This window comes from Hermetia illucens, chromosome 4 (assembly GCF_905115235.1).
Source record: "Hermetia illucens chromosome 4, iHerIll2.2.curated.20191125, whole genome shotgun sequence".
NCBI classification, from domain to species: domain Eukaryota; kingdom Metazoa; phylum Arthropoda; class Insecta; order Diptera; family Stratiomyidae; genus Hermetia; species Hermetia illucens.
Window position 1 is genome coordinate 21,690,909 of NC_051852.1, and position 206,326 is coordinate 21,897,234.

Genomic DNA, 206,326 nt, shown 5'->3' on the forward strand with positions numbered 1-206,326 from the left:
GTGCTACAGACGTCTGCAATTTGTCAGGAACCGAACAGGAGGACAGCATGTCGTGGATGCGGTCAAGTGGTCACCAAGCCTTGCAACGAAACACCTTGTCCAAATGCAAAGGCGATTAGATCTGTGGGTGTCTGTTTATTGCATTGCCTGAAAACCGGCCGTGATGGTGATCGCAGGTCTGATCACCGTTGCCCTCCTTGCTAAAAAACGTAAAGTCATCTACACCCGTAAGGACGAAGACTTGCGAAAGGTGTTTGGTCGTAAACTGCCAATACTGTTTTGCAAAATGAGCTAAGGGGCAGATGGACTGCGCGGCTTATCGGTAATTTATATTCGTGGCTGAATCGAAGGCATGGTGACATTAGCTATTTCCTTACCCAACTTTTAAATGAATATGCAGGTTTTCAGTTTTACCTCCACAAGATTCGAAAAGCACGGTCTCCTGATTGTGTGTTCTCCAATGGAGCGGCGGACGGCGCCGAACACAACTTTTTTTTTGTAAAAGGTGAGACGCCTTTGGTCTGCAGCTTTATGCAGACACAGGAAAGCTCTTCTCAGACAACGTTGTTCCCATTCTAATTGGTCATCGCATTCCTATTTGCATGAATGGACAAAGGAATTCGTATATTTCGGAAGCTTGTACAAAATCTGGTAATGCAGGTATCTCAACACCAGTACAGGTTGAAACTCTTTGGTCCTAATGTCCTTTCTATGCTGCTATAAAAAAAAAACTGAATAAAACGATGTTTTGACAACCAACCCCAATGGAACAAGCACTACCACTGTTAGTGACAGCGACCTGACGAGAACCAAGCGGATTTAAGTATCTCCAATCATCAACGAACAACATACATATAAACGAACGTTTCAAATCTAGAATTTTCCGCAGTAGCATAATTCGCTATCAACACGCTTGAAATGAGATTGTCCGCAACTAATATGGATTTGTACCTCTGTGGTAACATTACAGAAGAGACGTCTGTTTGCACGGTGACGAAGGCCCTGAATCTCGAATTGGTCAGTGATTTGTCAACCGAGACATTTCCGGCCGCATTCAAACGATTTACAACAAAAGAGAAGAGACCAGTCCCAAATAATTCAGGGTAGCTTGAGAGTAGAGGTGCATTTTTCCGTAAGATGAGAACGGCAGCTTTTGGGGATCAATGATGAGGCCTACAATGACATCGACTCGCAACAGCTTGAGCATGAATTCTACAAAAAACTGGACGAGGTCATCAAGTAAGTCAACACATGCATGCTAATCATATCTACACCCTTAACAGTCATCGACTACTACAATGAAGTGGACACGAAAAACACCAGAATGGGGACTGCTTTACATGGGCGAGGAGATACACTATGGCTCCTAAAAGCTGATGATTTGGGAAAGTGATAGGAAAAATTTTCCATTTCTACTAGATACCACGAATGCCAAAGGAGCGTGCCTCCATACAGAAGGATTAAGAGCTAATTATGATGGTCTGCTACTTCTATATCATCGGGAAGCAGGAATATGACACGCTCCATGTTACAGCGGCACCTCAGGTGATAGGGGATGGGCGCTACTTGGTCGAGGTCGCCATGAAACGAGGCCGATTACGAAGATTCTAGCTAAAATGATCGCACCTGGGAACGTCACTCAGCAGAACCATTTCCGTCCGTATTTTCCAGTACATAATTGCGAATTGGAGAAAGTGCTTCGCGATGTCGATGTAAATGCGAGAGGCACCATCGTCTTTAAGTCCATCCAACTACTACGCTTACGCTGACGATATCGACATCATGGGAAGAATAACCCTAGATGTACAGGCTACCTTCATCCAGATCGAGCAGGCGGCGCGAGATCTTGGGCTGCACATTAATGAAGGCAAGATGAAGTATATGGTGGCAACGTCAGCGCCAAAACCAAAAGAACGAACAACATCGAATCGAACTGGTCAAACGAAAACACTGAGGATAGAAGACTACAACGAAACGTCGTAAATCACAACCGATAACAGCTATGACGATGAAATCCGCGCACGGTTGTTGTCAGCGAACAGAGCCTATTTTAATTTACAAAAACTGTTCCCCTCGAAACGTCTCACCTTACTGTACTCTTACTGTACAAGACTGTGATCTTGCGAGTCCTCATTTATTCCCCGGAAACTTGGGTTCTTAGCAAGAAGAATTGCGAACTCTTGGCGACGAGGCAGACGCTTCCTGAGATGGAGCGTAGGTCAGGACGCCAGACAGTTTTTTAGGGATATCGAATTGGTGGACCTCGGTGCAAAACCGGGATGTCTTGAGTTCCTTATTAAGGCAGGTTGCATTCGGGAGTACTGCAAAGACAAATTAACTTCTCATATTTCATTTATCGTTCACGAGTAATTTGACTTTTGGCTCAGTCTGTATTAGTAGCTGATAATTTTTCACGACGGTTTAACGTTGTACAGGAGAAGAACAATGGAGAGGATCTTGTATGGTGACGATGTTTTTCATCATCCGTTAGCAACGAGCATAAAACAAAGTGTAACTTACCAATTTACAGCGGACTTTATGGAGGACCTTTAGCATTCTGTTCAATTCATTAAAATTTTGTTTGTAGTTTCACCAGATATCACTTGTTTCATTCTTTAGATTTCCAGAGGAGTGTTCGATATCATAATCAGCTTAGATCTTTCTTTCTGAATTCTCGTCCTTCTATTTTTCTTGTCTCGTTCGTTGTAAACTATCCACTTAGACAGGATTAGGAATGTTGTTATAGAACTGAAGCATATTCTCACTTAAAATTTGGGTAAAAAATTATAACAAGAAAAAAGAGGTAGTGTCCTATGTTCCACGAAGGAATGTCTCCCTGCTTTCTATGTATATTTTTTTAGTTGCGTATAAAAATTATAAGGAACGTTAGACATCATGTTATTCATGTTATTCAATAGAACACAAATTATATTCCTCACTAGAGATTAGATTGAATAACTCGATTAAATTGACAGAAAATTCGATTTTACTGAAGTCTTCTAATGTTTCTGGAGATATGTTTCTGTTTCCAACAATCAAAGGTTTGTTTTTTGACTTGATAGTCGCTTCGTTTTAAAACAGTTTATTACGTTTTCATTGTGTTCGTCCAACTCTCTCCTGCTCACTCATTCATTTAAAATTTATTTATGGCTTGAATATTAACGTGAAAAATAGAAAAAATGCTTCGACAATAATATTTTATTTTCATATCAATTTCTTTCGCTCGTATCATAAAAAAAAAACCAAATGCAGAAATAAACATGGTCTAGATCGCATTGTTTCTGTTTAGTATTTATCATAAGAATAATTAATTGCTACGTATAACTCTATGGAATAATTTTACTTAGGAATGATAATATTTATAGGTTTTATTTCCTTTCATATCGTAGTGTAATAGTAGTTATCGATAGTAGAAGCGAAATAAATTCCAAACTAGACTTTGAAAGCAAAATCCTTCCCCTTCTAAGAGGCTTCATATGGAGTAAACTTAGGAAAGTACTTGTTTCGTGTTTCTTTCGTTTTATATACAAGACTGAACGTGAACTTCTCAATACAAAGTGACGATAAATAAATGTCTTTTGTCTTCGACTTCGTCTTTATCTTTTTTGTTCCTGGAATGACATTTTCAACATTTTCAAATATTACAAATTTTGATTTCCTCCATAATTCTTTGAATCATAAATTCACAATTGATAAATGCTCTTCTGATCCGTAGCAGTGTTTCTGTGTGAAAAATTATATACAAATTAGACGCAATAAACAATAATAATTCAACAAAACAAAATCTAGAATTTACATCCGAATCTTTTCTTTTGGAAAAATTGTTGTGTGGGGTGTAAATTTGTAGGTCTATTTCCTCCTTTCTTTCCAAGAGTGTGATTGGTGCCGATCAAAGTAATTTTCGTTTTTTTTGGGCGAAAAATCATTTTATTTTCTTTACAGATTTCATCAAACTAAAATCATTAGAAAAATATCAAAACGAAAACAACACTCACACAACTATAATAATCGAATTACATTAGAAATAATCAATTCTTCAATGCACTGATAATAGCAATAATAATTTAATATAATAAATCGGTCTTTTGAGTTCCCTCACTATAAGCGACCGTAAGATCGTCAGTTGCAGGCTTTAGATATTGAAGACTTTCCGGTTCATCGTTATTACATCCAGAGCTACCGTTTAGTATGTAATCGACACCATTTGAATTACATGATGCGTTGGTAGTTTTCAATAACGCTGTCGTTTCGTTATCTGATGAGTTTCCATTTGTTGTTGTTGTCGTCGTCTTCGATGCAATTGTATTGTTGCTGTGCTTGCGGAATTCATCATCTGTGTCGGGGCTTCGGGTTACACCTAATTCGAAATGTGTATTGATTTGAGCTTTCATTGGAATGTAGCTACCTAGGGGAGCCGAGCCTAAAATGAGATTTAGAAAAAGATGGATATTGTAATTACTGGAGGTTGAGCAGTGAGCAATAGACTATTTACTAGTTTATAAGTTAAGCATCTTTAAGTGATGCTTTGAGATAAGGATACTAAGAACCTGAGGATAAGATCACGAGGATATTTCGGCCAAACATTTGAGAACGGATCATATTTCTAAATTTGGTTTGAGCAATACAAGGATCAAATGAATATAAACACGTTTTTTTCTGGAAAACATCTAATAAATATTACTTTCCAAAATTTGGAATCACTTTTCTACGCAGTTATCTTCATATGGTATTTCCCCATTGTAGAGGCATATTCCAATTTCAAAAAAAGGGCTTAAGCCGGGTACTCAATCAATTACATTTATTCTCTACAATATGCTGACCATTTTCAAAACGTATACCCAAAGAGCTTCCTTGAGGGCTCCAGAAGTCGACACATCGGGTAGAAAATCTACCGAGACTTCTCACGAAATCGTGGAAATTACATAGACCGAGAGGACAGGAGCGAATATACTTATTCAGGAAAGACCGGACAGTCTCCACCTAAATCTTATAAGGTTCAAGATGGTCAGCGAGTTGCAAAGAAGTGCTTTATCAGAGGAGAAGCTTAATACTCTGACGATGGAAAAGAGTTCTCATTGGGATTGGAGTCGCTAAGATATTGTATCTCAGGTAAACCTTCCTTAGCTGCGTCTATAGTAATTGCAAGGATAATTTCCAAGGATGATATCGGAATATCAGTGGCTTAAGAGGTCTGAGTGTACCAGAGGCAGATTCGTAACCTGCAAGGTGAAATAAGCAGGCAATTTTGGAGCATGTATCATTCTTAAATTCAAATCAAAATATATATACTGTAGTGGTCAAAACTTTGGCAACTTTCATTTGACATGAAACAAACACTTGTAAAATTTTCCTTTTTCTTTTTTTTTTAACATTTTTTTTTATAGTTGGCCTTTATTTTATCCTTTTAAAAGTTAATATGATTACTGTTAATTTAAAGTAAAAACAAAAAACTTTCGGTTAAAAAACTAAAGTTGCCATTTTTTCCACCCGTCAAAACTTTGGAGACTTTTGTATTAGAAGCAGTTTACAACAATAACAATGTAAAACAAGTCGGGAAACCGGAAGCTGGACGCTTCAGATATGAAAGATTTTGTGTATTTCTTTTATAAAGACATTTGAGTGTGAATTTTTCCCATTAGTACGTAACAGGTATTATACGCATATATTATGTGAGAATATTCACTTTCGGGTGATATTGACATTCAAAATCTTGGATTTCCAAAGAAGTGGCAACTTTTATAATTATAGTTTTGTTAGTAATAGTGCGATTTCCACCAAACTTTGTAGGATCAAGCTCTATATTATAGCCTATATCGTGGTGCTAGGATGAATTTAAGAGGGATTCTGCAGCCAATTACTTAACTTTGCTATTACTATTATTAACTTTATTTGAAGAGATATCGGTATGGAAGGTATTTCGTAGCCTTGCCACCATACAGTGGCAGCATCTTCATTTTTTTCAAATTTTTCGGTTTGGTACTTTCTGAGAATGGTCCCGTTAAATTAACGATCACTTTCAACTCCCGAAAGGGGAGTTTGCTTTCGTTGCTCCACAAAACGCGACCCCAAACAGCCACTGATCGATCAATATGAGTTTCCGCAAATTTTTTCTTTCATATTTTTCTTCGACATCCAAGGCCATCAGGACGTCATCCCATTAGTCCATTTGTACTAAAAGTTATTATAATTAGGCCATATAAGTAAAAATCAATTATATTACAACCCCAAAGAACGCTGAGCCGCTGGTGTCGATATTTGACATTGTAAAATTCAGAAGCTCCTTTCGAACATGTGTACGCAGCGTTAATCGAGGATCTGCGCATTGATTTTGTTAAGTTAGTTGGGCATCTACCTCCTTTGGAAAGATCCACCGTACTCCTTTCCTTCTGTTTTTTATGGATTCTCCATGGCACAGATTTTGTGACACCAAAAACCACTCCGACCCATAAAGTGTTACCATTTGAAAATTTTACAAGCATTCGATTCTCTTCACAGAGAAGTTTCCAAAGTTTTGACCACTACTGCACATAAATGTCTTTCAGAGTTACTAATTGGAGACTTCGTGGCTATCTAAGTTCTATTGAAACTGCTTGTCGGAGCGCCAGTACGGTTGTCAGCGCGCCCACTCAACTGTGGATATAATAAGCATGGCGGCGAATCTGGCAAAAGATGGGTTGATATCCGGCGACTGCTGTGCCGTGTTGGCATTGGAAGTCAAAAACGCATTCAACTTCGCCAACTGGAACCGGATTAAAGCATCGTTGGCTGACTTAGGTGTTTCTATCTCTTAGAGAGGTCTCTCTGGTACGGAACGGATGATTGATGTCAAACTGAGCTTTAGAGAATACTTAGAGTGTGCTTATCAAAAGGTAGCCAGTGCCATCAAAACCGTGCTGAAACGCTGTCGGACGTTGCTTCTAATCGGGATGATGCCATACATTCTGCTTTACGCGTCGCTAGTGTGGGCAGAGACGCTTGCAAACTCTCAGAGGCAGAAGCAGGTGAATTAGGTTTACCGACTTATGGCCTTGAGAGTTTGCAGCGCCTTTAGGACCACATCAGATGAGGCAGTAGTGGTGGGAGTGGGCATGACGATTTAGGTATGTTTTGCATCCACCAGTATGAATAAACTGACTCATGCGTTCAGTATAGAATGGCATGATTCTGCTTGTTTCAGCGGGGCTCTGATTGTGGTTGCAAAATCGATTCGTATCTTAAAAAGACCGTGGAGTTAAGTCAACACGACGGGCACTCACGTTAAACTACTGCGATGTAACTAACATACCATGCAAGACGCATAGAGGGCGCACAGAATGTAGGCATGCGGGAAAGTCAGAGTCGAAAGATTTCTAGCAACGAAGATGGGACGAGTCTATGAAAGGTCGCTACACGCACTGGCTCATTCCCAACATTGAGATGTGCCTTGAGCGGCAACAGAGAGGGGAAACCAACTACCATAATACTCAGTTCCTCGCGGAAAACGGTAGTTGTTACAAACAGTATCTGCATTGTTTTGGGTTGGACGACTCATCGAATTGTCTTATATGCGATAGCATACCAGAAAATCTAGAGCATGTGATGTTTCACTGCCAAAGTTTCGCAGGGGAGAGGAGGAATCTAAACCAAGCGCTGAGTGGCGGCGTGAATCCGGAGAATATAGTTGCGGAGATGAGGAGATGGAAGTCATATATAAGCATAAGGGAGGAGGGCCAAGCTAGGTGGTTTCTCGTGAAGAACAGCAACATACTCTATATGAATGGCAACTCTCTTGGCAAAATGAAACTAGAAGCAGATGGACTGCACGGCTCATTGGCAACTTAGGTGCGCTCCTCAATCGGAACTATTTTTTTTACCCGCTCCTAAGTGTATAGGGAAGTTACCTGGACAAGATTGGGAAAACAGGATCTCCTGATTGTGAGTTTTGCAATGAGGTTGTGGTCGACGCCCATCACACTTGTGGAAGGTGGGATGGGATTTGTCAATACCTTTATTTAAACGCAAGGGATCTCCTTCCAAACATCATTTTCGAGGACATGCTAAGGAACGATGATTGATGGAGCCGTGTTGCGCATTACCTTCAGGTTCTTCTTGTTGCTAAGTAGATAGAGCTCAACCGATGAACCGGTCGGATAGCAGGGGGTTTCTTGAACTAACAACTCCCCTCCGTTGGTGAAAGGACTTCCCTGGTTTGAAGGCTTCCCAAGGCGGAACTCGGGGACTAACACAAAGTAACGTGATAAACGGTTCCAGGCTAGCCTTCTGACGATGGGGAGGAGTATATTTGGTAGTCCGACGGCGTACCGTTGCGAGAGTCCAACACTCTTGGGTAAACGCATTCCCAAGAAAATAAATATTTATAAGTGGAGCATATTTTTGCTCCAGCTCCAATCGGAATCTACACTCAACGTCGTGTATCGAGACTCAGCTTCCAACAAAACAAAAAAATCATAAGAGATCTCGCCTCTGATCTCTACTTTTCCTTTATCCGCTTTCAATATCGGACTGTCTGAAAGCACAAGAAGGAATCGAGTTTTCATGATGACTAAATGATTTACACTCTCATTACTAGTTCGTGATATTCGTTGATCAAATCGGCGTAAGGAGACCAAACAATACATATCGGGAAACACTGCATGAAATTCATAAGAAACAGGCGCCCAACCTCCCAGTGAAGATTAGGCCCCTACAGATTATAACATTTTTATCTAGAATTGTTAAAGCGAAAGAGAAATGGTTTCTCTGCATAAATAGAGAGAAACCAAAACCAATGCCAATCAAATGCAATGTGGAAATTCAATTATAAATTCCGTTTCCGTTCCACTGATGTAGGGAAGGTAGTTCCCAGATTTTCACCAAATTTCTGGTCAATAGGAGTCATCTGCTTCTGAGTAAATGGGTGTGACGGACAGACAGACATTGAACCGATTTACTAGTGACAGAAACGGAGTTTATAATTGAATTTCTGTACTTTCTTCGCTAGAAACATCGAATATACATGTTAGAGGTTACGATGCGCGTTGAAAAAACCTTTCAAATTAACAAAAAAAAAACGTTTGAAAAGACTAAAACGGCTAGAGGTAGAGGCAACAAGACTAGACACTGGAAAGGGTGCTAAGACAACCTTATTAATAGCACCATGTGATATTCAGTAACCATCTGGATTACGTGCGTTACTTCCGCATAAGGGCATCAGAAACCGGGGGGAACATTTTGTTTGAATGAAGGCTTTGTCTTTTTAGCAAAAAGATAGGTGTAGATATACAACAAAATCAACACAAATTAAAAACATATTTGCCAAAGCACCCTTTATAAGTAATGTCAGGTCAGTAGGAGGTAAATTGTAGGTAATTTTTTTGAATTAGAGAAAAAGAGACACATTCAAATATTCAGGACTTATTTGAAGTCTCAAATACCTCAAGGGATTTATTTGGAGTCTCAACCCTTTAAGGAACTCTTCTGATGTCTACTATGAAATAGCCCTCCAAGTCTCTGAAAACTCATTATCCGATTCAATTTGATCTATATGAAAAGTTTCAACGCAGAAATTAGTCCAGCTTGAATTTTTAATGATCTGAGAGCTGAAAACCCGGAAAGCTAATTGGACACATTTTTTTTCCAAAACCTGCTCCTGTTTGTAATTCCCTTGTGGGGCATCCATCCTAGCTGTTACTCATATTTCAAATTTAAGGAGAAAAACTATCCGAGCTTGGCATGAAGTTACGTTTCTTTCCAACTGGAGGTCGATTACAAGAAGATCGCATCAGTGAAGGAACGTCAATTGAGCATGTGAGGTCGACAAGTGTGAACGCTTCTTTTTGTTTACCTACTTAATGGTGAAATTATAGCTTTGGGTAGGTATCCTCCAGAATATTTTTTCGACTGCACGGCAATAGACTACTTATACGTGTATTCTTATGACAATACTTTCAAATAGATTTCTTTGTGATCGATGTATTGACATTTCAAATGTAAAATTTACCGCAAAGTCGTCCGTCCTGTCGCTCTCTATGATTCTGAGTGTTGGTCGACTATAAAAGACAATGAACGACATCTTGCGGTAATGGAGACGAAGATGATGCGTTGGACTAGTGGCGTCACATGTTTTGATCACATCCGAAATGAGACTATTCGCGATCGTTATAGGGTTGCACCGATCATGGAAAAATTGCGCGAGAGGCGACTTCGATGGTATGGTCACGCAATTCGTGTTAACGAGAATTCACTTGCCAAGATTGGTCTTACCATCGAAGTCGATGGTAAACGGCCAAAAGGCAGGTCGAAACAACGGTGGCTTGATACGCTGAATGGGGATTTAAAACCCTCGAGATTGCATCCAGATCAGGCATTTGATAGAGCTAAATAGCGAAACCCTTCACGACGAGCCGACCCCGCTTGTGAACGGGACAAAGGCTGAAGAAAAAGAATCCTTTCAAATAGATTGACTCATCTGTAAATTCGAAAGATATCATAGTTGAAGTTAGATAGGGTTTAAATGTTGAAAAAAAGAGGTACTTTCCCTTTTTAGCTTACATATTTTTTTATTTTACGTAATCCGTATTTCGGGAACCAACTATTCCCTTTTCCAGGGTGCCATCTTCTGAAAATTCTGAAGAAAGAAATAGTTGGTATCCGAAATACGGTATATGCAAAATAAAAAGTATTTTAGTCAAAAGCCTTTCTAAAATTTCGAATGACATCATTGTCTCATAACAAAATCAATTAGAACTTTCACAAATTTGCGAAAAGGGAGTAGCTAGTGCTCCACAATATATCAGACTACTAACTACTTTCAATATAAAGCCTTATATCTATTAATTTTTTTTTATATTAAATAAGACAATCAATAAAACTATAGATACTTTGGCGATTGGTTTCATAATGCTGGAATAGGGGTTGACCGTTGGTTTTAAAGGCAAACATCGCACAAACCATCAAATAAACAAATACAAAAGTTACCATTCTGGTGATGCCTGTCCTGTATATATATATCATTTGCACATCCGCATGCAGTGGAATGCTGTAAATGCGATTTGCATTCTCTTCAGGGAAGACATAATGACATAGAGATAAGTGGACTTTTAAAAGAAAAAGCAATCTACAAGTCTATCTAGACTACGTACTCTGCAACAACTAAACCGTTGCATCCGAGTCTAAAGACAACGAGGGGAAAATAACTACAGACTGTAAACGTTTAGCATTGACTGGTCTCAATTTAATATTGGCAGCAGTAATTATTGGGGATGAGGATGCTGAAGGGGGCGAAAAAGTTGAAGTCAATGTCGTTGCTGTTGTCGCTGTCGCTTCCGATGAAGATAAGACTGATGATGGCCTCGCAGATGGCTCCAAGGATGACGGCGACGACGACGTTCGAGATAAAATCATTGAGGAGGATATTATGTTAATGGAAGTATCATTAGCTGTTCGATTTGTAGCTGTTCTAGTGGTTATGGCTTGTTGCGTCCTTTCCACAGCCAATAGAATTGCTCTATTTTGATGGAGAAGATGCTGCGGCAACATTATACTGTTCGGACCACTTTGGTAATCTGAAAGTAATATTTGCATATCGTACATTAAAACTTGTTTGTGGAGCGAAGATTTTATTATCTTCAGCTTTTGCTAATTTGATCAAGCCAACAGAGAGCATTTGATTACGTCTTTTTTTTTGCATAGCATACTCGTACGTAACACAATATTTTGTTTGGGTTTTCTACTGACGAAATGAAAAAACTTTTGAAACTGAAATGTAGTATTGATCTTGAAATGGTGAAATGAAAATGAATTTGAATTTCAAATGAGCATTGATGAATAATTGTTGTGAAAAATGTCTGTGTGTCCTATTAATTGATTTGAATAAAAATGTTTTCCTTTTGTCATCACTTCTGTGTGATTGGGGGCGAGTTTATGATTTTTCGACATCAGATGTTGCTTGACTACTTTTCACATTCAAAAATTCCGAGCATAAAAATCATTCAAGGTGAACGAGGGAGTCAATTACAGGTTTGGAGTCAAGGCACCGTAAAACTGCTCGCCCTCTCAATCAGGAAGTAGGATCCACTTGGCGCTGGTTGCTCTGAATCTCATCGTGATGATTTAAAACCATAAAACCTACAACTGCAGCCTTAATAAGCAACTAAAATAGCAAATTTTAATACACTGACTCGAAGTATCTAAAATCTGGCACAGGTTTAACCAGTTAGGTGTAATAATAATAACGGATGAAATGCGGAATTAGGAGGACACTGTTAAGATTGCATACTTACGTATCTCTATGCATCTTCGGGTGCAGCGACCGAAGATAACACAAATAGATACATAACCAGTTCTATTGATTACTGAATCCGAATGTTGATATGATTTTAGTTTTTATTTATAAAGATATCAAATCAAGTCGGTGTTTGAGAGGAGTTCTAGTGTTTCTCAGCATAAGATTGAAACTTCTTTTCAAACTAAATTACAAAAACTGAAAAGGAAACGATATCACGTCATTTTGCAACCATTTTTTTGACCGTGAGGGCAGCGTGATACCAACCAGCAGTTGAACGGATTCGGCGATGACCGTCCTCCAGAAGCACAATCTGGAGGAGTACAAACGAAATTAGAAGTAGTCCATCGAAAATGGAAGACATTTGAAGACAACCATCTTTCAGCCAAACAGAACTTGGCTCAAACCAAGGAGTTTTTGCAGAAGTATACGACGAAGCCGAAGCCGAACACGAAGTGCATAGCATCGAATTTGCGAAAAGGCTGTCAAAGTTCAGGAAGCGAGCGGGACGCACCAACGACTCAGTAGATGTGACCTTACCGTCAGTAGAACCAGATGCGGTCAGGCTGGAGCGGATTAAGGTTCCAACCTTTGATGGAAGTTGCTCAGCTGGGGTTTCGTTCAGAGTCCTCTTAAAATCTCGTGTCCACGACAACAGGAAACTATCCGGGGTGCAGAAGCTATAGTATCTTCGGGCATCAGTAAAGGGAGAAGCGTCTCAGCAAATTAGGCATCTTAATATGTCGGATCCCAACTATTTGGCAGCTTGGGATCTCTTGACGAAGAGATTAGACAACAAGCGCATTATTGCTCAGTCACTTTTGGCCAGTTTTGGAGCTGAAAACTGTGGTAAATGCCGAAGCCTTCAAAAAAATGGTTGATACCATCAGGTCACAGCCTATACGAGTGCCCGACGTCCCAAGGCTACACCATAGACAAACGGAGAGAAGTCGTTAAAGCAAGCAACTTGTGCTTCAACTACATGCGTGCGCATCGAGTGTACCAATGCACATCAAAGGCAGCGTGTAAAACTTGCGGAAAGAAACACCATTCTATGCTGCATCCTACGACAATGGACAAGTCTGAAGCTCCGAAAAAGTCAAACCCGAACCATTCTGACCGGTCTAAGAGCAACCTCGTGAATCGGGGAAACATGTGGACCGTGCTATTGGCAACCGCAATAATTGAGCTGCGAAATGTCAATGGCGACATCATCAAACTGCGCACCCTAATAGACCAATTCTCCCAGAATTCCTTCATTACGGAATACGCTGTAAATTTATTGGGGTTGAAACGAGAACGTGAATTGGAAGTGCAACCAGGAAGTACCAATAACCGTGAAAAAATGGTCAAATAGGTACCACCGCAAAAATCATTGATACAATCACGAGGCCTCTTCCTTATCCGACGATACGTAATGGTGGTGACATTGGGCTGACCCTCGCAGACCTAACTGATCCAAATTACAGAACTAAGGGCAGAATCGATGTTCTCCTTGGAGCAGATATATACGGAGATATTCTATTGGACGGAATTATTCACAGAACTCCAACAGCACAAAAAACGAAGACGGGATGGATTCTCTCTGGTCCGATAGCAGCCCCACCAGAAAACAATATTAGCATCAGTTTTGTAAATACCAACGATTCGGACAAAAGACTTGAATAATTCTGGAGTCAGGAAGAGGTAGTTCCCAAAGGGATGCTTAGTAAGGAAGAAGAGGAATGTAAAACGCACTATCAAGCGACCACCAAACGGACGATTCGAAGTGCAGCTCCCATCCAAAGCTGACACAAGGACAAATTTGGCACCATCGAGTAAGTCTGCGATTCTGAAATACGAAGCGCACAAGAAGAGGATGCTCAGAAACCGAAAATTGCTTCGAGAGTAGAACGAATGCTCGCAAGGTTACCTAGACTGCGGACACATAGAGAAAATACCAAAGGATGAAGTCGGTTTACCGTCATATTATCTACTACATTATGCAGTCATCAAGGAATCCAGCACAACGACTCGGATGCGAGTGGTCTTCAATGCATCAACAAAAACTGCATCTTTGAAATCCTTGAATGACTTGTTGATGACAGGACCAGCCATACAAGATTCGATCATCGTACTTCTTTTGCGATGGCGTTTGTATCACGTCGTACTAACATGAGATGTAGCAAAAATGTACCGACAAATACGAGTCCATGAACGAGCAAGATCGATTTCCGAATGCAGTAACGTACCTGCAAAGGGATTTTTTTTTCGGCGACCTAATGATGAATAATGAAATTACAAATCTCCGAGTTATTGAGGTGCCAAGATGGATTGGGATTACCCTCAAGGACCGAATCGAATTACATAGATTTTGTGAGGCATCGAGAACGGTTACCGCTGTTGTGATCAACTTTCGGATCCTTAAACACTCGGAGGAGCCCAAGGCTAGATTACTAACGGTTGAAACGAAAGTAACATCGCTTACTGTACAAACCATATTACGGCTTGAGCTCAATAGCGCAGTATTGTTGGTCAAACTGATGAATCAAGTTAAGGCCTCAGATGTCAGTTGGACTAGTACTGTCACCCACAACTGGACAGATTCAACGATTGTACTCTCTTGGTTAGGCGACCATCCAGCTCGATGGGAGGCTTATGTCGCGAATCGAGTGAGTGAAATTCATGCAAGCAGCACACCGGAACAATGACATCATGTGGGGACGCAAGAGAACCCTGCTGACTGCGCTACACGAAGATTGACTCCAACACAGCTAAACGGTTATGGGTTATGGTGGGGTGGCCCAAAAATTCTCACATCCGATACTTTGAGTCAGTATTGATTAAAAAGCAAAAGAACACTACTGTGAACTACGAATTAAGTAACAGCGGCAATAAGCAAACTCGAAATAGATTTCTAAGTAGGCATGACACCCTCATCATTGTCCCCAAAATTAATAAACCATCTGACTGGATGACGTCATAATAAAATAATTTTGAGTACAATACTTTTTGCAAATTTTAGGGAAAAAACAAAAAAACAAGGGAACCGGAAGCTGAACGCTTCAGGTACGAAAGGTTTTGTGTATTTCCCCGTTAAATAAATGATCACTTTCGACCGCTCCCACCCCACGCCTTTCTAACAAATCTCAAAACTAAGACCGGCTTCGAAAAGTACTAATCGAGATTCGAGGTTTCATTTGATACCCGACATGACTATATTCGGTGAAAAAAATTTTACACCCCCCTTTCACATGTATGGGGGGACCCTCTCTAAATCTCAACGTAGAAGGGTGTCACTCACTACATGTCTGGGCATTCACAGTTCCCACCTTCTCACAAAATTTCGTGCCAATCGGTATAGCCGTTTCTGAGAAAAGTGCGTGTGACAGACAGACTGACAGATGGACCTGTGAGGAGTGGTCAGATCTCCCATCAAGCGCGACCCCAGCTGGCGGATTGGGGCATACCTATTGATGTGTAAATATGTGTTCATGCACTTTTCTTTTCTGACTGTGCATGGACTAGTGTTTGCTCATCTCTGTTGCGTGGACCAAAATGGCTCTGGGAAGGATACCTAGAACGTAAAATCATCATGGAAGACGAGAGAAGCAGGAAACTTACGGTGCAGGGGTTCGGAATCCCAGTACCAACGGCTTTTGGGCGTGAGCAAGCGGGCTCCCGGTCATCGATATCCTTCGAGCGCAGTGCCTCGGTGGTGGATAACTTAGCCACCTTGGCATATAATGTTACAAGTGATTTGAATCTGAAGAAGGAGGTGTTCAAGATCAAACAAAGATGAACTGAAGGCAGATCGTTGGACAACAAAAACCGTGATAACACCTACCGCATATGTTCAAGATGAGCGACAGCAGGAGGTGCTCCAAGAACAAGGAAGAGATCCATTCAAAAGAAGCTCGTCAACTTTGAGATCTCCACCAATGCCAATGAAGGATAAAGTACAGGCAAGGTCAATAAACGCCAAAAATGAAGATGTGTATAAAAGGAGTAACCCTGCCGGGACTTATAGGGAGCAGAGTCCCGATCCGGAGGAATTACCCTTCACTCAGCTTGGGGCAGAAATAGTTGAGTTGTCCGCGTTTATCAAGAACAAGTACAACGTGTACCAAGCCATAAAGAATATGGTTAGGGCTATTAGAGTCCTCTATAATAGATCGCAGATGGAGGAAAAGAATAATAAGGATACACCGAACCCCGCTGTGCAGACAGTAACACAAGTGACCCAAGTGACGCCTAACCGTACTTTTATCGAATCACGGCGAAATAAAAGAGTACGTGAAAAAGAGGGAGATCTAAATAATCGGCAAGCGCCTAAGAGAAAAAAAGGCGGACAGGACATTCTGAAAACCAGCACCAATAGCTCAGAAGGAGGAAAGCGTACCGCGAATGTAGGAAACTCGATCAGCGCTGCGAAGCCGAAGACGAACGAAAACGATGGATGGACTAAAGTTACCAACAAAAAAGCGAAAAGCAAAAGTGCGAACTCGTTTATCTCCAGCAAGGGCAATCTGTCCTACGCGGAGATACTCAAAAAGGCCAAAGCTGATCTTGACCTAAAAGATCTGAACGGAAATGTGAATAGAATCCGAAGAACTCAGAAAGGGGATCGCATGTTCGAGCTGAAAAGATCCACCGTAGACAAAACTGATGACTTTCGCACTCAAGTCAAAAACTCGCCGCAGTGCGTGCCCAAAAACATGAGATCTATATACAATTTAAGGATCTTGATGAAGTGACATCGAAAGGAGAAATTTGTACTGCTCTGAAGGAGCAACTCAATTTGAAAGAACTCTATTGTGGGCTTATGAAAAGCCTAAGGTGGTACTAAAACGGATGGAACGGATGTTGGCTGCCGGAAGGGTGCGGATTGGATGGGTTGTCTGCCGTTTACGAGAACAAACTTCACTAAAGAGGTGCTTTAAATGCCTCATGTTTGGCACTTCGCGAAGGCATGCACCAGCAGCATTGAGCGATCCGATCGATGTATCATAGAAGGTGTGGGGAGAAAGGCCATATTGCCAGAGAGTGCAAAAGGGACCCCAAATGCCTATTGTGCGAAGTAAAATAGGAACAGGATAACCGACATATAGCCAGCGCAAACTGTAATGAGAAAATGAGGTTTATTCAAATAAACCTCATTCATTGCAGAGTCGCTCAGGATTTACTTGAGCAGACCACATTCGAATCTGAGATGGAAATTGTCATCATACGTGAACCGTATAGAAACTGTCACGGTCGCATATGGGTCACAGATTCGACTGGTGGAGCGGCGATATTAGCTTGCGGTCGACAGGCCATACAATGTACTGCAAGTCAGGCAGTGAGTAGCTTTGTGTGGGTGAAAATAAGTGGTGTATATGTATACAGCTGTTACACCCCATCAAGTTTGACACTGTCTGAATTCGAGGAAATGTGTGATAAACTAGTCCAAAGGTGATTATCGGTGACTTCAATGTTTGTGTGGGGTAGCAGAGAATCAAATGCTAGAGGGCGCAGTTTATTAGAAGCTTTTGTGCAGATGGACATAGTTTTGGCTAACGAAGGGGGAAAACGGGGATCAGGCTTGGTTGTAGACCTGACTTTTGTTAGCTCTGCGCTGGCGCGTGGTATGTCCTGGTCCGTCAGCGAACGCTACACCCACAGCGATCAGCAGGCAATCTTCTTTGAGATATGCGTCGAGGGGCAAAGGGCCATCATGCCCTAACTCGAAAAAAATTTCAAGCTGGTCTGCAAAATCCTTGGATGAGCAGACCTGCATAGAGGTGTGGTTAGATCAACCTGATAAAGCAGGCACCTCTACGGAAAGAGCCATCCATTTGGCTCAATGCATCGCCAAAGCATGTGACGTGTCCACGCCTAGGAGGTATTCGTTCCCCAGTAGAAGACCACACTATTGGTGGAATGATGAACTGACCCATGTTCGATCAGCCTGCTGCTGCAAGCTAGAAGAGCGGCTCAGAGGACGGTAGGTAGAGTCGATCAGGGGCAGAAAGAGTGCGCCTATAAGGCAGCCCGCAAAACCCTCAAGCTCGCCATCTAGCGTAGCAAGAGGAAATGCTTTAAGGAGCTCTGCTCAGAAGCGGACATAAACCCGTGGGGGAGTGCTTACAGAATCGTGATGGGACGATTCAGAGGCTGTTCATCTCCGTAGAACACGTGCCCCACCCTCTTGCTGAAAATCATCCAGCGGTTATTCCCCCAGCAAGAGGAGAGCACCGACACATTCCAACCACCTCTGAATGTGACGGCAATTCCGCTAGTCACCAGAGAGGAGCTGCTGGAGATCTGCGGTAGAATAGGGGACAATAAAGCGCCGGGCCTGGACGGAGTACCGAATAAGGCCCTTAAGCTTGCCGTGAAATCCGCATGGAAGCGGCAGAAGTTAGTACTTCTGCCTAAGCCTAGTAAACTTCCAGGTGAACCATCCTCATATCTACCCATATGTCTCTTGGACACTGTGGGGAAAATACTAGAGCGGGTAATCTATAATAGATTACTCCCGGTTGTTTAGAGCCAAGGCGGGCTTTCAGATCAACAGTATGGGTTCCGTAAAGCCAGATCAACCATTAATGCCATCAAATTGGTTACTGGCTTGGCCGAAGATGCAATCCACGGAAAGGGTAGTACCAGCAAATATTGTGTGGTAGTAACCCTGGACGTGAAAAATGCATTCAATTTGGCCAATTGGAATTTAGAACGCAAATCCCTAGCGGAGGTTTGTATTCCCGCCTATCTTGCTGCTATCGTCGATAGTTATTTAACTGAAAGGAGTCTCTGGTATGACACTGACGACGGATCCCAGGAGTACGTTATTTCCGCGGGTGTCACGCAGGGCTCCATATTGGGCTCGCTACTGTGAAACATCATGTACAACGATGTACTTAATCTTCCCCTTCCGGAGAAAGCCACAGTGATGGGTTACGCTGACGACATAGCGCTGGTTGTTAGCATCTCGAAGATGCTGAGTTATACTCTAGCGAGGTAATCAGTGCTGTTAAAAGTTGGCTAGAGAGCTCTGGTCTGGTACTTAATATAATAATAATCGTTGGCGCAACAATCCATGTTGGATCTGGGCCTTGAAGTGTGTTAGAGCACTTCATTCAAGACCGTAACGGTACACTAGGAGGCAATGTGGTCAGCATTGCGCTCGCCCGAGATTATTACCCTGATTTGACTCAGGTACTCATTCACAGCTGAGTCGACTGGTGTCCGACGTCAAATCACGATACAAATTCCACTGCCACCAGCGAGATTTGAACCGCCACCTTCCGTACGACAGCCTTGCGCTCTAACCACTCAGCTATCCGGACACTTCTGGTCTTCTGGTACTTGCGGAGGAAAAAACAGAAGCGTTCCTTATCATTAAGCGCCGGAAGAGAAATTACGCCTGTGTTAGAATCGGGAATCATATCATCACTTCCAAGCCACCATCAAATACTTGGGGCGGTGATAGACAGGAAGCTCAGCTATAAGCAACACGTACAGTATGTTTGCGATAAATCATCCACTGCTAGTATGTCCCTGGCGAGGATGATGCCGAACGTGGGAGGGCCACGGCATACCTCGAGCCAGGGTGGTAACCTCAATCATGCTCTATATGACCCCAGTTTGGAGGGAGGCGTTGTGGATGTCAGTTAATACTAAAAAACTGAGTGCAGTCTACAGGAGGACAGCCCTGAGGGTATGCTCTGCTTTCAGGACTGTCTCAGATGATGCAGCATTCGTCATCTCTGGAATGATGCCGATTGACATCTTGGCAAATGAGATGGCGAATATATGCAATGCGAAGCCAATCTCTCCCTTATCGCAGGACGATGGCAAGGCAGGAGATGGCAAGAGCGGTGGGAATGCTCAGGAAAGGGTCGGTGGACTCACAGGCTCATTCCTGCCATCGAGGAGTGGTCGGAGAGACGACACGGTGAGATTAATTATAATCTCACCCAGTTTCTCACGGGGCACGGAGGATATCGCCAATACCTGCACAGGTTTAAATTGGAGACCGCACCCGGCTGTCCAAATTGCGATGGAGTACCAGAGGACCCAGAGCATGTATTCTTCCACTGTCCCAGATTTGTGGAAGAAAGTAGGAATTTAGAGGAGACTCTAGGAGAGGTGCTGGTACCAAAAAATCTGGTGCCAAAAATGGTAGCACATCAGGAAAATTGGGATGCGGTCAACTACATGATCTGCGATCTGCGAAAGGCAGAGGAGAGGAGAAAAGCGCGGTCACGTGCGCCGCGTATAGAAGAAAGCTGACTAAGCTAGAATGAGCTGACTCCGCCCCGTGATATAATACCTTATAGTGGTTCCGCAGGGCAGGGAGGGAGTCGAGGGTGGTTTTAGTGGGTAAATATCCCACACACTGGTGTGTCCAGACCAGTGTCTTTTGAAGATTTCCACCTCCTGAAAAAAAAATTGTGTGGACTACGTGGAACCACGGTGAGATGAGTTATAATGTGACTCAGTTCTTCTATAGGTTCGGTCTCGATGAATCGCCCGATTGTCCTACGTGTGAAGGCGCAGCCGGAAATACAGAACACGTTTTCTTCGCCTGGCCAAGAAGAAAGCTTGAAATAGAGCTCAATATGATAAGGTACATGATGCAATCAAATAGGGCATGGGACGCGGTAGTTGCAATGGTGAAACGGATCTACCAGCAGCTAAAAGCAGCAGAAGCGCGGCAGAGACGTAGAAGGGAAGCTACTGCAAATAACGCCAGGCAAAGCGATAGCAGCTCGCTTAGAGTGAACAGCCTCGCGAAGCAATCCCAGAACGGTGGTCCCGCGGGGAGAGTGTGGAGCAAATATGGGAGGTTTTAGTCGATAAGAGTCCGGCATGCGTGTCCTAGATTCCACATACACAAACTGCAAACCGATAATAAGGTTTTGTTTTACACAAAACCTTAAAAAAGGGCAGAAAGGGTAGTGGAGAGTTATCTGAATTGAAAATTGTGGAGCTCTTTTCTGAAAAGAGGCAAGATATCTTAGGGATACTGAATATATTCATGGAGGTTGTTGATTACTGTTATTGATAGAAAAGATATAGATACTTTGCAAGGAACTAAGAAAGACTATTTTCTAAATACACCTCATGTTAAGAGATGCTAACATGAAGGACGGAAATGAAGTCGAGAAGCGCTATTAGGAGATTCTGGGCAGCAATGAATTCCACTTGCGTTGGAAGGGAAGACTATCATCGGGTTCACTCACCTCCAACTCGCGCTATCAAAGAATGGCACCTTCAACTAGAATTCCCATGGGTTTTGTGTTTATAACCTCATAAAGAAACAGAAAAGCAATTAGAGAGAAAAAAATTATCGATTTTTATAAAAAAGGTCACCGGTTGATATAAGCAGCCATAAAAAAGATTTTATTCAAATCGTGAGTTCTTTAGCATTGGGAGACCAAATTACCTCAAGAATCTAGTCTGGCCGATGTGCGCCGACAATAGGATTCCCACATTTTAAGGCATTAACCAGTTTCCCGAATTCATTCATAATATGGTGGGTCACATTTTCATTTATTAAACAAAAAGTTCAATGTCCTCCTGGTTCGCACGATTGTTTGGCAAACCATCTAATTAGCACTAAATTAATTTCGCTTCGGTCTTCCTCCTTTTTTATAGGAACACAAAACGAAATGCGCTTTAACTTTCTATTTCACTAACAATAAGTGATAAAAACTTTGCGATCATCATTAAGCGATCATGAACGAATGTGTAACGTAGTAAAGCGTATTAAATGGTTTTGAAATAGGCAAATGAGAATATTATTGCTATTAACAAGCCATTATAATTGAAGAGAGGTGGAGCCATTTCTGAGTGGAATGAAAGTTTAATTGACTGGTCTATCTAGCCTGGCGAGCTGGTCGCTCTGCAGGTATGAATGGACGCATGAGTGGACAGAAGCGGCACGAACATATGAAAATGATACAGGAAAACATGATTTTACGTAATAATTGGTGATTGTCATTAAAGTAAAAGAAGAAAAAATGAAGACGGAATGAACGAGGAGACCTACAAACAGCAGCTAGCTGGGCAATCTACATTTTGCCTCTTGTGCATGGCAAGGAACGCTAGTGCTTCGCCAAGAGCTGTATGGGTAAATGCATTGTAATTGGCACCTGAATATCTTTAATAGCCTTCGGACTGTACGCGCCAGCTGCTGTTTGGGTTTCTTTTGCTCTCGTTCCGGTTGCCGTCTATTCGAGTCATCTGAGTTACTTTTCTTTCTATCGACACAATCGATAATGTTATTAAGTAATTTACCTGGAAAAATAGATACTCAATTAGTGGCTTAAGAACCGATAGCGAGGATTACAGGGATGGCGATGAAGTTAGATGGGGTTTACCACCATATGAAGAGGTATTGGGAATTTCCGCTATGATTAACTAAAATATACACGTTCAACCATTTTACACACATGAAACCTAAATTTGTAACAAATTGTGTAGATGATACTGACTTCATTATAATTTTCGCTGCTTGGAAGTACAGGAATAGTTTTTTAGTACGGAGGGTATGATTTTGAAATGTTAATGACACTCATTCTTGTTATGCTATGGTTTTCATCTGCTGGCATTTGTGTTCTGCACCCAAACGACAGTTTATCATAAGAGAACATACAAATGAATTAAATTAAAAATCATAGCCTACTAGGTTGTAAGGAACAAGATCCGCGGGCAAAAATCACCTCAAGTGACATGCCCACGGCTCTTGTTGCAAATAATCACAACCCTTTTCCCGCAGCAGAAGCAGGATGAAAGAGAACCCCAACTGGCAGCTCAGCAGGGCGTCTTCTCGAACCCTGGTGTTACCAAAGAGGAACTTCGGGAAATCTGCAGACGTACTGGGGATAGCAAGGCTCCGGGATTGGACGGAATTCCGAACAAGGCTCTGAAGGTGGCGGTCAAGGCCAGACCAAGGTGGTTCGCAAGCACATTCGAATCGTGCATGGCGGAAGGAATATTTCCCGCCCAGTGGAAGAGGGAGAAGCTGATGTTGCTATCGAAGCCCCAAAAACAACCCGGCGTGCCCTCTTCATATCGGCCTATTTGTCTCTTAGACACCATGGGGAAGATGTTGGAGAGGGTGATATACAACAGGCTGCTCCCGTTCATCGAGATTGCGGGTGGTCTTTCAGAGCGGCAATATGGGTTTCGGCGAGCTCGTTCTACGGTCGATGCAGTAGCAAAGGTCGTGGAATTCGCTCGAAATGCAATGGCCATGGGTAAATGGTGTGCTCTGGTGACGCTGGACGTCAAAAATGCCTTTAACTCAGCCAACTGGGGCTGGAATAAAGGCGCTTTGGCCAAACTGGGTGCTCCTAGCTACTTGACTCAGCTAATTGAGAGTTACCTTTCGGACAGACTTCTCTGGTATGAGACGGACGACGGGCCGAAGGAGTACATTGTGACAGCAGGTGTGCCTCAAGGTTCTGTATTGGGACTACTGCTGTGGAACCTAATGTACAACGGAATGCTTGGCCTACGCGAGCCGGAGGAGACAACGCTGATTGGTTTTGCGGACGACCTGACGGTAGTTGCAATTGCAAAGCATACCGAGGAGCTTTATGCAAATGAAGCCATTCATACCATCAAGTCATGGTTACGAATGGCCAAGCTAGACCTGGCGGACGAAAAGACGGAGGCGGTCCTCATTACCAACCGTAGGAAGAACAACACGGTTACCATCCAGGTTGGTAATCGTGAGGTCGTTTCAAAATTGGTTGTCAAATACCGGGGGGTGATGATCGATGCCAAGCTGAGTTTCAAGGGACACTTGGATTATGCGCGAGAGAAGGCAGCAAATGCCAGCTCATCCCTTGCAAGGATGATGCCTAACGTGGGAGGGCCGAAGTATAGTCGCAGGCTACTCATCGCGGGAGTGGTTAGATCGATCCTGCTATACGCGGCCCCTGTCTGGGCGCAGCGTTGAACCACGCTGTCAACCGGAGGAAGATAAGTTCGGTATACCGGCCAATTGCGCTAAGGGTGTGCAGCGCATTCAGGACGGCGTCGACGGAGGCAGTGTGGGAATGATCCCTATAGATCTTCTAGCAAGCGAGGCACACTGGCTCTACGAAAAGCGGAAGGCAAATCCAGCCGAGGTGAATGCGGATTTCCGAAAAGCCATCAGGAGAGAGTTGTGTGTGGCAAGTGGCAACAACGGTGGGATAACTCCGACAAGGGCTGGTGGACCCATACAATGATCCCGTGTATCGAGAAATGGGGCGACCGAAAGCACGGAGAATTGAATTACCACCTGACACAGTTCCTTACGGGACACGGTGGCTATAGGAAATACTTGCATCGCTTCGAGTTGGACGAGTCTCCCAACTGTCCTGAATGCGGTGCTACACCCGAGGACCCTTCATTTTTTCTTCAAAGATCCAACTACAATTTCGAATGGCCTCAAAATGCAATTAGGTTTGTCACTAAGGAATCATTAAGCATTGAGAACAGGGATGGATGTGTCCCTTTAAACCTTTGCGAGAGGATACTTTCAGAAGAGTATCAAGTTTCCACATCTGCAATGTGAAAGGTAATGATCGACTAGCAAATCTTCAAACTAATGTCTAAACTACCCATAATTCCAGCAAAATTGTCTGCCTAACACCACTACGCTACAATCACTCCCAAATTCTAGAACTCTTCCGTAATCAATTTTAACGCCTCACAGTCCAAGCTATCCATTGATAAATAATATCGCCAGTATGTACCAATAAGCCGTTTTGTGGTTAAACAACAGGTGCACATATTGGTATACCAGTTTACGGAATGGAGTGAGCCAAAGTCTCCACCTAAAATAAAAAGGGTTCGATCGGATTAGAACCCCCATTCTTATGAATTTCATGGTCGAACTAATCCGAAAAAGTGGTGCCACTAAGGTAGGTAAGTGTGATAGATGTAAAGGTCCTAGGCCCAGCCTTTTCTACTTATGGCAACAGTATGGCCAAAAAATTCAACTAATCAATTCCTGAAAATTTCGGAGGATTTTGAGGTCAAAAACGGAGTCAGCCAGGGTTGCATTCTATCGGCGGTATGATTTCTTCTTGTTATCGGTAACGTTCTTCGTGTTGTCTGGTTCGGAGGACGTGCAGGAATTCAATGGACTTTGGCATCTTTCCTCAAAAGACCCTAGTCAAGGTTATCACCCTAGTTAAGGTTTTTAGGACTAGGGTGATAACATTTGTTTGCTCTCTTACCGGGTCATAATCCTGGCCAAACAAATGGCGCTGGATTTGGAAAGAGAGGCAAGAAAAATTTGACTGGAGATAAATACCAACAAAACCAAGGTTCTCAGTCTGACGGGTCATCGTGCTTTCTCTATCTGCACCAATGGGCAGAACCGAACTGGATGTTTTCCGACGCATTAACAATGTAAGTTTCGCTTTTGCTACCTTGCCTAAAATCTGGAAATGCAGTTATCTCAACATCAAGATCAAGTTGAGACTAATCGATTCAAGTGTTATTTCTGTGTTGCTATATGGGAGTAGCACATGAAAAGTGAACACCATTGTTACTGAAACCTTCATGAACACCTGTCTGCGTCATATCATTGGAGTAGGCTAACCTAATTCTCGTGCTATCACACACGAAGAACTTGCATAGGCCTGGCACTAGTACGCACTGTGATCGGAAGGCAAAGTGGCTCTGGATAGATCACACATTAAGGGGAGGCAAGAATTGCATTGCGAGCTACGCCATGCGGTGGAATCCACTCTCCCAAAATAGCCGATGAATGGATCGTCCCAAAGGCACTTGGCGTACACAGTAGAGGAGGAATGCGGGGAGGGGGAGAGAGAGAGAGAGTACTGAAGGGCATTTCAGATAACTGCAAACGATGGTGCATAGGTGTGGTTGACGCGCTATACTCCATCAAGGGGTAAATGCCCTCCTGAAATCGATCCAACACAGCCTCCGTGGACCGCGTGAGTAGAGAAGCTTAACTCTCGCATGCATCACTACTAGCTTCTGTTTAACACACCTGTCGCACTTTTCCACAACCTTTCGAAGAAGCTAGGAGGACGCTGTAGAAATCATCAGCATTTGGATCTATTGCTGAGGGCATGCCTTGTGCTTCGTCCATATAGGAATATGAACAATCTATGGTGCTTTTAATGAAATGGTGATGTTATGGTTCCTTGCTTAGCCAAGTAACTGAAGATTTTATTTCGCTCGCTGTTCGGCCCATTGATGAAGGGACGAACAGCGAGTGCTTCCCCTGTATGTTCTCTGATCTTGGTGACCGCCAGTCTTCTAGTATGTCTAACGTAGACCTGCTCGCATTCCGGACAATCGATTTTGTAGAGTACACTCCTCTCATTCTTTTAGGGAACTCAGTTTTTTGTCTTAGTTGTTGTTTTTTGCTTGTAGGTATCGGCACCAAGTTCGTTTTCTCCATTTATTTTTCAATGTTACGCGTTACCCTTAAGTAGATGCAAGGGAGCCTACTTCTGCCCTCTGAGTTTTCTTGTTGTTGCACGCTTAGGTGCGTTAGTTCTCTCCTCTACTGTTGCCTATCCGTTCGTCTCATTAGATGCTTCACTGCTTTTCCCCTGTAGCCGCTCATCTTAGCGGTGCTGAGGATGTACTTTTTCTCCTTCTCGAAGTGATTCTCACTTAGCGGGATCGTGTACATTCCATAGACCATGAAGTTGAAGGGGCCGATTTTTTGACTCCATGAATGGTTAGAGGCTATCGGGATAGTTCGCTGGGTGTGGGTGATTTTTCTGTGGAGAGCTAACTAGACCTTCCCGTCCTTGTTTATTATTTTGATATTCAAAAAACAGGCTTTCGTCTACTTACGTCTCCATTGTGAAAGTAATCTTTTTGTGGATGTTGTTGAGACTTGTCAACAAGGAGGTGGCATCTTGTCCCTTGACCACGGCAAGGATATCATCCACATATCTTACCCAAAAAAAGGGTGTGTGTTGCCTGTCCTTCCACTTTTTCATCTAAACCCCTCGATTAGGACAAAGCAAAATGAAGACTGATAACATCATTCAGGGTAGAGGAGACTTATCAGACGCTACTTCACCTCTGACCCTTGAGCAGTGTGATTGTCTCGCACATCAAGTGCTAAGCCTTGGTACGCAAGATAATAGCGACACTGTTTCCACAGCGTTGCGATCGTGAGAGAGAGGGTGCTTTGGTTAAGGCAAAAGTAGGTTTCCTGTTCACGTTTTCCTAGAATATTAGGCATCGATTTGTTGACGGATCGGAAGGGGAACGCAACTTACTTCCTTTCGTGTGGTCCACTGACCCCTCTTTTTGGATTAAACACTCAAGTTATTGATAAAAATTAACTGGTGGTTTCATCTAGAGTAGAGGCAATTCAGACACTGCCTCATCTCTGTCCTGGGTGCTGGGAAAATGGGGACAGGCAGTATACGCTCCATTTATATGTATATGTGTTAAAGTTTTCCTTTAATTTTCAATGAAAGTGTACTTTAGCTTCATTATTATCACACTTTAATGCTGTGCAAGTGATAAGCTCATAGCATCGAGGCAAATACAAGATAAACACAAATATATGACGACTGGGATTTGAACCCAGGGCAACGAGACGACCAAAGGCAAGCTTGTTACTTGGTGGAAGTTAAGCCAAAAAAAGACCCGGGCGAGACAGAACACCAGACATGACTCTGAAGATTACGGCTAAAGCAAGACCAGAATAGTTCAATTTTTACTTATAATGCGTGATTAGAAGAGCACGTTCTCCCAACTCAGTGAAAAAAATTCTCGAAAGCGCCCAATTTATTTACAGGATAATATGAGAGATTTTGGAGCTCATATATACAACAGTCAGTTTTCGTAGAGCAGACAGGAGATATGCCAGAGGAGCAATACGGTTTTTGCGTCTAAAGAGTGGTTGTCTCCAACGCAGTGGTCAATTTGGCACAACGGTATAGGAGGGTTACCAAAAAAATCTGTCAAGAAATCGAATGTGTCCACGTGTATTGAGAAAAGATTTGGAGGCAATTCTGCGGAATGAAAGTTCCACCATGAGACGAAAATCAGCCGAATTTCTACAAACACCTGTACCTTAAGGCAGATACGAACCCGCTAAACGCTACCTCAAAATTCGTGGGCAAAAATCACTGCAAGACATGTGCCCGCGCCTCTTAATTACTTTTCCGCAACACCAAGAAAGTGGACTTAAGCTAACGGTTCAACAGGACGTCTTCTCGACCCTCAGGGTTATCACGGAAAACTACGAATTGGGGTTGACAAAGCTCTGGCATTGGATTCCGAATAAATTGCTAAGCCGGGCTGTTAAATTAAGACCATAGACACATTTGAATCGGGCATGATTTCCCATGCAGTGTAAGAAGTAGAGATTGGTTCTGCTAAGGAAGCTTCATAAATCGCTAGACGTATCCTCTTTATATCGTCTTATCTGTCTTTCAGATACTGGAAGATGATGGAGAGGGTGATATACAATAAGCCGCTCCTGTTTGTCGAGCTAGTGGATGGTATATGGGCAGTGTGGGTTTTGGCGGGCCTCCTTCTCCCCACGCTCACGCCTTCGCTGTTGGTAAGTGCTACGGTTTGGTGACCCTAGATGCCAAGAATGGCCTTAATTCGGCCAACTGGAGTTGGATAAAGCGTGTGACTAAAGCGTATATTCCGGATTACTTAGCTTAGATAATGGAGCGTTACCTATCAGAAAGATTTCTTTAGTACAACATGGATAACGGATTGAAAGAATTACGTTGTGGCAGCTGGTGTTCTCTAAGGTCATGGATAGGCATCCCTGCTGTAGAACATAAAAGTTGTTAGCAGTATTTGCAGATATTATACCTAAAGATATTTTGATGGAGGATTTTTGAATGCTACACAATATGAAGATATGAGGTGACCGTAATGTCCAGAAATACATCAGAAAGAAAGAACATATACAGACAGAGCATGGCAGGAACGCAGGAATAATGCTAACAGAGGTGAGTACACAAATTGGTTCGAAATATCCAACTTTGGATGATGGGCAGCCATCTAGATGGTCACTACCATTTAAGGCAATTTCTGATGTGGTATGGTGTTGGGATTTTGCAACGTTTTGAATATTTTGGTTCCCCCTTTTGTTCTTAATGTCCAATTCAACACGACCGCCTGGGACATGTATCCTACGCGTATCCAAGATTTGCTGGCAAGAGAGAGCAGCTTGAGGTAGTCCTAAGACTAGGAACGATTGTTTCGCAAATCATCGAATCCCAAGAAGAGTGGAACACAATAAGTGCCACCATAAATTGGATTCATTAAGATCTTTGAAGGATATGGCGCCTATCAAAAGGGCGACAGGGAAGGAATAATACTCATTGAACAAATAAATCTAACGGGCTATAACACATTCGTCTGAACCGTAGACAGTTCTGTGGAGGACAGTGGGTGAGAAGATGGTTTTAGTGGATTAAGGTCAATCGGTATCGGAACTTATACGATTTGTTCATTGTCCCCGAGAGGAATAGTATTCGTAGTAGTTGCGCTCGGTGGATATACTTGTCTCCGCCCAATTCTGAAGTATGTATGTTATTAGGTCACTTACTTTCAGAATATTTGTAATTTTGATACTTTAACATTTGAGAAAGTTCTGAGACGGAAAGCCATAGCTTAAAACGGGAAAAAGTAGACAACATAGAACACCGCAATTTGTGTTGCTCAATAACTTGTTTAAGCGCAACTAAATCAACAACGAAGCGGAACAAGATGGGAAAAATCAATCGATAATAAACTGTCTCTACTACCCCAAGCGTGAAATCACCATTTTATTCAACTAATGTGATCTTGTACGCTAATATATCTATTAGACGATACATAACCATCGTGACTTGAGAAACTTATCCCGGGTCCAATCTCATCCAGTGAAAACCACTACAAGAACCATCTAAAAACCATGTTGTATCTATCTCTTCAGAGACCACATCTGGAACACTTCAGAATAATTCAATTTTTGATTTCAATCAATTCTGACCTAATAACTCGAATCGGCTAACAAATAGCCGCCATTCATAAAAATATTAACCGAACAAGCTGAGTGGAAGAGTGTTCTTGTAAATTGCAGGCAAGTGCACTGTATCAAAATGCGGTTCCGAGATCATATCAAAATGATCCGCAGCTCCAACGTGTATCTTTCCTACATAGAAACGGGCTCCGATAGAATAAACGTAGAAAAACTGGTGCCGGTACTTGAAGCATGGAAACAGTTAATCTAAACTATACGAGGGTACGCTAGTGTGGAACAGGAAAGATACGAGTATCTTAACTACTCTAATATTTGTTCGGCATCGAGTCATCAAGGTGCGGTGGAATGAGCAGCGCAATGTTTGTACAATACTCGTATCGATTCCGGTTCCATGTACATGAAAAATATTACCAAGAATATGTGTAAAAACCGTTTTGTAATTTTCTTAATAATTGCAAGCTATTCCGCGACCCGTGATGTAGATAATTTCACCCAGTTCTAGCTCAGCGAAGTCACTAGAAACTCGGCTCCGAGAGGACAATGGAAGTAACCGCGAAAAAAATCGCGAGATCTGTGCACTTTGCTCGTTATGGCTCGATAAATTTTTTAATGTTTAAGTTTATCAAAACACGTAGAAATTTGGTGAAAAAAACATGTCATGGGTTTGGAAACATTTTGTTGTTGGTATCGTGATGCTACGATGATTAGAATGATTGCGACTGGAATTGGGTCTAGAAATATGAGCGGCGGAGCCATTTATATATCGAAATTTAGGTGAATATTAATTGATGCCATCTTTTTAGTGATTGGATTTTTGGGACGATATTTTTACTTCTTATTTTGATGAGCTCCAATTATCCACCACATTGGGCCAAAATAGCTTAATCTTGATAAAGTTCTTTGAACGAGGGCACTTGACAAAGTGAAAGATAAAAGTAATTATAAATATCTGAGGCATCTGAAGGGGGCAGGAACGAATTTTGAGACGAGCATGCTATGACCTTTCATCAAATCACTAAACTTTCGCCATAACTGCTTAGCGAAATCATAAGCGTGCACAATATTTGACACTCTAACTTTCACACAGATCCCGATGACTTGATTTCATTTGTGGTGCTTCTTTTAAATTACAGCTATTTGAGTTCTATTTAGTCCTAGATTAGAGATAAGAGCCACACCAGATAACATATGTTTGACTTTAAGTGGTAGCTGCAGGCGTTCCAGGGGTAATGTATTTTGACACTAAAAACGGAGAAATGCGCTCTAAACTACAATCGATAGCTCTGTCACCAAATCATATTCCCACTTACTTGTGGTAACTGCTGGGCAATGATTTGGCACGGAACAGGAGAGGATCAACTGCGAGAACATATGCCATAAAGCAGGCAACATTAAACATGGGAAGGCCACCCAAAATGAGAAACCAAAAAAAAAGAGATGTGTATGGGAACGGAGAGTCTTGAACGACACAGGAAACTTTAAGGATAATCGCCCCGAGTTTTATGACAGGGGTTGAAGGATTCTTTCCAGCGCAGTTCAACGTCGAAGCGGAAACCACCGAACCGCAAGCCGATATCGTGGCAATAGAATAAAAGTCTGATAATCTCACAAAACTCGTCACTTGTGAGAGATCAAACTTGATTATTCGATCAATATTATAAGGCACGATCAGAATGAAAGTCATGCCAAAAATCACCTGAAGCAGAAGCCCTAGCCTTCTTCAGGATCCCGAAAAGGTTTCCTCCTCGAGAACTGGGACGCAAGTTAAGCCCGGAAACAAATGCCTAATAAGCGAGTAAGCGAGGAACCACGTGGAAGAGTGGCGAAATGCAAAGGGTCCAACCTAGACACTGCCGGACCTGAGATAATCTCAACCAAGTCAAACGATGTATGATGATTTCTTGTGCCAAATAAAAGAGTAGTCACACCTAAAGGATGTATCCGAAAATGTGATATCTTCCTCTTCTTTTTAGCCTTTGTCTCGTTTATAAGCGTCGTCCTGATCAATTGCATCATTTCGCTTTGTCAAAGGCTCTGGATGCAATCGCGAGTCTTGAAAATCACTAACCAGCGTATCAAGCTACCTTTGTGTCGATCACCCTTTTGGTCGCTTACCATCGACTTCGATGTTCAGACTAATTTTGGCAAGTGAGTTCTCCTTAGCACAAATTGCGTAACCATCGGTGTAACCCCATATCGATTGCAGATATTCTCAATTCGCATGTGATCGTGGCGTGATACACCACCAGTCAATGCAATGTCTTCGCCTCCATTACCGCAAGACGCCGTGCATTGTCTTTTATAGTCTGCCAACACTCAGAACCACAGACAGGGCGGTCGACACTGCGGTAAATTTTTGGATTTCTATCATAAAGAACGCCAGTTATGGAACGTCACTTCATCCAGGTTGCGTTAATGCGTGAAGTAATTTTATAACGCAGTTCTCAATTGACTGATCGGAGGTATTTAAATTGTTCAGTTCCGAGTAGGTCACTGCCACTGACAGTGATAGTGATTGTTTCATTAAGACCGGTCATCAAAAGTTCTGTACAACTCGAGTGCTGTATGTACTCTTTAGTTCGGTAAAGGCTTCAGGTAAGTCTTGTATCTACCAGTATGAATGCTGAGTCTGCGCTCGGTATAAACTGATACCACTATACCAGTATGATTATAAATTAATCCGTGTTTGAAGAAGGCCGTGGGATTAGGCTGATAATAATAATAATAATCGTTGGCACAACAATCCATATTGCAGGGCCTTGAAGTGTGTTAGAGCACTTCATTCAAGACCGTAACGGTACACCACAGTAGACTGCAGGAGGCAATGTGGTCAGCATTACGCTCGCCCGAGATTATTACCCTGATTTGACTCAGGTACTCATCCACAGCTGAGTCGACTGGCATCCGACGTCAAGTCACGATACAAATCCCACTGCCACCAGTGAGATTTGAACCGCGACCTTCCGTACGACAGCCTTGCGCTCTAACCACTCAGCTATCCGGACACATTAGGATTAGGCTGATACGGCGGATTTAACTGTGACGTTGTTCTCGTTCTACTGCATTCTACCAGGTTAGCGATATTAAAATAGACTTATTAGGCTACTTGCAAAACGTTGGGAAGTTTTCTATTTTTGGAATCATCACAAGACATATTGGGTTAATTTTATCTTCTATAGCGTGTTGAAGAATATTCTAATCATTCATTCTGAAAGTTTCGAACCCGGGGTAAAGCGCTCGATTACCACGAAGCAGTATTGACACCCTTTCGACAGGGTCAGTGGATCGATGATATTGATGTGCAAATGTGAAGATCAGATGACTGGTACTGGAATATGGTAAACATCAGATTCAAGCTGTGCATCTTGTTTCCTACTGTTGTTACTTCCCTTAAATATGTGTAGACTGTCTTATGTGATGTTATGTTTTTCTCCTGTAACGGGCCGTGATACTATCGATTTCGGGGACGTGGTTTCTGCTATTTCTTCTTGTCGAATCCTGGTTTTCTTCCTTTGCGTGCCCTCCCCCAGCGTAGCGAAACTAGTTTTTTGGTTTGTCCTATAGGATTCTTCTCACACTCTGGACACTTTGCTTTAAATATTCCGCTAGGTCGTAGTTTGGTTTTAATCTAGTGTGTCCTACTCGGTGGCACTATGCAGATTTTTAGGTTTTTCATCAGGTATTTGAGTTTCGACGTAGCTGAGTGCGTGACCACTATTCTTCTCTTTATTTCAATATTGTTGACAAAGGATGCCAGAGCCCGAACTTCATAGTGTTTCTTTGTTTTCCTTATGAGGCTTTTAATGGCCGATAGTTGGTAACTGTCGATGATATATTCCTTCTTCTTTTTGAATCGTTTTGCACCGACAAACAGAGGGAATAACCTGTGGATTATTCTAAGGGGGTCACTTTCTTGTGGGCTTCTTTTAAATGTTAAAGAGAATCAGTGCAGTGGAAAAATGAGGTTAACAAAAATAAACCTCAATCATTGTAGGGTCGGACAAGATTTGCTTGCGCAAACCACTTACGAATCCGCGACGGAGATTGCTATCATTAGTGGACCGTACAGAAATCTTGACGGGCCACAGATTTAACCGACGGAGTGGCGATATGGGCGTGCGATCGTCAAGCCATACAATATCGCATGGGTCAGGCGGCTAATGACTTTGTGTGGGCAAAAATAAGCGGTATATTCGTATACAGCTGCTAGACCCCACCGAGCCTCACACTGCCTGTGTTTGAAGACCTATTAGACGATCTTGTTCACGACGCAAGGGGACCAGGTCCAAATGTAATAGCCGGCGACTTTAATGCATGGGCCATTGAGTGGGGTAGCAAAGAGACTAACGCAAGGGAGCGGTGTTTATTAGAAGCATGCGCCCAGTTGGATGTAGTGCTGGCCAACGAAGGTGATGTAAACACTTATCGGAAAGGAAGCTCTGGTTCAACTGTAGATCTAACTTTTGTCAGCCCTGTCCTGACACGTGACATGTCCTGTCAAGTTAGCGAGGACTTCACGTACAGCGACCACCAGGCAATCACCTTGGAATTAAGGACGCCGAAATCCAAAAGAACACCTGGATGGTCTGCAAAAGCGATGGATGAATAAACATTCATGGGGGTGTGGTTAGACCTGCCTAGCAAAGCAGACACCTCCACGGATAGAGCTCTCCATGTCACACAAAGCATCTCTAAAGCATGTGGCGCGTCGATTCCTAGGAGAAGCTCATTCTCAACTAGAAGATCCAATTATTGGTGGAATAGTGAACTTGCGAGCCTTCGATCGATTTGCCATACGAGCAGCTCAGAGGGCAATGGGTAGGATCGATCAAGGGCAAAGGGAGTATGTCTATAGAGAAGACCGCAAGAATCTCAATCTCGCCATCCAGCGGAGTAAGAGGGAATGTTTTAAGGAATTCTGTTCGATGGGTTAGCGTCTATAAAATCGTGACAGGGCGATTCAGAGGCCGCTCTTCTCCGCAGATCACGTGCCCTATGCTCTTGTTGAAAATAATCCAGGTGTTATTTCCCCAGCAAGAGGAGAGTACTGGCACCTTCCAGCGCCCCTAAATGTTGCACAGATTCCACTAGTCACCAGGGACGAGCTGCTAGAGATGTGCAGTCGAATAGGCGACAGCAAAGCCCTGGGTCTGGAAGACGTACCGAATAAGGCCCTCAAACTTGACGTCAAATGTAAACCGGATATGCTCACGGATCTGTTCGATTGGTGTACCCACCTACCTTGCCACTATTATCGATTGTTATTTGTAAGAGAGGACGCTCTGGTATACTACCGATGATGGACCCAAGGAGTACATTGTCTTCGCGGGTGTGCCACAGCGCTCTGTACTGGGCCCAATACTGTGGAACGTCATGTATAGTGATGTACTTAACCTTCTGGTTCTGGAGCAGGCCACGGTGGTGGGTTACGCCGACGATATAGCACTGGTTGCGGTCGCAAAGCATCTCGAGGATGCTGAGTTGTACTCAAGCGAAGCAATCAGTGTTAAGGCTTGGTTAGAGAGTGCTGGACGCGGAGGTGATGTTAGGGGCTAAAAATCCCGCAATCTGACGTGCTCAGGTCAGATATTTTGAAGATTTCCACTTCCTTAAAAAACAATAAAAAACAAATAGACAGACAACCGATTTTAATAAGATTTTGTTTTACACAAAAAAAGGAGAGTGTGGAAGAGAGATTGTGTGGAGCGGATTGACAAAAGTTTTTCGTGCTAGAAAGATCGAAATGCAGCTAAACGTAGGAAGCAGTTAATTTAGGCTATAGGAAACAGAAGGAGGGATAAAATGCAGCTAAACGTAGGAAGCAGTTAATTTAGGCTATAGGAAACAGAAGGAGGGAAGCGGGGTTGCTAGAGCAACCGTAGCGATAATACTACGGGAAACAGGGCAGGACTTAGGGAGTGGTTTTAGTGAGTGAAATTCGATTATGGATATATAACTACAAAAAATCAGAATCACTCCGTCTCAAGTGATCTAATAAATAAGTGGTTCAATAGCTTTCATTGTACTTGTCTCCTTACTCAATATCGGATGCCTGGAAGCAAACACTGAAGTAGATGTCTATCCATTATCCACGGATAATAGCTGATGTTTCCAACGCATTGGCTGAAGAATGGTAAACAAGCATAGTGATCACCACTCGAAATGCCATTCTGCAAGGAAATGCAAATGATAAAACTATATAGATCGGTGAAAAGTTACGTCAAGCATGTGACACGTCGATGCCAAGGTATACTGTTTCTCAGAAACGGATATGTAACTTTTGATGGAACTCGAGGAGTTTCGCAGGGCCCGCTTTAATGAGAGAAGACGCAGTTAGCGAAACAATGTGTTCAATACAGACACGCGCGGAAAAAATGCATTTGGTTACCATAAAAATAAAAAAGAGAACACCTTAAGCGACTGTATAACTCTGATCTCGGCGGTCAAAGTCGGCAATATAGACTCTGAACACTATCTCGTTGGCATAGTGCTACGAGCTCGCATTGTGACACCACCTACAATCCCCTCTGACAATCAGGTGAGAGTGAATATTGAAGCCATCCAGAACACAGCCCTCCGCAACACTTATAAGAGGGAAATGGATGCCGCAATAACCACAGTCGACATAGATTCTGGGGATGAAGTATCAACAAATGATCTTCACAATCACCTGAAGAACGTTATCACAAATATGGCCACAAACATACTTGGCCCCAGTCGCAAAAAAGGTCGGAACGGCTGGTTTGCCGATGAATCTGATTTTCGACAGAATGGGCATATTGGAGAGATGGGTTGAGTACTTTGATGAACTACTGAACAGCCAAAACATCGGCAAGTTGGAGGTCCCGCCAACTCAAGACGACGGACAAACACTGCCACCACCAAGTATAGGAAAAACTGTCCGTGCAATTCATCGGCTAAAAGATCATAAGTCGCCAGGAGCCGATGGAATTACAGACGAATTGGTTAAATATGGAGGCGACCAGTTACACCAAGTGGCTCATCAGCTAATCCTCAAGGTATGGGACAGTGAATCAATGCCTGACGATTGGCAACGAGGCATCATCTGTCTCATAAATAAAGAAGGAGATATCATACAGTGCAGTAATTATAGACGTATCACGTTGCTGAGTACCATCTAAAAGATATTCTCCGCTATCTTGCTAGGCCGGATAGCTCCATACGCCCACAACGTCATTGGCCCATACCAGAGAGGCTTCGCTCCAGGCAAATCAGGAGCAGATCAGATTTTCTCTTTGTGACAAGCGATGGGAAAACTGTTCGAATATGGACATCAGTTGCACCATTTATTCATCGACTAAATGTACACGGCCATGAGAAAATTCGGTATACCGACGAAATAGATAAGATTGACTAGGCTGACTAATGTGCGAAGCAAGATAAAAGCAACAGGATTATCTCAAGACCATTCGACATCAACAACGGTCTACAAAAAGGGGATGCCCTATCATGCGTCCTCTTTAACCTGGCCCACGAGAATGTGATCCGTGATGTTAAGGTAAATGCAAGGGGTGCGAGCCTCTTTAAGTCCACCCAACTACTGGTCTATGCTGACGATATCGATATCATGGGAAGAATCACCCGAAACGTACAAACTGCCTTCATCCAGATAGAGCAGGCGGCAATCAGGGCGAGATCTTGGGCTGCACAACAATGAAGGCAAGACAAAGAATATCGTGGCAACGTCAGCATTAAAAACCAACCAACCAACAACATCAAACTGGTCAAACGGGAAGAATAAAGATAGGAGACTACAACTATGGTCTCAACCGTTGATAATTTCTTCTATCTAGGGTCGAAAATCACAACCGATAACAGTTACGATGATGAAATCCGCGCACGGTTGTTGGCAGCCAACAGAGTCTATTTCAGCTTACAAAAACTGTTCCGCTCGAAACGTCCCACCATAGGGTCAAAGCTCTTACTGTACAAGACAATGATCTTGCCAGTTTTCATGTATTCCTCGGAGACTTGGGTTCTTAGCAAAAACTCTTGGCCACGTTCGGGAGAAGAATCCTCTGAAGAATTTTTGGCCCCCTACATGAGGATGCACGATTCGGCAAGGTCCGTCCTAGATCAACCTTTCTTATCCATAATTATATGTCGCTAGATCTTCCTTCTGGACAACATTGAATTGACACACCTTCTCAAAGAGGTTCAGATTTATATGAATTTGGCAGTTTACGACATTAAGTCCAGTGGAGAACGTTTGTCTATTGCTCGCAGACCATAGTACGGAAGTAGTACTTATCACCAAGCGGAGAAAGTGCCCGTCTATAAAGATTAAAGTTAAGATAAAAATCATAAATTCATAGCTTGCATTCAAGTATTTAGGCGTAATGACGACAAAGTGGAATGTGCAGCTACCAATGCATATAACACTAATAAAAGACAGACAGACAAACAATAAACCGATTTTAATAAAATTTTGTTTTATATAAAACATTAAAAAGTGAAATGAATTTATATTCTTTTTTTCAATATCTAGCCTATGACTTAGCGAATCTATCTTACACACGACTATATCTAACGAGATACACGCTGATTAAAGTTTTAACGAGGTAGCCAGGAGTTAACTAGGCTATAAACTTGATAGGTCTAGCTAGGGCCACACTAACCCACTGATAATTCTCTAACTGAGTAGTTTGACAAAGACTCCCGAGTTCAGAAGAAGTTCCGTATTCCGAAAACTAACTCACGGATTTTTAACATATATTTGAATGAAAGTTTCTTTATTATTTGCATTATAAATATGAAATATAATTTAACGCATATTATCATATTATTTTTATGGAGCAACAGCTACTACACTTAGATGTTTCAAAAATGCACAGCAACTGTAATGGTTTCATGAGGGACTACCAAAATTACTGAATATAGTGCCCGCGAATAGTATGAGCAAAAGTTCTATGCTCACCATGAAATCTACAGTAACTAGCCGCGAACACAATCGCTTTGTACTTCTATTTACGTAACAGACTTAATCCTAGCAACAAAGCAAACCTACATTTGCTCTTACTATCATTAACCAAATTATTGGAAACGTAGAATCAATTGAAAAACTAACTATAATTACCTAATGACATGCTTCCCAGCAGTTTCTGGCCCGGATTTTTAATAATTTCCTCGGTGGTTGCAGAATTGGCGGCGACGGCGGTGGTAGAGGTTGCTGTGGTGTTGGCAGTGACAATATGACCCATATTATCCGGAATGTTGGCATTATCAGTTAGTGGATCATCGAAAAATGATGATTCCGATGGATATTCGAAGGTTGATGTTAGCGTATCATCGAATTGTACTCTTAACTGAAAGTTGGAAAGAAAAAGAAAAATCTTGTAAATGTAACACTCCATCGATAACTTAAACTTTAAACGTTAAAAGATACTCGAACGTAGTTTATAGCGTATTTTTGTAAGATAAATTGTGTTGATCATTTACCAAATTTAGGCTAATGAATTCGATATTAGATAACATAACATTGTAACGAGAGAAAATAAATCGTCGATGTTTATGTAACTCATCAACGGCGTATTATCGATGTTTGGACACCTTAAAACCACCATTTACTGCAATAAGCACACACCTATTTTGGCTAATCTGGAACCCATTGGCATTCAAATCAGTCGATTGATTACTTATTATAAAAAGAAATGAAATCACAACGCTGAAGTCATACAACAAAAACCTAATCCGCGTACGGTTTTCAATCTCGATAAAGTGAAAAATTTCAAATTTGAATTTGTTTGCAGTGTTTTTTGCTGACGGTTGGTGCTGGCAAACCATCTGCGATATGATATGTATCTGCGTGCCGAACCGGTATCTGATTTGCATTAGAATATCGTATGCAAAAATTGTGGATAGATGAGCATAACGTTTTTATACATCACTCAAAATAATCACTCGTTCCCCTTTTTGCAAAATGGTCGAAAAATATTGTATCAAATTAGAAATATAACTTTGTTAAAAAAAATAAATTGCCATTTGACGGTTATTAATTGTGTGAAGATGAATAGATACTTTAAAATCTTGGCAAAATATATTTTGATAATAGCTTCATTGAAACTTAAGGTGCTGTGACCTACTTTGTTGAATGTCTGCGTCAAGATTTCTCAAAATCTTTTTTTTTTATTTTTGGGAACAGATATGAATCGCTCGAAGCTAAATCTGGACTATATCGAGTGTGATCCAGTATTCCAAATCATAACGCAACATGATCGGTGTGCCCAGATTCGTTATTGTTGAAAAGCAACGCATCTTTTTCTTTGTAGTGAATCACTCTCCTAAGTACCTGCGCTTTTACCCTGTTTAGTTCACCACTGAAGTCCACAAAAAATTCCGTCAGAAACACACTGCGAGGAAGAAGTTCCTGTTCCCTAGAAACCATAGTGACTTCGTTTTTTTTTCAAAACTCTGCGTTTTTCGGTCAGATCCTTAATACTGAAGTCTAGAAAAGAATATCTGGCCAGTGTTGAAAACTCACTGGAGCGCGGAAACCTCAAACTATCTCCTTCGTCCACTAGATTCTCTGACCCCTCTGCTAACTCCCCTCAACCATCTTGTGACCGCTACTTTTCCTCAGTCTATGTTCCCCCCTCTTCTCGTGTGAATTACTGCCCCGCCTCCGTTTCCTGTACCTCCCCCTTCCACGAACAGGGTAGAACTTATCTGGATTTATGCACATTTTTTAAACTTTCCTCGGGTCTGTTGGATTGCTCTGCCTCTAATTACATCACTTGCCATCGTGCGTCTTATAATACACGCAACACAGATGTGCGATGTGCTCTTCACGGAGCTCGAGCTCTATTTCCATTTCCCGATTCCTAGACTTTCTAGGACTTATAACGCACAATAGCTTGGTCCTTTAAAATTTTCTTCTTAAGGTTAAGCATAGGTTAAAGTTCTTGCTTTCTCCTCCTCCTGAGGGCAATAAATAACTGGAGTTTACTCTATTTATTGTCCGTTAATAATAAATAATATGCTTTCTTGTGAAAGCAAAACAAAATATAGCCATGAGTTTTCCAACTGACTGGGACACCTTAAAATTCTTTGAGATGATATGCCTTCTTAGTGCAATTGCATGGAGTCTTGTTTAGGCTCAAATTCATAGTTTCATTTCCAGTAAATATCTTATCCAAAATATCTTCTCTGTTCTCGCTGCAGAACTGAAAATTCGCCGCCGATTTTGATGCGGTGTGAACATTTTAGGTACTCATCCTGCGTCCACCTTGGGCATGCGAAGATGGCGATGCCAGATTGTCAAAATGGTTGTGAGCTAGTCCTTATCAGTGAAGAGTACCGAAACAAGAACCCAGCTTCATGCCACCCTGACGTATTGCTGCCATCTGGGTTCCGGACAGCATCCGCCTTAGGGGATGGCTTTGTTTGGTTTCGGCGTTTAGGGGTAATGTTGTTCAGTGTCTATCTATCACCGAGTGAGACGATGGTCGACTTTCGACACATGTCTGGTGGTTTGGAGAATGCTATCTTAGGCACGGAGGGGTGGTTTTGGTTGGGGGGTCTTCAATGACAGGGCACTTGAATGGGACACTCCAGAGGGGAACGATTGCTTGAAATAGTGGCGAGAGCACCGGATCCACTTTCACTGATTGCGGGGGAAGTATTGCCGACGTAATCTTCGCGCCGGAATCATTGGTGTCGGCACGTGACCACCAATACACCATATTCGAAGTGGTTGACCTAATTTTTCGGGGTACCTCAGATAAGCACTGTGTCTGTGTGTGGAACGTCGGGAAAGTGAATACCGAGAGATTTGTGGAAGCTCTTGGAGCAAATTATGCCGCGTTGAAGGACACTCCTGGGGGTGGTGGCGCCCCAGCTGACACTGTCGTAAACTCACTTATGAACTTGTCAGTTATGACAACTTTCGGAGCTTCCATGCCCAGGAGGGTATCGAAACGCGGCAAGCCCTCTACATAGTGGTAGACGAAGGAAGTTACAGAGTTCCCGAAGGAGTATCACAAACTGCGCCGCACGACACAACGTTTAAACGAGCGGAAGGAGGCATGTACCACAATAACAGGGTACAGATCAGCCAAAAGGAAAATCCGCAGTGCAATAAACAAGAGAAAAGCTGGCTACTGGCAGGACCTGGTTGGTGATGAGGGACCCGTGTGGATTCCGCTACAAACTGGTAACCGAAAGAAGCGGGGCTATGCGGAAACCCTGTTCACTTAAGGCCGAACTTATGGATCGCTTTGTACGGGCACTATCCCTTACGCATTCCGTACGGGATGATGACAGTAGCGCGGAAGGCGCCGAGGACTAACCACTTTTCTCTACATAAGATTTGAAAGAGGCAGTCCTCTCTATGAAAAACAGAATCCGGTGGTATCCCGGGGGTGCTAGTGTTTATAATAAAATAATTTTTTCAACTACATACTCTAAGTTCAAATTTACCCTTCTTTGAATCTAATGACTTTGGCTCCATTGTGCTATAGAAGTGGTCGAAACTAATTTTTAAAGATTTTGAGAAGAGTATTCGATTACAGAAAAAACGAAGAAGGACTAGTAAAAAAGAATGTACATTTGACTAAAAAGAAACCAAAGGAAGGCGTTGATCGAAAGGTTGAATTAATCGACAGGACACCTAGACCCCATAAAAGACAAAAGACCTAAAGCCCCAAGAAAGTAGAATAGGCAAGGAGATAGGTTGTAATTGCTCGCGAAATGCACATAGCTGCACCATACATCGACAATGAATGGTTAATGCAAATCCGAGGTCTGGCTCATTATTTGAAAATGCTCCAGGTGGTCCCAGAAAGGAGACCTTAATTTGGAGCTCAAGAAATCCCAGGATGTAATCGTGAACAAATCTTTGAATCAGATTGAAAACTTCTTAGAAAGGAGACAGGAGGTAAACATAAGGGCTATTAAGCAAGAAATCACTAAAGAGGGCAAAGATATACATAGATAAGATTACCATGCACAGGCAATTCACGGGACCTTGGAGTAGTGTTCGATATTATCGGACTTGACGAAGCAACCGTAAATGGCGTGACAGAGATCGTAATCATTAGTCTACTAGTGGAGGCAGAACTCAAGCTGTTGACAGCATTGAGAATAAATTAAGCTGTATAAGCATCAGCTTAGAGAGCAAGTAGTACTGAATCGATTCTGCAAATGCTTTGGTATCAAGCATATAGCGGAAGCACGTATCAATGTGAATGACAGATCCAAGCAAGGCCGAAAATGCTGAGCGCAGGGTCATATGAGTAAAATGTAATGGAGTCGATTCAAATTAGATGCTGTGCAGAGATAAGCAGGGCATGAATCATCGGTGCATTGCAGGCAGCGACAGGAGCCCGATCTTGTAATGCAAATCGCAGATGAGATTGTCTGGAAAGTGTGATTAATAGGGACGAAAGTAAAGTAATCACCTGCAATCAAATGCTACGCGCTTTGTCGGTAGATACCAGAAGACGCGGCCCGACAATCTTAGCGAAGAATGTCAACACATGAGCTCTTTACTGAGGCACGTTACCCTGGAGAGTAGTTAGGCATGGGAGCCAGCAATATACTCACGGTGGCCAAAAGACAATCTATATGCAGAATCAATCAATGTCAGATATTCTGCTTGGGTGGGGAATACGTAATATACGACGTCCGAGACCTGAACTGTACTACCATAGAAAAAGTCGCTCAAAGAGCCCAATGGGTTACAGAAGCATGCAGGTGGCTCCTCTGCAGTAAGCAACCCACTACTGGGTGGAGCGATACAACTACAATGCAACGAGCCATATGTTTTCTAATTTCATAAGACTTTCAGAGGGAAATCCAGTAGCAATAATTGACAGGAAACATACAAGCATTTGCAAAAATTGTTTAAGGTATTTGAGCAAGGATGCCGATGTGATATCTTGAAGTGTGGTTTTTAGGGTAGTAATAAAGATTGCGAGGGCAAACATAACCGCAGCTTACCTGCCTGCATACTTAAAAAAAATGTTTGCCATTCTGTTTCCTCCCGACAAAAAGAACAAAAGGCAAAGGTGGTCCAAACACGACTAGACGATAACTCCAATTATGGATGAAGAACTGCGGGAATGCAAATCTGAAAAACTTTATTTTGGCATTGCATCGATTAGCTTGCACCTTCCAAACGGAATGAACTTATTGAAATGTACCCTGAGAAGATTATAGTTAATATTTAATTGCTCAACCAATTCTTGAACAAAACCAACAATTTTTTATTGAGGATGCTGGGAGTCCTGAGTCCGCAATCACTTGATGACAGCCCGGATCATTTGGAAAGCAACTTACTTCCTCTCTTGTGATCCACGGACTCCTCTTTTTGGGTTAAACTCCCTAGTCAAAAAAGTTAAATGATGGTTTCGTCCAGGACAGAGGCAACTCATTATAAGCAACAATTAAAATGCGGGTGAAAATATAAAAGTGCATCAACAACTCCAACAACTTTAATTGAAACGGAATTCTACCACTGATGTCACACTGTCTGACGATGCAAAAAATCTGTTCTTCTCAAAGAACTTAATCAAAATTGGACAAGTTTTTCAAAATAATAATACAGAATAATAAAAATCAATTGTACTCTAAAACAACCGCTCATGCAAAAAAATCAAGATGGGAATGTTCCAATTATTCTGAACTATGCATTTAAAAAATAACAGACAATTTGTTGAAACAACCTTCCATCATATTTGCTTGATGATAGTGCGTGCATGCTCGTCATAGAATAATTTCTATTCACTTATTACAGACAGACGGAGAATTAAATAGAACACTGTACGCATGGCAGACTTCCATGATTGATGCCTGCAGGGGTCGGCATGCCTCAGTCAATTTCTCATTTTATCAATTACTTTCTTACAGTTTTAAACATTAGTTTGGGAGGATACATATCAACCAGAGGAAAGTGCGTCAAGTACAAAGCTTTTGTTTCCAGGGAATCTATGGTAAATAATGAGAGTTTCTTAGTTATTTGAAATGAATAGAGAAACTAGAAAGAGGTTCAATTGCATATCCTTGCACTTTAATGTATGTACATTAGCGAATTCGGAATTGAGTTAGCGAATAGTTTCGGTACCCATACCTTTGTTAGGCCCTACTACTACTACTATTCTCTTTAGACAATTACAAGTATCCATGATCGGAGCTGGAATTCGAACCGGGGATACAAGATCAAGAACGCCAAGCGAGCGCTTCTCTTCCTCCTCCATCTGACTATCTAAAAATCAGATCTTTGGAGAAACTGGAACAGGAAACTCAATCCAAGTTATAGATACTAATAGGCTTAGTATAACTAACATTGGGGCAACGGTATTTGTCTCTATATCTCTACACAGCGTAAAAATGTTACAACAAATCAAAGAGCGAACCAGCCACTATGAGGTAATCAACTAGACAACAGTCCCATATATGGTGCACCCCATCAATATGGGACGAGCGAACGGGAAAAAAGGACTATCGTTGAAGCAGTATACAACTCATTCTTAAAATTAGAGCTGAAACAACGGACTATGTGGTTCATAACTCAGAAGCTAAGAAGCCCAACAATTGACAGAAGTACGCTTCCCAATAGCCTTAAAAGGACATGGGGTTTGTCGATTACAACAGCTGACGCAGGAAGATGAGAAGCCGCAACGGACGACAACCAACAAACTTGAAATCCTTGAAATCCTTAATCAACAAGTAAATCTTAGACTGAAATTAGACTTTCAAAATGAAGGGAAAATACAAAATACATATATTCAGAGAAATAAGGCCAGGTTCCTAGCCGAAAGCCTTAGAATGACCGCAAGCATAATGAAGCATTTGTCACTGTAATGAGACTTGACTCAATCAGAGTTTTAGTTTCTGCTACCACCTTGATGCCTGTATCTGAAACACTTTGACATAAATCATACATACGTTAGCCTGAATCAATTATACTGGGTGGACGGAAAGTAGGGTACGAGTAAAAACTGGAATTGGTCAATTCATCTTATCATCATCATCAACGGCGCAACAACTGGTATCCGGTCTAGGCCTGCCTTAATAAGGAACTTCAGACATCCCGAGGTCCATGAATTCGATATTCTGGCGTCCTGAACTACGCCATCGCTCCATCTTAGGCAGGGTGTGCAGGTAAGTAAGCCAATACCTTAATGGTACAATGGTTCTATAAAAGGGCATGTATCTATGAGGGTGCTTATTTTCCGTAGTTCAATCAGGACAGCGGTCACTTGGAAACGTGGCTCTTCGAAGCCGACAAGTGTGAAGACCTCGACTGATTCCAGAGTTCTTAGAGCCGATTTCGGTCGGCAGTAAACCGCGACGATCAGAGTGTTTTTACATACCCACCTGGGATTGAACTCAATCCTACCGACTGACGTTAGTCGGACGGGTAATTTCTTATTTTTTCTATTTTATTTCTCCTCAGCTGAAATTGCAATCCCAGGATGTCTAACTGGGTGACAGTTGAGCGGAAGAAGCGCGTTATCGCGCCACCTGAAGATGATACTACGGAGGACATCGGCTCCGTGGAAAAAGACGAAGAGCCGGCAATGAACGCTATAAACCGAAACGATGCGGAAGCAAGAATACATTTCATGCTGACCCACATCCAACGCCAGAACCTCACGATCCTGCAGCTGCGCAAGCATATCGGACAAATGGAGAGTGCACGGACTGCTCCATCTACTCTAAGTCCGCTGGTGCTAGTGCCGTCGACAACAATACCGTCACGCCTAACCCAGCATCCTCGTGTATCAACAGGAAGGTAAGAATACCTCCCATCGTTCTGTGTGAAAGTGAAGCGGAGCTTCCCGCCATTATCTCGAAGCACCTCGAGTCGCTCCCGGATAAATATACTCTTAAGAAAAATGTCAAGACCAAAGTGCTCGTGAACTCAATCAGTCACTTCAATGAGACCAGGGCTAGAAAGGAGAAGAGCGTCTTCTCCTACACTCCCAAGAGCTTGAAATCGGTTAAATTGGTTATCCGTGGCTCGCATAGGTTCCACCTAAGAACCGACGTGATGACTGCCTTCGAAAATCAATCGCTCGACCTCTGGTTAATCACTTTCCAGCCAGGCTTCAACACGGCAAAGCTCGCCCGAGTCAAAGCTCTTCTGAACAGGCCCATTAAATTCGAGCCTGTTCGTAACAAAATGACGCAGTGTAAGAACTGCTAACGAATCGGCCACGCTGCGGTGAATTGTAGCATGCCCTATAGGTGCGTGAAGTGCGTCACTTCACATGCACCAGGCAAATGCCGTAAAACACAGGAGGAAAAACTGTGGTTCGTCTGAACATTCGGCAAATTACAGGAAATGTTCCACCTTCTGGCGTTTCTTATGCCCAGGCTACCCATGGCATCCCGTCAAGGAAAAAGCAGCAGACTCCTGCTCACATACCACCCTCAAATGTACGTGAGGTCATTAACAACAAGATGCAGAAACTCTTTAAGTACAGCCTACCGGAACTCAGTCGCCAGCTTAAAAACTTTCTTTCAGCCCTGTCCAATTTCTAGGACAACTGGGAACAAAGGCTGCAAATGATTGCTTTTGTGGGGTCAATCTGCAAAGATTGAATGCTCATTAGTAGTTTACTGCCGGCTCTTGATAGGGAATTTATTACCTGGCCTTACCTTAGTAAGTCCAGCACTTAGATATTAAGAGCTTTTAGCCGATGGTCCCCATCAATGTGTATATCTAGAAGTTGGCGTTTCTGACAACAATGGCGCCAAACGGGGTGTTGTCCGACGCATTAATAGCGCTAGATCTGCTTTCGCAGCCTTGACTAAATTCTGAATATGCAGTTATTTCACCAATATCAAGTGTGAGCTAGTGTTATTTGCGCATGGAAAGTGACCCCACTGTTACTCAAAAGTTCCAAGCCTTCGTCAAACCCAATTTGCATCGTATCATCGGAGTACACTATCCTTAGAATTTAATCTGACAAGGGCCGAATATGCTAGGAAAGCGGATTGGAAAAAGTTCAATGAACTTGGCGACCAAGTTGAGCTCCCTAGGCGACTAAGGACTCCTTGTCCTAGAAGATCAATTGGAATCTCTGAATCGCACACTTTTAGAGTGTTTTGAAGAGGCTTGTCCTATTTCCCGAAGCCAACATAGTAAAACGCTTCCATGATGGAACCGAGAACTGCAAAGACTCAGGAAATCAACCAGACGACTTCTAGATCGTGCTTGCAAAAGCAATAAAGATAAAGACTTTCTAAATTTCCGGAGCTCACAGCATGAATATAAGAGGCTCGTAAAACGTTCGAAACGAGACTGCTTTAGAGCCTACTGTGAGGAACTGGAAGGTCAAAGGGAGACTTCTAGGGTGTGCAGAGTCCTTAAGAAAGATGAGTCGGCCAAATTGGACTCTCTTAGAAAACCGGATGTTGCTTTCACGAACTCCAGAATTGAGTCTATACCGACTCTCTTGGAAGTACATCAGCCGGGAAAACAGATCTCAGAAGTGGGAAGAAGAGAATTAGCGGTTTCTGCAAACCCTTCAATACGAAGATTTTGCTAGTGGAATTGGGACACTACGAGAGCGGTTGCTACTAATGAAAAAGCGAGAGCTGTTATATTATCCTTGGAGCACTTCAAAGCACTTGGCATGGATGGCATCTACCCAGCGATGTTAAAGGAGGGTATAGAGCACTTAGAGTAACTTCTAAGAAATATTTTTCGAGGATGTCTTGCTCTGGGCTACGTGCCTTCCTCTTGGCAGAAGGTGAAAGTGGTTTTCATACCAAAGCCTGGGAAAGATGACTTTTCAAATCCAAAGAACTTCAGCTTAACATCATTTTCGCTGAAATGTCTGGAGAGGCTGGTTGAGCGTCATATTCGCGAGAAGGCACAACGGCCGCATCCACTAAATGAAAACCAACATGCTCATTCTTTGGTTTCAAAAATAGAGGACAATTCTGAAAGGCAAGTACGCGATGGGGGTGTTCTTGGACAGTGAAGGGACTTTTGACTGTTCACCCTTCCTTGTTAACGAAACTCTAATAATGTGGATGCTAAAAGAGAGATTGCTGCTGGTGTTGTGCTGAAGTGGAAGTTGATCGTTACCTAACAACGGAAGCGACGAAAGGCTGCACTCAAGGAGGTGTGCTATCGCCACTTTTGTGGAATACGCTGATCAACACACTACTATGTGAACAGCAAAGTCTGCCAATACACGTTCAACCTTATGCGGATGACGTGGCTGTGCTGGCTGTTGGTCAAAATCTCGGAATGGTGTGTGGAAATACACAATGCGCCTTTGATTTGATTGACAGTTGGTGTCTCAGGCGTAGACTTTCAGTAAATCCAAATAAAACCACAATGGTATTATTTATAAAAAGGAGGAAACTGAATGGTCTTTACCTTCCAGAGATGAGGGGTACAACTCTTCAACTCTCTGAGGATGTGAAATATCTGGGAGTTATTCTAAACAAGAATGATGAGAGCGGCTCATAGACAAATTCGATTAGAACTATGAGGAAACAATGGACGTGGGGGGCACAGAGCATTGGAAGAGTCATTGGGAGAACTGAATCCAGTTTTCGCAATGCTCTCCGACTCTCGGATCCCCATGCATCTGTTTAGTAGAAGATATGATGTTATCTTGAAACGAAAAGAAACTTGGGACGAACCAGAAAAAAGCGTATCAGGATATACTGTCTTTTTCACCGATGGCTCAAAAACAGAAAATGGTTCTGGAGCAGGAGTCTATCTTTCGAATAAAAACGAGAAGTGGGCTTTTCCTTTGGGACAATACGTAACGGTTTTTCAGGCTGAAGTGTATGCGATCCTAAGGGCAAACTGGATGATTGACGAGCGGTTGAAGGGCAGGCGCATCGCAATCTGTACCGGTAGTCAAGCTGCATTGAGGGCATTGAGTAGTACCTTGATCACTTCAAAAATCGTTCAGGAATGTTGAAATCGATTGAGATCTGTTTCTAGATTGAACACAGTGGAGTTACTCTGGGTACCTGATCATTGTGGTGTAGAGGGAAATGAAATCGTGGATGCCTTAGTAAAAGAGGCTTAAACTTCCCCCATGCCCGTACCAGAACCAGCAATTGAAGTGTCAGTAGCATTGGCTGATGCTGCTATCAAAAACTGGGAACAGGCTTTTCATAATGACAGGGGGCGAAGCCTTAATGCTGCTAGGCAGACCAAATTTTTCCTGTCAGAACCAAACAAACATACTGCAAAGTTTATCCTGTCGAAAAGCAGGACTTGCAGGTGTATTATGGGCATTCTGACATCTGAATCTCTGTTAAGCTAAAAACTTATCTCGACTAAATTTGAAAGCATAATGGTCTCACCTTAACCTAGTGTAGCAACAATGACATGTAATGGCCCAATCATATTTGCAACAAGCGCATGTTACGAAACTTTGAGAGAATGAAGCAACCAAGCACTCATCACTTTTCTTCTGATGGTCACGAAACACCACCCTCATTTTTTCAAAACATTACTCATCTGCAAAAAATGGTGCTTTCAGCTCCCGGGATGATGCCGCAAAAAACATGAATTCCAGCCTCGAAATTATTGAAATATTTCCACCTTTCTCATTCATTAATCCACCATCAAGTGTAACCAGCATCCGAATAACAGTAGGTGCTTCTCATTGAACTTCAAAAAACCCATTATCAGCCATTCCCGCAAACAACAAGACAAGGTTGCTTCGATATGCATCGAATAAACGAAATTGCAAACAAATCTGACGCGATTTTCGTGCATTACGTGTTCATTGTTGCATTAATGATAAGCAGGAAACATTAACATCCACTGAATAAATTAGCGGCAAATGCAGACGAAACTGAAAATGCAACGGATAATTGGTTGGCAAATCTTCAAGGTGGCCGTGATGAGGGCAATCTTTTTTTTGAAAATTTTTCCAAGTGAATGTTGTTGTTATTTGGGTAAAACTGTTACTGTAACACATGCCGCAGCAAGAAAGTATCTTATCCAATGTGTATAGGTGCAGGCATATGCGAAGAAGACATTTTTGTGGTCTCGAGGAAAGAGAATGGCCGCCGCTGACTTGCACGAAAGAAAATAACTGATATTCGATCGTTCTTGCTTCATGCACGACTGATATCCCTGAAGGGGGAGCAGAAGGGCGCACCTGTTCTTCTATGTAAATATGCATGTTGCATGTTCCATGGAAATAACAACTTTAGCACATTTGATGATTGCTTAATAAACACAAGAATCCACAGGAAATTACCTGGCAAATTGTAATTAGTAATTAATATGCATAAATGAAATGGCAAAATTTCAAAGTTGTTTTTAAATGAAGTTGAATGGTGAAGACAGTCCATGGTGGTCAAGTATTTACCGGGAATTGTTTGCATAAAAAGATATTCAGATGGGAAGGTACCATTTGTCAGATACAATCGACCCTCTAATCTTGTGATGGGTTGTTTATGCCTGGGGTGGTCTTACCATGCACCACACCACATAATTTCACTTAAAGAAATTGAATGAGGAATTCCACTCTAATTCGTGTATCCACAAAAGGCTTATGCGGCGAAACCGGTATCAATAACTAACCGGTTACCGATGTTACGGTTATTAGAGAAGCTAAATTTGGTCATGAGAAAATACCAACCTTGAATCTTTGATTGAAATTCCACCAACTTTTCACTGCTTCAATATTTAATCATATCATGATATTGTCGTGAAAAAGTTAGAATTTTCAACCCTACTCTGTGAGGAAAAGAGGATGGGGAGGGTATGTAGGAGGAAGCGAAACCTCTCCCTTTTCTAATCGCGGTAAAGCGACGTCCACCAATTCGGAATTAGGGATACTCGCTAAAGATAGCGGGAAAAGGATAGCAGAATGAAACGAGCCTTGTTTGATTCCAGCAGGAATAATATATGATGACAACTACTGTAGCTAAACTTTAACCTGGGATTATCGCTCATTTGGATGAAAGTCATGGATATTTTCCAACTAAACACCTCCACGTCATCAGAAAACTAGCCTGGAACCATTTGATACATTACTTCGAGCTAGCCCTACCGCTCTCCCGGTTTATGGAACCTTCAAATCAGAGAGTCCTTTTCATCAACATGTGGGGAGAGGAGAAAGGGAGTTGTCAGTTCAAGGAACCCCTTGCTATCCGGTGTCTCCACCGGTCAAGCACAATCCTCTTCGCAACAAGAAGAAACCGAGCCTAATGTACAAAACGAGTCCATTTGCCAGCGCCCCTCAGCAACGTTGTCTGGAGAAAGCTCCCCTGTGTCAGCATAAAGTTACTAACGAAACCTATCCTACTTTGAAGTGAAGTGAAACAGGTGTGTCTGGTGTTGTCCGCCGCTCCATTGCAAAACACAATCAGGAGATGATGTCTTCCTAATTTTATCCAGGTAAGACTGAAAACTTTCATGCCCACTTAGAAATTGGGTAAGGAAATAGTCAATCTCACCATGTTTTCGATTCAGCCACGAAAAAGAACTGCCGAAGAGTGGCGCATTCCATCTGCCTCTTGGCTAATTTGGTCAAGAGGATTGTCACACGGGTAGTGTGGGGTTGATACTCTTTACACTTCCCTTAAATTTTCGTCCTTGCGGCTGTAGATGGTTTTAAGTTCCTTAGCAAGTAGGGCAGCTTGGGTCACTCCCGCGATCACTATCACGACCGGTTCTGAGACAATGCGGTAAGCAGCCGCTACTTGCATACCTCCCCATTTCTGCACTTGGTGAAGGCCCCTATGATACACCTCTTTGCAAAGAACGTCTTCTTATGGGAGCAATGCAGTTCGTTCTGCTCTACAACGCAGAGGTAACGGCCCAAACCTCTGCGCAGTGATTCATCCACTTACTCGCCGCTTGAATATGCAGTCTGCTTTGCGCCTATTCAACCATGCATCCAACAACAAGTGCCGTAGCGGCATCTGAATAACCGACCAGGCTCACTCTTCTGGTATGTCGCGTCTTAGCAGACTACGGTAAGAAACGTTCCACAGTTCCATCCCTAGGATGGATCTCTGTGCTATTCCCGATGTGATTCTCATCCTCTAGCCCGCTAGTCTCTCATAGAGGAGGCCGCGGACTCTCAGATCTTTCTTCTTTTTATTTAGCCTTTGTCCCGTTCACCAGCGAGGTCGGTTCGTCATGATAGATTTCGCTTTTTTGTTTTATCAAAAACCTGATCTGGATGCAATAGCAAGGTTTTGAAACCCCCATCTAGCGTATCAAGCCACCGTTGTTTCAGCCGACATTTTGGTCGTTTACCATCGACTTCGATGTTTAGACCAATCCGCAAAAAATTGCATGGCACGTGGAGTGAGTTTTCTAATTTAACATATGTGTCCATCTTACGAAAGCGTTATCTTCTTTTTCTTCAGCTTTTGTCCCGTTCACAAGCGTTGTCGGCTCGTCGTGATCGATTTCGCCATTTGGCTCTATCAAATGCCTAATCTGGGTGCAATCTGGAGGCTTTAAAATCCCCATCCAGCGCATCAAACCACCGTTGTTTAGGCCTGCCTTTTGGTCCTTTACCATCGACTTCGATGTTCAGATCAATCTTGGCAAGTGAATTCTCATTAACGCGAATTACATGACCATACCATGGAACACGCCCCTCTCGTAATTTTTCTACGATCGATGCAACCCCACAACAGTCGCAGATATCCTCATTTCGGATGTGATCAAAACGTGTCACGCCACTAGTCCAACGCAACATCTTCGTCTCCATTACCGCAAGACGCCGTTTATTGTCTTTTGTAGTCGGCCAAAACTCAGAACCATAGAGAACGACAGGATGGATGACATTGCGGTACATTTTAGGTTTGAGACGTTTGTTGATACGTTGATCATAGAGAACACCAGTTACGGAACGCCACTTCATCCAGGTTGCATTAATGCGTGAAGCAACTTCATAACGCAGTTCTCCACTGGCTGATAGCGTTGATCCGAGGTATTTAAATCGCTCAGTTCAGGGCAGATCACTGCCGCTGACGATGATTGTGTGTGTTTCGTGGGGATCGGTCGTCAAAAATTCAGTTTTGTTTAGATTCAATTTGAGACCGTGTTGCATGAGGCGATCATTCAATTTTTGGACAAGTTGCTCGAGATCATTTTCACTATAAGATGCTAGGAAAACATTAGCTGTATAAAACAGTGAATAGGGCGCTGGACGTTGAATGTCCCGTGGAACAGTGTCCATAACAAGAACAAAGAGGAGTGGTAAGAGGCGCTCTCTTACCACTCCTCTTTGTTCCTTGATGAACACCAACAGAGGCACGAAGCGGTTTTGATACACCCGCCATAATTCGAACTTTACTTTCGGATCGTGGCAGAGTAATTGAACCCAGCACACGAGTTCTTCTGGCACTAAGTATTGCCGTAAAGAATACCAGATGAGCTCGTGTGGCACACGGTCAAACGCTTTCTCTAGATCCAGAAATTCAATGTAAAGAGGACGATGCTTTTCACGGTGTTTCTCCATGAGTAACCGCGCAGCGTTTATTGCGCCATTAGTTCCGCAGTTTTTGACAAATCCGGTTTGATTCACGGTTATTTCAACGATTTCGCGAATACTGTTGCCAAAAATGCGTTCAAAAATCTTGATGGTATGGGAAAGTAACCGGATCGGACGGTAATTTGAACATTCTGCTGGACTACCTTTCTTTTTCCATGTTGGAACAGTGGTACTTTCTTGCCAGTCAGATGGTGTTCTTCCTTCCTTAACCAATTTTATTTCTTATTATATTAATATTAGTGATGTACACAACTTGGAAAAAAATTAAATGCAAAAAAACCTGCAACAGTGGCAGAGGAGGCAAGGAATATGGTTAAGGATGGGGGAGGAGGCAGTCAGCCAGATCTTATGACGACCCTACCGAATGCGCTCTGGCCACCTGAAGATGAAGCATTTTTGATGGCGACCCAATACTCACCAATATTGTCAGGCCGGTTGCTCAGTGTATCTGCCGTCCGATCAGCAAGATAGTTCTATCACTGCCAAACGACAGCTGGACCATAGAAGTGGTCGATATTGAACTTGGGTGAGGAGGGGAAGGTGGTAGAAACACCCAAGCGAACGTAAGCGACCATCAGATGATTACCCCTTTCGAGGCCAATCTCAGTACTTCCCTTGATGCGCACATCCAGGAGACAACTCCTAAATCTAGTGATGCTCGCAAAGTGGTCAATGTGATTGCTCGTACGGTGTCGCTGAAACCCTACTGACCTTGTGGCAAGCTTTGTGTTCGAACAATGTGCCAACATGGTGGAAACTGCAGAAATCCACAAACCTTCCACCATTATCGTTACGATCGACCGACCGTGTTTCTCCATCACATGTCCGAGCAAGGTGTTGTCAGAGTCCACGTTGACATTCAGATTACCCATCACGGTCACTAGGTCACTTCTAGGAAACCTACCCTGAACAGCGTGTTATTGCTCCTAGTAAGCATCCTTCTTCACTATACGGGAAATCGTACGCACATTGCGGAAACCAATCATAGTTCGTTTTCGATAGCGAAAAGTCGTAGCTAACCTGACGGCTATCCAAGGCATTGTTGATGTTTTGGTAGTAATAGAGTTTCAAAATTTGTAGGTCGCCAGCCTAGAAATTTGTACCACTGTTAGTCGCCTCTTACAACAAGCAGAGCAGACTTTGAGTGTTTTCTTAAGCCCCAACTCACAGGACGTAGGGAGTTGAGTGATAGGCTTAGGGATAGATCACTATCTATGAGGACTAATCTACCTTCTCTGTCAAACACGGTTATCACTGTTATAGGAAATGAAGAGTTGGGGGAATACGTTCTTGCGAAGGGAATGGTCTGGTAAATGGTCTGGTTCTAGATGACTTCATAATATCGTCATGTTTACACATTCCAGTATAGTAGCATAGTCAGTACTTTTGAGGGGCCTCTCCAAATGTCGTTTGTAAACATCAGACCAAGAGATGAATCCGAAAGTGATTAAAGGACTAGTTAACTGATTGTAAAAAAAATTGGGACCCTTCGCGGGGTTGATTTTTAAATGGACTGCTGTCACCTCTAGGCAGCGTTTACACGGATTAATACCTTGTTGGCGCGTGCAGATTCATTCAGGTAATTTGGGACTCCTTTTATGAAAAACCAAGAGCTTGCATCATTCTTAAATATAATTTAAAATATATATGTGTTTCAGAGTTTCTGATTGGAGACGTTGTGGCTACCTAAGTCTTACTGGAAGCCGGAGGAGTGAGAGTCATTCGTGGGATCAGACTACTTTCCAGGAGACGAAGTTTGGATCCCAGGAGAGCTACTCGCTAGACTGGTGAAGTACTGTGAGAGGAGGGCCCTACCACTTCTCCTCGGCTGCGATACTAACCCCCATCACGAAGTCTGCGGAAGCAGCGACACTAAATGAAGAGATGAGTACCGTTTTGAATTTATTCTCAGAAATATGGTAAGTTAGAGATATATAACATAGGAAACACTCCAATACAAGAAGTACTAGACAAAAAGTGTTAGACTTAACTCTAGGGAATAATCTGATGAACCGGTTGTCAAAAATTGGAGGGTATCTGATTAGCCATTTATCATTGAGGGTAACTTCCAAATAAAAGGAATAATAATGATTTCCAGGAGAACGTATTGGGACTCCAATGCACGCACCTGAGTAAGAACATCGCTCACTAGAAACTCACTGGCAACTAGAAATAGCGGTTGAAGACCTCAACAAAGTTTTCATTGACGCATATGACGCCAGTTGTCCGACTAAGCCAGTTAAGTCATCAAGGGATGTGCACTGGTGGAACAGAAACCTAGCCAGAATGGGAATACAGGTGCGAAAACTCTTCAACCGGGCAAAACGAATCGGAGGCTGGCCGACTGCGTATAGCAACACCATCAGAAAAACAAAACGGAACAGCTTCAAGGAATTCTGTAAAGGGGGTATACAAAGCTACAGCTGTCTGTCTAAAGAAGGAAGATAGGACATTTGCTGAGGATGAGGAGGAGAGGATATATCTGCTTCCCAGAACTCATTTCCCGGCGTCCTACCCCACGGTAGAAGGCGACCGCATTCTGCCTGACACTCCAATAACGAACAAAAGGGGAAGAAAGGAGAACTGGAAACTAGCAAAAGAGGTACCCCCGGAAGCTAGCATAAGGTGGGCAGTGGGAACATTTAATGCACTGAAATCACCTGGAATAGAAGGAATTTTCCCAGCACTACTCCAGAGAGGCCTAGAAATCATTTAAGAATTTCTTTTAAGAGTGGTAAGGAGAGCTAACAAACATTGGAATACAACCCCAGAGTTACGCTGATGACGCTGGGACAAATATTTGTGTGACAAAATCCAAACTAGACTACGAATCACTAGTAACTGTTGCAAGAAGGCGTGGCTGCGTATAAATCCATTTAAGGCCAATATGTATCATTTACTACGGAACCATTAGATTATATGAGGTGAAGGTGAAAGGAGTAACACTACTCTATAAACAAAAGTCAGAAAGCTATAAGGGTTCTGATGATTTGCAGGTCCATAGTCGGGAAAAAATTGGAATGCACGGTGAAAATACTGCACTGGACATACACTGCAATAGTAGTGTAAGGGACGGTAACTTGCGTAGACATAACGGAAGTCAACACGACAGCAAGGGAGTTAGACAAATTTCAAAGACTGGCTTGCATATTTAATAGTGGGGCAATGAGAACATGCCCAACGTCATCCATAGAGATTCTTGTGGGATTGTCTCCTGCCCATCGCCAAGAAGGACCAACAGGGCAAACTTGGAGGGTATGACATTGAAATACGGCTTAAACCAGCAACTGACTACTTCATACACTGACGGATCAGGCGCCGGGGTCATTGGTCCAAGGAAAACGTTCTTTGGACCAATGGGTAACCTTACCAACATATTCTAGGTGGAAACATACGCTATAGATAGATGTGCCTCCTTTAACCTCTAAAGGAACTATCGGTGGCAGATACTTGCTGCCGACAGTCAAGTGGCTATTAAGGCACTCAGGTTCTCCCAGGTGAATTCCATGGTACGGGGATGCCTTAACAGACTAAACACGCTCGGCTCGTACAATAAGGTCTGGATACTCGAGGTTCCACATTGGGTTAGCAATTAAGCAGCAAACGACGTAGCCGGGAGGCATTCTGTGGAATCGAAATTGGGTTCATGACTACTACGCTAAAAAAGGAAAAGGAACGGCTGAGGAAATTGTACTGGGCGAACTTACCAGGAGCGGAACAGTTCAGGGTGCTCAAGTGGGGATACGAACCCAAGCGCTCGAAACTTTGGTTTTAACCTAACCCGAAAGAGTCTCCGGATCATAGTGGGAAAGCTAGGGATATATACGGACACTGTCTGTCGATCCTGTGAGGAGAGCGATGAAACCTCCACCATGTTCTGGGACAGTGTCCGACACTTGCCTGTTGATTTGCGAAATAGTTTGAACTTTCATACTTAAACGGATCTTACTAGCGATTACCTCAGATTGCTTTCAGGTAGATTGGAAGCGATATCTGTCATCCATACATTGTTCAAATCTTTAAATTACTATCTGGGTCAGTCTCTTTATTGTCTTCGATAATCAGAAATTTCACCATATATCGAAGCACATATTTATATGTTATAAGTTAAATTATGAATAAAACTTTATCTATTATCACATTCTGTAACACCTCTTTGTTGAAACACGAGTACTACTCTTAATATCTACCACCTGTTTAACCTCGATAAAATCACCAAACATTTACCCCCAGTGTTCGTTATCTTTCTTTTCCCAACGTTACATTCATCATTGCACCATTGAATTCCCATGATAAAGGCGAGGGTAATATAGAAACGAGTTTGCAAAAAATAACATTTTGTTTTTTTGAAAAGATAAATGCCATAATGTCCATGATGAAAATTGCAGAACAATAAGATAAAACAAAAATAAGGTAACATGTGCAAAATATCACTGAATCAGAAATGATTCATTGTTGAGGTTCGAAGCAGGTGTAAGAGGATGTAGATGAGGGCTGATGCTGTTCTGAGATACGTATCCACCTGTATTTCCGCTCAGTCAAGAAAAAATATAGATAAAATGCATGGGGTTGGTGTTTTAGAATCAAATTGCCTTTAGATATTTTGATAAAAATGCTAAGTATCTGTCAATAGTTATCTATAACACTTTTCACGAACTTTTCTATAAATGTATCTTATTTTTACAATATAAGCAATAAAAACTACTCACACTAACGTCTCTCGATCTAATCCTTATACTAGACTTTCCATCAATTATAATATTGGCATTTTCGAATTCAACATCACAAGGTGAAGGTGGTCCCATTGTCCATTCATCATCTGGATCTGTTGATGTTTCCAATGAAAGATCACCGAGCAAAACAAAACCGGACTCGTTTGGCTGGAAAGGATATAAAAAAAAACATTCAGTAAAATGTGTCAAAAATATGCAAAAAGTACTCACAAAGCCACTAAATTGTTGAATTGCAAATATTACAGAAAATTTTATTGATAATTATACAACATTAAAAAATTCTTTGACGATTACACTTTCCATAGAGAACATGAATAATTCATGGCTGACAAATTGAAGTGATCTTGATAATGTTTTTAATGAGTAATAACAATTGTAATGGGAAGTGATGTGAAAATGGTTTTTTGTCGGAAAATAGCAACCATTAGCTATCTATCGTATAATTTTGCAAGACAATGACCTTTAGGTGTGTACATGAGGGTATTGTTTATCGGAAAAGATTTCAGGGTTACATTTCGTGTGTGTACTTCACGCTTGTGGATATCTCGTATCTTATGTAAAGTATCTCAATCAGTCAAAGCATTCTTTCCTCTTTGAATAGGACGATAGGACCAAGTTAAACAAAAAATGCACCCTAACTTCTTCTATATTAAGCAACTCAGCTCGGTCCACCACTATACTTTGCAGATTAAGTTTTCACAGTTTTGTCTATCTTTGCGATAGTAGGAATCTTGGCCATCCCTCCGTTCGATACCTAGGAAGGGCTACCGATCAGATTCGTAGGATTTTAAAAGAAGTGGAAGTAACAGCTATCCGGAAACTACATAGGCTTCAAAGGACCGAGAAGTTCCAACCCAGACATTAAATTCATCTCTAATTGAAATAATGAAATAGTGTAGTCCGCATCCACCACCACATCCATGGTGATAAACCATTTCTTTAACGAGACGTAGAATTTCATTTCCAGGCGAAAAAGATCCATTGACAAACCGGGTACTCAGAAATTACAAGGAGAATGAAAAGATACATAGGTTATCTGACAGATTAATGAAGGTGCGACTTGCATCCGTCGTAGGTATTGACATCCCTTGCTAGCACCACAATTATTACAATTCTTGAAGAAACTCCATAAGTCATAAATGGAAAGGACTAGGGTTCACAGTGGCCCCTCTTCTACTTTATTATAATAACATAATTAGGGTGGCCGAAGGATTACTTAACCGATAATTTTTGAAGAAAACTCAAGACAAATTGTTTCTAAAAACAGCCAATTCCTCATCTTCTTCAACGGTAAAGTTGAGAAAATGGACCTCGTCCATGCTGTCTATGCCTCTATCTGTGTTCATCAAGGAAATGCCCTTTCACTACTCTTCTTTGTTTTTGCTATGGATACTACTGACACTGAACATCTAACGTCCAGTGCCCTATACACTACTTTGATATATGCACCGGAGTGCAACCGCTCACGAGCTGCTTGCGCAGTTCGCTGTGGAGACTAAAGCTGATTTAGTAGCGATCAGTGAGCAATACCGAAACAAGGACCCAGTTTCATGGCACCCTGGTACGGCTTTGTCTGGATTCGGTATTCAGGAATGACGTTTTTTAGTATTTATCTTACGCCGAATGAGACGATGCCAGACTTTCGACGGAGGTTTGACGCCTTGGAGAACGCTATTTTAGATACAGATGGGCGGATCTGGGTCGGGGGTGACCACAGGCTCCAGAGGGAAACAAATTCTGGAAATGGTGTCGAGAAAAGGACTGGTAGTTCTAAACACCGGATCCTCCCCAACGTTCCGGTGTCCGGTCTGCGAGGGAAGCATTCTAGACGTAACCTTCGCGTCGGAATCATTGGTGTCGCTGGTGGACGGGTGGCGAGTTCTGGGAGACTTTTCGGCAAGCGACCACCAATACATTGCCTTTGAAGTAGTGGACACAAACTCTCGGCGCTCTTTGTGTTTATGGAACGTAGCGAAAGTGAACACCGGTTTGTTGAAACTCTTGGAACAGGTTGGTTCGCGCTGGAGGCTACTCCTGGGGGCAATCGCGCCGCAGCCGACACTGTTGTAAATTCAGTTATGAACCTGATAACGACGGCCTGCGGAGCCTCCATGCCCAGGAGGGTATCAAGACACGGTAAACCTTCTATGGATTTGACAGTGGAAATCGCAACCCGAAAAATTGGAGTTCTGCGGAAACCCTGTCCGCTTAAAGCCGATCAGATGAATCACATTGAAATGGCACTATTCCCTGCGCACCCCGTATGGGATGATGACGTCGGCGCGGAGAGCGCCTATAAAGTTGGAACAGGCAGTCTTCTCTATGAAAAGCAAGAAGACGCCAGGACCTGGTGGTATACCAGCTGAGGTATACAAACTGGTATTCTAACACCGGCCAGACCTACTGGTCGGGGCAGTCGACGCTTGTCTGAAAGAGGGCACCTTCCCTGCTCGGTGGAAGGTGGCGAGGCTCGCGCTGATCCACAATGGGAAAGGCAACCGCGAGTTGCCGTCTTCATATCGCCTACTGTGTATGCTTGACACTGCTGGGAATGTGCTCGAAAAGCTCATCAGAAGTAGACTCACGGAAGTGATACGCGCTGCCGGAGATTTATCTCCCCGGCAGTTTTGTTTTAAAGCAGGGAGATCCACAGTTGATGCTGTCATGTAAGTCATGGACGCCTTTCGACGAGCGGAGGCACATAGCCGCTGAACTCGACGGGTGGTGATCCTCGTAACAGTTGACATTAGAAATGCCTTTAATTCCGTAAAATGGAAAAACATTCTAGGCATCCTAGACAATACTTTCGATCGGGGCCAGGTCCACCATGGGGGACAAGATTACCAATGAGAAACTCAACCACGGAAGGCAGAAGGAGAGGAATGGCTAGAGATTCGGAGCAGTCTGCAGTTAGAAGAGGCGTAGAGGGTGGAGTGGTCGAGGGAGAAAACACGGAAGAGAAATAGGTATAAAGAAGGTCGCAGGACTGTTGTGGGGAATTGGTAGTGGAGTCAGCAAAACTGATAGAAGAAGGGAGAGATTGAGTGGGGTTACGAGAATAGCGAGTATGGGACCAGAAGGGTTTAAAGTTACCGCGGTTCTCGACGTTCAGTAAGTACTTTCTATGCGCTTTTTTAATCGTTGACTTCACAGTGGAACGCATAGCCTTAAAGTGAACAAGGTCGGCATCCAGAAAAGCTGTATATTTTAGGGTGGTAGACTATAGTTCAGCTTAACCAAAAAAAAACTGAAGAAAACAAAGAGGATATCGTCGAACAACTGCACGGTGCACCATATACCGATCCTTAAGGGAGAGCCAAAAGTGAGTTAAAGTAAAGATGGGGGAAGAAACATAAAAAATTAAATGCGAGATTAATAGCAGGGAAAATGCCCATTTGTAATGAATAGCACTGGTGGAGGATGGGTAAAAGACCAACAATCCCGTTAAGTTCTGTTAAATACGAGGGTAAAGTTATAATTCACATAGGGAAACGTCAAATTTCGATCGTGAATTTCTGCCTTCACGTAAATCTTGCTTTGGCGGTTCATATTTGTTTTCTACTATATTACACAGTTGGGTAAGTTGGTCGGGATCTTTGACACCCTAGCCGGCGATACCATTTTGCAAAGTACCTCGGCTGCGCGTAGAACAAAACTACCTACTTGTGTGTCGAGCGCCTCACACAATAGAAATTAGCAGCGTAACTCTTCAAGTGGTAAGAAGACAGCCACTTCGAATCCACTCGCGACTTTGAGAAATCAGGTCGTGGCCGAAGCGTGGATTTAGGAGGCTCATCAGATTCATGTGCCCGCACGAAGAAATCTGTGGAAGACAGGTTCTCCACTTCAGTAAAAAATCTGCACCCAGTGTCTACGGCGCGATCAGCGAGAAAGGAGAGTAAAGCAACTCTCTTAATGAGAGGAACTGGAAACTTGACAACTGTCGGCCTATCGGTGACACTGTCGCCTAACTCTTCCAGAAAACGGGGGAGAAATGGTCGGTAGAAGGCAACTTCAGCCGCAAAGGAAAAGGGACTACAGAGTTGCCTGCCAGAATCTTCTCTTGCGCCTTTAGCAGGAAAAGTGGAAGAAAGGGAAGCTGATGATGTGGACGAAACAGGTCTAATTCCGATATATGTAAATAGATCCACGCAGCTCGGACACCGTGAACCTGGGAGGGGTTCCAGCCGACGACAATGGAAGGCACTATCAAAGAACGCGAAGTTTCTTGAGAATGAGGACATGGGCCCTGCTGAATCACCAAATGTGGCGATATCCAGGCAAATCGGACGCAAGGAAATGGAAATGGCCCAAGAACCATGGATTCACTTTAGCAAAATCAGTCAACGGGACTAGGATCTTCTTCGATGAAATATTCTCAAGACCGAGAACCTGCGTTTTGATGTCAAAAATGTTAGAGGCAACCATGCTGAGACAATTCTCTTCCCAGGACCTTGTTACGATCAACTTCCAATACCAGGTTAATGGTAAAAGGAGAAACATCATAGTTAGCTGTCTCTTATTTACCCTATGATTTGTTTTCTCCGCCGACGCAGGAACTAAAGGTTCTGGTGGTGTATTCAGAATCAAGTGGCTGTGAACCCTTAATAGGTTGTGTTGCGAACGCTTACCATATTTCTTGTGGCAGTAGCAAACGCAATCCTACAGTAGAGAAGCTCCTTTGGGAACAGAAGGTCATTTCGAAACTCTGAATTAGAGAGTGCTTTGAAGAGGCTTATCCTATTTCACGAGGTGAAAACGGTAAAATGGTTCCATGGTGTAACCGAGAATTGCAAAGACTCAGGAAATCAACCAGACGACTTCTAAATAATGCTTGGAAAAGCAGTAAGAATGAAGACTGGTTAAACTTTCGGAAGAAGCTTGTAAAAGTTTTGAAATGCCTACGGTGAGGAACTGGAAGGTGAAAGGGAGACTTCCAGGCTGTGCTGAGTCCTTAATAAGAAGGAATCGGCCAATTTGGACTCTCTTAGAAAACCGGATGGAATTTTCACGAACTCCAGAGTTGAGTCTATACAGACTCTCATCGAAGTACACCACCTGGGAGTCTCAGCACCAGGAAGGAGAGAATTGACGGTTTCTACAAACCTTTCAACACAAAGGTGTTGCAAGGGGAATAGGGACACTGCGAGAGCCGTTGTTACCAATGAAAATGTGAGAGCTAAACAATCCTTTGAACGGTTCAAAGCGCCTGGCATGGATGGCATCTATCTAGCGATGCTAAAGAAGGGTATAGAGCACTTAGAGCAACTTCTAAGAAATATTTTTCGAGGTTGTCTTGCTCTAGGCTACGTGCCCTCCTCTTGACGGAAGATTAAGATAGTCTTCATACCTAGACCTGGGAAAGATGACTATCCAAATTCAAAGAATTTCAGACAAATCAGCTTAATATCACTTTCGCAAAAATGTCTGGAGATACATGATTGAGCGTTACATTCGTGAGAAGGCGGTAAGGTCGCACTCACTAAATGGAAAGAAACACGCTTACCAGCGAAAGTTCTGTGAGTCTGCTCTTCCCTTTTTGATTTCAAAGATAGAGGACGCAACTCTGAAAGGCGAGTATGCAATGGGAAAGTTCGTGGACATTGAAGGGGTATTTGATTGTGCGCCCTTGTAAAAACTCTGTGGTGTCGCCAAAGAGCATGGTGTTGATGATACTTTAATTAAATGGATCTATGCTAAGCTATCGCACAGATCGCTGTGTGTTGAAGTGGTTGTTGATCGCTACGTAACAATAAAAGAGAAAGTGGGATTTTCCATGGGGACAATATGTACCGGTCTTTGAGGTTGAAGTGTATGTGATCCTAAGGGCGGCTACCTGGTTGATTAACGACCGATTAAAGGGCAGACGCATCGCAATCTGTAGCGATAGTGAAGCTGCATTGATGGCGTTGTGCAGTCCTTGGATCACTTCAAAAATCATTCAGGAAAGCAGAAATCGATTGAACTTTCTAGATTCGGGGATATTTCAAGGGAATTGAGTACAATGGATCACTAGAATGAGTTGTCAGAGGTGTTGTCTCTCCCCGCCTCATAAACACATACACATCAGCTCTCAAGATAAATCTCTACCCAGCGTCAGTGGAGAGGAGATGGATTTGTACCAATTACAAAAGGGCACGCGATCAAGGAGTACCTTAGTTTTCCAGACATAAAAACATCAGATATAAGGAAGAAAGGTATGAGATACTCCTAGAAAGATCGTAAAACGAGTTTAATACGCAATTCTATACGAAGACTAGGAAATAGCGGCAGCTTGATAACAATCTTAAGTACTAAAAGGAGTCCCATCTTCAATGAAGAATACTACAGAATATTTCAATCTGACACGACAAAAAAGTGGAAAGGGTTTAGGGTGGATCTACCAATACTTCACACATCGAAGGTGCATATGGATAAGGATATGATCGAAAAAGATATAACTATTGGTCCTGTAAAAATAAGACCCTCAATTCAACTAAGCGAAAAGGAAATGAAATCTCAAAGCTTGCGAACAATCTGACGGTTTAGTGGAAACGAATAATTGAATAAATTAAAAGCAGCTGACTCATTTTCTAGTCCTGACTCACAGTGAATATGAATTCATAAATTTTGCACCCTCATTCATATGATCCTTTTCCGCAACAAGCCACGTAATCCTGTTACCTTCCACCGCTCCTAGGGCGGTTTTCAATTAAATCGATACACGATATAACCCCATAACTACATCCACGAATATAACAAGCGTAAGACAGAAGCCAGATTGAAATGGTTCTAAATTGAGCCTCAGAAAGGATAAAAGCACATATGCAGAAGTACAGCTGTCCATCGTTTATTCAAGCTCCCAACGAGTGTTATATCTTTGAAACTGCCACTTTACTCGACATTCCTCAATTCTACATATCAACGGAAAATGCCGGCTGTTAGTTACTCCATACAAGCACAACTCAGCCCCGTGTTACATTTTCCAAGAGGCCATAGAAAGGCTTTTCAGATACCATTGAGGACTGGCTCCGGAGAACGTGTGTATACCTGCTGGGCGAGTACATGAGGAATTTTATAAGATGTTTAGATGAGTAGTTGATAATTACACGCTTTCAACCGGTAAGAGGCCAATTATTCCATTCATGGATTACATTGTTGTCAATAAACTCTTGACTATGTTTCTGTGGTTGCATGTGCATGCCGGAGGCAGATCCCCAGTGTCAGTCTGGAAGGGCTATTATGCATGATGAGATGAAAAGATGTGATAAGATGAGGAACAGATTCACAGCATGTACTTGTTTTGTGAGAGTTTAAGTGATATCGGATACTGCTACTTTGTAAAGTAATTATCTACAAATTCGATCGCCTTCTTTGCTAACAGTGTGTTCTACGTCAATCTACTCTCATTGTCCACTCCAAGTCATTGCGGGGCTTAAAACTTAACATATGATTGACTGTGTGATTGCCGAATTGTCGAGAGTCAACCTCTCGATTTTATTGGCCTTGCGGTCATGGATATTTGTCCTCGGCTATGTGCTTGTCTCATTATTGTAAGCGTAAGTGTAGTGACTGAAACTAGGTTAGAGTCAGGACTGCCAAACTAGACTGAGGATACCCTTTACTCCACAAAGGGGTAAAACAGGAGCTACACTGTTGTATATATATATATCTTTTCGATTTATGGAAAGAAAAAAGGGTTCACCTTCCAAAATTGCGGAGCACATGAGGAGGACGTCTAACGATGCGGACAAAGCTCACGTAGCTGCGACTCCGAGAAAGGGGAGTGGATCTCTCAAAGGGGAGGTGGAAGCCTGGAGAAAGGTAGCACATCAAAAGAGAAAAGATCGGAGGAAGATAAGACCCGAGGTGATCATCATTTCAAAACTAGGTTAGGGATCATACGATGACATTTTCAGGAAAGTGAAGACAGACCGCGAACTAACCAGTTTGGGAGACAATGTCAAATGTATTAGACGATTCCAGAAGGAAGATCTTATGTTAGAGATCAAGAAATCCAAGGATGTAAACGCGGACAAAATATTGATCCAAATTCGAATTGAAAAGTCGTTCTGACAGGAAGCTGACATAAGAGCTAGCAGGCCGGAGATCATCATAGTCTGCAAAGATACATATGAGGTCACCATGTTCGCGAGGCCTTGGAAAAGCAATTTGATCTTATCGGACGGTAAGAATCAGCGGCGAAAACGCTAAGGAAAGCCTACGGGGGAGCGCAAACCGCCATGAGTGGAGGTAGCACTCAAATTGTTAGCAGTAGGGAGAGTAAGAATAAGCTGGACTATGTTTTGGCTTAAGGAGCAGGCAGCACTGAAACGATGCTTTAGATGCCTTAGCTTCAACCATATTGTGAAGACATGCACAAGCGCAAATGATAGATCGAAACATTGCAGAATATGCGGTACGGAAAGCCCTATCAGCAGGGACTGTGGTGCTGATCCAAATCGCTTATTGTGTAAAGGGAAGGTGGATTATAGGTACATTGCAGGCAGCAACAGGCGACCGAAATTCAGGAGAGCCCTTAACACAAATCGCGGATGAGATTGATATAAATCAGCCACAACTGCTGCCAAGCGGCGCAGGACTTACTCTTGCAAACCATCCACGAAAAAAAAAACGCCGAATAGTCATAATTAGTGAGCTATATCAAAATCACGATATTGGCATTTGGGCCAAAGATCAAATGGCCAAGCAGCGCTATGGGTATGTGGAGAAAAAGCCTTCCAAGAAATAATGGAGTACCCGGAGGAAGGCTTCACCAGAGCGAAGGTGAAAAGAGTTCATATCTACAGCTGCTATGCTCCATTCAGCGTTACACTTGCTGAATATGAGCAGATGCTGAGCTCTCCGGTTTTGGATGCAAGAAGACGTTGGCCGATAATCATAGCAGCTTATTTTAATGCGTTGGCTTTTGGATGGGACCGTAGAACAACGAATGCGAAAAGACGCATTCTGCTCGAAGCATTCGCGGAGCTCGACTTGATACTAGTGAATGTTTAGACCTCATACACCTTTCAGGGAATATTGGACCTAACATACGTGAGTGCCGCTTTAACCAAGACAATCTGCATGGAAATCAAGGGTGGATCGAACTCGAAAAACGAGCTTCAACAAAATGCTGGGTAGTTTGCTCGGCTGGACGGGGAATGGTTTTGTAGGAGACACTTTTTGGCGGCGCTGAAGCCTGACATATGCCTGGGTGGTGCAACCAGGGAAAAAGTCACTCAAATAATGGTGACGGAGGTATGCGATACTACTATGCCCAGAAGGCAACTGCTCTCCAGTCCGCAACCCGTAGAAAAACGTAATAACAAGTTTGCGAACCGCATATTTCCTGGATTCACAAAAGGCTTAGGAGAAAGTCCGGTACCGACGGCGGAGAGGAGACATAAAAATAATTACGTGGCCGCTTAAAAGAAGGCATTCGAGGGAGCAGTGAGAGCGGTAAAGTCCTGGCTAGAAAGAGCAGGGCTCCTTGATGGACAAGAAAACGGAAGCTGCCTTAATAACAAACGATACAAGGAAAAACACTGTGAATATGGAAGTCAATGGATATACGATCGTGCTAGCGGCGGCTATCAAATACTTGGATGTGATAATTTATGCCAAACTAAACTAGAGTATGCACGCCAAAAGACAGTCAGAGCCACGGAATTTTCACTGCTACTGTCGGGGGTTGCTTCTAGCCGAAGTGGTGCGATTCATCCTGCTTCACTCGCCACCTGTGTGAGCAGAGGAGCTTACAAATTTTCAGAGATGGAAGCAGGTGAATTTGGTTTACCGACTGATGGTTTGGGGGTTTGCAATACTTCTAGAACCACATCAGGCGAGGCAGAACTATTGGTGCGGGGATGATCCCTGTCGACATTCTGGCGAAAGAAATGAGTATGGAGAGGCACACAGAACGCAGGAGTACGGCAAGGAGCCGAATGATCTCTGACAATGTAGATAAGATGAGTCTACGAAAGGTCGTTGGACGCACAGCTCCATTTCCAGCATTACGGTGTAACTTGAGCGGAAACATGGGAGACCAACTATTATATTATCCTGTTCCTCACGAACACGATGGTTACTATAGGCAATATATGCATCGCTTTGAGTTGGATAATTCACCGAATTTTCCTAGTTGCAGTGGTATACAACAGGAGCCAGAGCGTGTGATGTTTCCCTGTCCAAGGTTCGCAATGGAGAGATCGAATGTGAACCAAGCGTAGGCCAGGAGCGTGAATCCGGAGAATTTAACTATGAAGATGCTGAGGTCGAAGAAGAACTGGCTGAAAGGTTTCCTCCACAATCCTCAAAATATAACAGGAGCTGCTGAAGGAGGAAAGCAAAAAGGATCAGAAGGACAACCGCGGGGCTGGCCTTGAAGAAAGGGCGGTGCAGAACCCACACGCGCTCCCTCTACTTCCGACGTTTGAGGAACTGGGGCGGATGTGTCTTAAGATTTTCCATCTTCAAGCATCATCCAAAAAAGGAGGTAGCATGTTGCCGAGTACCATCTATAAGACATACTCTGCCATCTTGTTTAGCAGGATAGCCCCATACGCCCAGAACAACATTGGACCATACCAAAGAGATCAGTTTTTTTCGCAGCGGCAAGCAGTGGAGAATTCGGAATTCCAAACAAATTGATAAGAGTGACTAGGTTGCTCCTGACTAATGTGCAGGGTTAGATAAAAGTAGTAGGAACACTCTGGAGACCTTTCACCTTCGACAACGGTCTATGACAAGAAATTGCCCTATCATGTATCATTTTTAACCTGGCAGCATGCAAAAGGCATCAACCTCTTCAAGTCCATCCAGTAGTTGGATGGATTATGCCGGCACTATGGAATAACGACGAAATATATGATCGATACTACTTTGGAGTTCTTTTTTAAGGTAAGCCTAACCCCAATGCCGTTTATTGCGTCGTTGGTGATGGTGACGGTGAACTCTAGAGATCCTCCTGGAGATATTCTACTTCAGAACAGGAGTGGTGACTACTAATGGGAGACAGGTCTGACGAGTGTATGCCATAGGTGGAACGAGGCCCCCGGACCCGAGATTTTTTCGTGGGATTGGAGTAGGAATTTCACTGACAAAAAGGGATAATAAAGGGCCTGCAAAATTTTCACCCGAGACCCGCTTTTTTTCTGTCCCGGACTCAAATTTTAAATAACCAGTAGACGAAAACATCCCAACCAAATAGTTGTCATGCTAGGGGAGCATAGAACACCATCTGACTGGCAAGGAAGCATCAGCATTCCAATATGGAAAAAGGAAGACGGTCCAACATGAACAAATTAAAGATTTTTTTATTGCATTCTTGACCAACGCATTCGCGACATCGTTTAAATTGCCGTGAATCAAGCCGGGACATCCGACGTCCAGTGCTCTACACACTGTTTTATGCAAATGATATTTTCCTACTGTCTCACCATAAAGCTGATGTCGAGCAATTGAGTAAAGCAACATTTTTGCCGACCGATTCCAATGATACATTTTAGTGAAAGCGACTTGCGGAGAGCTAACCGATTCAAGTATCTAGGATCAATGCTTTCAGTGAACGAAGAACTGTGCTATGAAATTGCATTACGCACCAGTGCAACTTCGAAGTGGCATTTCACAACTAGCGTTCTTTGTGATCGACGCATCAACAATCTAACGCAATGTTCTTCGCCCTGTAGCCGTCTATGTTTCCGGTTGCTCGCCAACTAATAAAGACAATGAATGTCGCTTCGCGGTAATAGAGATGAAGATGTTGCGTTGGATGAGTGCGAAGTGAGGACAACCGCGATTGATATGCAGTTGCATCCATGTTGGGAAAACATGTGAGAGGGGTCGCCGCCTGTATGTATTCCGTGCTAACGATAACTTACTAGACAAAAGTGATTGCAACATCAAAATTGATGGGGAATGACTCAAAGACTAATCGAAACAGTGATTGAGAGCCTTTTCACTCCAACCAGGCCAAGTTTGCGACCAGGAAAAGTGGTGAATTCAATCTAGAGTAGCCTACACCGTTGCTGAGTGGACTGGAGACTAAAGAAGAAGAAAAAGTATTTTTGGGGAGAAAAATATTGTGATAGTAATCTGGTAGAACTTGAACGTAACAGCCTCTTCGCGGTCATATCTAAAGAAATAAGGCCTGATCACACTAATAAGCACGACACCAAGGATAACCACAACTGGATGATCATGTTTTATCACTCGCTATACATGTTTTTGTCCAGAGGACACTCCCAGCAAAAATGAATGTCGGCTTCATGTTCAGTGTTTCTTTGTAGCCCTAATAGGTGGGAGAGGGAAAAAGATATTTCCCAGATTAGAAGTTTTCTCAAGGGCCCGAAATGGACACTTCATTGGGCTGCATAATTTTCACCTTAAACCCGGATTTGTCTCTACGGCTCTGCTTTAAAGGAAGGGTAGTATTACGGGGTCAAACCTGGGCATTACACCACGAAATGTTAAGGCAATAAAAACAGTCTACGGCAAGGCTGCTGAGATGCAGAGGTAGTTTAGTAATCTTTCTAGGGAGACGCAATCATTCTGAAAACATTTCGCCCCGCATTTATTTGACGATTGTCAACCCTAGCCTGAACCTGACGCAATTATTTCTTTGCCATGCGTTCTCAGCGTAAATTTACTGCCCTTAAACTTAATCATAGTTCAGTGTCAAGAATATGCGCATAAATTAAAACTTTTAACCGCAAAGAAGCCAACATTTATTGTGGGTGACCAATTATTCATTCCGGAATGGATAATGTCTTCTATTCAATGAGCCATAAGTCACTCCCATGTCTAATGTAAAGTGATTAACTTGAAACATTACTCATGGAGCTACAGCGTTATATTCGTTTTGAGAGCGCGTTACTTCCCAACGTATGCCCACAATAGAGTTGACATTTTTCCCCATTCTTAATTGCAAACAATTTCAGTGTCGACTACAATGTAATGTCTAATGTCACTATCATTGTCACCACTAAATTTCCAAAGTCAACAATGGCGTGAGCTCCTATGAAGAAAGTACAGTTTTCTTGGCATTATCTTTCCAAGTTGCTGACGATTACGCAGACCGTTAGTAATAAGGCGCTTTAACGATAGCATTGACCATTAGTTGGCCTTCAGACCAATCTAAAGTATTTGTGCCTCTCGAAACCATTGATCATTTCGAAAATCAAAGCAGATTGAACACATGACTTGGTTGAGATGATTTTTCTGATCATGGCATGTGTGTAACCGAACCCAAGTTCGAGTTTGTGTGATGCCAGCAAAAGCCAGTAGTTGCAAGAAAAAGATGGAGGATCTCAATGAAAATTGATACTGGTGAGTGGTAACAGTTTCAAATAGTTATTTGCGATTTGCTGATGATAGCAAAACACTCAAGATGCTATTAATTATGGTATCTAATCAGGTGAGATAGGGGAGCTCTAGGGATCGAATATCTTGCCGGGGTTTTATCAATCTTGAAGATGCTTTTTCTAGCCCACATGTGTTCCTCAACGTGCGACACTCGAGGGTCTGCAAGGCAGACATCCTTCCACCGGTTCAACAATAAACCAATTAGTCATCTTAGATTCGCATCCATTCTCCAGTTATATGGAAATTAGCAGTTTAGAGACTATTGTTCTTTTGTCGTCTCCACGAAAGATAAAATGAGTTAATAACTTCGTTTCAGAGCCCTCCGTAGATTCTTTCCTTCCGCAGGCACTTTCTTGATAAAAAGAACAATAGTCTCGCCCCATTACGACCGAATGACAAAGAGTTTTATAACATTTGCGTCTAAACGGAAAGAATCCACTTGAGTGGGAAAGCACGTAAGAACAATTATCGTGTTGCTGTTGAAGTAAGCGTGGCTGAAAAAGATGAATGGAAAAGAAAACATGTACGAAAATCTCGTCGTCGCGCTACTAAAAGTTACATAATGATAGGCCGATTATATTTGCAATAATCATAATTAACATTGGGCATCATCATAATAGCTTTTACTCGGCTATGGAGTATGGAGTCTGTTGGGTAAAGTGAGCCTATGAAGTAGATGCTGAGGATGGAGTTGTATCTATATAAAATTCTAGCGGTATTTCTACGACTAAACAATAATTTAAGCATGTCAGTGAGTAGTCTCGTCGGATCTTGGTTGTTGTATCTTTTATCTCCTACTTTTTTGCTGAGATTCAGTTCGGGTTATAGTCAGACATGCAACAGGTTGAACAACCTAGAAACGCAGAGAACTAACGCAACGTCTTTTTGTTAGACTTTTGTGTTAGTCGATGCGAGAATACCATTGAGTGGCAAAAGCAAAAAAGGAGTGAGTGATTTTATGCGGATGATCTTTGGTTGATGCCGAAGCAGAAGAAATGTATGAGTAACTATTTAGTTTTGAATTATTTCTGAATTTAAATGTTCGCAAATTGGATCTCGTGATTGACCCGCCCGGAAGTTGGAGAAGCAAATTACCAAAAAGCGTTTCAGCATTAAACTCCATAGCAAAAAAGCTAAAGTTGGCTTCTATAAAAAATGACTATTGCTTCTAGGAGAAACAAGAATATCAGCATCATTATCAGCGGCCTTAGTAAGGAACTCCAGTCATCCCGGTTTGCACCAAGGTTGACCAATTCGGTATCCCTAAAAGCTGTCTGTCGTTCTACCCTACGCCATCACTCCACCTGAGCCAGAGTCTGCCATGTTTTTCTACCATAGATATTGTCCTTATAGACTTTCCAGGCTGGATTATCCCCATCCATACGGGGCCCACCGTAACCTATTGATCCGGATTTTAACCACAACCAGATGGTCATGGTATCGCTCATAAATTTGATTGTTATATTGGTTACGAAATCGTCTTCATGAGAGTTTTGGAAGGATTTTTGTCTCGAGAAATAAATGAGGACTGGCAAGATCATTGTCTTGTACGGTAAAAGTTTTGACCCTATGGTGGGACATTTCGAGTGAAACAGTCGTGCGCGGATTTCATTCGCCTATAAAATAGAGCATCTCCCCCCACTACCAGAAATTCAGAGCATTCTTGACTTTCTTTCTAGATAAGGCATTGGAAAGAATGCGTACTGCAATAAGACTTCATTTTGTTCCCAAAACACAAATAGAGATACTGTAGCTCCTCCTCACCAAGCAATAACCGTCAGTTGTTCCTTTTGACAGTTTCAGTTATTTTGTTGGTATTTGGCAGTTCATCCTTCAGTATAACTTGGCCAATGATGTAACCCAAATATGGCTGTCAATATTCCTTAAATGAGACATAGCGTATCAAATATGCCTACACGTTATCATTGCGACATGTTGCTTCAGCTCTTTCCAGATCTTCCTGAGAATCCTACACTACTAATCTACTATTCTGTGCCAAGCGTTTCTAGGACGACCAACTCGTGGGCCACTCAGGATTGTGGATTTTACTGCATGGCATTACCTAAGAAGTTGTCACCCTTTTTTAAAGTATGACCTATCCACTGCAATATCCATCTTTTCATCAAAACATCTACCGGTACCCGGCCTATACGACAACTCACCTCTTTGTTGTTGCATTGTTCCTACGAAGGTAGACAAATTGTTCGACACCTACGATGTTCTACCCGTTAAAATAGAAAGGGTACGATGACCAGTCAGACCGAGCACCTTGGCTCTTTTTGATGTTTATTGTTAGTCCAACAATACTTCCCTCTCTTTCCAGAGTTATTTGGCTAAAGTCCATAACAGACCGCCACCGAAACAAGGAAGGAATAGTATATAGTAATGTAACCTTGTTGGATTCCGCTTTGGTCTTCAAATTCCTCAGAATATTTGTCACGATGTAGCACGTGAAATTTTGCGTCATCAGATATCCTCTGATGATAGCTACTAGGTTTCTCTGAAATACCTCGCCTGCACAGAGACATGTAGATGCACTCCGTGTTCATACTGGCGACAACCACTTCAATTGATGAAAAGCAGGTCAAGCGGCACGTTGCTTCAAAATGATCTGAAAGTTGCTAAGGTGACCAATGCAGGAGGATCCAAATCGAAAACAAGCTTTCGATCTGTTTTTTGATGCGTTCCAGATTTTTTGTTATATATGCAACTGGAAAGCAAAAAGGAAAGGGGGACTTTCCTTAAACAGAAAATGTCAGCGAAGGTAGAAAAAAAGTGTACAGTTAAAGCAGTGTTTACTTCGTCTGCGAAGCACATCATACGTGCCTGTTGTGATGGCAGCCGGTCGAGTGATTATAAACAGTTTTCCTTTCCCTTCTGAAGTGCTTTTGAACACTCTCTACAGGTCATCCAAAGCATATGTCGATAATTCTGTTTGCTTCCGTGCTGAACCATGTCGCCTAGTCGAAAGTGTATACCACCAATCAGAAGCTCGGCATTCCATCTTCTGCACATATGCCCAATGATAAGGTTCTATTATTTCCTGCTCCTCACGGGCGGATATTTATAACGAAAATGACCTGGTTAGAATACCGTTGGCCGCTTTAACATAAGGTAAATCTGAGCCTCCTGGCCCTCTTGGGAGCATCCCTCTCTTCGGTTCTGCTGTTGAAATCTTTGGACTATCCTGACCCTTCTTGAGGATCTTTTGTGGTCCCAAGACATCTCTTACCAGTAAATGTCAAACCGATCCAGCTATACCGGATCATAACAACATGGGGTATGTTAAACTTTTACAGAGCAGCAGCAATACAGGTACCACTCAACGAGATTCTTTATATTAAAATCAAAGGAAATTGATCCTACCACCCTAACAATCTAGCGCAACTTTTGAAACTTATAAAAAATACTGAAACAAACAATCCTTTTTGCCAATTTTTTTGCGATGAAGCATTCATTTAACAAAGGATTAATTCTACTTGGGAGCCATTAGGTTTCTTCTCAAATACAGAAGATACGACGGCGTCAAGACGTAAGCAAGCTAGTCCGAACAAAACAAATACGTGTCTGCACGCTAAATGTTGATACACTAACTGGAAAGACCAAGGAACTCGTAAAAGCCCTTCGGAAAAGGCGCATTGATATCTGCGCTCTGCAAAAAACCCGATGGTCTGGTGCCAAAAGCTGCGACATTGAACGCGAATGTAGTAAAAAGGGCTATCAATGTCTCTATTTTTGTAGCCCACACACTCAGTACGGTGTTGGCATTGCCATCTCAGAGGATTTCTGTGATGCTATTAAAGAAGTCGAACGATTTGATGATTGGCTGATGAAGCTCACCATTATATCAGCGGATCGTACTATTCACTTCTTCACCACCTACGCACCATAGACAGCTCGACCTGATGCCGAGAAAGATGCCTTCTGGCAACTTCTCGATGAAAAGGCTTGTCACATGCCTGCTGACGACTATATCATCATTGCCGGCGACCTATGTAGTCATGTGGGTAAAAAGGCAGATGGTAACAGGTGCCATGGGGGAAAGGGGTTCGGAGCGCGCGAAGAGGGTGGCGAGTATATAATCGATTTTCCGGACTCCCATGACCTTGTACTTATGAATACATGGTTCATCAAATGATTGTCTCGATCTTCCTACATTTTATAGTGGGAACAGTAAAACGCAAAATCGACTATATTCTCATAGGACGCCGACATTTTACCAATGTCACTGATTGCAAAGCCCTTCCCTATGAGACCATCGCACCTCAACATAGGCCGTTGATTATCGTCTTGCGAATTAAGCCACCGATAAAACAACGTGAGGAACGCACTGGCCGCCGCGTATTAACTGGTGCCAATTTCGTGAGAAGAAAGAAGAAACGATCTCACTCATACGATTGCCGATCATTACGAATGTGGAAGAATCATGGAACCAAATGAAAGACACGATCCACAAAGCGGCCTCTGCAACCCTCGGGGTCACCAAGCCGGGTAAGCGGTATATCAGCCGAGATATTTGGCTTTGGAATGACGATGCTGAAATAAAGGTCCGTGAAAAGAAACGCCTCTATCATAAATTTCTCGACGATAAAGCACCGGCCAATTGGAAAATTTATAAGAATGCCAACCGGGAAGTAAAGAAAGCAGTCGCTGTCACCTGAGCGGACCATTACAAAAATCTTTACGATAAATTGGACACTCCGGATGGCGAGAAAGACCGGTATCGACTTGCCAAAAGCTGAAATGAATGCACACAGGATATCGAACACTTCTGTTGTGTTAATGACAAGAACGGTACTTTGTTTACCAACCGTCGAGCCGCAACGGATAGGTGGCGAGAATACTCCGAGCAGACTTCAACTGAAGAATTTGCTCATCCTCTACTTCCACAATCATTGCCGACATTTGAACCAGTTCCGTCAGCGGAACTGAAATCAAGAAGGTAATAAAACGAATGAAATCGAGGAAAGCCACAGGACCTGACAAAATCGCATCTTAGTTCTGGAAAGCGAGGTGCTAAGACCCAACACTGTGGCTCAGTAAATTCTTTAATCGGGTTATTCAGGAAGGTAGAACACTATCTGACTGGCAAGAAAGTACCACTGTTCCAATATAAAAAAAGGAAGTCCAGCAGAATGTTCAAATTACCGTCCGATCTGGTTACTTTCCCATATCATGAAGATTTTTGAACGCATTCTTGACAACCGTATTCACGAAATCGTTGAAATAACCGGGAACCAAGCCGGATTTGTCATAAACTTCGGAATTACAGACGCGATACACACTGTGCGGTTACTCATGGAGAAACACCGTGAGAAGCATCGTCCTCTTTACATTGCATTTCTGGATCTAGAGGAAGTTTTTGACCGTGTGCCATACGAACTCATCTGGTATGCTCTACAACAACATTTAGTGCCAGAAGAACTCGTGCGCTGGGTTCAATTGCTCTACCACCATCTGAAAAGTAAAGTTCGAAGTGTGGCAGGTGAGGCAAAACTGTTTAGTGTCTCTGCTGGTGTTCATCAAGGAAGCGTTCTCTCACCGCTCCTCTTTGTTCTTGTTATGGACACCGTCACACGGGACATCCAACGTACAGCGCTATATACACTCCTTTATGCAGATGATGTTTTCTTAGCGTTTAATAGCAAATATAATCTCGAGCAACTTGCCCAAAATTGGAATGATCGCCACATGCAACACGGTCTCAGATTGAATCTAAACAAAACTGAATTTTTGACAACCGATCCCCATGAAACAGGCACAATCACTGTCAGAGGCAATGATCTGCTCAGTATTGAGCGATTTAAATATCTCGGGTCAACGCTATCAGCCAATGGAGAACTGCGTTATGAAATTACTTCACGCATTAACGCAACCTGGATAAGGTGACGTTCCACAACTGGTGTTCTTTGTGATCGACGTATCAAGGAACATCTCAAATCTAAAATTTACCGCAATGTCGTCCGTCCTGTCGCCCTCTATGGTTCTGAGTGTTGGCCGACTATAAAAGACAATGAACGGCGTCTTACCGTAAAGGGGGCGAAGATGTTGCATTGCATTGGTGGCGTGACACGTTTTGATCACATTCGAAATGAGAATATCCCCGATCGTTATGGGGTTGCATCAACCGTGGAAAAATTGCGAGGCGTCTTCGATGGTATGGTCACGCAATTCGCGCTAACAAGAATTCACTTACCAAGATTGGTCTGAAAATCGAAGTCGATGGTAAACGACCAAAAGGCAGGCCGAAAGAAAGGTGGCTTGATACGCATGATGGGAAATTGCATCCAGATAAGGCATTTGATAGAGTCAAATGGCGAAACCGATCATGACGACCCCGACCCCGCTTGTGAACGGAACAAAGGCTGAAGAAAAGGAAGAATAACTAGATTTTCCATAAAAGTACCAAATAATCGATTTAAACTCAGCATTTCGAGTGAAATTTGGAGTTCTTCAAACCCACTTTATTCCAAAGGTCAAAGCCATATGCAAATATAGCAAGCGAATAAAATGCCATTTCATTAATGAAAACCACAACAGAATGGCTCACTTTTTCCAACATTTAATGTGCACCCAATTAAATATGCATATCATGCGCACTGAACAATTTTCGCAACACCAAACTCATTGCAATCGACCATCAATCGCCATAAAAAAAAAATCATAACTCATCCATTACGCATTTCACTTTGTCTAATCACTTTTCGGCCCGACCAGCGCAAAATACGTTTCCGTATCAAAATATTGTTACAATTTGTACTAATGTAATTTGTAATCAAACAATGTATAAACTTCCGGAAAATCATTTCCAAAACATTTCACTTTCGTGGCCAATATTCATTTAGAAATAATTCCAAGTAATAAATGAGAAAAAAAATGGAATGGAATTTCTGCGGAGTAGTCGCCATCCGTGGCCTTTGAGAAAATGCCTGAGCGACAGATACACAAGGAAGAAATGTGTGTATAAAATGAGATACTTTCTCTGAAATGTAATTTTTTCTTCAGCAATGAAAAGTTAATATTGCATTACCGTGGAAGATGATTAGACGTTCTCTGGCACTTGGCTGATTGGATATCTCCATTTAGCTTTATCTACCGCCGACAGATTGATCCATCTGGTTTAGGATGACTGGCGGAGTTAATCAAAAAATCATTTATTTTCAATCTCACATGGGTTTTTGTTTCATTGTCAGAACAACTCATTCCGCTTTGCTTTGGCTCGTGATAAGTGAAACTGATTGGACGTGAATGGTAACAGATTGTTTCCAACATGTTTTAGATACTTTGAATATGTGGGGAGTTTGGGAAAAGTTCATTTAGTCAGACTGAAGTCAAGTGTTAAAATTGTGACCAGAGCATTCACGCTGCCCTCAGCGAGCTGTTTTTCAAGATTCCATTACAGATGACTGACTAATTAAACAAATTTCTCTCTACTTAAAAGACGGATTAACGAGATTACCTCCTTTTGTTCAAAAGCCATAGAATGTCCACCAAACAGACTAATCGCTGACAACTGCATTTGATAAGTATCCATTTCGACCATTTGGCAATTGTAGGTGCAAGCAGCGGCCTCTCATAAAACTGACCTAAATACAAAAGACTCAGATACTTCCGAAAGTGGGCCAGCAAACGAATCTAAGAACAACAAGAAATTGCCCAGTGGATTGTTGAGCTCAAAACTTATCCGCTTCTATCCACTGTTGGACGACTCTTGTTAATATTTACAAATGAAACATTAAACACAAAACGGAGGACAATGTAAATTACATTATCTCAAGCAACTCCAGTGTGGCGGCAAAGATGGAGATGACGCTGATGGGGTCACTGTCATGATTTATGAAGTATTGTGCTATGGCATTCGCTTATGCTTTTCAGATTAAGTTGAGTGAAGACTCTCCTTGACGAGGCTTAAGAGGTTCATAGACCTTCTTCTTCAAGTTAATCCGATAATCCATCGTTGCTTCAGATGAGATGCACGTCAAGACAAAAACCATCCAAAGAAAGCCTTATGAAGTGTGAAAAGTGGTTACAGGGCGTAGAATCGTTTTACCCAAGAAAAGATTGAAAAAGTCGGTTATCTACAAAAAACTGGACGGTGAACAAAAATTCTTGAAGAATTTAGGACAGTAGATCTCTGACTCGGAGTAGCTGTAAATGTACCACTTCACTGAAGTTCGCAGGGCCTAAAGTGAATGGCACCAGCATGGTTTCCAGAACACATATTTTTTCCTTGCTGCGTCTTTCAGACGGAGCTTTTCCCAGTGATGAACCAGAATGCGTGAGAGACATCATCATGATTTTTTTTTGTTTGTGAATGATTTTTTTGATTTTTTTTTAAATAATCAAATAAATCATGATTTTTTTTTTAAATAATCAAATAAATCATGATTTTTTTTGTATTTATTGTAAATTTGTCTCAATTAGACACTCTAAGGCTGGTATTTTTTATACTATCACCACTTAGGTCGATGTTCTATCCAATGCATTTGCAATGCAGAGGAAGTTGTCATCAATAAGGATTATACACCTTCGAAATTACTCTCGCGAACCCCAAATAGGAGCCTGATTTTATTGAAGTTTCCGCGTGACAATTTTTCTATTCCACCATGAACGCGGATTCCCTCAAAATTTTCTATCAATTCTCCAAGAAACACTATGTTTTTGTATTTAGATGAACCCCAAACTGTCATTTTGTTTAAGTATCGAGGGATTCCTAAGTTCGCCATCCACTTAATGGCGGACCGAACCAGTTGGAAAGCAACATGCTTTCACGGTTGTGTTCCATGGAACCCTCATTCTTGGGCAAGCAGTCATGTTGCAAAATTTATGACTTGCGGTTTCGTCCAGGGCAGAGGCAACTCATCAGACGTTGCCTCACCTCTGCCCTGGGAGCAGCGTGACCGAAGTGGTTACAAGGTGGTATTTGCTTCTTTTATTCGTCCAAGGCTAAACTGGTATTTGCTTCTTTTATTCGTTCAAGAGGCTAAACTAAAATTTTGTTTAAGTATCAAGGGATTCCTAAGTCCGCCATTCACTTAATGGCAGACTGTCCAAGATGTCGTTAATGATTGTTCGTTTGAGGTGAATAGGAGAATCAGCTGGCGAATGCTATGCACTTTCGGAACCTTCGATCGCAATATGCGCTATGCGAGTCAGTCCTAGTACCAAGACAGTAGAAAATATTTTCACATCTTCACCACTTCTCAAAAAAATGCAAACTTGAACCACTGTTTTGCTGGGAGTGCCAGTGAGTTCGAGCAACAGTTAGATGAGTCAATTGCTCCAAACAATAGTGTTCAGTATATTGAGGATCCTCAGGTTCGATAAAGAATAGAAAAGCTGCGGCCGGCTTTCAGCCACCATCATAATTTAATTTGAAAAATAGAAGAAGAAAAAGAAGATATACTTTTCTACTGTGAATATTTGTCAATAAATGATTGGCTTAATGTTTACATGGTTCCTATTATTTGCATTTGTGTTGCTACTGAATCTGGGAAGATTGGAAAGCATTGATGCATCTGGAAAACCTTATAAAGCTGATCATATCAAACAACCTTATTAAGAGCGCAAAAACTTTAAGGGAGGAAGCGACATAAGGGGGAAACAGATAAGATAAAATGCTACAAAGGGGAGGGGAGGGGAACACCTCGGCCTGGTACCCTACCCAAAACCGTGCCATCCATCTCTATCACAGAATACAAAGAGTTGATTTGGTTTTGAAGTGACTTTCAAAAGAGTTTCGATTGATTACGTAGAAGAGGAGCCCGGAATGATGGCAGGTGTAACGTCGGTGGGATCTTGGAAGGAACACGCTTCGGAGGCGGTTGACCGTCAACAGGGAGACTTGCGTGACTGCGTAGCGCTACTTTCGTCGGGTGAAAAATATGACTCATTAATAAAACATAGATGATTGAGGAGTCAGTTCGATTAACACCAGCATATTGTGTGACGGAAGCAAGGACAGTATGACGAGGGGTGACTTAGGTAAGGCATCAGTATTAACACACAGGGACAGTAAGTGCGGAAAAATGAAGCGAGAGATCCTCATTGGCCAAGGAATTACGCTCGATGAAGTAGTTAAGAGGAGTTATGCGCTGGCTGCAGAATGCAAGAGGCTATACGAACTAGTTTCACAAGATGTTGGTGCCACACCTGTATTGCATCAGAGAGCGTCAGTTCGCAAGCGCTGCAGCCGTAGATATATTCGATGAAATCGCCAAGAAAAGCGGCAGAAGGATACTTATTGTGGAGGAATTTCCTCACAGTATCCATCACGCCCAAGAAAATGTGGGTCATCCAGCCCCTTGCAAATAGGACAACGTGTACCATAGATCGGCGAGGACGATTACATAACTCTCAAATTACAAGACTAGAGTCTAAAGTCAGAAATCAGAAACTCACTGCTCTCAGAAGAAATATGACAGAAAACTAACGTAAAAAGCGTGGCAGTCACTCAATACCCAGAACACGAAACTAAAAATGAAGGTTTTTGGTGATGAGGAAGCAGGTGATATCCATAGGCCGGAGTACTTGATATTTGAACAAAGTACGAATACGGCTTCCCCTTTGGAATAAAAACGAGAACTGGGCTTTCCCGGAACGGCTTTTCAGGCTGAAGATGCAACCTACCTGCGTGATTGACGAGCGGTTGAAGAGCAGGCGCATCGGAACCTGTAGCGATAGTCAAGCTGCATTGAGTGCGTTGAGCAGTCACTTCACAAATCGTTCAAAAATGTAGAAACGGATATAACGGATAACTCCATTTTTAAATTCAATACAATGGAAATACTCTGAGTCATTATGGTGAAGTCTCAAAGGGTTCAGTTTTCCCCAATCCAATATCGGAACCAGCAAATTGGGGTGTCAGTAGCATAGGCTAATGTTATCAGAAATTGGTAACAAGCTTCCCATTATGAGAGATGAAAGAGCCTTAATGCTGCTTAAGACACAAAATTTTTCCTGTCGGAACCAAACAACTCTAAAGTTCTGACTGTCATAATTCCCTCTTCAAGATGATACGAGATCAATGGAACATTTTCTAACGGAGTGCTGATGTGATCCAGCTGTAACTAGAGGCATCCCATCCACTAATGGAAATCCTATGATATACAAACGAATCCGGAATATTCCATTAGACGGGGGAATAGAGTAAAATGGGCCAATAAGGTCTGACCGCTCAGAGGTTTTGCTTTTCCTCCACCTCATACACACTTAAACGACTACCCAAGAACACCAATAACATAATATAGGCCAAGGAGAATAAGCTAAAAGGAGATGCCTAATCAGCAAAAGGGTTTACGACACTTTCTGAATTTGTTTAAGAGAGTAGAGAGAGCGTAGGAGATACCCAGAGTCAGAATGTGAACCTATTAATGGGAAGCTCGTCGATTCTGAGATCTCCCCAGATGATAAAAGCGGCAAAGGATAAATTTCAGGAAAGCCTTCGTCTTGACAGGTGAAAGTGCAAATATGGTATATCAGGAATCTGACTAGAATTCGTAAGGAACGGTGCCCTGATCTGGATTAATGATTCTTTATGTAGGCTGGAAAAAAATGACTGAACTATTCGAGCTTTTCAAGCTAAGCACAACGTGAACTCATCTATGAAAAACTTGATGAAATCCATTAAGATCCTTTATACCATCGCATGAGAAAGAAAGGGGTCCACGGGAAAAATCGAACCCTGCTGTCCCGATAGTATCACAGGCAAAGCAAGTAAAACAAAACGCGATCTGATCAACGTATTGTCAAACAAGAAAATACGGACCCTCCCAGAAACTAGTTGCATTGTCCGTTCCCAAAAACTAAACTAAAAGTGAGAAGGTGGAAAACGGGTATTCCAAGCGTGAGTGTCGACAAATTAAATGATGCGTAAAGGAAACAATAACCTGGAAATTTTGAAAAAGGGAAAAATTAATCACGCCCTGGCCAACTTAGCGAAAATATCAGCAGAATCCGAAAAATACTGAAAGGGGAAGTCATGTTCCAGCTGAATAAATCTAACGGGATCAAAGCTGATTACCGAATGGGGAAATACTCACCAAAAACATAAGATCTGTATACAAGATAAAGATCTGAACGGGAAAGGTCTATGGTGGTTTTCACACGGATGGGTTGACTGCCCTCTAAGAGAAGATATATGGCGATAGAAGTGCTTTAAATGCCTCATATTAGGACACTTCGTGGAGGCATGCATGATTGGTGTTCGTCAGTGCAACCAAAGCAGAAGGTGTTGACAAAAAGGGCTTATTGCCAAGGAGTGCACAGAGATCCCAAATGCATATTGTGGGGAGAGAAGGAGGGCCTGTTATCCTGCGGGTTGCCGTAGATGGCATATGACCGGAACTTAGAAAGGCTTAATTATTCTATAGTCATTCAGGATTTACTTCAACTGGCAAAAATCCGAATGAGAATTGGCATTATAAGTAAATGAACCCCATAGAAACCTTGACTGTAAAGTAGGGGTTACGAATTTGATGATGAAGCGGTGATATAAGCTTGAAGCCAGGTACGTTAGCGAACAAAATACCCAGAACTATCACTAGGCAGTCATTTTTTAACTATAGAGGTTACGACGCCCGCATGCCCGAAAACCAAGAGGGACATCAGATTGGTATACAGAAACAATGGGTAAGCAAACCTTCACCTCCACGGAAAGAGCTCTTCATCAAACGCAATATGTAACAAAAGCATGCAACGCGTTGAAGCCAAGGAGATGAACATATCTCTGAAGAGAGCCTAACAACTGATGAAACAGTGAACTGGGACACAAGGGAAGAATTAATATTTTGTCAAGAGGCATCTTTCACAATCTTCCGTCAAACGCGAAATTCGCGAAGTCATTCCCTATTTGGTGTGAAGGCAAAACTCCAGTTGAGGTTTTTAATAAGATCAAGTTGCGGTTTTGACGCAGTCGTCCTACCATGCCTGACGATTAAATTAAGGGAAAATCGTCAATTGTAACTGACGAGCGATTCGTAAAGATTCGAGATCGACGCTGCGATGTTCCCGCAACCCTCGGATAACAAAAACGTCCGAAAACATCGGACAGAACAATATAGGTTGATTGGAATGCAGACCATCAGGGAGTTTTCACAGTGCTAAAGACTAGGAGGCGACGCTTTTCTCTAACCCATCTTTACTGGAGATGAAACTTGAATTGCCCACTACACCCCTGAGACCAAAAAAAAATCTCACGATTTTAGCCGGAAGAACACGGCATTCACCTTTCGAGACCATAAAGAGATAATTTTGATTGTATAGCTAGCTCAGGAAGAGACCATCTACGTGGCAAGATACTTTGAGACTTTAAAAAATGAATAAGGAGCTTGCCTGCTGCACAACAATGTCAGACACCAACCGACAAAGGAACACCTGAACTCGTTTGGGTGAGAGATTTTGAACTACCCGCCACATTCCAATGACATGGTGAATATAAGTTATCATCTGTTTACTTCCCTGAAGATGCCCATTCGTCGAAAAAGGTTTTCAACGAACGAGGAGGTGCAGTAGGAATCACCTGCATTCGTGAAGTGTCAACCGGATATGTCTTCTATGCTGTGCGAAGTGTCCTTTATAGAAGCGGCAGAAACTGGTACTCCCATATGAAGGCTCCGGGGGTTTCCCGTGAGTATCTGCCGTAGAACGCAGACTGATTTGGTGACCACAATCAGAGTTTCGCCATGACTGGTACTGGCTTATACTGAGTGCAGACTCATCATTCATACTAGTGGATTCTAGGGCTTTCTAACATCTCTGCCGCAACAAAGGGATACAGAGCCCGAGTTGTACAGCGCAACACCACATTCGAGACCACGAGGAGCTCTGCCCGCGATATGCGCACAATCACCACGAAACTCCCACAAGGAAGCCAACCGCAGATAACCCCAGGCTCTCAGAGAGCCATCCCCAGTAAGCGATTACAATAGACTGGTCCTGCTTTTTGAGAGCCAAAGAGAAATTTAGGATCGGCAGTATGGATTCTATAAAAACAAATGATTCATTAATGCCATTAAGTTGGTTACTGGTATGACCAATGGTTACCCTGCACGTGAGAAATGCATTTAATTTGATAATCTGAGCCTAATACTGAAGCTCGTGGCGATGAAGGGTTTTTCTAGTTATCCCGTTATTGTCAACAAATATTTAGAAGATAGAAGGGTTTGGTATAACATTGATGAAGGACGCAGATAATACGTTGTGTCCGCGGGTAACCCAGAAGACTTCATACTGGCATGAATATGATGGAACCTCATCAGGTACGATGATGTACTTAATCTTCCGGTTCAAGGAGAGAATTGTAGTGGATTATGTGGAATGATAAGTGATACACATGCGAGGCAATCAATATTGTTAAGGCTTGACTAGAGAGCGCTGCATTCAACGAGGCAAAACGGAAGCGGTCCTCATTACCAGAAAGTAGTAAGATAAATTGTGCTCGCATTTGAATTCTGAAAAATACCACTTGGCGAATATAATTCTGATGAAAATGCTGAAGAGAGGGAAGAAGAGAAATGGCAACAGCGATGAGAATGCTTACAAAAGGGTCGGTGGTTACACATGCTACCATTAACAAGTGATGGGAAAGGAAGCATGAGGAAATTAGTTATAATCTCACCAACTTCTCACAGAGTATAGTGGATACCATCAGTACCTTTACATGTTTAAATTGGATACTTCATTCGATTGTCGAAATTGTGATGGAGGGCAGGATTTTTCTCATACCTAAGATTCGTGACAGAAAGGAGAAAATTAGGGGAACACTAACTGGTGCTACCAAAAAATCTGATTCGTCAAATGTTAATATGCCAGGAAAATAGTGGTGCAATCATCTTCATGATTGGTCACATTCAACGCCAGCTAATGGAAGTAGAGGAGAGCAGGAAGGCGCATCGAAAATAGAAGGAAGTGCACGGAAAATAGAAAGCGGGAGTCCTACCTATATTGAGCTAACTCCACCCCATGATGTAATATCTTATGGTGGTTTCACGCGATCGGAGAAATTAGGGGATGGTTTTGGTGTTCAAAGGTGTAGGAGTTTCTGTAAAGCAATACGTACTAAGTATTAAGCACTTCCGGCGTCTAACAGCCAGTTTTATTAAAGTCGAGACCATTTTCAAAAATAAAAATATTTAGACATGGAGCTCTGTCTTATTACTCTCTCATTACTGCCCAGAGCGAGGTTGGGATTAACATTTTTTTCATCAATTATAGTCATGTAAGGCATCAAATGGAAGGTCCTGATTAGTACTTCCCGAAGCCGATCCTAGTTTTGACATTTGTTGAAAAGGTGGGAAGTGAGGGGGATCGAAAGTGATCACCTCTTTAACGGACCCATTCTCAGAAACTACCCAGCTGAAAAATTTGAAAAAAATCAGGAATCTGCCCCTATATGGTGCCTAGGCTCCGAAATACCCCCATACCAATATCCCTTCAAATAGAGTTAATAATGGTATATTATTATAATTTTTAATAATTGGCTGCAAGGGGGATTCCCTTAAGTTCGTCTCAACACCACGAAATCTTGCAGTAATGTGGGCTTTAGTAGAGAGAGTATGATTCTACTGAGTTTGGTGGAAATCGCACTATTTCTAACGAAGTTATAATAGGTCAAAGTTGTCGCTTCTTCGCAAATTCAAGACTATGAATGCCAATATCACCCGAAAGTGGATACCTTCACATAATATATACATATATTACATGAAATATCCTAATGGAGCAAATGCCCACTCAAATGTCTTTATATAAGAAATACACGTCCAGCTTCCGGTTTCCCGATTTGCTAGTGATTCAATTCAAGATATTTAAAATATTCCTCAGTTTTCTCTACCTATTTAGGAAGCTTTTTTCACACCCTGCTCTACAATTCGATTTTTAAGACTATGCAATGGTTTTTCATCGACAGATACTTCATTGGTGAATACCCAAAGTTAAAACTGCTTTCATTCACTTCAAATTTGAATGATATCGAACACGCAAGACAGACAGTCCCAAAATCTTTAGAAAATAATTATTTCTATAGCAGGTCAAGAGACACTCCAGCATCAACCAACGCACGCATACAAGCCATCTTTCTCCGAGCTGTTATTCATCATCTTCAGATACTAAGATCTTCACTGCATAGTATTCGCCGTGCAAACATCTATTTACCGTAAAACCAATTAAGTCGGACGTTTTTCATCGCTACATTTTCAATGCCGGTCTCCAACATTGAGTCGATTTGTTTGTAGAAATTGCACTACAAATGAGGCAAAATTATTGCGAAACTTCCGAGACAATCTTAAGAGGTTTTCCTCCTAAATTTGGATGGACAAAGGGTACGAGACTGCGTTTGATTTCAACTATAGATTTCCGAACCATAGATAGGCCCGTGAGGGAGGAGAAGATTTTAGCTCGATTTGTGGACAGATGTCCACCACACCATGGGCGTAATAAATTAGACGACGGACCAAACTGACTATCTTGTCGTGCCAGCAGACATGTTAGAATGGTCATAGGCTATTAATTTATGAAAATGGGTAACTGTTTTGCGACAGAATGTTGATTGTTTGGAGATTTATCTAGGTTGTTTGGCCACATAGAGAGAAACACTCAAGTGGAATAATGATGTCAGCCGACTGAGGTAATGATTGAGTGTGTTTTAATGGGTGGAGGCTCAACGGAAGATTTGCACGCTGGACGCTTACAGAGAATTGGTTCTCTGTGTATTGTAAGACCATTTTCTTTATAGATTCTTTAACAACAGGTGAAATTATCTTTCGACAGAATGTTAGATACTTTTGCACAAATTTGTCGATACCATTTTGCCTTTCAGTTAGCAGCCAATGAGAGGAAATTAAAGAAAATATTTTCATTTTTCACCAAGAGTTCATTTTACTTCCGCATAGACAGTATTTCGGGAACCAGGCGTTCCCTTCTTCAGTGCAAATCACTAATTCTTACCTTCTTTAACGGGAAGTTTTAGAATAGTGCAAATCAAAGAGAATGTTTCCTTTTTTTGGCCAATTGATCTATGGCTTTTCCCCGTATACGTGATTTCGGGAAGCAGTTGATCCCCGCTTTTAGTGGACCAGACGTACTGCACACAGATTCACGGCAATCAACTAATAATGTGAATACTTTTTTATCAAGTAATCAGATCAACACGGTGCTTACTGTAGTGGAAGGAAGGATCTTTGGACTTTGCGAGTTTATCTGGAACCTAAAAAGCGGTCGGGGATTCGAGAAGAGGGGAAACCACTCGATCGGCCTAAGTGATACTGTCAAAGTCATCGGAAAATGGAAGGATGCAGAAAAGGGTTAGATAAATGCGATCGAGTCAGCGTGATCCCTACAAACTCCGAAAAGGCAAAAGGATCCGTCATCAAAAAGGTCAGGTCCCCGGATCTGATTTTCTAGCTTCGACGCTGGGGAAAATGATTGAATCCAAAAAGCAGAATCTCCAAATTAGGATCAATGTAGAGATGAGGACAAAGAAGCCACAAAAAGAAACTCAAACCGCAGATAATCGTTATTACTAAAGAGGGAAAGATAACCTACGCTGGCATCTTGCCGAAGATTAAAGCTGACCCAAAGTTGAATTAATCGAAAATGGAGATAGTCTCTCAGAGAACCAATACAAATTTCATTAGTTCGATTTTAGTCTATTAAGAATGCCTTTAATTCAGTCAAGTAGGAACCTAGCATGAATGAATCACATCAGCACACCGCATGACTATACTTAGAATATTTTGTAACTTCAGAACTAGATCACAGGAGATGCTCTTCATTATAGGAAGTATGATGCCAATTGATATCTTCCTAAAGGAAATGCACTGTATACATGGAATCAGCGGGCCCAATCTTTCCCCACCATCGAGAGGTCGAGAGGACCCCAAAGGACAGCTGGAAAGGTGATCTACAGATGGTGGCAAAAAAGATGGAATTAGTCGCATAAGGATCGGTGAACCGACAAGCTAATTCCGTATATCAAATGGTGGACTGAAAGACATCATACGGAGTTGAATTATCATCATCAAGAGCCACGGCGGATACTACAAGAACTGTTTGAATCGGTTTGAACTTGACAGTTCTGCAAATTGTCCCCAATCCCCCAAATATTCCCGCAAATCCGGAACATTCCCTGCTCTTTTGGCCAAGATTTTAAGGAAGGAAGAGGACTCTGTGCGACACCATGATATTCCGAGAAATTTGACCAACACTTGCTGACTGTAAATTCCTCAATGAAGGCAATCTATCACGTGCTGTGGACGAAACCGCCCTAGTGAAGGGTGTGAATAACCGGTGACGTGATGGCTTAGGGGCAAACCTATACACAATGCAATTGTTTACGGTGATTGCGTTAGCTAACGGTAAGAAGAAGAAAAAGGATGGTTTTTATTGGAAGGGGATAACACACTCCATTGCGATCATGTGTACAGGGGCCTTTCAAATATTTTCATCGGATTTAAAAAAGGAAAGAAACTGTAGAAGTTGGATAAGTCCCTAATCATACCATTCTATGGAACTTTTAATTTTTAAACTTTAAACTTTTAATTTTTTTAAACTTGAACCTATACCAACTTTATCACCCAAGAGAAACATGCGAACAAAACTGTGAAGCAGAGAAGAGAATACATCGCCATTTTCTTGCTGTGTGATGTTTTAATGGCAATATTAATGATAGGATGATTCAAAATGAACTCCGCCGTAGCCTGTTCCAAGCCATGCTTGAGACAGGAGGAGGGAAGGATAGCTGCAGTCTGAAAGGCTGAGTTACACCTAAGCGTCTCAGGTGAGTAGGATGTCAAGAACTACGTGGCCAGAGGTGCAACGTAGTTGTGCGAACTTTGGCATGTTTCGAGTCACCTGAAGCGGCTATAATGGAGGCCACCCTTGAATAGTGTTTTGCGATGGGCTGAGATCCCAATTCATGTAAAAAATACTCCATGTCAAGGAACCTGGAACATTCACCTCGGATTGGACGGATAAACGATGACAACCAAGCAAACGTCTAACGAACTATTCTTTCGTATCCTGGAATACACCCTCCCTGAACAAAGCATGGGCCGTCAAGGCCTTCCTTCAACAGGTTGCGATTTACAAATTGAACATGATGGCAGTTCAGGAAACAAATTGGATTGATAGCGAAGTAAGTGATGTGAATTCTCTACCAGTAGAAGTCTTGTCGTAAGCTCCACATGCTTGCCACACCGGGGATTCACAAACAGACCTGACAATCACCAGACGCATATACCGTAAACCAAATTGACCGCGTCCTCATTAGTAAAAGTTGGGCGCCCAGTTTATTGGATGTACGATCCTATCGAGGAGCAAACTGCTATTCAAACCATCACTTGGTGAAGGCAACATATCGGTGCAGATTCTTCTCAGTGCAGAAATCGGGAATCAGCCCTACCAAAAAATCTTCGCGATTGATAAATTCGTGAGTGATGCTGCGACGCAGGTATATACGTCCGCCCTGGAGGAAAAACTATTACCTATGCTACACGAAATCAGCAATACAGATGTACGGATTCTGGGGAGAACCTAAAGGCACCATCGAGAAAGTCGCAGAGAAGGTCGTAGGATACAATTGCCGGCGACTAGTCAATTCGTTGAATGCAAAACAACATTCGGCGCAAAGAAATATATGAGGAGCTACCGCGAATTTCGAATAAAATAATTAGATATAAGAAACGGAAATATTTTGACGAGCAGTTGCTGAACATTAATGAAAACCTAGCTAATAGAAACACCAGACAAGCATACCAACCCAGAAATAGCGTCTACAAGGACAAAAATGGAAACATCATCAGCATCAAGAAACAGTGGGCGTCCTATTTTAAAGAGCTTCTGAATCTGACACCTGGCGCCCTCCCTACAAGTAGCCTAAATCGATGGCGGTATTGATGATCCTAGCCCCAATACACATCCTCCGACAGAAGAAGTTGACTTTGCCGTGCGGTTATTGAAATCAAACAAACCGCCTGGCGCAGATGAGATTCCAGCCGAGTTGTTAAAATCCGGTGGAACGGGTCTACTACATGTGATACAACAACTACTGCTGCAAATCTGGGCGGACGAGCAGATCCTAGACAACTGGCGTAGGAGCATCATCTGCGATTGCGTTGTGAAAACTGCGGAGACATTTCACTAGTCTGTTCGTCCTATAAATTACCGATGAAATTTCTGGAGAATAGAATAAGACCATACGGCGAACGACTCATTGGCAAGTAACAAGGATATTTCAGGCCGCGTCGCTCCACAACCGACCAGCTTTTTACCATTAAACTGGCCCTGCAAAAGTGCTGTGAATATAACGTTGACATGTACCATATCTTTGTCGACTTCAAGCTGTCATACGGCAGTATAAATCGTGAAGTACTGTACAACATAATGCTACAGTTTGATATACCAGCTAAACTAGTACGACTGATGAAGATGACTATGACCTACTCCATCTCACAGGTCAGGATCCAGAACAGGTTGACTGATCCTATTGAAACACGGAAACACGGACTGGCGACGGGACGCTACTCATTAAATCGACACAATTATTAGCGTACGCAGATGTGATTCATGTCTCGAAAACTGACTGACGCAGAGGAACTTCTGCATACTGTTGACACTGCGCGAAGGAGATTGGACTACGCATCAATGAGAACAAAACGAAAACAATGATGCAATCAACAAATAGGACGCCAGCGCATTCGAGCATCAACGTAGGGAACCTCAACAACGAATTCGTCAAAGGAAGCCAATGAGACTGACGAGGGCAAGCGACGGATTCAGCTAGTGAATAAGACTTTCTCCTCGATCCTTCCCGTAATGAAATCAAGGTATATTCACAGAAACACGAAGTTTCGCGTATACAAAACCTACTCCAAGCCTCCGAAAATTTGCTAAGCACATTCGAGAACAAAGTGCTTCGGCGAATTTTCAAAGCATTTCGCGACCGTGATGGATGGTGCATTCAGTACAACGATGAGTTATATGAACTGTACGATGAGCTAGAAGTCTCAAAATTCGTTAAACTAAAACGCCTTCAGTAGGCAGGACATGTCTAACGAATGAGCGACGATCTCTTGCCTAAAAGGGTTATGAACGAACGACGTGTCGACGGAGTGAGACTACGAGGAAGACCGAGTGCACGGTGGGAGAGCACAACATATAGGGACGCCAACTGCTGGGCTTCCAAGATTGAACAATGCAGTCACATGGTCGAGATAATTAGAGGACAACGATCCAGGCGGCCAGGGCCTAATGATGATGATGATTCAAAATGGAATATTCCTTGTAGGTGACATTGTGTTTAGTGATGGTGATGTGACAGTTGATAGTTACAACAGAAGGTGTTATTGGTGACCGGTCTAGAGGTTTTCAATAGTGCCAATGAGAAGAGAATTTAAGAAGCCAGTTCCGAAATGACGCCGAAAAAAGGATCGACTTTTCCAATATCTATGAGAAGCTCTACCTTCCTTACATTCCTTAAGAACTATTCAAGGTAGTTCGCTCTGACTATTCAAGAGTTTTTTTAGTTTGCTGTCGCCCACATAACGCACGTACTCGAAAACCCACTAAGACTTGAACCATTCACAAGTTGATTTTCACGGAGCACCTAGAATATGTTTGTCTAAAGCGGACAATGCTACCATTATACTTTTAAGAGTGTTGCCGAATGTCGGCTGGCCAAAACACAGCAGGAGATAAAACACACCTTTCAAGAAGATAAATTTTGTTCATCATCTGATAACTCTGAAGATTTGCAGCGTCTTTAAAATGTCCAGCAAGTCAATGGTTGTCAAAGTAGGCATAATCTCTATAGACATGCTATTTGCAATGACTGCGGATCATAGGAATGGGGAGCGGAGGCGTCCAATCATTGACAGCTCAGGTCCCTAAACGTGTGATGGATGCATGAACTAGGACATTACATAGTTCCTGACGATGCTAATAATAAAGAGTTGGAGATAGAGAATCAAGATCAAAATGAGGTTCCGGCACAGCCGTCGGTCACTAATTGATGAGGCAACATTTTTAGCAGCTTGTAACCAGGGATGTAGGTGTCTTATTACTGAGGGGATGTGATATGGTGTGGATCTCTTGGATACTGTTCAGCGTTTCAGCGTTTTTTCCTTGATCTCCACTATCGTCTGAAACCACTCTCCTTTCATTGGGGACTTTAGTGAAAAGCACACGAGACAGGTCAGGAGAATAGCAGTGATGGGGGAAGGTTGTCATCGAGTTTTTGACAAAAACGGTGTGATAAGGCGCGTTGTCATGGCGGGAAAACCACTCGCCTATTGCTCAAAATTCTGACCTCTTCCGATGAAACCTTTGGCGTAAAATTCTCAGGGTTCAAAGGTATCGATAACAACTGATTGTTTCACATTGTGGAAGGAATTCATGATGGATGACACCCCTCAAATGGAAGAAAACAGTGAGCATTGCTTTAAGAGTTGATCTCACCTGGCGAGCTTTTTTGGTCTTGTTGAATTTTTTGACTTCCACTGGGACGATTGCCTTGGCTTCCAGGTTGTAGCCATAAACCCCAAGACTCGTCAAATGTAATGATGGTTTCCAAGAAGTTTCCATCAGCATTGGCCATTTCCAAGAGCTGCTGACAAATCACCAGGCGATGCGCTTTTTAATCCTTTGTCATCAATCGTAAAATGAACCTGGCTGCAACCTTTCTCATCTCTAATTTTTGGGTCAAAATCTCCTAACATGACCCCTCTGCCATCTCTCAAATCGTTAAAAGGGGCATTCACTTTAGCCACATGAACGAAGGTTATCTTCTGTTGATGTTCTGCCTTCCTTGAACCGTTTAAACCACTCGTGGCACCTTGAATGACTCATCATTTCATAACCAAAGGCTTGCTGCAGCATTTGAAAAGTTTTCGTGAAGGATATGCTCAATTTAACGCAAACACGTTGTCCCTCCTCCTCACATCCATGCCAGAAAAGGCGGAACACACTTCAATAAAACAGCTGGACAAAATCGGTTTGGAAAAGATTAGAGCAACAAAACGAAATGGAGATTACTCAGGAGGGTTTCCGTTAAAAAATTAACGCCGAACCAGCTACCAAAGTTAACGTCAAGGCACGCAATTCGAAAAGTTTTGGAACTTTTTGATCAGATCTCGTACACACTTGGATAGCAAAGCGTCTAATCCCAAAAATTATGAACCTAGACTGAAAACTAAAATGAGATAAAAGAGAGAAAGAAACAGGAAATGGCAAATCATGAAGGAGCTTAATTTGGAGAAAGAATAATGAAAGACCTTCATGCGGCTAAGTCTCCCCATTTAGATGACTTATGTTCAGCTGGTAAAGTGCCGAATTTGGTTACTCAAGTTTATGGGTGTATTTTCTGGAAGTACGGAACAAACACAAGGATAGCCGGAGCTGAGGTCTAATATTAAAGGAACCTTAATGTCAATCATTACACTTGTCGGACGAATCATCCCCCGCGTTAATGTAATTTTGTTTAAAAGATTAAAAAAGAGCTGACATGCAAGAATGCAGAGGTATGTTACTACTTTGTACGTCCTATAAAATGTTCACGAAAATACAAGACTGGAAAAAAGAATGAGACTGTCCACACATACGACAATTGGTGAATACCAATAAGGTTTTCGGACTGGAAGATCGTCAACTGACCAGCTATTTACCGCCAAACAGGTGTTAGAAAAATGTTCGGGATTCAATACCGACGTCCATCAAATATTATTGTTCTCTCTCAGGCATGACAGTATTGACCGAAATGTACCGTACAAAGTAATGCTTGACTAGGGAATTCCAGCAAAACCGGTAAGTTTTACCAGAATGACAATGTCTCACACGACAGTGCAGGTCAATAATAGCCTGAGAGATGCATTTGAAACAAACGTCGCATAAAAACAAGCAGATGGGCTGGCACCCCTACTGTTTAATCACTGGCACTGGACAGGTTATACGAAAGTTCCCTGTGGACACAAAAAAACACACTGCTCTAGAAGTTCTGTCAAATCATTGCATATACGGAAGATATAAACATCGTGACGCGATCTTTAGTCTCAGTAAGGGAGATTTTTATAAACCCCGACAAAATAGCAAACGTAGTTGGTCTACGAATTAAGGAAAACAAGACGAAAAAGAGGAAAACGACGCCAACCAACGACGGGACCAACTTGGAAAATGTAGATAACTTTACATACTTAGGTAGCTGACGAAAGATGGGACATGAAGAAACCCCGAATACAGCTCCCAAACAAAGCCTTCTACTCGGTCCTTTCAATTTTAAGAGTCAGCTGCATACGTAGGAAAGCAAAGCCGCAAGTGTACAAAATGGCAATAAGACCTGTATTATGCTACGGATGTGAAACATGGACCCCAACATAAATGTCCAAAAAAATGGTCAATGTCTTTGAGAGCTCAGGAGAGGAGGATTCTGAGGAGAATAATCGGAGCTAAACGAGAGGACGACCAACAGCGAACGATCATGAATTGCATCAAATATTTGCTGATCCTAAAGTCTTCAAAATAATCAAATTTCGGAAGTTGCGAAGGGTTGACCACGTTCAACGTATGAAAACATTCGGATACTTCCAAGGGAGAACAGAAGGACGAAGACTGATGGAGAAAATCCTGAAAGCGCTAGGCGGACTTTGTTGACGAACACAGACAGTGTACCACTGTTTCGGTTTCGAAATTGGAGGACACAATCTATAGATAGAGGTGGAAGGCCAAGCACCGAAATGAGCTGTAGAGCCTCAACGACGAAGAAGAACAGATTTAATGAAATCTGATTAATGAATCATGATTAATGAATCATGCATTTGTCAAGTTGGGAAAAGAAAGGTACTGAAGATTAAGATAAAATGGCCGAATCTTGAAAGAGGTCTCAATGTCCCATGATTGGCAGTTAGAGAAGGAGATGATCCTGATTAGACATTATAATTGTGAGATTTAACACTTTATTATGGGACTTATTTAAATTTTGTATTTGTCGTTAAGTCAGCAATAACTAGTGATGCGGGCAAGAACACCAATCAGATGGCTCTTGAAATTCAAAAGCTATCCATGCCCGAAAGCCACTGCAAACTGAGTCTTAAGAAGCAAGACCTCTTATCGGAGGCCCCCATATACATGTACAGATACAGAAATTGTAGTCAATCCATACTACCTGTTTATCATGAAGGCTATAAATAAGAAGATCAATAGCCCAGCATTAATCAGAGTCTCCGACTAGAAAACAAGGGAATCATAGCATCAGCAAAAATTGCCCTGAGCAAATTACCAACTTGATTGAGCAATTCACTAAGCAAATCAATCTGGTTTTGCAATAAGGCAATTGGACTTGCTTCGTATCTTTTCGCACCATTGTTAACCTTGAATATAACAAATAACCGTTGGCCGAACAACTTGATTCTTCCAATCTTGCAGAGCAACATCAACTTTTACGCAAATCTGGTGCCATTTGATGCAAGAAAAAATAACCGGTCGTATAGGTTCATAGCCAACACGTCGCATATGTACCTCTTCGGAAATGCCAAGAAAGATACTTGTATCTATAATATACATATATAAGCAAATAATATGCACCTAAAGCGCTTTCTTCACAAACCTCTATAGGTTGATATAGCGGCCACTTCTATAGGTTCATTAGTCCTTCATTTCTGGTCTGGTTTTTTTTCCCTTAATTGCATTCTCGCCCCGGGAATGGTGACATTTGAACGGAAGAAAAAATGTCAGTTCAAGAGACCAGTTAAGAAGTCGTCCAAATTAACCAAAAAAATTACACACGGTTTAGTTTTTTTCCCTTTATTTGTGTTTATATGTACAATCTTGAATTACTTTTTTATAGTGTCATCCAAGAATCATCAAGCGACATTAATGCCTTTTCTAATCCGCCATGAAATGATTTAGTTCTTAGCGAGCGAGGAGAGACGACCAAGGGAACAGGTAGATTCAAAACACAACAACAAACCCCGATGTTGTGTTACTTCACATGTCACGATAATTATGCGCTTATTCTATTCTGAGCTGCTTGCTGGGTGAAAAGTAGTTTCTTTTTAATTTATGGACTTTTTTTATAGTAGGAAAGGTTAAAAGAGAATTTAAATTAAAGCCACCGCCATTATCACGAGTAGTTCTGGTTATTGTTGTAGTTTCACAACAAGTTTTTGAATTCATGCTTTCCTTGGTGTCGATTTTTTTCTGAGCTTGTCCCGGACGCCGGTTTGGTAGCTGCTGCTTGGTTTTCAGAGCCATAACTGATTTGGAGCAGGTGAGCACTCCCTTCTAGTTTAAGATGACTACAATTATGGAAGGTATGGTTACCTTGAGCTGAAGCTGGGTGGAGAGTTATTTAACCTTCGCCGGGGAAGTTGACTTTATGGATAGGTGGCCATGGACATACATGGATGCACGTAGATTTCGGGGCTAGTTCTTGAGACCATGAAATGCATTCATGTCCGAATGTTTTGAGGTAGAAGGGGCTCGGGAATTAGAGTTTCCGAGACACACCATGTTATCAGTGAAGTTTACAGAGACGGGAAAACTCAATGGAAAAATCATCATTGATACCCAAAATAAACATGAACCATAGGTTCTCATTTTTTCCGAAACCTTTCGGAACGTCTATCTCATAGCAAGAAGTTCTGTGCGGGAGACTATCAGCAGACAATATTTTTTGCTTGAGAGCCTGAAACGACTCAAAATGGCATCTGTCTGTCATTATGGACTTCCCAAAATATTTGAAAAGAAGGACGAAAGGAAGGGTAGCCAGAAATCCTCCTTTCCGACCACAGTAAAGTTATGATGCTGGATTGCCAAATGAAGTAATTGGCTAAGTGAAGACATATGGAATGAACCTGAAATTTTCAAAAGTGACAACCCACCAACTAACTAACATTTGAGATTAAGAGTGCGTAAGGCAGCAAACTGAGATGTGTGGTTTACACTGATATTCAAGTGGAATTTCTACCAAGTGGGATAGTTCAGGCAAATTATCTGCAATGAACTGACACGTTAAGAAAGACACATCCATTTCAGCTCTGCCGTGTGAAAGTCAAAGCTGGCATGGATGTAGTGTGGGATTCGCACTCACTAAAAAAGCATCCCCACCTCTCTCCTGCCCTTGTCCCACGGGACCACCATTTAGGCATTACTTCGCGGGGCGGGCTTGCCTTCCATAGGCCTTCATGTTTCCAACTCTGTAGTCTTTCGCTTCTTTGCTTCCTTCACCAGCTCCTTACTGTCTTTAGGGTGCAGACTCTCCATTTCTTTGCGCTCTTCTTTCGTATACTTTTCTCAGGAGCTGGGTTTGTATCCGCACAATTGTGTGGATGACCGAAGTCCAGTTTGCCTCCGAACTTAGCATTTTGGGGGTTTTGGGGGTTCACGTCGACTCCCAGGGCCTCGCTTAGGCTTCTTCTCTCCTCCCGGAATCTCGGGCACTTAAACAGTACATACACCGGGTCCTCTGGGATCCCGCATCTTTAATAGTTCGGGGAATCATCCACACCGATGCGATGCAGGTGCGTTCAGTAGCAACCACCGTGTCCAGTGAGAAACTGCGTGAGGTGATAGTTGACCTCCCCATGTCGTCGGTCAAGCCATTCCCTAATATCAGGAATAAGCTTGTATGTCCATCGACCCTTCGACCACTCGTCCCACCGTCGTCACCGGAGTTTATGCGACTTCTCTCTTGCCATTCGCCGATGATCTACTCCGGTTCCTGATTGACCCGCCTGCCTCCGTGCATACAGGCACCGCATCTCTTTCGCTAACAGGTCAATAGTGACCATCCCTGCGATTATGAACACCGCATCATCCGAACAGTTCCAAATGCGCTGCATACCCTCAGTGTAATCAGACAATAGGCAGAATTTATCTTCCTCCAGTTTTGTACGTTATCCAAAGCCTCCGCCCACACAGGCGACGCGTACAGCAATATGGACCGCACGTCCCCAGCTATCAGTAGCCTGCTACACTGTTTTGGCCCACCTACGTTCGGCATCATCCTGGCAAAGGCCGTGGTGATCTTTGCAGCTTTTTCACAGGCGTACAACATATGCCCTTTGAAACTCAGCTTGGCATCGAGAGTCACGCCAAGGTATTTGATGGTCGGCTTTGAGATGATCATATGGTTTCCAACCTGCAGACTGATCGTCTTTCTTAGTAAGTTTTTTTGAGCAGATATCGAAATGGGACATATTTTGACGCCTAGATTTCATCTAAGCGCAGCACCCTGATTTTTTTCGGAGTCCTGTCTGACTTTAAGTGTGTACATTTTGATTCCTCACTCGCGTACTTTGCAATTCACGTCAAAACTAATACCAAATTCGGAAAGTAGTAATTGAGACCTTTCATTCGATACCCCACATAACGATATTCCATGAAAAAAATGTTTACATCCCCCTTTACATGTATTAGGAGCCCCCCTTTAAACTGCACGCAAATTTATGTCACTCCCTGTATGCGTGGGATCGGTAGCCATTTTGGAGAAAAGTGTGTGTGACAGACAGACAGATAGACAGTGAATTGATTTTAATAAGGTTTTGTTTTACATAAAACCTTAAAAAGTAGAAAGTATTTCCGGGACCAATTGCCCCCTTCTTCAGTGTTTTATCTTCTAAAAAATTTCCTTCCCAATGTTGTTCACTTCCTTCAAAATATTGACGTTGTCCAACGACAAATGGTGTCTCTATTATATGTCTGGCAACCGCGGACCTTATGTGTCTTATTTTTAGCGAATTCGGCCTCCTTTAAATATTCTAATACCCTGCTGTGGACTAGCCGTTTTGTTTTGCCTACATAAATCTTGTCGTAGTCTGGGCAGGAAATCTTATAAATGCCGCTTTTTCCCGTACACTCTTTTTTGTCCTTGATTGATTGTTACCGGGTCCTAAGCAGGTATCGTCTGCTGGTCGAGGTGATCTGGAATCCACGTTTATGTAGCCGCCTTTTGATGTTCTGCGTGCGACCCAAGTAGGTTAATCTTGTCCATTCCCTAGGTTCTATATTCATATCCTGGAAGAGTGTTGAAAGTTGCTGCCTTGAGACCTGGCGTAGTTTCTTTTTCATCCGATTTTCGATTTCCGCCAAGGTATCGCCTGAATACGGGCTCCATCGCTTCTTGAGTGTTGAAATCTTGAAGTATGATTTTGATATCATACCTGGGACAGGCTCCGAGGACCTGCTCTACTGCCTCGTATAAGGTATCCTTCTCCGACTCTGCAGTCTTCTCTGTAGGGCGTGAACTTTTATGAGGCTTATATTTCGGAATTTGCATCGCAAGCGCAGAGTGCATAGCCTTTCGCTTATGTTTTCAAAGCCGATAACACCAGGTTTCATTTTTTGGCGGCCTAAGAGCATATGGTTTACTGGATGGCCGCTATAATATATGGTGTAGTGGCTTTTCTCCAGGAAACCGGTGCCTGTCCAACGCATTTCCTGCAACGCTGTTACATCGGTCCTATATTAGGACAGGGTATTGGCTAGCTGCTTGGCAGCTTCATCTCTGTACAGGGAGCGCACATTCCATGAGAAAATGCGTAAATCGTTATTCCATTGTCGTTGCCGGGTTCGCCATTGTAAAGTCCATCCTATCCGAGGCTCCTTCTGTAGCTTCGTAATGTTGGTTTTCCGTGTAGGGTTGTCAGCCTTACCCAACCCCCAACCTGGTGGACCAATTGGTACAATTTATCCCGTTTTTAGGCGTCTTCAGCTTTTCGTTAAGAAAGAACTCCCATAGGGAGATAGAATTCGTTGGTAGAGCTGTAGGTGTTGATTCAGCAGAATTTTCCCAGGTTTTATGCTCCATCGTGGTACCAATTCATGTTTCGCCCTGGGACCTATACTACCCTTTGAACACCACCAGGGCGAATAGCAGCTTAAATTTAGATTACGAAACTATTTCGGTCCCCCGAGAAAACCTCATTTATACAAATAATACTTATTAGGTTGTTGCATATGAAATGGCCGTTTTGGCAATTAAGTGAAGTGAGTTGCGATTTTGATGTATCAAACCATCACCAGTTGGCGATATTGGTGTTGAATATTGAAGTATAAATACTCCTACATTTAATCAAGGAGTCATTTCAGTTTTGAGCATCGTTGGGATAACAGTGAATAAAACGGAAGAAATGATGGAAAAGAGCCAAGAACGTATACTTTTTCTGTATGAGTTCAAACTCGATCATAAAGCAGCGGGGCGACCAGGAACATTAACAGAGCATTTGGAGCTGATACGGTAACCGAACGAACCACACGGCGATGGTTCGAAAAATTCCGGTCAGGCGACGTAAACCTTCAGAGTGAGCCACGTGGACATCCAGGACCATCGATTGACAACGACGAGCTGCGTTTGCTAGTCGAATCCGACACACGTCAGTCTATGAGAGACATTGCAGAAAAACTGGGCGTACACTGTTCGACAGTTTCCCGGCACTTGCAATGACTTGGAAAGGTGAAAAAGCTCGACAAATGGGTTCAGCATGCCCCTACGGAGCAAAACATGGAATGGAAATTTGCAGTTCCTTACTCTCGCGCAACAGAAGCGATCCCTTTTTTACACAGAATAGTGACATGTGATGAAAAGTGTATATTATACGACAATCGTCGCCGATCAGCACAAGGGCTAGATGCTGATGAGCCACCGAAGCACATGCAGAAACCGAGCCTTTATCCGAAGAAGATAATGGTGAGTGTTTGGTGGTCTAGAGCTGGAGTTATTCACTATTCTTTCTTGGTACCTGGTACCTGGAGAAACGATAAATGCACAGAAATACTGTGCCCAACTCGAGGAAATCCACCAAAAATTGAGTATTCAACGGCCGAGATTGGTCACGACGATGCACAAGCTCATGTGTCCAGGACAACGGTTCAAAAGTTGAACGAATCGCAGTATGACACTCTGTCTCATCCACCATATTCACCGGACCTTTCGTTAACGACTACCACTTTTTTAAGCATTTAGATCATTTTTTGGCGGAAAAACAATTTAGGAACGAAGATGCTGTCAAAATTGCCTTCGACGAATTTATCAACACCCGACGTTGGACTTCTACGAAACTGGCATAAATGCTCTTGAATCGCGCTGGGAGAAGTGTTTTGAATCGACTGGCAACTATTTTGATTAATTAAATAAATTTTTGTAAGTTTTACAGTCGTTTCAAATTTTTGTACAAAAACGGCCATTTCATTTGCAACAACGTAATGGTATCTTGGTTTTATTGGCGTTTCATTCCGTCTCCCCGAAGCTATTGGCTCATGACTGGGTGAGAGAGCAAATAGATGTCATCTGTGTAGTGGAGGTGTTTGAGGAAAGTCCTTAAATTGAGGTATATTTTTAAAATTTTCAATTTATATTGCTCCATGAATAAATGACAGCTACGCAGTACGTCAAATTACAAACATCACAAGATAGAGGTATTATCAACTGAAAATCTAGTCACAATCGTATATTCAAAGCTTAGACATATGTTTATATCGAATTTTGCATGATTTTATGGAGTCACTAATCTTTATTTTTGCATGACTTGCGCAACTATTTGCAGCTGAATTGACTATCTAATTTCCGGCTATCCACGCCCACAAGTCATTCATGCCAGTTATGACGCCGTATTTCATCTCTTTTTTCATGGCTTTGATTTTTGAACTGAACCAAATATATTTTGATCTCCTGATCGAATCCTTAGGACAGCTGTTTACAATTGGTTTTTCCTCGGGATCGCATTTGCAATCCATAGATAAAAGTGTTCATTCACTGAAGATTGAATCACCAAGTTCGACATGCAGTCACGGTAAACACAATATGTGTATCCGTAAGACATGAATCAAATGATAAATGATCTAATAAATTTTATATCAACTAAATTGACGACTACAAGAAAGTTCCAGGCAAAAAGATAGAATTAATTGTTGGATATCTATCAGATAATACAGACATTGCCATGTCCAAATATATCCAAAAAACCCCCAAAAAATGTCATTGATTTTCAATGATTCATTAAATTTCAATCAAGACTCCGAGTGAAGGTAACGTTTCTTGTTATCTATGGGAGTAAATTTCCTTCAAAATTACATAAGGCATTGAGCAAGGACCTGATTAATTGTAGGAAATAAAAGGTTGTTTTCGATTCATTAAACTTGAGGTAAGTTATTGCGGAATTTTTGTTCAAATCGATTGAAATCAAAATAGTTCAAACTATCATTAATTAAAGCAAAATGTTATTGAAAGTTGGTATATTTTGAGAGTTGGGAGTCGCCTTTCCAATTTTTTCCACCACGACTTGCAGGGATAATTACCGCGATTAAAAGCCTATGAGGCTGACTTTGATGGCAATTTATCTTTTTTAGGAGATTTTTGATTGAGTAGATACACTGAGGTAAAAATTTCAAATGGGAGGCCCTGGTGGTGATATAAACGGTATGAAACCGAAGTGATTAATGATGGAAATATTTTTCTGAATACAAAATTCCAGGTTTTATCAAAAACATTTCATGAACCCCCTCGTTTGTGTGAGATTTTTGTTTACAAAACACATTTTTTGCCAGCTTGCATGGGCTTACAAAACATTATTTAAATTTAATCTACTTTGAAATGTTTGTCCGTTACAACATGACATTGCCTCCCTAACCATTTGTTTGCAAAACACACCTCATCTCTCCAACATTCACTTTTGTCTCTGCAACTTATATAACAATCTCATCTTTAATGTTTTCAAAACGAATTAATTTCAAATTCAAACGCGACAAATTCAAATCGACATTGGAATTTCAATCGCCTGACACTCATGTTTGCTGGTGGTTTGAACACATTTCCAAGCATTTAACGGATGACATTCTTGCTCGCGTATTCAGGGGGCTGATATCGTCCATTAATACGAATGTCTCTATTAATCCATGGAGCTACGTACGTAACCTTCGGGCGTAATACTTTTATTTATGATAAGCCAAGCCGGGTTTCCTTCCCCTGATTCTGTTTCCGTTGAAGAAAATGCTACTTAACATGATTTTCCATTTTCAGTTGACGATTGATTTCGTATTCAAATCGGCTCCGCTACATGCAGTGAAAGTGTTGAATTTGAATGAAGATGGCTTCAATGCGAGCTGTAAATCCATCTAATAACATTAATGGATGCTGATGGGAACTATTCATTATTAATTTATTCATTTAAATGGATTTAGAGGAAGTGCCCATTGTCATTTCAAAGGTGCGATAATTTTTATTGTGGCCATCAATCATCGTCTGAAGATCAGAAAGTGGAAGAGGCGGAGTGTTACTGGGAGCTGGTTGCCACTGTGGCTGTCTGCACGGTTTTCTTTTGTATTGACGATGTCGTTTCTCTTGCATTATCTTCTAATCGAGGTAAATCTGGGATTTATAATTAATTGGTTACGTGGGCTAATGAGTCTTATAGCACTTTGGTCTGTTGGCACATTCCTATCGGGGCGGATGGGAAATTGAGTAGCTTCGGTAGTGGAGAACTGTCTTCTTGGTCCTTTAGCTCTTTCTTTAACGCAAGTGAAGTTATGGGGTGGCGGGGTGCCATATGATCAGCGAGCGTAGGGTAATGAAAATACTTATTGCCACTGCGAGTAGGGACGACTGCGATACGCTCAATCCTCAGTATCACGACAAATCCGGGAAGTGTAGCGTGGTATCCATCGTCACAAAAGAGTGTTTATTATTACGCTGGTCAGGATGCGAAAGCTGGCACAAATAACTACGATTTCGCTAGCGTACATCGCATCACGACTCTTTACCTACCATGACGAGCAGTTTCAAGGTGGCCAATCCCTAGTGGTTTTACGTGAGTTCTCGCGAGACACGGATTGATTTTGTGACCATAATCAGAACCTCACTGTGATAAGCAAAAACGATATCAGTCGTCTATACTGTGGCTCAGCATTCATTCTGATGCCAGACCTTCCTAAATATCCATCGAACTAAGGAGTATGACAACCGAGTTCTAAATGCAACTCCACGCTTGAGGTCTGAAGATTTCTGTCCCCAAAATGGATGTAATCACAACCCCTATGAAACTCCTACAAGGAGCTAATCGCAAATAATTGGGCTGAAAACGTATCCCCTGGGGGAGTTATCATTAGACATATGCCTTCGGAGGGCTATACTGATCCCCATGGCACCAGATAACTTCTGGTCATGCTTCGTGGCTAGAACCACGTCAGCAAGTCAATGTGAATACAGCACTTCCCGGTGCCATCACTTGGAGGTTCTAGAGGTTAGACCACTTCAATCAAGACCAATGTGAAGCAATGTGATCAGCTTTGCGTTCATCATCATCATCATCATCAACGGCTCAACAACCGGTACCCGGTCCAGGCCTGCCTTAATAAGGAATTTCAGACATCCCGTTTTTGCACCGAGGTCCATCAATTCGATATCTCTAAAAGCTGTCTGGCGTCCTGACCTACGCCATCACTCCATCTTAGGCAGGGTCTACCTCATCTTTTCTTTTTACCATAGATATTGCCCTTATAGACTTTCCGGGTGGGATCATCCTCATCCATATGGATTAAGTGATCCGTACACCGTAACCTATTAAGTCGGATTTTATCCACAACTTGACGGTCATGGTATCGCTCATAGATTCTGTCGTTATGTAGGCTACGGAATCGTCCGTCCTCATGTTAGGGACCAAAAATTCTTCAGAGGATTCTTCTCTCGAACGCGGCCAAAAGTTCGAAAGTCAACGAGGAATACATGAGGACTGACAAGATCATTGTCTTTGGTGAGACGTTTCGAGAATATCTTATAGATGGTACTCAGCAACGTGGTACCTGTATAATTGCGGCACTGTGTGATATCTCCCTTTTTATGTATGAGACAGATAATGCCTCGTTGCCAATCGTCAGGCATTGATTCGCTGTCCCATACCTTGAGCACAAGTTGATGAACCACTTGGTGTAACTGGTCGCCTCCATATTTAACCAATTCGGCTGTAATTCCATCGGCTCCTGGCGACTTACGACTTTTTAGCCGATGAATTGCACGGACTGTTTCTCCTAAACTTGGTGGTGGCAGTATCTGTCCGTCATCTTCAGTTGGCGGGACCTCCAAATACCCCAAATTTGCACAATTCGCTTTGGCACATTTAAAATTCACAGTACGCCCGAATGAAAAAGGACGGAATCTACTATAGCAAAGTAGTGAAAACACACGGTCTAAGTTTAGTTTAGTGTAGTTAAGCTGCAATTGTCAAGGAGAAGTCGTGGGCGGCACAGCGCGCAGCAGCCAATGCCTTCTCACAATTTTGTAAAATGGAGAATTCTAGAGGAAGATATTCATTCAAAATGTGTCTGCCTCTTATGGCCAAATAGGTATATTGAGTGCATCACGAAGCTGGGTGGTGAAGCAACGGTCCCCCCTTCATTGTATGTTTTTTAAAGAAGGGAAGGACCGTTGCTCCAGTACTCATGTGCTTTTTTGACAGTTGACGGTTTAAGTTACATTCTTTACAAAAGTTTGAGAGGTTTGGTTGAATTTAAGAGATTTTAAAACATATTGAAAATGGAAGTTCACCCTGTGCATCTTCGCCATAGATCCATTCAAAAGCAGAACATCATCAAAGGAAGCTTATGCTATCAGTGTGATGGAATTTGAAGGGTGTAATTTTTTTGATCGTCTATCAACCAATCGAACTATGAATTCGGAAAACTATTGATGGCTATTGGGTGGTTGAACGGATATCTCATCTAAAAGTGCTCAGAGCTCATCAATCGTAAAGGAGTTGTGCTCCATCCACCACGACAATGCGAGACCAGGCACACCTTTGGTGACCTGGCTTGTTCAAAATTATTGAAACATGGATGGGATGTGCTGCTTCACCCAGCATACTTGCCTGACCTCGCGCCGATGGGCTTCCTTGAATGGAGTGACCTTCAAATGAGACGAAAGGAGGTTATTGAACAAACAATGTATAGCATTGATACATTTGTTCTTTAGAAAAATAACAGTCTTTAAAAAACATACGAATAACACAATGATTCTTTACTCAAATCAATAGTTTCCTGCTGTTGCTGTATTTCCTAACTATGTACATGTCATCCTCTCTCCTCCTCTCATATGGAGGTTGTACATTTTTTTTTTCTATGAATATAGCCATGTGGGGTATCAAATGAAAGGTCTCGATTAGTCCTTTTTGAAGCAGATATTAGTTTTTTTTTGTTGAGGTTGCTGGGAGTCCTTAGTCCGCATCTACTTGATGGCGTACCGGACCACTTAGGAAGCAACTTACTTCCTCTGTTGAGGGTCCATGGGCTCCTCTGCTGGTTAAATAGTCAAGTTCAAAAAGAAAAGAAAAAATCTTGACTGACGGTTTCGTTCAGGGCAGAGGCAATTAATCAGACGCTGTCTCACCTCTGTCCTGGAAGCAGCGTGACCGAAAGTGGCGACAGGTGATAATTGCTCCATTTATATATAATCGCAAACACGACATGAGTGCGAATTATATTGAAGTGGAATCCATCGTAAGTTCAAACCTACACCAGGCCGAACTGATTTTTTTGTTGAGGATGCTGGGAGTAGATATTAGTTTTTACATTGGGAAGGAGGGTGGTGATTTGAAAGGGAGCAATTTTTCCAAAGAACTGTGCACAGAAACTACCCAACTGAAATATCTGAAGAAATCATCGTGGCCCGCACAAACCGTATCTAGATCTCAAAATACTCCCCGTTACTATACCTGCCCAAATAAAGGTAATAATAGTGTATTACTATATTTTGAAAATTTACGGTGAAGTACTCTTACCTTCATCCTAGACATGTAACAAAATAGACTTTAATAGGATACATCATTCTGGAAAGTTTGGTGGAAATCCTACAATTACTAACATATTTGTAGTAGGTCAAATCTCTCCCTTTCGCGGGAAATTACTACTCCCCACGAGAAAAATTGTTAGTACAACGTCGAATTGAATATTGGATATATGCAATATATATTCACTACGAGCTATATATCATGGTCTTCTTCTTCTTTTTGTTCAGCCTTTGTCCCGTTCACAAGCGGGGTCGGCTCGTCGTGATCGGTTTCGCCATTTGGCTCTATCGAATGCCTGATCTGGGTGCAATCTCGAGGCTTTCAAATCCCCGTATCAAGCCACCGTTGTTAAGGTCTGCCTTTTGGTCGTTTACCATCGCCTTCGATGTTCAGACCAATCTTGGCAAGTGAATTCTCGTTTGCACGAATTGCGTGACCATACCATCGAAGACACCTCTCTCGCAACTTTTCCACAATCGGTGCAAACCCATAACGATCGCGGATATCCTCATTTCGGATGTGATCTAAACGTGTGACGCTACTAGTCCAATGTAGCATCTTCGTCTCCATTACCGCAAGACGGCGTTCATTGTCTTTTATAGTCGCCCAACACTCAGAACCATAGAAAGCGACTGGACGGACGACATTGCGGTAAATTTTAGATTTGAGACGTTCGTTGATACGTCGATCACAAAGAACAGTTGTGGAACCCCACTTCATCCAGGTTGCGTTAATGCGTGAAGCAATTTCATAACGCAGTTCTCCATTGGCTGATAGTGTTGACCCGAGGTATTTAAATCGCCCAGTTCTGGGCAGATCACTGCCGCTGACAGTGATTGTTCCTGTTTCATGGGGATCGGTCGTCAAAAATTCAGTTTTGTTTAAATTCAATCTGAGACCGTGTTGCATGAGGCGATCATTCCATTTTTGAACAAGTTGCTCGAGATCATTTTTGCTATCAGATGCTAGGAAAACATCATCTGCATAAAGCAGTGTGTAGGGCGCTGGACGTTGGATATCCCGTGTGACGGTGTCCATAACAAGGACAAAGAGGAGTGGTGAGAGGGCACTTCCTTGATGAACTCCAACAGAGGCACGAAGCGGTTTTGATACACCCGCCATACTTCGAACTTTACTTTTAGGATTGTGGTAGAGCAATTGAACCCAGCGCACGAGTTCTTCTGGCACGAAGTGTTGTCGTAAAGTATACCAGATAAGTTCGTGTGGTACACGATCAAAAGCTTTCTCTAGATCCAGAAAGGCAATGTAAAGAGGGCGATGCTTCTCACAGTGTTTCTCCATGAGTAGCCGCGCAGCGTGTATTGCGTCAGTAGTTCCGCAGTTCTTGACAAATCCGGCTTGATTCACGGTTATTTCAACGATTTCGCGAATACGGTTGTCAAGAATGCGTTCAAAAATCTTCATGGTCTGGGAAAGTAACCGGATCGGACAGTAATTTGAACATTCTGCTGGACTACCTTTCTTTTTCCATATTGGAACTGTGGTACTTTCTTGCCAGTCAGATGGTGTTCTACCTTCCTGAATAATCCGATTAAAGAATTCACTGAGCCACAGTGTTGGGTCCCCGCTCTTCGCTTTCCAGAGCTCAGATGCGATGTCGTCAGGTCCTGTTGCTTTCCCCGATTTCATTTGTTTTATTGCCTCCTCGACTTCAGTTGCGCTGACTTGTGGAACTGCTCCAAATGTCGGCAATGTGGAAGTGGAGGATGAGCAATATATATATACATATATATGAGTAATATATAAGCACATATTATTGTATATTCACTTTCGGATGATTTTGACATTTCAAATCTTGAATTCCCCAAGAAGTGACAACTTTGACATATTATAACTTTGTTAGTAATATTGCAATTTCCACCAAATTTGGTAAGATCAAGCTCCATGTTATAGCCTACATTGCTGGATGAACCTAAGGGGTTCTGTAGCCAATTACTGAAAATTATAGTAATATACTATTACTAACTTTATTTGAAGGGATATCGGCATGGAAGGTATTTCGGAGCCTAGTCACCATATAGTGGCAACCTCTTGATTTTTTTTAGATTTTCAGTTGACCAGTTTCTGAAAATGGCCCCGTGAAATAAATGACCACTTTCGCCTCCCCAACTTTCCAACAAATGTCAAAACTAAGACCAGCTGATGTTATATTTTGAAAATTTGAGAACCGCCCTTGAGTGCATTCTATATATATCCATAAGTTTGGTGGAAATGCTATTATTATTAACAAAGTTTTAGTAAGTAAACTTTACCCCTTTCGCGTTAAATTACAACTCCCTAAAAAATGAAATATCATCGTATCAACGTATGTACACTAAGAGCTACTTATAAATGGTAGCACCGTCTACCTAAATATCTTTACATAAAAAATCAACCAAATCTTTCATACCTGAAACGCCTAGTTTCGGGTTTCCAACATGCTTCAATACAACTTCTCAGGAACTGGACCAAATGGGTCACAAAGAACACCAAAATTACTTATGAGAGTTTTATAATTGATAACCAGAGAGAGACCACCTCCATGGACCCATTCTGTGTTTTATCCTATGATAACATGATTCAGATCCAGCTTCCTCTTCAATATCAACCAGTACCAATATTCATTCATAGCAAACTCAATGTTAGACGATAAAATCCAACATATGGTCACATGCGGAAGTTCCAGCTTCGGAAAGATAGCTCCACTTCAATATCGTAGACTGATTTGAAATTGTCACTTTCGCAACTTGGAAACAGGAAGAACGATAAACTCCATACAATCGCCTTTGTTTTGTTTTTTTGAGCGGGAGCTTTTCATTTTTCCACAAACAACACTCTAAGTAGCACACAATATCAGTTATTGGCCATAGACGCCGCATTTGAATCGTAGTTGATTTCGATCAATAAATATAAATTACGACTGATTAGGCAAGCAATGTTTTTACGAGTAAAATTCCCCCTTTTACCCAGAATGCGACTTATTTTTAAATTCATCTCAAGAAAGATATCTTTTGGAATACGAAATGCTTCTGAACTAGCCGCAGTTAGACATCGCAAATCTTTGTGAATTCCAGTTGGTTTTTAGACCTTATCGAATAATACGATATCACGACATTGTTCGATTGGGGGAAATACAATTTTTTCCCCTTGCATTGATAAGCTTATCGACAATTAGTAATATCGTTTGAAGTGTTGCAAACTAATATGTATTGCAAAAATAAACTCTGATAAAGTTTTATATATGTATAAGTTCACGAGATGTTGTTGAGAAATACCTAAACAGCCACAAATCCTGAATTTTTGATAGTGAATAAATAGGAAATCTACACTAAGAAATTCAAAGAAATTTTTAAAATGAAGCAATAAAATTCTGAGTAGAGTGAATCACCTTCAAATCATTCCATCAAACGGGTGCTGACAAATGCAAGTCATAATTACAATAGATATACAGACATATAGGGCTGAGTAAAATACGATGTGCTAAGGTCACTTAGGAGATCTACGACAAAGACACTTTGAGTTCCCCTGATGTTATGCTACCTAAAAAAATACTTAACTGCTGACTAGGCCACTTAACATAATCTATATATTGTAGTTGTAGTTACCTGCTGCCAGTTTTCTAACCAAAAGATCAAGCAAATGAATAAACCTTAGGGAACCGACGTTATCTGGAAAAAGTAACTAACCCAAAACAAGACAGTATGAACGTTTCAGCTACAGCTAACAGAACTTTGAAATCTTAAATAGCTTAATATTCTGAAAAGGCCTAGTAAGATGTCAAAAACCATGACTGTTCATGAGGTTCGTAGAATACCATGAAGTTCTTCGAAGATGGACTGATTTGATGCAAACTCCAACATATAAAACGAACGCAAATCCGATTGGCATTGAGTGCAGGCGTTCGTACTAACAGTTGAGAAGTTCATCTGAAATCTTTAGTTCGATTGAGTAATAAGTTCCATAGTTGAAAGGAGAGCCTCTACTTCCTTCTTATGATATAGGGATCAGCTATAGAAATAATCGTGAGCCCCCATGTAAACCAACTGAAAATATCCGGCCAAAGGCGGTCAAAGGGTAGTATAGGTCCCAGGGCGAAACGTGGATTGGTACCCACGATGGAGCATAAAACCTGAGTCAACACCAACAGCTCTACTACCAAATCCTATCTCCACTTCCACGTAGTGCTCGCTGGGAGCTTTTAACGAAAAGCTGCAGCCGGAAAAGGATGAAGGCGAGTCTCCCGCGTTTAAAAACGGGACAAAATGTACCAACTGGTCTTTCAAGTTGGGGGTTGGGTAGGGCTGACAACCCCACACGGAAAACCGATGTTACGAAACCACGAAAGGAGCCTCGAACAGGAGGATTTCTCATGGAACGATACCCTGTCCCAATATAAGGCTGATGTAACAGAGTTGTAAGAGATGCGATGGACAGGGACCGGTTTCATGAAGAAGAGCCACTACACCATATAATATACCGGCCATCCAGTAAACCATGTGCTTGGAGTAGGTTTCTTAGTCAGCCAAAAAATGAAACCTGTTGTTATCGGCTTTGAAAATACAAGCGAAAGGCTATGCACTCTGCGTTTGCGAGGTAAGTTTAGAAATATAAGCCTCATAAACGTTCACGCCCCTACAGAGGAGACTGCAGAGTCGGAGAAGGATACCTTCTACGGGGCAGTTGAGTGAACTCCCGAAGCATGTCCCAAGTATGATATCAAGATCATACTTGGACATTTCAACAGTCGAGAAGTACGGCTCCCATAGCTTACATAGGGATATCAATAGTAACGGACGGCACATTATCCAGCTAGCAGTATCGCACGAAATGGTTGTTGGAAGTACCTGGTTTGCGTGGAGAAGCGACTTTACAGGCGCAAAAAGGAAGCCAACAAGTTTGTGAACTAGAAAAGTACCGGGAGCAGCCGCACCAGGCGCGGAAGTTTTACCAACAAGTCAGCAGGATGAAGCCTTATACACCTCGATGCTCATCTTGCCGAGACAAAGAGGGAAATCTGATTTCCGACAGAATGGGCATATTGGAGCCATGGATTGAGTACTTTGATGAACTACTGAACAACCAGAGCTTCGGCGAGTTGGAGGTTCCACCAACTGAAGACGACGGAGAAATACTGCCACCACCAAGTATAGGAGAAACAGTCGGTGCAATTCATCGGCTTAAAAATCATAAATCTCCAGGAGCCGATGGAATTACAGCCGTTTTAAGTAAATATGGAGGCGACCAGTTACACCAAGTGGTTCATCAACTTGTGCTCAAGATATGGAACAGCGAAACAATGCCTAACGATTGGGAAAGAGGCATTATCTGTCTCATACATAAAGGGAGATATCACACAGTGCAGCAATTATAGAGGTGTCACATTGCTGAGTACCATCCATAAGATATTCTCCGCTATCTTGCTAGGCCGGATAGCCCCATACGCCCAGAAAGTCATTGGCTCATACCAAAGAGGCTTCACTCCAGGCAAATCAGCAACACATTAGATTTTCTCTCTGCCGCAAGCGATGGAAAAACTGTTGGAATATGGCCATCAGTTGCACCACCTCCTTATCGACTTTAAGGCCGCCTATGAGAGCATAGCCAGGGTAAAACTGTACACGGCCATAAGATAATTCGGTATCCCGACGAAATTGATAAGACTGACTAGGCTGACCCTGCTCACTGTGCGAGGCCAGATGAAAGCAGTAGGATCACTCTCAAGACCATTCAACATCAACAATGGTCTAAGACAAGGGGATGCCCTACCATGCGTCCTCTTCAACCTGGACCTGAAGAAATTGATTCGCGATGCAGACGTAAATGCGAGAGGCAGCAAGTTCACCCAACTACTGGCCTATGCTGACGATATTGACATTATGGGAACAACAACCCGAGATGTATAATCTACCTTCATCAAGATCGAGCAGGCGGCGTGAGATCTTGGGCTGCACATCAATGAAGGTAAGACGAAGTACATGGTGGTAATGTCAGCACCAAAAAAACAACCAACCAACAACATCGATTCGCACTGGTCAAACGGGAAGAATAAAGATAGGGGACTACAACTTTGAGACCGTTGAAAATTTCTTCTATCTAGGGTCGAAAATCACAACGGATAACAGCTATTACGATGAAATCCACGCACGGTTGTTGTCAGCCAACAGAGCCTATTTCAGCTTACAAAAACTGTTTCGCTCCAAACGACTCACTATAGAGTCAAAACTCTTACTGTACAGGACTATGATCTTGCCAGGATTGGAGACCTAGGTTCCTAGCAAAAAGAAAAAATTGCGAACTCTTGGCCGCGTTCGAAAGAAGAATCCTCCGAAGAATTTTTGGCCCCCTACAAAAGGATGGACAATTCCGTAGCCTACATAACGATGAAATCTATGAGCGATACCATGACCGTCTGGTTGTGGATAAAATCCGGCTCAATAGGTTACGGTAGGCGGGTCACTTAATCCGTATGGACGAGGACGATCCAGCCCGGAAAGTCTATAAGGTCAATATCTATGGTAGAAAAAGACGAGGCAGACCCTGCCGGGGTGTCTGGAGTTCCTTATTAAGGCACGCCTAGACCGGATACCGGTTGATGCGCCCTTGATGATGATGAAAAATTACTCTGGAAGACACATAAACATTTGTCGGAAAGTCACGAGGGCTCTGATGACTTGTAGATCCATAGCAGGAAAAAAATTGGGTTGCAGCCCGAAGATACTATTTTGGAGATATACTGCAATAGTAAAGCCAATGATTACCTATGGGACGGTAATCTGTGCAGAAAGAACCGAACTCAGGACACAAGCCAGGGAATTACACAAACTTCAAAGACTGGCTTGCGTGTGTATCAGTGGGGCAATGAGAACATGCCCAACGGCATCCCTGGAGATCCTTCTGGGATAAACCCCTCTTCATCTGCACATACAGATGCAGGCAAGGAGGGCAATCTTCAGGATGGTCGGGAGTATCAGTGAGGCGAGGAGCTGCCTAAACCGAAGGAAGATTGATATTCTTTCTAGGCGGTATCCCGAATTACTGATACCAAGGGATAACATGACAACGAAGTTTCACTTGGGTTCCAGGTCATGCTGGGTTGGAAGGCAACGAAGCAGCGGACGGACTAGCCAAGAAGGGGGCAGGGACGCCTTTACACGGGCCAGAACCCTTCTGTGGAATCGGAAACGGTTTCATGGCTATGACATTAAAAATGAAGAGGAACGGTTGAGGGAACTATACTGAGCGGGCTTATTAGGAATGGAGCAGTCTCCATTTATTTAATAAGGAAAATATACAGAAAACAAATTACTTATTACATATTGTCCTCAGAGGGAGGAGCAAGTGAATGGCTTATTTTACGCTTAAAACCAGGGATTCTCGATCTCCGCGAACGGTACAGCAAAAATGTCCGCACTACGTGTGTTATGAGACGAGCCGATACGGAAAGTAATATCCGAGTTGGCGGAGAAGTCCATCAGACAATTGCAGAGTTTGACAAGAACACACATATCAAGGAAAATACGGCGTTGCTCTAGGGTGGGGAGATTGAGGGTGCGGAGTCGTGACGGATAATCAACCCATGGAAGGTTTTTCTAAAAGAGGGTCCGGGTGAATTTGCGTTGTACAACTTCAAGATTGGACTGTAAGAGAGCACAGTCCAGCGGAGATGAAACAGAGGCAAAGAATTTAAGGTCGTTTGCGTAAAACAAATACGGGCAGGTGAGGATGGAGGCGAGGTCATTGATAAAAAACAGGAAGAGTAGGTGGCCAAGTATAGAGCCTTAGGGAACACCAGAGGCAGGAAAGAAGGAACGAGATGAATAACCGTGAAAAGAAACTTTGCAGGAATGGTATGAGAGATAGCAGGAAAGCCAGGAGGTGACTGAGGGAAAGAAGTCTAGTAATGAAAGTTTAAAGAGGAGAATGTTATGGTCAACGGTATCAAAGGCTTTGGAGAAATTAGTACCTCTTGTCGTGAATTAACGCATTTAGCAACGAAGTTGGTAGACACCACAAGGTTTGAAGTAGTAGATCTATGTTTTACGAAACCATGCTGCTCTTTAACAACGAGTTGACCAAAGTGCGCCTACAACCAGTCGTTGACGTATCTTTCCAGGATTTTGGGGTAAGAGGAGAGAAGAGAGATGGAGGGGTAGTCCACAGTAAGAGAAGGGTCTCCGCTCTTGAGGATAGGAATGATAAGGGTCTCTTTCCAGAGATGGGGAACGTAGCATTCATCTAGACATTTGTTGTAAATTATACTTAGAGGGAGGGAAACGAGTTTTCTACAGTTAAGAAGGAAGAGGTTAGGAAGCGCATCGGGGCCAGGTCCGACGTTGGGGTCAAGATTACCAATGAGGAACTCAATCAAGGAAGGCGTAAGGAGAGGAATGACCAGTTAAGTTACCGCGGGCAAGGGCGGCTTCGATGCTCAATAAGTATCTTTAAAGTGCTTTTCTGACCATTGGCTTCACAGTAGAACGTATAGCCTTAAAGTGAGCAAGGTCGCCGTCATGTTTAGAAGCTCGAAACTTCTCCCGCAGTGTATGTTTTAGGCGAATGTTAATAAAAATTTCCGTTGTGAACCAAGTTGGATACGAACGTAGGCAAGGAGCGGAAGAAGGGACATAACAGGAGAGGAGATCGGAAAAGATATTGTTAAAGGTTTTTAGAACTTGATCACACGTTGAGTTGCTCAATATATGTACCCAATTGAAAGACACTAAAGCTGAGTCTAGACCGTCAAAATTGGCTTTACGGAAGTTGAACTTAGTAGATTTACGCTTGGTTTTGGGTTTTGAACGAGGGAGCTCCGCTTCAAATTCAACCGTGAGGTGGTGAGCGTCATTTTTGACATACGGGGATGTGCAAGGAAATAAAGAGAGGTGATGCTCGGGGAGGTTAGAAAGGAAGAAATCGAGACTGCGGACCAAGAAGTTGTTGGTGGTATTGAAATTCAGGGCAGAGCAAGTGTTCATAAAGGAAGAAAGTAGAAGGGAAGAATAGGAAGGGTTGCTGGAACCAATTGGAAGGCTAGAATGATTAGGTCAGTGGGTAAGGAGTTCAAACAAACTGTCAAACAATTCTTCATACAAGTGAGAAGGGCAAGCACAGGGTACGGGTATATGTAAGGAAATAAAGAGAGGTGGCGTATGGGATGAACCCATACGTACAAAGGATTGCTTAAACCTCCCAAAAAAGAATTTCCGAATCATAGTGGGAATTCTCACTGATCACTGTGGGCTAAACTACCACCTAGGGAAGCTAGGGATACCTACGGACACTGCCTGCAGGTTTTGTGCGGAGTGTAATGAAACCTCTATGGAACCTCTCCTGGAAGAGTGTCCGGCACTTCGGCAAAGCAGGTCATTTGGGAGAACACTTAATACCAGATGCAAAGTTGAAAGATTTGAAGTAGGAAATATACTAAAGTTCCCGACGGTTATAGGTTATATAGATTCTATTTGAAAAATTCCTTTAAAAGTTCACAGAAAAATTAATAGACGACCTAAGGAGTGCAAAAACATTATCAAGATCCTTTAACTTGAACTATGAACTCCTGGAAGTCTTACTAGAAAAAGATCTCAAGATTTTCCGACCCCGATTTCCGATATTAACACCTGTGAACCATGAAAGATACATTACCTTTGGTAATTCTCGCTTCCTCCTAAATAATAATCCATCATTTTCAATATAATCCGGCACCTCCTTGCGATCCTTAAAATTGAATATCATTGTATTCTGTGTTGCCTGTTGTTGTTGTTGTGCTGCACCAGCACTTCTGGGCTTCTTCTTTGCGAATTGCCACTTAACACCATTATCACTATTATTGGCCGCCTCCAGCAAGTTGGCCTCCTCATTCTTCTTCGTATTGATCAAGTTCTTTTCGATTTCACGTGACGTTAGGGTTGGTCGTGGCGGTTGCAAGACTGTCGATGGCGCCGGTACAGGGTCCGCGTCGATGCTCGTCTTGATGCTACTATTACTGTTATTGTTACTAAAACTATTATTGGTTTTACTGCTAAGATTGTTTGTTATGTTATCCGGGGATTGTTGCACTTGTTGCTGCTGCTGCTGTTGTTGTTGACTTAAATTCGATATGACTAAATTATCACGAGCTTTTGCGGTTGCGATTTCGTCTGTGTGGGAGGTGAAATCGGGTGTTGCAGGGGTTGCATTCGGGGAACTCTGCTTCAGCTTGCTGCTATCTGGCTGCTGTTGCTGTTGTTGTTTTGGTTCAGCAATCAACGGTCGGATAACCCCAACTTGCTTTGCACTGGCCGCGGCCGTGATTGTTGCTAGATGAGCGGATGCCGTTGTTGTAGCATTGCTACTGCCATTAACGGCTGGCGTTACCGCTGTTGGTAACGGCGATTTGCTACCAATATGTGACGACTTATTGACACTGCTGAAGTTGAATTGTTGTGTTGTTCCTGCTTTGGAAATGTTCTCGAGTGCTGACTTGGAAATGCGTTTGGTTGGCGTCTCGCCGTCCAGGTCATCGTCATCTTCCTCCGATTCTGAGCTCGGTTTCGACTTCTGCGGCAATTTAGCGATCGGCGACAAACCGCCCACTGTGGGTGACATGGGTGTCTCTGGAGCCGGTTGGGGAACCATTGGTGACTCGATCTTCAAACGTTCTATTTGCTTGGTGAGCTGTGTAACGGGTGAATCAACAGCACCGAAATTCGGGCCGGACTCGAAAATTTTGCGCGGAATAATGTCCGGTGTTTGTGGGCTCTGGCTGCCGTCACCATTTGAGTTACTCCGAATAGGGGTACTTTCGTTTTTGGAGCTGTGTCTAAAGGGAATGTTGGTGCGAGCAGACGGGATGGGTGGCGAACCAATTTTCGGTTCAGCAGTTGTTCCAATAGCTGTGACCGATGGCTGTGAGTCAACGATCGGGGCTGCGTCCAATTCAGAGGCGAATTTCTTCGAAATGCTGGAAGTTGGACTGCCAAGTTGTCCAGATGTGGGTGATTTTTTGTTGTTAGCATTGTTGCAAAAACTGTTATTTACAGTAGTTTGCTGCTGGTTGTTGCTGATCCTCTTCACCGGTACTATATCCAGGCTGCCTGGCGGAGTGCTAGGCTTACGGAAATTCTTCTTGGGGCTCAATGGTGGCTTCGGGAAGATAATGGGAGGCTTCTCCTGCGAGATAATTGACTTGTAGTTACGCACTTTGGTAGCCACCTCGCCGTTGCAATTGTTATTCCGAGAGAGACCGCGTCCACGTCTGTTCGCACTAGCTTCGAAGATTTTGAGTGTCTGCTTAACCACATCAGGCGGTGGGCGTTCGGTTTCATCCATAAACGGTGATATTTTCTTGGGTGGCTTCTCGTTCAGAGCGCTTCGCTCGCGAACACTAATGATCTTGTCCTCGATGGTGACTTCAGTGGACGAGCCGATCGAGGAAATGTCTGATTTTGCAGGCTCCACGGGTTGCATGTAGCTGTAGCGCATCTGAACCGGAATCCCGTTCGAGGTGACGGTGGACCCGTCGTTCTCCCAGGCTTTGTCGCCATAAACCAGCAATGCCTCGACGGATCGGGCGCGTTTCAATGAATCATTCCCACGTTTCGTGTGCCATGATCGCTGCTTGTCCGATACCTTCAGATTCTTTTGGAAAGTTGCAACAAACTCGTCAGGCGATTTGCCCATATTTTCGGAATTAGGCCGGTCCGAGACATGTGCAGAAGAGGCTGTGTGATCCGTGGCCGTGGTGCAGCTGCTGTTGCTGCCGCGATCATCGTCGTCCAGCAAGTTATTCAAACTTGTGGCCCTCCTGAGATTATCTAGAGCTGGCCGCTGCTTACCGGCGGATTGCCTCAATGCTAAGCTCAAGTAGCGGCAACGAAGTTTGGATACAATTCCTGGACCGTACTGCAGCTCCTCGGAAGGATCGAAGTCATCGAAGGTGTCGTTGGTGTCGCTCAACTCCTGGGCGGCGACCATCTTTCTGCTGCTACCACTGGTGCTGGCGCTGGTAACACTGCTTGGGCTACTACTCTTCGCACTATTGTTAATCCCGTTCGGCGGCACACTATTCGCATTCGCGCTCGATTTCACACTAGAACTCTTGTATTTGCTGAACTTATTGGTGGATTTATTCACGTATGGATTTTTGATAAACGACGGAGTCCCGGTCGCGGCGAAATTACATGGTTCCGACTGCGGTTGGGGTGGCGATAGCGACTGCGACGACGACTCCCCGGCGGAACGCTCAACATCGAGTCTGGAATGTAACTGAGACGGAATCGAGCTCGAAGACGAGACTTGCGAGACCACGGAATCGGATTGCTGCTGGCTCTGGCTCTGGCTTTGTCGGCCGCTGAATGTCGGCCTCGACGATTCGTTTTGTTGCGATGTTGTCAAACAAGTTCCACTGCCACGAGTTGTTGCTGTTGTTGTTGCCTTTCCACCATTAGTGCACTTACTGCCCTCGCTGCCGCTGCCGGTCCCAACGCCAGTAAAAGAAGTCTTTGGTTTAGCGAAAATCGGGCCTGGAACAGCCACTTGACTAGAATTGTTGTTGTCCACGCATGGCAGCTGTTGTTGATGTTGTTGCTGCAGGCTACAGGCCGTATAATGACCCCCCGAGCTTGCATCATGCTGAATAATGTCCGGTGTTCTGGCATTTACACCATTATTTACACCAATCGAATGGCCGCTATTCGATGCAACTCCATTGCCCCTTGCTGAAATGCTATCGTTGCAGAAATTTTTTGCTATGGACAGAACAGGTGATGTCGGCGATAGTAGTGTCCCCGGCGCAGTTCCTCCAGCCATTGTTGTTGTAGATGAGTTTGATGTCCCTAAAATGAAACCAGAAGGGAGACAATGTTACTGAGGGTTGAGCAGTGCAGGCAGTATTTAGTGAAAGTATGTTGTCCGGGGTTGGAAAAGTGTGCGCGGATTGTTCCGAGTGAAATGTTAGAAATTCTCTACATTTTCATGACGGAGGCATTTCCACGAAGGCCTTTGAACGGCAGGTAGGGACGGGTGTCAGCGAATTGAATAGCAATTCTATTATGAATAATGAATAGATTGATCGCAAATATGTTTTGAAATGGGAAGATTGTGTATACGTTCTGAGAAATTCGATAGAATGTGGCATAGGAAGTCCGAACAAAGTACGAAAATGATGATCTGAAACAGAACAAAGTACCCAATATGTTGGAAATGGTATTTGACGCAAGGCCCATATGTTCACTTCAGATAGTATGAAACAATTCGGAAACTGGAAAATAAACGCTTTAGGTATGAAAGGATTTGTATCTGTCTTATGCAAAAATTTTTAGGTACACGACTGGTCCACCTTCATACGAAGGAATGACTTTGACGTACTATACAGCTTTGCTAATTGGAGAGAGATTTGGATGAAATTTCTCAATATCGTGTCTTAAGTTATGCTAGGGGCCGTATTTCTGCAAAATGTACTCCTATAGTGATAAAATTCTGAAATTTGATGTACAGTACTGAGCAAAAAAATCGGCAAGTTAAGTGCACCCTACTTAATCTCGCGTAAGTCTGTTATTTTAATTTGAATTGACAACAGATTTTTTGTTGAATAAATTCAGATGTGAAGAAAGTATTAGCACCGTTAGATTATAGTTTCTCGTAGTGGTAAGTTTTCGAAGTGCATTAATTAAAAACAAGTCGGGAAACCGAAAGCACGACGCTTCAGGTATGAAAGGTTTTGTGTATTTCTTATATAACGAAATTTGAGTGTGCCACGATGGGTCATGGTCTAGAATTTGCAAAGAAGTGACAACTTTGACCTATTATAACTTTGTTAGTAATAGTGCGATTTCCAACAAACTTAGTAGGATCTCAGCTCTCTCAACTCTTTGTTGTTAGGATGAACTTAAGAGAGGTTTTGCAACCAATTACTCAAAATTATAGTAACAGGCAGCTTCCTGATTTTTTTTCAGATTTTTCGGTTGTGTAGTTTCTGAGAATGGGTCCGTTAGAGAAATGATCACTTTCGACCCCTCGCAGTTCCCACCTTTCCAATAAATGTCAAAACTAAGACCGGCTTCAGAAAGTACCAATCGAGGTCTTTCATTTGATAATCCACAGGACTATATTTAGTGAAAACAAAACTTACACTCTCCGTGCATGGATGGGAATCTCCCCTTAAATTCGACATTGAATTCTGTAACTTACTGTATGCGTGCACCTTTCCAGCAAATTTTTTTGTGAATCGTTTAAATCGTCTCCGAGAAAAATGCGTGTGATGGACAGACAGACGGAGAGACATTTTAGAGACGATTTTAATAAGGTTTTGTTTTACACAAAGCGACGAAATCGCCACCATTTAGTGCGCGGCGGGGCAGCGCGTTCCTCACGTTGTTTTATCGATAGCTTAATTCGCAGGACGGCAATCCGGGTCACTGCCTGAAAACAGGGTTATGGAAGGACGAAAAAGACTACATCAGCCAAAGACAGACTAATGCGGAGATTCTGCTAGCGGGATCGGTTCAAAAATTCATCGGACATTAAAAAGAGCTCAAGGATGCCATTTTGACAGAAATTGATGCATCAACTGTTCATCGGAGGCTCAGAGAGAGAGCAGATTTCATGGCCGACGTCCCGCGAAAAAAGCAGCTAAACATATTCGAAACCAATACTCACTTGTGAAAAGCAAGGGACAATCGAGAATGTCATCGTCAAATAGTATCTGTAAAACTATATTCAAAAGCATATGCTTTCAGTTACGGAAGGCTTTCACCAACACGTTCGAGATGTGCTTAAAAGAAGGAATATTTCCTGCTCAGTGGGAAAAGCGGAAGCTGATGCCGCTTGCTATATCCAAGCCGCTTGGAAATCTAGCATTATACCGCCCGATCCGTCTATTGAATGAAATGAAGAAGACAACAGATTGTTGGCCATCATCGAAAGCAGTAATGACTTTTCAGGTTGCAAATTTGGATTTCGGCGTGCCCACTCTAGGGTGGATGCAATGATGAATCTGGTAAAAAATGCGCTGAGTTGTAGCAGCTGCTGTGCCGTGTTGACACTCGATGCCAAAAATGCATTTAACTCCGCCAATTGGACATAGGTGTTCCTCGATATTTGGCCAGTCTGGTCGAGCATAATTTTTCAGACAAGCCGCAAGGAGCACATCGTCGCAATCGGGGTACCTCAAGTCTCGATGCTGGATCTCTACTGTGGAATGTCATGTATAATGGGATGTTTGTTCTTCCCGTCCCAGAGGCTTCGCAGCCCTGACTGCAGTTCACTGTAGTTGTTACGGCAAAGCGCTCAGGATGTGGAGGTCTACGCGACGAAGATAATTAGAGCGGTAAGGTCCTGACTAGAAACAGCCGAGATGACGTTAGCAGATGAGAGAACCTAGTAACGAATCGTAGAAAAAAGAATACTATGAAAGTGGAAGTCGGTGCGCATACGGTAATTTCGAAGCCGGCTATCAAATACCTTGGGGTGATGACTAATACCAGACTGAGCTTTAGGGAACATTCAGAGTATGCATGTCTCAAAAATATTGCGAATGTTAGCAGGCCGAAACACAGTCGGCCATTGCTTCTAACCCGAGTGGTGCGATCCATTTTGCGCAGAGGCTCAACTCTCATAGAAGGAAACACTTGAATTCAGCTTCGCTTTGGATTGGAGTATTCGCCAATTTGTCCAAGATGCGGTGGCATAATGGAAAATCCAGAGCATATGATGCCCAAGCTTTGCAATGTAGAGCAAGAATCTGAACAAAATACTGGGCAGGAGTGTTAGCCCCGAAGGAGAAAGGACATAGGATTTACTCTGCAATCATAAGAATACAGAAGAAGTCGCTGAAGAAAGAAGGCAGGAAGGTCCAGAAGCATGAGTGCCTAAAAGCAAACAGATTCCGAGAAGTAATGTCTAAATGATAGTCCCACGGGGTCGGGGCTGGAGAGACGGAGGGTAGTTTTTTTTGAATATCTATAACAATTGGAAAATCGCGGTTTAAATCTCACTGGAAGCAGTGCAGTTTGTATCTTGGCTTGACGTCGGATACCAGTCGACTCAGCTGTAAATGAGCACCTGAGTCAAATCAGGGTAACAACCTCAGGCGAGCGCAATGCTGACCCCATTGTCTCCTATAGAATACTATAATCCTCTAGTGTACCGTTACAGTCTTGAAATAAATGCTCCAACACACTTCAATGCCCTGTTTCACCAACGATTACTATTATCATGTGGCTGAGTAACATCCAAAAGATATTCTCTGCTCTATCACAACATCATTGGCTCATACCAAAGAGGCTTCACTCCAAATTTTCTCTGTGCGGAAAGCGATGGAAAACTGTTCAAATATGACTAGGAAAAAAAATTGTTGGAATATGGCTATTGGGGCGACTTCATCCGATTATGCTTCAGATTAAGATTGGATAAGCAGACACGACCTCTTTGCGGTGAACCTGGAAACTGTCTTCGGACGGAGCAAGACTGAGTGGGGTCGGGCGTGGACTGACGAAGATCTGTTTGCCTGATTAGTAGCAAGTGGACTTGGCGGGGGGATCAGCCGAAGCAGAAGGTGCTAACAGGATCTCAAACCCAGGCGGAACAGCATACGTCAAGGCCTGCGTGGGGGGACCTTGATCTTTAGTATGCCAACTCTGAATACCTTGAGCACCTTCAGTTTTAAATAAAACCCTTACCCTGGGGGCCGGGTTAGCCAGGCTGGACATTCTTCCCGGACTACTCGTGGGACCAAGATATGGACTCAATTACAGAAAAAAACCAAGAAGAATAGGTGGTGATGCCAGACGCACCATTGGAGGAGGAGCTACCGGCATCCAGCCAGGAGACAATAGCTGTCAAAGGCAGTACAGTTGGTACCAGTCGTAGCACTACTGTGGTGAAAGCAATCACAGGGACCTCCCGGAGCGAGGCGACAGACGGATTATTGGTTTCTAGCTTGGAATCCACTGTCATCGAACTGGGTATAGCGAGTACCAGCCATAGTACTCCTAACCCGAAACCGTCTACTTCAGGAACCCCTAAAATGCAAGGACTGACAGGAATATCGGTAGAAACCGGTTAAGAAGCGCGGCAAAATTGCGAGGAATGAGGACGCCGGTGTGTGTGTGTGTGTGTATGGTGAGGGAGAAGCTACAGCTTCTGAGCACTCAGGCTGTGTTGGCCCATTGTACTCGCCTCCCCCGTCTAACGGAATATTCCGGATTCGTTAACGTATCGCAGGATTTCCGTTAGTGGATGTGATGCTACCCGTCGCAATTGGAGGACATCGGCACCAAAGATCTGATGCCTGATGCGTCCATAGGCGGGGCATTCACATAGGAAATGCTCCGTGGATTCCGCTTCCTCATTACAGGAGGGACACGTATCATCTTCGGTAATTCCTATTCTGAACATATGCCCAGCTAGTGAATTATGGCCTGTCAGAATGCCCACAATACACCTGCAAGTCCTCCTGCTTTTCGACAGGATAAACTTTGCGGTACGTATGTTGGGTTCTGGCAGGAAAAGTTTGGTGTGTCGAGCAGCATTTAAGCTCTGTCACCTGTCATTATGGGAAACTTGTTCCCAGTTTTTGAAAACAGATTTAGCCAATGCTGCTGATACCCCAATTGCTGGCTCCGGTCCCGGCATAGGGGAGATTGACCCCTCTTTCGCTAAAGCGTCCGAGATTTCATTTCCCTCTATGCCACAGTGACCAGGTACCCAGAGTAGTTCCACCGTATTGAGTCTAGACATAGAGTTCAAACGGTTTCTGCATTCCTGAACGATTTTCGAGGTGATCAAAGGACTGCTCAATGCCCTCAGTGCAACTTGACTGTTACTGCAGATTGCGATGCGCCTGCCCTTCAACCACTCGTCAATCACCCAGTTTGCCACCCTTGGGATCGCATAAACTTTGGCTTGAAAAACCGTGGCATATTGTCCCAAAGGAAAAGCCCACTTCACGTTTTTATTCGAGAGGTAGACTCCGGCTCCAGAACCCTCTTCTGTTGAGGACGCCGGTACTGTCGACGAGCGGGATGAAAAGGGCCACGTCAAATACTGGGCGATTGTTGAAGAATATAACAGCAAACACCTGACAGGCGAGCGGAAGACGAAGTCCTCCATTCTCAAACGCAATCGATATCGAGACGAGGAAAGGGAGCAAGGGGTGTAAGGGCTCGGACGCTAACTAACCTCTGCAGACAAGTAAGCAGCAAAAGCCACCCAACGAGCCACGAACTGCGAAACCATTCAGTGATTTGGCCAGAAGTCACGTGTGACGCTAGTGGCAAATTAGCGTCGGAAGTGTGGACCAGCATTGAAGCCAGGTAGTCGGAAATGGTCATCGAGCAACTTCTGGACGCCAAAAACGAGCACATGAGATCCATCCTCAGTTTCGATTCCTCTCAGGACATCTGTGGGTTCCACGCTATAGCTTGCAAGGGCGAATTCGATAGGGACTTTCTCAGTTCTTTCGTTGCTAAGATCAGCGACGCCTGGAAGGAGGAACCGGACGACCGCCAACGAGGTGTTAGAGGAGACAGAGACTGACGAGCCCCCCACGCAAGCAGATCATGCGAAGAATAGCGCCGTCAAATATATAAGCCGTCAAAGCAAATACTATAGTTTATTCCATAGTATAAGAGATGCTGATCTAGACAGACCTAGAGCATATATCCTCGCGAGGAATAGTCTGCATGCTTTTTTGTGTTCGGACCTGAGTTCCAGCGACCTAGTCGTGGGCAGCAAGCGTGTATATTTCCTCAGTTTACATAGATCTAAACCGATCAGCTGCGCCAGAAGAACTACAATATTTGACGAACACTGGAGCAGCAAAGAAGGCCAATCTGTTGATAGCCTGCGACACCAATACAAGACAGCAGGGGCAGCTCAGAAATCTCAGAAATCAACGAAAGAGGGGAGTTATTCTTTGATTTTATTATTTTTATTTATTTATTATACAAATCTATCGGTGTGTAGCAAGGGCAGTACACCAGCCTTCCACTTTTCTCGCTCCCCTGGGTTGTGCCGTAGCCTGGCGAGTTTTTTTGGGAGCTGTATCTCTTTGGGGTACGTACCAGTCTTGAAGACGAGCACAAGTGCTTTTCATACTGAAAACGGACAGGCGCGATCATAAGTCCCCGAAGGACTTTCGACCAATCAGCCTCACCTCTTCCTTGTTGAAGACCATGGACAAACACTTCAGGACGATTATGGAGACAACAAATTGCTCTAAGTTCCAGCACGTCTACCTCAAAGACAAATCCACAGAAGTCGCTCTCCACGAGGTAATTGGCACGTTTGAACGATCACTGCAGTGGACTGGATATATAGGGAGAGGACTGGATATTGAGAGCATTCAACAACGCTAATACCAACGCCATCAAGTCTTGACCAGTATTGGATTGGGGGGATATCTTACGCATTGGATAATATCCATGCTAACAACCAAGTTAATCCAATCGGATCTGGAAGGTAGCCACTTGGCCAGAGCTGTGAACAAAGGCTAATATTGATGGACGAGATGTTATGGATATTGGACAGCAGCGGGGTGAAAGTGGTGGTGTATGCCGACGACTTTGTGATACTGGTATCAGAGATGTTTCCTTCCACTATGAGTGACATCATGGAAGGAGAGCTGGAAAAGATCTCCCGGTTTGTTGCAAGATGCGGGCTTGGCATAAATCCAAAAGGGAGCTGGAGCTATTTGTCAGGAAGGTGCGGACCTACGCATTGGCTTAAGGCACATGGTTTTGTAAAGTGACACGTGAGGGACAGAAATGTTCACGACCTGACTAGCAGTGGAGGGAGTTTCATTATTTTCAGGCGGATCTTCACGGTCGATTTCGCCAAATATTTGGGTTTTTGGGGTAGTTTTCCGGTCTAAGTCGACCCCAGCCAAACAATCTTTTAATTCAAGGACGAAAAAAATTGAAAGTTATTCCCCTGATATCATTATTTATTTATCCAAAGAAATCTACCATATAACAATGCTTAGTGCTTTGCCAGTTGTGCTGGAGTAACAGAAAGCCAATAATTGATAAAGAGTCCACAATCCTCTCAAATTTCATTCAGTGTTGAGGAAGCAAAACTATCACAGAATGCTACTTTGCCATTCATATTGTATCTTTTTTTCTTCAAAACACTGTTAGACTTGATTCTGAGACAATAAAGCACAAAAACGTATCATTACGCCAATTTTAGTGTCGTTAACTTTCAGTCTTTGCCGTAGAAAGTGTTGGGCAATTTCAAGCATATTTCAGAGCAATTTGCAAAGATTTTCTCCAAAGCGGAGCAGTCAGACCAGTTGATTGTGTAGAATTCCTATTGTTTCCCCTAAGCAAAACGCTGTCTTGTTTTACTTTTATTAGTTTCGAACCAGATAAATATGAAAATCAACTGCTTTGCCCCAGTCGAGTTCCAGGCAAATGCTAAAACAGCCATTTAGGAAATTGTTTATCACCAGCCAGACGAAGCGATAGTGCGGCTTGGATGACTGTCATTATCTAAAGCATGGAGAGGAAATATTCTGGTTTTTTTGCTGCCTTTCTGTTCTTCTTCAGCCATTGTGTGAATGAATTTTCACTTTTACAACAACTGCTTCCCATGGAGCATGTGAATGAATTATAATATAATGCGGAATCATGGAAGCAGATGGCATGGCGAGCAATTCAGCATTACATGCAAATGATGCATTTCCCTTAATTAAATTTAACGATAGATGAGCATGGGAGATGCGTTGATAGGAGACAGTGCATAGAGTGGAAGGTTGGTGGCTGCCTTGTCTGGCTGCAACCGATATTAATAGAAGCTTCCTTGTATAGATAGATACAAGTTACCTTTGAGGAGGAAAACATGTCTCAGTTATTTGCACCAACTTATTCAGAGTAATTTTATCAAACGTGACTTCAGAGAGATACTTAATAGTTTAAGTGAAAGTTAAATAAAGAATGTGAATCGTGGTGAATAGTTGAGCGCAATTGAAAACAAATTAATAGAGATAACTGGAAAAAAAAATAGAAAACGTAGATGCGAAACACCCTCGGTATATTTGAGAGGGCGAAAGATGATGAGACATACACACTCGAAGGGTTGATTATCAATTCCAATTATGGCATACTCTCTGGGTAACTGAACGCCTAATTCTACGTATAAAAGCACAATTACGGTTGCATGGTTTTACGTGAGTTCCCGCAGTGTAGGCCTAACTCAACAGTCTCAAGACATGGTTTGATTTTGTGACCACAATCAGGCCCCACTGTGACAACCTCAAGAGTAGCAGTCTATAAAGTGGATCTTCGTAAAGCCTCTACCGAACGAAGGAGTACGACACCCGAGTTGCGCGGCACAACTCCACCCTAGAGTCCTGAAGGGCTTTGTCCGCGTTGGGTACAGAACCACGGTCTCCATGAACTTCCCACTAGGCGGCCAACCGCAAATAATCGGGCCGAGAACACGGGCCCCAGGAATTCTCCTGAGGCACATAAATCAGATAATCTCTGGTGAAGCTTCGTGGCCGAAGTCATTTCAGATGAGCCCCCATGCAGACTATGGTCGGATCGCCTAGTGCATTACAACCAGCAAGTCAATGTGGCTATAGCGTTTCCCGGTGCCACCACGTGCAAGTTCTCCTTGGCCACTTGGTGGCATCCGTATAAAAGCACATAAGGGGGTTTAACGTTATTAACTACCGCGTATGCAAACTCCGCCATGCTATTAACATAGTATGCTGGTTCCAAGCCCAGGTAAAGGAGAAGGGTTTGAGACAACGTACTCTGTACCATCCTCAGTAAAACAAAAATAAAATGCTGAGATCAGGGAAAGAGATAAATAGAGAATAGTTGAAGTTATTCCACTGTGCTAAATCCTACCTTATCTCTTTGGTTGACAGGCGCCGGGACATCCCGACCAAGAAAATGCATACAATGTCGTTACAAACAAGTCTCCAGAGTCAGAGAGTGTGCAGATTCTTCATTGAAGAAAACCTTGCCAAGGTGTCTTCGCCTGAGATCTGAGGAGGCCGGGCAGCTGCATAAAAAGTGCAGGGCCGTCTCCTCCTCCTCCTCACATTGGCTGCACACAGCCGAAACCACTACCCCAATCTTTTCCATATAATTGTTTAAGTAGTAGTGTCCCGTTAAAAGTCCTACTAGGGTTTTCATGTCCCACTCTTAAGGGACAACAAAAATGCTACTCTCTTTCACAAGGATTTTCGCCTGCCGGCAAGAGTCCAAATTTCTCCACTCGGCTGCGTGAATTCTTGCAATTTCACCCTTCAGAGTAGACTTGACAGTAGATGGTAGGATTCCAAGAGCTGTTTCTGGCCTCACCATTGTGGATCCAGACCCTCGGCGAGCCAGCCTGTCAGCGTCCTCATTACTAGCGATGTTAGAGTGCCCCGGCACCCACATCAGGAATGTTTCGTTCAGTCGGCCAAGTTTCAGCAGCACTGGATGACAACTCCACACCAACTGGCTTGATATGTCGTTGCTGTTTAGTGCTGATAATGCCGCCCGACTGTCGGAACAGATAAATGGCATATACCTCCGCCTGGAACATGGTCGTCAAATTTCCGGGGGGTTGGGCCAGTTCTCTAATCGGATTCCCCGAGAACACCTCTGCGCCCGATCCGCCCTCCATGACTGACCCGTCAGTGAAGATTATTAAGTCTGTAATCTGAAAAAACTCATTGCCATTTTTCGACCATTCTTCTCTTTTGGTGATTACAACGGAGTATGTCTTTCCAAAGACGAATCTGGAAACCATATGATCGGTCGGAATCAGGGCTACCAGATGTTTGTCGAGGAATATAGATAGATAGATAGACGCATGACCGTGTGATTCGACGCATTTTCACGCTCCAATAGTATCGAGTCTATATGCGTTATTGGCTACTTCCCGTTTCACCTCTAAATGGATTAGGAAAAAAAATTAGAATAGCTCGCGTGCGACGGTCGGCGTACTAGTCATTGCTCGAGGAAGTAGCTTTTCCACCGAACTATTTCCTGGAAACCACATTCACTAAGTTACGACAACACAGACGATCAACGTAAGTAATCTAATGTGCCGTTCAAATCGGCAAAGATTCCGAAGACGTATTTGTTAACACAATGGACAGCAACGTTTTGGGCATGCATTAAAGCGTCGTTGGCAGACCTGTTGGTATGGAAACCATACTTCCTGTCAGACACCAGATGGGATGTTTCTACCCTCAGTCGCTAAATCATCATCCTCTCCAGGACCTTGGCCAGAGCCTGGAGAAGAGATGTGGCTCCTTCTCTGGTGACTTCAGGAACACAACAATCCTGGCAGTCTTCCACAATGCACATCCCGAAAATCATTTCATCCCAGTCATATGACTTCCGACACCTGAATCTAAACCATGCTCTCTTCAATCCCACAGCACTGCGAAGGACGAATTTCTTTTTCCCCGTCAGCGCGATCGTCAGGAGATCCCAAAGGCTCGGACCTCGGAAATAGTTCACCCAGCAAGGCATAGACGCTATCACGCCGCGTCAGCGTAAGCTCTCTGTTCACCTTACCTCCGGCAATGTCGTGATTTCGTTTTCTTTTGCATATTGAACAGAAGACAGCTTACTTGTTGGCAAGCCTTAAATGATCGACATAAATAAGGGGGTTAACAACATCACATTGACGGCGCACACTTTAGAATCTCTTTCTTACGTCAATATCATTGATGCCCCTGAAGCTATCAAACGTAAAAACATTTGACGGGACATTCAAACAACGTGCTTCAACAGCGTTTCGGACAATACCTCTCCCCTACGTATTGCATGGTAGCAAGATTGCCCAGTGCATATCTGCACTGGGCAATCTTGCTGCGCCAGAAAGAGGAGATTGCATTCACATCTATGCCTAGGATGAATTGTGTTCCGCGGAAATGCGGAACCACCTCATCCAGGTACACGATCAGGTAGGCGGACAGTACATTCTTATGGAAAATCCCTTCCCAAAAGCCCCACGATTGGCACCTCTGCCGACCCTTAGCAGTGACGTAGCCATTGATTGCCCAGGGTTTCTGCAACATTGCGACACCATCACGGCGGTAGCCCTGGGGCAATTCAATTGCAGCAGTCTAAGTGACATGAGCGGAGACATATCCTTAAAGCGGCAGTCAGCCACCCTGTGATCGAACCCTAAGCAACTAAAACAAGCAGGGAGAAAGTCATGCGACCTGATCCTGTAGCTGAACAACTTGACGTGACCCTTTCGGTGGACATCAATTTGTCAATCACTGCAGGCATACCCTCCATGACGGCGTTCCTGACCACGATATAAAAGCAAAGATAGTTCAAAAGGAAGACATCCGCAAGCGCCTGCCTGGGGAGAAAAATACTAATCCATGGATGTTGTATTCGCTTGACAAATGAGTAGATACACTAACTTATCCATTTTCTATTCCTGTAGTCCTGCGCTTTGATTGCATTTGAAGACCAACAATTCGTCATGTTGTATCTCATCCATACACTTCGAAGTCTCATGAAACTGCAACCAGGAGTGGAGAAACTACGACCAAGTTTTTTTTTAAGTGAAACAACCCCCCTTCCTCTCCAGGTCTATTACCAACTCACGTATCCCTTGACAGGGGTAGGTGTTTTAAAACATCCGTTGAAGTACCGAAAGCTTACTATTGTGGCTGTTCCCATACCATGACCTTTCTCCACATAGATGAGAATGACTTTTACACAATCAAAAGATTTCAGTTTTGGCGATTCATGTAGACCTGCTGATGAAAAACAATCTCGTAAAAGAATTGTTTTTTCGTTGGTTTCTATCGCTTCAAAACTTGAGACGGTTCCTTATCTGAGACGTGCATATAAACGTTCCCCGAAATCTTGATCGACTGTTGATAAGTTCGGTGGCCCCTTATCTCCGCGATAACCAGTCAATATGTGTCCCTAACGTTTTAATTGCATCAAACATGAATGGACTTTATTTTGAAAACAAAAAGGCGTTAATACCCTGTACCAATTGTGACCATTGTTCAAAGTTCGAAAACACTTGCTTATCGAGGGTGCATATTTCGTGTAGATCACCTTGACCCAACTACACAGTTACCCACAAGCACCTTGAATATTTCTGGATGATAAAGTAGCGTACAGCTCTTTAGTTAGTTGAAATAAGAAAGTATACTTCAGATAAATATTCTATGATATAAACTTGAAATCAACTGTTCAAATGTGACAGATTTGTCCAGGAAAGATGGATTAGGAGATAAAAGCTTTTGCAGAATGGCGAGCTGGTTAAACCGTGAAACTTTTTGAGAAAGATGCTTTCTTCTGAGTAATCGAGACCGATATACAGCAGGATGGTAACGCCAAGGAAAGAATCACTCAAATTATCCAATGAGTTTGAAAGCATTCGATGTCCCCATGTCTTGAAGGGAAGTGCTTCCTAGTACACCACAGAACTACAGCCGAAATACGGCAGGCCTACATGCAAGGCGACTGCATCAGTGACTCAGACTAAAACCTGGTAATATCGAATGAAAAAACACGTGCAATACCCTGCCTAGCAATCTAAAAAGCGCCATACAAAAGAGAAAACAGTCGTGAGAGGAGGAGTATAAACACCTGGGATATTCCTTATCAGGCACTCATGGAAGGGCTACAAGGGAAGGGAGAAGTACCTATAGGAGCGAACGGGTACCTACCACCGCGGAGACTTTATGGGAAATATCTACAAGGATCGTAAAGCCTGTACTGGTCTTATTCGCGAAACTCTTCGAAGCGTGCCTTCAAATGAAAAAAAAATTGACACTGCTACCAAGTAGGCCTGACAATAGGAAAGATGAGAGAATGAGTCAACCACAACAGATTCCCATCCATCGTTCCAAACGGCAATGGAAAATCCGGCAGAATTTCTATCCTGTAGACTGTGGGTCGTCCTGGACAGCAGGATTTGCGGGGATCATATTTGGAGAATCAAATGGATACAATCTAAAGCCCGATCCACGAATGGTAACCATCACAACATTCGCCTTGTGTGCAGATTGTGTTATCCTGATAAAAGAAGACCCCAGCTTACAATTTACCTCGCCTGCTAACTTCCCATAATTTTTTTTTTCTGCCCCGAATAGATTCTAAACAATCAATAACAAGGGTTTCATTGCGCCAAGATGACTTATGTCTTGCACTGTCAACTAACCGCCGTCTCTATATTAAAATGACAGATCCAAGTCTTACCTATGATCACATATCGAGACAAAAATCGGGCTTTGTGAGCCTAAAACATCGCAGTCCAGTCGCTCTTTCTTTGATCCATTGGTCAACATTCTGGATACCCAGATACATGATGCTTTTCATATAAAAGTTCATAAATGAACCTACCTAAACGTCTGGTCATTGCATTGGATCAGCTACGACCACATCTTGATTTTTTGCGTTATTTTCTGTCCGATAAGTAGAGGAGTGAGCTTCGTGATGTTCATCTTCCGTAGATGCTCTACTAAACTTAAACTCTTTGCAAAAGCGTGCACTATGGTATAAGAGAAAAAAGAGTCCTGTAATGCTACCACCACTTTAGTTGACTTCTTTCTATTTTGGCAAATCTTACTCCCTTTCTCCCTATTTTCGTGTCTGTTTATGGACTGCTTGTGTTGAAATGAATGCGGCTCAACTCATAGAAGCGACGAGCAGGCAGTGAAAGAGTAGCTCAAACCTCTTTTTGTGATTGTTTCTGGGCGAATGGTTGGTGATAGTTAACTTTTAACGGTGACTCTTCTCTCTAACCTTCATTGTCCCTCGTTTCACCTATCAATTCACAAATATCGATTCTTCAGTAGGCCATCTAGGGAGAGAGGGTTACACTGCATGGTGTAGTCAGCAATAGAATTGTCGACCCTCCTTAATGTGGTTCCTATCTATCCATTGCCCTTTCCGTCTTCCGATCACAACGCTCATGGGTAACTGGCCAGTGTGCCGACCAAGTTCTTTGTTCAAAATATGCAGTATCAAGGCAGCGTACCCCGCTGCGCTAAGCGGGGATCGACTGGAATCCTGTTCAAGAGTCAACACCAGAAGGCTATACATACTGAGGGAGATTTCAAAGAATAAGGAGACTGGATCTGTCGACGAGCGGGATGAAAAGCAACGCGCTAAATAACAGGCGATTGGAAACTAGTAGAAGGAAGGAAGATGAGGTCGAACAGCAAAATAAAGAGGGCTTGAATGCCAAACAACCTTTGGGAAATAGTAACAGCCGGCCGAAAAAGCACGATATGCCAAACCCTTCAGCGAAGTGGCCAGGAGTCTTTTACGTGCGGCGCTAGCGAATGGCAATTCCGCTAGCGGCAAACTCGCAAGTTGGTGTCGGAAGTGGGGATTAGCGATAAAGCCAGGCTGTCGGAGATGATCACCTCGTGGACGGTAAAGGGGAACAGATGTCATGTATTCCCTGATTTTACTCCTAGCAAGTGGTCCATAGATCCCATGCCATAGCTTGCGAAGTTCCATTGTCCCCGGACTTTCTCGGTTTGTGCGTGACTAAGAACAACGGAGGAACTCCAGCAGAACAACCAAACTTTTCGGCTCGCATAAAGTGCAGCTTGGAGTCAGGAAGGCAAACGTCGGAGTATTCCGCCCGGCAAAGCCGGAGGATGACCGGTATCCAATGGACATCGCCAACAAGCTGAAGGCTATGAAGGTCGACGCGACGGCCCGACGGGGATTTACGAATTCTCTACACAAGCAGATTATTCTAAGGGTAGTGCACATAAATCTTTAGCACTCGAATGAGGAGGATGGTATAAATACCTGGGATATGCCTTAAAAGGCAAAGCAGATATCCTGCTCACACAACCTTTTCCTAGCTAAGGGAAGTGCGCCTCAGCTGATCTGCTATTCTTCCTCCTAGATAGAGAAATCGACATCACATTAATACAAGAGCCCTGACTCGTAAGAGGCTCAACCATCAAAGGGCTCCAAGGCAAATATCATAATTTATTCCATAGTACAAGAAACACTGATCGGGGTTCATCTAGACCATGTATCCTCGCCAGAAAGAGCTGGCCAAACTGAAGCAGGCAGGAGCGGAGGGCGTGTATATCTCCTCGGTTTAGATGGCTCATGAACAACCAGCTCCACCTGAAGAATTATAACAACCAACTTGTTGATAGACTGCATGCGCTTTGGGACAGCTGAGAAATCAACGAAAGAGGTAAGTCTCTCTTTGATTTTATTATTATCAAAAACCAATCGGTGTATAACAGGTACAGTGCACCAACCATCCATTTCTCCAGCTCGAAAAACTAGGAGGATTGAGAAGAGGTCCTTGGTGGAGAATTAGTGATTGCCTGACTAGAGATCCTAGTTGGATACTTTTCAATATAAATCTCGATGTACTGGTTTTCAGCCCTTTCAATTTATCAGAAACAAACTCTGCGGTGCGCGAATTCACAGCATTGGCACGACAGACAAACTGGAATCAAAGGTCAGCACTTTGAAAAAGTCATTCGAAACAGCCTTGAAAAGTCTTATGCCCTCTTCAACAGAGCAAGAATGGTAGAATGAAGACCAGCATCAGGACACTGGTCAGGGCGGACTTCAACATCTTCCACAGGCACAAATACTGGCAGCCATATAATAAATGCCTGAAGAGCTACAAGATGGCCACCAAGACTACCAGAAAGCGCTCCTAGTTGGACTATTGTCAGAACATTGAAAGCACCAGCGAATCAGTGGGACTCAGTAAAATGTTGCCCAAAGAGGATAAGAGTCTACCCTATCTTCTAGTGGAACCATGAAGCTGCGAATTCAGATGCATTACCTTTGCAGCAAGGAGGATTGTGTGACAGAGCCTTGCTTGGATGGTATGCAGTCCCAGTCATTGAAATGATCAAATCGGTAATTATCAGGGATAAAATCGGCTAGGCTATGAACAGCTTCTCCGCATATAAATCTCCAAACCCAGATGGCATAATGTCACTCACGGCACAAAAACAACAAGAAAGGGTTGTGAAGTGGCTTGTAGAGATTTACCGAAGCTACATTTCTTTCAAATACGTATCAGAGTCTTGGAGACGCGGAGGCGTGGTTTTCAATCAAATGCGGGAAAGCGTGATCATGAGTCTGAGCGGTCACTATAGTACAAACACTATACTCTAGCTAACGAGAATTGGTCTGAAAATCCAAGTTTATGGGAAAAGACCATTTGGCAGAACAAAATGGCACAACCGATCAAGATGAACTGACCCTGTTCCTGAACGGGATGCGGGAGAAATCAATCCAAACCGAAGTAGATGTTATTCTTCACCAGGACAAGGGTTAAATGAAGAAAGATTGGTTCCTTCCTCCAATATAAAATATCTGAGTGTGATCCTGAAGCTAAGTTAAATTGGAGACTGAAGGTTTGTAAGAAGAGTTTTGTAAGGAAATGGGGTCTTCGACCTAGAATATTTCTCTGGATGTACACAGCCGAAATTCGTCCCATCCTGGGGTACAATTCAATTCTGTAGTGGCAAGCGCGGAACAAAAAGTGCAATCGAATCAAGCTTAACAGAATTCAAAGAACCCCGTGTGTAAATGTTACCTGGCCTCTGCAGTCCTGTTTTGTAGATACTCTCAACGTACTTCTACACCTGCTCCCCTGGACTTTCACGTTGAATACGTGGTAGCGCGCAGTGCTAGATCAAGTACCTTAGGAACTGTGGGCGTTCCCAGCGGACTACGCCATACTCACTCGCTGTGGACTTTCTAATCAGGGCAGAGTAAAGGACCGGCAACGTGTTTCAAAGTTATGACACAATGTTTGTCATCGATGGATCAAGAATGGTCTATGGTGTTGGGGCTGAGGGATTTCTCAGATACACACAACAGGATCTACTTGCACTACTTCGGATAGCGAAGGCTCACCACCTGCATCAAGCCACGGATTTGGCCTATAGCAAGACCCGATCGCGAGAGCTGTTTTGCCCGCCGCATGCAAATGCAGGCAAGATTATAGCGATGAGAAGAAGGAGAAACCCTCAGGCACTTCTTTTGTGATTACCCAGCTCTAGCTAGAACCAAGCTATGGACGCTAAGTAAACTATTCTCTGAGAACCCCAAGGAAATCGCTAATTGCAGGGGGGAGAACTGCTAGCCTTCGTGAGGGTTACAGATCAAACAAGTGTATCTGACAAACATCTACTAGTCATAAACCCATCCATATTTACATCATTAGCGATCAGGTAGCTCAGACCTAAGCAAAAGACCTTCGCAAATGAAACACATTATAAAAATATCGGCAGTTAATTCTCCCCATTGAAGAACTGAACATTAGCTTAGTTTGTCACTTGATCATCACAGAACGCAGTAGCAAATGATTTTAGGGGTGAAATTACTTCCTTAACCGTTTCAGCTAACAAAAACTGTTCCGCACAAAGCGTCTTACCATAGGGTCAAAGTTCCTACTGTACAAGATAATGAACTCGTTAGTCTTGATATATTCCTCGGGTAGTTACTTTCTTAGCAATAACAATTGCAAACTCTTAGCTTCGTTCGAAAAAAGAGTCCTTTGAAGAATTTTGGCACCTACAGAAGGATTATCGATATGTGCCCTGAGTTAGGGTGTAAGAATACACTCATAGTGTCCCTTGCCTGTCGTAAAAGACGACCAAAAATGGTAGAAAATAATAGAAAATTTCGAAGCTTTATTACTACCGAAACGTCGGCAACGCTTCGGATAGGAGCAAACTTCACGTCGAAGGCCTTTGGCTGTCGAAAACGAACTATGTATGATTGGTTTCTGGAATGTGCGCACGGTCCTCAACAACGGTAGCTAAGTTCCCCATAATGTCAGGTTTCTTCAACTGGAGCGAGAATTCCAACAATTTTAGCTGCATATGCTGGGCCTAAGCGAAGTAAGATGGTGGGACTCTGGAGTACTCCTTTCCCTCTTGTGGCAATGTGATTTTGTACTCTGGAAAACCGAGTCGTAGGAGACGCGGACTAATTTTCAAGTTGTTTCTGACAGCTATCGCAAAGAGCACTCTCTTGATCTGGGACCGGGTTTCTGACAAGATTCTGACTGCCGATTCCGTTGCATGTTAAGAAGAATCACAATTTTCTCCCAGGATGGCTCTTCCAAAAAATCCACAAATACTTCCCTCATCATCTTCTCGAAACGTCCTTCTACCAGTAAGTGAACTCCTACCAACAAAAATACTCTTCCCTAACTCTGTATAGTGTACCATTTAAAGCTTAAGAAAACTTTATCTTTTTATCGCATCACCGATAATAGTCTGCAGAAAAAAATTGGTTTTCAATATCACCGAAAATTCAATAGAATTAATTAAAAAATTTATGGTTTGTGTCCGCGAAAATTTATCTGAAATAGAAAGCTTCTCAAAAGCTCTATCGATAACCGATAGTCGAAATTATAAAAAAATTTTTCAGCTTCATCGCATCTTCATTTGAAGTTAGAGTTGATGAGCGTTTACTCTCGTATTCCAAACTCAGGTAAACTAGCCACATCGGCAATCTTTTCTTTGATATAATGTATGGACTCGATATCTTCTCTCTGATCTGATTTTATCAAAAAGGAGCAATTAATGAATCTTAGGTCTGGTCTCTATCGTCAGATATAGGTAAGATATTATGATGAGATAATGTTGTTTACGCTTTGTTTCAAGCTTTATCAATTTCATTTTGGTGATAATTCTTTTATTAGCATTGATAGCGATGGTGATACTTTCATTCATTGTTACCCATGCTATTGATAAACTTAACCAACTCCTTTTTGTCGCCATTGATTTGTCATGTCTTCAAAGGTTGGCCATTGTTTATACATGAATCGATGCGAGCATCATTCTAAAAATAATTTGCTGCCATTTAGAATTATCTTCATCATACAAAGACAAAGAGGAAAGCAATCGACAAGAATTATGGAAATTTTGGGAAGTCCATCGAAAATGTCATTATGCATAATCAATATCTGAACATAGCAGCAATGTTGCTCCGTGCAAAATTGGAGAATGAGAAAGCTGAAAAGCAATTTGAATATCACAGAATACCAATGAGATCCAAGTCATTCAAATTCTAACCCGGGGCAGTTGACTGACAAGCTGTTGTGTGGATCTGGCGGCAAACTGACACGTTTTTCTAACGAAGTATTGTGTTTTCAATACAATAAGCCGTTGCCGCTATCTACCACAGTATCTGCAAATCTGTAAACTATCATAATTGGAACCGGCTTCAAGTCTCTATAACAAGTGCATAAGCACTTCAAATGAAGGATCTAGATTGCTCTCATGCCTTCGAAAAGTTAGGACAGTGCATTCTACAAACTAGGACGACCTATTAAAATTCCCAGAGATTTGAGGGTTGGGTATACCACCCTAATTTGTATTGTGCACTACCCTTACCAGTCCGAATTTAGGAACTGATATTATTGAAAACTGAAGATACTTCATCATAACGTTAGCTAAGGCACCGACACCAACTTCTTATCTAATTTCTAATTTCTACGCTTAGAATCATTGGACACTCATCTGACTGCCCTGGATAGCACATGCTATCTTTTCAGGCTCAAAGAAAGTGGACTGCCACCTACCTGGACCCTTGCCTACCCAGGGAAAATTCTCACCGTGGCTATCAACGGCTAGCTTTTAGGAGCAGAGATTTGTACTGCCACCAGACTGTCGCCAGACGCTGTGACTCGTCAACAAAGTTTTATGCTCTTTGTGCCGACCAACTATCAAAATTAAATTTCCTTTTCTTTCATAAACTAAGAAAACACTTTTTGAAAATAGATTTTAGCAATTCCAGGTAATGTCTACGAAGAAATGCGACCCTAAGTGCGGCAAAACCACCAAAGATGCCCAGCGCCTTAACAACGTTTCCGAGGATGACGTGCGGCCGGAGTTACCCATGCCATCTGATCCACTGAACTCGCCGAAATGCGAGCTAATTATGATGATGTCGTGCAAAAAAACGAGAATCAGCGTACTCAAATCGAGTTGTTGACGGAAACGATCAGCGAACTTAAGGACACAGTGAAATCCCTACAATCTATCCTGGTGACAGTTTGTTCCGCTATGAGCGTGGGACAGCATGCTGCTGCCCTGACCAAGCCAGCTTCCCATTCTCCAGTGCGCAATCCACGTCAAGCAGCGACTTTATCAGCCCGTCCAACACGGGAGTAGCCCACAAGTGAGCCAAAACAGCCACCTGAAACAGAAAAGATGTGCCTTGAGGTCGTCGACGAGGAGCTACCCCCCTTTCAACTTCATCTGTCGGTGGAAACAGCCACAGCAACAGGTGAGTGCTAAAAGTGTAAATGCCCCCCAAGTAGAAAGTGTCAGTGCTTTAAAGCCCAGAAAGGAGAAAATTTCTCCAATTACGGCATATAATATTAATGTTCCCCAGCTACTGAAATCACTGAAGGGCAAAGACCTAAAAGCGACCCTAAAAACACTTCTGAAAATTCGCTCGGATGCAAACTTTGTGACAAAACAAGATGAGGCCCTCCATAGGGAGAATCCTTCGCTTCCTATCAAATCACAACCTGATATTTTTATAGCCAACTGAAGGTGAAGTACATCCTTCATCAAAAGATTACTTTCGAAAAGGTAAAATCAGCGGAAGAAGTACAGTGTTACAACTGCCAAAACTTCAGGCATATCGCCCAAAATTGCTCGATAGTGCACAGATGCGTTAAATGCACAAAGAGCCATCCGCGTGGGGAATGCTCAAGACCCACAACAGAAGTTCCACACTGCTACAATTGGGGCCAAACTAGGAACCATGCAAGCTATCGTGGGCGTCCAGCTTATAAAGAGATGGTAGCCAGACGCGAAGCTACCAAAACCCGGAAAGCAACTGAGAAATCTTCAGTCAAGCAAACGGTTACTAAACTTTCACAGAGTTTGACCAGCCCAGGCTTATCATACGCGAAAGCTGCTAAGAAATCGCTTCCCAAAGCAGTGAATCAAGCAAACGTCAAGCAACCAAACAAGGGTTTCCGAGAATTGGTTGAAGCTCTCGCTTCTATCCTTAACTTATGGAATTAAGTATAATATTATCACATTGAACTCCCCGTCCTTGATTGCACACGATCAACGTGCTATCGTCCAATTGTTAATCGACACTCTGAAGGTAGACTCCTACTGCAGTTTGGAGACTCACCTTAAAAGCAGGCATAGCGTAAACTTCACCGGATATAACATTATTCGGAACGATAACAATTCAGGCACCGTTCTCCTAGTCCGAAAAGACTATGTTTTTGAGGAGGTCGCCATCGAGAACCTGCAAACTTCTTCTGCTGCGGTGGCAATAGTTAAAACTACCGATGGTAAATAGACAGAGAAGAATCCTCCAAAGAATTTTTGGCCCCCTACATGAGGATGGACGATTCCGTAGTCTACATAACGATGAAATCTATGAGCGATACCATGACCGTCAGGTTATGGATAAAATCCGGCTCAATAGGTTACGGTGGGTGAGTCACTTAATCCGTATGGATGAGGATAATCTAGCCGGAAAGTCTATAAGGGCAATATCCATGGTAGAAAAAGAAGACGAGGTAGACCCTGCCTGAGATGGAGCGATGGCATAGATTAGGACGCCAGACAGCTTTTAGGGATATTGAATCGGTGGACCTCGGCGCAAAAACCAGGATATCTGGAGTTCCTTATTAAGGCAGGCCTAGACCGCATACTGGTTGTTGCGCCGTTGATGATGATGATGGTAAATGGATCGTGGTAGTCTCCGTTTACATTAAATGTAATTCTAAAACTGAGCAACTGGACCACAACTTGCAAATCTTCGGTAATCTCCAGTTAAAGTCAAAATACCCTCTCTTTGGGGGCGATTTCAACTCAAGGCACACATTCTGGGGCGACAAGGCAGTGAATATAAATGGGGAAACCTTGCTAAAATGGATTCACGACCCTTTTTCGCTCATCAATATTGAGATGGTTTTGCCAAATACATCGATAAGACCGAGTAGTCAGTCTATCCTCGACTACCTTCTGCTGACTGACGAAACCAAATAACGTTTTCAAGTGAAATCGAGGCATCTCCGACCAGTTTGCAGTTGAACTCCTCGACGAATTTCCTCGTCTTCTTAATTGCAAAGGCGACTATTAAACCCTTCGCTCACACAAACTGAGAGGGCGATACACCGACAGTGGAGAAGAGCTCCAAACAATAACAGAGCCAATGGCCAGCACTGAGATAGCCCAGATAAACCTCCACCATGCGAGAGCTGCATCTGCGGTAATTGCAAGGGCAGATTCCAAGGAGAACGTTGGAATGGTGCTGGCTCAGGAGCCCTGGATATTAACTTATCGATATGCGGAGTATTTTGAGGCCTGGACATCATATAGAGGCAGCTTCATGTTTTTTTTTCAGATTTTTCAGAGTTTTCTGAGAATGAGTCCGTTAAAGAAATCACCACTTTCCACCCCTCCCGCTCCCCGCCTTTCTAACAAATCTCAAAACTAAGACTGGCTTCGAAAAGTACTAATCGAGACCTTTTATTTGATACTCAACATAACTATTTTTGGTGAAAAAAATTGTTACACCCCCCTTTCGCATTTATGGGGACCCCCCCCCCCCCTAAATCTCAACGTAAAAGGATATTACTCACTGCATGTCTAGGGGTTCACTCTTCCCACCTTCTCACCAAAAGGGCGTGTGACAGGCAGACGGACAGACATTTAACCGATTTTGTTTTGCAAAAAAAACCTTAAAAATCAGCCGGACCTGAAGAGATTACCAATTTTGTAATTAAAAATTTATCCATCGTCTCCTTAAAATTTCGTTTAGCAGGTTTTAATAACTGCATTAATAACGACTATTTTCCATCTACTTGGAAAGTAGCAAAAATCGTTTCGAGCCGAAAGAAGGGAACCTCCTCCGAGCCAAACAATTTCAGACCCATTTTCCTGCTTTCCAACCTAGGAAAACTTTTTGAGAGAGCCTGGACAACTGAACTTGTCCAGCATCGTAATCTCAAAAATATAATTCCCAATCACCAGTTCGGGTTCCGTCATAAACACGAACATGCATTGAGCTACCTTCGCGACACTGTTATTTCTAGACTTAATGTCAATAATAAACCAACCGTAACCTATGCCAGTAACATCAGGAGCACCGCAAGGATCCATTTCAGGGATTACCTTATATAACATTTTCACGGCTGACGTTCCCCACTCCTGAAACCGGCACTGACATTATCCGATATGCCAATGACACCCTTAGCTTCGCGTCAAGCCTCCGCCCAACAAAAATACTTGGTACTTCTCTGCAAATGCTTCCGCTATTGGGACATTAGAATAAATGAGGCAAAAACGCAATTGTGTACTCTTAGGAGACAATCTAGATACTCAGGTTCTAGAAGTATCCATAAAAATACTTCCTCGCAAGAAAATAGGCTTTAATGTCAAAGTCAAACTGATTCACTACAAGACCCTGATAAGACTCATCATCGGTTACGGAGCACCTAGGTGGATCACCTGCTCCAACCCTGCCACGAATAAATTCGGGTTTGAACGCCGAATGCTAAGATATTGCACCGGCCTGTCTTATAAATGGAAGACTAGAAAAGTCGGCAAAAACACCGCAGTATATCGGCAATAAAGGGTGAAACCACTTCAAGAATATGTTCTCAATTTGATGGGAAGGTTTCTCGAGAAAACGGAAGACCATCCAAATCCAGTAATTTGGCAACTCTACCAACAGGGTAGCACATCCCCTTTGGCCATATTTCTCAGAATATAAAGCCCTCCATCTTTTCCCTTTTTGACACTCCTGGCCTGGTAAGGGTACATAGAGGTTTAAGTAAGTGCGAGGGCCTTTTTTTTAAAATGAAGTTAATGTTTGGTAACTAAGAAAATATCAGGTATATGAAATACACAATACCCATTGAAATAGAGTTGAGATAGCTAAGTTCGCCTTGGGCTAGAAATACGCTACCAATCTTAAAAAGTAAGTCACTGTTGAAAAATAAAAAAATAAAAAGAACCATTTGACTTTCTCAGCCCTTGACTCAGATTCCCTATCTACGAGAAACTTGTAACCAGAAAATTATTTCCGAGAGAGGGTATTGGTAATAGTTTACCCACGAAGGGTAACAATCTTTCTTCCGACGGAACGTGAAATTATATGTACAACTACTCAGCCATGTTTGATACATATCGATATGCACATCTAAAAGTTGTAGTCATTCTACGCTTTATTACCCACCAAATATTTACTGAACATACAAATGAAATAAGTTTTATCGATTTTTCGGGGCTTATCGAATTTTTATTTTCATCGTTGAATATTTTCACTGATAAGATTACATACACTCGATGTACGCTCATTCCCATAATCGTGATAAGAAAACTTTTTCTTTCTTAAGGGGGGTCATGTGTTGAGTTGGAAAAAAAATCTGTTTCGTAGCCACATTGTCATAGTCGTAGGATGTATCTGTCGGGTAAAAGTGAGAACTTACTTCCTATATGGGAGAAATAATAAAGCAATAGAGAGTGATCCTTGGGTGATAAGACTAAAAATAATCGCCTTTCTATTGATACAAATCAAATGAGCGTCGCACTCCTCTGAAGTGAGGAAGAAGTTGCTGAATATTTTGTCAATATCTCATTTCATGATTTCCTCTAAATACCCGATAATCATTTCTTCAAATTCGTTTCGTTTTCCTAACAATTCCATAAACCTACGATGAGAAACCGTCCCTGCCGTTTTCAAGAATAGCGACTGACATGCAAAGACTATACTTATGATTCTAAGATAAAACTGTTTCTTTTGTCAAAGGACTCCTTCAAGATCTGTGCTGCATTTGTCTGTAGAAAGGATATTGGTCCTTCAATAATTCCCTTTGTCGATCCCCTACCTAATTTGTGGGCTAGCAACCTGTAAATTTTTGCAACTTTATTGCTACCGAAACATCAACAACGCCTCGGATGATGAAAACGCGTTTTGAAAACGAACTATGATTGATTTCTGAAATATATGCATTTTACTCAATTACGGTAGTGAGGGTCCTCAGCATGGTCGCTTTCTAAACTTGCGCGGGAATTCCAGCGATATCAATTAGATATTCTGCGCTTAAACGAAGTAAAATGGTGGGACTCTGGAGAATATTTCTCTCCCTTTTGAGGCAGTGCTTTTGTCAGTTAGATGGTAGCAGACATGAATCGGGCGTCGGGTTGCTTCTGACGGCTGCCGCTCTTGACTTGGGAGCCGGTTTCAGACAGGCTTCTAACCGCAATATATCTATCCAGGTTAAGGAACATCACAATTGTACAATGCTTAGCATCAACGGGGACTTCCGATATAATTAAGAAGGATGCTTTCTACGAGCAATCAAACGCAGTTAAGGGGGGGACCTACATTGGGCTGCCATTAAAAATGCTCTTTTCTTAGGTGTTACCCAGATGCCACGTGCCGAAGGGGCACTGGCTGACTGCGGAATCGTGGAAACGGAGCGATAAACGGAAAGGGTTGAAGACCCTACTGACCGCTGCGAGTGATGGGCTTGAACTCCGAAAAAGAGCGAAATCCCAGGAATTTAGCGTAGTGTACGCCGTGAAAAGAGGGAACTTGCTACTGCGCTGATCAGAGAAGCGAAAAATGTCGCAGATCGCAATGATTTTAGAACTGTATATCGCATCATGAAAGAGTTTGCATGTGCTCGCAAATCTTTCGATGATGTTGTGAAGAACGTCAACAGTCGACTTTTCATCCACGATGATGAACAACTGAAGAGGCGTGAAGAACACTCACCATGGTTCTCAACCGTCTCACATCCGGTGAGGTTCCTCCTCTTGTGGATGAAATGACTAGTCATCGTAACATGCGAATGCGGACTATTCCTATATGCGTGCTCCTTGCCGTCGCAAAGATAATAGCTAATATAATCATGGAACGCATCGAAGGACATCTCGAAATCTTGATCGACAGAGAGCGGGCTGGTTTCCCTATCTGCATCAATGGGCAAAGCATCGAAGACGTCGATCAATTTTTATATCCAGGAAGCGTGGTTTCTGCCGACGATGGCACTGAACTGGATGTCGCCTGAAGCATTAACAGTACCAGATCCGTTTTCGCTGCTCTGTCTAAACTCTGGAAATGCAGTTACTTCAACACCAAGATCAAGTTAAGACTGGTCTGTGCTCGTGTCCTTTTTGTATTGCTATATGGGAGGAGCACATGGAAAATGAACTATTACTCAAAAGCTCCAAGCTTTCGTCAACACCTGTCTGCGTAATATCACCCGAGTACGCTGGCCTGACAATATCTCAAACGAAAAACTTGGTCGGCGCACGAAATCCACCCTCCCAGGATGGCCGACAGGGCAGAGAGGACCATTGTACATATAGTTCAAAGAGTGAGAAAGATGCAGAGTCTGCAACGATTACAAAAAAAGATGAATGGAGCCTTCTAGTACAGGAACTTTTTTCAAAACTTAATGGAAAAAGGATTTTCTCAGCACCTTCATCTTTGTATGGTGGACCTTTTCATGGTTATGTACAATAAGACAAAAATCATGAGCAGTATCTCGATAACTTACTCCAGTTAAATAGCTCGACTATTAATCCATTGAGGTGCTTCTTGGATAAAACCGACGTAATTTTTCTTAGCTAACATACATCATAAACGCTCCCTTTGGACACCATCTCGTCGTCGTGAGGTAGCCCACAGCAGTTCACTACTACACTAAAGATATACAAAACATAAAGATGCAAGCAACGAATTTTAACTCTCCAATTAGTAAAGAGTCACAGACTTCGAAACCACCCGGCCAAGATTTTGGAAGCCACACTAGATTCACGTTCCCCCACGAAGAAATCTGTGGATGACATGCTCTCCACTTCAGTGAAAAGTCTGCACCCAACGTAAGTAGCGCGGTCAGCCAGAAAGGAAAGTACAACAACTCCCATAATGAAAGGAACTTGAAACTTGACTATGGCTGGTTTGTCGGTGGCACTGTTACCTAACTCTCCCAGAAAACAGGAAAGAAAGGCTTGATAGCAGTAAACTTCAGTAGCAAAAGAGAGGAGACTACAAGCTAAATCTTAACTGTCAGAACCTTCTCCTCCCCCTCTAACAGGAAAAGCAGAAGAAATGTAAACTGGCGATGTGAACGCAATTGGTCCACGTACCGCTGAAACCGATCCATATAGCCCGGACACCGTGAAGCTGAAACGGCTCACAACCGACAACAGCGGAAAGTACTACGAAAGAAGGTGAAGTTTCTTGGGAATGAGAACATGTTCGTTACTGCATCAGCAATATGTGGCAATATCCAGGGAAATCGGATTCAATAAAGCGGAACTTCTTGCGGAAGATAGGGACAAGCTGGTAACCCAGAAAGAGAGAAGGAGATCCACATTGGACGGAATAGACTCTTCAGTAAGCGGCGGTTTTCACATTAAACTACACTAATGTCTAGCAACATAAACGTTAGTCACATTGATTTGCAGCATATCCAAGCCTAAAGGGTGCTAGGATGTTCTTCAATACAAAAATTGTTAGAGGCAACCATGCCGAGATAATTTTGTCAGGATAGTGCTGTGGTTAGAGGACTAGGCTGTAGTACGGAAGGTCCCGGGTCTAAACGCACTAGTGGCACTCGAATTTGTAGCGTGATGATATCGGATACCAATCAACTTCAGCTGTGAATGAATACCTGAGTCAAATCAAGGTCATAATCTCGAGCGAACACAATGCTGACCACATTCCCTACTACAAGGTACTGTAATCCTGTAGTATACCATTATGGTCTTGAATGAAAGGCTCTAAAATACTTCAAGGTCCTAATGCAATTGGATTGTCACGCCAACGATTATTATTATTATCTGATGCTAGACGAAATCTCATTCTCAAATCACTTTCTTCTTTATTTCAGCCTTTGTTCCATTCAGAAGCAGAACTGGCTCGGCTTGATTGGTTGCGTCATTTTACTCAATCAAAGGCCAAATCTGGGTGGAGTCGACGATGCTAGCGTGTTACGCCACTGGTCCAACGCAACATCTTCATCTTCATTCGGCACCGTTCATAGTTTTTTATAGTCGACTAACGCTCAGAAACAGAGACAGGTGACAGGGAAATGGGATTTCACCTCAGGCCAATAAACAGCGCTCTTTCGTGAGTACCTGTTTCGTGGACTTAATCCCACGGTCTTCTTAGGATACGGATTGATTTTTTGACCACATTCAGAGCTCCGCTGAGACAAACACAACGGTACCAGTCTATACAGAGTGCATGATTTAGTATTCTTACTGGGGGATGCAAGACCTACCTAAATCCCTACGAACTATAGAGTACGGCACCCATGTTGAAACGCAACACCACATTTGAGGCCCGAAGGTCTCTGTTCGCTTGAACATAGCTACAACCCCTATAAAGCCCCCACTAGGGGCCAACCGCAACAACCGAGCTGAAAGCACATGAAACAGGAATTCTCCTGAAACATGTGAATTCAGGGACTATTACGGTTCCCATGGTACCAGTATAAGCTTGGTAAGGTTTCGTGACCTACTTCCATTTCAAATGAGTACCCGTGCAGACACGGGTCTGATCGCGCTAACTAGGCCTTTGGAGCATTCGCCTACATCATTGCCAGCAAACCAAAGTGATACAGTGTCTCCCGGTGCCACCACTATGGAGGTTCTCTTCGACCACTCGGCTTTAGTTTGGTCGACAGGGTTTCCAACCCTGTCTTCCTCACCGCCACCTCCCAGCACCTTACCTCTGAGACAGGTAATTTGAAAGATATGCTAAAGGCTTCTGTAAACTTGCAGAATACAGTCGAGAATATGCTGCAGTCGAAATGAACTCGGCAGGCGGGATGTCAAGAAGTGTAATAATTTAGAAAACAACCCTTTTTGTTCACTGATATCGCAAGGCATATCTGCGAAAAAAAAATAAGGAAAGCATTGATGGTTAGAAAGTATCGAGGATCTAGATTGATTCTAGTTTCCGCCCCCTCCAAAAAAACATCCATGCTTCAATTAAATGTCAACTCAAATTTGATAAAAACTCAGTTACTGCCCCCTTAAACGAAAATTTTCCTAAAGTTTCGAATATTAGAACCCACATTTTGATAATTGGAAAAGATCACCGGGTACAAATTACGTAGAGGTAGGTAGGTCACACTTTTATTTTTATATTATTATCTATCTGAGTCAGTTGATTTTTTTTTAAATAGAATTTTGCGATTCAATTCATCGATGAATAAATGGAAGGAGAATTTCAAAGTCATATATTTACAATGTTTTTTTAGATGTGTTATTGTTTGCTAACGTGGAACTGATGATATCAAATTTTTGGGGAGAGGTGTTATTGGGTGTTTTTTTATTATTATGAAGTAAGCTAGTGACTTTTTTGGGGTGGAGTGATAATAAAATAGCATTTTTCAATGGGAACTTCTGGAAATTTAGGTTCGTGTGCTTGAAATAGGTTGAATCAGGAAGAATTAATTGTTAATTCGTTCACATGATATCAACGAGTTACTTTATTTCTAATCGAACGTGAGGGTAAAATTTTAGATCGGACCCATCAGATCCAACAGATGGAAGTACTAACAATTCCTCCTGCTTTGCATCCAATTGAAACAAAACGCCTTTATAAAGCATCTTCATTGGCATCTGTCTTGTGCTGTGATGTGTATTTTTATGTCTGAGTTAACCACGCCCACGTGCGATCGTTATTGATTTTAGACAAGATATTCTAAGCCCTTCGAGGACTTGGAGGAGAAGGAGAAGTCTGACTCCCTTCAAGGGGGCAGTGACATCAGGAGCGAACTGGAACTAGAAACAGTGGTGGAAAACCTCAACACAGTCGTCATTGACGCATATGAGGCCAGCTGTCCGGCTAAGACAGTTAGGTTATCAAGGGATGTACCATGGTGGAACAGGAACCTGGCCAGAATGAGAACAGAGGTACGAAAACTCTTCAACCGGGCAAAACAAACCGGGGACTGGCAGAGGTATAAAAATGCACTGACTGCGTATAGCAACGCGATCAGGGAAGCAAAACGGAACAGCTTCAGGAAATTCTATGAAGGGATCGAACAGACCACAGAAACAACCAGGCTGTACAAGGCTGTAGCCAAAGACGGGGGAATATCCTTTGTTTGTTTGAAGAAGGACAGGGTACATCTGCTTCTCAGAACTCATTTTCCGGGGTCCTTCGCCACGGTAGCAGGCAACAACATTCCGCCTGACACCCCAACAACGAATAAAAGGGGAAGAAAGGAGAACCGAAAACTAGCAAAAGAGATATGCTCAGAAGCTAGGCTAAGGTGGGAAGTGGAAACTTTTAAACCATTGAAATCTCCCGGAGTAGCACTAATCCAGAGAGGCCTAGGAATTATCTTAGAGTCCCTTCTGAGGGTGGTAAGGCGGAGTATAGCACTGGGATGCATAGCAAGGGCATGGAGACGGGCAAAAGTGGTCTTTATTCCGAAAGCGGGTAAAAAGGATCCTTTTCACCCTACATCGTTCGTACTTAAAACGTTGGAGAAGATCATCAACAACTATATTAGAATTAACATTCTAAAGCATAATCCCTATATCACTGTCAACACGCTTACCGGGCAGGACAGTCAACTGAAACTGCTCTGTATTAGCTGACAGAGGTACTACGGGATGCCATAGAAACAAAAGAAATTGCACTGTGCGCGTTTTTGGATATCGAAGGAGCATTCAACAACAGATCGCGCACAGAGATACAAGACGCCCTGAGTCGCAAGGGAGTAGGAAACACCCTGGCATTCTGGATGGGCAAAATGCTAGAAAGCAGGGAAGTAGAAGTGCCGACAGGTGCAAATTCTATAGTCATGAACACTACTCAAGATTGTCCACAGGGTGGGGTACTTTCGCCGTTGATGTGGAGTATGGTAGTGGATGAATTCCTGGACGTGTTAACAAATACTGGAATACAAGTCCAGGGTTGCGCGGACGGCATTGTTTTAATCTGTAAAGGCAAATATGCAGATACCCTATGTGATAGAATCCAAAGTGGACTAAGGGTTACTAGTACCTGGTGCAGGAAAGTGGGACTGCGGTACCATTCACTAGGAGGCGTTAGCTTGATCACCTGAGAGCCATAACATTACATGATATAGAGGTGAAACGAGAAACAGAGGTCAAATATTTGGGAAATACGCTAGACCAAAAATTACTCTGGAAGACACATGTCGGAAAGCCACGATGGCCCTTATGACTTATAGATTCATAGCAGGAAAAAAATAGAGTTGCAGCCCGAAGATACTACTTTGGATATATACTGCAATAGTAAGGCCAATGATTACCTATGGGTCGGTAATCTGGAGAGAAAGAACCGAACTCAGCACACAAGCCAAGGGTTTACATAAGCTCTACAGACTGGCCTGCGTGTGTATCAGTAGGGCAATGAGGACATGCCCAACGACATCCCTGGAGGTCCTTTTGGGATTAATCCCTCTCCATCTGCACATACAGATGCAGGCAAGTAGGGCAATAGTCAGGATGGCCGGGAGTATCAGTGAGGCGGGGAGCTGCCTAAACCGAAGAAAGATTGATATTCTTTCTAGGCGGTATCCCGAATTACTGATACCAAGGGATAACATGACAACGAGGTTTCACTTCGATAAGAAGTTTGAAATACGTGGGAGTAACAAGGCAAAGTGGGAGAGCGTGGCTGCGACATACGGCTTAAACCAGCAACTGGTTATTTGGTATACTGACGGATCCCCCACAGCAGAGGGAGCGGGTGCCGGTGTCATTGGTCCAAGGAAAATGTACTTCGAACCAAGACAGGTACACAAGCATATTCCAGGCGGAAATATACACCATAGACGAATGTGCCTTCTTTAATCTCGATTGATATTCTTTCTAGGCGGTATCCCGAATTACTGATACCAAGGGATAACATGACAACGAGGTTTCACTTCGATAAGAAGTTTGAAATACGTGGGAGTAACAAGGCAAAGTGGGAGAGCGTGGCTGCGACATACGGCTTAAACCAGCAACTGGTTATTTGGTATACTGACGGATCCCCCACAGCAGAGGGAGCGGGTGCCGGTGTCATTGGTCCAAGGAAAATGTACTTCGAACCAAGACAGGTACACAAGCATATTCCAGGCGGAAATATACACCATAGACGAATGTGCCTTCTTTAATCTGCAAAGGAATTACAAAAGGCAGAACATAGCTATTCTCACCGATAGCCAAGCAGCGATCAAGGCACTTAGGTCTAACCAGGTGAACTCTAAAGTGGTATGGGAATGCCTTCAGAAACTGAATCCACTCGGCTTGTCCAACAAGGTCTGGATACTCTGGATTCCAGGCCATGCTGGGTTGGGAGGCAGCGGACGAACTAGCCAAGAAGGGAGCAGGGACGCCTTTACCCGGGCCAGAACCCTTCTGTGGAATCAGAAACGGTTTTATGGCTATGATTCTACGAAATGAAGAGGAACGGTTGAGGGAACTATATTGGGCGGGCCTACAAGGGATGGAGCAGTCCAGGGTGCTTATTGGGGGATACGAATCCATGCGCACAAAAGATTGCTTAAACCTCACCAAAAAGAATCTCCGAACACAGTGGGAATTCTCATTGGTTATTGTCGGCTGAACTATAACCTAGGGAACCTAGGGATATCTACGGACACTGCCTGCAGGCTTTTTGAGGAGTATGACGAAACCTCTATACACATCCTGGAACAATGTCCGGCTTTTGTGCAAAGTAGGTCGAGGCATCTGGGAGAACACTTAATACCAGATACAAAGCTGAAAGATCTGGAAGTAGGGAGCATACTAAAGTTCTGACGGTTATAGGCCTGCTTGAGATACTATGATCAATAGGTACACTATAACCGGTAAAAGGGGCACAATAGTTCTTTAAGGACGCGGTGCGACTTTCGCTTAACAGAATAATAACTCCTGTTTCCTCTTTTTTATAACAGATTTCTTCTGCGCACTGGCTACTCTATTTTACTAAGGTGTTTGCTGGGCTTCTCGGAGTGTCCACCAATGACGCCTATGTATAGCTACCTGTTTTTTCTTTGACTCTTTTCACTAACAACTATTAGAATAAATATAATATTGGCTATAGGAGCAATTGAATGCCGAGAAACAAATTGTTGATAATCAGGAACGATTACAAAAAAGACACTCAACCATCATTAGCAGTTGGCTCCTAAAGGAAGTGATCCAGTACCAAAGTATCTTTCTCTCTCTGTTTAAAAACCTCGTTACATAAAATTGAACACAAAAACCATATCAACATTTCAACTTAACACCATTTAACATTATAATTTCCCTGTTAATTACACTTTTTCGTATTGTGTAATTTTATTTTTTGCTGGATGTAATGAATTGGATTGTTAATCCGGCAAACACCACCAAAAATCTCAGCCATGAACTCTGAGTGTAATGCATAGCAAGCTGGTAGACGTATGTCAACATTTGTAATCTACGATAATGCAGAAACGGTAAGTATCTGAAATCGCAAAAGATATTATACATTTAATAAAAATGCTGCGCATAATTGGGCCCAGTGTGAGTGCGGGCACATATCTAATATGTAGTTTTATTGAAAGCCCACTTGAAAGGTGATTATATCGGATTGAGTTCATTTGCGCTTCGACGTAAGACCAACGCAAGGTCTAGTTTTTGTGGAGCATTATGCTGGAAGTTGCATAAATTTCAATCAGCTTTTACAGATTGTTGGCTAATGATAGTGATATATTTAGTTCCTATTGGGAAAAAAAGGCCAAAGGCAACGGATCTTTAGCAGGGTTAAGAAAGGAGCATATATCAAATGATAATCAACCCAAAAATGGGGAAATGTCATTCGATTCAGAAAGTTTTATATAATTGGGATTTATGAACACATTTGCTTCAATTCTGTTGTATTTCTTCTTTCAAAAAGACGTTCCCTTGCCTTGGCTTAGCTGAAGCAGGGCCTTCCTGAAAACTGTTCTGTTAGTGCTTATATGTTGCATGGTACATGATTTTTTAGTCCCTTTAAAGATCATTCATTTTTACACGATGAAAATAGTTCAAAGAGGTAAGAAGAATTACCTGCATCCTCTCTCGAGAAATAGGGTTGAAAGTCATTCCGTCTGAAGCAAGAGAGTTGCTGAAGACTCTATGTTTGACCATCTAATACGAAAGCAGATGGTTGGAAAGTAATTTGTTAAATTTTCAAAGTATTGTTCTTCTGATTCGACGTACCATTGCGAACCCTTCACCTAATTATTGAAGGCGTCCTGGAAGTCGACAACTGAAATATCCTTCAGTGTGATCATCCCAGCTACTTCTATCGCTTCCAGTGTTCTACGGAGTGTTCCTTTCATTGTTCTTTCAACCCTTGGGAACAAAAAGAAGTCCACCAATTCTTGTAAATTTCTCTTCGGACGTGCGGAACACTGTTGCACAACCGTCTAAGTACTTCACAGTAAAACACTATTGACCGTATGTCCTTGTGGCACAAAGTTACTGCGAACCACATCTTTTCGATAAAAGAACACAATGGACATCGTCTCGAAGAGACTCCTTAGTATGCTACTCGCTGGTCTGATGCTTTAATTCAGTACTAAAAATTCACATTTCCTATTATCACTCTGTCCAAAAATTCTGGATACGCTTCAATAAAGGCTGGTCCTACGTCTCGCACTCATCTTCAATCATTGGAACACTTAATCGTCGATCTCGTACCGAGACCCCCCGTTTGTGATGTCGATGGACATCCCGAGCGGCCGTCGTCGTTGACAGACCCCCCACCTTGCCGAAACCTCTCGTGGCACATGAAAGTTTGGATCTTTTTCATCGCCTTGTCCCTCTGCCACCAGTGAGAATTGAATTGCGACCTTTCCCTCTGACCACTTGAACCATCCGGACACATACTTCATTTAAAGGAGGAAGTGAGTAATCTGCTAAGCCACAATAAAGATTTACCAAAAATCCTGCAAATTGCTCTGATGCTGTAGGACTGCGATAGGCAAGACCTGGGGACTTTCACAAAACGGATCCATTGGATGTATACATCTATAATAAAACCCATTTTGATGTATGCGTGCATCGTCTGGTAGCTGGAGACTGAACTTTGTTAACAGCAGGAAGCTGCTGATGCAGATTCAGAGGCTCGGTTGCCTAAGTATTACTGACCCAATGAGTAGTACGCCGACCGTGCACTCGAGGCTATTCTAAATTTACCCCCAAACCATTTTAAGGTAAAACGGAAAACAGCTAACGACGCATATAGGCTTGATGCCATTGGCGCGTAGAAGGGCGGCCAATCATACGGTCATGTGTCTATCTGGAAATATCTTGATAAACATCAGGTGGCTCTGAAGTCTTCGAAAAGACACATTCCGTCGTAATCACTAAGATTGAAGAATGGTCGATGGAAGGCCACGAACCTTTTAGGATTACAGACTTAATAATCTTCACTGACAGGTCAGTCCTGGAAAACGTTGTTGTTGTTGGTGTTCTCGGGAAATCCGAGTATGGAACTGACTCGGCATCTCAGAAAAATGACTACCATATTCCAGGCGAAGATATATGCCGTTTTATTGGCAACAGAAGAATGTTGGCGGCAAAAATGGAGGGGTCGCATCATTCGAATCTGTTCCGACAGTCGGGCAGCATTATCAGCACTAAACAGTAACGACATTTCAAGCCAGTTGGTGTGGAGTTGTCATCAGATGCTGCTGAAACTTGGCCGACTGAACGAAACATTCCTGATGTAGGTGTTACGGCACTCAAACATCGCTGGTAATGAGGAAGATGACAGACTAGCTCACCAAGGTTGTGGATCCACAACGGTGGGACCAGAAGCAGCTTTTGGCATCCGACCATCCACTGTCAAGTCTACTCTGAAGGGGGAAGTGGCAAGGATTCACGCAGCCCAATGGAGAAATTTGAACTTCTGTCAGCAGTCGAAAATCTTTGTGAAGGAACTCGAGGCCGCTAGAGTTTCACTTTTGTTGTCCCTTAAGAAGTGGGATATGAAAACCTTAGCTGGCTTTTAACGGGACACTGCCCCTTAAACTACGGACACTGCTACTTAAATACGGAAAAAATCGGAATGGTAATCTTGGCCATATGCAGCCAATGCGAATAGCAAGAAAAAACGGTCGTGCACTTCGTATGCAACTGCCCGGCCTCCTCAGACCTCAGACGAAAATACCTTCGTAAGGTTTTCTTTAGTAAAGAGTCGCATTCTCGCGTCTCTGGAGAATGTTCTCAGATTTGCGAATGCCTGCGAACGCCGTCGGCGAGAAGCCGATGAATAGGCGATCTCCAGGGATAGTACAATGGGCCTAGGAAAGGTCTGAGTGCTTGGAGCTGCGGCTACCCCCACCAAACTAAACTAACTAAACTTGGAGAAACTGAAACTGGACATCATATCATAAAACGTCACAAACGATCGCTGGCATCAGAACGAAGAATCACATCTTCGCTGCAAAACCAGCTATCAAAAATCTTCGTGTGGTGAAAGATTTGTAGCAAGCTCGTATTATGGCGTACAATTTCTGCATGCCAAATGTTGTGTTGTACATGCAATACTCAAAAGGTCCGTGCGATTTACAGAAGGACCGCTTTAAGAGTGTGCTTTGGCTTCAAAAATGTCTCAGATGATTTTTTATTTTATTTTGTTTAAATACAATACGCAGAAAGTAAATTTCTAGTTATATATTATCCGCAGAGGAAGGAGTAAATGGCTTAACTTACGGTTAAAACTAAAGACTGAGCCAGAGGACCTAAGCTGAAAGGCATTGTAGAACCAGCATAGTCTCGGGATCGGGGAATGAAAGTAGACGTTGAGCTCCGCAAAGGGTACTTCAAAAATGTGCGCACTATGGAAATTATTTTCCATCAGGTAATTACAAAGTTTGAAAAAGGTGCACATATCAAGGAAAACGCGGGGTTTTTGCACGGAAGGGAGATTGAGGATGCGGAGTCGTGATGGATAGTCCATAAGGTGAAGATTCTTTTTGAAAGAGAGGGTCCGGGTGAATTTACGTTGTACAGCTTTAAGAGCGCGACATTTACCGGTGACGGAAGGGAGCACCGGACTACACAATAATATTCAAGGATGTTTCTGACAAGTAAGTTGAAAACCGTGAAGGAGGGCTGGATTGAGGTAAAGTCACAGCAAGCTCGATTGATGATGTGATGAAGTGGAAATTGAAACGAAGTTTGAACACTCAATTCTTGAAAGGAGATCAGTAGTGAAAGGGGTTATCCACCAAGAGAATAGAAAAAGGATGTTGAGGAAAGTTTAAGTGAACAGCACATCCTGTAGCATTTGCTGACATTTGGTGTTAACTGAGCACCAATGTAAAAGGACCTAGGTTTGACTGCAAGAGAGCACAGTCTGGTGGAGACGAAACAGAGGCAAATAATTTAAGACCGTCTGTGTAAAGCGAACACGGGCGGGTGAGGATGGAGGCAAGATCATTGATAAAATATAAGAATAGTAGAAAGCCAAATATAGCGCCTTGGAGAACACCAGGGGAAGGAAGAAATGAACTGGATGAATAACCATGTGTAGTAGTAATAATAGTAGAAGCGAAGCCAAGAGATGATTAAGGGGCGAGGGAGGAGGAAGTTCGGTATAGACAGTTTGGAGAGGAGAATATTATGGTCAACACTGTCAAAGGTTTTGGAGAAATCAGTATACCTAGCATGTACCTTCTAGTTGGTAAAGATCAGAAGGATTGAGGCAGCAGATATGTTTCACGAAACCATGCTGCTCTTTGACAATGAAGTGACCGAAATGCGTGATCAGTCAGCCGTTGACATATCTCTCGAGAATTTTGGAGTCAGAGGAGAGTAATGGAGTAATTCACAGCTAGAGAAGGGTCTCCGGTCTTGGAATAACAAGGGCTTCTTTCCAAAGATTGGGAAAACGCTTTTGTTGAAGATTATACACAGAGGGAGGGAAATGTGTTATTTACAGTTAAGAAGGAAGAATTCAGGAAGCCCATTGGAACTAAGTCCGACATTGACGGTAAAATTACCAATGAACAACTCAAACAAGAAAGGCGTAAAGAGGGGAATAACCAAAGATTTGAGGCAGTCTGCATCTAGAAGAGGCGTAGAAGGCGCAGTGGTCGAGTAAGAAAACACGGAAGAGAAGTGAGAACAGAGAAGGTCGAAGGATTGTTGTAGGAAGTCGGCAGTGAATCAGCAAAACTGGTGTAAGAAGGGAGAGATTGCGTTATGTTATGGAAATAGCGATTGTGGGATCAAAACAATTTCAAGTTACCGCAGGGAAGGACAATTTCGACGTTACAAGTATCTTTTATGCGCATTTTATGGGCATAAGCGGCGCCATTCTTAGAAGCCCGAGGTCACCGTAGTGCACCAAGTTGAACAAGAACGCAAAAAGGAGGTTTCTTTGGAAGATATTTTCGGTTTTATTGACTAAAAGTATCTAATTTAAAAAAATACGAATTTGGGGGACCAACTGTCCCCTTCTTCAGTGTTTTATCTTCTAAAAATTTGTTTCCGCCATTTTAGTTTTTTATAGCTGTTTTTGTGATTATAATATTTTAATTAGGCTTCTAGTCTTCTCTGAGTCCTTCCTGAAAATTCCACCAAGGTGGAAAAAATTTTGCCCATGTCCGTGTTTAACCTTTTTTTCGGGGGGAATTTCCGAGATGTGGAGACTCTCGTAGGAATCGCGTCTCCTAACGTCGTTCACCTCCTTCAAGATATTGGCCCAACGACATATGATGTCCCTGCTCTATTATATGTTTACCAACCGCGGACCTTATGTGTGTGTTATTCTTATTTTTAGCGTTCCACAGTGCATGTTTCAGGCGAATGTTATTAAGAATCTCCGTTGTGAACCAAGTTGCATACGAATGTAAGCAGGCAGGGGAAAAAGGGAGATAACAGGAAAGGAGATCGGACAGGATATTGTAAAAGGTGTTTAGAGCTTGATCACACGATGAGTTGTTTAATATATGTACCCAGTTGAAAGACGCTAAAGCTGAGTTCAGACCGTCAAAATTGGCTTTGCGGAAGTTGAACTTAGTAGATTTATCCGCGGCTTTGGGTTTTGAACGAGGGAGCTTCGCTTCAAATTCAACCGCGGAGTGGTGAGCGTCAGTTTTGACATACGGGGATGTACAAGGAAATAAGGAGAAGTGGCGCTCGGGGAGGTTGAAAAGGAAGAGATCGAGAGTGCGGTCCAAAGAGTTTTTGGTTGTGTTGAAATTCAGAGCAGAGCAAGTGTTCATAAAGGTAGAAAGTGGAAGGGAAGAATGGGAGAGGTTGTTGGAAGGAATTGGAAGGCTAGGATGATTAGGCCAGTGGAGCATTAGGAGGTTAAAATCTTCGCAAAGGAAGAAAGGGAGGGAAGGGAATCTGACAGTAAGGAATTCAGACAAACTGTCAACCAATTCTTCACACAGCTGAGAAGGGCAAGCACAGGGGACATTTACACAAGATACAATGAACGGGAGGAAGTTGGGCGGAGAGACACGAAGAGCAACACAATCAAAAGGAAAGCCAGAGGAGGAGAAGATGAGTTCGGCGGCGAGTATATCTTTTATTGCAATTACGGCCCCACCGCCGGTGGACTTACAAGATGCATCCCCGGTCCCTGTCACAGCGGAAAATGGAGTACCCTTCGGAGAGCTCGGAGTTTAATATGGCATCGTCCAGCCAGATTTCGGGGATACAGATGGCATGGTGTTGCTAAGCCAGCGCGGATAAATTGAAGGCCCCCAGCTTGGTTCTTAAACCCCTAACATTCTGATCAAACAGACGGACAGTAGTCATTCTAAGAATTTATTGAGTGGCATGTTAACTGAACAAGCCGATGGTCGTTTTCTACTAACTTCAATACTTTCTGAAGGAGCATCTAATGAGGAACATTAACTTTTATTTATGCAAACATTATGTTGCAAATTCACAGAGATCATAACATTCAAGGTTTGAGCATGATTGCAGTTTATAATTTTGCTATTACGTAAAATATTTCAACACATTCACATACACATTTTAGCTACTGATCAATTCAATCAACTTTATCAGCGACAAAAGATAATTTACTCCTGAGTGATAAAAGTGGAATTGAAAATTGATTACACTATCAGAACCAAAAGCAAACAAGTGACTGAAAAATGAAAACCAATAGTGTTGGTTCGCTTTGATGTTAATATCCATTTGATTTTTTCTTTCCAATTAATTTTACTAATTGAAAAATAATGTCCATAAACGGAATACAACCCTTGATTGGCTGGCTGAGGTTTGTAAATTGTACTCGTACTTTATGACCCAATAACACTAAGCAGTTATTTGTTTGAAGAAGAAAGGAAAGGGGTTGGAGTATGGCTATGTGCAGTCCAGGCCTGTTTCTGGGGTTAACAGCAAATAGGACGATAATCGCGGTTCATGGATATTAGTACGAGATGCGGTTTCACTAATATCTTCGTCGTGATGCAATTCAAAACTCAACAGGAATTTATATGTATGTATTATGCATGTAGGAATTTCACCTTTTGTCATTTTCCAACATTCACTCAGGAAATTAGAAAAGAACTGAACAATATGGACACATTTCACTCGATACCGCTCCACACATAGGCACGATTTTATCAAACTTATCACCATAATTCAATAAATGAAACTAAACTTCACCAAACAACTGAGGCCGACTCTCCATAGTTCCCACATTTTAACAATTATTTTGATGCATGAATCATGTGCGGTGGATTGTTTTCTCATGCACCATTCCCATTTTCATCGGTCCTGTCCGTACTCGAATTGCAAAATGGCAACAGACCAGGTGAAAACTTTCATCTGATTCCGCACACGAAAATTCAAATTTTCCTCGCAAAAAAGTGAAATCACAAAAAAAAATAAAATAGAGAAAAAAAAAATAAATTGCACTGGATATGATGAACAATGGAGCAGAGAAGCACCAAAGTATGGTTGCTGCAAATGAATAATGAAGGAGCTCAGTGGTGTGGCTTCAATCTGCTGCAATTCGCTGCATGAATTTAGCATTTTGAAGATGAAGCAATGGAAAATTGGAATAAATTTGGTTTAATTAATTTTAAACGAAATTGTACGACAATAAATTATTTCTTTTTTGGGAATATGTTTATGCCTTTGCGACTATTTGGAATACAGAACTTCCAGCTTCAGTTTAGGGTTCACTAAATCAAGAATTCGGCTGTCAAAGGGTACTATAGGTCCCAGGGTGAAACACAACAGCTCTACTACCAAACCCTATTTCCATCTCCACGTGATGATCGCTGGGAGTTCTTTCTTCATGAAAAACTGCAGGAGCAGGATGATGGCGAGTCTCCCGCGCCTAAAAACCGAACAAAATGTGCCAAGTGGTCCTCCAGGTTGGGGGTTGGATAGGGCTGACAACCCTACACGGAAAACCGATGTTACGAAGCCACGGAAGGAGCCTCGGGCAGGATGGATTTTGCAACGACAACGAAATAACGATTTGCGCATTTTCTCATGCAACGTGCGCTCCCTGTACAGACCAAATACTGCTGAGCAGCTAGCCGATACCCTGTCCCAATATAAGGCTGATGTAACAAGAGTTGTAAGAGATGCGATGGACGGGGACCGGTTTTCTGCAGAACAGCCGCTACACCATACATTATAGCGGCCATCCAGTAAACCATGTGCTCGGAGTAGGTTTCTCAGTTAGCCAATGAAATATCGGCTTTGAAAATATAAGCGAAAGGCTGTGCACTCTGCGTTTGCGAGGCAAGTTTAAAAATATTTGGTTGGGGAAAAAGAAATGTCGTATTTCGTCAACAGATGGCGACACTTAAACATATCTTGTGTTGTACTTATCGCATCGGGTCGTACTATACGGCGATTTGAAGACGACAATCTGTGCTACAAATCTCTCTTTGACAGTGTACGTTTCAGTCTCAAGTCATAGCGCGTCAAAGAGGAGTCCACCAAGCAAGAAATTCGTCATATTTTACGTTTTTACTACCTGAGAGGTAAAAATGCAACGAAGGCGGCCGAAAAAATTTGTGAAGTTTATGGGCCCGATACTATAACGATTCGCATAGCACAGCGTTGGTTCAATCGATTTCGTTCTGGTGTAGTGGATGTCGAAGGTACACCCCGTACTGGTAGGCCAATCGTCGCGGAAACCGATAAAATCGTCGAAATCATCCAAGTAGACCGGCATGTGAGCATTCGCTCGATTGGCCAGGAACTGGGTATAGACCATAAAACCGTTTGGAACCATTTGCGGAAGATTGGATTCCAAAAAAAGCTGGATGTTTGGGTACCATACGAGTTGACGCAAAAAATCTCTGTGGACCGAATCAACGCCTGCGATGCACTGCTGAAATGGAACGAATTCGACCCATTTTTGAAGCGGATGATGACTGGTAATGAAAAGAGAATCACGTACATCAACCTGTAGCGAAAAACATCGTGGTCAAAGCGCGGCGAGCCCCCCCAAACCATTGCCAAGCCCGGATTGACGGCCAGGAAGGTTTTGCTGTGTTTGGTGGGATTGGAAGGGAATCATCCACTATGAGCTGCTCAACTGTGGCCAGACCATCAATTTGGTCCTCTACTCGACCGTTTGAAGCACGCTCGGCCTCACACATCTTTGATGACCCGCCAGAAGCTACGGGAGCTTGGATGGGATGTCCTATCGCACCCACCGCATAGTCCGGACCTGGCACCAAGTGATTACCATCTCTTCCGGTCCATGCAAAACACTCTTGGTGCTACTAAGTTGGCCTCAAAAGAAGCTTACGAAAACTGGTTGTCTGAGTTTTTTGCAAATAAGGAAAAGGAGTTTTATAAGGAGGTATAATGAAGTTGCCTTCTAAATGGTAACACGTTTACGAACACAACGACGCATATTTGACTTAAATCGGATAATTCATGTTCATGTTCAATAAAGCGTCAAATTTCGATCACAAATACGATATTTCTTTTTCCCCAACCCAATATAAGCCTCATAAACGTTCACGCCCCTACAGAGGAGACTCCAGAGTCGGTTGTTGGGAGTACCTGGTTTGCGCGGAAACCGGTCCACAAACATACATGGGCCCCTCCAGACGAGACCACTTTCAACCAATTTTGCTGATTGAACGCCACCACCTCTCAGCCTTGATGAATGCCAGTGCCAATATAAACTCGGACCACGATTTCGTTGGCATAGCGCTCCGAGCTCGAAATACGACACCACCAACAATCCCTTCTAATAATCAGGTGAGAGTGAATACCGAAGCCATTCACAACACAGCCCTCCGCAACACCTATAAGCGAGAAATGGATGCCGCAATAACCGCAGTCAACAGTGATCCTGGAGATGAAATATCATCAAATGATCTTCACAACCACCTGAAGAACGTTATCATTAATACGGCCACAAAGATACTTGGCCCCAGTCGCAAGAAAGGTCGGAACGGCTGGTTTGACGATGAATGTAAGCTAGCAACGGAACGGAAGAATGCTGCATACCGAGTAACGTTGCATTCTCAAAGAACGCGGGCACGCAGAGAGACTTATCACGAACTACGTCGAGTGGAGAAGCGACTACACAGACGCAGAAAGGAAGCCTGGGAGAACCTGCAAGTCTGTGAACTAGAAAACTACAGGGAACAACCGCACCAGGCGTGGTAGTTTTATCAAGAAGTCAGCAGGATAAAGCCTTATACACCTCGATGCTCATCCTGCCGAGACCAAGAGGGAAATCTGATTTCCGACAGAATGGACATCTTGGAGCGATGAGTTGAGTATTTTGATGAACTGCTCAGCAACCAAAATATCGGCGAGTTGGAGGTCCCGCCAACAGAAGATGACAGACAAATGCTGCCACCAGCAAGCATAGAAGAAACAGTCAGCGCAATTCATCGGCTTAAAAACTACAAGTCGCCAGGAGCCGATGGAATTACACCTGATGCTCAAAGTATGGGACAGCGAATTAATGCCTGACGATTGACAAAGAGGCATTATCTGCCTCATACATAAAAGAGGGGATATCACGCAATGCAGCAATTATAGAGGTATCACGTTGCTGAGTACCATCTATAAGATATTCTCCGCTATCTTGCTAGGCCGAATAGCCCCATACGCCCAAAACATCATTGGCGCCAATACCATACCAAACAGGCTTCACTCCAGGCAAATCAGCAACAGATCAGATTTTCTCTCTGCGGCAAGCGATGGAAAAACTGTTGGAATATGGATATCAGTTGCACCATCTTTTCATCGACTTTAAAGCCGCCTATGATAGCATAGCCAGGGTAAAACTGTACACGGCCCTGAGTGAATTCGGTATCCCGACGAAATTGATAACACTGACTACGCTGACCCTGACCAATGTGCGAGGCCAGATAAAAGCAGCAAGATCATTCTCAAGACCATTCGACATCAACAACGGTCTACGACAAGGGGATGCTCTATCATGCGTCCTCTTTAATCTGGTCCTGGAGAAAGTGATCCGTGATGCTGAGGTGAACTTAAGAGGTACGATCCTCTTTAAGTCCACCCAACTACTGACCTATGCTGACGGTATCGACATCATTGGAAAAACAACCTGAGATATACAGATCAGGCACGCGGCGCGAGACCTTGGGCTGCACATTAACGAAAGCAAGACCAAGTACATGGTGGCAATTTCAGCGCCAAAAACCAAAGAACGAACAACATCGAATCGCACTGGTCAAACGAAAACAATAAAGATAGCAGACAACAACTTGAGACCGTTGAAAATTTCCCCTATCTAGGGTCGAAAATCACAACCGATAACAGCTATGACAATGAAATCCGCGCACGATTGTTGGCAGCCAACAGAGCCTATTTCAGCTTACAAAACCTGTTTCATTCGAAACGTCTGACCATAGGGTCAAAGCTCTTACTGTACAAGATTATGATGTTGTCAGTCCTCATGTACCAGGTGTACTCCTAATTAATTTCCGGTTTTTTTTCTCGATAGATGGCGTTCTATGTTTTATGTCGCTGTTGGCCACATATACCTGTCATTTTATTTAGTTGGTGTCGAGTATCTAAACTGCGTTGACGTTTCCCCAAAAAATTCCTCCAGCAAATTTTTCTTGCGCGTCAAATATGTCGACGTACGTACCGAATTTCGAGGATATGCGCCATGCATTGCTTTTCATGTTCAATCAAGGAAAAAAAGTGTCCGAGAGCCACTGTGCACTTATGCAAGTTTATGGCGATCGTGCCATAACACTTCGAACATGTGAAACGTGGTTCCGACAATTCAAAAATGGAGATTTCGACCTGAACGACGCTTTACGCTCCGGCAAGCGAAAATCGTTTGATAACGCCGAATTCCAAGCATTATTGGATGAAGACAGCACGCAAACGCAATGACAGCTTGCAGATGCGTTGGGAGTTCAACAGCAAGCAATTTCGAAACGTCTGTGAGCCATGGGAAAAATCCAGAAAGGTGGAAAGTGGGTGCCGCATGAACTGACCGAGAGACAAATGGAGAACCGAAGAGTGACGTGTGAAATGATGCTTTACTGGTACAAAAGAAAGTCTTTTCTCCATCGAATTGTTACGGGCGACGAAAAGTGGATTGTCTTGGAGAACCCTAAACGCAACAAATCGTGGGTGAGTCCAGGTGAAGCATCGACATCGACGGCACGACCAAATCGTTACGGTTGGAAGGTCATGCTGTGTGTGTGGTGGGACCAGACCGGTGTGATCTACTTTGAACTGCTGAAACCTAGTGAAACTGTGAACGCCGTTCGCTGCAAACAACAAATGAAAGATTTAAGCCGAGCGATTGCGAAGAATCGACCAGAATATCAAGAAAGAGAGAAGGTGATTTTGCTCCCCGACAATGCACCATCGCATAAGTCGAAAGTCGTTCGCGACACGCTGGAAAAACTCAAGTGGGAGGTGCTTAACCATGTGGCTTACTCACCAGACCTTGCCCCATTGGATTACCACCACTTTGCCTCATTGGGCCACGCACTTTCTGAGAAGCACTTCGACTCCTCCTGAAATTTGCGGAAATGGCTCACTGAATGGTTCAACTCCAAAGACAGTCAATTCTACTGGCGTGGTATTCAGAAATTACCAGAATTGGAATTATGCGTTTTATTCACAAAAAAAACCAGAAATTAATTAGGAGTACACCTGGTATACCTAGGTTCTTCGCAAAAAACTGCGAACTCTTGGCCGCGTTCGAGAGAAGAATCCTTCGAAGAATTTTTGGTCCCCTACATGAGAATGGACAATTCCGTAGCCTATATAACGACGAGATCTATGAGTGATACCACGACCGTCTGATTGTGGATAAAATCCGGCTCAACAGGTTGCGATGGGCGGGTCACTTAATCGGTATGGATGAGGATGGTCCAGCCCGGAAAGTCTATAAGGGAAATATCTATGGTAGAAAAAGAAGACGAGGCAGACCCTGCCTGAGATGGAGCTATGGCATAGGTCAGGACGCTAGAGAGCTTTTAGGGATATCGAATTGGTGGACCTCGGCGCAAAACCGGGGTGTCTGGAGTTCCTTATTAAGACAGGCCTAGACCGGATACCGGTTGTTGCGCCGTTGATGATGATGAAACCAGGATATCACGTGACATTCACTGTATGACTTTCAAAAATCATAGTTAATTAATTACTACCACAATTACTAAAACCAAAAGAACATGATTTCAGTTCCTCTTTCAACGTTTCCCTAATTCCATCATATGTTCATATGTCGTGTTTCTCGGTCGAAAGAATGAGCCGGAAAAGCGGAAATTATCGAATTCAATTAAATGATATCATTAAATCAGCCACAGTCATGACTCATTCACCACTTCGTGAAGCTGGGCAAACGGTGAACAGCATTAGATGCCTGCAAACCATACTGAGCTCACATGGTATGCTCATAGGAAAGTACCCATACTAATGGTGGTGCTGATCGTTATTTCTCATCTTGTGCGGAAAAAATATTGCAAACAGCCCAAATATCTTAATAGCACGGAATTGTGTCACGCTAGCGAGATTCCAATAATTACTCGTTAGTTATAGTCTGCCACTTTCCTATCGGCAAAGCCATACATCACTGGTTGCTTCGTGAGGGATCAAAAGAGGGATATTGCGGAGCCAACGGCCGCTCCAGAGGCCACATATAAGTGGGAGCACAGGAAAGTGACAATAGATTTTGATTAGAATTAAATGAAATTGTCTGCATTGGGTGCTCGATAGTTTTAGCCGCACAGCAGCCCCAAGTGACTTCTCAACTGTGTATCTGAAGCGCTCTCACTAGAAATCGTCTTTTTTCATCTGCTCCGCACTTCCGTTCAATTATCTCCGGATTTAGAATTTGTAACAGTTGTGCACCCACGATAGCCAGTACCAGTGCGGTGTGAATGGACGGAACGGTCAATGGTTGGAAGATGACACAGAGAAGTAAAGCTTTGAATTGAGGTACACATAAATGGGGGACGTACGTTGCCAAATTTGATGTGGAATAAAAAGATTGTTGCATGATGAAATGAGAAGTGGGTAATGTGTTGGATTTTTGGTAAATCATGCAGTTATGCAACAAAGAAATTGGCCTGCTCTTAGCCCGAAGCTTCTGAACAATGGTTTTGAGAATATGAAAGCGTCCTTGAGTAGGCATGATGTTCATAAGAACAATGTAAGATACTTTTTGGTCCGCTAGTTCCGTAATTGAATGATCACTACCATTGTTGGATGTACCTATAGAATATGTAATAAGTTTTTCTTCCAACCACCACCGATTGCAGCTACTTTTCATCTCCTTTCTTTAACAAAAGCTTTCCCAACAATAGCGATAGGATCTTTACAGTTTCCAGCAAGCAGATTTCAAATGGAATATGCGAGCATCTGTTGTTATTTGCCATCATTAAAATTTCGCATTTCATCATGAATAAGTTCAATTGCCATAACTTTTATAATAGAAACTGTAATTCATAGGGGCAGGTTCCTTACTGCTCTGCCCGCGATGTAGGCATAACGACAACCACCATGAAACTTCCACTGGGGGGGCCAACCGCAAATAACCGGGGCGAGAACACATCCTCCAGGAATTCTCCTGAAGCATATGCTCTCAGAGAGCCATCCCGGTTCCCATGGTACCAGATAACCTCCGGTGAGGCTTCGTGGCAGAGCCACTTCAGATGAGTCCCTTGCAGACTCGGGTCTGATCGCCCTCCTCGAGTACGTGGGGACGGAACTCCCCAACGGGTTAACTCACCCGAGAATATAGTGGACCACATGCTAGCCTCTGGAACAACGTGGAGGACGGTGGAAAAATTAATGAAGCTGTTGATGGCTTCATTAATTCTCTCTGCTGAGGAAGAAGAAGCTTCAGAGGAAAGTGGCAAATAAGAACACAAGCTGAAATGGCAAGCCCTTTGGGTAAGCGAAGGAGAAGAAGCTGGTTTTAGTGAGCAAAACTGTCGCACCACCGTATGGTAGGAGCAAACCTTCCGCCGTAACGACAAAAAAAAAGACGGACAGGCTGACAGGCAGACCAGCAACGATAATGAAAAATGATTGTGTGTTTTTGCAACAGATAGTGTTCGTATAGTTTTTCATCTAGTCACATGTCGTTTGACTGCTGACAGTCATTTCTGATTCTTGAGGAAAAGTTGAGCAATCTAGTTGAGTTTTAGAAAGTTGAAAATAAGTTGAACCTGGAATACCTAAATGTGTATTTTCACCATATTTTCCATTCTTTTTGAAAAAAAATGATAACTAATGTCATTAATTGGACATTTGTTCACTACGATCCTGACGTGAACAGAAAAACAGAACCACGTCAAAGGAAGGCTATGCCCTCAATCTCGTAGTATTGGGAAGATGTGGTATTTTCCAGCTCCTACCAAGAAACTGAACGATCAATTCGAAACAATATTGTCGGCCATTGGATAGTTTGAACTCATCGCTCATCGGGAAAAGCCCGAAGTTGGTAAATAAAAATAAGTGTTGTTCCATCACGACAATTTTAGTTTATTTTAGTGGGGGAGCGGCGCCTCCAAGCACTTAGGTCTTTTGTAAGGCCCATTATACTATCCCCTAAAATCGTCTAATCAATGGCCTTGGGTATTCGCAGGCGTTCTGAGAACATTCTCCAGAGTCTGCACCGAAGAAAACTTTACCGAGGTATTGTCCTTTGAGATCTGTGCAGGCCGAGCAGCTGCATATAAAGTGCAGGACCGTCTCTTCCTCCTTCTCGCATTGGCTGTTAATAGCCAAGACTACCACCCCATTTTTTCCATGTAGTAGTTTAAAAAGCATCGTCCCGTTAAAATACCTACTAAGGTTATCACGTCCTGCCGGCAGGAGTTTCAATTTCTTCAGTCAGTTGCGTGAATCATTTCAATTTCACTTTTCAGAGAGACTTAACAGTGGATGGCAAAAGCTGGCTCTGTGGTCGTTATCCATGACTGACGCATTAGACCAAATGCATCGTTAGCTGTTGAATATTCTCCTGCACTAACCATATTTCCATCTTTCAGATCATTTAAATTAATGTGCAGAGTTTAAATCCCAGCTCCAACGGCTGTTCATCGATCGAGAAGGCTTCTGACAGTGTCAACAGTAAGGGTTCTCATCAAGTCGAGGAACTTGGCCAAACAAAACTATTATAGATTAGGTGGTAGAAGCAACCAGAATCGAACTGAAAATGATTATCATCAAAACCAAAGAATTAAAGCTCATTGCCAGAGACCGACAGTGACGGCATGCAATGCCCCACATACACAGGGGCTTGTAACGAAAAAGTATTCTCCTATCTATCCTAGTAAGGAGAGGGTCGCCAAAATATCTCTCAAAGATTTTCGAATAAGAGAAGAGGATCAAAGTGGGTCGGTAATTCTCAGCTAAAATATAATTGTCACTTTTGTGTATGAAGATAACAAGGGTGACAACCACCGAGGATCTTGTTAACAATTATGCAGAAAAGAAAGGGTGGATGATTTTTAGCTGAATAACGATCAGGACCGGATGCAAAGGCGTCAAGGTTGCCAATGAGGTACCCGACTATGCTTTCTTTAGGGTGGGATTATTGCAGGAGATATGAGACGGGATGTACCCAAACGAGATAGAAACAAGTCGGAATACCGGAAGCTCGCGCTTCGGGTATAAAGGTTTTTTTGTTCATCTTATGTAAGAAATTTCAACGCACATTTTTCTATCCGTATCTTCTTTTTCTCCAGCCTTTGTCCCGTTCAAAAGCGGGGTCGGCTCGTCGTGATCGGTTCCGCCATTTAGCTGTATCGAATGCCTGATCTGGATATAATCTCGATGCTTTAAAACCCCTATCCAGCGTATCAAGCCACCGCAGTTTCGACCGGTCTTTTGGTCGTTTACCATCAACTTCGATGATCAGACCAATCTTAGCAAGTGAATTCTCGTTAGCGCAAATTACATGACCATACCATCGAAGACGCCTCCCTCGCAGTTTTTCCACGATCGGTGCAACCCCATAACGATCGCGGATATCCTCATTTCAGATGTGGTCAAAACGTGTCACACCACTAGTCCAACGCAACATCTTCTTCTCCATTACCGCAAGACGTTGTTCATTGTCTCTTATAGTCGGCCAACACTCAGAACCATAGAGAGCGATAGGACGGACGACATTGCGGTAAATTTTAGATTTGAGACGTTCGTTGATACGTCGATCACAAAGAACACCAATTGTGGAACGCCACTTCATCCAGGTTGCGTTAATGCAGGAAGCAATTTCATAACGCAGTTCTCCATTGGCTGATAGCGTTGACCCGAGGTATTTAAATTGCTCAGTTCTGGGCAGATCACTGCCGCTGATAGTAATTGTCCTATTTTAAAGGGATCGGTCGTCAAAAATTCAGTTTTATTCAGATTCAATCGGAGAGCGTGTTGCATGAGGCGATCATTCCATTTTTGGACAAGTTGCTCGAGATCATTCTTGCTATTAGATCTAAGAAAACATCATCAGCATACCAGATGAGTTCGTGTGGCACACGGTCAAATGCTTTCTCTAGATCCAGAAATGCAATGTAAAGAGGGCGATGCTCTCACGGTGTTGCTCCATGGGTAACCGCGCAGCGTGTATTGAGTCAATAGTTCCGCAGTTCTTGACAATTCCGGCTTGAGTCACGGTTATTTCAACGATTTCGCGAATACGGTTGTCAAGAATGCGTTAAAAAATCTTCATGGTATGGGATAGTAACCAGTTCGGACGGTAATTTGAACATTTTGCTGGGCTACCCTTCTTTTTCCATATTGGAACAGTGGTACTTTCTTGCCAGTCAGATGGTGTTCCACCTTCCTGAATAACCCGATTAAAGAATTCACTGAGCCACAGTGTTGGATCCCAGCTCTTCGTTTTCCAGAGCTCAGATGCGATGTCGTCAGGTCCTGTGGCTTTTCCTGATTTCATTCGTTTTATTGGCTCCTCGACTTCAATTCCACTGACAGTTAAGTCCTTGAGGGTTTTACGTGAGCACCTGTCTTGCAACTTAATCCCACGGTCTTCTTAAGACACGAATTGATTTTGTGACCACAATCAGAGCCCCGCTGAGACAAGCAACAACGGTACCAGTCTATACCAAGTGCATGGCTTAGCATTCATACTGGTGTATGCAAGACATACCTAAATCTCTGCCGAACTAAGGAGTACGGCACCCATGTTGAAACGCAACACCACGCCGAGGCCCGAAGGTCTCTTCTCGCTTGAGCATAACCACAGGTCCCATGAAACTCCCACTAGGGGGCCTACCGCAAACAACCGAGCTGTACTCACATACAACGGGAGTTCACCCGAAGTATGAGAGTCCAGGAGCTATCCCGGTTCCCATGATACCAGTATACCCCTGGTAAGGTTTCTTGGCCAATTACCACTTCAGATGAATCTCCGTACAGACTCCGGTCTGATCGCCCTAATTAGGCCTTTCAAGCATTCGCCTACTGCATCACGGCCGGCAAACCAAAGTGAGTACAGCGTCTCCCAGTGCCACCACTATGGAGGTTCTCCTCGGCCACTTGGTTTTGGTTTGGCCGACAGGGTTGCCGCCCCGTTTTCCTCCCCGCCACCTCTGAGCACCAGTTGCGCTGACAGGTGGAATTGCTCCAAATGTCGGCAATGGTTGTGGAAGTGGAGGATGAACAAATTCTTCAGTTGAAATCTGCTTGAAGTATTCCCGCCATCTATCCGTCGCGGCTCGACGATTGGTAAGCAAAGTACCGTTCTTGTCATTAACGCACAAAAGTTGACGGCTTTTGGCAAGTCGATACAGATCTCTCTCGCCATCCCGAGTGTCGAGTTTATCGTAAAGATTTTTGTAATGGTCCGCTTGGGTAATAGCGATCGCTGTCTTTGCTTCCCGGTTGGCATTCTTATAAATTTGCCAATTGGCCAGTGTTTTATCGTCGAGCAGTTTGTAGTAGAGTCGTTTCTTTTCACGAACCTTCATTTCAACATCATCATTCTAACGCCAAGTATTTCGGCTGATTTACCGCTTACCCGGCTTGGCGACCCCGAGGGATGCAGAGGCCCCTTTGTGGATCGTGTCTTCCATTTGGTTCCACGATTCTTCCACATTCGTATTGGTTGGCAAAAGTGAGATCATTTCTTCTTTTTTCGCACCAAATCGCCACCATTTAATGCGCCGCGGGCCAGTGCTTTCCTCACACTGTCTAATCGGTGGCTTAATTCGCAGGACGGCAATCCGTGGCCGATGTTGAGTTGCGATGGTCTCATAGGGAAGACTTTGCAATCAGTGGCAGTGGTAAAATGTTGGCGTCTTATGAGAATATAGTCGATTTGTGTTTTACTGTTCCCGCTATAAAATGTAGGAAGATGAGACAATTGTTTAATGAACCATGTATTCATAAGTACAAGGTCATGGGTTGCTTTCTTGCATGCGTCGAGCAATTCATCGTCAGTGATACGCGGTATGATCTTTGTGGGAACAGTGTCCTCACTATCGATGCCAGCATTGTCGGATAAATTACTTGGGTAATTTTTTCCCCTTTATTTTAGACATCACCACTCTCTAGGCTCTGCCTCAGGGGTTTACGTCAGCTTCATTGCAAAGGTTTTTAAAGCTTGCAGTGTTGCTTTTTTTAATCGATTTCTTCAAACAGCCTCCATTGTTTGAATAAGAAGTCCAATCTTCTCCCCAAACGTTGGACGATTCTTCGGGCGAGCAGTCATTTTGCTCTCAGGGTCTTTATTTCCTGACTACACCAGTACCATGGTGAGCTTCTCTTACTTCTCGGCATTGTACTATCGGATGCGTTTATAATAGACTGAATTAGCTGTTTGGCCAACTTTTCTGCTGATCCTTGGTTCATACTGGTGGAGTTCATCACTATCGAAGAGGCTATCCTTCCATTTTAGACCTGTCATTTTAAGATTCTTTGCTCTTTCATTTCAAGCACTACCGCCTGATGTTCATTGTGGGTGAATTCTTCGCTAACCCACTACCTCATCTTAGACAGAAAGGAAAAGCTGACGAAAGTGATGTCAATGATCGAACTTAATTCCTAATTCTAAAGACGCAAAAGTTTCCAGTAGCCTACGACTTCTGACGTTAGTATGCTGGCTATCCCATTCTGTTGTTAACTTTTTGAAGTCACCGCCGACATTCAGTGGACCTCTAATGGTTACGTCTGTCCTCACATTCTCTACCATTATCTGGAATTCTTCTACTGTCCAACTAGGTCTTGCATAGCAGCTCTAATCGCTCTTCGATTTCTCGCCCCCCGCATGCTCATACAGCGGCCTATTTGCTCCTGTCATGAATCCATGCATTATTAGCAGGTATTTTGTATGGCTCGCTGATTAGAACCACGTTCGCTCTCTCGTCTACTGCAGGGGGTCTTACCCGCAGTGATTAGTCTCATGTTGATTTCGTAATATTCAAGGCTCTCCTGAATACCAAACATTTGTTACTGCCAGCTGATGCCATTTGTCCTGTCTTTTCTATAGGAACATACATGATAGTGTTTTATAGCAGACCTTCGCTATATGACCTCCATCTCCGCATCTCCTGCATAGCTTGGACCGAACTTTCTCATTTTTAAGGTTTTATGTAAAACAAAACCTTATTAAAATCGATTCAATGTCTGCCTGTCTGTCTGTCACGCACTTTTCTCCAAAACGGCTAAACCAATCCGAACGAAATTTGGAGGACAGATGGGAACTATGAAATCCGATTTGTACTTTCCGAAACTGATATTAGTTTTGACGTGAATTGTAAAGTGCGTAAGAAAGGAGTCAAAATGTACGCACTTAAGGTGAGACAGGACTCATTTTCGGAAACTATCCAACCTAAAAATCCGAAAAAAATCAGGGTGGTGCGCTTAGATGAAATCTAGGCCTCAAAATGGAATGGAATGGGACATCCATTCCGATATCTGCTCAAATAAACTTACTAATAGTATAATTCAACTATTAGTGTCAAAGTTATATCAATTCAAACTTATCAATTTCGTGTGAGTTAACAGCATCCTAAGCCATACAAATAAGATGCTGACGTCATAATTAACGAGAATAATTGACATTCAAGTGAAATATTAAAATTCCATTCAAAAAGAATCTAATTCTCCCTAGCCCTTTTTAAGGTTTTGTGTAAACACAAAACCTTATTAAAATCGGTTTACCGTCTGTCTGTCTGTCCGTCACACGCATTTTTCTCGGAGACGGTTATAGCGATTGACACCAAATTTGGTAGAAAGGTGGGAACTGTGAACGCTCACACATACAGTGAGTTACATCCTTTTACGTTGAATTTAAGAGGGGGGTCCCCATACATGCAAAAGGGGGTGTAAAATTTTTTTTCATCATGACACATAACACATGACTAGTGGGGTATCAAATTAAAGGTCTCGATTAGTACTTTTCGAAGCCGGCCTTAGTTTTGACATTTCTTGGAAACGTGGGGAGTGCGGGGGGTTGATGATCATTTCTTTAAGGGGGCCATTCTCAGAAACTACCAAACCGAAAAATCTGAAAAAAATCAGGAGGCTGCCACTATATGGTGCCTTGGCTCCGAAATACCTTTCATACCGATATCTGTTCAAAGAAAGTTAATAATAGTATATTACTATAATTTTTTGTAATTGGAAACCGCCCTTAAATTCATCCTAGCGGCACGAAATTCTGCAGTGATGTAGGCTATAATGTAGAGCATGATCATACCAAGTTTGATGGAAATCGTACTATTACTACAAAGTTTATAATACGTCGAAGTTGTTGCTTCTTTGAAAATTGAAGACTATCAATGTCAATATCACCCGAAAGTGGACATATGCATATATTAGGTGCTACGTACTAAGAAATACACAAAATCTTTCGTACCTGAAGCGTCCAGCTTGCAGTTCTTGGCATTTGCTAATAATATTAAACTCAGAGTGTGAAGCGTATGAGGTTGACTATTATCAATACAGAGCTTTCCATGAAATGTTTATTTAAATCGCTTTCTAAAAAATAGAGGGCAATGGAATTTTTAGCTATATGACACGGAGCTGTCATGCACTCGTCCCTCACATCTTTTTCTTTTTCTTCAACCTTTATCCCGTTCATAAGCGGGGTCGGCTCGTCGTGATTGATTTCGTCATTTTATTTTATCAAATGCCTGATAAGGATGTAATCGCGAGGTTTTTAAATCCCCATCTAGTGTATTAAGCCACCGTTTTTTTAGCGGGCCTTTTTGGTTGCTTACCATTGACTTCGATGTTCACACCAATATAGGTAAGTGAATTCTCGTTAGTGTGAATTACGTGACTGCACCATTGAAAACGCCTCACTCGTAGTTTTTCCACGATCGGTGCAAACCCATATCTATCGCGGATATTCTCATTTCAGATGTGATCAAAACGTGCCACGCCACTAGTCCAACGCAACATCTTCGTCTCCATTACCGCAAGACGCCATTCATTGTCTTTTATATTCGGCCAACACTCAGAACTATAGAGAGCGGCAGATGGACGACATTGCAGGAAATTTTAGATTTGAGACGTGCACTAATACGTCGATCACAAAGAGCACCAGTTGTGGAATGCTACTTCATTCAGATTGCGTTAATGCGTGGAACAATTTTATTAAGCAATTCTCCATTGGCTGATAGCACTGACTCGAGATATTTAAATCGCTCAGTTCTGACAATGGCAGTAACCTGTCGAAAACTGAACGATTTATATATCTCGGCTCAATGCTATCAGCCAATAGAGGTCTGCGTTATGCTCCTCACATAGGGAAACACAAAACCTTTTATACCTGAAGCGTCAAGCCTCCGGTTTCCCGACTTATGATTTTGTGTGAAACAAAACCTAAAATGGTTTACTGTCTGTCTGTCTGTCACATGCATGTTTCTCAGAAGCGGTTATACTTACTGACACCAAATTTGGTGGACAGATAGGAATTGTGAACGCATACGTACAGTTACATCGTTCTGACTAGAATTTAAGTAGGTCCCCATACATACAGAAGAGGGGTCTAAATTTTTGTTCACCGATTAGATTCAAAGCTGTTCTCAGTTCTGACATTTAATGCACAAGTTGCTGAAAAATCTGAAAAAAATCGTGAAGCTGCCATTATGCCACATTTTTCACCGAACATAATCATGTGGTATCGAATGAAAAGTACTTTCTGAACCAGGTAATAATTTTGACATTGGTCGCAAAGAGGAGGAATGTAAGGGTACGAAAGGAGTCAAGCACGTTAAAGGTCTATTCTCAGAAACTGCCCATCCCAAAAATCAGAAAAAAATATGGCTGCTCATGCACATGGTACCTTGGTTTCGAAATACTCTCAGGTTTCCGGAACATATTTAAAATAAAATCAAGCAAAAAATTTAATTCTAAAATTGGGCAAACAAAAAAAAATAAAACCAAAACAATATTAAGCTAATGTGGGGCCATAACAAATTTTAAATATGCGCTCAATGAAAGAGATACACACAAGACCATTGAACAATATGTATGTCGGCACTGTTCAATCTAAATGCACTATTCATGTTTAAACGTTATATCAAAACGTAAGTGATTACATGAAATGTATGACTTGCGAAAGCACTTTAATTCAATTAAAAAAGTGTTCTATATCGATTGTCAGTTATTTTCAACACTACGCCAAGCAAGCGCCTATTTAAACTCGATAAAAATGGTTGGTTATAAATAAAAGTGAAACACACGTCATTCCGTATGTATTATATGTAGACCAACAACTACTGTTCCCAACCGATATTCATGTATCTTCCAATTGCAAAATGGGGCTCAAAAAATAATAAAAGACCCTCAAAGAATCAATATCAGCACATTTTTTTCGCAATATATCCGTACTCCATTCGGTCGATACAAATTGATGTCATCAGTATTATTGTGATTTATTGTAATTTTTCAGCAGATATAGATACGGACGCACTTATATTCATATTTACTTCTAAATTGTTATATATTTCTGACTGACGTTCGTATGCATGTGCATTGAACTAGAATTCTGTTGCAATCAGATGGGTAGGGTAGAGCGGAGTATCATATTTTCTTCACAGAGATACGGAGGATTGGCGTAGATACACATCTTGGCTCTAAGAGATAAATTGCAGGTATTTGTAGCGTATCAGATTCATCAAGTAGCACATAGAATGCACTTGGATCTGCACATGGAGTGCAACAAGAGCATCGGTAAGTGTCAGCATACATTGACTAAAATTGGGTCAGAAACCAATTAACTGAAGATACTATTAAGGTTGTAGTGTCACATTTTCATTTCAAGATGTTTATGGGGTTAAATTGGATTCTTCTGACTAGTAACACGGAGAAAACCTTTGGTAAATTGATGACGTAGCGGTGAATGTTCGAAAGGAACCAGAGAAAAATGCAGATCGAGTGCCAATGACAAAATTTGTCAAGATGAAAAGCAGCAACTAAGAGAATGGCACGCGCAATTGTTCTGATCTTAAGTAACATTGGATTATGTGCTGTAACAAATGACAGAAAGATGTCCACGAAAAAAAACAGAGGGAAGCAATACTAATGTAGCCCCATCATTAACAGGAGCACTTACAAATTAATGGAAAAATTAATCATGACAATAATCTTAAATATTGTCATTTGAAGATGCTGAGCCTGTTCCAGACATTTCAAAAATCCCTTTTTCTCCTTTGGTTTCGCAAGTAAGGATAGTAACTTTGAGGGGAGACCGCGAGTAAGATAAAACGGTAAAGGGCTAAGCACAAACTAGAAGTCAACCTCGGAATCACAAAGGATTCTACCATGGGAAATGAAGGCGTCAAAATAAGCGACATTTAAAAAGGATTCAGAAGGAGACTTTGGACCTCGAAACTTGGTCTTGAGAACTTGTGTCAGCTGACGCTTGTAGTACTTTTCACGCAAAGTGATATCTCCTTATGTTTAAAGACAATTACACGAAGAACAGTCGGTATGGGGAATCAATTCAAAACAAACATGTGCCAAATAAAAAGGAATCTGTAAAAATTAAAACGGGCAAGCCAAAAGGTTTCTATATACGAGGGTGGTCTGAAAACTTTCCGACATAACAATGATACAAGACTTTTTTCTTTAAATTTATTGTTATTTTTCTACAGTCTCCTTGTAAGTCTACACACTTCTCCCAGCGATGCTACCATCTCTTCAACCAGTTCAAATAATACCCGGCGTCTTTCTCTGGATAATAATTGTTAACGGAGATGATGGCTCCCTCATTTGGGCCTAGATCTGGTGAATCAGGAAGATAATCAAGCAGTTCAAACCGTAATTCGTGGATTTTCGCCATGGCAACCACACAGGTGTAAAACGTTGCATTGTCTTGGTGAAACAGAATTTTTTTGCCTCAAATATGGCCGTTTTTCTACAATTTCTGTCATTAGCTTGCCGAGTAATGATACGTAGTATGGTCCTGTAATGGTTTTTCCTATTTGAAGATAATCGATTACGATAACTCCATGACTATCCCAAAAAATAGTCGCCATCACTTTCCCAGCCGCACAAACCGTTTTTGCTTCTTTTGGAGTGGATTCACCATTCACAGTCCACTGTTTTCACTATATTTTTATTTAGGGCGTATGATGGTATATCCAACTTTCATCTGATTTATTACGCCTAAATTTCGTCAAAAGAGCGTTGAAAATGTTCACCCAACAATGACAAACACGTTCTTTAGACATATTCATAGCCTCTGCTATCTCTCTCACTTTAGTTCGAAAGTCGTTTAGCACCATTTGCTAAACTTTAGCGATGTTATCATCAGTGGTTGCAGTTTTTGGACGTCCCGAATGTTCTCGTCTTTCATCTCCCAAGCTTGTACGGCCATGTTTGAATTCAGTTCCCCAACATTTCAAAGTGGTAAATTATGGTGCAGAGTCCCCGCACACAGCGTCCAACTCATCTTTGATTTGCTTAGGCGTATTGTCTCTCAAAAACAAATATTTAATGACAGCTCGATACTCGATTTTTATCCATTTTCACAAAAAACACTCACATCGACTAACTCAAACGGTTGTCAAACAACATTGCGCGTCCAAATTGGCTGAAATTTTGGTATCTGTCAAAAGATGCGCAACCACATTCCCTAGTTTTTATTGACAAGTGCTACCATCTTCACGTTGAGATCGGAAACATTGCAGACTACTCTCGTACGAGAAGAAAATATCGTGAAATAATTACTGTCCCAATTTTCACGACTAACTGATGATAGCGAGTAATCCAAAAGACCTAGAGCATTTTTTAAAACTGCTGACCAAAAAAATATAAAACTGCAACAGACCCTTTCCTCGGGATGGAAAATCAACAAAAAGACAATCTCATCATTAACAACAAGTCAATCGAAAAAACTTTCGACTGGTCTCAATTTCTCAGACTGCAGTGCCGTATCAACTCTGGTGCTAAAGGGTTCGGAAATTTAGCAAGCAGAGAAAGAAGGAACGAAGAAGTTCAACTTTAACGTCCCGATTGTTTGCTGATAATCGGGGTATTAATTTACTTGACCAGCCCGAACACTATGATGTTTCAGTGACACAGATTTTTGAGAACATCCAAAAAGATACAGCCTTAGAATTCAGAAGATGTAACCAGCTATCTCACGGATGAGTACATTGCTCGGTTGACTTCAATAAACGTTTTCAATCTCAATAAAAACAAAAACCCAGAAAGGATGCAGAAACTTTGCCAGCACTATGCAAATTCCAATGATGCATCCCTGATTAAAATTGAGCGCACACTGAAATAGAAGCATAACAGCGGAAAGCACTGTAAACCTGTTCATCGATTAGCAAAAGTAATGGAAGAATGAAAAAGTAAAATTTCAAAAACAAGAAATAAGGTTATATCTTTCGGTTTTCTGGTTAACCAACTGGAAAAAATTGGAAGTCGATACAATACCTGCAACAGTGATGGTTTGATATGTTAAAGAACTTAAGAGCCGCTTAATACCACAGGGACGAAACCGAGAAAAGTGGCGAATCCGAACAAGACGATCAAACCCCTAACAAAAGTTCAAGAGAAAACAAAATAGACTACTAAAAAGATGTTGCCAATGCTTGCATATCTGGACAATTGAAGTCCCAGGTTTGTGGTGCGTGAAATCTACCCTAATGAAGTTTCAGGCAAAGCCTCTCAATGCACTCACCTAAGAGCATTAATAACTTCGTATTCATTCATATACAAAGAAGCATGACACTGCATCCCTCTCCAAATGTTTGCAAATAAAAAGCAATATGTTGACGCACAGAGTGTTGGACTCCCACGACGATATGACGTAGCACTACCAACTAAACACCTCCCCGTCGTCAGAGAACTAGCCTAGAACCGTTTGCTACATTACTTCGAGCTGCTCCTCCCGGTATTCCGCCTTGGAGGCCCTTAAGTCAGAGAATTCCTTTCGCTAATGTTCGATCAACGAACCCCTAGCCACCCGTGCCCTCCATCGGTTAAAGTATATTTTCTCTGCAACAAGAAGAACTCGAAAGTAATGCTCCACCTGTCAGCATCTCCCTGACAATGTTGTCTGCAGATAGATCCTCTGTGTTTTAGTAAAGTTATTGACAAATCCCATCCCATCTTCCACAAGAAAAAAAGTTATGATCGTTCTCGTCCACAATACCATTACCCCATACAGTCAGGAGATCGTGCCTTCTCAATTTTGTACAGGTAAGACTAAAAACTTCCGTACCCACTTAGGAGCTGGGTAAGGAAATAGTCATCCATCCTTTTGATTCAGCCACGTACCAAGTTGCCAATAAGCTGCACAGTCCATCTGCCTCTTTTCTCGTTTTGCCAAGAGAGTCGACACTAATCTAATGTACTTTGTCGTTCTTCACAAACATCCACTTCACTTGAGTTTTCTCCCTGGTGTTTGTGTATGACGTTCCGGTAATTTCTCCCGCGAACAAAATCACGGCTGGTTCAGGGACATTGCGATAGGCAGACACCACCCGTAAAGCACCCCGTTCCTGTATTTACGAAAGGCACTCAGAGTTGGCTTGGAGATAGACGGGGTAGCAACCCTATCGACTGAATCAACACCAAATGGCCAAAGGCCTTCACGTGGTTTCATCAGTACACGGTGTATTCACATTGACTTGCTGGCAGTGATACAGTAAGCAAATGCTTCAAGCCCTTGGGTGATCAGACTCGAGTTTGCACGGGGACTCATCTAAATTGGCTTTGGCCAGGAAACTGCAGGGAAAACCACCGAACATACAACATTGATACAGTATTAAAACTTGACAACAACATGAAAAATAAAAATGTATGCCGTATGCAGCGCGGTGAAAGATTTCGTACGAGGCAATAAGCCGCAGATAAGTCTCTGTAAGGATAACCAAGGAAACATCCTAGATAACCCCGACGATATCAAGAGAAGATGGATGGAATACTTTAGGAAGCTGTTCAACCCACTGGAAACACCTGCAAGAAGTACAGCGTTAACGAACCGGGAAGTTATAAACAACCTCCTTCTATTGAAGGGGTGAAAGTAACCCTATTCGGCCTAAAAGCGAACAAGGTTCCTGGATTCGATTGTATTCCATCTGAACTATTACAATGGGAAGGAAATTATCTGGATAATCTCTTCGATAAAGTTATTTGAAAAATTTGTACAAATGAAAAATTAACTGACGACTGGCGCAAGAGCGTAATTTGTCCTGTACACAAAACAGGAGACAAATTTACCTGTGACAACTACAAAGGCATTTCATTGCTATACACGTCCTACAAGATCCTGACGAAAATCATCAAAACTAGTTTACAGCCATATACAGACAAATTAATTAGTGAATACCAATGTGTCTTTCGAAAAGAACGATCCACGATGGACCAACTTTTCGCGGTCAAACAACTACAGGAAAAGTGCATCAGCTTTTCGACGACTTCCTTCAAGCATATGGTAGCATCAAACGAGAAGCACTACATCGTATCATGCGTGGGTTCCGCCTACCAGAAAAACTGGTACGACTGACCGAACTGACGCTGACTAAGACTGATTCCCATGTAAAGATGATTGGCGAGCTAACGTAATGCTTCAAAACGAACTGTGGACTAAAGCAAGGAGATGGACTCGCCCACATGCTTTTTAAGCTAGCCCTTGAATATTTTATCCGCAAACTGGAGTTAGGTACCACGGGAACATTGCTCAATAAATCTTCGCAAATAGTGGGATTCACCGACGACATAATTCCTACAACTAAATGAAGCAGCGCAAGAAGTCGGTCTAAGAATTAATGAAAAGAAAACCAAATTCATGATCCAATCTCGTCAAAACGACAAAACCTGACAATTGGCGACTTTAATATTAAATACGGGGACAACTTTATGTGTCTAGGAGTAAACATAGCGAAGGATGGTAATGAAAAGGACAAAACTCAGCGACGAATAATGACGACCAACAAATCCCGGTTCTCAGTGCTACGGATAATGAAAAGTAAAAGAGTGCACCGGGAAAATAAGATCTGAATTTACAAGACCATAATATGACCTGTGCTACTGTACGGCTGTCAAGCGTGGACTCTAACGCAGGCATTAGAAAAGTTCATCGGCACATTCGAACATAAAGTTCTATGTCGACTACTTGGACCGGTAAAAGACTGACGAATTAGATACAACCATGAGTTGTACCAACTCTATGACGACCCAGCGGCGTGGTGGTAAAACTATGAAAATTGCAGTGGGGCGGTCACGTATAATGGAGGGACGGCAAGCGAATACCTAATAAGATATGCAAAGGCACAGTGGGAAAGCCACGCAAAGGGACGAGGCCGGTAAAAAGCTGTTGAAATTTTCCAACTAGAGGATGCGATCGAAAGATCGAGTTGGCTGGAGGAAGTCTATCCTGGAGGCCAAAGGCCGATTTTATCTGTCGCGCCATAATAAAAAAAATTGCCAATAACGTAGTAATGTCTAAAATATATGGTATGCCTCCTGTTCACTCCTTTGGTGGTGTATGGAGAATCCACAGAAACTCTTTGTTGATATTGTACTTATCCCCCATTTTTACTTTCAGTAAGGCTGGATAAGATTCGTTATTATCACTCTTAATGCCACGCAAGTGATAAACTTGGAGCAACAAGACAAGCGCAAAGATGAAACAAGTCGGGAAACCGGAAGCTGGACGCTTCAGGTACGAAAGGTTTTGTGTATTTCTTAGTACGTAGCAAGTAATATATCCATATATTATGTGAGAGTATCCACTTTCGGGTGATATTGACATTCATAATCTTCAATTTTCAAAGAAGCCACAAATTTGAGGTATTATAACTTTGTTAGTAATAGTGCGATTTCCACCAAACTTGGTAAGATCATGCTCTATATTATAGCCTATATCACTGCAAAATTTCATTTCATTCCTAGGATGAACTTAAGGGGGATTTCTAACCAATTACAAAAAATTGTAGTAATATACTATTATTAACTTTATTTAAACAGATATCGGCATGGAAGGTATTTCGGAGCCCAGGCACCATATAGCGGCAGCTTCCTGATTTTTTTCAGATTTTTCGGTTTGGTAGTTTCTGAGAATGGCCCCCTTAAAGAAGTGATCACTTTCAACCCCCCGCGCTTCCCACCCTTCCAACGAATGTCAAAACTAAGATCGGTTTTGAAAAGTACTAATCGAGACCTTTAATTTGATACCCCACATGACTATATTTGATGAAAAAAAATTTTACACCCCCCGTTTGCATGTATGGGGACCCCCCCTTAAATTCGACCTAAAAGGATGTAATTCACTGTATGCGTGAGCGTTCACAGTTCCCACCTTTCTACCAAATTTGGTGTCAATCGCTATAACCGTCTCCGAGAAAAATGCGTGTGACGGACAGACAGACAGACAGTAAACCGATTTTAATAAGGTTTTGTGTTTACACAAAACCTTAAAAAGAATATATGGCGAATTGGGATTCAAACCTAGGATAACCGGATTAAGATGCCGGCGCTCTACTCTCCAACGATCGCACTGTTGAAATATATTGGTAATACCAATTAGGCACTACTCAAATCAGATGTTTTCTAATATTCAGTGTTTAGCTCTGCGCTGCTTCAATAGTTAAACCAGAAGCACAGAAAATTTATCCAAATTATAATTTATGATACATATATTTTCCTGTTACACCTCTGGCCTTTTTTACCCTATGCTCTCCACAAGAAAAATAAAAAAAAAATAAAACGATTATAGTGATTACTTTGAATTATCTCATTTTACTTTACACACTAGATAGAACCTTGCTATCCAGCGGCTTCTTCTTAGCCTTAGCGCAATGGAGCCACGACAACTAATTTGATGGGAAATTCTTATTTGGTTGCGGAATTTGGGTCGTTTAACAACTCTGTGCGAAATAGAAACCTAACGGGCAAGATGAGTGTGGAAATAAGGCCGAAGTGCTGGAAGAACTATCGCTGAAACTAATTTACTTTATAGGTTGCCTATGCAATTATAACTCTGATACTGCATTGATCCATTTGTGATGGGAATAAACCCACTTGGATGAATTATGTTAGCGCTTGAAACCCCAAGGCTGTTTCTTGGTTAAATTTTATCGACCTAGTCAACAAAGAAGGTTTCTAAGATACTTAGAAGTATTCTAAGTGCACCATCTTTAGGCCAACTTCCCATTAAAGCGGAAGAATATGTTGCTTTTAATGTTGAGCTTCACTCTTTGGCAGGTCAGTTTATTCGATGTGAACTACTGCTCCAGATTACATGAATAATCGATCGGGTCATAAGTTCATCCCAACAATTATGACTGGGTCTTCGCAAAAAATATTATAGAAACATTAGCTGATTACCTGTAGGCAAATCTTCTGATAAATCGGAGAAATCGATCAAAAAGAAACCTCTGAAAAAAATCTGCTTTTAAGGTCTGACAGCTGAGAAAAAATATTCGTACCTTCCACTCGCTTTCTGTTTAATTAGATTGAATAGAGGGAATCGCATACATCTAGTGGATAGCCCAATTACCGACCTACGGCCGTGACTTCATTGGCGAAACGCCCGCGACTTGGAAGTTGGAAGAATTCATAACTTTGATTGGTCTTTTCCAACCTATATGGTGAGAGAGAGCCCTCTGCTTATTCACTTCAGATGGAAATGTTTATTCATGAAGGTCCTGTGTGCCCTCTGTGTCCTTAAAATGTTATAGAAATAGCTAAAGAGAGAAAAATATCCAAATATACTACAAGGAAATTCTAACCTCAAGGCCTCAGCAGTGTATAAAATGCCAAGGCATACATCGATAAAGTGTTCAACATTCATAATTGAAGAATGTGCGCGTTGTATAGATGAGTATATTTCAAGAAATTTCAGAACTCAAGGCCAAAGACAGATCAAATGTCTAAAAATGATTGCTTCCAAATAGCTTCCAAACTTCTGCAAAAGTTATGAATCTACCTGATCCCAAAGTTTCCAAAATAACAAAAAGTCAAACTGATCAGATCAGATTGAAATAAAAAAGCCTTGAGCAAAGAAATCGGCTTCAAATATCCATTAAGTCATCCAGCAGCAGAAGGGGACAAGAAATACCGAAAAATATATGCTTCAAAAAGGTCTCAAGAAATAAAAAATTGCACATACTAAAGAATTTACTTTTGTCCAGTTAGTTTGTGTCAGGTTTCATTTGGCAAAGGTTTAACGGATTCAAAAAATCCGAGAAATATCAAAACTTCATTATAGCTCCGCAAGTTAAATACCTTCTGAAGACAGGAAGAGCCAAAAAATCAAGGAGAGATTTTACTCTCCAAAGAGAGTTTAAGCATCATCAATGATATCAATTTTTTTGGCCTGCATCTGACTTTGCTACTTACCCTTTGTCTCCTTTACAGTGCTATTTTTATGTTCATCAACTTCGATCATTACTAAAAATGAGAGAGATTGAACCTCTTTGAAGACAAATGTATAGCAGAACATAGCTGAAACTGTGAAACGAGCCGTTTAAAACTATTCGCCATTCTCTTGACAATGACCTTCATTCTGGCCCACCTAAAAGCGCAATAGGAAATGTCCAATGTGCGGGACTTAAGATCGCAAAAACTCTGAGCTAAGCCCGAAAAAAGAACATCAAACGCAGATTGCTACTAAGTCCTCATTGATTACGTCTTTATGATAATTATGAAGTGCGGCGCTTAAAGGTAACGAAGAGGCAGATATGGCAGTAACCTCGCCGTACTAAGTGACCAAAGCAGAACCCCCAATGGTGACATCGAAGAACAGAGCGTTCACTTTGTACTTTTAATAGGTGGACGCTCTGAGGAATTCAATTAGAGACGTCGTTTCGATCGCGAGCAAATTTTTTTATTATTGCTCTAAGGTTATATGCAGGGGAGTTATCACTGGTTGAAAGGTGCCGACCAATTTCAGTGGTGCCTTGTCTACATCACGCAACGAATATGTGGTTCCAATGATAAGTTGTACGGGACTCAATTGGTAACTGGCCGGAAGGTCCACCAAATCAAGGTAACACGGAAGTCGGGAAACCCCCCCCCCCAACTTTTAAACCGGTTGTTTGCGGGTGCTATCCTTGTAAGCTAACTAAGGATTCAGAATACTGACTGAGGGGGAGGAGGGATCAAAGGCACACAAGGGGAACAAAGCCCAAGATTCTCTACAATTTGTCGAGTTGCGAATTTTGGGAATTGCTCTGGAAAATCAACTCAGAAATGTGGTATTCTCAGTCTCACCAGCCCAGTTGGGAAGAACCAAGACTTCATCGACAAAGTAGTGGCGCAGGCCTAAGAGGTTCCCAATTGTCAGGTGACATGGTGTTTCACCCTTTACCCTTTTCGGAAGGCAGATATAGACCGTGATCTAATCCTACTTCCGCAAAATGCCGACTTTCTCGGCCAATGTAGAAACGGTGGCTGTTAGCGCCATTGATTTTCGAAGTAAGTTGAGAAAAGACTGAAGGAAAGATACTAGAATAAAAGACGCTGTTTGTAAAATTCGCTCATTTTCGCAAACCTAAAGTACTTCGTGAATAAAAGTGTTGTGAATAAAATAAAGTTCAAATCATTAGAACTAACGGTGAATAGTTTACCCTTTTTATTGCCAAGACTGAAGATCACCCCTCACGTCACGAAAATCACACACTGAAAATCTTTACGTCTACTTTAGCAGCCGCTCTCTAATCCGAAAGAAGCTATCGGACTCCTTACTCTAAATGAACCGCAACTTACTGCATTACGACGCTTTCAAAAAGCTTTTAGCTCAATTACATTATTTGTCAGAGCCTACTAGGCCTAAACAATCGAAAGTAAGACATAGAAACTTAACAGTTTCAGTTCTTAGGTCACTTAGACAAAAATTGATAGACAAGAGCTTCCTCCAAACTATAATACAATTTTTAGTTTTCAATGTAAATATATATTTCGGGAGCAACTTATCCCCTTCATCAGCACAAAGTAGCAAAAATTTTAGTTTGGAGGAAGCTACCCATTGTCTATCAATTTTAGGCTAGACTACAAATAGCAGACAAAAATCTAATCACTTAGACAAGTCAATACAATATTTAGTCTGAAGAAATAAGTGTACTGGTACACACCATGAAGCGCCTGACCTTAGAACGGCTAGACTTGTCATAATGGGACAGCTCAGTAAAGAGAACCCTCTAAGGAACCAGATGACCCCAGTCTCAACTAGCGTTGTCTCGGCAAAAAGGGGCTCTGCCGAGATTAGTCTAGTCCTCGGCTAAGGTGTGACTACTATGCTGAAGACTGAATAGCCACAGGGGTTATGATGTGGTCGTGAACGGTGAACTCAAGGTACCAGATGACCACCAGTCTCAATTAGCGGGGGCTCTGCCGAGATGGATTTACTTTCGCCGGTAAAACAAAGGCCATGGTAGCCAACTATGATAAACTTCAAAACATAAAACTTAACACAAAACAAAAACCAAAATTAAATTTCGATCGTGTCGATCCAACCCTGAGTGAGGGGCCAACTTTGAGCTCACCGATGGTCAGCCTGAGACTAGGCTCAAATTCTCCACTTATCCAAATGGGAATCAACTCGAGTCCTCAACGGACGAGCCAAAGCAGGTCACCTCTGTCAGCACTCCCTATCCCGGGCACCATTAGGCGCCACCTAATGAGGGTAAAGTAAGCTTCTGTCTTCGGGCAGAAAACAGCCTCCGGGCAAACCACTTTCGCACTCAAACATCGCTGATAACTAGGAAGCGGAAAGACCGGCTCACCAAAGGTCTGAATCCACAATGGTGGAATAGAATTATGTTGGGTTATTTTAAGTGGACTAGGATGGCAAGAGGGCCTTTGTTATGTTATGCTTGAAGGAAAATTTAGGCAGGCCTAGAGAATAGTGGACTAAGTGAGTTAAAAGTTCAACAGCATCTACTTATGAGTTTGTTATAACCATAGCCAGTTTGGTGTTGGTATTCTTTAAGTATAGTTGTAAGCCCAGTGCGCCTTGGTTGGTCGTTAAAAGTAAATCTTTCGGAAAGAACATCAACATTAACTGCACCGCTAATAATGTCAAAAATGAAACAGGCGCAGAGTAATATTCTTCTTGATTAAGCCAGCCTGTATTTGTAAGATGGAAAGTTAGATCTTCAAGCGGATCATAAAGGTCTCTCAAAGCGAAAAGTGTAAATTGTTTCTGGATAGACTCAATCCTATCACATTGTAGCTCATATGCTGGTTTCAAGCAGAAGATGCAAATACACTTTAAGATATCCGTCCTTGGTATTTAACGATCTGAGTACGATTTAGAAGGTAAGACTGGAGCCAATTAAAAAGTGATCTAGATATCCCAAAGTGGCGCAATTTGACATCTCTTTTCCATTTCGCAAAGGGCGTCGGAGACTAGGATCATTAGGTTAGTAGTAGTCGACCTGCTCTTTCGAAACCCATGTTGTTGTTCATTGAGAAGCGGGTCGATGATAGTATTGAGTTTATCACAAACCAATTTTTCAAACACTGAGGATTACTGACAGAATAGCGATGCCTCGATAGTTGTCGACTGACCATTTATCACCACTTTTATGGAATGGTGTGAGATGTGAGCATTTCCAAGAAGACGGGACGAGGAAGAGGAGTTAGCAATTGGTCAACACACTGCTTCACAGAAAATAGAGGGACTAAGTCAGGACCGGGTCCTTTATTGACTGTTAACTCTTGAATAGCTTTGATGATTTCCTCCTGAGTAAGAACTGTTTCGCTAATAAGGGACATCGAGGTAAAATCGGCCAAAGAAGTTAACGAGTATGAAGATTTTGGTGAGCAGAAGCTATCCTGAAAGTGGTCCGCAAATAGGCCACAAATTTCCTATGGACAAGTGGAAATAGTCTCTCTGAACATGGAATCCGGAAAACCTGTATCACTTTCATCGACGATAAACCTAATGTTGGGACGATTGAAGTCTCCAAAGGCAATAATTTTGACTTCTGTGTTCAAGAAATCTATAACAGAAGAAATAATGTTACATGAGCTTCATCAGAGCAGCGCATAAACAACACCAAGATATAAATAATGTTTGTCTAAGGGAAATATGACAAATTTGTGTTCAAATACCTTATTGGAATTTGTAGAAACAGATTGAGATGGTGCTTGGGCATCATCACGAATAAAATTGCTGTAACTTGAAGTTGGCGCGGTTTTGCCCGTTCCCAACCGCTTTGCGAAATCTTCAGACGCATTATCGAGAGATTTTGAGGTAGAAGCTGATTGTGCTTCATTTGTCTTAACCTTATCATCTGAAACAGAAAACACTAGAAATTCACGAGACGTAATTGATTTGTGTGATAGGATTCACTCCAGAAGCAGTCACCAATTGATTTGAGACTACTTTTTGATTTGAAACTACTTTTTCAGTCATAGTAAATGAACTGAATTTTTTTCTAAAATGGTGTGAAATCCCAAAGATTCACGGAACCAAATGGAGAAATTCGAAAACCTGCCGGCAAGCGAAAATCTTTGTGAAAGAACGCTCTGTAACGCTAGAGCGACATTTTTGTTGTCCCTGAAGAAGTGGGGCATGAAAAGTCTTTTAATGGGACACTGCTCTTTAAACTACCACATAACAAAATCGGTAGTGGTTTTGGCTAAATGCAGCCAATGTGAGGAGGAGTCCGCCCTGCACTTCATACGCAGTTGCCCGGTCTCCTCAGATCTCAGACGAAGTTGTCTTTAACGAAGAGCCTGCCCAATCTCTGATTCTAGAAAATGTTCCCAGATTCCCAAGAACCTAAGGACGCCGCAGACCTAACAAAAGGCCTGAGTGCTTGGAGGTGTAGCTCGCCCCCACTAAACTAAACTATACTAGAACGTGTGGGAGAACACCCAGTGTCAAAATTAGACGATACTAGAAAGAAGCACCTGAAGGCAGTCATTTCAAGTCCGTGATCCACATTCCGTAATCATTGCCACTGTTCGCTAAGTCAATAGTCTGCAGAAAAAGAATGACGATAGAGCAAAAGCTGCTCAAGATCAGGATCTTTCCACCTGTTGGCACTTTCGGTCACGCTGCTCCCAGGGCAGAGATGAGGCAGCGTCTGATGAGTTGCCTCTGCCCTGGACGAAACCGTCAGTCCAATTTTTGATTTTTTCGATCAGGATACTAATAAACTAAATTGCGCAGATCTCCTGCTTTCAGAAAGTACAATCGAAATGCCAATCGCCAATCATGACAACTGAATTAAACAACTTCTGTAGGTCTTAAAATTCTACAAAAGAATACTCACTTCATTGTTTGTCAACTAAAGTGATTAAAGAAAATAACAAAAGAAATGTGCATTGATTAGCTTCGTGAAAGAGCAGTTTAGGACTGTCATTTGATGATAGTCAGCATCACCTACGAAATAAAATTCACATTGACATCATCCACCTCCTGACTTTTGTGCGAACACCGGGTTCATTTTCTATAAAACGAACAAAACAGTCACCACTTCGATTGGAAAATAGCAATGGCTTCAACAGTTTCCTAGTCTCTTATCAACAGTTGTTCACTTATCAAACATGTGGACTATTACGTCAAGGTTGCAATTGATATTTTCATATTCATGCAACCAAAAGCAAATAATTAATTTTACAGAAATCGACAGTGCAACACGCCCATAAAACTCATAAGACCGGTTCCAATCATTACCGGCATAACCTGTTAACCCAGAATGATAACTGCCGAGGGTTTTGGTTGTCGACTCCACACTTATGGCTGATGAACTTCAGTTCTCCCATGAATAGATACTGAAGAAAGATGATAGTCAGTTCAGAAAACCTGCAGACTAAGATGAAGGGAAAGGTTTGGAGCTTATAGTCATTCCAGGAAACCAAGGGAATATATGGAAATACTTTCATCGCGGGGTTAAAGTCAGTATAAGCACTTCCAACTCCTCCAACCTGGAAAAGTTGTCCACCTTAAGATAACACGCCTGCATAAGCAGAATGTCAACACAACGGAATATCTAGTATCGTTTGCGGTAATGTGACCATAATTGCGTGAGCCTCTCACACTTGACGACCACAGGTTTCTGGCAAATGGATTTATTCGGTGACTTAATTGGTTTGACCAACAAAATATATTTCCTCTTCTAAATATAGCAGAACTCAAGGCTGCACGATTGCTATTCCAACAATGAAATTAAAATTTTGATGACACTTTTTGTAAGAGAATATTTGGGCGAAGTTAATCCCAAAGATAGTCATCTTCCAGATCAAAGTTTCCGCGGAATGACAATTTGTCGCGTTGGATCATCTTCATCCAACGTTCTAACACCTCAATTTGTTCAGATATGAAACCAAGTGTTGTTACTTAACGCCTGCTATCATCGCAAATCACATTCTTTCGAGTCACGGACCAGCACTTCATCTTTATTTATTGCCGTGAACGCTGATACGAGGACAATATTGTTTTTTGTTATCTTGAGAATTCGCGATTAGGGAAAAAATCCATAGCGACCGCATTGAAAGTATCTTTTCACACTATACAGGCGTCATTTAAATAGCAGATTACGTAGGGGAAGATATGATATCTTTTCCAGGTTTTGGGTAAAAGCTTTTCATTGTCATTGACCGAAGACGATTTATGGATTTGAGTTAACTTCAAGTCATGCAGTTTCCATTCTCTCTGAACTAAATTCGAATATCTATTTCCGAATTTACATCTTCGGAGTTTTTTTGCTTCCAAATTTCAAAACGTTCATCCATATTTGTGTGGATATTGACCTGCCCTCAGAAAGCCATCCACCATGACTAACTTTCTCATGAATCGATTGGAATTTGTTAATTTGTATTTTGAAGAATGAATACGCACGAGCTTTACTATAGCCTCCATTTCTTAACTCAATTTAAATATCGTGAAAGAAGAACGAGATATTATGAATATCTAAAATGTAGGGAAGTGTTCCAAGTCGCGACACATGGGCAAAATCGATCTGTTTATACAATTGTGTATTTGGAAGCGGTGCAGCTGTTTATTTTTATCACCTGGAAGTATCAGCGGATAAGAATATTAGAGGAATATTACGGGTTTCCAATACAATGGCTACATTTCAGTCTGGCCTTGTAAGCAAGTTGAAACGAACGACAACAAAGTTTCAAATTTATTAGACCCACCAGGGATAGGTCTAGTCTGGGCTTTAAAAGAAGAGGAAAACTCAAACTGTCCGACCCCCAGTGGGACCAATTCATTATCCATCTAGTACTTTAGGAAATAACTAGGTTCTGCAACAAACATTTCCCGTTCTTATCTAGTCAGGGCCAGAGTTCCACCTCGTCATCTAGATCCATCCTCATGTCTTAGTCGCCACTCTTTGCTCGGTTGTGCTGCTAAACGCATGTCTCATCACAGGCGCTTATACGACTGAGAAAACCTCATCCTTCTTCAGTATAACGGGCCAAATTTCCAAACAGCCGTTTTTATGATCAGGAGAAGAAATCGGGAAACCCATCATTCTGAGGTCTTTGAGACCCTTGAAGTTTCTCTCTGACGATGGAATCTACACTTCAAAAGCCGCCTAAATGCAGGGATGTTTTCGTCTGTTATGGAAGTTCGAGGATACCGATTGTGACTCTGATTTTCCACCATTTCGAATCCTTCAGAAAAACTCTTATATTACTCGAACACGTGGGTTTTAGTGAGACTTTCAGGCCCGAATTGCCTGCGTAAAGGTGTTAAAATTTCTGAAGGTTTTGCTTCTTCTTGCGCAATAAACTTTATGATAATCCCTTGTGCAATAGAAGTAGGAACCACTTGCTTGCTTAGTGTTCTACTGTATTGGGGGGCGGAGTAGATGTGTTTAGATATTCAAAAATAATTCTATTGAAAAACATTTACAGCTTAAATAAAAGATTTTCCATCTGCATCGATGACTTTTTGCCATCTTTCGGCCAAAATTTGGATCCCCCTTCGAAAGAATTCCTGATTTTTCGCTTCTGAGTAGTTTTTTAAGTGCTAGTCATGTAAACCGCTCTGCATCGATCGGAACAAATGATAGTCCGAAGATGCAATCTCCGAAGAGTAACGTGATGTCGCTGTTGACGGTTCACCTGGCTTCACTGTTTTTTTTTTTTTTGGTTGGGATTGTCATAGTGAATCCACTGTTCATCGTATCTTGTGTATACGTCCCCTGTGCTTGCCCTTATCACCTGTATGAAGAATTGTTTGACAGTTTGTCTGAACTCCTTACTGTCAGATTCCCTTCCCCCTCTTTCTTCCTTTGCGGCGATTTTAACCTACCCATGCTCCACTGGCCTAATCACCCTAGTCTTCCAATTCCTTCCAGTCACCTTTCCCATTTTTCCCTTCTACTTTCTTCCTTTATGAACACTGCCCTGAATTTCAATACCACCAAAACTCTTTGATCCGCACCCTCTTCCTTTCCAACCTCCCCGAGCGTTATCTCTCTTTATTTCCTTGCAAATCCCCGTATGTCAAAACTGACGCCCACCAGCCCGCGCTTGAATTTGAAGCGGAACTCCTTCGTTCAAACTCCAAAACCGAGCGTAAATCTACTAACTTCAACTTCTGCAAAGCCAACTTTGACGATCTGAACTCAGCTTTAGCGTCGTTCAACTGAGTACATATATTAAGCAACTCATCTAAGAATGACGCCGACCTTGCTCACTTTAAGGCCATGCGCTCTACTGTGAAGTCATTGATTAAAAAAACGCATAAAAGGTACTTATTGTACCATCGAAGCGCCCTTGCCCGCGGTAACTTGAAACCCTTTTGATCTTACACTCGCGATTCTCGTAATCCCACTCAATCTCTCCCTTCTACCAGTTTTGCTGACTCTACTACCAACTCTCCACAACAATCCTGCGACCTTCTCTGCACCTACTTCTCTTCCGTGTTTTCTCTCTCGACCCCTCCTTCTTCTACGTCTCTTCTAATTGCAGACTGCTCCTTGGTTGAGTTCCTCATTGGTAATCTTGACCCTAATGTCGGACCTGGCCCGAATCGATTTCCTAACCTCTTTCTTCTTAACTGTAGAAAACACATTTCCCTCCCCCCTGGGTATAATCTACAACAAAAATCTAGAAGAATGCTACTTTCCCTATCTCTGGAAAGACGCCCTTATCATCCCTATCCTCAAGAGCGGACAACCTTCTCTTGCTGTGAACTACCGCCCCATCTCTTTTCTCTCCTCTTCCTCCAAAATCCTAGAAAGATACATCGACCGCTGGTTGAACGCGCACTTTTGTCAACTCGTTAAAGAGCAGCATGGTTTTGTAAAACATAGATCTACGGCTTCAAACTTTCTAGTCTTTACCAACTTCGTTGCTAAATGCTTTAATTCACGACAAGAGGTACATGCTATTTATACCGATTTCTCCAAAGCCTTTGGTACCGTTGACCATAATATTCTCCTCTCTAAAATCTCATTACTAAACTTCCCTCCCTCAAACATCTCCTGGCTTTCCTCCTATCTCTCATACCGTTCGCGCAAATTTTCTTTTCAACTCATCTCGTTCTTTCTCTCCTTCCTCTAGTGTTCCCCAAGGCTCAATACTTGGTCCCCTATTATTCCTGTTTTTTACCAATGACATCGTCTCCATCCTCACTTGCCCGTGTTTGCTTTACGCAGATGACCTTAAATTATTTGCCTCTGTTTCGTCTCTACTGGACTGTGCTCACTTGCTGTCTAACCTTGATAATTTGGTCCGTTGGTGTTCACTGAATGTTAGCAAATGCCACTGGCCACTGCTATTCGCTTAAACCCTCCCCAACAACCTTTTCCTATTCTCTCAGTGGACAACCCCTTTCACTACTGACTTCCTTCAAAGACCCCTTCGCGGAGCTCGAGATTTACTTCCGCTCCCCGATCCCGAGGTTATGACGATCCTACAACGCCCTACAGCTTGGGTCCTTTGACTCTGCCTCCTTCTCTAGTTTTAAGCGTTAGGTAAGCCATTTACTTGCTCCTCCCTCTGAGGACAATATGTAATAAAGAATTTGTTTTCTGTGAATTTTCTTTATTAAATAAATAAATAAAAAATCGCTAATTATTCGATATAAAATTGACTTCTTTTGCATCTTTCAAGAAGCATTTCACAAGTGACTAATCGCTTTTTGTTATATTTTTTCGGCCAACTGGTGCGGCACCCAATGTCCCTTCTCTCTCAATGAATCCAAGTTTATGTCCGGGTTTTTCAACTGTCGTTGAATCAACATTTAACGCTTCCATTCCGTGGCGAATCCTAGAAGACTTCTCGGCAAGTGATCACCAGTACATCGCCTTCGAAGTTGTTGACGCCCCTTGCCGGCGAGCACCAACCCGACGCTCCCCCTGCCTGTGGAATGTCGCGAGGGGGCACATCGGGAAGTTTGCCGAAGCTCTTCGAGCAGGCAGAGCCGCGCTGGAGGGCGCACCGGGGGGTGGTAGCATCGCAGCTGACATCGTCGTAAATTCAGTGATGAGCCTGATAACGACGGCGTGTGAGACTTCTATGCCCGTGGAGGCCCAGCCGCAACAAGTGCTCTATTTACTGGTGGACAGCAGAAACTGCTGACCTACGGAGGGTGTGTCATAAGCTCCGGCGTTTGCCGCAACGAGGAAGCATGTGCCATAAAGGCACAGTATAGATCAGCATAAAGGAGACTCCGCAGCACGATAAATAAAGCAAAGCTTGCGACTGATAGAACCTGGTTAACGAGGTGAATGAGGACTCGTGGAGACTTGGTTATAAGCTTGTCACCCAGAAAATCAGGGCTATGCGTGCATACTAAATACCAACCAGATGAAGCGCATTGTACGGGCATTATTCCCTAGACACCCTGTATAGGTTGAAGTCAATAGCGCGGAAAGTGTCAAGAATTGCCCCCTTTTCACAATGAGAGAGCTCGAAAATGCGGTTCTCACTATGAAAAACAAAAAGGCGCCAGGTCCTGATGGCATTCCGGTGGAAGTTTACAAACTGGTGTTTCGCCAACGGCGAGACCTGCTGCTTAGGGCGTTCAAAGCTTACTTGAAGGAGGGCATTTTTCCTTGTCGCTGAAAGGTGATCAGACTCGCGCAGATCAGCAAGGGTAAAGGAGACCCGAAGCTCCCTTCCGCATACCGATCGCTGTGTATGCCTGACACGGCCGGGAAAGTACTCGAGAAGTTCATCAGGAGTAAACTCGTTGAAGCAATCCGCGCTGCCGGGAACTTATCTCCAAGCCAGTTCGGGTTCAGAACAGGAAGATCCACAGTGGATGCTATTGTGGAGGTGGCAGATGTCGATCATCGAACCGAAGCACACAGCCGCTGATCTTGACGGATAGTGCTCCTCATAACGCTTGATATCAGAAAACACGCTTGATATCAGAAAAGCCTTCAATTCCGAAAGATGGACAGATATGCTAGGCACATTAGAAAACTCATTCCACGTGGCAAGCTACCTCTTCCGCATATTGATGGATTATCTGAAAGACCGCTCTTTGCTCTATGAGACGCTAGAGGGCCAGAGGAGGATGAAAATCACGTCAGGAATAGCACAGAGATCCATCCTAGGGCCGGACATCTGGAGCGTTTGTTACAATAGTCTATTGAGATTCGATATGCCCGAAAAGCCACACCTGGTCAGTTATGCAGACAACGTTGCGACACTTGTTGCCGGACGCACTATTGAACAGGTGTAAAGCAGACTTGGCATGTTGATCCGACGGGTAAGCGGATAGATGACTGCTCATGGTTTTAGTCTTACGCTAGAAAAAACCGAAGTAGTCATCTTGGCCAGAAAGAGAATCCCGACCCTGCGTCCCTATTCATCGGCGAGTTGACTATACATTCAAAACCAGCGGTTGAATACCGCGGTTTAATGCTCAACTCGAAGATGAGCTTCTTCGAGCAAATCAAACAGCAGCTGGATTCTCGGAATTGTGTCAGCTAATGGGGAATGTTTTGGGGGCCCTCGGAGACGTCTCTTTATGGAAGCAACGCAATCGGTTCTGTTCTGTGGCGCGGAGGTATGGAGTGATGCCCTTAACAACTAGGTGCCTCGTAAGTGCCTTGCTCAAGTGCAAAGACGGGGAGCTTTGCGAGTAGCGTCTGCTTATCGCACGGCCTCAGAACCGGCCGTGATGGTGATCACGGGAAAGATCTCCGTTGCCCTCCTTGCCAGGAAGTGTAAAGTGGTTGCCCTTGAAGAATGTCAATGCACACTAACCGAGTGGCAACTCTCTTGACATAATGAGCCAAGGGGCAGATGGACTACGCGCCTCATCGACAATTTAGACCCGAGGCTGAACCGAACCCACGGTGTGATTGATTACTTCCTTACCCAACTTCTAAGCGGACATGGAGGTGTTCAGTCTTACCTGCACAGGATTGGGAAGGCGCGATCTCCTGATTGTGTGTTCTGCAATGGAGTGGCGGAAGACGCTGAACACACTTTTTAAGGTTTTGTGTGAAACAAAAGCTTAATCGGGTTTTGTCGCTTCTTTGTAAATTGAGGGCTATGAATGTCAATATCACCCGAAAGTGGATACTCTCACATATGGGGCAAATGTACACCTAAATGTCTTTATGTAAGAAATACATATGTGTTGGTTTTGACCTTTCATACCTGAAGCGTCCAGCTTCCGGTTTCTCGACTTGTTTCTCTTTTCTCTTGCGGAAGGTGAGAGGGCTTTCGTTAGCAAATTTATGCAGACATAGAAGAGCTCTCTCCAGAGAACATTGTTAGAGGGATGCTGAAGAGTGCTTGCTGGCAGCTGAAGTCATGTTCCGCATAATGTTCAGGCTCTCCTTATTACGAAGAAGATTAAACTCGACCGGCGGAGGGACCGGATGGCAACTCCCTTCCTTCCTCCCCTCAAGTTGGTGAAATAGATTCCCTGACTTGAAGGCTCCCAAAGCCGGGAGGGCTAGCCCGAAGTAATGTGTAGAACGGTTCCAGGCTAGTTCTCTGACGACAGGGAGGTGTTTAGTTGGTAGTCCAACAGCATACTGTTGCGGGAGTCCAACACGCTGTGCGTAAACGTATTCACCTACCCTACTCCGGGAGTTTTTTGTTTTGGGCCCAGACAAATAAGCGTAGAGGATCGCTGGATGATGAGCGGCCTTGGGCAGGAAACGACGATAAAAGTTTAACATTCTCAAGGACCTTTCCAGATCTTTCACCATGGTCGGCGGGGGAAAGTTTCTGATCGCTTCAAGCTTGTCTGGGTCTGATTGAATTCAGTTAGGAGTGATCATGTGGTCGAGAAATTTCACCTGCTTTTGTAGGAATTTGCACATTGTCAACATTTAGAACGAGCCCGGCCCAAAGAAGACGTTGAAAAATGCACTCGAGATGGTCCAAGGCTCAGATTCGGAAGAAAACGTCATCCATGTAGATGGAACAGAAGTTTAAGTTTCTTAGGACAGAGTGGATGAATCTGAGGAATGTCTGCGCTGCTTTGCAGAAGCCAAATGCCATCATACACTTCAAAGTGATCACCACTGCCGCTCGGAATCCTCAAGCTTTCGCCAACTTATTTCTACGCTGTGTGATAGAAGTACTATAGCTTTCGACAATATATACCGAAAAGGGTCGTCGTCATTATCAGTTGTCACTTTCGGTTACGCTGCTCCCAGGGCAGAGGTGAGCCAGCGTCTGATGAGTTGCCTCTGCCCTGGAAGAAATCGTTAGTCATCTTTCTATTTTTTGTTGTCATCCGGGCAAATATCCATTGAATTATTGGTTAGAAGGTGGAAGTGGCAGTGGGTAGGCCACCTCTCTACTACACATTATGCCAAGTACTGGAATCGAGTCGTCTTATCGGAATCATATTGCGAGAAATTGCGTTATGCCAGGATCGAGACTTATAGAAACTTTCAATGTGATCTCTTGAGACACCTTAAATCTTAGATCTTTTTCCACCAAAAAGGAAGGAAGAAATCAGATCACGCTACTGTTCTGTGGTACCACATTTCACTAAAACAAATATTTTGATTCTTTTTTCATCTCCATCCAATTCTGCCGTTTTTATATGTCGAATCGCATTTGAAATTCGAAACTCATCCATCTAAAAAGTGACACCAATTCAAGAATTCCATCTAAATTCGACCGAAAACAGAACCAGAAACAGAACCAACTTTCATCCGTTGAACAATTCACTTTTCCCGTCGTCAGTAGACTATGCCAGCCACTGGCACTGTCGCTAGTTAGCATTTTAGATTGTGCAAATGCAAATGAGCGAGCAATGTTTGCATTTCCACCGAAGTTTCGCAAAAACACGCATGAAATAAGGGAGATTGCTGGTATCGCAAGAAGAGCTGAAGAAGGGGGTAATCACGGAGCTCCAAGTAATGTAAATACGAGACAGGTACATGGGTGGCTATGATTCATCAAGGCCGTGGACCTGATGCAGTCGGGGTAAGTCATTAGATTGTTTACTCACCTTTCATAGAACATGCCCCGAGCTGATTCGCTCCAATAGTCCGAGCGATGTTGGCTTTGCGACGCTGAATCAACTCTTTCTTCCATTGCGGCATGGCGACGGTGATATCGGGATCGCTGGGTTGGATGATGCCACCATTGGTGGCTGCGGTGGGCGATGCTGCAACCGTCAACCCTGACCCAAAATCGCTACCTGTTGTTGCGGTCTCCGCGGTGGATGCAACGACAAATTCATCGTCGCCAGTATCAAACGACATCGCCGGCGATACACTGGCAGTTTGCATGGTTGCATCATCGTCGTCACCGCTGTTGCCATCTGCAGCCGGTGCGGTGGAGATTGTACTTGCGGTGGATGGAGTGGCTCCCGTCGCGACTGTTGCCGCTTCTTCGCTTCCCGTTATTACCGTCCGATTGGTATTTGGCGCAGTATTGGATGTTGTTGACTGTGTGGTCGCCGCGCCTATGGCGCTTTCTTTGGTCATTTGCATGCCATGACAACTTTCGTTGCCAGCTTCTGTCGCTGCAGCCGCCATTGCCGTTTCACTCAACACCTCACCCCTGCGAGACTACACTAACTGGCTACTAATTGGATTCTAACCCTGCCACCACCGCCCCCGGTTACTCACGAGTCCGTCTGTAAGGTGAACTTTGCGCGTCGGCCTTTTACCCGTTCCCGATTTCTGCACCGCCTTCGTCGTCGTCCGGTTAAATGCACTCACATCAAATATCAAAACGACAGCTCTTTGCATTTAGAGTTGTTTCCTAGTCACTTATCTATCCGCGGCCACTTGTCTGTTTTAGGTAATTCTGAGAAGGCATGCGGCGAGCACAAACAGAACACAAACTCAGACGGCCGACACAAAACAACGCCCGGCTAGACTGGAACTGAATGACAAATTCAAATCACACGCTGGGGATGGGGCTCCGCTCCCTGGGCTGCGAATGTCGGGGTAGTTGGCTGCCCGTCCCCGTCCCTCGCCACCTGTGGGGGTGGAAAACTGATGACGGCGCTATCGCTGCAACAACCCCCAGGCGCACATACCTTTCAGGGACTCGTCTCGTCTATATTCCGTGGATTGATGACACACAACACTGGAGCTTTCCTGCAATTCCGACGAAATATTAAAAAGCGGGAATCCTAGGAGGCTGCTGGCGCCCGGTTGAAGGGATCGCGGGATGACAAACGAACCCAGAGACAACACAGACAGAGAGTAATGACTGGCGGGCGGCACGTTTGTTGCTTCTGTACTTTTGTTGCGCCCGTTATTGCTGCAGCCGTGCGCCGATCCAGAAGGCGGAACACGTTTCCTAAGTGTCTGCCGTGCTTTGTTGTGGGAGATTCACAGTTGCGAGGCCCGCCGAGCTTTTTGTTGATGTTTTTATCTTTCACTTTTACTTTTCAATTGTCTGCTCTCGAATTGCGTGTGCACTTGCTCGGTATGTGGTGATTGGCCGACTAAAGGCGCTCAATGATAAAACACAACCGACATCAACAGATAATCAGAAAAACAGGTACAAAGTGTGCTGGACGACTCCACAGTACACTCCCCGTAATTCAGTTGAATTCCATTCCTCGTTTGCATAAAGAAACAAAGCGGAGCCAACCTGCGCGAGGCACCCAACCGAGCCGCTGCGTTAACGCACAAAAACCCCACAGCCGCGTCAGAATAGCGCGAAATGTCGATAAAAACAATTCGGACAAAAACAGAATCGCAAAACAAATTCGTTTTCTAACAATTCCACACACAAAGTCGTCCAGCGAAGGTTTTAGCGTTTCGCGAACTGCAGCCAGTCCATGTGAAATATTGGAACTCGCCGGACAAATTGTAATAGTTCAATTCCCCTCGGAAAATTGGAAAAACAGAAAATCGCATTCAACCGCCGCCGACACGTTCGCGGTACTGTCAACTGTCGCCCGTACGCCCGCCGTTGATTCCTATCGACGTCACGTCAACGTTCGCCCAAAGAACGAATAAGTTTTCTCGATTTTCTTGCGCTTTTCCTTTTCGCTGGTTTATCACTTTGTGTTTTGTACACGTTTTCGCTTTCGCATTGCCTTCGCCGTCACTCGAGCGCGGCGTTGCGGTGGTCGTTGATGGTGCGCTTCAGTGCGCGCCCGACGAGGGAGGAGAATTGCACAACACAAAACGCCGCAAAGCAAACAATCAACTGACAAGTCAAACAGAATGCACTGAGAGGGTTGCCAGCAAGGCGAGTTTCAAGTCCAATTGGAAGATAGTGAAGCGGTTCGTTTTCGGTTGAACGGGGAATCGGTTGGGTTTTGATGGAGTTTTCTTGAAATTTGATAGGTTTTGAGTTGAAAATCCCTTTGATTACGATTAAATCTGATCTTCTAAAAATACAATCCTTGCATCTTACGACCTAATCTAAAAAATAAGATTTACGAAAAAAAAACTAGAAACCATAGTATACATTTTTTTTATAGACTTGTAAAAATATCGGCTAAAGCCGGATTTTGCCTGATACTACGACTAATTCCAAGGATTTTGACATGGACGTTCCTTTTTAAGGTTTTCTGTTAAACAAAACCTTATTTAAATCGATGTACTGTCTGTCTGTTTGTCTTTTTTTAAGGAGGTGGAAATCTTTAAAAGACTCTGGCCTGGGCACGCGAGAGTGTGGGATTTGTACTGACTAAAACTATCCCCGACTCGCTCCCTACCCCGTGGAACCGCCTTTAGGTCACCACATCAAGCGAGGATGTTAACTTACTTTAGCTAGGTTTCCTTCCGTCTACCCTCAGAATTCGCAACCGCGCCTTCCTCACTTCTTCTACTTTCCACAGTTCATCCTGAGTTACTGCGATCATGGAATTGATCGCATACCAATCCTCCTGGCAAGCTACTATTATCCGGTGATAGCATTTCTTCTAGGTTCCTCCTTTCTTCCACGAACCTAGGGCATTGGAAGAATACGTGCACTAGGTCCTGTGGGACCCCGTCGCAGTTTGGACAATTAGGTGAGGTGTCCAATTTAAACCTGTACAAGTATTGACGGTATCCTCTATGGCCGGTGAGAAACTGGGTGAAATTATAATTGATCTCCTCATATTTTGTCTCAAGCCAGTCCCTGATGGAAGGGATCAACCTGTAAATTTAACGACCGTTTTCTGACTAGTCCCGTTGCTGTTGCCATCTGCGTATGGATCTCTCCCTTTCGGAATTTTTCACTTGTGATAAGGGAGGGATGGATCTGGTGTTATCAATGTTAATCATTTCGGTTATCAGGATGTGAATTGGTATCATTCCCGATATGACGAACGCAGTATCATCTGAAACGGTCCTAAAGGCAGAACACAACTTTAAGGCTATTCTTCTGTAGACTGTACTCAAGTTATGTGCATTGCCTAAAACATGCAGCACTTTTCCCCAAACTGGGACTGCATACAGCAAGATAGAACTCACCACTCTGGCTATGAGTAGCTTGAAAGTATGCTGCGGTCCTCCTATGTACGGCATCATCCTTACCAGAGCCATACTCTTGGTGGAAGCTTTTTTCCAACTATGCTCTATGTGCTGTTTGAAATTGAGTTTTCCGTCTATCATCACCCCCAAGTATATGATGGCCGGCTTGGAAGTGATGATACGATTCC

General features: G+C 42.8%; 1 protein-coding gene and 1 long non-coding RNA gene across 5 annotated transcripts; one reads left to right on the top strand and one right to left on the bottom strand.

Annotated features, from left to right (window-relative positions):
* Positions 1 to 3,180: 3,180 nt before the first annotated feature.
* On the bottom strand, positions 3,181 to 204,881 carry LOC119656002 (serine-rich adhesin for platelets). Of its 3 annotated transcripts, none has more exons than XM_038062240.1 (6): positions 202,715 to 204,881; positions 119,178 to 122,347; positions 59,413 to 59,583; positions 39,325 to 39,553; positions 11,121 to 11,543; positions 4,290 to 4,420 (listed from the first exon to the last, which is right to left on the bottom strand). In XM_038062240.1, exons 1-5 carry the CDS (start codon positions 203,244 to 203,246, stop codon positions 11,131 to 11,133), a joined length of 4,515 nt encoding a protein of 1,504 aa, XP_037918168.1. In that variant the 5' UTR covers positions 203,247 to 204,881; the 3' UTR covers positions 4,290 to 4,420; positions 11,121 to 11,130. The 3 variants fall into 3 exon arrangements, with proteins under 3 accessions (XP_037918170.1, XP_037918168.1, XP_037918171.1); XM_038062243.1 differs by lacking the exon at positions 4,290 to 4,420 and adding an exon at positions 22,384 to 22,528 and having other exon boundaries at positions 11,348 to 11,543; positions 202,715 to 204,880; XM_038062242.1 differs by lacking the exon at positions 11,121 to 11,543 and having other exon boundaries at positions 3,181 to 4,420; positions 202,715 to 204,876.
* Positions 162,574 to 163,518, top strand: LOC119656003. Of its 2 annotated transcripts, none has more exons than XR_005249977.1 (3): positions 162,574 to 162,703; positions 162,767 to 162,925; positions 162,982 to 163,518. It is a non-coding gene; the product is annotated as an uncharacterized LOC119656003 (long non-coding RNA). The 2 variants fall into 2 exon arrangements; XR_005249978.1 differs by having other exon boundaries at positions 162,603 to 162,703; positions 162,764 to 162,925.
* Positions 204,882 to 206,326: the final 1,445 nt, after the last annotated feature.

Bases quoted from the DNA above. Each gene is read 5' to 3' on its own strand.
- LOC119656002 (XM_038062240.1), bottom strand. From the start codon at position 203,246: ATGGCGGCTGCAGCGACAGAAGCTGGCAACGAAAGTTGTCATGGCATG. The intron at 59,584-119,177 runs GTAATGTATCTT...TATCCTTTCCAG, and splicing joins GGAAGCGAGAATTACCAAAG to CCAAACGAGTCCGGTTTTGT. The intron at 39,554-59,412 runs GTGAGTAGTTTT...TCCAACTTTCAG, and splicing joins TTAGATCGAGAGACGTTAGT to TTAAGAGTACAATTCGATGA.